The 288,358-nt window shown below is 34.2% G+C and overlaps 1 protein-coding gene across 1 annotated transcript; it reads right to left on the bottom strand.

Moving 5' to 3' along the window:
• Positions 1-43,842: 43,842 nt before the first annotated feature.
• Positions 43,843-207,830, bottom strand: LOC142240750 (uncharacterized). Its single transcript, XM_075312469.1, has 8 exons — positions 207,650-207,830; positions 163,115-163,418; positions 154,743-155,257; positions 138,078-138,150; positions 119,483-120,627; positions 81,399-82,599; positions 54,874-55,396; positions 43,843-45,639 (listed from the first exon to the last, which is right to left on the bottom strand). The coding sequence occupies exons 2-7, from the start codon at positions 163,203-163,205 to the stop codon at positions 55,230-55,232; spliced, it is 3,192 nt and encodes a 1,063-aa protein (XP_075168584.1). The 5' UTR covers positions 163,206-163,418; positions 207,650-207,830; the 3' UTR covers positions 43,843-45,639; positions 54,874-55,229.
• Positions 207,831-288,358: the final 80,528 nt, after the last annotated feature.

Genomic DNA, 288,358 nt, shown 5'->3' on the forward strand with positions numbered 1-288,358 from the left:
TTTTTTCTGGTTGCTGCACTGATGGTATCTTTAGTGTGAAGATAAATTGTTTTACATTTAATTATGTGCCATTTAGGTCCTGAACCTGTTTTAGTCAGGTGGTTGTTATTCTCGTTTTTTTTTTCTCTTTTACGAACCTTCTACCTCAATTTGTACTTTTCGAAATGAAGTGCAAATGTAGTTGGAGAATCTATGCTTGTTTTTCTTCATGCTCTTGGGGAAAAAACAAAAACAATTTTTTTACCATCTTCTTGAACCTCAAGCTATATACCAGGTATCACTTGAGACAATGAGAAAAAGTGTGAGAGGGTAGTGTAGGGATATAAGTTTGAGTGTTTGTTTTTTTTTTTTTTGTCTGAAAAATAAATCACCTACATTTGCTGAACAGCACTCACGTATTTGCAGTTTATTTTAATGTATCTTTCACTTGTATCTGCTGCTATCTAGCATACAACGCCATCCCATAATCGCATTTTGTTCGTTTCCTTATGCAGCTGAGAGCCAGGTTGCGTGCTTGGATTGGGAAAATTTTTAATTTTCACGATTAGAGAGAGATTTTATTTGGCGTAAATGTTTTCTATTTTTCGTTTCGTTCAGGCTCCTTAATTTGTTTTCAGGCTTTTAAGCCAAAATGATTTAGTTCGCAAACACACCACAAGCAACCAGAGTGCATGTGAGATTAATGGTCCGCATAAGGTTAGTTGCTGGTCGCGCAATTCCCCTTGGTATGGTAAAGATATAGAGCACCTTGGACAAATGTTAGCAATAAGTAAATCCCTTGTATACATGAGAGTGTGATACAGAAGGAGAGAGAGATAGAGAGAGCGTTTTGATCTTTTTGGCTTCATGTCTAGCCACAAATAAATTTTCTTGATTTTCCATCTGATTAATATTTGCCAAGAGCCTAGCGGCCTTTTTCGAAATGTTATCAAATTTGTCTAGAAATAACCGTAAGCACATAGTAATAGAAAAAGTGAGAAATTCCTCTTATTTAATTACCACTAAATTAGTTGAGGGAATAGCAGGTACTTTATATAATGAGGTCTCCTCTGATAATACATAAACATTGAATATTCAGAAGCATAGTTGAGCTGATAAGTAATGAAAAGAAAATTTTAACTATAACGGTTATATAAGGCCAAAAGGCAGACCAAATTTTAAGTAGCCACTACCTTGAAACTCATACAATAGTTTTCTTCGCTTAATAGATTATTACCCGCACAAAACAGCGTATCCAATAAAGCAATAACAAGTATATACAGCAATAATTTTGGCCGGGCCGAATCTTAAATTCCCACAACCATGAATCAAATGTAATAGTTTACTTTGAAAACTCTTCGTCGTAGCGGGTTACTTGATAATATGTTATATAGCATTTTAGGGGGTTTGATGACAAATCTTCTCCCAAGCAAATCAGTTCAACCAGTACGCTTCCCGAAGAAAAAATTTAAAGATTATACCTATGAAGACTAGACAAGATTCCGGATTTATGAGAACCAATTTTGTTTGAGGTTTAGAGAAATCATAAACATATCGTGTATATGATAAAATAATGCCTTGATTTGAAATCTTAAATCTGTAGATTTTTTTCCGCCATTAATAAAATGCATACGATGAGTAAAATTTGGAAATTTTATTTTCAGTTTCTTACAATTTTCCTGATCAGTTCGCCTGCTATACCCTGAAAGAAGTGCTTTCTTTTCTGAGGAACGAAATTTTAGACAAGCAAAGTTTTCTTTTGACACAAATTTTAGAGACAATCGTTGAATCGCTTATCAAAAATTCTGGTTAGTTTGCTCTAAACGTAAATACTTTATACGAAAGGGGTATTTCGTTTGTTTAAAATTTCATTCCGGAGGAAAATAGTTTTTCTTTGGGTGTACCCTCAAGAAGTTAAATCGGTCTATATCGATGCCTTATAGATGCGATATAGATTTTTGAGGGTCTAAAATTCCAGTATATTTACATTTTTGTGCAAATCGGATAAAAACTAAGGTTTCTAGAAGCCCAAGGAGTTAAATCTGGAGATTGGTCTATGTGTGCGGACCATATTCGATACACCTCTTTATGATTTATAATTTCCGGCAAATTGGATAAAAACTACGGATTCTAGAAGCCCAAAAAATAAAGTCGGGAGATCGGTCTATATGGGAACTATACCAAAACATGGACCGATAGGCACCATTTGCGACACACCTATTTGTGTTCTTAAAATACCTCTAGATTTTCAATTTCAAGCAAATCGGCTAGAAAATATAGTCTCTAGACGCCCAAGAAGTAAAATCGGAAGATCGGTCTATATAGGGGTTATACCAAAAAATGGACCGATACACCTCAATTTCGGCACACCTATTTGTGGTCCAAAAATGCTTCTAGATTTCCAATTTCAGGCGAATCGAGTAATAAATACAGAAGCCCAATAATAAAAATCGGGAGATTGGTCTACATGGCGGCTATACCAAAACATGAACCGATACGGACCATTTTCGACACACCTCCTTAGGGTCCTAAAATACATCTAGATTTTTAATTTCAAGCAAATCGGATGGAAACTACAGTTTCTAGACGCCCAAGAAGCAAAGAGCAAGGAGAAGAGCAAGTACTTTGCCATTCCGTTTGTAACACATCGAAATATAAAGTATATATATATATGTTCTGGGTCGTGGTGAAATTCTGAATCGATGTAAGAATGTCTGTCCGTCCATCTATGAAATCACGCTAACTTCCGCACGAAACAAGCTATCGACTTGAAACTTGGCACAAGTAGTTGCTATTGATGTAGGTCGGATGGTATTGCAAATGGGCCACAATGGTCCACTTTTACGTATAGTCCCCATATAAACGGACCCCAGATTTGGTTTCCGGATCCTCTAAGAGAAGCAAATTTCATCTGAACCGGTTGAAATTTGGTACATGGTGTTAGTATATGGTCTCTAACAACTACGAAAAAATGGTCCACATCGGTCCATAATTATATATAGCCCCCATGTAAACCGATTCCAAGATTTGACCTCCGGAGCCTTGTGGAGGAGCAAAATTCATCCGACTCGGTTGAAATTTGGTACGTGGTGTTAGTATATATATTAGTCTCTAATAACCATGCAGGAATTGGTCCACATCGGCCCAAAAGTATATATAGCCCCCATATAAACCGATCCTCAGATATGACCTCCGAAGCCCCGTGGAAGAGCAAACTTCATGTGATTCAGTTGAAATTTGGTACGTGATGTTAGTATATGGTCTCTAACAACCATGCAGGTATTGGTTCATATCAGTCCATAATTATATATATCCCCCATATAAACCGATCCCGAGATTTGGTTATGGAGCCTCTTGCAAGAGCAAATTTCACCCGAGTGAGTTGAAATTTGGTACATTGTGCTAGTATATGGCCGTTAACAACCATGCCTAAATAGGCCCATATCGATCTATTGTTATATATAGCCCTCAGACAAATCGATCCCCAATCACACAAAAATTGGTCCAGTTCATAATTGTATATAACCCCCATATAACAGACCCCCATATTTCAATTCTGGCTCTCTAAGTACCGTGCAAAAGTCCATATCGATTCGTAATTACACGGACGAAAGAGACTGTTTTTCATATGTTTGGGTGTAAAAATTATATGTTTGGAACACAAATTTTTTAACACAATATTTTTAAGTGCAAGTATATAATGTTCATAAACTAGCATAACATGTTTGGGATATATATGTTAATATGTTAGAACATATTATGTTTGGGACATAAAATGTTTGTAAATATAATATGCTTAGATGCAAACATATATTAATTTGGAAATAGCCTATAAACATATATGTGTTTAGAAAGACAGACCTAGAGAATATGCTACAAGTGAAATAATGGAAGTAACCATTTGGCGCCTTAAAAATATATCCACACAAAGAATATTTCATTAAAATTTTTTTACTGCCAGTGTATGTCCTAAGGTGAAACATAATATGTGTGAACAAGCAAACAATGTTTTGTTTCGACCAATCCTGAAAATATATATGCTTGAAGCAAAATGTGATTGGGGTATATGTTACAGAAGCGTTTTTATACCCTCCATCATAGGATGGGGGTATATTAACTTTTTCATTCCGTTTGTAACACATCGAAATATTGCTCTAAGACCGGTCGTGGTGAAATTCTGAGTCGATCTAAGCATGTCCGTCCGTCCGTCCGTCTGTTGAAATCACGCTAACTTCCGAACGAAACAAGCTATCGACTTGAAACTTGGCACTAGTAGTTGTTATCGATGTAGGTCGGATGGTATTGAAAATGGGCCATATCGGTCCACTTTTACGTATAGCCCCCATATAAAGGGACCCTCAGATTTGGCTTGTGGAGCCTCTAACAGAAGCATATTTCATCCGATCCGGCGGAAATTTGGTACATGGTGTTGGTATATGGTCTCCAACAACCATGCAAAAATTGGTCCACATCGGTCCATAATTATATATAGCCCCCATATAAACCGATCCCCAGATTTGGCTTGCGGAGCCTAAAAGAGAAGCAAATTTCATCCGATCCGGCTGAAATTTGGTACATGGTGTTGGTATATGGTCTCTAACAACCATGCAAAAATTGGTTTGCATCGGTCAATAATTATATATAGCCCCCATATAAACCGATCCCCAGATTTGGCTTGCGGAGCCTCAAAGAGAAGAAAATTTCATACGATCCGACTGAAATTTGGTACATGGTGTTGGTATATGGTCTCTAACAATCATGCAAAAATTGGTCCACATCGGTCCATAATTATATATAGACCCCATATAAACCGATCTCCAGATTTGGCTTGCGGAGCCTCAAAGAGAAGCAAATTTCATCCGATCCGCCTGAAATTTGGTACATGATATTGGTATATGGTCTCTAACAACCATGCAAAAATTGGTCCACATCGGTTCATAATTATATATAGCCCCCATATAAACCGATCCCCAGATTTGGCTTGCGAAGTCTCCAAGAGAAGCAAATTTCATCCAATCCGGTTGTAATTTGGAACATGGTGTTAGTATATGATCTTTAACAACCGTGCCAGAATTGGCCCATATCGGTCCATAATTATATATAGTCCCCATATAAAACATTCTCCAGATTTGACCTCCGGAGCCTCTTGGAGGAGTTTAATTCCGATCCGGTTCAAATTAGGCACGTTTTGTTAGTATATGGTCGCTAACAACCATATCAAAATTGGTCCAATCACACAAAAATTGGTCCGTATCGGTTCATAATCATGGTTGCCACTAGAGCCAAGAATAATCTACCAAAATTTTATTTCTATAGAAAATTTTGTCAAAATTTTATTTCTAGAGAAAATTTTGTTAAAATTGTATTCGGTTCATAATAAAATTTTCATCATTGCCACAATTTTATTTCTATAGAAAATTTTGTGAAAACTATATTTCTATAGAAAATTGTGTTAAAATTTTATTTCTGTAGAAAATGTTGTCAACATTTTATGTCTACTTTGTCAAACTGAATTATATACGTATTGGATCGATCTTTTTTGATTTAATATATACCACGTATTGACTTAAAGACAATTTAGAAGATGGTGTTAGGAGGTTTTAAGATACCTTGCCATCGGCAAGCGTTACCGCAACTTAAGTAATTCGATTGTGGATGGCAGATGAAGTTTCTACGCAATCCATGATGGAGGGTACATATGCTTCGGCCTGGCCGAACTTACGGCCGTATATACTTGTTTTTTTTTTTTTTTTTGTTTTTTTGAGGGTGTATTTGTAGACTTACCTATATACCTTTTTTGTCTAATATATATCACGTATGGACTTACTTACAATTTAGAAGACGATGTTAAGAAGTTTTAAGATACCTTACCATCGGTAAGTATTACCACAACCCAAATAATTCAATTGTGGATGACAGTCTTTCGTAGAAGTTTCTACGCACTCCATGGTGGAGGGTAAATAAGATTCGGCCTGGCCGAACTTACGGCCGTATATACTTGTTTTTTAGTAACATTGTGCTTCGTCCTCAGGGTATTAGCCGATTAAAATTTCAAGTCTAGAGATTTTATATAAATCTAAACAATTTTGTCCAAATCGGATTTAAATTGATGTAAAGGGTGGCCCTTGAAAATTTAACCACCCTTTATATGGGAATATAAACCTTCATATATCATATATCACCCAAAAATTTTTAAGGATGTGAGATGGTATCGAAAATGGAGATCTGCAAGGAGTTGCAGGGTATAATATTTATAGTGGACCCCACCGACCTTATATTTTCTTTGTTTTATTTATTTTCGAAGAGAGTTTATTCTGTGTGTACAAGGGTTTTGAAATAACGTACTTTGTTCACATTTTTATAACAATGCGAACCACAAATTGTAAAACTAAATTAAATAAATGTTAATATGCTTTCTTGGAACATTGGACATTTAAGACATTTTTGTTATTTAGTTTGAACATTTATTTCGATTTGTTTTTGGTACTCATAAATGTTGTCGCAGTCAAGCCTGGACTCTTTGTATTGGCCTTTAGTAGCTAACATTCATTTAATGGTTGAATTAATGCATTCCGTTTAGCCTTTAACTTCCATTCGACAAGCAAAAGCTCTTGATTATATTTTGAGATTTTTGGTTAAAGAATTTAGGCCCATATAAACACCAAAAAAGAGGCCAAACAATTTTAATGAGCTCCACATTAATCATGGACAAACACATCAAAATACCAGTAGCAACTAATTCGCAAACGCACACACACACGCACACACTCTAGTGTATGCATATCCACCCGAAACCCATAAGACAAAATCGAAAGTTCACCATCCTACCGATACATATGTACATATATCCATATATATGCGAATATGTGTGGATGTATTTGTGTGCTCACTTCCGATCTGCGAAATTAAGACCGCAATATTTGACTTTGAGTGCGGTGGGGCTATGTAGGTGTGATATTCACATATATGGAGTGGTTGACTGAAGTGAGTGTGGACAACAGTGTGAGTGACTGACATTAGCCGCTTGAGTATTGCGAACTTTCATGTGTGTGTGTGTGTGCGTTTGTGTTGTTTTGTGTGAACAATCTTGTAAAGCCTCTTATCATGTTTTATTGTAAAAAAGGTCCTTCGCGCTGAAGTTCGTAAGAATGCTGCAGGGGGCATTTTGGCATTCAAGTGACTGTGTGTGCTTGGTCGCTCTGGGTTTTCCCCAGAGCCTCTAGGTTTGTGTGTGTGTGTGTGATTTTTTATTTTTATTATGGCTAAAACAAAGGGGTGGCCTTTTTTGTATACCGGTAAATGGCTGCTAATTAATGAAATTTTTAGGTTTTATAAAAATGTCAGGTGTTTGGTGACTCTTCTGGCAATGGTTACTTGCTTTTGCTGTTGGCAATGTGGTCCTTTATTTATTTCATTTTTGTTGTTGTTTACATTTTATTTTTAAGTATTCTACACTTGTTATGGCCGCATTGGTGGTTTTTGTTTTCATGAAATCACTGAAATGAACTGAACCGAACCGACTATAAAATCAAAACCCAACTCCACAAAAATCCAAATCAATGTAAACCAAACACACAAAGGCACTTAAAAACAGCCTGGCTGTGAAAAGGGATAGCCGCAACACGTAGTTTTATGACTATACCGTGATTTTAATTTAATGAAAAACGATTTTTTAAATGTGCATAAAATATGAGAAACAATTAAAATAACAGCCATTAAAGCGTATTATTTATAAGGCAGCACCTGACGAAAATATCCACAGTGGAAGACTTTAGGTTAGAAATTGTAATCTAATCGAATTGAATCAAGTTAGTTTGGTCACACTCACAACCATAGGTGGATCAAAGTGGTAGGTTAGTTGTAATTTGGGTTAATGAATTGATCAATTTAGAAAAGTTCCTAGATTTTTTTCAAAATCAATAGGGTTCTATTCTGACCCAAAACAGAAACTTGTGCCAAATTTGAAGTTGATCGGCTAAAACTGCGATCTGGACTTTGATCACCAAAATGTGTTCACAGACAGACGGACATGGCTATATCGACTCATCGACCCGTTCTGAGCATTATTGCCAAAGACACCATATGGGTATCTCGTCTCCTTCTGGGTGTTGCAAACATATGTACTAACTTATAATACCCTGTTCCACCGTGTGGCGCCGGGTATAAAAATATGGGACAAAAATTAATCTGAACCAATTTTGGGAGCTACAACTAAATCTGAACCGATTTAAACCAAAATTGGCATGCATATCCAAAAACTTAATCCTACTACTTGTTTTAAGTAAATCGGTGTAAAACGTTGGTCTCTGTGGTTATATGAGTCTTAATCGGGCGAAAGATATATATGGGAGCCATATTTAAATCTGAACCGATTTAAACCAAATTAAGCAAGCATAAGTAGAATATTATTTCTATTCAAAATTACAAGTAAATCAGAAAACAACTTTGGAGCTATATCTAAACCTGAACTGATTTTAGGTCGAAAACCTTAGTACCTTTAATTTTGTATCTATTTTCATAATTTATTATGATTTTAAATGAACTAATAATAATAATATTCTGAACCGAAAAACAGAACCTTGTGCAAAATTTGAAATCAATTGGACTAAAACAGCGACCTAGACTTTGATCACAAAAATGTGTTCACAGACAGACGGACGGACGGACATGGCAAGATCGACTCAGGGACCCATCTTGAGCATTATTGCCAAAAACACCATGGGATATCTCGTCTCCTTTTGGCTGTTGTTATGCACTAACTTAACAGCAAAAAAAGTTTTGAAAATATTCTTTTTGGATCCGGAAGTAGTGCAAAATTGACGCAGACGCGATGAATTTAACATGGGCTTGTCATAGGACGGATGTCCACCATTTCAACAGCCGTTGCACTGAATTTGCATCACTTCTTAAGGTGTGATGCGAATCAAGTGTTTTGGATGTGATTTAAGGAATTTTGTGATATTTTGACGAATAAATAATTTTTAAAATTTTTTATGATTTTTAATACATTACAACGCTTGTCTGGAACGTTTGACATCGAATATTTTCAAAAAATCGCAATTCTTTTAAAAAAAGATTTAGCTTTTTTTCGGCAACATTTAAATAATTAGCACTATTTTTATACCCTTCACCACCACTGTGGTACAGGGTATAATAAGTTTGTGAGCTTGTATGTAACGCCAAGAAATAGTTGTCATAAAGGGTGATACGGTCAAAATTTGGTCAATATAAACTTGAGGTATTTCTTTCAATTTTGCATTTAAAAAACCTGAACACCCCTCATTTTGAAGGTGTGTGTGTGTAGAATGTTGCTTCTATTTTGATTTTGGAATTCACTCTTCAGTTGTCAAAATGCCGTCCAAGCAAGAAGAGCAGCGTATCAAAATTTTGCTCGCGCATCGCGAAAATCCGAGCTACTCGCACGCAAAGCTGGCAAAATCGCTAAAAGTTGCCAAATCAACCATTACAAATGTAATTAAAGTGTTTGGGGAACGTTTGTCGACAGCCAGGAAGTCTGGATCGGGGGGAAATCGAAAACCGGGACTGGAGTTTTATACGGCAAAAGGAAAGGGAAAGGTAGCAGATATTTTCAAGCACATAAAACTGTCAAAGTTCTTGAAAAGCAGCACTTTCATAGCTTCCGGGACTGTCAACCAAGAAATAAAGGGTGATTCTTTTGAGGTTAGGATTTTCATGCATTAGTATTTGACAGATCACGTGGGATTTCAGACATGGTGTCAAAGAGAAAGATGCTCAGTATGCTTTGACATTTCATCATGAATAGACTTACTAACGAGCAACGCTTGCAAATCATTGAATTTTATTACCAAAATCAGTGTTCGGTTCGAAATGTGTTTCGCGCTTTACGTCCGATTTATGGTCTACATAATCGACCAAGTGAGCAAACAATTAATGCGATTGTGACCAAGTTTCGCACTCAGTTTACTTTATTGGACATTAAACCAACCACACGAATGCGTACAGTGCGTACAGAAGAGAATATTGCGTCTGTTTCTGAGAGTGTTGCTGAAGACCGTGAAATGTCGATTCGTCGCCGTTCGCAGCAATTGGGTTTGTGTTATTCGACCACATGGAAGATTTTACGCAAAGATCTTGGTGTAAAACCGTATAAAATACAGCTCGTGCAAGAACTGAAGCCGAACGATCTGCCACAACGTCGAATTTTCAGTGAATGGGCCCTAGAAAAGTTGGCAGAAAATCCGCTTTTTTATCGACAAATTTTGTTCAGCGATGAGGCTCATTTCTGGTTGAATGGCTACGTAAATAAGCAAAATTGCCGCATTTGGAGTGAAGAGCAACCAGAAGCCGTTCAAGAACTGCCCATGCATCCCGAAAAATGCACTGTTTGGTATGGTTTGTACGCATTGGACCGTATTTTTTCAAAGATGCTGTTGGACGCAACGTTACGGTGAATGGCGATCGCTATCGTTCGATGCTAACAAACTTTTTGTTGCCAAAAATGGAAGAACTGAACTTGGTTGACATGTGGTTTCAACAAGATGGCGCTACATGCCACACAGCTCGCGATTCTATGGCCATTTTGAGGGAAAACTTCGGAGAACAATTCATCTCAAGAAATGGACCGGTAAGTTGGCCACCAAGATCATGCGATTTGACGCCTTTAGACTATTTTTTGTGGGGCTACGTCAAGTCTAAAGTCTACAGAAATAAGCCAGCAACTATTCCAGCTTTGGAAGACAACATTTCCGAAGAAATTCGGGCTATTCCGGCTGAAATGCTCGAAAAAGTTGCCCAAAATTGGACTTTCCGAATGGACCACCTAAGACGCAGCCGCGGTCAACATTTAAATGAAATTATCTTCAAAAAGTAAATGTCATGGACCAATCTAACGTTTCAAATAAAGAACCGATGAGATTTTGCAAATTTTATGCGTTTTTTTTTTTTAAAAGTTATCAAGCTCTTAACAAATCACCCTTTATACTTGAAAGAGTGTTCGAATAAACGTCTGCTGCCTTTCCTGAAGAAACACGGTTGGTCCGTACTGTTTTGGCCGGATTTGGCATCTTGCCATTACGGTAAAAAGGCCATGGAGTGGTACGCCGCCAACAACGTGCTGGACAAGAACCCTCCCAACACGCCAGAGCTCCGCCCAATTGAGAAATACTGGGCTATTGTCAAGCGGAACCTTAAGAAGACCGAAAAAACTGCTAAGGACGAGCAGCAGTTCAAGGCAAACTGGCTTTTTGCGGGGAAGAAGGTGGACAAGGTGGCTGTACAAAATCTGATGGCAGGTGTCAAGCGTGAGGCCCGGCAATTCGGATTTGGAAAAGCGAAAGCCTAACTGAATATTTTTCCTGAATTTTATACTAATTGAACTTGAAAAGGAAATTTAATTTGATTTTTTAAATAAACGATTTCACCGATTTACACGTGTTTTCCCTTGACCAAATTTTGACCGTATCACCCTTTAGACCCATCTTTTGGTATACCGATCGGCTTAGAATTAAATTCTGATTGGATTTAGCGATGTCCGTCTGTCTGTCTGTATATGTAATTTTGTGCACAAAGTACAGCTCGCAATTTAAGACCGATCGTCCTCAAATTTGGCATGGGATCTTTCTTCGGGTCAACGATAATCGATATTGATTTTGGAAAAAAATCGGTTCAGATTTAGATATAGCTGCCATATATATTTGTCACTGATTTGATCATAATTCACATATTTATAAATCGATGTTCTTCAAATTTGGTAAATCTGAATGTTTTGCCAGTCCCGTAAAACCTGAAAAATATCAGCTAAATCGGTTCAGATTTATATATAGCCCCCATATGTATCTTCCGATTTGGATTTATATGACCTCAAAAGCCAGAGTTTTGTTCTGATTTGCTTCAAATCTTGCACAAAGATAGTATCGTTAAGTGTGCCAAATTTGATTAAAATCGCTTCCGATTTAGATATAGCTCCCATATATATCTTTCGCCCGATATGGACTTATATGGCCCCAGAGGCCAGATTTTACCCTAATTTGCTTGAAATGTTGCACTAGGAATACAATTAGTAGTGTAGTCAAGTGTGGTAGATTTTATTGAAATCTGTTTATATTATACCCTCCACCATAGGATGGGGGGTACATTAACTTTGTCATCCCGTTTGTAACACATCGAAATATTGCTCTAAGACCCCATAAAGTATATATATTCTGGGTCGTGGTGAAATTCTGAGTCGATCTAAGAATGTCCGTCCATCCGTCCGTCCGTCTGTTGAAATCACGCTAACTTCCGAACGAAACAAGCTATCGACTTCAAACTTGGCACAAATAGTTGTTATTGATGTAGGTCGGATGGTATTGCAAATGGGCCATATCGGTCCACTTTTACGTATAGCCCCCATATAAATGGACCCCCAGATTTGGCTTGCGGAGCCTCTAAGAGAGGCAAATTTCATCCGATCCGGGTGAAATTTGGTACGTAGTATTAGTATGTGTATCGGTCCAGTATCGGTCCATAATTATATATAGCCCCCATATAAACCGATCCCCAGATTTGACCTCCGGAGCCCCTTAGAGGAGCAAAATTCATCCGTTCCGGTTCAAATTTGAAACATGGTATTAGTATATGGTCTCTAACAACCATGCCGAAATTGGTCCATATCGGTCCATAATTATATATAGCCCCCATATAAAACGATCCCCAGATTTGTCCTCCGAAGCCTCTTGGAGGAGCAAAATTCATCCGATCCGGTTGAAATTTCGAACGTGGTGTTAGAATGTGGTCTCCAAAAAATGCACAAGAATTGGTCCATATCGGTCCATAATTATATATAGCCCCCGGTTGAAATTTGCAACGTGGTGTTAGTAGGCTAGTAAGGCCGCTAATCACCATGCCAAAATTGGTCCATATCGGTCTATAGTTATATATAGCCGATCCCCAATCACACAAAAATTGGTCCATATCGGTTCATAATCATGGTTGCCACTCGAGCCAAAAATAATCTACCAAAATTTTATTTTTATACAAAATTTTGTCAAAATGTTATTTCTATAGAAAATGTTGTCAACATTTTATTTCTATAGAAAATTTTGTCAACATTTTATTTCTATAGAAAATTTTGTTAAAATTTTATTTCTATAGAATTTTTTTTTTCAAATTTTACTTCTATAGCAAATGTTGTCAAATTTTTATTTTGTCAAAATTTTATTTCTATAGAAACTTTAAACTTAATTATATACGTATTTAATCGGCCTTTTTTAATTTAACCCTTTCACTACCGAAATAAACCTAATGTTAAAAGCTTTAATTTTTCTTCTGTTTTTACTTGTACTAACAGCAATGTAGAACAAAATTGCCATTTTGAAAACCTACCTCAATTACTTCAAGAGATATATGAGCTTATTCTGAAAACTTGATTCTTGAATTGTGACCAAATGGCCTTACGAAAATAAGCGCTATTTGGACTATAATATCCTGCAAGGTGGGAGAAAAAATACAAAAAAAACCGAAAAAGTATCGGCTATAGTTTTTGTATGAATGTCCATTTACTAGAAACATACAGTAGAAAAATTTTCTCAAATTTTCATATTTTTCATTTTTTGCTAAAGAAGTTTATAAAAATGTATTTTCGACCTCACCAATATGGAAAATATTTAAAGCTTATTTAGATTAAAGCCTCTACATTAAAATAACATCGAGAAATAAATCGAAACTAAGTGGGAAAATAGAATTTGGTGTCTTTTTCGAATGTCCTACTAAGTGGACATCGGTAGTGAAAGGGTTAATATATACCACGTATGGAAGTTTTAAAAAACCTTGCCATCGGTGTTAAGAAGTTTTAAAAAACCTTGCCATCGGCAAGTGGTACCGCAACCCAAGTAATTCGATTGTGGATGACAGTCTTCAGCAGAAGTTTCTACGCAATCCATGGTGGAGGGTACATAAGCTCCGGCCTGGCCTAATTTACGGCCGAGTATAAAGGGTGGTTAAATTGTAAGGGCCGATGTTGAATGTGAACCACACCTAAACGCCAAGTTTTTTCCGAATTTTATTTGACATTTCTCTATTTCAGACTTACTCAATTTGAACCATGGAGAGATACACAATCCAACAACGTGTTAAATGGTTCCAAGAAATGGCAACATTGGATGATCAATTTTCGAAGAAAATCATCTTCAGTGGTGAGGCACATTTTCACCTCAGTGGATTCGTCAATAAACAGAATTGCCGCATTTGGGCGAATGAGAATCCAAGAGTGATTGTCGAAACACCAATGCACCCACAAAGAGGGACTGTATGGTGCGGTTTATGGGCTGGCGGCATCATCGGGCCGTATTTTTCCAAAATGAGGCCGGTCAGGCAGTTACTGTGAATGGTGTTCGCTATCGTGAGATGATAACGAACTTTTTATGGCCCGTATTGGAAGATATGGATGTGGACGATATGTGGTTTCAGCAGGATGGTGCCACTTGCCACACAGCTAACGAAACAATGGCTCTTTTGCGCAACAAATTCAATGGCCGTGTTATCTCACGTAATGGCGATGTCAATTGGCCGCCAAGATCATGTGATTTGACACCGATGGACTTTTTTCTATGGGGTTATTTGAAAGAAAAGGTGTACGTCGATAAGCCAGCAACAATTCAAGAGCTAAAGGATGTGATAATTCGGCATATTAACGGAACTCCATTATGCCTCAGCGTCATCTATTTGGACTATCGGATGAAGGCGTGCCACCGAGGTCGCGGCGCCCATTTGGGCGATATTTTGTTCCATACATAATTGAGTAATACCAGTATATCATAATAAAATAAAACTACAATAATTTCCTAAATAGTTTGTGTTTTATTCAAAATCAACATCGGCCCTTGAAATTTTAACCACCCTTTACTTGTTTAGTATAGCTCCCATATATATCATTCGCCCGATTTGGACTAATATGGCCACAGAGGCAAAAGTTTTACTCTGATTTACGTGAAATTTTGCAGAGGGAGTAGAATTAACATTCTAACTGCGCTTGCTAAATTTTGTTTAAATCGGTTCAGATTTAGATATAGCTCCCGAGTATATCTTCCGATCGACCGATTTAGACTCATATACCCACAGAGACCAAAGATTTACCTCGATTTACTTGAAACTTCGCACAGGGAGTAGAATTCAGATTCTGGATATGCGAGCGAGTTTTGGTTGAAATCGGTTCATATTTTGATATAACTCCCATATATATCTTTCGCCCGAGGGGTTCTAATCAAAACAAATGCATATGGAACAAATACGTACTATGCAACTAACATAAATATCAATAATCTCTAACATTTAAGTTTATTACTTTCTCTTTCCACTTGTGAAGATAAGAGAAACGATCAAAATGAACCACTCATTCTAAGAACACTTATGTGTGAGCGTGTTTTTGAAAGGTTACAACTAAAGATCTAGTGGACGTGCATGTGTGCTGTATGTTCACTTGGAATCGTTTGTTAGGTGATAAGAGGGCTAGAAGAGTGATAACAGATTCTTGTTGTCTTGCTCTAGATTAGATTTAAGATTTTCAATATTCTAGATGTAAGTTTTTAGTCAATAAAGTAATTAGTATTCATTTGGAATCCAAGCCGAACAGTACGGTATTTTATTAGAGATTTCAAATGGAGCTCAATTCGGAGGAATGACAATTAATTGTACAAGGTCCTTCGAACCGGATTTTTGGTTTGTACAAAGCCGAGTTTTCCCCCACCAGTGGTAAGAGACTCAGTTGAAACAAAAATCAATAAAATTTCCTTAAAAAATTAAGGGAAATAACAGCACTGTTTGCTAACATTGTGTTTTGTTCCAGGGCATTAAACGACTTGTAGAGAATTTTTAGAGGTTTGGATCCCAACAAATTTTAAGGATTTGTGATGGTATCAAAAATTCTGGTCTATAAAGTGGTAAAGGATATAATATAGTCGGGCCCGTCCGCCTTTGACCTTTCCTTATTCGTATTTTTAAGATATTTGTCCATCATATTGTGTTAAATTATGAAGCTACTAATTTTCGGGTCGAATCGCTTAACTTTAAGGACAAAACACTTTCAACATTTATTGACTTTTTGTCAAGTAAAACAACATTGTGTTAGGGAAATGTGTTAGTATAGGAAATGAGTTAAAAAAATACGTCACAAAATTTTTCAGTGTAATGTTAAGTTTTTGACTTGTAACATTTTCCAAATTTAAGGGCGTTGTTTGCTCCCAATGTTTGGCATTATATAGTCATTATAAAAACATTGACATCAGTATTTGTTGATCACTTGAATGCCTCTAGGTGTAACATAAAATAGCAATTAATAATTCCTATCGAGAATGTTAAAGAGAGGATGGATGTATACATATAATTAAATATTCCACTGGCGTTGAAACAACCAAAATACATGTCAATCGTTTTCAATAGATCTCAAGTGCTGGCACAGTAAAGATTAAACATTTATGATTAACAACATAAACCAATTAAAATTTATATTCATCCATCTATTATGAATTTCTTTATATTGTATTCGTTTGTTTTTAAACACCCTTCTATAGATTTGAAGTTATAATAAGTTTTCCTTCAAATCTGTAACACGCAGTCTTGATATTTTTTTTATAAAAAAAAAAAAAAACAAGTATATACGGCCGTAAGTTCAGCCAGGCCGAATCTTATGTACCCTCCACCATGGATTGCGTACACTGTTAGAAAAATATGTTTTCCATATGTTCCGATATAAACAAAATGTGTTTCGGGCACAATTTTTAAACACAATATATTTAAGTGCCAACATTTAATGTTCCTAAACTAACACTAAATGTTTGGGACACATATGTTAATATGTTAAAATATATTATATTTGGGGCATGAATGTTTCATAAAAATAATATGTGTGAATGTAATCATATATAAATTTACAAATTTCGAGTAAACATATATAGTTTTACAATTTCTGTGAAACGGTTGTATGTTGTTTCGGAAAACTGCTTTATGATAAGGCCAAAAATTTGATATGCTTAAGTCGAAATATTATTTAATTTGAATATTAGAATGAGTATTCGGAGTAAAGAGAATAGACATTCGGAACCAAGAGAATAGAGATTTGAAAAAAACAGCATGTATTTTCGCCTTGATAGGAGAATTTTATGTATGTGTGGACAAGTGTTTTGTTTATCATTTTGGCATTATGGACACACATTTTTTAACGGCCATAAAAATGAAATTAAGTACAAAACACGATAAGTTTTAAAGGCATTTAAAATGGTGTTAAATGCTAGTAAAAAACGGTTAATCCCTAAATAAATTTATGTGTACATTATAAATTTATTTATGTATGTTTACACTCTTCTTTTGTTAGAGTTTTTGATTTTCTTCCAAAACTTCAAACTTTTATACCAAAAACAGTTTTTTGTTATAAAATTTTTATTTTTGCAATAAAAAAATAATATTTTATCCAAAAGCCATTTCGTTTATATCAAGCACTGTTTCTGACTGTAAATCTTTATTAACCCACATTTCGAAGTTTCATTATAAAAATTTAATATAGTATAAATGTCTAAATTAAAAAAAAAAATGGTTCGGTCAGAGCAGGGATTGAACTCACGACCCTTTGCATGCAAGGCAGACATGCTAACCACTGCTCCACGTTGCCAACAAATGTATGTTTTTGTTAAATAATGTTATGTTTGCATGGGCTCGTGGGCGCTGCAAACTATGCTATATAAATGTAACTTATAACGATAATTGTCTACTGGTGACTATAACAGCTACGTAGCTCAGTGGGTAGTGTGTTGGCTTACAAACTGTATGGTCCTCGGTTCGATTCTCCGTCCAGGCGAAAGGTAAAATTTAAAAAATTTATAAAATTGAATAATTTCTTCAACATTATTTGTATTACAGAAAAAGGTGCCAAGAACTAAAAAAATCGTGGAAGTGAAAATTATGTTAGGGAATGAGCACAATCTTCTTTGGGGTAAATTCTTCCAAGCATATAATATTTTTGGGCTCAAAATGCTTCCAAACATATAATATGTTCATATAAAACAAACATATTAATGTTTCGGCAGTATCCAATAATATATGTGCTTCCTGCAAAATATGTTTGGAACATATGTTAGAGAAGCGATTTTTTTTGAGGGTGTAGAAACTTCTACGAAAGAATGTCATCCACAATCGAAGTACTTGGGTTGTGGTATCTTAAAACTCCTTAACATCGTTTTCTAAATTGTGAGTTAGTCCATACGTGGTATATATTAGACAAAAAAGTTATATATAGGTAAGTCTTAAAATAATTACGAATCGAGATGGACTTTTTGCACGATATATAGAGAGCCAGAATTGGAATATGTGGGGGCTATACACAATTATGACCTTGGTATGGACCAATTTGTGTGTGATTGGGGATCGATTTATCTGAGGGCTATATATAACTGTAGACCGATATGGACCTAGTTAGGCATGGTTGTTAACGGCCATATACTACCACAATGTATCAAAATTCAACTGACTCGAATGAAATTTGCTTCTCCAAGACGATCCAAAACCAAATCTCGGGATCGGTTTTTATGGGGGCTATATATGATTATGGACCGTCTGTTGAAATCACGCTATGTTATTTCTATAGAAATTGTTGCCAACATTTTATTCTTATAGGACATTTTGTCAAAATTTAATTTCTTAGAAAATTTTATGAAAATTTTATTTCTTTAGAAAATTTTATGAAAATGTTATTTTTATAAAAAACTAGCGTAACCCGGCCCGCTTCGCTGCGCCTTCCAAAGCGTATTTGTAGGAATATTTTGCGTTAAGTTAGTCAACCATATCCTTCGTGCTGAAAACAAATTCGAAAAGATTTGAATTCTTTCAAACAAATCCGACTACGTGCTTTTTCGTTTATAGGTACAAATACGACGGATATGCATATGTAAAACGGTTCGTCTTAAAAAATTTCGGGGAAGGGTACACCCTCTCCAAATTTTTTAAATAATGTTCTGCATTCAAGTAGTTGGACAATCTTCTATATTTCTTGTGAATTTTAAGTGTGGTTTGTCAAGGAAAGGTATCCTTCTTCTCAACATATCTGAAAATTGAGCACTACATTATAATAACATATAAAGAATTACTGTTTCCCATCCAATAAATCGGAAAAAGCAAAAGTAGTAAAAAATTTTACCACATTAATATTTGCTAAAATGTTGGAAAATGATGCACCCTCTACGTTGGCTGCCAATTTCATGTAAATTTAAGTTCTTTACTAAAAAGAAGTCAGGCAGAAGCCTGTGCATAAAATATGTCATAAAATTATGTATCGAGTTCCCATTTACAGAAAACCCTCTACTTTCAATTAAAAAAAAAAAACGGACAAAAGGGAACCCTCTCCCCACCTTCGCTCTACTCCGACCTGATATCGAACTATCACGTACCCTATATTAATTTCACAAACTATTCAATGGTCCCTATCCCTATAATATCGTAACCTCTCCCCAGTCCTCTGTAAATTTCAAGTAACTCGGTAAAGTTTAATTGTTTCTCTGTATGTACATAAGACAAGCGGATGTCTCCCTATGCCCTTTTATTTTTATTAAAAAATCAGGAACCTGATATAAATTTCATAACCTCACCCATTTGTTCCGTAAAATTTCAGTCGGGGGAGTTTAGTTTTGTTTTCACTGTACTTTAAAAAAAAGTCGGGCAAAGGGGTGGCGCCCCTCCCCGACCAAATATCGAAAAATAATGTAGCAGATTTTTGTCTAGATGACAACCCCAACATTCTATGAAAATTTCAAGCAAATCGCATAATTTTGTTTCAAGTTTCAAAAAGTAGGGCAAGGGGGGGGGACCCCCCGTCCACATATGAAATCATCAGGTACCGCATATTAATTCCATAACCTCACCACATGTTCTCTGTAAATCTCAGATAATTTAGAGAATTTTAGTTTTTTCACTGTACTTTAAAAAAAGTCGAACAAAGGGGAGGTCCCCCTCCGCCACCAAATATCGAAATATAAAGTAGCGGATCTTTGTCTAGATGCCAACCCCAACCTTCAATGAAAATTTCAAGCAAATCGGTCAACTTTGGTCCAATTTTCAAAAAGTCCGCCAAAGGGGAGGTCCCCCTCCGCGATCAGGTGTCAAAAAACGAGGTACCCTATTTTCACCACATGTAAATCGGATCAGCCGTTTTGGAGCCAACTGGGTACATACAAACAAACAATCAAACAAACAAATAAACAAACATAGATTGAATTTTATATATATCGATTTTGCCAAAATATTATTTCTACAGAAAATTTTGCCAAAAATTTGTATCTATAGAAAATTTTATCAACATTTTATTTCTATAGAAATAAAATTTTATTGCAATAGAAAATTTTGTCAAAATTTTATTGCAATAGAAAATTTTGTCAAAATTTAACTTTTATAGCAAATTTTGTCACAATTTTATTGCTATAGGAAATTTTATCAAAATTTTATTGCTATAGGAAATTTTGTCAAAATTTTATTTTTATAGAAAATTTTGTCAAAATTTTATTTCTAGAAAGTTTTGTCAACATTATATTTCTATAGAAAAGTTTGACAAAATTTTCTATAGAACTAGAACTAATATTTTTATAGAAAATTTTGTCAAAATTTTATTTTAATAGAAAATTTTGTCAAAATTTTATTTTAATAGAAAATTTTGTCAAAATTTTATTTTAATAGAAAATTTTGTCAAAATTTTAGTTCTATAGAAAATTTTGTAAAAAATTTATTTCTATAGAAAATTTTGTCAAAATTTTATTTCTATAGAAAATTTTGCCACTATTTCATTTCTATAAAAAATATTGCCAAAATGTTATTTCTACAGAAAATATTGTCAAAATTTTATTTTTATAACAAATTTTGCCAAAATTTTATTTCTTTAGAAAATTGTATGGAAATTTTATTTCTATGGAAAATTTTGTGGAAAATTTATTTCTATAAAAAATTTCGTCGAAATTTTATTTCTATAGAAAATATTTAGAGAGGAACATTTTGCAAAATCTACCAAAACATTAAGAATTCTACTAATCTACCAAACAGTAAAAAATCTACCATTTTTATTAAAATGCTACCAACTGTGGTAACCGTGATCATGACAGCACATACAGTTGTCATTATATTGGTCTACATCGGTCAATAATTATATATAGCCCCCATATAAACCGATCCCCCGATTTGGCTTGCGGAACCTCTAAGAGAAGCAAATTTCATCCGACCCGCTGAAATTTGGTACATTGTGTTAGTATATGGTCTTTAACAACCATGCAAAAATTGGTCCATATCAGTCCATAATTATATATAGCCCCTATATAAACCGATCCCCAGATTTGGCTTGCGGAGCTTCTAAGAGAAGCAAATTTCATCATATCCGGCTGAAATTTGGTACATTGTGTTAGTATATGGTATCTAATGACAATGCTAAAATTGGTCCACATCGGTGAATAATTATATATAGCTCCATATAAACCGATCGCCAGATTTGACCCCGGAGCCTTTTGGAAGACCAAAATTCATCTGATTCAGTTGAGATTTGGTACGTGGTGTTAATATATGGCCTCAAATACCCATGCAAAAATTGGTCGAAATCGGTCCATAATTATGTATAGCCCCCATATAAACCGATTCCCAGATTTGACCTCCGGAGCCCCTTGGAAGAGCAAAATTCATCGGATTCGCTTGAAATTTGGTACGTGATCTTAGTATATGGTATCCAACAACCATGCATGAATTGGTTCATATCAGTCCATAATTATATATAGCCCCCATATAAACCGATCCCCAGATTTGACCTCCGGTGCCTTATGGAGAAGCAAAATTCATCCGATCTGGTTGAAATTTGGTACGTGGTGGTAGTATGTGATATTTAACACCCATGCCAAAAATGGTCCATATCAGTCCATAATCATATATAGCCCCCATATAAACCGATCCCGAGATTTGGTTTTGGAGCTTCTTGGAGGAGTAAATTTCCTCCGAGTCAGTTGAAATTTGGTACATTATGCTAGTATACGGCCGTTAACAACCATGCCTAACTAGGTCCATATCGGTCTATAGTAATATCTAGCCGTCAGATAAATCGATCCCCAATCACACAAAAATTGGTCCATATCAAGTTCATAATTGTATATAGCCCCCATATAAGCGACCCCCATATTTCAATTCTGGCTCCCTACGTACCGTGCAAAAGTCCATATCGATTCGTAATTATTTGTATTTTGTATTTGTGTGGACTAACTCACAATTTAGAAAACGATTTAAGATACCACAACCCAAGTAATTCGATTGTGTATAACAGTCTTTCGTAGAAGTTTCTACGCAATCCATGGTGGAGGGTACATAAGATTCGGCCTGGCCGAACTTACGGCCGTTTATACTTGTTTAGGTTTGCGACTGTCATATACACACACGCGTCGAAAATGCAGAAAAAGTAGTAAACGTCGCAAACTCAAAATACTTCAGTCCCTTCAGCTAGGCAGCGAATAATATCTAAGATGATGATTTGTGTGAAGAAGTTTCAATTCTCAGGAATGTTTATAAAATTATTAACGAGATTAAAAAACTTGAGAATAGAGTTATTTCTATTGAAGACTCCAAGCCAAAACTACTATGAACTACTCGATGGTGCAGTAAACGTGACGGTCGGTACTCGCTCATAATTAACTTTTCACAAATTTCTGCAGAAACTGGGAGGAAGGAAAACTACTTAAGTCTTCCATAAGTGATTGCTGTTTATTTTTTTTTTTTTTTTATTTTATTTATTTATTTCGTCTAGGGAAAATATTCCTTACAGACTAATGCTTAATAATAAATTGTGTTTAACAAGTTCTTAAATTGATTAATATTCAAAGAAAAGTCTACGTCATATAGCAAACTTATTCTATTACATTCTGTAAGAAATCTAGTGATGGGCTCATTCATAGCGTAGCTAGTTCTATGACAAGGAACATGAAAAACTTCAAAATTTCTTAATCTTCGGGATGGTACATGAAATCCTATTTTACTAAGAATATAAGGACAATCTAAAGTGCCACATATAACTTTATATAAGAATAGAATGCATTGCAGAAGTCTTCGATCTTTTAATGTAGGCAAATGTATCAATTTACATCGATGCTCATAGAGTGGAATTGGCTCAGTAAAATTGAGTGAACTTAAGCAAAACTTCACAAATTTTTTCTGAAGGCGTTCAATACGATTGATATGCGTGCTACACGACGGGCTCCAAACAATTTGTGCATATTCTAACTTTGTCCTTACAAGCGCAGTGTACAAAGTCTTGTTTAAAGAGAATTTTATAATATTATTTTTGGCTTATTAGAGCCAATTTCCATACTAATTAAAAATTTTCAAAATTGTAGCTAGTCATTCGCTGATGCAACTAAAGCTTTGAAGGACATTATGCACCACTCAAAACAAGAATAGTTTGCGAATGAGAGATTTCAAAAAAATTAGGTTTTCCATATTAGTTTTACGACTTTTGCGACATACGTTTTATACCGTCGTAAACGTATGTCGCAAAAGTCACAGTTTGTGACAGGCCATCCTGATCAGTAGTCCCTAAACTCTTAACATTTTCAAATATTTCCGGGGGACAATAAAGGCAATAGCAGACATTATATTTCGATCACGAATTATTAAGTTCGAATTTAGCCGTAAAATCGAAAATGAATCTGTAAAACCAGAATAATTTTAATTCTGGTTAGATTTTTGGAAAAATTTATTATAATTTGATGGGAAATGGTCCACAGTAACAATTGAAAAATTGTATTTTATACCCTACACCATAGGATGGGGGGTATAATAACTTTGTCATTCCGTTTGTAACACATCGAAACATTGTTCTAAGACCCCATAAAGTACATATATTCTGGGTCGTAGTGAAATTCTGAGTCGATCTGAGCATGTCCGTCCGTCCGTCAGTCTGTCTGTTGAAATCACGCTAACTTCCGAACGAAACAAGCTATCGACTTGAAACTTGGCACAAGTAGTTGTTATTGATGTAGGTCGGATGGTATTGCAAATGGGCCGTATCGGTTCACTATTACGTATAGCCCCCATATAAACGGACCTCCAGATTTGGCTTGCGGAGCCTCTAAGAGAAGCATGTTTCATCAGATCTGGCTGAAATTTGGTACATGGTGTTGGTATACGGTCTCTAACATCCATGCAAAAACTGGTCCACATCGGTCCATAATTATATATTGCCCCCATATAAAACGATCCCCAGATTTGGTTTGCGGATCCTCTAAGAGAAGCAAATTTCATCGGATCCGGCTGAAATTTGGTACATGATATTAGTATATGGCCTCTAACAACTGTGCAAAAATTGGTCCATATCGGTCCATAATTATATATAGCCCCCCCCCCCCTATAAACCGATCCCCAGATTTGACTTCCGGAGCCTCTTAGAGGAGCAAAATTCATCCGATCCGGTTGAAATTTGGTACGTGGTGTTAGTATATGGTCTCTACACGCACGGAAAAACCATGTTTGGACATGGTTGCCGCATCCATTTAATGCTTATCTAGAGCATGTAATTGCCGCGAAAACCATGTATTTTGTGTTTGTAAAAATAGTTTTCGAGCGGAGAAAAATGTATGGTGGCAATAAGCATTTGAATGGTCTGAAATACCGCAAACATGTTCTATCATTTAAATGATAGAATTTGAGACCATTAAATGGTCGGGAAAATCATGTACCTGACCATTCAATTTTTTTACCTTTTTACAGGGAAAAAGTATTTTTATAGGTTAAGTATAGACATGTCTGGAACCATTACGTGGCCATAAAGGCCATTTACATTTTTTTCGTGACCATTTAATTTTTTAGCTTTTTTGCAGCGAGAAGAATTTTATGAAAACATTGAGCAAGTACACACGATTTTTATTTTGCGCGTCAGTCGTGTGTTGATTGTTTCTTGGAATGGACGGAGAATACGGATTTACTGTGTTTTGTGTTAATTGATTTATTCAGAAGTGACACGTGATTTTATGTGAACACAAAAAACGAAAGTGTAATTGAAAAAATGTACTTGTTTTTTGTTCTGCACTTTGCTATATGCATAATTTATTTTTATTTGCAGTTACATGATGTCTGCGTTTGTACATTTGATGGGAACGATGTCAATATGGAATAATTACTTATTGTTGAAATTGAAATAAAATAGAGTGTGTAAAAATATATGTTGTTTTCTTGAACGGCATTATAAATACAAATAAACAATGAATTAATTTATAAATAAATAAAAACAAACAAATAAAGTTAATTTTGTGTTTTCTTTTCTCAAGTGGCGTCCTTTTTTCGACGATGAAAAAAGTTTTTTCATAAAGATCAAAACATTTTAGGTTGTGACCATGTTCTTTTAACTAGGAGAATAACATTTTTAATGAATACCATAACATTTTAAATCGTGACCATTGTCTTTTCATTCAAACAATATTCTTTTTTATCAATATAATAACATTTTAGATGAGGACAATTACATTTTTCTTAGAACCATGTTCACTGAGCAAATGTTACATGGTCGCCGCAAAAATAGCTTCAATCATATTATTTTGCTCTTCGAATATTATTGTGACAATCATGTTTCTTCTCTGCGTATAACAACCATACAAAAATTGGTCCATATCGGCCCATAATTAACATGTATATAGTCCCCATATAAACCGATTCCCAGATTTGGCTTGCGGATCCTCTAAGAGAAGCAAATTTCATCCGATCCGTCTGAAATTTGGTACGTGGTTTTGGCATATGGTTTCTCACAACCATGCAAAATTAGCCCTCAGGTAAATCGATGCCCAATCACACACAAATTGGTCCATATCGGTTCATAATTGTGTTAGCCCCCACACGGATGAAAAAGACTGTTTTTCATATGTTTGGCTATAAACATTATATGTTTGGAACACAAATTTTTAAACACAATATTTTTGAGTGCAAGCATATAATGTTCATAAACTAGCATAACATGTTTGGGACATATATGTTAATATGTTAGAACATATTATGTTTAGGACATAAAATGTTTGTAAATATTATATGCTTGGATGCAAACATATATTAATTTAGAAATAGCCTATAAACATATATGTGTTTAGTAGCTTGGAGCGCTATTTAATAGGGAGCGATATTGAATTAAGTTGGTGGTTGTTGCTTGTTATTACAAAATTAACATTTTATTTTTCCTTGGGCAATTGATCAGCTACTTCTTTGATCCTTACAAACTGTGTGGTCCGCTGTTCGAATCCCCGTCCGGCAAAAGGTAAAATTAAAATAAAAAAAGTCATAAAATTGAATACTTTCTTCTACAATGTTTGTATTACAGAAAAAGGTGCTAAGAACTAAAAACATTCAGGTCGAAAACCTATGTTGTTAGCACCCATATTACCTGTTTATTTTCATAATTCATTATGATTGTAAATATATAAATAAATAAATAAAATTTTGAGCACAATATTGTTTGGAAGAATTTTTTTTAAGCATATAATATTTTTGGGTGCAAAATGCTTCCAAACATATTATATGGTCACATAATAACATATTGTTTTTTGGAAGACAACATTATTGAATTTGGATGCAAAAATACAAAATGTTTGGAACTTAGACTACCAAAACATATATTGTTTAGACCAATATGCTTTCAAACATATTATATATTGGTAGAGATCAAACATATAAATGTTTGGGCAATACCCAAAAATGTATATGCTTGAAGCAAAATATGTTTGGGAGTATATGTTACAGAAGCGATTTTTTGTGAGCGTGCATATAAAGCGACTCCCATATTTCAATTCTGGCTCTCTAATTACCGCGATAAAGTCCATATCGGTTCGTAATTATTTGTAGACTTATTTATATACACCTTTTGTGTCCAATATTTGCCACGTATGGACTAACTTACAATTTAGACGACGACGTTAAAAGTTTTAAGATACCTTGCCATCGGTATGTATTACCACAACCCAAGTAATTCGATTGTGGATGACAGTAGAAGTTTCTACGCAATCCATCCTGGAGGGTACAAAATATTCGTCCTGGCCGAACTTGCGGCCGTATATACTTGTCCAATTTACTCACTTGTTACTAATATAGTAGTTATATCCTTCACCACTACCGTGGTACAGGGTATAATAAGTTTGTGCATTTGTATGTAACGCCAAGAAGGAAAAGTCTGAGACCCATCGTTTAGTATACCGATCGTCTTAGAATTAAATTCTGAGTCGATTTAGCGATGTCCGTCTGTCCGTCTGTCCGTCTGTCTGTCTGTTGATGTATTTTTGTGTGCAAAGTACAGCTCGCAGTTTTAGTCCGATTGTCCTAAAATTTATTATAGGGTCCTGCTTCGACTCAAAGACGATCCCTATTGATTTTGGAAAAAATCGGTTCAGATTTAGATATAGCTGCCATATATATTTTTCACCGATCTGGTCATAATTGGCGTGTATATCAACCGATCTTCCTCAAATTCCGTACATCCGAATATTTTATGAGTCTCGAAAAACTTGCAAAATATCATCCAAATCGGTTCAGATTTAGATATAGCTCCCATATATAGCTTTCGCCCGATTTACACTCATATGACCACAGAGGCTAATTTTTTGTTCCGATTTAGTTGAAATTTTGCACAGGGAGTAGAATTAGCATTGTTGCTATGCGTGCCAAATTTGGTTGAAATCGGTTCAGATTTAGATATAGCTCCCATATATATGTTTTTCTGATTTCGACAAAAATTGTCAAAATACCAAAATTTTCCTTGTAAAATCGCCACTGCTTAGTCGAAAAGTTGTAAAAATGACTCTAATTTTCCTAAACTTCTAATACATGTATATCGAACGATAAATCGTAAATAAACTTTTGCGAAGTTTCCTTGAAATTGCTTCAGATTTAAATGTTTCCCATATTGTTTTACTAACATTGTGTTCCACCCTAGTGCATTAGCCGACTTAAAATTTGAGTCTATAGATTTTGTAGAAGTCTATCAAATTCTGTCCAGATCGAGTGATATTTAAATGTATGTATTTGGGACAAACCTTTATATATAGCCCCAACGCATTTGACGGATGTGATATGGTATCGAAAATTTAGATCTACAAAGTGGTGCAGGGTATAATATAGTCGGCCCCGCCCGACTTTAGACTTTCCTTACTTGTTTCTATTTGTCAATATCATATATGCAAAGATTCAATAGTGACAGATACCGGATTATTAAAAAATAACATATATAAGCCCTTAGAATAAAATTCGTAGTGCATTCAACCCGTGTGCCATGGTTTCCAATATTCCACATTGGCCAATGTTTGATTGTTTTTAATTTTATTTTTGTCAATTTTTATGCATCCAATATTTGTCTTCTTTTTGTTGCATACACACATACGCAAAAACACATTTAAATCAATAACAATAACGTATTCATCAGAACAATGAAGCCGGAATCAAAAGAAAAATAAAACAACAACAACAAAAACAATCATAGTCACAATTTCCCTTTCCGCTCTACAGATGTGATGACGATAAAAAACAGCAACAGTATTTAAATTTCCGTTTTAAATTGTTTGAAATATCAATGAGCACTTTGCAAATACTAACGACAACAAAGCTGACAGCAATGCCTGAAAAAACAACAGTAAATTACAAATATTTACTTTTTATGTTTGAACTCTTTCCTACACTGAAAAAAACAACAAAAATATATTTGTTTAGTTTGTCAAAAATATTCTTTAAATGCAAATAAAACCAATTAGAGGCAATCGTTAAATCACTTGTCATAAACTCTAGTATATTTGCTGTAATAGAAATCAAATACTATACTGAAAAAAATCCGTTGTAAAACTAACGTTAAATTTAAATTATTTTTATTGCAAAAAACAAGTAAGGAAAGTCTAAAGTCGGGCGGGGCCGACTATATTATACCCTGCACCACTTTGTAGATCTAAATTTTCGATACCATATCACATCCGTCAAATGTGTTGGGGGCTATATATAAAGGTTTGTCCCAAATACATACATTTAAATATCACTCGATCTGGACAGAATTTGATAGACTTCTACAAAATCTATAGACTCAAATTTTAAGTCGGCTAATGCACTAGGGTGGAACACAATGTTAGTAAAACAATATGGGAAACATTTAAATCTGAAGCAATTTTAAGGAAACTTAGCAAAGTTTATTTACGATTTATCGTTCGATATACATGTATTAGAAGTTTAGGAAAATTGGAGTCATTTTTACAACTTTTCGACTAAGCAGTGGCGATTTTACAAGGAAAATTTTGGTATTTTGAGAATTTTTGTCGAAATCAGAAAAACATATATATGGGAGCTATATCTAAATCTGAACCGATTTCAACCAAATTTGGCACGCATAGCAACAATGCTAATTCTACTCGCTGTGCAAAATTTCAATTAAATCGGAGCAAAAAATTAGCCTCTGTGGTCATATGAGTGTAAATCGGGCGAAAGCTATATATGGGAGCTATATCTAAATCTGAACCGATTTCAACCAAATTTGACACGCATAGCAATAATGCTAATTCTACTCCCTGTGCAAAATTTCAACTAAATCGGAGCAAAAAATTAGCCTCTGTGGTCATATGAGTGTAAATCGGGCGAAAGCTATATATGGTAGCTATATCTAAATCTGAACCGATTTCAACCAAATTTGGCACGCATAGCTACAATGCTTATTCTACTCCCTGTGCAAAAGTTCAATTAAATCGGTGTAAAAGATTGGCCTCTGTGGTCATATGAGTGTAAATCGGGCGAAAGCTATATATGGAAGCTATATCTAAATGTGAACCGATTTGGATGATATTTTGCAAGTTTTTCGAGACTCATAAAATATTCGGATGTACGGAATTTGAGGAAGATCGGTTGATATACACGCCAATTATGACCAGATCGGTGAAAAATATATATGGCAGCTATATCTAAATCTGAACCGATGTTTTCCAAAATCAATAGGGATCGTCTTTGAGTCGAAACAGGACCATATACCAAATTTTAGGACAATCGGACTAAAACTGCGAGCTGTACTTTGCACACAAAATTACATCAACAGACAGACGGACAGACAGACGGGCATCGCTAAATGGACTCAGAATTTAATTCTAAGACGATCGGTATACTAAACGATGGGTCTCAGACTTTTCCTTCTTGGCGTTACATACAAATGCACAAACTTATTATACCCTGTACCACAGTAGTGGTGAAGGGTATAAATATGGGAAACATGATTTTTCGCTCGGTATATATGTATTAGAAGTTCAAGAAAATTAGTAATTTTTTTAACTTTTCGACTAAGCAATGGCGATTTTACAAGGAAAATGTTGGTATTTTGACCATTTTTGTCGATATCAGAAAAACATATATATGGGAGCTATATCTAAATCTGAACCGATTTCAACCTTATTTAGCACGCACAGAAACAATGCTAATTCTACTCCCTGTGCAAAATTTCAACTAAATCGGAGCAAAAAATTAGCCTTTGTGGTCATATGAGTGTAAATCGGGCGAAAGCTATTTAATGAAGCTATATCTAAATCTGAACCGATTTCCACCAAATTTGACACGCATAGCTATAATGCTAATTCTACTCCCTGTGCAAAATTTCAACTAAATCGGAGCAAAATATTGCCCTCTGTGGACAAAGGAGTGTAAATCGGGCGAAAGCTATATATGGGAGCTATATCTAAATCTGAACCGATTTGGATGATATTTTGCAAGTTTTTCGAGACTCATAAAATATTCGGATGTACGGAATTTGAGGAAGATCGGTTGATATACACGCCAATTATGACCAGATCGGTGAAAATATATATGGCATCTATATATAAATCTGAACCGATTTTTTAAAAGATCAATAGGGATCGTCTTTGAGTCGAAACAGGACCCTATACCAAATTTTAGGACAATCGGACTAAAACTTCTAGCTGTACTTTGCACACAAAAATACATCAACAGACAGTCAGACAGATGGAGAGACAGACAGACAGACAGACAGACAGACAGACAGACAGACAGACATCGCTAAATCGACTCAGAATTTAATTCTAAGACGATCGGTATACTAAACGATGGGTCTCAGACTTTTCCTTCTTGGCGTTACATACAAATGCACAAACTTATTATACCCTGTACCACAGTAGTGGTGAAGGGTATAATTATTTGTTTGCAGTTAAATTTATTTATTTATTTTTTTTTTTTTTTAATTTGCACAGCTCATTGGCATTTTCCTGTTTTTATGTATGTCTCAAACACACAGCTGCCACAGTCAGTAGAATTCAACAGAGAAAAAATGTTCACGAAATTTCTTAGTTGAGTTTTAAAAAAATATTCAATTTAAAATTTAATTGATTCAACAAATTTTTTAATTGAAACAAAAATCAATCACAAAAATTAATAGTATCAATTAATTTTTTAATTAAATTAATTAATTATTTAATTGATTCTATCATTTCTGTGGTTGAAGACATTTCAATTAAAAAATTAATTGGATCAATAAATTTCGTGATTGAATCAGAAAAAATGTTTGTGTGTACCAATTTATTTTTTGGTAGAATTTTTGATGTTTCGTTAGATTATGCAACACTTTCTTTTCCAACTAAGAAGAAGTTAAATTTTCTATAGAAATAAAGTTTTGACAAAATTATCTATAGAAATAAAACTGTAACAAAATTTTTATAGAAATAAAATGTTGACAACATTTTCTATAGAAATAAATTTTTAGCAAATTTTTCTATAGAAATAAAATTTCGACAAAATTTTCTACAGAAAAAAAATATTGACAAAATTTTCCAAAGAAATACAATTTTGACAAAAGTTTCAATAAAATAAAATTTTGACAAAATTTTCTATAGTAATAACATTTTGACAAAATTTTCTATAGAAATAATATTTTCCATTCTTTTTGTTTTGTTATTGTTGGTTTTGTTCTTTAAGCATTGTTGTTGTTTTTATTGCAGCTTAAAACCATACATTACTAAACTACAAGAGTAGCTTAAGCAACAGAGGAAAAGAATGTTTGTCAAATTTATTTGGGCAAAGCCCTATAGACTGCAAGATGGTTGGATGAACGCACGTTTCGGAATTACCACATTCCTCATCAGCATCCTCTACTTGCAGCAAAACTATCAACCAATATCAGAATAAATTCAGGCAGTTCATTAAACCCAACAATGTACCACACTTGAACCTCCCGAAAAAAGGTTTTGTATGACAGCCGGCTTATGCCGAAATAAATTCAAAACAAACATATCTCTTTTCCTATTCCACTGTCAAATCATCGATTTGAATTCAGTTGACAAAAGTTTCTAAGAAAATACTATTTTAGCACAATTTTTTATAGGAATAAAATTTTGACAAAATTTTCTAAGAAAATACAATTTTAGCACAATTTTTTATAGAAATAAAATTTTGACAAAATGTTTTATAGAAATAAAATGTTGACAAAATTTTCTATAGAAAAAAATTGACAAAATTTTCTATAAAAATAAAATTTTAACAAAACTTTCTATAGAAATAGAATTTTAACAAAATTTTCTAAGAACATACAATTTTAGCAAAATTTTCTATGAAAATAAAATTTTGACAAAATTTTCTAAGAAAATACAATTTTAACAAAAAAAAAAAAACAAAAGAAATAAAATTTTGAAAAAATTTTCTATAGAAATGGAATTTTAAAAAATTTTTTTAGAATTACAATTTTAACGAAATTTTCTATAGAAATAAAATTGTGACAAAATTTTCTACAGAAATAAAATTTTGACAAAATTTTCTGTAGAAATAAAATTTTAACAAAATTTTCTATAGAAATAAAATTTTGACAAATTTTCTATGGTAACAAAATTTTGACAAAATTTCTAAAAAATTACAATTATAACAAAATTTTCTATAGAATTACAATTTTGACAAAATTTTCTACAGAAATAAAATTTTGACAAAATTTTCTTTAGAAATAAAATTTTGACAAAATTTCTTTAGAAATAAAAATTTTATACATCTAAAATTTCAACAAAAAAAGTTAAATTTTGACAAAATTCAATTTTCTTAAACTTTTTTTGTGTTATTTCATACGATCCATTATATATAAGTTCTTCCTTCTGGTAAATGTTGTTGTTGGTGCAAGCTATAATCGTTAGTACATTTAAAATTCTACACATTTACAATCCAAGGGACTATTATACACCCAAATCACAAACTTCAAAAAAAAAAACATTTTTTTTCAATTTAGTAGATTTGTGATATTTTTTTTTAATTTTGGTAGATTATGTTTGGCATTAGTGGCAATCGTGTTCAAACATTTTATGAACTAAACGTACACATAAGTTCAATTTGAACTAAAGCAAAAGCAAATATTCGTACACATTAAGTTGGTCATGATTTGGCGCCAATGAATTCTTCTTTAGTTTTAGTTATATTTTTCCTCTATGATAGGGTATAATTTCTTTCTGTGTATTTTCATTCGCTTCAGTGAGCTTTGTCATTGAGTTATTAAACCAAAAATTGCCAGCGATAGAATGTTGCGGCTTTTCCTTTTTTGGAGTCATACAATTTTTCTCATAATGGATTTTTTTGATGTTCATCATATTTTCGTTTGGTTTTTTTTTGTTTTGGTTCAGAAATGTCAATCAAGATTGCAAGTCTCAGTTGGTGGTTATTGCCTTTTGCTGATATTTTCGCAATATGTAATGGTTGTGTTTTGAGTTACGTATGTTTCTAAAGGACAAAGGATTGCTCCATATGGATGTATGCGAAGAGGCACAAATGGAGTGCTTTGTAAACCATTGGTTTGGATTTTCACATATACATAAATAAATACTTAACAAAAAACGTAAGGACCGACTATAATATACCCGGCACCACTTTGTAGATCTTCATTTTCTATACCATCTTACATTTTTTGAACTTTGTTGGGTGCAATATACAAATGTTTATGTTCTGACTCGATAAATTTGACTCGATATGGACAAAATTTTTAGACTTCTATAAAATCTCTAGACTTAAAATTTAAGTTGGGGTGGAATACAATGTTAGCAAAAAATATGGAAAATATTTAAATCAAACGCAATTTTTAAGCAATTTCGCAAAAGTGCATTTGTGATTTAGTGGTCAATAGATATGTAATAGAGGTATAGGAAAATTTCAATAATTTTTACAAATTATCGACTTAGAAGTGGCGATTTTACTAGGCAACTATGGGTAGTTTTGCCATTTTTGGCTAAATCGGAAAAACATATATCTGGGTGCTATTTATATCTAAATCTGAATCGATTTCAACAGAAAATCGGCGTGGATATGTAGAACGTTAATTCTACTCCCTATGCAAAGTTTCAAGTAAATGGAAGTGAAATTTTTGTCTCTGCGCCCATATATAAATAAATAAATAAATATAAATATATATATATATATATATATATATATATATATATATATATATATATATATATATATATATATATATATATATATATATATATATATATATATATATATATATATATATATATATATATATATATACCCCATATAAAGCGATCCCCAGATTTGGCTTGCAAAGCCTCAAAGAGAAGCAAATTTATATATATATATATATATATATATATATATATATATATATATATATATATATATATATATATATATATATATATATATATATATATATATATATATATTTATTTATTTATTTATATATATATATATGGGCGCAGAGACCAAAATTTCACTTCCATTTACTTGAAACTTTGCATAGGGGGTAGAATTAACGTTCTGCATATCCACGCCGATTTTCTGTTGAAATCGATTCAGATTTAGATATAAATAGCTCCCAGATATATGTTTTTCCGATTTAGCCAAAAATGGCAAAACTACCCATAGTTGCCTAGTAAAATCGCCACTTCTAAGTCGATAATTTGTAAAAATGATTGAAATTTTCCTATACCACATGTTTACTCTGATTTGCTAGAAATTTTGCACAAACATAACAATTGTATATATATATATATATATATATATATATATATATATATATATATATATATATATATATATATATATATATATATATATATATATATATATATATATATATATATATATATATATATATATATATATATATATATATATATATATATATATATATATATATATATATATATATATATATATATATATATATATATATATATATATACAATTGTTATGTTTGTGCAAAATTTCTAGCAAATCAGGGTAAACATCTGGCACATATAAGTCCGTATCGCTTGAAACATATATATGGGAGCTATATCTCACTCTGAAACCGATTTCTTCGAAAATCAATAGGGTTCTATTGTAACCAAAAACAGACACTTGTGTCAAATTTGTAGTCGATTGGACTAAAACTACCTCCAAGACATTTATCACAAAAATGTGTTCACAGACAGACGAACGCGACCCACCCTGAGAATTATTGCCAAAGACACCATGTGGATATCTTGTCTCCTTCTGGGTGTTGCAAACATATGTACTAACTAATATAATTTAATTGTTTTTTTTTTGTATTTTTGTTTAGATAAAATAAACTATGAAATGAAACAATTTAAGTAAAAAAATTTCAATTACTTTGGAAATTGCATTCTCCTATTTGAATATGGTACCAAGTAGTAATAGTTGCCTTGTCCGACATATATAGTCGTGGGTCCTAGCCCAGGTTCTAACGGCCTACTAATTGGTTAAAATAAGGCTGCTCTTCCTAATTTTTATACCCTCCACCATAGGATGGGGGTATATTAACTTTGTCATTCCGTTTGTAACACATCGAATTATTGCTCTAAGACCCCATAAAGTATATATATTATGGGTCGTGGTGAAATTCTGAGTCGATCTAAGCATGTCCGTCCGTCCGTCCGTCCTTCCGTCCGTCTGTTGAAATCACGCTAACTTCCGAACGAAACAAGCTATCGACTGAAACTTGGCACAAGTAGTTGTTATTGCTGTGGTCGGATGGTATTGAAAATGGGCCATATCGGTCCACTTTTACATATAGCCCCCATATAAAGGGTCCCTCAGACTTGGCTTGTGGAGCCTCTAAATTTGGTACATAGTGCTCGTATATGCTTTCTAACAACCATGCAAACATTGGTCCACATCGGTCCATAATTATATATAGCCCCCATATAAACCGATCCCCAGATTTGGCTTGCGGAGCCTCAAAGAGAAGCAAATTTCATCCGATCCGGCTGAAATTTGGTACATGATGTTGGTATATGGTCTATAACAACCACGCAAAAATTGGTCCACATCGGTCAATAATTATATATAGCCCCCATATAAACCGATCCCCAGATTTGGCTTGCGGAGCTTCAAAGAGAAGCAAATTTCATCCGATCCGGCTGAAATTTGGTATATGATGTTGGTATATGGTATCTAACAACCATGCAAAAATTGGTCCACATCGGTCCATAGATATATATAGACCCCATATAAAGCGATCCCCAGATTTGGCTTGCAAAGCCTCAAAGAGAAGCAAATTTCATCCGATCCGGCTGAAATTTGGTACATGGTGTTGGTATATGGTCTTTAACAACCGTGCGAAAATTGGTCCACATCGGTCCATAATTATATATAGCCCCCATATAAACCGATCCCCAGATTTGGGTTGCGGAGCCTCAAAGAGAAGCAAACTTCATCCGATGCGCCTGAAATTTGGTACATGATGTTGCTATATGGTCTCTACCAACCATGCAAAAATTGGTCCACCTCGGTTCATAATTATAGATAGCCCTCATATAAACCGATCACCAGATTTGGCTTGCGAAGTCTCCAAGAGAAGCAAATTTCATCTAATCCGGTTGTAATTTGGAACATGGTGTTAGTATATGATCTTTAGCAACCGTGCCAGAATTTGTCCATATCGGTCCATAATTATATATAGCCCCCATATAAAACGTTCTCCAGATTTTACCTCCAGAGTCTCTTGGAGGACCAAAATTCATCCGATCCGGTTCAAATTTGGAACGTGGTGTTAGTATAAGGCCGCTAATAACCATACCAAAATTGGTCCATATCGGTCTATAGATATATATAGCCGATTTCCAATCACACAAAAATTGGTCCATATCGGTTCATAATCATGGTTGCCACTCGAGCCAAAAATAATCTACCAAAAATTTTTTTTGTCAAAATTTTATTTCTATAGAAAATTTTGTCAAAATTTTATTTCTATAGAAAATTTTGTTAAAATTTTATTCGGTTCAAATCAAATTTTCATCATTGTCAAAATTTTATTTCTATAGAAAATTTTGTTCACATTTTATTCGGTTCATAATGATGGTTGCCACTCGAGCCAAACATAATCTGCCAAGATTTTATTTCTATAGAAAATTTTGTCTTTTTTTGCTGGGTAGTTTTTTTTTAATTTCTTCATTCAAATGAACTTCCCAGGCACAACTTCCAAAGCAATGTAAAGGATCTGAAAACGAAGTACTTTTATCCTATGACAAGTTCAGGAGTCGGAATACATTTCTTCATAAAAGGTTCTCTTCTCAGCATCCTACGACCAATACATACAAGTAACAATGCATTTGTGTTCAATAACAATCCTTCAATATCTAAAAAAAAAACACCAAATGAAACAACACCTTTTTTGTTCGCTTTAAGTAAATATGCTTTAATTTTATTAATTTTATTTCTCGATTTATTATATGTTTTATACAGTCTTATTAACTAGCCAAAACTAAACTAAACTAATTTTAACTACCAGTTATACTAAAGTATTATAGGAGTTCGTTTTATTTCTGTTTTCTTTTATATAAGAGTTCTCGTTTTATATTTTAAGAATTTCATACTTTTCATAAATCATCAAATTTATGTTTGTATAATATAATGTATATATATTTAGGTTTTATTCATTTTACTTTTCAAGATCTAAATAAATAAAAAAAACTTTTTAAATAACTTTCTCTCTTTGATTTCAATTTTATTTAGTTTAGGTTTAATTTCATTATTCATTTGTTCTAAACAGAACTTTATTGTGCCAGTTATCATTCTGTAAAATTGTAAAAATTTTATATATTTATTTATTATTATTATTATTATTTTGATTTCTTTAATTACTATTCTTTTATTTTCTTTCTTTCACATTAAATATGGTTTGTTTATGGATTTAGTTTTTGTTTTACGGTTTTGTAATTTTACTATAGTAGACACACTGATATATGTATTTTTCCAATTTTATAAACTTTTTCGTTCTATTGCTTTGACTAAATTAAGATGCAAGATTTAAGTGACATGGTTGAATATTTGAAAAGTTAATTGAGTGGAATATTTTAATTTTTATCAATATAACAATACATAAACTGGGAAATCTATTTTAAAGTGTTCATTTTTTAAGGAATTTTGTAACAAAAAGAAATAGTAAATATATTTAAAAAAATTTACTCTTTTATGGGAAAATTTAATTTAAGCAAAACTAAAATTAAAATTTACTTTTTTCCAATTTACGACAAATCTACATGAAACAAGTATATACGACGAGCTTAACATGAAATCGGGCAGTACTCAGGAGAAAGAAGTTCACCACAGTGGTTACACAAGTATATACGACGAGCTAAACATGGAATCGGGCAGTACTCAGTGAGAAAGAAGTTCACCACAGTGGTAACACAATGAACTGAATTTGAGGTGTGCACGTGACACGCACATTTTCGTGCCTCTCGCTGATGACAAAGCCGTCAGTGTGTGTGAGCATTAGTCACGAAACTAATTTCTTCATGAGTGTGTGAAAATTCGAATAAATACTCTCACGAACATAATAACACTCACGAGTTTAATTCGCTTACAATTTTAGTGTCGCCTACACTGGTAGACAAACTTCATTATACTAACGAAATGTGCAATTAACAAATTCTTTAATAAAACGAAAATTTTCGTTATTGTTATGAAATTTCTGTTCGTACTATTAACGAAAAGTTTCGTTCTATTAACGAATATATTCATTGTCTTAATAAAAATGTTTCGTTATATCAATGAAACATTTACGTTGACTCTATTTGAAAGACATTTTCTTTGTGGGCATGATGTTACGAATTTAATAAGACTCTTGATTTTAATCAATTAGGTCCCCAGTTAAATTACTCATATAATTCTAGGATTGACCCTATGTACTAACGAATACCAGACGAAGGGGTTTCAACTCTTATTCGCACTTACGCACTCTCAAAAAAAAAAAAAAACAACTTCTAAACTGCTAAACTGTAACATACGACTCAATTTTTCGTAAGTCACGACTTTTCTGATCCAGAATCTGTGTGAGTGTGAGTCTTTAAAAGTTTTTCAGGCATAAGTACGGATTTTCTTTTCATGAGTGTGCGTGAGTTCTACCAAAAATCCCGTGCGTGAGTAAAATTTGTCCGTCGTAAGTGTGCGTGAGTAAAATATTACTAAAGTGCACACCTCTAGACTGAACAGTCTAAGTCAGCTTGAAATAAAGGGGAGCCAATATAACTAAGGTAACCATAAGCTGAATATTATGTACTATCCACCCTGAATTGGGTACATTGTTCTGGAAATGTAATAGTTGCCGATGAAGAGGTATCTAAAAATTTCTATTTATTATCTTCTAAATTGTAAACGAGTTCATATGGAGTCTATATTAGATCAAAAAGGCCTTTATAAGCTACTTTTTTCATGATCGGTTTATGTAGAGGAGACTATAAATCATTTTATACCGGTAGGGATCAAATTTAAGTGGTAGTATGAGAGCACGTACTGACATAAAGTAACAAATCGGATGAAATTTGCTCCTCCAAAAGCCTCCAAAAGTAAAATATGGGATCGCTTTATGTTGAGGCTGTATAGGCTAGGTTAAATAGAGGATTCAGGTTGCTCTGTTCCATGTTGGCTGACATACACCAAAGATAGTATTTGGCTTCTCTATTTTTTTTATTCCACGAATTCAATGTCCTTAACGAATTTTCTAATATATTTCCAGACCCTGGTCCCGAATCACATCTTCACCGATATTGTCGACCTAGTTTGCCTAGTAAAGGCAGGGCAATGACAAAAGTAGTGTTTCATGGTATCATCCTATTCAAAACATTCCCTGTATACTCCTATTTGGCACAGATATGCTCTCAATTCTATTTGGCCGGTCATTATTCCCACGACCATCCTGACTGTCATCCTACTCTCCTTGAGTAGTTCTGCAGATTTTTTCTTGTCTATATCAGAACATTTTATGAACATTTTATTTTTATAAAAAATTTTGTCAATATTTTATTGCTATAGAAAATTTTGTCAAAATTTTATTTCTGTAGAAAATTTCTATAGAAAATTTTGTCAAAATTTTATTTCTATAGAATATTTTTTCAAAACTTTATTTCTATAGAAAATTTTGCCAAAATTTTATTTCTATAGGAAATTTTGTCAAAATATTATTTTTTTAAGAAAATTTTATGAAAATTGTATTTTTTAGAAAATTTTATGAACATTTTATTTCTATAAAAAATTTTGTCAATATTTTATTGCTATAGAAAATTTTGTCAAAATTTTATTTCTATGGAAAATTTTGTCAAAATTTTATTTCTATAGAAAATTTTGTCAAAATTTTATTTCTATAGAAAATTTTGTCAAAATTTTATTTCAATAGAAAATTTTGTCAAAATTTTATTTCTATAGCAAATATTGTCAAAATTTTAGTTAGATAGTGAATTTTGTCAAATTTTTATTTCTATAGAGAATTTGTTTAAAATTTTATTTCTATAGAAAATTTTGTCAACATTTTATTTCTATAGAAAATTTTGTTAAAACTTTATTTGCATAGAAAATTTTGTCAAGATTTTATTTCAATAGAGATTTTTTTCAAAATTTTATTTCTATAGAAAATTTTGTCAACATTTTATTTCTTAGAAAATTTTGTCAAAATTTTTTTTCTATAGAAAATTTTGTCAAAATTTTATTTCTATAGAAAATTTTGTCAAAATTTTATTTCTATAGCAAATTTTGTCAAAATATTATTTCTATAGTTAATTTTGTCAAAATTTTATTTCTATAGCAAATTTTGTCAACATGTTATTTCTATAAAAAATTTTGTCAATATTTTATTTCTATCGAAATTTTTTTAAACATTTTATGTCTATAGAAGAATTTTTCAAAATATTATTTCTATAAAAAATTTTGTCAAAATTTTAGTTAGATAGTTTATTTTGTCAAAATTTTATTTCTATAGAGAATTTGTTAACAATTTTATTTCTATAGAAAATTTTGTCAACATGTTATTTCTATAGAAAATTTTGTCAAAAATTTATTTCTAAAGAAAATTTTGTCAAAACTTTATTTCTATAGAAAATTTTGCCAAAATTTTATTTCTATAGGAAATTTTGTCAAAATATTATTTTTTTTTAAATTTAATGAAAATTGTATTTTTTAGAAAATTTTATGAATATTTTATTTCTATAAAAAATTTTGTCAATATTTTATTGCTATTTTATTTCTATAAAAAATTTTGTCAATATTTTATTGCTATAGAAAATTTTGTCAAAATTTTATTTCTGTAGAAAATTTGTATAGAAATGTAAATTCTATAGAAAATTTTGTCAAAATTTTATTTCTATAGAATATTTTTTCAAAACTTTATTTCTATAGAAATTTTTCCCAAAATTTTATTTCTATAGAAAATTTTGTCAAAATTTAATTTTTTTTTAAGAAAATTTTATGAAAATTTTATTTTTTTTAGAAAATTTTATGAACATTTTATTTCTATAAAAATTTTGTCAATATTTTATTGCTATAGAAAATTTTGTCAAAATTTTACTTCTATAGAAAATTTTGTCAAAATGTTATTTCTATAGAAAATTTTGTCAAAATTTTATTTCTATAGAAAATTTTGTCAAAATTTTATTTCTATAGAAAATTTTGTCAAAATTTTATTTCTATAGAAAATTTTGTCAAAAATTTATTTCTATAGCAAATGTTGTCAAAATTTTAGTTAGATAGTGAATTTTGTCAAATTTTTATTTCTATAGAGAATTTGTTTAACATTTTATTTCTATAAAAAATTTTGTCAACATTTTATTTCTATAGAAAATTTTGTCAAAACTTTATTTGCATAGAAAATTTTGTCAAGATTTTATTTCAATAGAGATTTGTTTCAAAATTTTATTTCTATAGAAAATTTTGTCAAAATTTTATTTCTATAGCGAATTTTGTCAAAATATTATTTCTATAGTTAATTTTGTCAAAATTTTATTTCTGTAGCAAATTTTGTCAACATTTTATTTCTATAAAAAAATTTGTCAATATTTTATTTCTATCGAATTTTTTTTTAAACATTTTATGTCTATAGAAGAATTTTTCAAAATTTTATTTCTATAAAAAATTTTGTTTCTATAGAAAATGTTTGTCAAAATTTTTGTTAGATAGTAAATTTTGAAAAATTTTATTTCTATAGAGAATTTGTTTACGATTTTATTTCTATAGAAAATTTTGTCAACATTTTATTTCTATAGAAAATTTTGTCAAAATTTATTTCTAAAGAAAATTTTGTCAAAATTTATTTCTAAAAAAAATTTTGTCAAAATTTTAGTTTAATAGAGATTTTTTTTGAAAATTTTATTTCTATAGAAAATTTTGTCAAAATTTTATTTCTATAGCAAATGTTGTCAAAATTTTAGTTAGATAGTGAATTTTGTCGAATTTTTATTTCTATAGAAAATTTGTTTAAAATTTTATTTCTATAGAAAATTTTATCAACATTTTATTTCTATAGAAAATTTTGTCAAAACTTTATTTGCATAGAAAATTTTGTCAAGATTTTATTTCAATAGAGATTTTTTTCAAAATTTTATTTCTATAGAAAATTTTGTCAAAATTTTATTTCTATAGAAAATTTTGTCAAAATTTTATTTCTATAGAAAATTTTGTCAAAATTTTATTTCTATAGCGAATTTTGTCAAAATATTATTTCTATAGTTAATTTTGTGAAAATTTTATTTCTATAGCAAATTTTGTCAACATTTTATTTCTATAAAAAATTTTGTCAATATTTTATTTCTATCGAAATTTTTTTCAACATTTTATGTCTATAGAAGAATTTTTCAAAATTTTATTTCTATAAAAAATTTTGTCAAAATTTTGTTTCTATAGAAAATGTTTGTCAAAATTTTTGTTAGATAGTAAATTTTGTAAAATTTTATTTCTATAGAGAATTTGTTTACGAGTTTATTTCTATAGAATATTTTGTCAACATTTTATTTCTATATAAAATTTTGTCAAAATTTATTTCTAAAAAAAATTTTGTCAAAATTTATTTCTAAAAAAAAATTTGTCAAAATTTATTTCTAAAAAAAAGTTTGTCGAAATTTATTTCTAACAAAAATTTTGTCAAAATTTTAGTTTAATAGAGATTTGTTTTTGAAAATTTTATTGCTACAGTAAATTTTGTTTTTTGTTTTAGAAAATGTTGTCAAAATTTTAGTTAGATAGTAAATTTTGTCAAAATTTTATTTCTATAGAAAATTTTGGCAAAATTTTATTTCTATAGAAAAATGTTGTCAGAATTTTATGTCTATAGAAAATTTTGTCAAAATATTATTTCCACAGTTAATTTTGTCAAAATTTTTGTTCTATAGAGATTTTTTTTCGAAATTTTATTTCTATAGAAAATGTTGTCAAAATTTTATATTTATAGAAAATGTTGTTAAAATTTTATTTCTACAGAAAATTTTGTCCAAGTTTTATTTCTATAGAAAATTTTTGTCAAAATTTTATCTCTATAGAAAATTTTTTTAAATTTTATTTCTATTCCTATATATGTATATTTTGTCAACATTTTATTTCAATAGAAAATTTTGTCAAAATTTTATTCTATAGAGAATTTTGTCAATTTTTTTTTCTTTAGAAATTTTTGTCAACGTTTTATGGGAGCCACCGTGGTGCAATGGTTAGCATGCTTGCCTTGCATACACAAGGTCGTGGGTTCCTGCTTCGATTATGGATTATCCCACCTCAGTAATGCTGGTGACATTTCTGGGGATTTCAAAGCTTCTCTAAGTAGTTTCACTGTCATGTGGAACGCCGTACGGACTCGGCTATAAAAAGGAGGTCCTTGTCATTGAGCCTAACATGGAATCGGGCAGCACTTAGTGATGAGAGAGAAGTTCAACAATGTGGTATCACAATGGACTTAATAGTCTAAGTGAGCCTGATACATCAGGCTGCCACCTAACCTAACCCAACCTAACCTATGTCTTTAGAAAAATTTTGTCAAAATTTTATTTCTATAGTAAATTTTTTCAACATTTTATCTCTATTGAAAATGTTGTCAAAATTTTATTTATATAGTAAATTTTGTCAAAATTTTATTTTCATGGGCTTGTTATCACGGTTGTCACAGTTGGTAGAATTCTACCAAAAGTTGTAGATTTTTTACTGTTTGATAGAATTATTGATGTTTTGGTAGATTTTCTCTCCAACTAAAAGAAGTTATAAATAGAAACAAAATTTTGACAAAATATTCTATACAAATAAAATGATGAGAAATTTTTCTATAGAAATACAATGTTGACAAAACTTTCTATATAAATAAAATTAAAAAAAAATTTCTATAGAAATAAAATTTTATTTCCATATAAAGTTTTGTCAACATTTTGTAGTGTAAAACGTTTTTTGGACTTCAATATGTCAAGTGTCGCGAAGCTTACGAGTACCTGCGTCGACATCCATGAAAAAACTCACTTTTCAAAATGATTCGTTCATGAAAGTGAATCAACAAGACGAAACCGTGAACATTCCGTTTCGATTTTCGTGAACATTTCCTTTTCATTTCGTTACCATCCGTTCACGACTTTGGAGCGTACGTTTTTCTATTAGTGAAAGGCAACAAAGAAAATGTCTTTTGTATCACACCGTTACTGGTGCTTCCACTGCGACAATCAAAAGCGAAAAAATTATTATGGTTATTTTTTGGAAACACAGACCAGACATTGATCCTTCTCATTAGCACTTGTTCCGATCGATGGCGTATCACATGGTTAATCAGCGTTAGTGTTCTTATGAGGAAGCCAGAAACTGAGTCGATTCGCGGAAGTGTTAAAAGAGTCGTTTATTCATTGCGGTATCCACATGTTGTCCGAAAGATATAAAAACATAGTGACTTCGTTTGATTTTTTTTTAATAAATTCTCAAATATTTAAAAAAAAATCCCGTAGATTTAATTTGCATTACCAATAAAAAAATTTAATTTCTGCACATATACAAAAAAAAAGGAAGAATACGAACAATATAAATACTGTCAAACTATTTAGTAGAGATTATATTGGTTTTTGTATAATATTTAAATCTATTGCTTGTTGTTAGAACAATATTGTATCACATTGCCAAAAGGATTATATTGAACGATTATTTATTCATAAGGATTTAAATATGTTTAAAAGCATTATTAATACTATTGACCATGTCACTTCTACTTGTAAAAAATATCATATTCCACATGGGATTACTGTAGTTGTTTTTGTTTTTATTTACTTTTCCGATTTATATGCGATATTTATTGATAAAAATTTTATGTTTTTGTTTTATGCAATAAAATAAACGAGAAAATAAAATGTGATTTATTTTGAAACACTCAATTTCGAATTACGACATGAAAAATTATGTAATATTTAAATCCGTAAATACATCAATTGTTGAATGCTGAAATGAACAAAAAGATATAGAAGTTTGTTATTATATATTTTTTATTTGTATATTTTTTGCTATTCAAATTATTGCTATTTTATTAAGACAAACAAAACAATTAAATACGACTAAAAGTTCGGCTAGGTCGATTCTTATGTACCCTCCAGAATTTCGAAAACAATAATACAATTTAACTACCAAAAAATTTTATTTTGAAACAAGTAAGTAAAGTAGAAAGTCGGGCAGGACCGACTATATCATACCCTAAACCACCCTTACTGAATTGGTAATCATAAGCATTTGTGAGGTAACATTGATATAGGTCTGGGAGATAAACCGCAGTTGCATATTTAAGAAAATTAAGGGGTACATGTTTATGGGTGCTTTGTCTCAATCTGACTATAGCTTTGCCAGAGAAAATGTTCGGTTTACCCTACAAGAAAAAAAAGGTCCCTACTTTCCCATACATTCCCAAACAATTTTCCCTACAATATTTTCGTTAAATTTAAACAAATTTAACAAAACAAAATTTTTAGATAATAAGTACTTTATTATCTTAACACATGAAAATGCAACGTATATAACCTAGAAAATAAATTTGTATTACCACCACGGTTGCCACAGTTGGTAGAATTCTACCAAAAATAGTATTTTTTTTTTGTTAAATCTCTATAAAAATAAAATTTTGGAAAAAGTTTCTATAAACAATTTTTTTTGAGAAATTTTTCTATAGAAATAAAATTTTGATAATAAATTCTATACAAATAAAATTTTGAGAAAATTTTTCATAGAAATAATATTTTGAAAAAAAAATCTATAGAAATACAATTTTGACAAAATTTTCTATAGAACTAAAATGTTGACAAAATTTTCTACAGGAATAAAGTTTTGGCAAAAATTTCTATAGAAATCTTTGTATGGTAGATTTGTGGTAATTTGTGGTAATTTTCAACATTTTGTTAGATTTTTTTTTTGTTTTTGACGAGTGGTAACTGTTGTTACCACACATTTTTTTTAAAGATCAAGCCTTGTCGGCTTCTAATTTCCTCCTCTAGAGCCACCGTGGTGCAATGGTTAGCATGCCCGCCTTGCATACACAAGGTCGTGGGTTCGATTCCTGCTTCGACCGAACACCAAAAAGATTTTCAGCGGTGGATTATCCCACCTCAGTAATGCTGGTGACATTTCTGAGGGTTTCAAAGCTTCCCTAAGTGGTTTCACTGCAATGTGGAACGCCGTTCGGACTCGGCTATAAAAAGGAGGTCCCTTGTCATTGAGCTTAACATGGAATCGGGCAGCACTCAGAGATAAGTGAGAAGTTCACCAATGTGGTACCACAATGGACTGAATAGTCTAAGTGAGCCTGATACATCGGGCTGCCACTATACCTAACCTAACCTACATTGTGGCGCTACGTCCCTACAAAACGCTAAATATTAGAAAAAACCTACATATAGGGAATTTCCCCTACATCTAGCAACATTGCCTGTAGTTGATATTGCACCTACAGATTTAGTATGCCACTAATATTAAGCCCATTATTAAAAAAGAGAAAATCGTTAAATTAGCGTGGTTAATAAATCCAAATTTGTAAAAATCGAGCAATATTCTTATGTAAGAGACCAAGGCGTATAAATACGATCGGCTAGTACATTAAATTTGGGAAAATCGAGCGATGTATATATATGGAAGCTATATGTAAATCTGAACAAATTTGCATAATATTTTGCAGGTTTGATTACTATCACAAAATGTTAGCTTGTGCAAATCAATCTTAAAGTTGTTAGGGACAAATTTTTCAAAATCGGGTTATACATATATAGGAGCTATATCTACATCTGAACCGATTTCGATAAAATTTTGCACATACCATTAGTACTATAGAGGACTGGATCTAGCCAACTTTGAGTAAGATCGGTTAATAAATAAGGGTTCTATGGCCAAATTTGGGAAAATCGGTCTATACTTATATATATTGGAGCTATATCTCAATCTGAACCGATTTCGATGAAATTTTGCACATACAGTTAGTTCTACAGAAGATTACATTTGGCCAACTTTGGGTACTATCGGTTAATAAATAAGGGTTTTATATCCAAATTTAGAAAAATCGGGCGTACATATATATGGGAGATATCGCTAAATCTGAACCGATTTCGATGATTTTTTGCACATATAGTTAGTGATATAGAAGATTACATTTAGCCAACTTTGAGATCGATTGATAAATATGGGTTTTATATCCAAATTTAGAAAAACCGGGCGGTGCATATATATGGGAGCTATAGCTAAATCTGAACCGATTTCGATGATTTGTTACACATATAGTAAGTGCTATAGAAGACTACATTTAGCCAAATTTGGGTAAGATCGGTTGATAAATAAGGGTTTTATGGCCAAATTTAGAAAAATCGGGCGGTACATATATATGGGAGCTATAGCTAAATCTGAACCGATTTCGATGATTTTTTCCACATATAGTTAGTGCTATAGAAGATCATATTTAGCCAAATTTGAGTAAGATCGGTTGATAAATAATGGTTTTATGGCCAAATTTAGAAAATCGGGCGGTACATATATATGGGAGCTATAGCTAAATCTGAACCGATTTCAATGAAATTTTGCAGACTTAAAGGATGGTGCAGAAGATTATTTTGTGCTTAATTTGGCGACGATCGGTTTGTAAAAGAGTGCAACGTGACCCCATTTGTCGAAATCGGGTGATACATATATATATGGGAGCTATATCTAAATTTGATCCGATTTCTTCCAAATTCAATAGCGTTCGTCCTTGAGCTCAAAATCCATTAAAAACTATAAAAAATTATAAAAATTATTCATTTGACAAAATATCACAGAATTTTTTAATTTACATCCAAAATATTGAATTCACCTCACACCTTAAGAAGTGATGCAAATTCAGTGCAACGGCTGTTGAAATGGAGGACTTCCGTGCTATGACAAACCTATGTTAAATTCATCGCTTCTGCGTTAATTTTGCACCACTTCCGGATCCAAAATGAAAATGTTCATTACATTTTTGGCGACGCTTTTTTGCTGGGTTATTAAACCCTAACCATTGTGTGGTTTAGGGTATAACAAGTAATGAAAATCTAAACTCAGCCGGGGCCTAATATATTATAAAAAAAAACAAGTGAGTAAAGTAGAAAATCGGGCGAGCCGACCCTGACTGAATTAGTAATCATAAGCACTTGTGGGGTATTATTTTTGTCAACATTTTATTTCCATCGAAAATTTTGTCAACATTTTATTTCTATCGAAAATTTTGTCAAAATTCTACCACTACACACAAAAAAATAACTGCAAATAAATATTAACAGCTTTATTTGTATGTAAAATCTGCTGATGCTCAATAAATTTGTCTATTGAATATGAGGCATTTGTTGTTGAAATGTGTTTGTAGATGCTTGACAGAGGAAATAATAGAAATATTCTGAATTTTCAACAAATTGTTTTGTTGCGAAAATAGTTGACTGCTATCGATATGAAAACAAAAACAAAAATACAAGACTGGTTACGCGCACATCGCTGAGAACATGTACGAAAGCTAAAAGAAGTATACGAAGAATACCGTTAGAACAAAATGAGTATGAGCACATGCACGTGTATGATAGCAAGCAAAGAGCTCATTCATCAGAGAATACAGAAAAGCATTTATAAATGTCTGTGAAAAATTTATATTTTTCAATTTGGTAGTTTCTTAAATGTGTTTGTTTTATGAGATAATTAATAAAACCATTTTAATATCGGGATTAGAATTATTGCGATTCTAATTAACTAGAATATATATCACTGGGCAAAATGTTGTCAAAATGCTTGCTAGACCCTGGACTACTCAAATTTAAAATCGTCATACATTTACATTTTGTCAATACACCAATAAATTTGTTACAGGTCATTGATAGACTCCAACAAACCACATACAAATTTTTTCGTTCAAATTCAAAAATATTTGTTGAGGATTAAACGTAACGTTCAACAACAAATATTTTGTACTGTTGGAAGCTCAACAAATTACTTACAAATTATGTTATTGAGAACACAAATTATTTGTCGCCTTCTGATGGTATCGATTGCTAACAACTTTTTTGTAATAATGGTTATTAAAAGTACAAATTAGTTTGTTGCAGGAAAATTAACAAATTTTGTTATTGGTTTTCCAACAAAAGTTATTGGTTCTCAAACTTATTTTTATCTGTGTATGTGGTTTAGGGTATAATGACCACTATGTGGTTTTGGGTATAAAAAACGACCGAAAAATGACAAAGTTATAAGCAATTGAGTGAACAAATTCGATGTCAAATCATCCAAATATGAGCAACTCACCCACACAAAAATGCCACTCGACCACACCATGACTTTTTTTTAGGATTCTTAAAATAAATCCATTTTTCATCACCAGTTACAATCCGATGCAAAACCGATTTTCTTTCGTGTCTTTGAAGCAAAATTTCACAAGTATTTTTATACACCACCATAGAATGGTAATGGGGGTATAATAAATTTGTCATTCCGTTTGTAACACATCTTGATCAGAGAGAAATTGTAAGACGATATAAGCATGTCCGTCTCTCTGTCTGTTTTTCACAGATTCGTCTTTTGTCTGCACGCAGGCCAAGTTCGAAGATGGGCTATATATGATCCCCCGATTTAGGGTCTCAGGCTTATAGAAACCGTATCTACGATTGCCTAAAATTGAAAATCTAGGGATATTTTAGGACCACAAATAGTTGTGCTGGAAATGGTATGTATCGGTCCATGATTTGGTATAGTCCCCATATAGACCGATCTCCCGATTTTATTTTTTGGGCTTCTAGAATCCGTAGTTTTTATGCAATTTGTCTGAAATTGGAATTCTAGGGGTATTTTAGGACCACAAATACGTGTACCGCAAATGGTAAGTATCGGTCCATGTTTTGGTTTGGCCCCCATATAGACCTTTTGACACTTTTGATCTTTCCCAGAGCTTTGAGACGGTCAGAAATTGTTTGTTGTGCAACATTTAATATTGCTGCCATTTGTTTTTGACTCAAAGTGTCATATCCATCAAATATCGTTTGCAATTCGATGTCTTCAAAATTTTTTGGTGGTCTTCCACGTTCTTCATTTCTCACATCACACACAATCATTATTTCTCAAGCGTCGAAACCACCTTTTGCATGTTACTTCTGACAGAGCATGATCACCATATGCCTCGACAAGCATTTGATGTGACTCTGCAGCACGTTTCTTCAAATGAAAACACAAAAATTAATGCTTTCCGCAAATCATCACTTTCTGGTACAAAATTCGACATTTTTAACACGATAAAAAGAATATGATGTTGTCTGTTCAATGACTTGATCAAAGATTATAGAAGAGGAAGATGGGAGAATGGCTACTGAGCACATCAAACCATTTACCACATTAGTTTAATACTCGAACCAAACGCGTATACGACAGTGTTGCCAGGTGATTTTTGATTCTTCGCCCCAAATCTTAAGAAAAAAACCCTAAATTGGTCTAAGCTTTTTTCAAAAACCCCCAAAAAATTTCAGAATATAAAAGTACAAAAATGGTCTTTTATATTCTGAAAATTATATTCTGAAAAATCCTGTAGTGATACACTTTAAAAATTAAATATAACACAAATATATATCCTGAAAGAAGAGTTCTTTCCTGAGAAACGAAATTTTAGAAAAACTAAGTTTTCTTTTGATGCTAAAATTTTTTTTCGTTTGAAGTAAATAAAAAATAAAATTTGCCATTTAAGAAAATACTTTAAAACAAAAGAGATTTTCGTTTGTTTAAAATTTCATCCCTGAGGAAATTATTTTTTCTATGGATGTAATAATACAATATATATATATCAATTTAAAAAGCGGGCTTACTCTTAAAAAGCTTTCAGCTGCTAAGTTAAAATACGATTGTTTTTAATTTTGTCAAATATTAAAAATGCCCTTTCAACAGAAGAGTTTAAAAAAGATAACGAAAATAATGCTATTGGATACTTGTTTGTATTTAGGATCTTCTTGTTTACTTTCCGCATCTTTTTTCTCATAACTCATGCTAGAATTGTTCCGAATTTGCTTGAAAATTACTCCACTTTATAAGGTCTGAAATAATTTTTTACACCCAAAAATCCCCCAAATAAATTTTACTCCTAAAAATCTCCCTAAACGTGAAAAAGCCCCCTAAATTTGGGGGGAAACCCCTAACCTGGCAACAATACGACAAGTATTGACATAGCATTAAAATGCAAATAAAAAGAAATTAAGTGCACGAAATAAATTTCCATAAAGGGGAAAATATATTTTTTTTGTTGCCTGAAATTTAACATTGTTTTAAAAATTTAAAAAAAAATTAAATTTTTCATTAAAAAAATAAAAACGAAAAACAACTAAAAGATTACAAACATGTATTAAACTAATCTGGTAAATGTAACATTTGGTATGACGCAAGCCAATCTCCTCTTCCTCAAATCTATAATCTTTGGAATTGATGTATAAAAAAAAAAAAAACAAGTATATACCGCCGTAAGTTCGGCCAGGCCGAATCTTATGTTTTCTAGATTGTGAGTTATTCCATACGTGATATATATTAGACAAAAATGTTATGTATATGTAAGTCTATAAATAATTACGAATCGACATGGACTTTTGCACGGTACGTACAGAGCCACAATTGAAATATGGGGGTCGCTTATATCGTTGTTGTTAAATATCATATACTATCACCACGTACCAAATTTCAACCAGATCGGATGAATTTTGCTTCTCCAAAAGGCACTAGAGGTCAAATCTGGCGATCGGTTTATATGGGGGCTATATATAATTATGGACTGATATGAACCAATTCCTGCATGGTTGTTGGATACCATATACTTACACCACGTACCAAATTTCAACCGAATCGGATGAATTTTGCTCTTCCAATGGGCTCCGGAGGTCAAATCTGGGGATCGGTATATATGGTGCCTATATATAATTATTGACCGATTTCGACCAATTTTTGCATGGGTGTTTGAGGCCATATATTAACACCACGTACCAAATTTCAACTTAAACAGATGAATTTCGGTCTTCCAAGAGGCTCCAGAGGTCAAATCTGGTGATCGGTTTATATGGGGGCTATATAAAATTATCGACCGATGTGGACCAATTTTTGCATGGTCATTAGAGACTATATACGAACACCATGTACCAAATTTCAGCCGGATCGGATGAAATTTGCTTCTCTTAGAGGCTCCACAAGCCAAATCGGGGGATCGGTTTATATGGGGGCTATATATAATTATGGACCGATTTGGACCAATTTTTGCATGGTTGTTAGAGACCATATACGAACATCATGTACCAAATTTCAACCGGATCGGATGAAATTTGCTTCTCTTAGGGGTCCGCAAGCCAAATCGGGGGATCGGTTTATATGGGTCTATATGGAATTATGGACCGATGTGGACCAATTTTTGCATGGTTGTTAGAGACCATATACTAACACGATGTACCAAATTTCAGCCGGATCGGATGAAATTTGTTTCTCTTAGAGCAATAGCAAGCCAAATTTGGGGTCCGTTTATATGGGGGCTATACGCAAAAAAAAAGCTGCGTATTTGGGACATATTATGAGGAATCAAAAATATAAATTATTACAAAACATTACCCGCATAAAAATTGAAGGAAAACCCATTAGAGGAAAAAAAAAGTTAACATGGCTTGACAATATTAAGGAATGGACTGGTATCCGAGATGTTACAAATCTATTAAGCATAGCGAGAGACATGGAGCGTTTTCCGGATCTGCTAGAAACCTTATGAGGAACAAATTATATATGTTTGAAATGGAATTAAATTGTATTGGTCGCAAATATTCGGAAAACGAATTTGCAAATAAAGAAGATACGCAAAAGTGGACCGATATGGTCCATTTGCAATACCGTCCGACCTACATCAATAACAACTACATGTGTCAAGTTTCAAGTCGATAGCTTGTTTCGTTCGGAAGTTAGCGTGATTTCAACAGACGGACGGATGGACATGCTCAGATCGACTCAGAATATCACCACGACCCAGAATATATATATTTTATGGGGTCTTAGAGCAATATTTCGATGTGTTACAAACGGAATAACAAAGTTAATATACCCCCATCCTATGGTGGAGGGTATAAAAACAAATAAGATCTCGTTGACAGCAAATGTTCCCTATCGAGACATTTGTATTTTGACGCTCACTTCAAACCGGTAGTCAGTTCCTCCCGACTTTAGACTTTCCTTACTTGTTATCTATGGACTATTTAGAAGACAATGTCTAAAAGTTTTAAGATAATTTTTCATCGTCAACTGTCGCCACAAGTTTTTTTCGATTATGGATGACAGTCTTTAGTATAACTTTGTACTCCATCTATGGTGGAGAGAGCCATGTGGTGCAATGGTCAGCATGCCCGCCTTGCATACACAAGGTCGAGGGTTCGATTATTGCTTCGACCGAACACCAAAAAGTTTTTCATCGGTGGATTATCCCACCTCAGTAATGCTGGTGACATCTCTGAGTGTTTCAAAGCTTCTCTATAAAATATAAAGCTTCTCGGCTATAAAAATGTGGTCCCTTGTCATTGAGCTTAATATGGAATCGGGCAGCACTTCATCACTGTCGTATCACAATGGACTAAATAGTCTAAGTAGTTTCAATGTACACTTTATAACATACAAGTAATTGATAAAATGAATGAATGTAGAAAACATATATATGATGTACTAAATAGAGAGTTCGATGTCGGCCTGTGTATTTGAAGTACTATATTTACCTACTTTGTTTATTGGTAGTTATACTTATGAGAAATAATTAAATAAATAAACAAATTGAAAAAAAAAGCCTGATACATCGGGTTGCAACCTAACCTAACCTATGGTGGAGGATACAAAATATTCGGCCTCACCGAACTTTTTTCCATTTGTGCATGTTTTTAAATCGCTCTTTAAATTATTAAATATTGTGTACAATAGACAAAGTGTAATAATTTAAAGAATTTCCCTTATTGAATTTATATAACTTTCAAATGTATCCAAATATATTCCATATCAAAATTCCTTTGTATAATTGTACGAAATAAACCAAGTAATGTGCAACAAAAACGGTTGCAATAAATTATGGATTTCATTGAATGGCATAAAAGCCATGTGCCTCGTAGGCAACTACAAACTAGGATATGATTGCACACATAACATATTAACCCCTACACATGCACTTACCTTTTTTGTTTGGCTTAAAGATCATTTCTCATTCATTTCACTGTTTGGTTTTGGTTTTTTTCTTCTGAGGGCAAAGAGGTTTGGGGGAGGACAATCCTATTTTGTCCTAGTGGCGTTCCTGTATTCATAGATGGCCATAGAAGGACACTCGTTTGGGAGACATGGATATGATGGATAACATTTTTGGCGATTTTTGCTGTACAATCATTTTGTGCTTGATGCTGATGCCATTGACAGGAATGGGGATGCTATTGCTGAAGGTTTTGGTAATGACGATGATGGTGATGATGATGATGATTATGCAGTTTCTCGTCTGGCATTGACATTCAGTTTTTCTGTTTTGTCTGGACTACCATTTAATAGCCCGTTGCATCGAATAGATCTGGCAACACCAGAGGCGGACAATTATGTGGACTGCATGTAACACGGGGAGTATCATCTATAGTCGAGCCATCAATGCAAATGCATTGCAGACAATTGCCAGTATCCTGGGGCAATACATCGCCTATTTTGTAGAGAGTACCTGCAAATGATTGCAATGACAAAAGAGAAAGCAACAACAACAAAAAAAAAACAGATTAAAGTTCATTTTTCATTCAATTGGATATAGTACTGGTCGCAAACAAATATAGGATATATATGTGAAACGGGAAAATGGTTGAATAAAGACTCACACACACATTGACAATCTATGTAAATGTGAAATGTGTTGCATACTCATATGGTCAATTGCAACTATTGTGTGCATTGGACAGATAATTTTAATATTGAAATATATATATATATATATATATATATATATATATATATATATATATATATATATATATATATATATATATATATATATATATATATATATATATATATATATATATATATATATATATATATATATATATATATATATATATATATATATATATATATATATATATATATATATATATATATATATATATATATATATATATATATATATATATATATATATATATATATATATATATATATATATATATAAATTGGTCCATATCGGTCTATAAATATATATAGCCGCCATATAAACCGAAGTCCAAATTTGGTTTTGGAGCCCTTTGGAGGAGCAAATTTCATCCGATTCAGTTGAAATTTTGCATTTTATGTAAGTATATGGACACTAGTCCATATCGGTTCATAATTAAATATAGCTATATATAAACCGATCCCCACAATTGGCCTCCGGAGCCTCTTGGAGGAGCAAAATTCTTCCGATCCGGTCAAAAATCATTACAAAATAAATAAATATATATATATATATATATATATATATATATATATATATATATATATATATATATATATATATATATATATATATATATATATATATATATATATATATATATATATATATATATATATTTATTTATTTTGTAATGATTTTTGACCGGATCGGAAGAATTTTGCTCCTCCAAGAGGCTCCGGAGGCCAATTGTGGGGATCGGTTTATATATAGCTATATTTAATTATGAACCGATATGGACTAGTGTCCATATACTTACATAAAATGCAAAATTTCAACTGAATCGGATGAAATTTGCTCCTCCAAAGGGCTCCAAAACCAAATTTGGACTTCGGTTTATATGGCGGCTATATATATTTATAGACCGATATGGACCAATTTTGTCATGGTTGTTTGGATATAGACCAATTTTTGCGTGGTTGTTAGAGACCATACACTAACACCATCCAGCAAAAAAAGCGTCGCCTAAAAACTAGTGAAAATATTCTTTTTGGATCCGGAAGCGGTGCAAAATTGGCGCAGAAGCGATGAATTTGGCATGGACTTTGAGATTTCAAATTTTAGGCAAATTGGATAAAAACTACGGATTCTAGAAGCCCAAGAAGTAAAATCGGGAGATCGGTCTATATGGGGGCTATATCAAAACATGGACCGATACTCACCATTTTCGGTACACCTCTTTAAGGTCCTAGATTACGTCTAGATTTCCGATTTGAGGCAAATTGGGTAAAAATTACGGATTCTAGAAGACCTAGAAGCAAAATCGGGCGATCGGTCTATATGGTGGCTATATAAAAACATGGACCGGTACTCACCATTTTCGGCACACGTCTTTAGGGTCCTAGAATACCTCTAGATTTCAAATTTCAGGCAAATTGGGTAAAAATTACGGATTCTAGAGGCCCAAGAAGTAAAATCGGGAGATCGGTCTATATGGGGGCTATATCAAAACATAGACCGATACTCACCATTTTCGGCACACGTCTTTAGGGTCCTAGAGTACCTCTAGATTTCAAAATTCAGGTAAATTGGATTAAAACTACGGATTCTAGAAGCCAAAGAAGTAAAATCGGGAGATCGGTCTATATGGGGGCTATATGAAAACATGGACTGATACTCTCAATTTTCGGCACACCTCTTTATGGTCCTAGAATACCAATTTCAGGCAAATCGGATAGAAAATAAATTTTATAGACGCCCAAGAAGCAAAATCAGGAAATCGGTTCATATGGGGGCTATACCAAAACATGGACCGATAGGCACCATTTTCGTGATGGTCCTAAAATACCTCTAGATTTCCAATTTCAGGCAAATTGGATAAAAACTACAGTTTTTTATAAGCCCAAGACCCCAAATCGGGAGGTCGGTTTATATGGGGACTATATCAAAACTTGGACCGATATAGCCTATCTTCGAACTTGACCTGCCTGCAAACAAAAGACGAATCTGTGCCAAATTTCAGGATGATAGCGCCATTATATACAGACAGACAGACAGACGGACATGCTTATATAGTCTTAGAATTTCTCCCTGATCAAGAATATATATACTTTATATGGTCGGAAATCGATATTTCGATGCGTTATAAATTTTTATTCTACCCCCGTCACCATTCTATGGTGGTGGGTATAATTAATATCAAACTTATACTGTCCCACTTGACGGTTGAGGATATAATGCTGATTGAAAAAAGTCAACATAAAATAGCATTTTAATTTTGAATTTACACAAGAATAAACTTAAACAAGTATATACAGCAGTAAGTTCGGCCGGGCCGAATCTTAAATACCCACCACCATGAACCAAATATTAGGGTTTCCTTTGAAATTTCAGGAGGGCTTGAGGACTTGAGGACACTTCCCGAAGATAAATTTAAAGATTTCATCCATGAGGACTATATCAGATTCTGGATTTATAAGAACCATTTTTGTTTGAGTTTTACAGGAATCATTAACATCTCTTGTAAGTGTGCAAGAAAATTATAAAATAACGTCTTGATTTGAAATCTTAAATCTGTAGAAGTAAAATCTGGAAATTTTACATTGAGTTTCAAGCAATTTTCATCATCAGTGCGCCTTCTACACCCTCAAGAAGTGAAGTCGGTCTATATGGAGGCATTACCAAATGGACCTATAAAAACCTAATCCGATACACGTTTTTGTGACCCTAAAATACCAGAATATTTACAATTTCAGGCAAATCAGATAAAAACTACGGTTTCTAGAAACCCAAGGAGTTAAATCGGGAGATCGTTCTTATGGGGGCTATACTGAAATATGGACCGATACTCACCGTTTTATGCACACCTCTTTATGACCCGAAAATACCTCTAGATTTCCAATTTCAGGCAAATAGGATAAACACTTCGGATTCTAGAAGCCCAAGAAGTAAAATCGGGAAATCGGTCTATATGGGGGCTATACCAAAATATGGACCGATCCTCACCATTTTCGGCACACTTCTTTATGGTCCTAAAATACCTCTAGATTTCCAATTTCAGACAAATTGGATAAAAAATAAGGTTTCTATAAGCCCAAGACCCCAAATCGGGAGGTCGTTTTATATGGGGAACATACCAAAACATGGACCGATACTCACAATTTTTGGCACACGTATTTGTGGTCCTACAATACCTCTAGATTTCCAATTTCCGGTAAATTGAATAAAAACTGCGATTTCTATAAGCCAAAGAAGTAAAATCGGGAGATGGGTCTTTATGGGGGCTATACCAAAATATGGACCGATACTCACAATTTTTGGCACACGTATTTGTGGTCCTACAATACCTCTAGATTTCCATTTTCAGGTAAATTAAATAAAAACTGCGGTTTCTATAAGCCCAAGAAGTAAAACCGGGAGATCGGTCTATATGGGGGCTATACCAAAATATGGACCGATACTCACAATTTTTGGCACACGTATTTGTGGTCCTACAATACCTATAGATTTCTAATTTCCGGTAAATTGAATAAAAACTGCGATTTCTATAAGCCAAAGAAGTAAAATCGGGAGATGGGTCTATATGGGGGCTATACCAAAATATGGACCAATACTCACAATTTTCGGCACACGTATTTGTGGTCCGACAATACCTATAGATTTCCAATTTCAGGTAAATTGAATAAAAACTGCGGTTTCTATAAGCCCAAGAAGTAAAATCGGGAGATCGGTCTATATGGGGGCTATGCCAAAACGTGGACCGATACTCACCATTTTTGGCACACCTCTTTACGGTCACAAAATACCTCCAGATTTCAAATTTCAGGCAAATTGGATAAAAACTACGGTTTCTATAAGCCCAAGACCCCAAATCGGGAGGTCGGTTTATATGGGGACTATATCAAAACCTGGACCGATACAGCCCATCTTCGAACTTGACCTGCCTGCAGACAAAAGACGAGTTTGTGCAAAATTTCAGCACAATTGCTTCATTATTGAAGACTGTAGCGTGATTACAACAGACAGACAGACAGACAGACAGACAGACAGACAGACAGACGGAGAGACGGACATCGTTATATCGTCTTAGAATTTCTCCCTGATCAAGAATATATATACTTTATATAGTCGGAAATCGATATTTCGATGCGTTACAAACGGAATGACAAACTTATTATACCCCCGTCACCATTCTATGGTGGTGGGTATAAAAAAAAAATAGTAGAATGGATTAAAAATTCATTACATTTATAATTGTATATGCATAGAATAAGAAAACGTTTTCTATTAAGTTAGTTTTCAAATTCCAATTTTCATTTCACCACACTATTTAGAAACAAATTCTAAACAGCCACAACTTTTTGTTGATTACAAAACTGACAACAAATTGTTGTTTGCACTTAGCTTAATAGAAGTAACTTTGGAATTTATGCAATAAATTAAAATCTCGGAGAAAAAAAAACTAATCATTTAAATTTGAAATCCTTACGTTTTGCTAGAGGGCTAGTAACATAGTGATGGTGGTATCGCCTACAAAAGAAAATCATACACCCACACTGAGAGATGTATTCAGGCACTCAACACACACATACAAATAGATATAAGTAGTACACATGAAGCATCCTTTTTGGCGTAAACGTGTAAACATTTCAAAAATTTTACATGACATTTCCATTTCCTCTTTTTCGGTATTACACACATTTAAGTGTGTGGATCCTTTAGGCAACAAGCAACGAGAAAAGCAAACACAAATGTAGGAAAACACTAGAAATCCTATGAAATGTAGGTGGTGAGCCATCTTAAACTCATTCATTCGACTATTCATTTGGTTTGAACAGGGTTACTGGGTGTTTTGTGCTACTTCAATAGAAAATAAAGTCGAACACGGTTATAAAGAACAGTCAGGTGAGTAACCCAGCAAAAACAAAATTGAAGGTGTTCCACAAACATTTCTATTTAAGCGTATATCGGGATTTTGTATCAATAAATAAGCAAACAAACAAAGAAAATTAAATTAAAAATTAAAAAATTGAGCCAACGAAAATTTTTCATCGATACAACGAAACATTTCCATTAAGACAATGAAAATGTTCGTAAATAGTACGAAATGTTTCATTGACTAACAGAAAATTCGTTATAATAACGAAAAATTTCGTTATATCAATGAATGTTTAGGTATAGCCCCCCTATAAATACCGCACTGTTAGAAAAATATGTTTTTCATATGTTCCGATATAAACAAAATGTGTTTCGGGCACAATTTTTAAACACAATATATTTAAGTGCAAACATGTAATGTTCCTAGACCAACACAAAATGTTTGGGACACATATGTCAATATGTTAGAATATATTATGTTTGGGGCATGAATATTTCATAAAAATAATATGTGTGAATGTATACATATATAAATTTACAAATTTCGAGTAAACATATATATGTTGTGATACTTTATTCAGAGAGCGATAGAGAGAGAAAGATAGAGAGTTAGTATAGAGAAATAAATAGAGATGGAAACCGAGAGGGTTGAATAAAAAGATATCAACATAACACAGCGAGAATGAAATGAGAGCAATTTCTGTGAAACCGCTTGTATGTAGTTTCGGAAAACTGTTTCATGATAAGGCCAAAAATGTAATATGCTTAAGTCTAAATATTATTTAATTTGAATATTAGAATGAGTATTCGGAATAAAGAGAATAGACATTCGGAAACAAGAGAATAGACATTTGAAAAAAAAACAGCATATTTGTATTACAGAAAAAGATGCGAAGAACTCAAAAATTTCGTGGAAGTGAAAATTATGTGAGGGAATGAGCACAATCTTCTTTGAGGAATTCTTCCAAGCATATACTATTTTTGGACTCAAGATGCTTCCAAACATATAATATGCTCACATAAAACAAACATATTAATGTTTCGGCAGTATCCAATAATATATATGTGCTTCCTGCAAAATATGTTTGGAACATATGTTAGAGAAGCGATTTTTTTTTGAGGGTGCGGTCTCCCGAATTGGCTTCTTCGGCTTCCAGATCACAGTTACCTCTCGAGCCAAAAATAATTTACAAAATTTTGAAGAAAATGTTACCAAAAACTACCAAAAAAAATTATTTTGCAAACTATTATTTCTATACAAAAATTTTGTCGAAATTTTATTTCTAATGGAAATTTTTCAAAAATTTATGTCAATAGAAATTTTTGTCAAAATTTCATTTCTTTGGGAAATTTCGACAAAATTTTTATTTCTGTGGAAAATGTTGTCAAATTTGTATACACGCTCACAAAAAATCGCTTCTGTAACATATACTCCCAAACATATTTTGCTTCAAGCATATACATTTTTGGGTATTGCCCAAACATTTATATGTTTGATCTCTTCCAATATATAATATGTTTGAAAAAAATTCTCCCAAACAATATTGTGCTCAAAATTTTATTTATTTATTTATATATTTACAATCATAATGAATTATGAAAATAAACAGGTAATATAGGTGCTAACAACATAGGTTTTCGACCTGAATGCTCAAAATTTTGTTTCTGCCCAATTGTATATTCCCCCACATCTTTCTCACTTCCACGAGATTTTTTAGTTCTTAGCACCTTTTTCTGTAATACAAACATTGTAGAAGAAATTATTCAATTGTATGATTTTTTTTATTTTAATTTTACCTGCAGGACGGGGATTCGAACAACGGACCACACTGATCAATTGCCCAAGGAAAAATAAAATGTTAATTTTGTAATAACAAGCAACAACCACCAACTTAATTCAATATCGCTCCCTGTTAAATAGCGCTCCAAGCTACTAAACACATATATGTTTATAGGCTATTTCTAAATTAATATATGTTTGCATCCAAGCATATTATATTTACAAACATTTTATGTCCCAAACATAATATGTTCTAACATATTAACATATATGTCCCAAACATGTTATGCTAGTTTATGAACATTATATGCTTGCACTCAAAAATATTGTGTTTAAAAATTTGTGTTCCAAACATATAATGTTTATAGCCAAACATATGAAAAACAGTCTTTTTCATCCATGTACCCTCCACCATAAGATGAGGGTATATTAACTTTGCCATTCCATTTGTAACACATCATTACTGTAAAAATCCATAAAGTATATATGTATATTCTGGGTCGTGGTGAAGTTCTGAGTCGATCTGAGCATGTCCGTCCGTCCGTCTGTTGAAATCACGCTAACTTCCGAATGAAACAAGCTATCGACTTGAAACTTGGCACAAATAGTTGTTATTGATGGGCCATATCGGACCACTTTTACGTGTAGCCTCCATATAAACCGACGCTCAGATTTGCCTTGCGGAGTCTCTTGGAGGAGCAAACCTCACCCGATCCAGCTGAAATTTGGTACGTGTTGTTAGTATAAGCTCTCTAACAACTATGCAAAAATTGGTCTACATTGGTCCATAATTATATATAGCCTCCATATAAACCGATCCCCAGATTTGGCTTGTGGATCCTCTAAGAGAAGCAAATTTCATCCGATTAGGCTGAAATTTAGTACATGGTGTAAGTATATGGTCCCTAACAACTAGGCAAAAATTGGTCCACATCGGTCCATAATAATATACAGCCCCCATATAAACCGATCCCCCGATTTGGCTTAAGAGAAGCAAATTTGATCCGATCTGGCTGAAATTTTGTACATGGTGTTAGTATATGGTCTCTAACAACCATGGAAAAATTGTAGCCCCCATATAAACCGATCCCCAGATTTGAACTCTGGAGCCTCGTGAATGAGCAAAATTCATCCGATTCGGATGAAATTTGGTAAGTGATGTTAGTATATGGTATCCAACAACCATGCAGGAATTGGTTCATATCAGTCCATAAGTATATATAGCCCCCATATAAACCGATCCCCAGATTTGACCTCCGGTGCCTTTTGGAGAAGCAAAATTCATCCGATCTGGTTGAAATACGTGGTGGTAGTATATGATATTAAACAAATAAAATTTTGACAAAATTTTTTATTGAAATAAAAGTTTTTTTAATTGGACAGTTTTAATTGGACATAAAAAAGCAAAATTTACCCGATCCGGTTGAAATTTTATACGTGGTGTTAGTATATGGTCTCTAACAACCATGCAAAAATTGGTCCATACCGGTCTTAATTATATATAACCCCCATTTAAACCAATCAGATTTGACCTCCGGAGCTCTTGGAGGAGCAAAATTCATTCGATCCGGTTGAAATTTGGTACGTGGTGAAATTTGGTACATTGCGCTAGTATATGGCGCTAAAAACCATGCCAAAATTGGTCCATATCGGTCTATAGTCATATATAGCCGATCCCCAAAAATTATCTACCAAATTTTTATTTCTATAGAAAATTTTGTCAATATTTTATTACTATAGAAAATTTTGTCAAAATGTTATTACTATAGAAAATTGTGTCGATGTTTTATTTCTATACAAAATTTCGTTAAGATTTTATTTTTATAGAAAATTTTGTCAAAATTTTATTTCTACCGAAACATTTTCTAAATTTTATTGCTTTAGAAAATGTTATCTAAATTTTATTTCTATAGAAAATTTCATATTTATATATAGCCCCCATATAAACCGATCCCCAGATTTGAACTCCGGAGCCTCTTAGTGGAGCAAAATACATCCGATCCGGTTGAAATTTGGTACGTGGTGTTAGTATAAAAGGTTGGCTGACAAGTCCCCGGTCTAACACATAGATGGCGTCGCTATTATTAAATCCATATTATTTTTATATAGTACCAACCTTCAAATGATTCGTGTCAAAATTTAACGTCTGTAAGTCAATTAGTTTGTGAGATAGGCCGTCTTTTGTGAAGCAACTTTTGTTAGAAAAAAATGGAAAAAAGGAATTTCGTGTTTTGATAAAATACTGTTTTCTGAAGGGAGAAAATAAGGTGGAAGCAAAAACTTGGCTTGATAATGAGTTTCCGGACTCTGCCCCGGGGAAATCAACAATAATTGATTGGTATGCAAAATTCAAGCGTGGTGAAATGAATACGGAGAGCGGTGAACGCAGTGGACGCCCGAAAGAGGTGGTTACCGACGAAAACATCAAAAAATCCATCAATGGATGAAACATGGCTCCATCACTGCACTCCTGAGTCCAATCGACAGTCGGCTGAGTGGACAGCGACCGGTGAACCGTCTCCGAAGCATGGAAAGACTCAAAAGTCCGCTGCCAAAGTAATGGCCTCTGTTTTTGGGGATGCGCATGGAATAATTTTTATCGATTATCTTGAGAAGGGAAAAACCATGAACAGTGACTATTATATGGCGATATTGGAGCTTTAGAAGGTCAAAATCGCGGCTAAACGGCCCTATATGAAGAAGAAAAAAGTGTTTTTCAACCAAGACAACACACCGTGCAACAAGTCATTCAGAACGATGGAAAAAATTCATGAATTGGACTTCGAATTGCTTCCCCACCCACCGTATTCTCCAGATCTGGCCCCCAGCAACTTTTTCTTGTTCTCAGACCTCAAAAGGATGCTCGCAGGGGAAAAATTTGGCTGCAATGAAGAGGTGATCGCCGAAACTGAGACCTATTTTGAGGCAAAACCGAAGGAGTACTACCAAAATGGTATCAAAAAATTGGAAGGTCGTTATAATCGTTGTATCGCTCTTGAAGGGAACAATGTTGAATAATAACAAGTATATACAGCAGTAAGTTCGGCCGGGCCGAATCTTAAATACCCACCACCATGAACCAAATATTAGGGTTTCCTTTGAAATTTCAGGAGGGCTTGAGGACTTGAGGACACTTCCCGAAGATAAATTTAAAGATTTCATCCATGAGGACTATATCAGATTCTGGATTTATAAGAACCATTTTTGTTTGAGTTTTACAGGAATCATTAACATCTCTTGTAAGTGTGCAAGAAAATTATAAAATAACGTCTTGATTTGAAATCTTAAATCTGTAGAAGTAAAATCTGGAAATTTTACATTGAGTTTCAAGCAATTTTCATCATCAGTGCGCCTTCTACACCCTCAAGAAGTGAAGTCGGTCTATATGGAGGCATTACCAAATGGACCTATAAAAACCTAATCCGATACACGTTTTTGTGACCCTAAAATACCAGAATATTTACAATTTCAGGCAAATCAGATAAAAACTACGGTTTCTAGAAACCCAAGGAGTTAAATCGGGAGATCGTTCTTATGGGGGCTATACTGAAATATGGACCGATACTCACCGTTTTATGCACACCTCTTTATGACCCGAAAATACCTCTAAATTTCCAATTTCAGGCAAATAGGATAAACACTTCGGATTCTAGAAGCCCAAGAAGTAAAATCGGGAAATCGGTCTATATGGGGGCTATACCAAAATATGGACCGATCCTCACCATTTTCGGCACACTTCTTTATGGTCCTAAAATACCTCTAGATTTCCAATTTCAGACAAATTGGATAAAAAATAAGGTTTCTATAAGCCCAAGACCCCAAATCGGGAGGTCGTTTTATATGGGGAACCAGGGCTGTGGAGTCGGAGTCGGAGTCGGAGTCTTGGAGTCGGAGTCTGAAGATTTGGCTGGAGTCGGAGTCGGAGTCGGAGTCGTAAAAATTTTGCTCGACTCCGACTCCGGCTAAACCAAATTTTTTAAAACACTTCACATTTTTGTAACTAAAAAAGTTTTTACGCAAATTAGTTTCCAATGCGTTATGCATTCGATCAATGTACACCATGATTGGAAATGAAAATCAACTTCCAATTACGGCTATCATTTTATATTTCCTAGAATGTTAGACTAGCAAATGGGCTGGATCGATCCATTTTAATCCCCATATCAATTTATTTGAAATAATTCGAACAATAATTCGAATTTATTGTTTTTAATTTTATTTTAAGGCTATATACCTACACACATATGACAGAAAAAATTGTCAAAGCTGTTTTTTATAGAAAATTTTGTCACTATTGTATTTATATGGAATGTTTTGTCAAAATTTAATTTCTATAAAAAAATTATTCGAAATATTATTACTATAGAAATATTTTTTTCTATAGAAAATTAAGTCAACATTTATTTCTATAGAAAATAAAAAATAAAATAAGTATATACAGCAGTAAGTTCGTCCGGGCCGAATCATAAACATGAATCAAATATACTAATTTCCCTAGAAAATTCCATGGGGGTTTGATGACAGATCAGTTTAACCAGTTCGCATCCCGAAAATAAATGCAAAGATTTTACCTATCAGATTCCGGATTTATAAAAACTATTTTTGTTTGAGTTTAAAGGAATCATAAACATATCCTGTAAATGTGCAAGAAAATTAAGAAAAAATACCTTGATTTGAAATCTAAAATCTATAGTACACCAACTGTTTTATGATTACGAGAAGTAATATCTGGCAAATTTACATTAATGGTAAATGCACCTTCTGTACCCTCAATATCTGAAACCGGTCTATATGGAGGCCTTACCAGCGTTGCAACAACGAATTTTTATTTTGGACCAAATTTTTCCAAAATTCGTACCAGGGGACCAGTTTTCTAATTTAAATTAATATAATTTAAAAGTTACAATTTTTCTAAAATTTTTCTTCGAAAGAAAATTTTTTCAAAATTTTATTTCTATATAAAATTTTGACCTCATTCTATTTCTATCGAAAATTTTATCCATATTTTATTTCTATAGAAAATTTGGTCCAAATTTTATTTCAATAGATTTCATTTTAGCCAAAATTTCAATTTAGCCAAAATTTAATTTCTATAGAAAATGTAGCCAAAGTTTAATTCTATTGAAAATTTAGCCAAAATTTAATTTCTGTAAAAAATTTAGCCAAAATTATATTTCTATTACACATTTAGCAGAAATCTTTTTCTATAGAAAGTTATCGCAAAATTTTATTTTTTCTTAAAATTTGTACAAAATTTTTGCATAATATTGTATCCCAAAATTTTTTAAGAAGCTTATTTCTATACAAAATTTTGTTAAAATTTTATTTCTATGAAAAATTTGTTAAAATTTTATTTCTATGAAAATTTTGTTAAAATTTTATTTCTATAGAAATTTTTGTCCAAATGTTATTTCTGCAGAAAAATTCCATTTGGTCTGACCATCGGACCAACTTCAATAATTTTTTGGGTCTATTTTGGTCTAATCGGACTAATGGGGCTACGCCAAAAACATGGAAGGATACGTACAGTATTCAGCACATCTATTGTAGTTCTAGAATATAGACCCCAAAACGGAGGGCCGGTTTATAAGGGGACTATATCAAAAACTGGACCGATACACAATATATTCGGCACACCTCTTAATGGTCCTAGAATACCTCCAGATTTCCAATTTCAGACAAATTGGATAAAAACTACGGATTCTAGAAGCTCAAGAAATAAAATCGGGAGTTCTGTCTATATGGGAGCTATATTAAAACATGGTCCGATAATCACCATTTTCAGCACTCCTCCTTATAGCCCTAGAATACCTCTAGGTTTCCAATTTCTGGCAAATTGGATAAAAACTACGGTTTTTATGAGCCCAAGAACCCAAATCGGGCGATCGGTTGATATGGGAGCTATATCAAAACCTGGACCGTTCTAGCTCATCTTCGACATGACAAACTTATTATACCCCTGTCACCATTCTATGGTGGTGGGTGTAGAAATATTTTTATGTAGAAAATTTTGTCAAAAATTTATTTCTATAGAAAATTTAGCCAAAATTTTGCTTCTATAGAAAATTGTGCAAAATTTTATTTACACAAAAAATTTTCCAAAATTTCTATTAATAATTTTTTCAAATTTTTTTCTATAGAAAATTGTGCCAAAATTTTGTTACTATAGATTTTTTTTATACAAAATTTATACAACATTTTATGTCGATAGAAAATTTAGTCAACATTTTATTTTTATAGAAAATTTAGTCTAAATTTTCTTTCTATAGAAAATTTTGCAGCATTTTATTTCTTTAGAAAATTTTGCAAAATTTTATTTACTACACAAAAAATTTTCCAATAATTTCTATTGATATTTTTTTTCAAAATTTTATTTCTATAGAAAATTTTGTCAAAATTTGTTTACTATAGTTTTTTTTTATAGAAAATTTGGTAAAAATTTATTTATATAGAAAATTTTCTCAAACATTTATTTATATAGAGAATTTAGTTCAAATTTTGTTTCTATAGAAAATTTTGCAAACTTTTATTTACTACACAAAAATTTTTCCAAAATTTCTATTTATATTTTTTTCAAAATTTTATTTCTATAAAACAATTTGTCAAAATTTTATTTATATAGCAAATTTTCTCAAATTTTTTTCTTACTGATACTCACTGCTAAGTCGAAAACTGGTAAAAGTGACTCAAATTTTGCTATATAAAAAATTATGAATGTTTCCCAAATATTGCACGAGATTTTGTAGAAGTCTGATTTCAGATTTTATCAAAAATGTAGATCTAAATACAAAGTTGTGCAGAGTATGTTACAATCGGCCCGCCCGACTTTAGACTTTCTTTGCGTTACGTCCCATAACGTTAGATTTAAATTTTAGGTACAGAGATTTTCTAGAAGTATATACAATTTTGTCTTAATCGATTCAGATTCAAATTCATGCATATGGGAATATAACCCTTTATAATAATTTTCGTCCACAAATACATATACTGTCGGTATCTTCTCATATTATGATGGGTATTTATATCATTATTTTATTTATTAAACATTGCCCTAAATTTGAAATAAAAAGTTTAATTGGTATAAATGCGAAATTAAGACCTTTCTTGCACACATAAATAAATACGATACTTTATATCGATCCCTATATATACCCCATATATACCTCCTAAATAGAACTACAAATTAGTGGTACTAGAATGAGATTTAGTTATATTACCCGGAGTCGACTCCGGAGTCGGAGTCGGAGTCGAGTTGATGAAAAATGCTGGAGTCGGAGTCGGAGTCGGAGTCGAGCAAAATTGGCTCGACTCCACAGCCCTGTGGGGAACATACCAAAACATGGACCGATACTCACAATTTTTGGCACACGTATTTGTGGTCCTACAATACCTCTAGATTTCCAATTTCCGGTAAATTGAATAAAAACTGCGATTTCTATAAGCCAAAGAAGTAAAATCGGGAGATGGGTCTTTATGGGGGCTATACCAAAATATGGACCGATACTCACAATTTTTGGCACACGTATTTGTGGTCCTACAATACCTCTAGATTTCCATTTTCAGGTAAATTAAATAAAAACTGCGGTTTCTATAAGCCCAAGAAGTAAAACCGGGAGATCGGTCTATATGGGGGCTATACCAAAATATGGACCGATACTCACAATTTTTGGCACACGTATTTGTGGTCCTACAATACCTATAGATTTCTAATTTCCGGTAAATTGAATAAAAACTGCGATTTCTATAAGCCAAAGAAGTAAAATCGGGAGATGGGTCTATATGGGGGCTATACCAAAATATGGACCAATACTCACAATTTTCGGCACACGTATTTGTGGTCCGACAATACCTATAGATTTCCAATTTCAGGTAAATTGAATAAAAACTGCGGTTTCTATAAGCCCAAGAAGTAAAATCGGGAGATCGGTCTATATGGGGGCTATGCCAAAACGTGGACCGATACTCACCATTTTTGGCACACCTCTTTACGGTCACAAAATACCTCCAGATTTCAAATTTCAGGCAAATTGGATAAAAACTACGGTTTCTATAAGCCCAAGACCCCAAATCGGGAGGTCGGTTTATATGGGGACTATATCAAAACCTGGACCGATACAGCCCATCTTCGAACTTGACCTGCCTGCAGACAAAAGACGAGTTTGTGCAAAATTTCAGCACAATTGCTTCATTATTGAAGACTGTAGCGTGATTACAACAGACAGACAGACAGACAGACAGACAGACGGACAGACGGACATCGTTATATCGTCTTAGAATTTCTCCCTGATCAAGAATATATATACTTTATATAGTCGGAAATCGATATTTCGATGCGTTACAAACGGAATGACAAACTTATTATACCCCCGTCACCATTCTATGGTGGTGGGTATAAAAACGAATTTTGACAAAAAAAAATGTGTTTTTCTTTGTTAGACCGGGGACTTAGCAGCCAACCTGTTATATTAAAACTTCTTAACCATTGTAAGTTAGTCCAAACGGGATATATATTAAAGACAAAAGGCCGATTTAATACGTAAATAATTCAGTTTGACAAAATTTTCTACAGAAATAAAATTTTGAAAAAATTTCTATAGAAATACAATTTTGACAAAATTTTCTATAGCAATAAAATTTTGACAAAATTTTATATAGAAATAAAATCCAAAGAAGGACTGGGGAATTCTTCCCACTTAAATATGAGCTAAATTATTAGTGTTTGTACCCAAAAGAATAGCAACAACCGAATTCCAATTACACACCCAGAGAAGGAATATGATCACCTCAAACATGTTGCAAGAGCATAATGTTATTTTTGGATGGTGACCATGTAACATTTCTCGGAAAATATGTATCTGTTTTCGGAAAACATGTTATGTTTGGAGAGAAAACAATATTTTTGCGATAAACATGTTACATGGTCACCATCCAAAAATAACATTTTGCTCTTGAAACATGTTTGAGGTGATCATATTCCTTCTCTTTGTGCACCCAACAACAACAACGCAGCAATTTTAAATTCAACAACCCACAAAACGGCGAAGAAAGCAACTACAGGGATTGATGGCAACAACAATAATGTGAAGTCTGAGTAAGATAAGTTTTGTTGGGTATAGTAATAAAATTTTGACAAAATTTTCTATAGAAATAAAATTTTGGTAGATTATTTTTGAGGATCGGCTATATATAAATATAGACCGATATGGACCAATTTTGGCGTGGTTGTTAGCGGTGATATACTAGCGCAATATACCAAATTTCAACCGGGTCGGATAAATTCTGCTCCTCCAATAACTCCGAAGGTCAAATCTGGGGATCGGTTTAAATGGGGGTTATATATAATTAAGACCGGTGTGGACCAATTTTTGCATGGTTGTTAGAGACCATATACTAACACCACGTATCAAATTTCAACCGGATCGGGTAAATTTTGCTTTTTTATGTCTAATTAAAACTGTCCAATTAAAAAAACTTTTATTTGAATAAAAAATTTTGTCAAAATTTTATTTCTATATTTTATATCCGAAATAGTTGTGCCGAATATGATATGCATCCGATTTCATTTCTTGAGAGGATGGTAGGACCACTAGTTATCCAAAAGGCTTGGAACTAAAAGTAATATTTCAAGATTTTAATTCTCGTTCTCATTCGAATATTTTTTCACAATTTTATTACACGCTAACACCATTTGTTTGAGATTCCTATGAAACATTAACAGAAAGATTTAATCTAGAATCTGATAAAGTCAACATATGTAGTATGTTTCATAAAATTCACTCATTCACTTGTTTCCTAATATCAAGTAAGCGAACCTTAAATTTAATAGGGAAATATATCTTAAATGTATCCATACTTCAATTCCCCACTCCTTTGGCTAGGAATCATTACCAAAATCATTAGTGTAAAGACAAAATCTCTGGAAGTGGGTATGCTTTTTTTTCAGTGTATTTTCAGTTTTCTTCACATCTATGTTATATCAACAGTAATACTTTTACATGGGCATGACATTGGAGGAAAGTACTTCGGTGCAAGAATACCAGCAGTCGAAAAAAGTACTTCGTCACAAGCATACCAGCTCTCCAAAAATAATAGGCTTGCCGTAAATAGACTCAAAAAGAGCGAGTAAGTTGCTGCTCTAATATCTATTTATAGATTTTATTCTCTCTTTCAAGTTAGTTTCGTATTCTCGGTCATTTTCTACCCATTTCTCTTCCTCTGTTTATATTTATGGTACAATTTGTACTTTGAAAATCTCTATGACGCCAGGAGAAATTGAACTGAGACATGTTGTTTTGTAATCCAACACACTATACCCTACTCGGCGGCATGGATTTATTCAATAATGTAATTTTGTAATATAAATGATGTACTATATGTTACAACATAAGAAAACAAGGGTATATTTTATTGACATTATCAATTAATATGTTGCAATTTTTTCTGAAATGTAATTTTCGCTACTATTAACGGTGCCCACAATCGCTGTAGAGGTTATTCTTAAAAAAAAATAAAAAAAAGCAAATTTTCAACAAACATTAATTAATTAATTAATATTTAATAAGAATAAAAAACAGAAAAATTAATTTAAAAACAAGTATATACGGCCGTAAGTTCGGCCAGGCCGAAGCTTATGTACACTCCACCATGGATTGCGTAGAAACTTCTACTGAAGACTGTCATCCACAATCGAATTACTTGGGCTGCGGTAACACTTGCCGATGGCAAGGTATCTTAAAACTTCCTAACACCGTAATATATACCACATAGTCCATACGTGGTATATATTAAACTAGAAAAAGCCGATTAAATACGTATATAATTAAAGTTTCTATAGAAATAAATTTTTTACAAAATAAAATTTTGACAACATTTTCTATAGAAGTAAAATTTGGAAAAAATTTTCTATAGAAATAAAATTTGGAAAAAATTTTCTATAGAAATAAAATTTTGACAAAATTTTCTATAGAAATAAAATGTTGACAAATTTTTCTATAGAAATAATATTTTGACAAAATTTTCTATAGAACTAACATTTTGACAATGTTTTCTATAAAAAAATAAATTTTGGTAGATTATTTTTGGCTCGAGTGGCAACCATGATTATGAACCGATATGGACCAATTTTTGTGTGGTTGGGGATCGGCTATATAAAGGGTGATTCTTTTGAGGTTAGGATTTTCATGCATTAGTATTTGACAGATCACGTGGGATTTCAGACATGGTGTCAAAGAGAAAGATGCTCAGTATGCTTTGACATTTCATCATGAATAGACTTACTAACGAGCCACAACGTCGAATTTTCAGTGAATGGGCCCTAGAAAAGTTGGCAGAAAATCCGCTTTTTTATCGACAAATTTTGTTCAGCGATGAGGCTCATTTCTGGTTGAATGGCTACGTAAATAAGCAAAATTGCCGCATTTGGAGTGAAGAGCAACCAGAAGCCGTTCAAGAACTGCCCATGCATCCCGAAAAATGCACTGTTTGGTGTGGTTTGTACGCTGGTGGAATCATTGGACCGTATTTTTTCAAAGATGCTGTTGGACGCAACGTTACGATGAATGGCGATCGCTATCGTTCGATGCTAACAAACTTTTTGTTGCCAAAAATGGAAGAACTGAACTTGGTTGACATGTGGTTTCAACAAGATGGCGCTACATGCCACACAGCTCGCGATTCTATGGCCATTTTGAGGGAAAACTTCGGAGAACAATTCATCTCAAGAAATGGACCGGTAAGTTGGCCACCAAGATCATGCGATTTGACGCCTTTAGACTATTTTTTGTGGGGCTACGTCAAGTCTAAAGTCTACAGAAATAAGCCAGCAACTATTCCAGCTTTGGAAGACAACATTTCCGAAGAAATTCGGGCTATTCCGGCCGAAATGCTCGAAAAAGTTGCCCAAAATTGGACTTTCCGAATGGACCACCTAAGACGCAGCCGCGGTCAACATTTAAATGAAATTATCTTCAAAAAGTAAATGTCATGGACCAATCTAACGTTTCAAATAAAGAACCGATGAGATTTTGCAAATTTTATGCGTTTTTTTTTAAAAAAAGTTATCAAGCTCTTAACAAATCACCCTTTATAACTATAGACCGATATGGACCAATTTTGGCATGGTTATTAGCGGCCTTATACTAACACCATGCTGCAATTTCAATCGGATCAGATGAATTTTGCTCCTCCAAGAGGCTCCGGAGATCAAATCTGGGGAACGGTTTATATGGGGGCTATATATAATTATGGACCATGTTCCAAATTTCAATCGGATAGGATGAATTTTGCTCCCTCAAGAGGCTCCGGAGGACAAATCTGGGGATCGATTTATATGGGGGCTATATATAATTATGGACCGATATGGACCAATTTTGGCATGGTTGGTAGAAACCATATACTAACACCACGTACCAAATTTCAATCGGATAGGATGAATTTTGCTCCTCTAAGAGGCTCCGGAGGTCAAATCTGGGGATCGGCTTACATGGGGGCTATATATAATTATGGACCGATATGGACCAATTTTGGCATGATTGTTAGAGACATTATTCTAACACCACGTAGCAAATTTCAATCGGATCGGATGACTTTTGCTCCTCTAAGAGGATCCAAAGGTCAAATCTGGGGATCGGTTTATATGGTGGCTATATATAATTATGGACCGATATGGACCAATTTTGGCATGATTGTTAGAGACATTATTCTAACACCACGTAGCAAATTTCAATCGGATCGGATGACTTTTGCTCCTCTAAGAGGCTCCGGAGGTCAAATCTGGGGAGCGGTTTATATGGGAGCTATATATAATTATGGGCGATCAATGCATGGTTGTTAGAGACCATATACTAACACCATGTACCAAATTTCAGCCGGATCGGATGAAATTTGCTTCTCTTAGAGGCTCCGCAAGCCAAATCGGGGGATCGGTTTATATGGGGGCTATATATAATTATAGACCGATGTGGAACAATTTGTACATGGTTGTTAGAGACCATATACTAATTCCATATACCAAATTTCAGCCGGATCGGATGAAATTTGCTTCTCTTAGAGCAATCTCAAGCCAAATTTGGGGGTCCGTTTATATGGGGGCTATACGTAAAAGTGGACCGATATAGCCCATTTGCAATACCATCCGACCTACATCAATAGCAACTACTTGTGCCTAGTTTCAAGTCGATAGCTTGTTTCGTTTGGAAGTTAGCGTGATGTCAACAGACGGACGGACGGACATGCTCAGATCGACTCAGAATTTCACCACGACCCAGAATATATATACTTTATGGGGTCTTAGAGCAATATTTCGATGTGTTACAAACGGAATGACAAAGTTAATATACCCCCATACTATGGTGGAGGGTATAATAAAGAGTCTCAGCAGGATTCCAACCAGGATCTCAAGATATGATTTTAATTACTGGTATTAATAAAAGGAATCACTTTTGGTCTACACAGGTACGTTATTATTTTTAAATCCCAGGTAATTCTACAAGTAGTAAGTTTTTAATTACCATTATTACTGGAAGTATCACTAGTGCTTACCCAGTTTTTGCTGGGATACTTCAATTTCCCGTTCCTTTGGCCAGGAATCAATACCAAAATCATTAGTGTAAAGACAAAATCTATGGAACTGGGCATGGTTTTTTTTTCAGTGTACTTTTTCAGTTTTCTTCACAACTATTAACTTTGTATTTTTTATGGTTTTCGTTTCCAAACTTTTGAATATATTTAATATTTCAAACATGTCATTATATATTAGCATACCGAACTTAGAATCATGGTCAAACTTTTTGCTTCTGTAGAACAATACTACACGTTTTGTTGACGTGTGTATATGAATGTGTTGGTGCGTAACAAATATGTCGTTTCCTCATTCCTCAGACTCATCATTTTAGCGAACTTTTTGTGAAAGGCTTACAAAACAGCCAACAATTTTTTTTCAACTCTATGTTGACTTAATTGTTGGTTCGACAAACAATCTTCCAAACAAACTCTCAGGTGGGGGAAATGGGAGTTGGGTGGTATGCATGAATTCAGGGAGAGCAAAAAAAAAAAAAACAGAAAACTTTTGCATATTTTAGTGTGCGAGAATTTGTTTGCAAAGCTTAAGGTTGGAATGAATGTCCTTATAACAAGCACACCCACAACAAACCAATGCACACACACAAACGCACAAAAACATTTTTCCATGTTTTTATATTTCCCATTGTGTTCGTTGCTGCGGCTGTGACTGCGACAGCGATCGCTGTTTCTGTTGCTGTTGCCTTTATTTCTGATGTTGGTGTTTAATGGTTTCAAGCACTTAAATGTGATTTCTGTTGTGAAACAAAGAACGGAAAAAGGCTTAAAAAGGACACTTAGCTTTTCTAAATGGGTTTTATTTGTCTAATTCTTGATATTGATTCCGTGTTTGCCATGGGCCAAATTTTTAAGAGTTTAAGAAGCTTTTGTATGCTGTAGGTCTTTGATTTATGGTTGATGTACGTTTAAGTGTTTTCGGTATGATGCCTAAGCTTCATCGACCTGAGATTCTATGCCAAAGGGTAGAGTTGTGTTGAATCAAAAGTTAGTTACTTTAGTTCACGAAATTACTTATTGGCCTTTAATTTTTCTTCCTTCCTCCTTTCGTATACATGCATGCTTACGTTTAAAGATGCTGCAGTTTTGGACCTTCATTTGCTGCAGTCTCATGAAACCCTCTTCTGATTAATTATAAAGGTTTAAATATTTAAATCTGCGCCGATTTGGACAAAAAATTTTTCTATTTCTAATTTTTTGTTGTTGTTTTGTTTTTCAGTCCTTTATGATAAAAGCTACTGTAAAATATTTAGACTAACGCCCTGGTACGAAAAACAATGTTAGTAAAAACCAAGTCTAAGGAAAGTCTAAAGTCGGGCGGGCTCGACCATATTATAGCCTGCACCACTTTGTAGATCTATCTCAAATCCTTCAAATTTCTTGGGTTCGATATATAAAGTCTTTTCAGACTTCTAAAAATTCTCGGCTAATGCACTTCGTCCCAGCACAATGTTAGTAAAAACTATGGAAAACATTAAATCTAAAGCCATTTTACGCAATTTCGCAAAAGTGTATTTATGCTTTATCGTTCGATAGATATGTATTAGAGGTAAAGGTAAATTTGATCTTGATTCATTTTTAAAAATTTGCGACTTAGCAGTAGCGATTTTACTAGGAAAATGTGGATATTTTGGCTTTATTAGCCCAATTCAAACAAATCAAACTTAGCACACTTGACGATACTACAAATACATACATTTAAATATCACTCGATTTGGACATAATTTGATAGACTTTTACAAAATCTATAGACTCAAAATTTAAGTTGGCTAATGCACAAGGGTGGAACACAATTTTAGTAAAAAACAAGTAAGGAAAGTCTAAAGTCGGGCGGGCCGACTATATTATACCCTGCACCACTTTGTAGATCAAAATTTTCGATACCATATCACATCCGTCAAATGTGTTGGGGGCTATATATAAAGATTTGTCCCAAATACATACATTTAAATATCACTCGATCTGGACAGAATTTGATAGACTTCTACAAAATCCAAAGACTCAAAATTTAAGGCGGCTAATGCAATAGGGTGGAACACAATGTTAGTAAAAAATATGGGAAACATTTAAATCTGAAGCAATTTTAAGGAAACTTCGCAAAAGTTTATTTATGATTTATCGCTCGATATATATGTATTAGAAGTTTAGAAAAACTACAGTCATTTTTAAAACTTTTCGACTAAGCAGTGACGATTTAACAAGAAAAATGTTGGTATTTTGGACCATTTTTGTCGAAATCAGAAAAAAAAATATATATGGGAGCTATATCTAAATCTGAACCGATTTCAATCAAATTTGGCACACATGACTATATTACTAATTTTACTCCTAGTGCAAAATTTCAACCAAATTGGGCCAAAAACTCTGGCTTTTAGGACCATATTAGTCCATATCGGGCGAAAGATATATATGGGAGCTATATATAAATCTGAACCGATTTCAAAAAAATTTTGCACACTTGACTATACGACTAATTGTTATGTTTCTACCTAGACTTTGACCACAAAAATGTGTTCACAGACAGACGGACGGACGGACGGGCGGACGGGCGGGCAGACGGACATGGTTATATCGACTCAGGGATCCACCCTGAGCATTATTGCCAAAGACACCATGTGCCTATCTCGTCTCCTTCTGGGTGTTACAAACATATGCACTAACTTATAATACCCTGTTCCACAGTGTGGCGCAGGGTATAAATATGGGAAACATTTTAATCTGAAGCAATATTAAGGAAACTTCGCAAAAGTTTATTTATGATTTATCGCCAGATATATATGTATTAGAAGTTTAGGAAAATTAGAGTCATTTTTACAACTTTTCGACTAAGCAGTGGCGATTTAAAAGGAAAATGTTGGTATTTTGACCATTTTTGTCGAAATCAGAAAAACATATATATGGGAGCTTTATCTAAATCTTAACCGATTTCAATAAAATTTAGCACACATGACTATATTACTAATTGTACTCCTAGTGCAAAATTTCAACCAAATTGGGCCAAAACTCTGGCTTCTGGGGCCATATAAGTCCATATCGGGCGAAAAATATATATGGAAGCTATATCTAAATCTGAACCGATTTCAATCAAATTTTGCACACTTTACTATACGACTAAGTGTTATGTTTGTACAAAATTTCAAGTAAATCGGTATATAACTTTGGCACACATGACTATACTACCAATTGTACTCCTTGTGCAAAATTTCAAGCTAATCGGGATAAAACTCTGGCTTCTGGATCCATATAAGTGCATATCGGGCGAAAGATATATATGGGAGCTATATCTAAATCTGAATCGATGTCAACCAAACTTGGCACGCATAGCTACAATGCTAAATCTACTCCCTGTGCAACATTTCAACCAAATTCGGCCAAAACTCTGGCGTGTAGGACCATATTAGTCCATATCGGGCGAAAGATATATATGGGAGCTATATCTAAATCTGAACCGATTTCTTCCAAAATCAATAGGGTTCTATTCTGACCCAAATTATGAACATGTGCCACATTTGAAGGCGATTGGACTGAAATTGCGACCTAGACTTTGATCACAAAAATGTGTTCACAGACAGACGGACGGACGGAGGGACGGATGGGGACGGACAGACGGACATGGTTATATCGACTCAGGGACCCAACCTGAGCATTATTGCCAAAGACACCATCTGTCTATCTCGTCTCCTTCTGGGTGTTACAAACATATGCACTAACTTATAATACCTTGTTCCACAGTGTGGCGCAGGGTATACATATGGGAAACATTTAAATCTGAAGCAATTTTAAGGAAACTTCGCAAAAGTTTATTTATGATTTATCACTCGATATATATGTATTAGAAGCTTAGGAAAATTAGAGTCATTTTTACAACCTTTCGAGTAAGTAGTGGCGATTTTACAAGGAAAATGTTGGTATTTTGACCATTTTTGTCGAAATAAGAAAAACAAATATATGGGAGCTATATCTAAATCTGAACCGATTTCAACCAAATTTGGCACGCATAGCAACAATGCTAATTCTACTCCCTGTGCAAAATTTCAACTAAATCGGAGCAAAAAATTGACCTCTGTGGTCGTTTGAGTGTAAATCGGCCGAAAGCTATATATTGGAGCTATATCTAAATCGGAACCGATTTCAACCAAATTTTGCACGCATAGCTACAATGCTAATTCTACTCCCTGTGCAAAATTTCAACTAATTCGGAGCAAAAAATTGGCCTCTGTAGTCATATGAGTGTAAATCGGGCGAAAGCTATATATGGGAGCTATATCTAAATCTGAACCGATTTCTTCCAAAATCAATAGGGATCTATTCTGAGCCAAAACACATACTTGTGCCCAATTTTAAGTCGATTGGACTAAAACTGCGACCTAGACTTCTATTACAAAAATGTGTTCACGGACAGACGGACATGGCTATATCGGCTCGGGAGCCCATCCTGAGCATTTTTGCCAAAGACACCATGTGTCTATCTCGTCTCCTTCTGGGTGTTGCAAACATATGCACTAACTTATAATACCCTGTTCCACAGTGTGGAACAGTGTGTAAATCGGGCGAAAGCTATATATGGGAGCTATATCTAAATCTGAACCGATTTCTTCCAAAATCAATAGGGATCTATTCTGAGCCAAAACAAAAATTTTTAATATTTGGGTAGATTGGTAGAATTTTTGATGTCTTGGTAGTTTTTACAAAACATTCTTCTCCAACTAAGAGGTACTTTAATTTCTTATAGAAATATATTCTTTAGTTTTTTTTTTTAATAAAATCTTGACAAACTTTTCTATTGAAACAAATTTTTGACACACTTTTCTATGGAAATAAAATTTTGACAAAATTTTCTATGGGAATAAATTTTTGACAAAATTTTCTACGAAACTTAAATGTTGACTAAATTTTCTATTGAAATAAAATTTTCTATAGAAAAAAAATTGAGAAAATGTTCTATACAAATAAAATTTTCTATAGAAATAAAAATTTTCTATAGAAATAAAATTTTGACAAAATTTTCTATAGAAATAAAATTTTGGCAAAATTTTGTAAAAAAATAAAATTTTGACAACATTTTCTATATCAATTAAATAAAAAACAAAATTTTTCATAGAAATAAAATTCGGGCAAAATTTTCTATACAAATGAAATGTTGACAAACATTTCTATGGGAATAAAGATTTGACGAACATTTCTATGGAAATATGGACGGACATTGCTAAATCGACTCAGAATGGGTATTTTAATAATACCCCTCAAATGCTTAGGTTTACTAAATAATTTGGGGTGGTTTAGGGTATGAAATAGTCGACCTCGTCCGACTTTATAATTTTCCTCACTTCCTCACTTTTTCCTTTCTTGCAACTTTTTCAAAATTAGCAACGGTAACACACCCTTACCAAATATTATTAATGCGGTTGTGAGTTATTGCCTTTAGTATCCAAGGCGCAAAGCACGCCCAGACATTTCGGTCAAATATTCTTTTTAGCCGTTCAAAGTTCATTTTAGCATGAATACATTATGCGATGGAAAATTTATATGTAAATGCAAAAAAGAAGAAAAAAATGGAACATAACTTACCCATTACATTGCACTGCCTCTCTGGACTGAGTGTGGTACTCGTTGGAGGCGTTATTTGTGCTGATGATGCACTGGCCACAAAACTTGTCGCATTTGAGTTTGACACCAACGACTGACTTAAACTAAAACTATCGCTAAAACTGTGACTGTTGTTGATGTTGGTGCTGATGTCGCTGCTGTTGTTACTCTGGTTGTGGTTAAAGTTCGAACTGAAAAAGTTGACGCCCAAAGTTTGTTGTGGGTTATCGCTAGCATTGGTGTTATGTGGCGATTCCAAGGATGGAAAGGATGCTTGATTCTTCCCATTGCCACTTGAATTAGAAATTAAAAGTGTGTTTTGTTTTCCATTCGTTTGGTCTGGTTGGATTTGTTGGTCTTTTAGGGGATCCTGGGTTTGTTGCTGGTGACCTCCATCCCCTCTGTCGCCTGTGTCAACAGATGCTGCCGTTAACATAATATCAATATTTACAACACTACCAACACCATTGTCCTCATTGGAGCTGGTAGTGATGCCACTGTGACTCTGGAGGCCAGTGGGATTTTTAGCATCTTTGTCAAGTTGACTTTTAATGCCATTTCTAGGGTTTATGGTGGAAGGACTTTTATAATTCCTTCGTGTATTCTCATAGGGATTACTAAAGGGAGATATGTTGTCATCGTTGTCATTGCTACTCGTGGCGGGATATTCACTGGCAAAAGCCGCACCAGTATTATCGGTGAAATTTATTTCATATTTCAAATTCCCACTGTTATCCAACTGCTGCTGCTGCTGCTGCTGCTGCTGTGAATCTCCTCCCTCGGCGACCATTGCAATTTGTTGTTTGAATGATTTTGCGGTTACTGGCACAGACATTGCATCGATGTCAATATCGATGTTTTCATAGTTCTTATCGCCCTCCTCAAAATTCTCGCCAAGACCATCGAATGTGGTATCTCCCGCTTGGGGGCCATTTAGATTTTTGTTGATTTTTTCGGTGGATGTCAACCAGCGATGAAAGGCATCATCCTGATCTTCCAATTTTACCACAGTGGTATTAGCCGCAGCAACAGTGGAAACATTTCCTTTGTCCTGCTGTTGTAGTTGTTGTTGTTGCTGCTTCTGCTGTTGTTCTTGTTCTTCTTGCCTTCGCCTCTGAAGGATTCTTTTGTTAATTCTATCCCTATTGGACTTACCATAGTCCCAAGGCGTAAACATTTTTTTCTTTTGTTGATTTTAATGATGGGGTCACAATGGTGTTGTGTTATCATTTGAAATTTTCGCAATTTCATGAAGTTTTTTTTTGTTTCCAGCATGATGATTTTTTCCACAACGGATTGTTGTTTGCATAGCAGAAAAATTATAAAAAAAGTAAAGAAAAGAGAAACAAAGTACCAGAAAGGTTATTTGATCTATCATTAAATGTGATAAAATCTTAAAAGTTCATTGGAAATTCCTTGAGTTGGATATAGGTTTTTATAAAAAAACACCTTTTTAAGTATGATCGACCCGATATGTTTGCTTTCCATTTTGTTTTTGGATTTGATTAAATTTTATTGAAATCAAGTTGAGGTCAAAATTCATATAATTTTAAAGTTGAAATGTCTTCAATCACGAAAATTATAAAAATGATAAAAATAAACATGTATATATGGCTGTAAGTTCGGTCGTGCCTAATCTTATGTACCCTCTACCATGGATTGCTAAGAAAGTTCTACGAAAGATTGTCGTCCACAATTGAATCACTTGGGGTGTGGTAAAACTTGCCAATGGCGAGCTATCTTAAAACTTCTTAATATTTTCTTCTAAAGTGTAAGTTCATCAACTAAATACCTATATAAGATAATTCATTTCTTGATTTGTTTCTATAGAGGAGCCTCTAAATAAATATGAACCGTTATGAACCCATTTTAGGACGATATTTGTTCCTCCATGAGGCTCCAGATGTCAATTTTGGGGATCGGATTATATGGAGGCTATATATACTTATGGACCAATTTGGAAATTTTTTTGCATTATTACTAGAGGCTATGTACTAATACCACGTACCAAATTTAAATCGGATCGCATAAGATTTGCTTTATATAATTATTTAACAAATATGGACCAATCAAGGCATCGGTTTTTATGGGTGCTATAAAGAAGCCCCATAGAAACCGATGCCCACATGTGTCTTCCGGATACTTCGGAAGGAGCAAATTTCATCCAATCTGAAAATTTGGTATGTGATATTAGTACTGTTGCCGCTGTCCATTTTGCATATAAATGTTTTTGTATTTATCAATTAAATCTGAATTGGGAATCCAGTCTTTTAGGATTGTATCAAACAAATCAAAAATTAAGTCCCGATATTCATTCAACACAAATATGAACTTCATCAACTGTTTCCTTTTTAAGAAAATTACTGTATATTTAGTACAGAATTTTCCTAATGGAAGGAATAAGATTTACTATCTTTGAAGATTCTCCCTGAAATAGTGTATTAAATTTGTTCATAATCCAAGCGAAAAAATTGAAAGTTGTTCTAAAGGCACAACTTTAAAAGCACTTCCAAAAATGTCCTCCCAAAAGATGTTCTTCATTTCAACTACACATACGGACGAAAAAGACTGTTTTTCATATGTTTGGGTGTAAACATTATATGTTTGGAACTCAAATTTTTTAACACAATATTTTTAAGAGAAAGTATGTTAATAAATTAGCATAACATGTTTGGGTCATATATGGCATACACTGGTAGTAAAAAATTTTAATGAAATTTTCTTTGTGTGGATATATTTTTAAGGCGCCAATTGGTTACATCCATTATTTTACTTGCAGCGTGCTCTCTAGATCTCTCTTTCTAAACACATATATGTTTATAGGCTATTTCTAAATTAATATATGTTTGCATCTAAGCAAGTAATATTTACAAACAGTTTATGTCCCAAACATAATATGTTCTAACATATTAACATATATGTCCCAAACATGTTATGCTAGTTTACGAACATTATATGCTTGCACTTAAAAATATTGTGTTAAAAAAATTGAGTTCCAAACATATAATTTTTACACCCAAAAATATGAAAAACAGTCTTTTTCGTCCGTGTAATTGCCGTGTGAAATTTGGTTCATAATATAATTTGTAATTATAGACACCTCTTAATAAATCGATCGATAATTAATTTGCTTATATAGGTAATTAATCTTCCTTTTTAAATTAACAAAGTCTCTATATCGCCTAGGTCAACAAATATTAGGTTTCGTCCAGGACGGAAGCTGAGTTAAAATTACCTGTAAAATAATTGTTATACCCTCCACCATAGGATGCGGGGTATATTAACTTTGTCGTTCCGTTTGTAACACATCGAAATATTGCTCTAAGACCCCATAAAGTATATATATTCTGGGTCGTGGTGAAATTCTGAGTCGATCTAAGCATGTTTGTCCGTCTGTTGAAATCACGCTAACTTCCGAACGAAACAAGCTATCGACTTGAAACTTGGCAAAAGTAGTTGTTATTGATGTAGGTCGGATGGTATTGCACATGGGACATATCGGTCCACTTTAACGTATAGCCCCCATATAAACCGATTTGCAGATTTGGCTTCCGGAGCCTCTAAGAGAAGCAAATTTCATCCGATCCGGCTGAAATTTGGTACATGGTATTAGTGTATGGTCTCTAACAACCATGCAAAAATTGGTCCATATCGGTCCATAATTATATATAGCCCCCATATAAACCGTATCCCAGATTTAACCTCCGGAGTCTCTTGGGGGAGCAAAATTCATCTGACCCGGTTGAAATTTGGAACGTGATGTTAGTATGTGGTCTCTAACAAACACGCAAGAAGTGGTCCATACCGGTCCATAATTATATATAGACCCCATATAAATCGATCCCCAGATTTGACCTCCGAAACCTCTTGGAGGATCAAAATTAATCCGATTCGGTGGAAATTTGGTACGTGGTGTTAGTATATGGTCTCTAAAAACCATGCAAAAATTGGTCGATATCGGTCCATAATTATATATAGCCCCCATCATTAGCGTAGCTAGACAATTTTCCTAGGGGGGGCTATAGCCCCCCTAGCTGAAAATTTATAGACTGAACTTATAGGTTCAATTAATGTTTTATTTCATAAAAATGAATAACAATATAGGCATCAAAATAACTCGACAATTAATTTATAATAAAGCAACTAAAAGTAGTTCCACACTTTTCCCTGCAAAAAAATGGGAGTTGTTCTAATGTCACAACTTTAAAAGCACTTCCAAAAATGTCCTCACAAAGAAGTTAATTATTTGAACTACACAGGAAGTTTTTTTACTTCATTTTTTCATATTTTAATGCGTAATTTTTTGGTTTCTTTTAAAAAAAAAGTAAGAATAAATAAAATGGTACAAATTATTCAAATTTTGCCACAAAAATGCTAAATTCATTATAGAAATTTTTATAGAATTTTTGAAAATATTCGAGGGAAAACGTTTCAAACAAGCGTTAGAATGCATTAAAAATCATAAAAAATATAAAAATTAATTATTTGGGAAAATATAACAAAATTTTTTAATTCACATTCAAAACACTGAATTTGGATCACAACTTAAGAAGTGATGCAAATTCATTGCAACGGCTGTTGAAACGGTGGACATTCGTTCTATGACAATTTCATATTACATTCATCGCTTCTCCGCCAATTTTGCTCCACTTCCAGACCCAAAAAGAAGATTTTCTCTTCTTTTTGGCTATGCTTTTTTGCAGCATTATTAAGATATTAATTTATGAAAGAATAGTATCAATTACTATTTTTTTTTTATTAAATTGACTAAACCAGACTAAACAAAATAATAAAGGAGCTTTAGTTATTCAACTAAATCAAAAGTTCAACCACAGATTTATTTTATAAATATCAGATTTGAAACATTGCCATCGGCAACTGCTACCACAACTAAATTAATGCGATTGTGCATGAAAGTCTTTAGCGGAACTTTGTGCGGTTGTATATACTTGTTTAATTTTTAGAAAAATGTAAAATCGTAAATAGGTTTTCAAATTCTGGGGGGGGGGCTAAAATTTTTCTGGGTGGGTCTAAGCCCCCTCCCCAGAGGCCTTCCTACGCTTATGGCCCCCATATAAACCGTATCCCAGATTTGATCTACGGAGCCCCTTGGAGGAGCAAAATTCATCCGATCCGTTTGAAATTTGGAACGTGGTGTTAGTATATGGCCGCTAATAACCATGCCAAAATTGGTCCATATCGGTCTATAGTTATATATAGTCGATCCCCAATCACACAAAAAGTGGTCCATATCGTTTCACAATCATGGTTGCCACTCGAGCCAAAAATAATCTATCAAAATTTTATTTCTATAGAAAATTTTGCCAAAATTTAATTTCTATAGAAAATGTTGTCAAAATTTTAATTCTATGGAGAATGTTGTCAACATTTTATTTCTATAGAAAATTTTGCCAAAATTCTATTTCTATAGAAAATGTTGTCAAAATTTTAATTCCATAGAAAATGTTGTCGACATTTTAATTCTTTTGAAAATTTTGTCAAAATATTACTTCTATAGAAAATTTTGTCAAAATTTTATTTCTATAGAAAATGTTGTCAAGATTTTATTTTGTCAAAATTTTATTTCTATAGAAACTTTTGTCAAAATTTTATTTCTATAGAAATTTATTCTGATAATTGGTTGATAGTTTTGCTGCAAGTAGAGGATGCTGATGAGGAATGTGGTAATTCCGAAACGTGCGTCCATCCAACCATTTTGCAGTCTATAGGGCTTTGCCCAAATACATTTGACAAACATTCTTTTCCTCTCTTGGTTAAGCTACACTTGTAGTTTGGTCAATGTATGGTTTTAAGCTGAAATCAAAAAAACAACAACAAAATTTTATTTCTATAGAAAATTTTATCCAAATTTTACTTCTATAGAAAATGTTTTCAAAATTTTAATTCTATAGAAAATGTTATCAACATTTTAATTCTTTTGAAAATTTTGTCAAAATTTATTTCTGTAGAAAATTTTGTTAAAATTGTATTTCTATAGAAAAATTTGGACAAAATTTTATTTCTATAGAAAATTGTGTCCAAATTTTACTTCTTTAGAAAATTTTGTCAAAATTTTATTTCTATAGAAAATTGTGTGCAAATTTTACTTCTGTAGAAAATGTTGTCAAGATTTTATTTTGTCAAAATTTTATTTCTATAGAAAATTTTGTCAAAATTTCATTTCTATAGAAAATTTTGTCAAACTTAATTATATACGTATTTAATCGGCCTTTTTTATTTTAATATATATCCCGTATGGACTACCTTGCAATTTAGACGGTGTTAGGAAGTTTTAAGATACCTTGCCATCGGCATGTGTTACCACAACCCAAGTAATTCGATTGCGGATGACAGCCTTCAATAGAAGTTTCTACGCAATCCATGGTGGAGGGTACATAAGCTTCGGCTTGGCCGAACTTTCGGCCGTATATACTTTTTCTAAATGGTTTCACTTTTAATTATACGTATATGGGAAAATAACCTTTTATATAGTTCGGAATAAATTTGAAGGATTTGAGATGATATCCAAAATGTTGGCGACTTTTGTCTATCCTTACTTGTTTCAATAGCATTCGTTACCTGTCGTTCATCTAAATCGGTTTATAATTGTCAGCTGAATCCTGGGAACAACTGGAGGCGATTCTGAGCCTGAGGTATATATTTTCTGGGGTCTAAAAGCAATATTTCTGATACGCACATTTTTTGGCAGAACAAAGTTATTATACCCTGTGGAATAATCTTTTTTTATGTACTTTAAACGTCTACGAATATACACCAAAAGTGCTCAGTACTGATTTCTTTTTCATTTCATATATAGGCTATCCATTGTAGATCATTAGTCGAGCCATATGTTTCCTTTAATATATTACGGTTTTTGTGTTAGATTTTATTTTTTGCTCTGACTCAATATTCCAGTAAAAAATAACGACATTGTTGGAGAAATAACACAAAAATAATTTGACAAATTCATTCAGAAAAAATAGAAACGTTGAATAGTCTCCCACCCACTCCCCTCTCCATCTCCCGCACCCGCACTCAAACAAAAGACTTTGCTATTGATAAACGTATTTTGTTGATTGTATTTACCAAAGTTTTGCATATCAAACAGAAAGGACATTATTATTTACATGTTTTGCCTTCCTTAACAAAGTCAACAACTTTGTTTCGGCCTAAGAAATTTCTCCGAATCATCTCTGAAAGGACACATTTGCCAAACATTCCACTGTCATAGTGTGAGAGTGTAAGGCAATGTGTATAAGTTTGCTCATCCATGCATACCGTTTTCCTTTAAGACAATCAATTTTTCTTTTGTATTCGCCCACACATACAGTAATAGATACACATACATTTCCATATATACACATATGTGTATGTAAGTATATTCCCTGATTTTTTTTAAGGGCAAATTGTAACACACGTCTCAGATGTTTTCACAGAAAGAGAAACTTTCGTTTGCATTTTATATCCTTTTTCTGTGTTTGAATATTAAGCCTTTTGTCTTGGTGTTTTGCCATTCTTAATGTGAGAGATTATGAACCACAATCCGAACGAATGGCGATGTGGTAATAGCCTACGGGGAATGGGTGAGAAGCACAATAATTTTGTATACACAAGGAGACCCTGAGAAAAAGTTGCAGATTATTTATACGCAAATATTAGTTTATCTTTAAGGACAAAGCAAAGGGATTGTGAAATGGAGGTTATCAGTACAACTGATGCCTTCAAATGTAGTGAGCAAAGGAAAAATGCAGCTGGAATTCACACTTTTTAGATTAAGTACATGCAAAAGACTTTCAGATTGTAGTATCCTAAAAGAAGGAGCCACCACACACACAAAAAAAATTCTGATTCAATCACGAAATTAATTGATCCAATTAATTTTTTAATTGAAATGCCTTCAATCACGAAAATGATAGTATCATTTAAAAAATTTATTGACAGTCAATTAAAAAATTAATTGATCCAATTAAAAAATTATGAACTTGATATGGACCAATTTTTGAGTGATTGGGGATCTATTTATCTGAGGGCTATATATAACTATAGACCGATATGGACCTAGTTAGGCATGGTTGTTAACGGCCGTATACTAGCACAATGTGCCAAATTTCAACTGAGTCGGATGAAATTTGCTCCTCCAAGTGGCTCCAAAACCAAATCTAGGGATCGGTTTATATGGGGGCTATATATGATTATGGACTGATATGGACCAATTTTGGCATGGTTGTTAAATATCATATACTATCATCACGTACCAAATTTCAACCGAATCGGATGAATTTTGCTCTTCCAAGGGGCTCCGGAGGTCAAATCTGGGGACCGGTTTATATGGGGGCTATATATAATTATGGACCGATTTTGACAATTTTTGCATGGATGTTTGGGGCCAAATATTAACACCACGTACCAAATTTCAACCGAATCGGTTGAATTTTGCTCTTCCACGAGGCTCCGCAAGCCAAATCTGGGGATCGATTTATATGGCGGCTATATATAATTATGGACCGATGTGGACCAATTCTTGCATGGTTGTTGGAGACCATATACCAACACCATGTATCAAATTTCAGCAGGATCGGATGAAATTTGCTTCTCTTAGAGGATCGGCAAGGCAAATTTGGGGGTCAGTTTATATGGGTGCTATACGTAAACGTGGACCGATATGGCCCATTTGCAATACCGTCCGACCTACATTAATAACAACTACTTGTGCCAAGTTTTAAGTCGATAGCTTGTTTCGTTCGGAAGTTAGCGTGATTTCAACAGACGGACGGACGAACGGACGGACATGCTCAGATCGACTAAGAATTTCACCACGACCCAGAATATATATACTTTATGGGGTCTTAGAGCAATATTTCCATGTGTTACAAACGGAATGACAAAGTTAATATACCCCCATCCTATGGTGGAGGGTATAAAAATTGTGTTGCACAATCATGAACGGATGGTGACATAATGAATCGGAAACATTCACGGAAAATCAAAACGGAATGTTCACGGTTTCGTCCACGATTTCATGAACGGCCTCATTTTTCTTTGGCCATGAAAAGTATTAAAATAATCGTAGGTCGCTATTATGGCAACTCCACCAGTAGTGCAATGTGCTAATGCGGACAACACAGGTTCGAGTCACGGTGGCAGAAATCTTTTTATACCCTAAACCACATAGTGATCAGGGTATAATAACTTTGATCTGCCGAAAAATGTGGCTACCAGAAATAGTGATTTGAGACCACATAAAATATATACGGATCGACTCAGAGTCACCTCCTGAGTCGATCTAGCCCTTGGTATCCGTCCGTCCGTCCATGTATGTGTTGTTCGCAGGATTCCGGTCGTAATTATACCCTTCATCACTACTGTGGTACAGGGTATAATAAGTTTGTGCATTTGTTTGTAACGCCAAGATGGAAAAGGCAGAGACCCCTCGTTTAGTATATCGATCGTCTTAGAATTGAATTCTGAGTCGTTTTGACTATGTCCGTCTGTCTGTCTGTTCATGTATTTTTGGGTGCAAAATACAGGTCGCAGTTTATGTCCGATCGTCTTCAAATTTGTCATGAGGGACAAAGACAATCGCTATTGATTTTTGGAAAAAAATCGGTTCAGATTTAGATATAGCTGCCATATATATTTATCATCCATCTTGTCATAATTGGCGTGTTTATCAATCGATCTTCTTCAAATTCCGAATATTTTATAAGTCTCGAAAAACTTGCAAAATATCAGTCAAATCGGTTCAGATTTAGATATAGTTCCCATATATATCTTTCGCCCGATATGTATCAACCACAGGACCGGTACAAGACTAGTCCCTGGTGTGTATGGACCAGTCCTAGTTCTGGTCAAGACGTATGGGAGGGACCGGTCACTTTAACATGGGTTTGTCATTGACGGGGTAAATTTACACTTTAGGACACGTCTTGGACTCGTTGCTAAGGACACGTCTTGGGACATTAGTAGTAGCACTCCATAGACAGGTCCTGAGAACAAGTCTCGGACAAACTCTTAGAAATCTGTTTAAATTTGGTTTTCCGAATCGCACCAGAAATGAACAACTTTTGAAATATTTTCAACAATAGGATATTCTGCTAAATCTACTTCACTAAATGTGTAGATCCAATTAGATTTTTATATCAAGCGAGTATGGAAATCATTAAATTTTGACTATTTAAAAACTGCGACAAAGTGTATCACCAGTACCAGTCCTGTGATAGGTCCGTCAGTTGCAATTTACACCAATTTCCCGTATGGTACTTATATGGTCCCAGAAGCCAGAGTTTTACCCTGATTTGCTCACAATTTTGTACAAGGAGTTCAATTCATATTTTCGTCAATTGTGGCAAATTTAGTTGAAATCGGTTCAGATTTAGATATAGCTCCCATATATATCTTTCGCCCGATTTAAACTCATATGACCACTGAGGCCAAAGTTTACTACTGATTTATGTCAAATATTGCACAGAGAGTAGAATTGACATTCTACCAATGCTTGCTAAATTTGGTTGAAATCGGTTCAGATTATAGGTCTAATATATATCTTTCGCCTGATTTAGACTCATATGACCATAGAGGCCAAAGTTTTACTTCGATTTATGTGAGACTATGCAGAGGGAGTAGAATTAAGGAGCAAAAATAAAATTTCCTCAAATTGTCCCATACCTCTAATACGTGTGTATCGTCGGATAAATCATAAATGCACCTTTGTGCCATAAAATGGCTTTAACTTTATATTTCCCATATTTTTATACCCTCCACCATAGGATGGGGGTATATTAACTTTGTCATTCCGTTTGTAACACATCGAAATATTGCTCTAAGACCCCATAAAGTATATATATTCTGGGTCGTGGTGAAATTCTGAGTCGATCTAAGCATGTCCGTCCGTCCGTCCGTCTGTCCGTCTGTCCGTCCGTCCGTCTGTCCGGCTGTCCGTCCGTCTGTGGAAATCACGCTAACTTCCGAACGAAACAAGCTATCGACTTGAAACTTGGCACAAGTAGTTGTTATTGATGTAGGTCGGATGGTATTGAAAATGGGCCATATCGGACCACGTTTACGTATAGCCCCCATATAAACCGATCCCCAAATTTGGCTTGGGGAGCCTCCCGGAGCAGCAAAATTCATCCGATCCGGTTGAAATTTGGTACGTGGTCTTAGTATACGGTCTCTAACAACCATGCAAAAATTGGTCCATATCGGTCCATAATTATATATAGCCCCCATATAAACCGATCCCCAGATTTGACCTCCGGAGCCTCTTGGAGGGGCAAAATTCATCCGATCCGGTTGAAATTTGGTACCTGATGTTAGTTTACGGCCTCTAATAACCATGCTGAAATTGGTCCATATCGGTCCATAATTATATATAGCCCCCATATAAACCGATCCCCAGATTTGACCTCCGGAGCCTCTTAGAAGAGCAAAATTAATCCGATCCAGTTGAAATTTGGTACATGGTGTTAGTATGTGGTCTCTAACAACCGTGCAAAAATTGGTCCATATAGGTCCATAATTATATATAGTTCCCATATAAACCGTCCCCAGATTTGACGTCCGGAACCTCTTGGAGGAGCAAAAGTCATCCGATACGGTTGAAATTTGATACATTTTGTCAATATATGGCCTCTAACAGCAATGTAAAAATTGGTCCATATCGGTCTTTAGTTATATATAGCCGATGACTTATTACACAAAAATTGGTCCATATCGCCAAAAATAATCTTCCAAAACTTTATTTCCATAGAAAATTTTGTCAAATTTTATTACTATAGAAAGTTTTGTCAAAATTTCATTTCTATAGAAAGTTTTGTCAAAAGTTTATTTCTATACAAATGTTTGTCAAAATTTTATTTCCATAGAAAATTTTGTCAAAATTTTATTTCTATAGAAAATTTTGTAATCTACCAAAACTTTATTTCCATAGAAAATTTTGTCAAATTTTATTACTATAGAAAGTTTTGTTAAAATTTCATTTCTATAGAAAGTTTTGTCAAAAGTTTATTTCTATAGAAATGTTTGTCAAAATTTTATTTCTATAGAAAATTTTGTAAAAAATATATTTCTGTAGAAAATTTTGTCAACATTTTATTTCTTTACAAAATTTTGTCAAAATTTCATTTCTATACAAAATTTTATCAACATTTTATTTCTATAGAAATTTTTGTCAAAATTGTATTGCTATAGAAAATTTTGTCAACATTTTACTTCCATAGAAAATTTTGTCAACATTTTATTTCTATAGAAAATTTTGTCAAGTTTTTATTTCTATAGAAAATTTTGTCAAATTTTTATTTCTATAGAAAATTTTGTCAAAATTTTATTTCTATAGAAAATTTTGTCAAGGTTTCATTTCTATAGAAAATTTTGTCAAAATTTTATTTCTATAGAAAATTTTGTCAAACTAGATTATATACGTATTTAATCGGCCTTCTTTTTGTTTAATATATACCCCGTATGGGCTAACTTACAATTTAGAAGACAGTGCTAAAAAGTTTTACGATACCTTGCCATCGGCAAGTGTTATCGCAACCCAAGTAATTCGATTGTGGATGACAGCCTTTAGTAGAAGTTCCTACGCAATCCATGGTGGAGGGTACATAAGATTCGGCCTGGCCGAACTTACGGCCGTATATACTTGTTTTACTTAATTGTGTTTCGTTTCAAGGTGTTAAATTTCTTCTACCAATCGGTTCTGATTTAAATATTTGTAAATGGGAATCTAAACCTTTATATAGCTCCCAAAAAATTGGAAGGAGTTGAGATGGTATCAAAAATGTTGGTCTACACAGTGGTGAATGGTACAATAAAGTCGGCCCCGCCCGACTTTACTAACTTGTTTTTTGTTATACCCTCCACCATAGGATGGGGATATATTAACTTTGTCATTCCGTTTGTAACACATCGAAATATTGATTTAAGACCCCATAAAGTATATATATTCTGGGTCGTGGTGAAATTCTGAGTCGATCCGACCATGTCCGTCCGTCCGTTGAAATCACGCTAACTTCCGAACGAAACAAGCTATCGACTTGAAACTGGACACAAGTAGTTGTTATTGATGTAGGTCGGACGGCATAGCAAATGGGCCATATTGGTTCACTTTTACGTATAGCCCCCATATAAACGGACCCACAAATTTGGCAAAAGTCACCCGATCCGGCTGAAATTTGATACATGGTGTTAGTATATGGTCTCTAACAACCATGCAAGAATTGGTCCACATCGGTCCATAAATATATATAGCCCCCATATAAACCGATCCCCCGATTTGGCTTGCGGAGCCTCTAAGAGAAGCAAATATCATCCGAGCCGGCTGAAATTTGGTACATGGTGTTGGTATATGTTCTCTAATGACCATGCAAAAATTGGTCCACATCGGCGCATAATTATATATAGCCCCCATATAAACCGATCCCCAGATTTGAACTCCGGAGCCTCTAAGAGAACCAAATTTCATCCCATCCGGCTGAAATTTGGTACATGGTGTTGGTATATGTACTCTAATGACCATGCAAAAATTGGTCCACATCGGCCCATAATTATATATAGCTCCCCTATATAAACCGATCCCCAGATTTGACCTCCGAAGCCTCTTAGAGGAGCAAAAGTCATCCGATCCGATTGAAATTTGGTACGTGGTGTTAGTATATTGTCTCTAACAAACATGCCAAAATTGGTCCATATCGGTCCATAATTATTTATAGCCCCCATATAAGCCGATCCCCAGATTTTACCTCCGGAGCCTCTTAGAGGAGCAAAATTCATCCGATCCGGTTGAAATTTGGTACGTGGTGTTAGTATATGGTCTCTAACAACCATGCAAGAATTGGTCCATATCGGTCCATAATTATATATAGCCCCCATATAAATCGATCCCCAGATTTGTCCTCCGGAGCCTCTTGGAGGAGCAAAATTCATCCGGTTGAAATTTGCAACGTGGTGTTAGTATAAGACCGCTAATAACCATGCCAAAATTGGTCCATATCGGCCTATAGTTATATATAGCCGATCCCCAATCACACAAAAATTGGTCCATATCGGTTCATAATCATGGTTGCCAGTCGAGCCAAAAATAATCTACCAAAATTTTATTTTTATAGAAAACATTGTCAAAATGTTATTTCTATAGAAAATTTTGTCAAAATTTTATTTCTATAAAAAATTTTGCCAAAATTTTATTTCTATAGAAAATTTTGTTAAAATTTTATTTCTATAGAAAATGTTTTCCAAATTTTACTTCTATAGAAAATGTTGTCAAAATTTTATTGTGTCAAAATTTTATTTCTATAGAAACTTTAAACTTAATTATATACGTATTTAATAGGCCTTTAGTTTAATATATACCATGTATGGACTATGTGCTATATATACATTGCACATTGGGCCAAATGACCGAAATCTCACGCATAAAATCAATTTTTGAACTTGTGAAAATTAAATATTTGGTGGTACGAAAAAGTTGACAACACATTACGAAAAACAAATCCAAAATGGTAAAACAATATGGCAACCCGTTGGGCCGTCTCAGGCCGACGAAGTGGCAACTCTTTGCTATTGATTTTTTTCTTAAATTCATAGTTTAGCAAGGGGCTTTAGAGATTTTGCTGGTAAAAAAAAGTTTTTAAAGTTATAAACTTAATTTAAAATGTAAAGTTTAAGTCAAAGTGTGTACTTTTAGTAAAAATAACAGCGATGGTAAATATTGTTTGGTTGTTTAAGAAAAATGTGTGACAAAAAGCATATTTTTTCTTTGCTAAATATAATGTATGTCCATTTTGTCTGGAGTAGAACTTACTATATTGGAACGTATTGGTTGAGTTTTATACTGCGTTAGAAAGGCTGAGATGTTGTCTTTCTTTAAAACATAAATTTGTCTGCTTATAAGTGCTAATGAAGCTACCCTATTATAATTATGGTGTTACAATCAAAACGCAGAAATTATTAAATATTGGATAGAAAACAACTCCCAGTGCTGTAATAATAATGCAAAAACATTAAAAAGTAATAAGTCTACCATCAAGAAAAAATTAAAATAATTGTGCATGGAAATAGAATGAAGTGGCGTTACTTTGTATAGTAGAAACATCTAAACAAAACAATGGCAACGAATGAGAAATTTTGGTAAATCTGCAATATCTACCATATCATTAATAATAGGTATATAAAATAAAATGTCGTCCTGGGTGTCTTACTGTAACTGATTCGTCGACACAAGTTCAGTTAAAAATATGCTTAATCATAAAGCTAATATTTACATATAGCAGAGTGTCAAGGTAGTGACACGTACAGAAGTAATATGATCACTTCAAACATGTTTCAAGAACAAAATGTTTTTTTGGACTGGGAAAGCAAAAACGGTATCTGAACATTTTTTAACGAATATGTTCCCATTTCAACATAGTGTTGCAGAAATAATGGTATTTGAAACTTTAAGCTAACATGAGCGTGTAAGAGATTGAATTAAACTAAAATTGCTGAAATTATATACACTCTAAGGCAGTGATCAAGATGGAGTAACAGTGAGCACCAGTTCTAATCTAGATTTTCAGTTCCCAATGTTACTACATATTGAAATATTTGATTTGGTGTATGATAAAAGTGGTTGAGATACATCCTCCATTAGAAAGTGGGCGCGGCAGTGGCCGGATCGGTCCGAAATGTTGATCATACTTTATTCTCATTCCCAGTGGTACATGTACAAAATTTTAGAGCTTTAAGCGCTTCCTTTGGGTTGAAATACGCCCTTCATTTTAAAGTGGGCGTGGCAATGGGCGGATCGGTCCAAATTTTTTATCATACTTTATTCTCATCCCCAGTGGTACATGCACAAAATTTCAGAGCTCTAGGCGCTTCCTTTGGGTTGAAATAGGCCTTCATTTTAAAGTGGGCGTGGCAGTGGGCGGATCGGTCCAAAATTTTAATCATACTTTATTCTCATCCCCAGTGGTATATGTACAAAATTTCAGAGCTCTGGGTGCTTCCGTTGATTTAATGCGTCAAAAACCTGTCATTTGGCCCACTGTGCATTGGTAGGAAGTTGTAAGATACCTTGCCATCGGCAAGTGTTACCGCAACCCAAGTAATTCGATTGTGGATGACAGTCTTCAGTAGAAGTTTCTACGCAATCCATGGTAGAGGGTACATAAGCTTCGGCCTGGCCGAACTTACGGCCGTATATACTTGTTTCGTAACCATTACGTTTTCAGATCATGAACGCTGGTTGTTGTTTTGACGACGCATGGTGTCATTTTAATGTTGTTAGATTGACCCTGTTTGTTCTCATTTCACATGTGTGTTGATTCGCCCTCATGAACGGATTGTTTTGAAACGGCCAAGCCGTTCATGTTTTTTAAGTGAGCCGTCGTAGTGAAATTGTTAGAATGTCCGCCTTGCATAAAAAGTGTCATGGGTTCAATCCCATTTTCGACCAAACACCAAAAAATTTTTCAGCGGTGGACTATCCCGTCTCAGTAATGCTGGTGACATTTCTCAATGTTCTCTAAGTGGTTTCACTGCAATGTAGAACGCCGTTCGGACTCGGCTATAGAAAAGAGCTTAACATAGAATCGGGTAGCACTCAGTGATAAGAGAGAAGTTCACCACTGTGGTATCACAATGGACTTAATAGTCTAAGTGAGTCTGAATCATATTCCTTCTCTGTGTGTAATCTGAAATATCAGGCTGCCACTATGCCTAAGCTATGACCTTAGAAGGTGTTTCATTAACCCATGGTGAATGCTAAATAAGATTTGGCTATACCAATGTTTCGAACCCCAGCGTTTTTAGCACAAAATAAAACAAATTACAGTCTGTCACCGTGACTCAATGGTTATCCCTTCTGCCCTTGTCATTGAGCTGAAAATGGAATCGTGCAGCACTCAGTGATAAGAGAGAAGTTCACCTCTGTGGTACCACAATGGACTGAATAGTCTAAGTGAACTTGAGATATCGGGCTACCACTATACCTAACTTATCCCCTCACCCCTCAGGATGGGAGAATGGGACCCACAAACAAACTGCTATAGTGATGGATCAAAGATTCGATTGGGGGTATATGTGGAGCACTCAGAGTGCCGGAGGGCCATGAAGGCAGAATGGCAACGATTGACATGCAAAACATAATTACAGAACATTTAGAAAACGGCAGGATCCGGGACAAGCCGGAATAAGAGGAAACATAAACGCCAATGAACTGCGATGAGGATTCTGAAGTTAAATCTTGAAAGTTGGTTTATATGGAACCACGAGCCAAAATATATATAATCTACCAATATTTCGATGAATTACATCTGGAAAAACAAAGTTTATATGCCCCCATCCTATAGTGGAGGGTATAAAAACGGGAAATTTTACATTTAATATTGGGGAACTTGGATGATCAGCGCGACTTATATTCCATTCTAAGACCGGTGTGTATGACATATAATCAAAATTTGTCCGATATAAACAATATTTGACATATCTCCTTATGAAGCTAATATACTTCCAAATGACCAATTTGAGGACATTTGTGTTAAAATTGAAGTATATACATGCCAAAAAATTCAAAACCGTAGATCGGTCAATTTCTGGACTTAACAACGTGTGGATCTAAAATGCCGCCAGATTTAAAATTTCATTGTGGAGTCTACAACTATAAGAAATCTAATAGGAAGATCGGTCTATATGGGGCAAAAATATCGACCGAAATGAACCAAAGTCGACACAGGTATTTGTAAACATAAAATACCTCTAGGTTTCCAATTTAAGAAAAATCGAATAAAAATTTGGGGGATTAAAAGCCCGCGGAGTTAAATCGAGAAATCGATCTATTTGAGGTTTTGCCAAAAACATGGACTAATATAAACTAAGTTCGACATAGATCTGTGTTATCCCAAACTACCTCTATATTCCGAATTTCAGGAAAATCGGATAAAAATTGTGGTGCCTAGAAAGTTAAGAAGTAAAATCGGGAGATCGGTCTATATGGGACTTTGTCAAATCGTTGGTTTAAACCAAATTCGTCACAGGTCTTTGTGGACCTAAAATACGTCTAGGTTTCCAATTTCAGGAATATGGGATAGAACATGCGGGATCTAGAATCGCAATAAGTCAAATAGGCAGATCGGTCCATATGGGGCTACGCCAAATCAGATATCATACCTACAGATTCTGTATTACAAGAAAATTGAATAAAAATCACGGTGTCTACAAGCCCGTGAAATCAAATATCTGTTAATATTACGACTTTAGCCGTCCGCTTGTGGATATCACTCTAACTTCCGAACGAAACAAGCAATCGACTTGAAACTGGGCAAACTCAAAAAAAGTTTACTTGGATCCAAAGATTTTGACCTTCCCTTAAGGATTTTGGTATTGATTCCGAGCCAAAAATGCGACTTCTTTAAAATGAAGAAATTTTTAGCGACCTATCTGGCTTTAAATCTAGGACCAATAAAATTAAAACTAGGATATAGATCTCATTTAACAAATTTTACTCTTTTTTTCTCTTTTCGCGGTTTATTAAAAAAGGTACTCACGTACCAACAAATGCCAGTTTAAACAAGTATATACTGCCGTAAGTTCGACCAGGCCGAAGCTAATGTACCCTCCACCATGGATTGCGTAGAAACTTCTACTGAAGACTCATCCACAATGGAATTACTTGGGTTGCGGTAACACTTGTCAATGGCAAGGTATCTTAAAACTTCCTAACACCGTCTTCTAAATTGCAAGGTTGTCCATACGTGATATATATTAAATTAAACAAGTATACACAGCAGTAAGTTCGGCCGGGCCGAATCTTAAATACTCACCACCATGAAGCAAATATTAGGGTTTCCTTTGAAATTTCAGGAGGGCTTGAGGACTTGAGGACACTTCCCGAAGATAAATTTACAGATTTCACCTATGAGGACTATATCAGATGCTGAATTTATAAGAACAATTTTTGTTTGAGTTTTAGAGGAATCATTAACATCTCTTGTAAGTGTGCAAGAAAATAATAAAATAACGTCTTGATTTGAAATCTTAAATCTGTAGAAGTAAAATCTGGAAATTTTACATTGAGTTTCAAGCAATTTTCATGATCAGTGCGCCTTCTACACCCTCAAGAAGTGAAGTTGGTCTATATGGAGGCATTAGCAAATGGACCGATAAAAACTTAATCCGATACACGTTTTTGTGAGCCTAAAATACCAGAATATTTACAATTTCAGGCAAATCAGATAAAAACTACGGTTTCTAGAAATCCAAGGAGTCAAATCGGGAGATCGTTCATATGGGGGCTATACTAAAATATGGACCGATACTCACCATTTTCGGCACACCTTTTTATGGTCCTAAAATACCTCTAGATTTCCAATTTCAGACAAATTGGATAAAAACTACGGTTTCTATAAGCCCAAGACCCCAAATCGGGAGGCCGTTTTATATGGGGGCTATACCAAAACATGGACCGATACTCACAATTTTTGGCACGCGTATTTGTGGTCCTACAATACCTCTAGATTTCCAATTTCAGGTAAATTGAATAAAAACTGCGGTTTCTATATGCCCAAGAAGTAAAATCGGGAGATTGGTCTATATGGGGGCTATACCAAAATATGGACCGATACTCACTATTTTTGGCACATGTATTTGTGGTCCTACAATACCTCTAGATTTCCATTTTCAGGTAAATTGAATAAAAACTGCGGTTTCTATAAGCCCAAGAAGTAAAATCGGGAGATCGGTCTATATGGGGGCTATACCAAAACATGGACCGATACTCACCATTTTCGGCACACCTCTTTATGGTCCTAAAATACCTCTAGATTTCCAATTTCAGACAAATTGGATAAAAACTACGGTTTCTATAAGCACAAGACCCCAAATCGGGAGGCCGTTTTATATGGGGGCTATACCAAAACATGGACCGATACTCACAATTTTTGGCACGCGTATTTGTGGTACTACAATACCTCTAGATTTCCAATTTCAGGCAAATTGGATAAAAACTACGATTTCTATAAGCCCAAGACCCCAAATCGGGAGGTCGGTTTATATGGGGACTATATCAAAACCTGGACCGATATAGCCCATCTTCGAACTTGACCTGCCTGCAGACAAAAGATGAGTTTGTGCAAAATTTCAGCACGATTGCTTCATTATTGAAGACTGTAGCGTGATTACAACAGACAGACAGACAGACAGACAGACGGACAGACGGACATCGTTATATCGTCTTAGAATTTTTCCCTGATCAAGAATATATATACTTTATATAGTCGGAAATCGATATTTCGATGTGTTACAAACGGAATGACAAACTTATTATACCCCCGTCACCATTCTATGGTGGTGGGTATAAAAAGGCCGATTGAATACGTATATAATTAAGTTTGAAAAAATTTTCTATAGACATAAAATTGTGTCAAAATTTTATTTCTATAGAAATAAAATTTTGACAAAATTTTCTATAGAAATAACATTTTGACAATGCATTCTATAAAAATAAAATGTTGGTAGATTATTTTTGGCTCGAGTGGGAGCCATGAATATGAACCGATATGGACCAATTTTTGTGTGATTGGGGATCGGCTATATATAACTATAGACCGATATGGACCAATTTTGGCATGTATATTAGCGGCCTTATACTAACACCACGTTGCAAATTTCAACCGGATCGGATGAATTTTGCTCCTCCAAGAGGCTCCGGAGATCAAGTCTGGGGATCGGTTTATATGGGGGCTATATATAGTTATGAACCGATATGGACCAATTCTTGCGTGTTTGTTAGAGACCACATTCTAACACCATGTTCCAAATTTCAACCGGATCGGATGAATTTTGCTCCTCCAAGCGGCTCCGGAGGACAAATCTGATTTATATGGGGGCTATATATATATATATATATATATATATATATATATATATATATATATATATATATATATATATATATATATATATATATATATATATATATATATATATATATATATATATATATATATATATATATATATATATATATATATATATATATATATATATATATATATATATATATATTTATGGACCGATATGGACCCATTTTTGCATGGTAATTAGAGAACATATACCAACACCATGTACCAAATTTCAGCCGGATCGGATGAAATTTTCTTCTCTTAGAGGCTCCGCAAGCCAAATCGGGGGATCGGTTTATATGGGGGCTATATATAATTATGGACCGATGTGGACCAATTTTTGCATGCTTGTTAGAGACCATATACTAACATCGTGTACCAAATTTCGGCCGGATCGGATGAAATTTGGTTCTCTTAGAGGCTCCGCAAGCCAAATCGGGGCATCGGTTTATATGGGGGCTATATGTAATTATGAACCGATAATGACTTTTTGCATGGTTGTTAGAGACCATATACTATCACCATGTCCAAATATCAGCCGGATTGGATGAAATTTGCTTCTCTTAGAGCAATCGCAAGCCAAATTTGGAGGTCCGTTTATATGGGGGCTATACGTAAAAGTGGAGGCATTTGCAATACCATCCGACCTACATCAATAACAACTACTTGTGCCAAGTTTCAAGTCGATAGCTTGTGTCGTTCGGAAGTTAGCGTGATTTCAACAGACGGACGGACGGACGGACGGACGGACGGACATGCTCAGATCGACTCAGAATTTCACCACGACCCAGAATATATATATACTTTAAGGGGTCTTAGAGCAATATTTCGATGTGTTACAAACGGAATGACAAAGTTAATATACCCCCATCCTATGGTGGAGGGTATAAAAATCGAAATTATGACGGATACTTCAAAGTAAAAAATGTTTTTTTAATTCCAAAAAACCAAAGACGCTAAATCCTTAAGATAAGTCTTAGCCTCTATTTGAAAAGTTTTTATCTTAAATCTAAAGTTTCAATATTTCTGTTAATTTAAGGACAATTTCTTTAAATTATTAAAATTATCCTTAGTTTAAAGTCATGGGACTTTAACGAAATTTGTGTCCTAAATTTAACCCTTTCACTACCGAAATAAACCTAATATTAAAAACTTTAATTTTTCTTTTGTTTTTACTTGTACTAACAGCATGTAGAACATAAAATGTAATTTTGAGAACTTACCTCAATTACTTCAAGAGCTATATGAGCTTGTTCTGAAAACTTGATTCTTGAATTGTGACACCTAATGGCCTTACGCTATTTGGCTTATAACATCTTTCACAGTGTGAAAAATATACAAAAAAGAACCCGTAAAAGTATCAGCTATAGTTTTTGTATAAATGTCCATTTACTAGAAACATACAGTAGAAAAATTGTCTCAAATTTTCGTATTTTTCGTTTATTGTTTAAAAAGTTTATAAAAATTTATTTTAGTGCCAATACGGAAAATATTTATAGCTTATTTATATTAAAGTCTCTACTTTAAAATAACTGCGAGAAATAAATCGAAACTAAGTTGCAAATAGAATTTGGTGTCTTTTTCGAATGTCCTTCTAAGTGGACATCGGTAGTGAAAGGGTTAATGAACAAATTTTGATTACAAACTTTATTTTAATTCAAATTTCATTATTTAAAAGAAATTTGTCCTTAATATTTGTAAATTTCGCATCCTAAAATTTAGATTGCATAATCTTTAATATCATGTAAATATTTTTTTTAGTTCATAAGTAGTTGTTATTGATGTAGGTCGATTGGTATTGCAAATGGGCCGTACCGGAATACTTTTGGATATAGGCCTCATATAAACCAACGAACCAGATTTACGGATCATCGTGCAGGAGAAAATATCTTTCGATCTGGTTGATGTTATTAAATGAACTCTAACAACCGTGAAAATAACTGATCCATATCGGTCTAAAATTATATACAGCTCCTATATAAATCGATCTTTAGATTTGGATTGCGGATCCTCTTGGAAGACTACATATCATCCAATTAGAGGTGTGCACGTGACACGAAATTGTCGTGACTCACGACTGCAGCCTATTGAAGGCTGCAGTGTGAATACAACAGACAGATGGACATTTTTATATCGTCTTAAAATTTCTCCCTCCCAAAATCTTGATATATTAAAAACAGTATGGCAAATTTTTTTATACTCTATCACAATTCTATGGTGGTGGGTAGAAAAAGTGGAATTTATGAAGCTTTCATGTCAATGTAATAATTCTATCACACTATCAACTTCTTTCGGCTATAATAGAAGACCTATTTTGTCAATATGGGAATATCAAGACAAGTGGTCACCCTAAAGGAGGGGTTATGTCATACAACAACAAAAGACATTTGTCCAACTATAGACTAATTGAGATACCCAAGGCTTTTGAAATATTCAAATATTTAATTGTTCATAACTGTAAGCTCACTCTACGCCATTTACGATGCCAATGGGGAAAGTTGGTACTGGTATTATTTTAAGTCATACTCGTAAACGGGCCACATATCTAAATGAAACATTCAAAATTTATGTTAAACCACAAAATAATTGGTTCCTTGGGGCTACAGACATTATTTGTGTATATCTGCAAAGCATAGGCCGCCAAAGGGATATGCCCAATTTTAGTTAGTTCATGTCAAAAGTTTCATTTATCTTCTTATCAAGACCAAGGAAGAATAAGTGCTAGGCACTAAAGGGAAAAGTTGTGACCTTACTTAGTGGTAAAGAGACTGCAAGTGGAATGGGAAACCTCAAAAACTATGCCCATGTGGCATTGGCAATTTGAGACATTGTGAATTAAAGCATTTAGTTTTTCAATTTTAGGCTTCTGATGATCTATTTGTTTAAAACAAAGGGAGATGTTTTCAAAATTTTGTATTAGGTCCATAAAATAAAATTACATTATGGTACAAATATATAAACCAGTGAGAGCAATTTCACTCGGGCGCATAACTACATGAAAAAAATATTGCCAAAGATTACATGTCCTTGAAATACGAATGCGAATTTTTCTTGGCATAGAAGACGCATTTCTTTGATATACAGTTTCTTTCCTTCTCGTTTTGTCCTTATAGTTAAGTGATTCGACTTCGAAATGAGTATCTTTACATGAAAGAAAATTTTGTTTGACTAAGGTCAACCTGGCTTTATTAATCCAAAAGAATTTTTTTTTCAAAATTAATGAAATCGTTTATAAATTTGTTGACTTTCTACACCCTCAAAAAAAATTGCTTCTTTAACATATGTTCCAAACATATTTTGCAGGAAGCACATATATTATTGGATACTGCCGAAACATTAATATGTTTGTTTTATGTGAACATAAAGGGTGATTTGTTAAGAGCTTGATAACTTTTTTTAAAAAAAAAACGCATAAAATTTGCAAAATCTCATCGGTTCTTTATTTGAAACGTTAGATTGGTCCATGACATTTACTTTTTGAAGATAATTTCATTTAAATGTTGACCGCGGCTGCGTCTTAGGTGGTCCATTCGGAAAGTCAAATTTTGGGCAACTTTTTCGAGCATTTCGGCCGGAATAGCCCGAATTTCTTCGGAAATGTTGTCTTCCAAAGCTGGAATAGTTGCTGGCTTATTTCTGTAGACTTTAGACTTGACGTAGCCCCACAAAAAATAGTCTAAAGGCGTCAAATCGCATGATCTTGGTGGCCAACTTACCGGTCCATTTCTTGAGATGAATTGTTCTCCGAAGTTTTCTCTCAAAATGGCCATAGAATCGCGAGCTGTGTGGCATGTAGCGCCATCTTGTTGAAACCACATGTCAACCAAGTTCAGTTCTTCCATTTTTGGCAACAAAAAGTTTGTTAGCATCGAACGATAGCGATCGCCATTCACCGTAACGTTGCGTCCAACAGCATCTTTGAAAAAATACGGTCCAATGATTCCACCAGCGTACAAACCACACCAAACAGTGCATTTTTCGGGATGCATGGGCAGTTCTTGAACGGCTTCTGGTTGCTCTTCACTCCAAATGCGGCAATTTTGCTTATTTACGTAGCCATTCAACCAGAAATGAGCCTCATCGCTGAACAAAATTTGTCGATAAACACATTTCGAACCGAACACTGATTTTGGTAATAAAATTCAATGATTTGCAAGCGTTGCTCGTTAGTAAGTCTATTCATGATGAAATGTCAAAGCATACTGAGCATCTTTCTCTTTGACACAATGTCTGAAATCCCACGTGATCTGTCAAATACTAATGCATGAAAATCCTAACCTCAAAAGAATCACCCTTTATTATATGTTTGGAAGCATTTTGAGCCCAAAAATATTATATACTTGAAAGAATTTTTCCCAAAGACGATTGTGCTCATTCCCTAACATACTCGTTATTTTCACTTCCACGAAATATTTTAATTCTTGGCACCTTTTTCTGTAATACAAATAATGTTGAAGAAATTATTCACTTTTATAAATTTTTTAAATTTTACCTTTCGCCTGCACGGAGAATCGAACCGAGGACCATACAGTTTGTAAGCCAACACACTATCCACTGGGCTACGTAGCTGTTATGGTCACCAGCAGATAATTATCGTTATAAGTTACATTTATATAGCATAGTTTGCAGCGCCCACGAGCCCATGCAAACATAACATTATTTAACAGAAACATACATTTGTTTGCCACGTGGAGCAGTGGTTAGCATGTCTGCCTTGCATGCAAAGGGTCGTGGGTTCAATTCCTGCTCCGACCGAACACTTTTTATACCCTCCACCATAGGATGGGGGTATATTAACTTTGTCATTCCGTTTGTAACACATCGAAATATTGCTCTAAGACCCCATAAAGTATATATATTCTGGGTCGTGGTGAAATTCTGAGTCGATCTAAGCATGTCCGTCCGTCCGTCCGTCCGTCCGTCTGTCCGTCTGTCCGTCTGTCCGTCCGTCCGTCTGTCCGTCTGTCCGGCTGTCCGTCCGTCTGTGGAAATCACGCTAACTTCCGAACGAAACAAGCTATCGACTTGAAACTTCGCACAAGTAGTTGTTATTGATGTAGGTCGGATGGTATTGAAAATGGGCCATATCGGACCACGTTTACGTATAGCCCCCATATAAACCGATCCCCAAATTTGGCTTGGGGAGCCTCCCGGAGCAGCAAAATTCATCCGATCCGGTTGAAATTTGGTAAGTGGTCTAAGCATACGGTCTCTAACAACCATGCAAAAATTGGTCCATATCGGTCCATAATTATATATAGCCCCCATATAAACCGATCCCCAGATTTGACCTCCGGAGCCTCTTGGAGGGGCAAAATTCATCCAATCCGATTGAAATTTGGTACCTGATGTTAGCATATGGTCTCTAACAACCATGCAAAAATTGGTCCATATCGGTCCATAATTATATATAGCCCCCATATAAACCGATCCCCAGATTTGACCTCCGGAGACTTTAGGAGGTTCAAAATTCATCCGATCCGGTTGAAATTTGGTACCTGATGTTAGTATACGGCCTCTAACAACCATGCAAAAATTGGTCCATATCGGTCCATAATTATATATAGCTCCCATATAAACCGATCCCCAGATTTGACCACCGAAGCCTCTTGGAGGAGCAAAATTCATCCGATGCGGTTGAAATTTAGTACGTGGTCTTAGTATAAGGTTTTTAACAACCATGCAAAAATTGGTCCATATCGGTCCATAATTATATATAGTTCCCATATAAACCGTCCCCAGATTTGACGTCCGGAACCTCTTGGAGGAGCAAAAGTCATCCGATACGGTTGAAATTTAGTACATTTTGTCAATATATGGCCTCTAACAGCCATGTAAAAATTGGTCCATATCGGTCTTTAGTTATATATAGCCGATGACTTATTACACAAAAATTGGTCCATATCGCCAAAAATAATCTACCAAAACTTTATTTCCATAGAAAATTTTGTCAAATTTTATTACTATAGAAAGTTTTGTCAAAATTTCATTTCTATAGAAAGTTTTGTCAAAAGTTTATTTCTATACAAATGTTTGTCAAAATTTTATTTCCATAGAAAATTTTATCAAAATTTTATTTCTATAGAAAATTTTGTAATCTACCAAAACTTTATTTCCATAGAAAATTTTGTCAAATTTTATTACTATAGAAAGTTTTGTCAAAAGTTTATTTCTATAGAAATGTTTGTCAAAATTTTATTTCTATAGAAAATTTTGTAAATAATTTATTTCTGTAGAAAATTGTGTCAACATTTTATTTCTATACAAAATTTTGTCAAAATTTTATTTCTATACAAAATTTTGTCAACATTTTATTTCTATAGAAATTTTTGTCAAAATTGTATTGCTATAGAAAATTTTGTCAACATTTTACTTCCATAGAAAATTTTGTCAACATTTTATTTCTATAGAAAATTTTGTCCAGTTTTTATTTCTATAGAAAATTTTGTCAAATTTTTATTTCTATAGAAAATTTTGTCAAAATTTTATTTCTATAGAAAATTTTGTCAAGGTTTCATTTCTATAGAAAAATTTGTCAAAATTTTATTTCTATAGAAAATTTTGTCAAACTAGATTATATACGTATTTAATCGGCTTTTTTGTTTAATATATACCCCGTATGGGCTAACTTACAATTTAGAAGACAGTGTTAAAAAGTTTTACGATACCTTGCCATCGGCAAGTGTTATCGCAACTCAAGTAATTCGATTGTGGATGACAGCCTTTAGTAGAAGTTCCTACGCAATCCATGGTGGAGGGTACATAAGATTCGGCCTGGCCGAACTTACGGCCGTATATACTTGTTTTTTTTTTAATTTACACATTTTTATTTATAAAGGGTGATTCTTTTGAGGTTAGGATTTTCATGCATTAGTATTTGACAGATCACGTGGGATTTCAGACATGGTGTCAAAGAGAAAGATGCTCAGTATGCTTTGACATTTCATCATGAATAGACTTACTAACGAGCAACGCTTGCAAATCATTGAATTTTATTACCAAAATCAGTGTTCGGTTCGAAATGTGTTTATCGACAAATTTTGTTCAGCGATGAGGCTCATTTCTGGTTGAATGGCTACGTAAATAAGCAAAATTGCCGCATTTGGAGTGAAGAGCAACCAGAAGCCGTTCAAGAACTGCCCATGCATCCCGAAAAATGCACTGTTTGGTGTGGTTTGTACGCTGGTGGAATCATTGGACCGTATTTTTTCAAAGATGCTGTTGGACGCAACGTTACGGTGAATGGCGATCGCTATCGTTCGATGCTAACAAACTTTTTGTTGCCAAAAATGGAAGAACTGAACTTGGTTGACATGTGGTTTCAACAAGATGGCGCTACATGCCACACAGCTCGCGATTCTATGGCCATTTTGAGGGAAAACTTCGGAGAACAATTCATCTCAAGAAATGGACCGGTAAGTTGGCCACCAAGATCATGCGATTTGACGCCTTTAGACTATTTTTTGTGGGGCTACGTCAAGTCTAAAGTCTACAGAAATAAGCCAGCAACTATTCCAGCTTTGGAAGACAACATTTCCGAAGAAATTCGGGCTATTCCGGCCGAAATGCTCGAAAAAGTTGCCCAAAATTGGACTTTCCGAATGGACCACATAAGACGCAGCCGCGGTCAACATTTAAATGAAATTATCTTCAAAAAGTAAATGTCATGGACCAATCTAACGTTTCAAATAAAGAACCGATGAGATTTTGCAAATTTTATGCGTTTTTTTAAAAAAAAAAAAGTTATCAAGCTCTTAACAAATCACCCTTTACTATATTAAATTTTTATAATGAAACTTCGAAATGTGGGTTATTAAAGATTTATAGTCAGTAACAGTGCTTGACATAAACGAAATTGATTGATTTTTGGATAAAATATATATATTTTTTTTTTGCAAAAATAACAATTTTGTAACAAAAAACTGTTTTTGGTACAAAACTTTAAAATTTGGAAGGAATTCAAAAACAAAAGAAGAACATGGAGTCGAGTGTAAACATACATAAATAATTTTATAATATAAACATACATTTATTTAGGTTAGAACAGTTTTTTATTAGCATTTAACACCATCGCTCTAAAATGTCTTTTATTTTTCATTAATAATTCATTTTAAAGAAAATAAACTTTTTAAATTTTTTTAGCTGCAAAACTCGAACTTAATGCCCGCTTTTATATTTGAAGGTGTCCGTCAACTCCTCTGGGACTACTTATTAATAAAGAGGAACTAAACTTTGTTTTTATACATTTTACTGTGTAATTTTTCACTATTTCCTCCTTATTCCATTTTACTGTCCCAACTCTAAAAAGAGTATAGTGCCCATTCGTTATTTTTATGAAGACCCCTGATTTCTTTTAACGCACCAAGAAAAAAATTGTTCCCATAATGCCAAAATGATAAACAAAACACATGTCCACACATACATAAAATGCTGCTCTCAAGGCGAAAACACATGCTTTTTTTCAAATGTCTATTCTCTTGGTTCCGAATGTCCATTCTCTTTATTCAAATTAAATAATATTTAGACTTAAGCATATCAAATTTTTGGCCTTATCATAAAACAGTTTTCCGAAACAACATACAAGCAGTTTCACAAAAATGTCTCTCTTTGGATTCTTTCGCTGTGTTATGTTGATATCTTTCGTCAACTCTCCCGGTTTCCATCTCTATTTCTTTCTCTATACTCTCTCTGTCGCTTTGGATAAAATATCACAACATATGTATGTTTAGTCGAAATTTGTAAATTTATATATGTTTGCATTCACACATATGATTTTTATAAAACATTCATGCCCCAAACATAATATATTCTAACCTATTAACATAGATGTCCCAAACATTTAGTGTTAGTTTAGGAACATTACATGTTTGCACTTAAATATATTGTGGTTTAAAATTGTGCCCGAAACACACTTTGTTTATATCGGAACATATGAAAAACATATTTTTCTAAGAGTGTACATATTGACTACAAAGCAAAAATAACAGGTTGGCTGATAAGTCCCCGGTCCCATATGAAGAAGAAAAAAGTGTTGTTCCACCAAGACAACGCACCGTGCCACAAGTCATTGAGAACGATGGCAAAAATTCAAGAATTGGCTTCGAATTGCTTCGCCACCCACCGTATTCTCCAGATCTGGCCCCAGCGACTTTTTCTTGTTCTCAGACCTCAAAAGGATGCTCGCAGCGAAAAAATTTGGTTGCAATGAAGTGGTGATCGCCGAAACTGAGGCCTTTTTTGAGGCAAAAGCGAAATAGTACTACCAAAATGGTATCAAAAAATTGGAAGGTCGTTATAATCGTTGTGTCGCTCTTGAGGGGAACTATGTTGAATAATAAAAACGAATTTTGACAAAAAAATATGTTTTTATACCCTCCACAATAGGATGGGGGTATATTAACTTTGTCATTCCGTTTGTAACATATCGAAATATTGCTCTAAGACCCCATAAAGTATATATATTCTGGGTCGTGGTGAAATTCTGAGTCGATCTGAGCATGTCCGTCCGTCCGTCTGTTGAAATCACGCTAACTTCCGAACGAAACAAGCCATCGACTTGAAACTTGGCACAAGTAGTTGTTATTGATGTAGGTCGGATGGTATTGAAAATGGGCCATATCGGTCCACTTTTACGTATAGCCCCCATATAAACGGACCCCCAAATTTGGCTTGCGATTGCTCTAAGAGAAGCAAATTTCATCCGATCCGGCTGAAATTTAGTACATGGTGTTAGTATATGGTCTCTAATAACCGTGCAAAAATTGGTCCATATCGGCCCACTTTTACGTATAGCCCCCATATAAACGGACCCCCAAATTTGGCTTGCGATTGCTCTAAGAGAAGCAAATTTCATCCGATCCGGCGGAAATTTGGTACGTGGTGTTAATATATGGTCTCTAACAACCATGCAAAAATTGGTCCATATCGGTCCATAATTATATATAGCCCCCATATAAACGGACCCCCAAATTTGGCTTGCGATTGCTCTAAGAGAAGCAAATTTCATCCGATCCGGCTGAAATTTAGTACATGGTGTTAGTATATGGTCTCTAATAGCCATGCAAAAATTGGTCCATATCGGCCCACTTTTACGTATAGCCCCCATATAAACGGACCCCCAAATTTGGCTTGCGATTGCTCTAAGAGAAGCAAATTTCATCCGATCCGGCGGAAATTTGGTACGTGGTGTTAATATATGGTCTCTAACAACCATGCAAAAATTGGTCCATATCGGTCCATAATTATATATAGCCCCCATATAAACCGATCCCCAGATTTGAACTCCGGAGCCTCTTAGAGGAGCAAAATTCATCCAATCCGGTTGAAATTTGGTACATGGTGTTAGTATGTGGTCTCTAACAACCGTGCAAAAATTGGTCCATATCGGTCCATAATTATATATAGCCCCCATATAAACCGATCTCCAGATTTGGCTTGCGAAGCCTCAAAGAGAAGCACATTGCATCCGATCCAGCTGAAATTTGATACATGATGTTGGTATATGGTCTCTAACAACCATGCAAAAATTGGTCCACATCGGTCCATAATTATATATAGACCCCATATAAACCGATCTCCAGATTTGGCTTGCGAAGCCTCAAAGAGAAGCAAATTGCATCCGATCCGGCTGAAATATGGTACATGGTATTGGTATATGGTCTCTAACAACCGTGCAAAAATTGGTCCACATCGGTCCATAATTATATATAGTGCCCATATAAACCGATCCCCAGATTTGGGTTGCGGAGCCTCAACTATATGGTCTCTAACAACCGTGCAAAAATTGGTCCACATCGGTTCATAATTATATATAGCCCCCATATAAGCCGATCCCCAGATTTTGCTTGCGAAGTCTTCAAGAGAAGCAAATTTCATCCAATCCGGTTGTAATTTTGAACATGGTGTTAGTATATGATCTTTAACAACCGTGCCAGAATTGGTCCATATCGGTCCATAATTATATATAACCCCCATATAAAACGTTCTCCAGATTTGACCTCCGGAGCCTCTTGGAGGTGCAAAATTCATCCGATCCGGTTCAACTTAGGATCGTGGTGTTAGTATATGGTCGCTAACAACCATACCAAAATTGGTCCAATCACACAAAAATTGGTCCATATCGGTTCATAATCATGGTTGCCACTAGAGCCAAAAATAATCTACCAAAATTTTATTTATATAGAAAATTTTGTCAAAATTTTATTTCTATAGAAAATTTTGTCAAAATTTTATTTCTAGAGAAAATTTTGTTAAATTTTATTCGGTTCATAATAAAATTTTCATCATTGTCAAAATTGTATTTCTATAGAAAATTTTGTCAAAATTTTATTTCTATAGAAAATTTTGTTCAAATTTTATTCGGTTCATAATCATGGTTCCCACTCGAGCCAAAAATAATCTACCAAGATTTTATTTCTATAGAATATTTTGTCAAAAGTTTATTTCTATAGAAAATTTTGTTAAAATTTTATTTCTGTAGAAATTTTTGTCAAAATTTTCTTTCTATAGAAAATTTTGTCAAAATTTTTATTTCTATAGACAATTTTGTAAAAATTTTATTTCTATAGAAAATTTTGTTAAAATTTTATTTCTGTAGAACATTTTTTCAAAATTTTATGTCTACTTTGTCAAACTGAATTATATACGTATTGGATCGATCTTTTTTGATTTAATATATACCACGTATGGACTTACATACAATTTAGAAGATGGTGTTAGGAGGTTTTAAGATACCTTGCCATCGGCAAGCGTTACCGCAACTTAAGTAATTCGACTGTGGATGGCAGTGTTTAGAAGAAGTTTCTACGCAATCCATGATGGAGGGTACATAAGCTTCGGCCTGGCCGAACTTACGGCCGTATATACTTGTTTATATATTTTTATGTACTTGGTTGCCCCAAAACAGCTCCAATTATATTATTTTCCTCTACGAATATGATTGTGATAATCATGTCGAAATTGTTTTTTTCTTCAACACATCTTTGTATTGGATATAACGAAGAAAATTTAAAATAAATTTACTTTGGTTACTAAGAAATTGCCTTGTAGCCCACATCTGCATGTCATGTTAAGGAACGCACACACACACACAAAAGAGACAATTAATGTGTTTCATAACCCAAAAATACATGGAACATCCTTCAAGAATTACGGCAAAGTCATGATGATGACATACTTATAGCCACTTTATTTGAGGAAACAGACAGACCACTCTCTCGACCAGGCCACCACCCTTAAGGATAATGGTTTTAACCTGAGTTTCGTGTTTGACATAATCGAAATTGAATGTTATTTCATCACTTTTGGGTCAGAGATATACGAAAGACCATTGCCTGCAAAAGGCAGAGAAAACGAATAACATTTTCTTGAGATTATTTTTTTTTTGTGAATGCGGAAAGCAAATGAATCGTTGGCAAGGAAAACCATGCGGACAGACACGCAATAAGGAGATCTTATTTTTTATTTTGCTTAAATAAACATCTGAGATTACCAAAGTGAAAAGACATTAATAAAACTACAGCAAAAGAACATTAAGAAGCTGAGAAAAACATTAAGGGATTAAGCAATTATTTACATCAGCTCTAGGAATAAGAAGTGACAACAGGTAAGAGAATCTGGGCTGTGGTGATGGATGACAACGTTGTTGCTTTTAATTGAAAGCTATTGCGCCGCACAGAATAATATGGCAATTTATTCATCCATTTGTCCACTTGTGCATAGACCCGTAGTGAAGGAAATGAAGAAAAATTCCTTAAAAATTTAATGTCAAGTAGGACTATGCGAATTTATTTATTTATTTCTCCCCTCAACTATAGATCATTATACCAACCACCATAGGATGATGACGAAAGTAAAGGGTGATTTTTTAGCTATTATCTTTTAGCAAACACAGTTTTATACGAGTACAGCTGATGCACGTTTTGTTTCATTGCCAAACATCTTCAGTTAAGTCTATAATTTTACCATGAATTGTCTTACAAACGAACAAGGCTTGCAAGTTTTTGAATTTAATTATCACAATGTGTGCTCGAATGATCTAATTCGATCACGAAATTAATTCATCCAATTAATTACCAAAACCGCATAGTGGTCAGGATATAATAACTGTAACCTACTAAACTTAAACCTACACCCAGAGAAGGAATATGATCACCTCAAACATGTTTTAAGAGCAAAATGTTATTTTCGGGTAGTGACCATGTAACATGGTTTTCGCAACCATGTTATTTTCTCGGAAATCATGTATGTGATTTCGGCAAGCAGGTTATATTTGACGAGAAAATAACATTTTAGTGACAAACATGTTACATGGTCACCATACAAAAATAACATTTTGCTCTTGAAACATGTTTGAGGTGATCATATTCCTTCTCTGCGTGTACTAAAAATGTGCTTACCAGAAATATTAGTTTTTAACTGATAGACACAAAATCACGGTTGCCACTGGTGCAATACATAATCTTCCAAAATTTGAAGAAAATTTTACAAAAAATACACCAATTTTTAGAAAATTTTATTATGAAGTTTTTGATCAAATTTTTGTGGTTAATATGAAAAAGTGTCGTTTTCTTCCAACGAAAAATTTTAAAATTTTTTTTTTTTTAATTTATTTCAGTATTTGAAATGTTATATATTAAGATATCTTCGATTAGCGACAATTTTTCGGATGTATAAATATACCTCGAATTTTATTTCTAAAGAAAATTTTGCCAAAATTGTAATTCTATAGAAAATTTTGTCAAACTTTTATTTCTATAGAAAATTTTGTCAAAATGTTATTTCTATAGCAAATTTAGTCAAAAATTTATTTATACAGAAATTTTGTCAAAATTTTATTCTATTGAAAATTTTGTCAAAATTTTATTTCTATTGAAAATTTTGTTAAAATTTTATTTCTATAGAAAATTTTGTCAAAATTTTATTTTTATAGAAAATTTTGTCAAAATTTTATTTCTATTGAAAATTTTGTCAAAGTTTTTATTCCACACAAATATTTTAAAAATTTTAGTTCTATAGAAAATTATGTCAAACTTTTATTTCTATAGAAAATTTTGTCAAAATATTATTTCTATAGAAATTTTTGTCAAAAATTTATTTCTACAGAAATTTTGTCAAAATTTTATTTCAATAGAAAATTTTGGTCCAAATTTTATTTCTATAAAAAATTTTATCAAAATTTTATTGCTATAGAAAATTTTGTCAAAATTTTATTTCTATAGAAAATTTTGTCAAAATTTTATTTCTATAGAAAATGTTGACAAAATTTTATTTCTATAGAAAATTTTGTCAAAATTTTATTTCTATAAAAAAAATTTCTCAAAATTTTATTTCTATAGAAAATTTTGTCAAAATTTTATTTCTATAGAAAATTTTGTCAAAATTTTATTTCTATAGAAAATTTTGTCAGAATTTTATTTCTATAGAAAATTTTGTTAAAATTTTATTTCTATAGAAAATGTTGTCAAAATTTTATTTCTATAGAAAATTTTGTCAAAATTTTATTTCTATAGAAAATTTTGTCAACATTTTATTTGTATAGAAAATTTTGTCAAAATTTTATTTCTATAGAAAATTTTGTCAAAATTTTATTTCTATAGAAAATTTTGTCAAATTTTATTTCTATAGAAAATTTTGTCAAAATATTATTTCTACACCCTCAAAAAAAATCGCTTCTCTAACATATGTTCCAAACATATTTTGCAGGAATCACATATATTATTGGATACTGCCGCAACATTAATATGTTTGTTTTATGTGAACATATTGTATGTTTGGAAGCATTTTTTTTAATTTTTTTTTAATTTACACATTTGTACATAATTTCATTTTTACCTTTAAGGCCGGTATTAAATTGGCATTATCACTCTAAAATGGAAATGTTTTGCCTTTTACTTTTCTTTAATAACTCATTTTAAAGAAAATAGTCGTTTTCAATTGTTTTAGCTGCAAAACTCGAACTTAATGTCCGCTTTTCTTCTTGAAGGTGTCCGTCAACTCCTCTTGGTCTATTCTCTTGGTTCCGAATGTCTATTCTCTTTACTCCGAATACTCATTCTAATATTCAAATTAAATAATACTTAGACTTAAGCATATTAAATGGTTGGCCTTATCATAAAACAGTTTTCCGAAACAACATACAAGCGGTTTCACAGAAATCGTTCCCTTTTGATTCTCTCGCTGTGTTATGTTTATATCTTTCGTCAAAACTCCCGGTTTCCATCTCTATACTCTTTCTCTCTGTCGCTCTCTGAATAAAATATCACAACATATATATGTCTACTCGAAATTTGTAAATTTATATATGTTTACATTCACACATATTATTTTTATGAAACATTCATGCCCCAAACATAATATAGTCTAACATATTAACATATGTGTCCCAAATATTTAGTGTTAGTTTAGGAACATTAAATACTTGCACTTAAATATATTGTGTTTAAAAATTGTGCCAGAAACACATTTTGTTTATATCGGAACATATGAAAAACATATTTTTCTAACAGTGTATAGAAAATTTTGTCAAAATTTTATTTCTATAGAAAATGTCGTCGAAATTTTATTTGTTTAGAAAATTTGTCAAAATTTTATTTCTACACAAAAATTTTAAAAATTTTTATTTCTATAGACAATTTTTAAAAATTTTATTTCTATAGACAAGTTTGCTAAAATTTTATTTCTATAGACAATTTTTTTTATAGAAAATTTTGTCAAAACTGTATTTCGGTGGAAAATTTTATTTCTATAAAAAATTTTGTTAAAATTTTATTTCTATAGAAAATTTTGTCAAAATTTTATTTCAATAAAATTTCTACACAATTAAGATTTTGCCCAAATTTTGTCAAAATTTTATTTCTAAATAAAATAAAATTTTTACAAACTTTTCTACAGAAATAAGATTTTGACCAAATTTTGTAGAAATAAATTTTTGACAAAATTTCTACAGAAAAAAAATTTTGACAAAATTTCTACAGAAATAAAATTTAGACAAAATTTCTGTAGAAACAAAATTTTATTTCTGAAGAAAATTTTGTAAAATTTAATTTCTATATTTTTTTTTAATTTTTTAATTAATAAAATTAATGAATTTTCTACCATTCGTCTCTTTCAAGATTGGGAAACAACGACTTTTGTAACATCTGGAAAAATCGACTTTTAGACCAAACGTAGAAAATTGAAACCATCGACATTTTCGAGATATGGGAATTAACACCCTTTCTTCTTCCGAATTTAAAGCATTTGTACTTGAAGTGAATCCTCTTTCAAACCAAATGAAACATGTTTAGACCCTCCACCATAAGATGAGGGGTATATTAACATTGTCATTCCGTTTGTAACACATCGAAGTATTGGTCTAACACCCCGTAAACTATATATTTTGGGTCGTGGTGAAATTCTGAGTCGATCCAGCGATGTCCCTTCGTCCGTCCGTCCGTTTGTTGAAATCACGCTAACTTCCGAACGAAACAAGCTATCGACTTGAAACTTGAAACTTTGCACAAGTAGTTGTAGTTGATGTAGGTCGGACAATATCGCAAATTGGCCATATCGGACCACTTTTACGTACAGCCCCCATATAAACCGACCCCCAGATTTGGCTTAAGAAGCCTCTTAGAGAAGCAAATTCTATCCGATCCGATTGAAATTTGATACGTGGTGTATATATAATTATATATAGCCCTATATAAAACAATCCCGTTGAAATTTGGTACGTGGATTTAGTATATGATCCTTAACAAACATGCAACAATTTATCCATATCGGTCCATAGTTATATACAGCTATGGGGGCAATGAGCCACCTGTTGTGAGCAAATCCGACTACAATCCCATTTATTGGGTTTGCAACGTACTAGTCCCATCATGTTCTTCATCTTCTATACAACAGTGGTATTGCGAGAAGACTTTTCACTACTTCCAACAATCAAAGAAATTTATGTACAACAAAAGTTTCGTTAGAATTATTAGGAAATTTCCATTCGCTGACCAAATTCCAGAAGATTTTATTGTTTATGGTATTATAAATCCTGTCCCTTTGGTATTGGTACCCATCTGCTGTTGTAGTCTTTATAGAAATTAAAGTGAAACTTTAACTAAATATTTTATGCATTGCTTAATGCAAGGATAATCATAAAGGACAAAATGGAAGGTCCTTAAATATACTTTCAACTAAAATGCCTCCACTTACCTTTAATGGTCTTGTGGTAATGCTTGCCGCTGATGTGCTTGACATTGTGGACACAGCATAGGGCCAAATTGTAGTTGGAGTTCCTGCAACTGATGCCATGGTTCCTGTTCCAACAACTATTGATGGTAATTTGGGCTTTTTGGTTGGAGGCTCTGGCAAAATGTCACTATCCGTTTGCAAATCCACCTTGAAAATGTTGTCATTTCCGTTCCCCAAATACTTCTTGACGGAGGAGGATGATGGTGATGACAACAGCGATGATGGTGATTGCCTTTGTCGGTGGCGCTGTTGTATGGCATCATTAACGCCACCGCTGACCATCATGTTACTTCGGTCTCGTGTACTTCCTGCACTTCCCGAAAGTGGAGTGGCACCATCTGCCATCGTCACTGACATGACCGTGTTAAAGTCTTGACCATCGCCATCACCATCGGCCTCATCTCCGCCATACTCATGATGGCGGATGGCCGGATGTAGTCGGTGTTTGAGCTCCTTCTCATGCTGATGCTTTAAATGTTGTTCGCGATGCTGATGTTGATGATGCTGATGTTCTTCCGTTTTATAATCATAGTACAGGACCGAGGGAAGATTTTCGGGAAAATTAAGAATTTTACTAGAGCCACTCGATGCATGATGGTCCGGATGATGATACGGATGATGATGATCGCTCGCCATTGGCTGTTGTGGCTGTTGCTTTTGCTGTTTTTTCAGATTTTCCTTCTTTACTTTCGCTAGCTTCTCCTTGAGCTCAAAAGCCTCCTTATGCTGATGCTCATCATAGTTATTCGTTTTTTGTGTCATTTTTTGTTTATTATGGTCCTTGTATGGCCATTTTTCGTGTCTTTGGTTAATGTCATCGTATTCCGTATCCTCATCCATATTTGATGGTATCCCAACTGCTGCTGCTGTTGCATCATTGTCCTCATCATCGAGAGCCTCCATGTCATTGTCCAATTCTTTGCCATTATGCCTCTTATCTGCATGGAATTTGTGGTCCTTTTTAATTTTTGGTTTTCTCATTGGTCTCAATGTTGTTCCAAGCGAGGATTTTTCGTTTTCTTGATTTCTCATGGTGGATGTGGTTTCTCCATAGGGTGTTGAATAATCTTCACCTGGGGATGTTTGTAGTTTTGCTTGTTTTTTATCTGCAAAAAATTAAAATGGTTATAATTTAATAACTGAAATCTTTAAATGTCCGCAATCTCTACAAATCTGGCATTGCCTTAACTCATTAGGAAATATTTTAGCATTTATTGGTCGTTACATTTAAGAAAAGACCAAAGACCTTGGAGGATCCTTCCCGAATAAATAAATGTGTTAAACTAGTAGCAAAGAGGCAAAATTTCTGATGTGTATTAGAGTTTTACCCACTATTATAGGATAAGAGTGTGATAAGTTAAGCAAAAGCTTAAGAAAATATAAAATTAATTAAATCTTAATGCATTAAATATCATCATATTTTCCATCTAAATAAATCATTAGGATATTAACCCTTTCGACCCCGAATTTATACAGGTATCGCTAATTTTTATACCCTCCACCGTAAGATGGGGGTATATTAACTTTGTCATTCCGTTTGTAACACATCGAAATATTGCTCTAAGACCCCATAAAGTATATATATTCTGGGTCGTGGTGAAATTCTGAGTCGATGTGAGCATGTCCGTCCGTCCGTCTGTTGAAATCACGCTAACTTCCCCCATATAAACCGATCCCCAGATTTGACCTCCGGAGCCCCTTGGAAGAGCAAACTTCATCCGATTCGGTTGAAATTTGGTTCGTGATGTTAGTATATTGTATCCAACAACAATGCAGGAATTGGTTCATATCAGTCCATAATTATATATAGCCCCCATATAAATCGATCACCAGATTTGACCTCCGGAGACTTTAGGAGGTTCAAAATTCATCGGATCCGGTAGAAACTTAGTATATGGTCTCAAACAACCAAGCAAAAATTGCTCCATATAGGTTCATAATTTTATATAGGCCCCATATAAACTGATCCCCAGATTTGACCTCCGGCCTTAACAGAAAGATATGCTTAGGGTGAAACACAACATGTTTGCACAGAACAAACATTTTTTGGTTTGAACAAATTCTAAAAATATATATGCTTGAAGCAGGATATGTTTGGGAGTATATATTACAGAGTCGATATTTTTTGGAGGGTGCAGAAAAGAAGGAATCATGAAATGGGTATATGACAGCTGAAACAAAATTACATACACTCAAGGTGACCAACTTTTAATGTCTATTGGCCAGCCCTATGACCAACTAGTGACCCACAAACTTGCAAATATACAGGAAAACACCTCATCTTTCACACATAGAAAAATTTAAGTTGATATCATTATCCATTAATTCCAAGCAATTATATACAACCGTAAGTTCGGCCTTGCAGAATCTTTAAATTTAAGACAAAAAAAATTTCTTTTGACGCTAACAATTTTTTTCAAGGAAAAGATTAGAGACAATGTCAGCATTGCGTCTCATAAATTTGGTTTTATTCGCGCACAAAGAAAATACGTTATAACAAAATAAAACCAAAATTTTATTTCGGAGGAAAGTAATTTTTCGTTGAGTGTAGTTTCCTCTGAATGTCTCACGTTATAGTGTGTTACTTGAAAATTTATTGAATATAAGGTTGATTTTAAAAGACATACTACCTCAAGAATATCGATATAAATGATACGATTCCCGAAGTTAAATTTAAGTCTGTACATACAGATAAAAACTACGGTTTCTAGAAGGCCAAGAAATCAAATCGGGAGATCGGTCTATATGGAGGCTATACCAACATATACACCTATACACACCATATTCGGCACACCTATTGACGCAGCTAAAATACCTCTAGATTTTGAATTGCAGCAAACTCGGATAAAACTATTGTTTCTACACCCAAAGAAAAAATATTTTCCTCAGGAACGAAATTTTAGACAAACGAAATTCCCCTTTTTATACCCTCCATCATAGGATGGGGGGTATATTAACTTTGTCATTCCGTTTGTAACACATCGAAATATTGCTCTAAGACCCCATAAAGTATATATATTCTGGGTCGTGGTGAAATTCTGAGTCGATCTGAGCATGTCCGTCCGTCCGTCCGTCTGTTGAAATCACGCTAACTTCCGAACGAAACAAGCTATCGACTTGAAACTTGGCACAAATAGTTGTTATTGATGTAGGCCAGATGGTATTGCAAATGGGCCATATCGGTTTACTTTTACGTATAGCCCGATATAAACGGACCCCCAAATTTGGCTTGCTACTGCTCTAAGAGAAGCAAATTTTTCCAATCCGGCTGAAATTTGGTACATGGTGTTAGTATATGGTCCCTAACAACCATGCAAAAATTGGTCCACATCGGTCCATAATTACGTATAGCCCCCCATATAAACCGATCCCCAGATTTGGCTTGAGGAGCCTCTAAGAAACGCTAATTTCATCCGATCCGGTTGAAATTTGGTACATGATGTTAGTATATGGTCTCTAACAACCATGCAAAAATTGGTCCAAATCGATCCATAATTATATATAGCCCCCATATAAAGCGATCCCCCGATTTGGCTTGCTATTGCTCTAAAAGAAGCAAATTTCATCCGATCCGGCTGAAATTTGGTACATGGTGTTAGTATATAGTCTCTAATAACCATGCAAAAATTGGTCCACATCGGTCCATAATTACATATAGCCTTCATATAAACCGATCCCCCGATTTGGCTTGCGGATGCTCTAAGAGAAGCAAATTTCATCCGATCCGGTTGAAATTTGGTACATGGTGTTAGTATATGGTTTCTACTGAGCATGCAAAAATTGGTCCACATCGGTCCATAATTTTATATATAAACCGTAAAAACCGAACCATATAAATCGATCACCAGATTTGACCTCCGGAGCCTCTTGGAAGACCAAAATACATCTAATTAAGTTGAAATTTTGTACGTGGTGTTAATATATGGCCTCAAACACCCATGCAAAAATTGGTCGAAATCGGTCAATAATTATATATAGGCCCCATATAAACCGATCCCCATATTTGACCTCCGGAGCCCATTGTAAGAGCAAAATTCATCCGATTCGCTTGAAATTTGGTACTTGATATTAGTATATGGTATCCAACAACCATGCAGGAATTGGTTCATATCAGTCCATAATTATATATAGCCCCCATATAAACCGATCCCCAGATTTGACCTCTGGTGCCTTTTGGAGAAGCAAAATGCATCCGATCTGGTTGAAATTTGGTACGTGGTGGTAGTATATGATATTTAACAACCATGCCAAAAGTGGTCCATATCAGTCCATAATCATATATAGCACCCATATAAACCGATCTCGAGATTTGGTTTTGGAGCCTCTTGGAGGAGCAAATTTCATCCGAGTCAGTTGAAATTTTGTACATTGAATAAATTCATAAGGCATAAGCCGGCTATCATACAAAACCTTTTTTTCGGGAGGTTCAAGTGTGGTTCATTGTTGGGTTTAATGAACTGCCTGAATTTATTCTGATAATTGGTTGATAGTTTTGCTGCAAGTAGAGGATGCTGATGAGGAATGTGGTAATTCCGAAACGTGCGTCCATCCAACCATCTTGCAGTCTATACGGCTTTGCCCAAATAAATTTTACAAACAATCTTTTCCTCTGTTGGTTAAGCTACACTTGTAGTTTAGTTAATGTATGGTTTTAAGCTTTTTTGTTTTGAATTTATTTCGGCATAAGCCGGCTATCATATAAAACCTTTTTTTGGGAGGTTCAAGTGTGGTTCGTTGTCGGGTTTAGTGAACTGCCTGAATTTATTCTGATAATTGGTTGATAGTTTTGCTGCAATTTTTCTAAAATGGATGCAGCATATCTGCGACAAAATTCAGCTAAATTTATAAATTCTTGATATGTTTTTAATGTATTTGAAACAGAAAAGTGAAAATTTCCCTTTAAAATAATGTAAAAAGCCAATTATAAAAATTTAATCAAAAGAATTTCTTGTGTTGTTAAAATAAAGAACATCTTTGAGAGGGCATTTGTGGAAGTGATTTTAAAGATATGCCTTTACCACACCTTCAATTTTTTGGTTGGGAAGTTTATGTAAAATTGATTGCAAACAATCCAAGTTTGCAATACTTCCGAATCATAAGTTAGGGACCCGAACTACTGTTTTGGAATCCTTTTTCTATGTGGAACAAATGGCAAAGTTAAATATGCCACCCCCCCCCCCCCCCCCTTCTCATTCAGTGGTCACATTTAACCCTCTAATGCCCAATCCCGCCTTTAGGCGGGCTTCATTTAATAAGAAAGCTTTTAGTAAAAGAAAACTTAGTTTAAACTGTTCAAGAGGCTTTGCAGCATATACTGAATTTTACCGTATCTGCTGATACTTCTAGGTTGTCTGCTGATACTTCTACAGAGAGGATTATGTCGTACTTAGGATCTAGGTTGAGTGGGATTGATGGGAATGATTGCACTGTGTATAAATTTAGGAATTTGAACTCCAGGGATATTTCGTCTTTCAAGATACTTGTGCCTGATAGACTTTTTGATGAAGTGGTTGGACAATCGTTCTGGCCTGAGGGTGTTCTAGTTCGTGAATTCGTTCCTAATACGACTTCTAAACGTGTCAGGAATGGGGATTCATTGGGGCAGTCAAAAAACTGACTTCTCAGGTGTCTATAGTATATCAGAATGTCAGAGGTCTTAATTCCAAATTGCGTAAGTTATATTTGAACAGTGTTTCTTCTGATTTTAATGTTTTTGTTCTGACTGAGACTTGGCTTAAATCTAATATCAATGATTCTGAGTGTGTTTGTAGTGACTTTCAACTATATAGGAAGGATCGTCCAACTCGCAGGGGAGGTGGGGTTGCAATTGCGGTACATCGTTCGATATCATCTTCTATATGCGAGGTTCCGATTCATGGGACGCTTGAGTTTGTTTGTGTTTGCTTGAGTTTTACTGGTAGATCTGTTTTCATTTATTGTTGTTATATTCCCCCTAATTCTGGATTAGAGGTTTATATGCAACATTTGGATAATATGGGAGTTGTATCTGAACGAGTCCGTCCTAACGATACTTTTATTGTTCTTGGCGACTTCAATTTTCCACATGTATTGTGGTCGAAGTGTAATGGGGTTGGGGCACTGCTGGCTACTTCTATCGGTGGATTTGACGATTTTTTTGATCGACTCAATGATCTCTGTCTCTCTCAATATAACGATGTCCTTAATTCAAATAATAGGCTCTTAGATTTGGTCTTTTGCAATTCGCGTGAGTTGACCGTAGCGCGGACGGCACCTCTTATTACTCCGGAGGACATACATCATCCGACTTTATATGTGTCATTGGACATCCTTGTTGATTCGAATGGGTCTACGGTCTATGGTGCATTAGATACTTATGATTTTAGGAGAACTGATTTCTCGAGGCTTTCTGATGATTTGCGATCAATTAGATGGCCTGAATTTAGGGGCGAATTATCTGTGGATGTGGATATGTTTTATAGTTTATTGGATTCCTGTTTTTCTGTTTCTATACCTCGTTTGAAACGTACTCGTACTTCTTCAGGTCCACCATGGTATAATAGTCAATTGCGCTTTTATCGGAACAGGAGGAATAGATATTTTAGGATATATAAGAGGACTGGCTCGTTACAGGATTATACTAATTATGTCAGTGCTCGTTATTGCTACAATGTTCAGAATCATATATGTTATGGGGAGTTTTTGGAACGTATGAGGACCAAGTTGAGGACGGATCCGAAGGGGTTTTATGACTTTGTCAATACTAGATGTGGGGTCACGGGCTTTCCAGCTTTTATGAGGTACGATGGTATAGAGTCATCTGACCGCGGGGTCATATCGGATATGTTTGCGGATTTTTTCCAGTCTTCATATGTGTCTGGCTCAGTTCCAACTTTGGATTATCCTTATTCAATTATTCCATCTAATTTTGTTCCTGATATTCGATTTTCATACGAGGAAGTTTATGAGGGTTTGTTGAAGTTGAAGCCGTGTTTTTCCCCTGGTCCAGATGGTGTACCTTCTGCTATTCTTCGGAGGTGTGCAGATGTGATTTATATTCCTCTCACTCAACTCTTCAATATTTCTTTATCGACTGGTGTCTTTCCGGGATTGTGGAGGGAGAGTTATATTATACCTTTACATAAAGGTGGTTGTAGATCTGCTGTTGAGAATTATAGATGTGTAGCTAAGTTGAGTGCTGTCCCGATACTATTTGAACAGTTGATTACGGCGCGTCTGAGTCATTATGTGAGTTCTGTTATTTCCTCCTGTCAACATGGTTTTGTTAGGGGCAGGTCCACTGTGACGAATTTGTTAGAGTTCGTTACGAGGATTTATGGGTCTTTTAAGGATAGGTGCCAGACGGATGTACTATATACGGATTTCAGTAAGGCTTTTGACACTATTGATCATGATCTTCTGATTTTTAAATTGGACAGAGTTGGATTTCCATCCGTTCTTTTGAAATGGTTGAGGTCTTACTTGTTCGATAGGACCCAAAGGGTCAATTTGGCAGGTTATTATTCTAGGAGGATTTCGGTGACGTCTGGTGTGCCTCAGGGAAGCCACCTTGGTGCCCTACTATTTGTTCTTTATCTAAACGATCTCCCTTCTGTTGTCCATTATTCCGATGTATTGATGTTTGCAGATGACGTCAAACTATTTTTATCTTTTGACAGACTTGATGACTCGTTTAAATTGCAGGAAGATTTTGAGAGGCTTGTTAGATGGTGTACCTTTAATTCTATGAGACTCAATCTGAGGAAATGTAGGAAAATGTCATTTTTAAGGACGACTTTAATTCCGACCAGTTACCGTGTAGGAGACTATATTTTGGAGGACGTTACTTCATTTAAGGGCTTAGGAGTTATGATGGATAGTAAGCTGACATTCAATCTGCATGTGGACTCTTGTGTTGGGAAGGCGTCTGCACTGTTGGGATTTATCAAGAGGTGGTCTAGGGAGTTCAATGATCCATATTTATGTAAGAGCTTATTCGTTTCCCTTGTGAGACCCATACTGGAATATGCGTCGATTGTGTGGTCCCCGAGCTATGAGTGCCATATTAATAGACTCGAGTCCGTACAGAAACAATTTCTGTTATTTGCCCTGCGATATTTATGTTGGAGTAGTTCCCAGGATTTACCTCCCAGGATATACCTCCCTATGAGTTACATAATCCCTTTTATAGAATGTCAAAAGAGTACAACGAATTATGTTATTTATTTTCTATCTCTGATTCAATTGTATTTATTAAACGCTCTATTGCAAATGCTAGACTAGGGTTCGCCTAATTAGACTGGTTATCTATTCTTAACAATCGCTATATCTTGGCTCATCCTGTTATCAACCATTCCCGACCACTTGCTCCAGTAAATTTCTCCCAACATCAACCATTCCCGACCACTTGTTCCTGTAAATTTCTTCCATCAACTACGCCATAAAACTTTGTCTTCTGTTCCCGTCCATCTTAACACTTTGTTCCTGACCACTACCTCATTTCCTTTCGACTCTGATCCTGTTCGCTCCTGATCATCCCATTTATTTCTACAACTGCCTTATCTTGCTTCATTGTCTCTGTTCCTGTCCATCCAACTATTTGTTCCTGCTGTTAACAAGTTCCTGTTCCTGTTGTCTCTGTTACTGTTGTTTCTTGATCATTTTCTCCTGTCCGTTATATTGCTCCTTAGTCTTTGTTCCTGTTCATCCAAATATTTGTTCCTGCTGTTATCGATTCCCTGTTCCTGTTTGTCTCGCTGCTGTTAATTCCAGCTCTTTTTCTCCTGTTGTTATCTTGTTCCTGATTATTATAATCTCTTTCCTCACAATTAAATCGTTTACTATTATATATTATATTAATCTTTGTCCATTTTTCTTATTTTTGTTTTATTTAATAAGTCATTTTTATTATTGTATTGTTTCATACATAAATTTTCTTTTATTATTAAAATTATATAAATGTGTATATTATTATTTGTCTCTAATTTTAAAGTATTGTATTTTGTATTTTATTCATCTATATTTTATGTTATAACAGTACTTCACTGTTTATATCACAACGGCTGGTATCCTTTAGCCTAAATAAATAAATAAAAAATTTGTGTATAAATAAAATTTATTATTTAGTTTTCTTGCATTTGTGTCGTTAACATTGAAAATTTAAACAGCTGGCAAAAAATTGGGGCATTAGAGGGTTAAGGTCGCATTTAAGGTTTATTTTCCATTTTTTTTAAGTTTTTATTAGAATAGATACATACATATAAAGGTGGCTTACTCTAAAACCATACCATTAAATTAGGATGCTTAAAGTAATTAAATGTACAATAATTATAACAAAAAATTGTCGATGCAGCCAGTTTGCTATCAAGTCATATATCAAATTAACCGTAACATACTAACAGTTCGAAGTCATAAAATCCAAAGTTTTTCGAGTTGTTGTAATAGTTTCCAATGAAATGCGAATCATTCTAGTACAAACCGATTTCAAGTGTCCTTAAGCTTTCTCATTAAAACTTTCCTTCAGAATTAAATGTTCATTCTGCCCATTCTGTGTTACAAACAAATTCTTACAACTCAACCTAAAATGCTTTGTCATTTATTACAGCCGTCTAATTTTAATAACCATCCTTGTTATATAAATCTATAGCCATTAAAACCATCGAGTTGGAATAAAATGCAAATTTTCTATATAGTAGAGAGTATGAGAATTGATAGCCCTATGTTTCCTATGGCCTATACTTTGATATATTCTAAGACTTCTCAGCATCCCGTTCCACTAATATGTATTCACTTTGATAAAATCACAACGATGATTTGTATTAGAATTTTCTGGGATTTTTTTTCGTTTTTTGTTGCTCTAGGCCAAAGACGAGCAATGACCGTCACCATTAAAGTAAACGAATACAAAACAAAATTCCAAGAAAGAAGGAAACAAATCGAATAAAACGCAATAATAATCGCTTGTTATCCTATTTATGATGGTTCAAAGTCTTAGACTTAACTTTACCATTACGAAGGAAGATTTATTTTCTTTACCAGAAAGATTTCAAAGAAAACACTTGAAGTAAAATAGAGCCCAAAAACAGAAACAAAAACTTCTATCCCACATACAAATTGGATCCGAGGAGGTAAATTAAGGGGGTCGATTACCCTGTCAAGTTCACTATGCTACACTCGTATTCTATAAGGTATCTATGAATGGAATAGGATTTGTTTTGAGTAGATATTTCTTCCCAGAATTTCTTCCGCGAAAACAGATGTAAAATGCCTTTTAGAAAATTTCCATAAATGATTTTTAGAGAATTTCCATAAAGACCCTCCGCTGGCTTTATAACCAAGCCTCAAATGAAGACTACCCCAAAAAGTTGAAATAATTCCCAAAACCCTAATATGAAAATAATATGAAATAATGAAAAAGTCCCACAATATAAAAACAAAGACTAAAAACATGACATTTTTCCCTTCCCTTTGTCCTTAGGATATTCATCCTATTCTTGTAAATTCACAATTGTATATAGTCCCCATAAAAACTGATCCCCAAATTTGATTTCTGAAACCTCTTGAAGGAGTAAAATTTATCAAATTGGGTAGAAATTTGGTACGTTCTTATAATCAGGTAATCAGGTTCATAAGAATTTAACTTCTAGAGCCTCATAGAGAAACAAATTTCAGTCGATCCTCTTAAAATTAGGCTCTCTGCACAGAAAAAAAAACTCACCAAAATATTTCCAATTAAACTTTAATAAAAATTCCAAAAAATCCCATTAAAAATTTAATTGATTCAAAAATTTTGTCAATAAATCACAAGAATTAATAATATCAATTATTATGCCCTCCACCATAGGATGGGGGGTACATTAACTTTGTCATTCCGTTTGTAACACATCGAAATATTGCTCTAAGACCCAATAAAGTAAAGGGTGATTCTTTTGAGGTTAGGATTTTCATGCATTAGTATTTGACAGATCACGTGGGATTTCAGACATGGTGTCAAAGAGAAAGATGCTCAGTATGCTTTGACATTTCATCATGAATAGACGAACGATCTGCCACAACGTCGAATTTTCAGTGAATGGGCCCTAGAAAAGTTGGCAGAAAATCCGCTTTTTTATCGACAAATTTTGTTCAGCGATGAGGCTCATTTCTGGTTGAATGGCTACGTAAATAAGCAAAATTGCCGCATTTGGAGTGAAGAGCAACCAGAAGCCGTTCAAGAACTGCCCATGCATCCCGAAAAATGCACTGTTTGGTGTGGTTTGTACGCTGGTGGAATCATTGGACCGTATTTTTTCAAAGATGCTGTTGGACGCAACGTTACGGTGAATGGCGATCGCTATCGTTCGATGCTAACAAACTTTTTGTTGCCAAAAATGGAAGAACTGAACTTGGTTGACATGTGGTTTCAACAAGATGGCGCTACATGCCACACAGCTCGCGATTCTATGTCCATTTTGAGGGAAAACTTCGGAGAACAATTCATCTCAAGAAATGGACCGGTAAGTTGGCCACCAAGATCATGCGATTTGACGCCTTTAGACTATTTTTTGTGGGGCTACGTCAAGTCTAAAGTCTACAGAAATAAGCCAGCAACTATTCCAGCTTTGGAAGACAACATTTCCGAAGAAATTCGGGCTATTCCGGCCGAAATGCTCGAAAAAGTTGCCCAAAATTGGACTTTCCGAATGGACCACCTAAGACGCAGCCGCGGTCAACATTTAAATGAAATTATCTTCAAAAAGTAAATGTCATGTACCAATCTAACGTTTCAAATAAAGAACCGATGAGATTTTGCAAATTTTATGCGTTTTTTTTTTAAAAAAAAGTTATCAAGCTCTTAACAAATCACCCTTTATATATATTGTGGATCGTGGTGAAATTCTGAGTCGATCTAAGCATGTCCGTCCGTCTGTTGAAATCACGCTTGCTTCCGAACGAAACAAGCTATCGACTTGAAACTTGGCACAAGTAGTTGTTATTGATGTAGGTTAGGTTAGGTTAGGTTAGGTTAGGTGGCAGCCCGATGTATCAGGCTCACTTAGACTATTCAGTCCATTGTGATACCACATTGGTGAACTTCTCTCTTATCACTGAGTGCTGCCTGATTCCATGTTAAGCTCAATGACAAGGGACCTCCTTTTTATAGCCGAGTCCGAACGGCGTTCCACTTTGCAGTGAAACCACTTAGAGAAGCGTTGAAACCCTCAGAAATGTCACCAGCATTACTGAGGTGGAATAATCCACCGCTGAAAAACTTTTTGGTGTTCGGTCGAAGCAGGAATCGAACCCACGACCTTGTGTATGCAAGGCGGGCATGCTAACCATTGCACCACGGTGGCTTCCTGTTATTGATGTAGGTCGGATGGTATTGCAAATGGGCCATATCGGTCCACTTTTACGTATAGCCCCCATATGAACGGACCCCCAAATTTGGCTTGCGAGGCCTCTAAGAGAAGCAAATTGCATCCGATCCGGCTGAAATTTGGTACATGGTGTTGGTATATGGTCGCTCACAACCATGCAAAAATTGGTCCACATTGGTCCATAATTATATATAGCCTCCATAAAAACCGATCAAGAGATTTGGCTTGCGGAACCCCAAAGAGAAGCAAATTTCATCCGATCCGGCTGAAATTTGGAACATGATGTTGGTATATGCTCTCTAACAACCATGCAAAAATTGGTCCACATCGTTTCATAATTATATATAGCCCCCATAGGGAGCCACCGTGGTGCAATGGTTAGCATGCCCGCCTTGCATACATAAGGTCGTGGGTTCAATGCCTGCTTCGACCGAACACCAAAAAGTTTTTCAGCGGTGGATTATCCCACCTAAGTAATGCTGGTGACATTTCTGAGGGTTTCAAAGCTTCTCTAACATAAGTGGTTTCACTGCAATGTGGAACTCCGTTCGGACTCAGCTATAAAAAGGAGGTCCCTTGTGATTGAGCTTAACATGGAATCGGGCAGCTCTCAGTGATAAGAGAGAAGTTCACCAATGTGGTATTACAATGGACTGAATAGCCTAAGTAAGCCTGATACATCGGGCTGCCACCTAACCTAACCTAACCATAGCCCCCATATAAACCGATCCCCAGACTTGGCTTGCGGAGCCACTAAGAGAAGCAAATTTCATCCGATCCGGTTGAAATTTGGTACGTGGTGTTAGTATATGGCATGCCAGAATAGATCCATATCGGTCCATAATTATACAGGGTGATTTGTTAAGAGCTTGATAACTTTTTTAAAAAAAAAAACGCATAAAATTTGCAAAATCTCATCGGTTCTTTATTTGAAACGTTAGATTGGTCCATGACATTTACTTTTTGAAGATAATTTCATTTAAATGTTGACCGCGGCTGCGTCTTAGGTGGTCCATTCGGAAAGTCCAATTTTGGGCAACTTTTTCGAGCATTTCGGCCGGAATAGCCCGAATTTCTTCGGAAATGTTGTCTTCCAAAGCTGGAATAGTTGCTGGCTTATTTCTGTAGACTTTAGACTTGACGTAGCCCCACAAAAAATAGTCTAAAGGCGTCAAATCGCATGATCTTGGTGGCCAACTTACCGGTCCATTTCTTGAGATGAATTGTTCTCCGAAGTTTTCCCTCAAAATGGCCATAGAATCGCGAGCTGTGTGGCATGTAGCGCCATCTTGTTGAAACCACATGTCAACCAAGTTCAGTTCTTCCATTTTTGGCAACAAAAAGTTTGTTAGCATCGAACGATAGCGATCGCCATTCACCGTAACGTTGCGTCCAACAGCATCTTTGAAAAAATACGGTCCAATGATTCCACCAGCGTACAAACCACACCAAACAGTGCATTTTTCGGGATGCATGGGCAGTTCTTGAACGGCTTCTGGTTGCTCTTCACTCCAAATGCGGCAATTTTGCTTATTTACGTAGCCATTCAACCAGAAATGAGCCTCATCGCTGAACAAAATTTGTCGATAAAAAAGCGGATTTTCTGCCAACTTTTCTAGGGCCCATTCACTGAAAATTCGACGTTGTGGCTCGTTAGTAAGTCTATTCATGATGAAATGTCAAAGCATACTGAGCATCTTTCTCTTTGACACCATGTCTGAAATCCCACGTGATCTGTCAAATACTAATGCATGAAAATCCTAACCTCAAAAGAATCACCCTTTATATAGCCCTTATATAAATCAATCCCCAGATTTGACAACCGCAGCCACTTAGAGGAGCAAAATTCATCCGATCCGGTTGAAACTTAGTACGTGGTGTTAGTATATAGTCTCTAACAACCATGCAAAAATTGGTTCACATAGGTTCATAACTATATATAGCCCCCATATAAACCTATCCCCAGATTTGACCTCCGAAGCCTCATTGATGAGCAAAATTCATCCGATTCGGTTGAAATTTGGTACGTGGTGTTAGGTTAGGTTAGGTTAGGTTATGTGGCAGCCCGATGTATCAGGCTCACTTAGACTATTCAGTCCATTGTGATTAGTATATGGTATCCAACAACCATGCGGAACTTGGTCCATAGCGGTCTTAATTATATATAACCCCCATTTAAACCGATCCCCAGATTTGACCTCCGGAGCTCTTGGAGGAGCAGAATTTATCCGATCCGGTTGAAATTAGGTACGTGGTGTTAGTATATGGTCTCTAGCAATCATGCGAAACTTGCTCCATAGCGGTCTTAATTATATATAACCCTCATTTAAACCGATCCCCAGATTTGACCTCCTGAGCTCTTGGAGGAGCAAAATTCATCCGATCTGGTTGAAATTAGGTATATGGTGAAATTAGGTACATTGCCGCTAACAACCATGCCAAAATTGGTCCATATCGGTCTCTAGTTATATATAGCCAATCACCAAAAACAATCTACGAAAATTTTAGTGCTATAGAAAATTTTGCTAAAATTTTATTACTATAGAAAATTTTGTCAAAATTTTATTACTATAGAAAATTTTGTATAGAAATTTTGTCAAAATTTTATTTCTATAGAAAATTTTGTCAACATTTTATTTCTATAGAAAATTTTGTCAAAATTTTATTTCTATAGAAAATTTTGTCAGGCTGAGTTATATACGTATGTAATCGGACTGTTTTTTTTTTTTGTTTAATATATACCCCGTATGGACAAACTTACAGTTGAGAAGACGGTGTTAAGAAGTTTTAAGATACCTTGCCATCGGCAAGTGTTACCGCAACCCAAGTAATTCGATTGTGGATGACAGTCTTTAGTACCAGTTTCTATGCAATCCATGGTGGAGGGTACATAAGATTCGGCCTGGCCGAACTTACGGCCGTATATATACTTGTTTTCCATTACAATCAATGAAATAAGCCTTTCTTCAAATACAGATAGCTCTAACGAAGGGACGCAAATTTCAGAAATGGGTGTCCTGAATTTTAGGAAGTAGAATTTTAAATTTACTTCTATCAACATTTGATCCCATTGTGTAAATTTAGTGTCCCAAAAAACTAAAGATAATCCGAATGGTTAGGAGTACGACAATATTTATTTCATTGCAGATTTAAAGTTAGACAGCTTTCTCAAATAATTTGTATTCTAAAAAAGCAGCGTTTGTGGCTCGAATCTGAACTTAAATCTTTGTAACGTGTATTTTTAACGTTTTTTTTTTTTTTAATCCATTAACGTACATCCAATTTCTGAAAGTGTAAAGCAAACTCCTTGCCATCCACAAAACAAACAACCGCTCATAATTCAAGGAAAATATTAAAATGTTTTCAATGTTGTGATATTGATAAAGTTTTCTCTTCTTGATTTATTTGCTTGTTATGACTTCAAAGATATTGCTACGAATCGAGAAGTTCACATCTTGCCACTTTGGAGGCGGAGATAATAAATTTTGTAAGAGCTTTTGGGATTTATTATTTGATTGACAAATATCAATTGCATGATTGATGTTTATGTCAAAACGATGATAAAACATTTTTTTTTAAAATGTCGACAAAGAAATAACTAATATTTTACTGTTATAAACAAAAGAAAAAATACCACTTCTATCGAATGGTTACGACAACAATGGAAAATTAATATGATGGGCATTAGCTTTATTTAGGGAAAATTTTAATTTACAAAATAAATATAATAATAAATAATGGCGAATTTGTATGCAAGCTGTATCTAAATCTGAGCCAATTTTTTCCAAAATAAATTCGAATTAAAACAAGTATATACGGCCGTAAGTTCGGCCAGGCCGAAGCTTATGTACCCTCCACCATGGATTGCGTAGAAATTTCTACTGAAGCCGATGGCAAGGTATCTTAAAACTTCCTAATACCGTAATATATACCACATAGTCCATACGTGGTATATATTAAAAAAGGCCGATTAAATACGTATATAATTAAGTTTAAAGTTTCTATAGAAATAAAATTTTGACAAAATAAAATTTTGACAACATTTTCTATAGAGGTAAAATGTTGACAAAATTTTCTATAGAAATAAAATTTGGAAAAAAAATTCTATAGAAATAAAATTTTGACAAAATTTTCTATAAAAATAAAATTTTGTCAAAATTTTCTATAGAAATAAAGTTTTGCCAATATTTTCTATAGAAATAAAATTTTGACAAAATTTTCTATAGAAATAAAATGTTGACGAAATTTTCTATAGAAATAACATTTTGACAATGTTTTCTATAAAAATAAAATTTTGGTAGATTATTTTTGGCTCGAGTGGCAACCATGATTATGAACCGATATGGACCAATTTTTGTGTGATTGGGGATCGGCTATATATAACTATAGGCCGATATGGACCAATTTTGGCATGGTTATTAGCGGTCTTATACTAACACCACGTTGCAAATTTCAACCGGATCGGATGAATTTTGCTCATCCAAGAGGCTCCGGAGATCAAATCTGGGGAACGGTTTATATGGGGGCTATATATCATTATGGACCGATATGGACCAATTCTTACGTGTTTGTTAGAGACCACATTCTAACACCATGTTCCAAATTTCAACCGGATCGGATGAAGTTTGCTCCTCCAAGAGGCTCCGGAGGACAAATCTGGGGATCGATTTATATGGGGGCTGTATATAATTATGGACGGATATGGACCAATTTTTGCACGGTTGTTAGAGACCATATACTAACACCATGTACCAAATTTCAGCCTGGTCGGATGAAATTTGCTTCTTTTAGAGCAATCGCATGTCAAATTTGGGGGTCCATTTATATGGGTGCTATACGTAAAAGTGGACCGATATGGACCAATTTTTGCATGGTTGTTAGAGACCATATACTAACACCATGTACCAAATTTCAACCGGATCCGAGGAATTTTGCTCCTCTAAGAGGCTCCGGAGATCAAATCTGGGGATCGGTTTATATGGGGGCTATATATAATTATGGACCGATATGGACCAATTTTTGCATGGTTGTTAGAGACCATATACTAACACCATGTACCGAATTTCAGCCGCATCGGATGAAATTTGCTTCTTTTAGAGCAATCACAAGCCAAATTTGGGGGTCCGTTTATATGGGGGCTATACGTAAAAGTGGACCGATATGGTCCATTTGCAATACCATCCGACCTACATCAATAAGAACTACATGTGCCAAGTTTCAAGTCGATAGCTTGTTTCGTTCGGAAGTTAGCGTGATTTCAACAGACGGACGGACGGACGGACTGACATGATCAGATCGACTCAGAATTTCACCACGACCCAGAATATATATACTTTATGGGGTCTTAGAGCAATATTTCGTTGTGTTACAAACGAAATGACAAAGTTAATATACCCCCATCCTATGGTGGAGGGTATAAAAATATTTCGAAAACGAAGATATACAATGAAGAGGCCAGAAACAACTATGAAAAACTACAAAGTGTGTAAGTGAGAACCACCGTGGTGCAATGGTTAGCATGCCCGCCTTGCATACACAAGGTCGTGGGTTCGATTCCTACTTCGACCGAACACCAAAAAGTTTTTCAGCGGTGGATTATCCCACCTCAGCAATGCTGGTGACATTTCTGAGGGTTTCAAAGCTTATCTAAGTGGTTTCACTACAATGTGGAACGCCGTTCGGACTCGGCTATAAAAAGGAGGTCCCTTGTCATTGAGCTTAATATGGAATCGGGTAGCACTCAGTGATAAGAGAGATGTTCACCAATGTGGTATTACAATGGACTGAATAGTCTAAGTGAGCCTGATGCATCGGGCTGCCACCTAACCTAACCTAAGTGAGAACCAATTCCTTTTCTACAGAATGGTGTCGTCCTCTATAAACTAATTTTACCAGACCTACTTAAAGGTGAACAAATAGATAAATTTACTTCAAACAATTTTTAGTTGCTATTATTTGTAGTATCCTTTAAAAAACGCTCGATAGAATTTTATTTTTTCGAAATTCCATTCAAATGGATAAAATGTAAATAGAATTCACCACAACTATGTGGAATTGCTAGAAATTTTCTAATTAAGCATATTAGAAATTAAAAAAAACAGCAAACTGAGGAACGTATTAACCTATTCATTGAGTAACACAACGGCCATGTATACCGTTCACGGAAATATAGAAAGTAAAATCATTGCCAAGTTACAATAAAATGCCAGTTTACTTACCACATTTTTCCCACCAGCAGAATATTTCGCCATCCATGCAAAGACAAACCTCACAGATGTCATGCCGTGGAACCTGAAAATGTTGGAAATTGAAATCAGAGCATTGCGGTAAAACGGGATGGTTAAAGGGAGAAATCATTTACTGTCTGTCAAAGGTATCAGTAGAAATTAAAGCCATCATGAAAAAAAACGAACAGTTCACCAATTCACTAGGAATTCCATAAAATGAATTCGAAGAGAAACCAACAAAAAGGGCAAAATAATAAATGTAGGATATTATAGAAGATTGTAAGAGATTGTAATCAAGGACATTTGCAAAGAAATCTAAAAGCTATTCGCTGGGAATTGTATCCATGTGCAAAGCCAAGGGAAATGGCAATCAGAAAAATCAGTAAGCCTGAAAAATTGTGATAATACAAATTATGATTTATTCAAAGTTAATTTGGCTCGTTTTTGTAATCCTTGAAGTGGAAGACATTATGACAGCCAATGATAATTGATTTTGTGATACAGTGAAATTTTGGGTTAAATGCGATTTTTTTATACCCACCACCATAGAATGGTGACGGGGGTATAATAAGTTTGTCATTCCGTTTGTAACGCATCGAAATATCGATTTCCGACTATATAAAGTATATATATTCTTGATCAGGGAGAAATTCTAAGACGATATAACGATGTCCGTCTGTCCGTCTGTCTGTCTGTCTGTCTGTCTGTCTGTCTGTTGTAATCACGCTACAGACTTCAATAATGAAGCAATCGTGCTGAAATTTTGCACAAGCTCGTCTTTTGTCTGCAGGCAGGTCAAGTTCGAAGATGGGCTATATCGGTCCAGGTTTTGATATAGTCCCCATATAAACCGACCTCCCGATTTGGGGTCTTGGGCTTATAGAAATCGTAGTCTTTATCCAATTTGCCTGAAATTTGAAGTCTGGAGGTATTTTATGACCATAAAGAGATGTGCCAAAAATGGTGAGTATCGGTCCACGTTTTGGTATAGCCCCCATATAGACCGGTCTCCCGATTTTATTCTTGGGCTTATAGAAACCGCAGTTTTTATTCAATTTACCTGAAATTTGAAATCTAGAGGTATTGTAGGACCACAAATACGTGTGCCAAAAATTGTGATTATCGGTCCATATTTTGGTATAACCCCCATATAGACCGATCTCCCGATTTTACTTCTTGGGCTTATAGAAAACGCAGTTTTTATTTAATTTACCTGAAATTGGAAATCTAGAGGTATTGTAGGACCACAAATACGTGTGCCAAAAATTGTGAGTATCGGTCCATATTTTGGTATAGCCCCCATATAGACCTATCTCCCGATTTTACTTCTTGGGCTTATAGAAACCGCAGTTTTTATTCAATTTATCTGAAATTGGAAATCTAGAGGTATTGTAGGACCACAAATATGTGTGTCAAAAATTGTGAGTATCGGTCCATATTTTGGTATAGCCCCCATATAGACCGATCTCCCGATTTTACTTCTTGGGCTTATAGAAACCGCAGTTTTTATTCAATTTACCTGAAATTGGAAATCTAGAGGTATTGTAGGACGACAAATACGTGTGCCAAAAATTGTGAGTATCGGTCCATATTATGGTATAGCCCCCATATAGACCGATTCCCCAATTTTACTTCTTGGGCTTCTAGAATCCGAAGTTTTTATCCTATTTGCCTGAAATTGGAAATCTAGAGGTATTTTCGGGTCACAAAGAGGTGTGCCGAAAATGGTGAGTATCGGTCCATATTTTAGTATAGCCTCCATAAGAACGATCTCCCGATTTAACTCCTTGGGTTTCTAGAAACCGTAGTTTTTATCTGATATGCCTGAAATTGTAAATATTCTGGTATTTTAGGCTCACAAAAACGTGTATCGGATTAAGTTTTTATCGGTCCATTTGGTAATGCCTCCATATAGACCGACTTCACTTCTTGAGGGTGTAGAAGGCGCACTGATCATGAAAATTGCTTGAAACTCAGTGTAAAATTTCCAGATTTTACTTCTACAGATTTAAGATTTCAAATCAAGACGTTATTTTATAATTTTCTTGCACACTTACAAGAGATGTTAATGATTCCTCTAAACCTCAAACAAAAATGGTTCTTATAAATCCAGAATCTGATATAGTCCTCATAGGTGAAATCTTTAAATTTATCTTCGGGTTGTGTCCTCAAGTCCTCAAGCCCTCCTGAAATTTCAAAGGAAACCCTAATATTTGGTTCATGGTGGTGGGTATTTAAGATTCGGCCCGGCCGAACTTACTGCTGTATATACTTGTTTTTTTTTTGTTTGTAGTCTATTTTTATACCCACCACCATAGAATGGTGATGGGGGTATAATAAGTTTGTCATTCCGTTTGTAACACATCGAAATATCGATTTCCGACTATATAAAGTATATATATTCTTGATCAGGGAGAAATTCTAAGACGATATAACGATGTCCGTCTGTCCGTCTGTCTGTCTGTCTGTCTGTCTGTCTGTTGTAATCACGCTACAGTCTTCAATAATGAAGCAATCGTGCTGAAATTTTGCACAAACTCGTCTTTTGTCTGCAGGCAGGTCAAGTTCGAAGATGGGCTATATCGGTCCAGGTTTTGATATAGTCCCCATATAAACCGACCTCCCGATTTGGGGTCTTGGGCTTATAAAAATCGTAGTTTTTATCCAATTTGCCTGAAATTTGAAATCTAGAGGTATTTTATGACCATAAAGAGGTGTGCCAAAAATTGTGAGTATCGGTCCATATTTTGGTATAGCCCCCATATAGACCTATCTCCCGATTTTATTTCTTTGGCTTATAGAAACCGCAGTTTTTATTCAATTTACCTGAAATAGGAAATCTAGAGGTATTGTAGGACCACAAATACGTGTGCCAAAAATTGTGAGTATCGGTCCCTGTTTTGGTATAGCCCCCATATAAAACGACCTCCCGATTTTGGGTCTTGGGCTTATAGAAACCGTAGTTTCTATCCAATTTGTCTGAAGGTGTGCCGAAAATGGTGAGTATCGGTCCATATTTTGGTATAGCCCCCATATAGACCGATTTCCCAATTTTACTTCTTGGGCTTCTAGAATCCGAAGTTTTTATCCTATTTGCCTGAAATTGGAAATCTAGAGGTATTTTCGGGTCATAAAGAGGTGTGCCGAAAACGGTGAGTATCGGTCCATATTTTAGTATAGCCCCCATAAGAACGATCTCCCGATTTAACTCCTTGGGTTTCTAGAAACCGTAGTTTTTATCTGATTTGCCTGAATTTTTAAATATTCTGATATTTTAGGCTCACAAAAACGTGTATCGGATTAAGTTTTTATCGGTCCATTTGATAATGCCTCCATATAGACCGACTTCACTTCTTGACGGTGTAGAAGGCGCACTGATCATGAAAATTGCTTGAAACTCAATGTAAAATTTTCAGATTTTACTTCCACAGATTTAAGATTTCAAATCAAGCCGTTATTTTATAATTTTCTTGCACACTTACAAGAGATGTTAATGATTCCTCTAAAACTCAAACAAAAATGGTTCTTATAAATCCAGAATCTGATATAGTCCTCATAGGTGAAGTCTTTAAATTTATCTTCGGGAAGTGTCTTCAAGTCCTCAAGCCCTCCTGAAATTTCAAATGAAACCCTAATATTTGGTTCATGGTGGTGGGTATTTAAGATTCGGCCCGGCCGAACTTAGTGCTGTATATACTTGTTTAATATTTTTTTTCTGGATATTTACGTGAATGGCTCTGGCAAACTTTTTACGGCTGAAAGTTGGTTACATGGTTCCCGAAATTATATACATAATTAAGCCTGAAAAATTGTGATAATACAAATTATGATTTATTCAAAGTTAATTTGGCTCACTTTTGTAATCCTTGAAGTGGAAGACATTATGACAGCCAATGATAATTGATTTTGTGATACAGTGAAATTTTGGGTTAAATGCGATTTTTTTGTTTGTAGTCTATTTTTTAATCATTATACCCTGCTCCACACTGTGGAACAGGGTATTATAAGTTAGTGCATATGTTTGCAACACCCAGAAGGAGACGAGATAGACACATGGTGTCTTTGGCAAAAATGCTCAGGGTGGGCTCTTGAGTCGATATAGCCATGTCCGTCTGTCCGTGAACACATTTTTGTAATCAAAGTCTAGGTCGCAGTTTTAGTCCAATCAACTTAAAATTTGGCACAAGTATGTGTTTTGGCTCAGAATAGAACCCTATTGATTTTCGAAGAAATAGGTTCAGATTTAGATATAGCTCCCATATATATATTTTGCACGATATGGACTTATATGGCTCCAGAAACCAGAGTTTTACCCTAATTTGCTTAAAATTTTGCACAAGAAGAACAATTAGTACTATAGTCAAGTGTGCCCAATTTTATTGAAATCGGTTCAGATTTAGGTATAGCTCCCATATATATCTTTCGCCCAATATGGACTAATACGGTCCCAGAAGCCACAGTTTTACCCCAATTTGGTTGAAATTTTGCACTAGGAGTACAATTAGTAGTATAGTGAAGAGTACAAAATTTTATTGAAATCGGTTCAGATTTAGATATAGCTCCTATATATATCATTCGGCCGATTTACACTCATATGACCACAGTGGCCAATCTTTTACTCCGATTTAATTGAAATTTTGCACAGGGAGTAGAATTAGCACTATAGCTATACGTGCCAAATTTGGTTGAAATCGGTTCAGATTTAGATATAGCTCCCATATATAGCTTTCGCCAGATTTACACTCATATGACCACAGAGGCCAATCTTTTACTCCGATTTAATTGAAATTTTGCACAGGGAGTAGAATTAGCACTATAGCTATACGTGCTAGATTTGGTTGAAATCGGCTCAGATTTGGATATATCTCCCATATATAGCTTTCGTCCGATTTACACTCATATGACCACAGAGGCCAATTTTTAACTCCGATTTAGTTGAAATTTTGCACAGGGAAAAGACTTAGCATTGTAGCTATGCGTTCCAAATTTGGTTGAAATCGGTTCAGATTTAGATATAGCTCCCATATATATGTTTTTCTGACTTCGACAAAAATTTTTAAAATACCAAAATTTTCCTTGTAAAATCGCCACGGCTTAGTCGAAAAGTTGTAAAAATTACTCTAATTTTCCTAAACTCCTAATACATATATATCGAGCGATAAATCATAAATAAACTTTTGCGATGTTTCCTTAAAATTGCTTCAGATTTAAATATTTCCCATATTTTTTACTAACATTGTGTTCCACACTAGTACATTAGCCGACTTAAATTTTGAGTCTATAGATTTTGTAGAAGTCTATCAAATTCTGTCCAGATCGAGTGACATTTAAATGTATGTATTTGGGACAAACCTTTATATATAGCCCCCGACACATTTGACGGATGTGATATGGTATCGAAAATTTAGATCTACAAAGTGGTGCAGGGTATAATATAGTCGGCCCCGCCCGACTTTAGACTTTCCTTACTTGTTTTTAATAATTTTTCCCTGGATATTTACATGAATGGCACTGGCAAACCTTTTTACGGCTGAAAGTTGTAACCATTGGTTCCCGAAATTGTATACATAGTTTTCGTGAAAATAACATGGTGGCGACTAACATGTTCGTGAACCACCATGATACAGTGGTTAGCATGTCCGCCTTGCATACACAGGGTCGTGGGTTGGAGCCCAGTTTCGACCAAACACAAAAGAGTTTTTCAGTGGCGGATCATCCCAACTCTGTAATGCTGGTGACATTTCAGAGGGTTTCAAAGCTTCTCTAAGTGATTTCACTGCAATGTGGAACACCGTTCGGACTCGGCTATAAAAACCAAGGGAAAAATACTTCAGCAGTAAGAGTTTAGTTGCGCTTTTTGATATACAATAAAGTAGGCAGTGCCTCCACACTGCATGAATCGGTTGCAATAACGTAAACGAGTAATCAAACTGGTATATGATCATTTGTTTACTTACGTGCAACCAATTCATGCAGTATGGATGCTTGAAATGTAGTACAGTCCCAGCAAAAAATGGAGCAGAATTGTAAGGGAGAGAGGTAGTACCAACTGCTTACGATGATTCGGTTGTTTTGTAAGCAGTTGGAACTGCCTCTCTCTCTCTCTCTCTCTCTCTTACAATCCTGCTGAAATAGTGCTTCATTTTTTGCAGGGAAGGGGGTCATTTTGTCATTGAACATACACGCAGAGAAGGAATATGAACACCTCAACCATGTTTCAAGAGCAAAATGTTATTTTTGGATGGTGACCACGTAACATGTTTATCGCAAAAATGTTGTTTTCTTGCCAAACATAAAATGCTTTTCGAAAACAGATACATAATTTCCTAGAAAATAACATGGTCACGATAAAAATGTTACATGGTCACCATCCAAAAATAACATTTTGCTCTTGAAACATGTTTGAGGTGATCATATCCCTTCTCTGGATGTAGAATCGCTTTTGTAATAAAATTTATAAATTTAAAGAAATAATAAACTATTTGGTGAGAAATACGAATTTAGTAAAACTTTATGCTTAATTTGTGTATAATTTTTCCAACTTTTTAGTTCATTTATCTAACTTACACAAAAAATTATTGGAGTAAAGGAAACTTTCTCCAAGCATAATAATTGTATGAGCTAAAATATTGTAAAATTGGCTTTAGTGAAATAGAGAGTTCACTTTTTTGAGTGTATATATATTCTAGGTCGTGGTGAAATTCTGAGTCGATCTAAGCATGTCCGTCGGTCCGTCTGTTGAAGTCACGCTAACTTCCGAACGAAACAAGCTATTGACTTGAAACTTGGCATAAGTAGTTGTTATTGATGTAGGTCGGATGGTATTGCAAATGGGCTATATTGGACCACTTTTACGTATAGCCCCCATATAAACAGATTCCCAGATTTGGATTTCGGAGCCTCTTAGTGAAGCAAATTTCATCCGATCGGGTTGAAACTTGGTATGTGGTGTTAGTATACGGTATTTAAAAACCATGCAAAAATTGGTCCATATCTGTCCATAATTATATATAGCCCCCATATAAACCGATCCCCATATTTTGTACTCCGGAGCCTCTTGGAGGAGAAAAATTCATCCGATTCGGTTGAAATTTGGAACGTGGTGTAAATATGTGGTCTCTAACAACCATGCAAAAATTGGCATATATCAGTCCATAATTATATATAGCCTTATATAAATCGATACCCATATTCGACCTCCGGAGCCCCTTGGAGGAGCAAAATTCATCCGATCCGGTTGAACTTTGGAACGTGGTGTTAGTATATGGCCGCTAACAACCGGTTCATAATCATGGTTGCCACTCGAGCCAAAAATAATCTACCAAAATTTTATTTCTATAGAAAATTTTGTCAAAATTTTATTTCTATAGAAAATTTTGTAAAAATTTTATTTTTATAGAAAATTTTGTCAACATTTTATTTTTATAGAAAATTTTGTCAAAATTTTATTTTTATAGAAAATGTTGCCAATGTCTTATTTCTATAGAAAATTTTGTCAATATTTTATTTTAAAGAAAATTTTGTCAACATTTTATTTTTATAGAAAATTTTGTCAAAATTTTATTTTTATAGAAAATTTTGTCAAAATTTTATTTTTATAGAAAATTTTGTCAAAATTTTATTTCGTTATTGTTGTTTTTGATCTCAGCTTAAAGTCATGCATTGACTAAACTACACGTGTAGCTTAACCAAAAGAGGAAAACTATGCTTGTCAAATTTATTTGGGCAAAGCCCTATAGACTGCAAGATGGTTGGATGTACAGCTGTTTCGGAATTACCACATTCCTCTTTTGGTTAAGCTACACTTGTAGTTTAGTCAATGCATGGCTTTAAGCTGAGATCAAAAACAACAATAACGATTGAAGAGAAGCCAACAATAACAAACAAAACGAATGAAGATAGAGGAAGCACGCTCAAGAACAAACCCAGTCAACTATATTCAAATCGATGATATGAGTTTGACAAAGGAAAAGAGATATGCTTGCAAAATTTGTTTAGGTAGTAGCCGACTATAAAACCCTTTTTCGGAAGGTTCAAGTGTAATTCACTTTGGGTTGAGTGAATTACCCGAATTTATTCTGATAATTGGTTGATAGTTTTGCTGCAAGTAGAGGATGCTGATGAGGAATGTGGTAATTCCGAAACAGCTGTACATCTTGCAGTCTATAGGGCTTTGCCCAAATAAATTTGACAAGCATACTTTTCCTCTTTTGGTTAAGCTACATTTGTAGTTTAGTCAATGCATGGCTTTAAGCTGAGATCAAAAACAACAGTAACGATTGAAGAGAAGCCAACAATAACAAACAAACCGAAAATTTTATTTCTATAGAAAATTTTGTCAAAATTTTATTTCTATAGAAAATTTTACCAAAATTTAATTTTTGTAGAAAAATTTGTAATAATTTCATTTCTATAGAACATTTTGTCATAATTTCATTTCTATAGAAAATTTTGTCAATATTTTATTTCTGTATAAAAATTTGTCAAAATTTTATTTCTACAGAAAATTTTTTCAAAATTTCATTTCTATAGAAAATTTTGTCAAAATTTAATTTCCAAAAAATTTTTTGTCAAAATTTTATTTCTAAAAAAATTTTCTCAAAATTTTATTTCTATAGAAAATTTTGTCAAACTGAATTATATACGTATTTAATTGGCCTTTTCTTAGTTTAACATATACCAAGTACACAGAAAAAAATATCACCAAAATATTTCAAATTAAAAAGTTAATTGAGGTTGAAAAAAATTTCAATTAATAAATTAATTGATACAATTAACTTTTTAATCAAGATAGAAATATTAAGTCAATTAAGTCGATGATTGAAAATTTAAAAATTTTTAATTAAAACATTAATTTATACAATTAACTTTTTAATCAAATTCGGAAGACTAAGTCAGTTAAAGAAAGTGATGAATAATTTTTTAGTTTTTAGTTAAAAATGTATTTCAAACAATCAATTGTTAATCCAAATAAAAACCAATTCAGAAAATAATTGAAAATAGTTACATTTCTTAATTAAAAAATTATTTGAGTTTTGCAATCAACATCAATTAAATTTTTAATTGAATTAATTAAAAAATTAATTAAAATTTGCTAATGAAATCAATTAATATTTTAATCAAGAATTTTTTCTATGACCAATTAAAACTGTGATTGATACTATCATTTTCGTGATTGAAGACATTTCAATTAAAAAATTAATTGGATCAATTAATTTCGTGATTGAATCAAAAAATTTTTTTTTGTGTGTATGGACTTACTTACAATTTAGAAGACGGTGTTAGGAGGCAAGTGTTACCGCACCCCAAATTATTCGATTGTGGGTGACAGTATTTAGAAGAAGTCTTTAGAAAACAGTCTTTAGAAGAAGTTTCTACGCAATCCATGGTGGAGGGAACATAACCTTCGGCCTGGCCGAACTTACGGCCGTATATACTTGTTTTTATGTAAGTTTGTCATTCCGTTTGTAACACATCGTGGTGCAATGGTTAGCATGCCCGCCTGCATACACAAGGTCGTGAGTTCGATTCCTGCTTCGACCAAACAACAAAAAAGTTTTTCAGCGGTGCATTATCCCACCACAGTAATGCTGGTGATATTTCTGAGGGTTTCAAAGCTTCTCTTAGTGGTTTCACTGCAATGTGTAAAGCCGTTCGGACTCAGCTATAAAAAGGAGGCCCCTTGTCATTGAGCTTAACATGGAAAGCACTCAGTGATAAGAGAGAAGTTCACCAATGTGGTATCACAATGGACTGAATAGTCTAAGTGAGCCTGATACATCGGGCTGCCACCTAACCTAACCTAACTTAAACACATCGAAATATCAATCGAAATATTAAAATTGTATTTCCATAGAAAATTTTGTCAAAATTTTATTTATAGAGAAAATTTTGTCAACATTTTATTTCTATAGAAAGTTTTGTCAGAATTTTTTTTTCTATAGCAAATTTTCTAAAAAATTATTTCCACAAAAAAAATTTTTGTTAAAATTTTATTTCTATAGAATATTTTGTCAAAATTTTATTGCTTTAGAAAACTTTGTCAAAATTTTATTTCTATAGAAAATTTTGTCAAAATTATATTTATAGAGAAAATTTTGACAACATTTTATTTCTATGATTTTTTTTTTCAAAATTTAATTTCTATAATTTTTCTTTTCAAAATTTTATTTCTATAGAAAATTTTGTCAAAATTTTATTTCTACAGAAAATTTTCTCAAATTTTATTTCTAAAGAAAATTTTTTCAAAATCTTATTTATATTAATAAATTACCTCTTATTTAAAAAAAAAAAAAATATTTTGCAAAATTTACCAAAACATTAAAAATTCTACCAATCTACCAAAAAATACAAAATCTACCATTTACCAACTGTGGCATCCGTGTTCTAGCCAATGTAATTTTTATCCGATTGGCATGAAATTCGAAATATATTACAGGTCCACAAAGAGGTGTGTTTTGGTATAGCACCCATTAAGTGCGATTTCCTGGTTTGACTTCTTAGCTTAAAATAAGGTTAGGCCAAAGCTGTTGAATTTCTCTCTTACAAATGGACGCTGTCCGCCGCAGCCATTTTGAGAAGCTCAGAAATGTCACCACCATCGCTGAGAAGAATGGTATATAAGAGTGTAGTGTGTCTGTATCATTAGAGAGCCACCACATCTAAATTAATTACATCAAGGCACCATTTAAAAAAATTCCTCTACTAACCACAGTTCCTATTTTTTCCTTTTTTCAGTGACTGTACATTGACATTGTTATCGTTTTACTCATTGACCTCGTTCCACAACATAGTCACAGCGATTGTGCAGACTCAGGTGTTTTGTGTAAAATTTTCTGATACCAGGGCTTATATTTTGTACTCCTCGATATTTATGAAATAATGACATTAATTTATGGTTTATTAATGAAATTGATTTAATTAATAGAAGAAAATTAATTGAAGAATGGTTAATCATCATAGATCTATGCTTGTATTGAACGCAAATGCTTTTCATTGGAAGTGGAGTTTATGTTTGAACCTCTTTGGATTTACATTGTCAAATGGAAAATTTATCGCAACATTGTTGTTAGCTTAGAGGAAAGTCTTCAAAATTTATAGTTTAAACAAGTAAAACAATTTCTTTCAGTTTTGTTGGATTGAAGCTTTTATACGGTATACGGCAAATATGTTGCATTCTGTTGTTGAAAATATCGTACAGAAGAATCCCGCAAAAGTTAACTCTAGAAAAACTAATAGCGCAGTTAAGTTAACCGAAGAGCAGCGTCCATAAGCAGCTCTAAGAAGATTATTTTCCTGTTATCTATTCTGAGCGTATGCATTTTTCAAACTAATCCCTTTTTGTGTAAATACAGCTGCATATATGTTTAAACTTCGCTGTATCTTCCTTGTCAAATAACTTTGCTTTAGTCAATCTTTAGGTATCCTTTTCAAATGATCTTTTTGCACTTCAAATGGATTTTTTTTTTTTCAAACCAATCAAATGATTCCTTTTTGACGTCAACTGAAATATTTTTCAAATCAATTGAAACCATTTTCAATCCAAATGAAACCCCATTTAAACTGATCTCCAGATTTGGCATGAGGAGCCTCTTAGAGGACAACTTTTATCAAGTGAAAATTTGGTACCCGATGTTAGTCTATGGCTTCTAATACCCAGCAAAAAAATTGGGAAGTTCTTCCAAAGGCACAACTTTAAAAGCACTTCCAGAAAATTCACTTCCAATGATGTTCTTTATTTTAACTACCCAGGAATAGAAGAACTTCCAATTCAATTTTTTTATAACATGGTGTTTTCATACTTTGAATGGGTAATTTTAACTAATTTTGTTTCAAATATGATACAAACAGAGTAAGAATTCATAAAATGCTACAAAATCATTTAAATTTTGTCGAAAAAAAATGCTAAATCCAATCTGAAAAAATTTTGAATTTTTGAAAATATTTGAGGTCAAACGTTTTCGACAAGCGTTAGAATCCATTGAAAATTATAAAAAAATATAAACATTATTTATTTGACAAAACATCACAAAATTTTTTTAATATACATCCAAAATATTGAATTCGGAACACATCTAAAGAAGTGATGCAAATTCAGTGCAACGGCTGTTGAAATGGAGGACTTCCATCCTATGACAAGACCATGTTAAATTCATCGCTTCTGCGTCAACTTTGCACCACTTATGGATCCAAAAAGAACATTTTCCCTACTTTTTTGTTGCGCAGCAAAAAAAGCGTCACCAAAAAAAAAATAATGAGAATGTTCTTTTTGGGTCGGGAAGTGGTGACAAATTTACGCAGAAGCGATGAATTTAACATGGGCTTGTCATAGCTAGGACGGATATCCACCATTTCAACAGCCGCTGCACTGAATTTGCATCACTTCTTAAGGTGTGAGGTGAATTCAGTGTTTTGGATGTGAATTAAAAAATTTTATGATATTTTGACAAATAAATAATTTTTAAAATTTTTGTTATGATTTTTAATGCATTATAACGTTTGTTTGGAACGTTTTTCATCAAATATTTTAAAAAATTCGAAATTTTTCTAGAAAGAATTTTTTTTCGGTTAAATTTAAATATTTTGTACCATTTTATTAATTCTTAAACTGTTTTTAATATATTTGAAACAAAAAATAAATTTCCCATTAAAATATGAAATAAGGGAGTTGTAAAAAAAATTGACTCAAATGAACTTCCTGTGCATTTAAAATAAAGAACATCTTTGGGAGGACATTTATGTAAGTTCTTTTAAAGTTGTGCCTTGAGAAGAACTTCCAAAATTTTTTGCTGGGTGGATAACCATGTAAAAATTGGTCCATAACCATGGTTTCCACAGTTAGTTAGAATTCTTCCAAAAATGGTAGATTTTTTTTTTATTTTTTGGTAGATTGCTAGTATTCTTGATTTTTTGGTAGAATTTTTGAAACACTCCTCTCCAACTAAAAAGTATAATTCTCTATAGAAATAAAAGTTTTACACACTTTTCTATAGAAATAAAATTTTGACAAAATTTTCTACAAGAATAAAATGTTTTCTATAGAAATAAAATTTTGACAACATTTTCTATAGAAATAAAATATTTATACAATTTTCCATAAAAATAAAATTTGTATAAAATTTTCCACAGAAATAAAATATTTACAAAATTTTCTATAGAAATAAAATTTTGGCAAATTGTTTCTATAGAAATTAAATTTTGGCAAAAATTTTCTATAGAAATAAAATCTTCACAAACTTTTATATATAAATACAATTTTGTCAAAATTTTCTATAGAAATAAAATGTTGTCAAAATTTTCTATAAAAATAAAATGTTTACAAAATTTTCTATAGCAATAAAATTTTTGCAAAACTTTTCTATAGAAATAAAATATTTACAAAAAGTTTTATAGAAATAAGGTTAGGTTATGTGGCAGCCCGATGTATCAGACTCACTTAGACTATTCAGTCCATTGTGATACCACAGTGGTGAACTTCTCTCTTATCACTGAGTGCTGCCCGATTCCATGTTAACCTCAATGACAAGGGACCTCCTTTTTCTAGCCGAGTCCGAACGGCTTTCTACATTCCAGTGAAACCACTCAGAGAAGCTTTGAAACCCTCAGAAATGTCACCAGCATAACTGAGGTGGGATTATCCATCGCTGAAAAACTTTTTTGGTGTTCGGTCGTAGCAGGAATCGAACCCACAACCTTGTGTATGCAAGGCTGGCATGCTAACCATTGCACCATGGTGCTCCCTTCTATATAACCTTTGTTGTTAGTACTTATCTCATTTAATATCATAATTTATTATGGTTTTAAATTCTTTAATAAAATAAATGAATAAAAATTTTGACAAAATTTTCTACAGAAATAAAATATTTACAAAATTCTCTATAGAAATAAAATTTTGACAAAATTTTCTATAGAAACAAAATATTAACAAAATTTTCCATAAAAATAAAATTTTTACAAAATTTTCAATAGATACAATTTTGGCAAAAATAGTCTATAGAAATTACATTTTGGCAAAAGTTTTCTATAGAATTGAAATATTTACAAAATTTTCTATAGAAATAAAATTTTGACAAAATTTTCTATCAAAATAAAATGTTTACAAAATTTTCTATAGAAATAAAATGTTGACAAAATTTTCTATAGAAACAAAATTTTCTATAGAAATAAAATATTCAGAAAATTTTCTATGAAAATCAAATGTTCACAAAATTTTCTATAGAAATAAAATATTTACAAAATTTTCTATAAAATAAAATATTTGCAAATTTTATATAGAAATAAAATTTTGGGGAAAAAATTGTATAGAAATTAAATGTTCACAAATTTTTATATAGAAATAAAATTTTGACAAAATTTTCTATAGAAACAAAATATTTACAAAATTTTCAATAGAAATAAAATATTTACAAAATTTTCTATAAAAATAAAATTTTGGCAAAAATATTCTATAGGAATTAAATTTTGGCAAAAATTTTCTATAGAAATAAAACGTTCACGAAGTTTTATTTATAAATACAATTTTGTCAAAATTTTCTATGGAATTAAAATAGTTACAAAATTTTCTATAGAAATAAAATTTTGACAAAATTTTCTATAAAAATAAAATGTTTACAAAATTTTCTATAGAAATAAAATGTTGAAAAAATTTTCTATAGAAACAAAATATTTACAAAATTTTCTATAGAAATAAAATTTTGGCAAAAATTTTCTATAGATATAAAATATTCAGAAAATTTTCTATAAAAATTAAATGTTCACAAAATTTTCTATAGAAATAAAATATTTACAAAATTTTCTATAAATAAAATATTTGCAAATTTTCTATAGAAATAAAATTTTGTCAAAAAAATTCTATAGGAATTAAATGTTCACAAATTTTGATACAGAAATAAAATTTTGACAAAATTTTCTATAGAATAAAAATATTTACAAAATTTTCTATAGAAATAACATTTTGACAAAATTTTCTATAGCAATAAAATGTTTACAAAATTTTCCATAGGAATAAAATATTTACAAAATTTTCTATAGAAATAAAATTTTGGTAAAAATTTTCTATAGAAATTAAATGTTCACAAAGTTTTATTTTTAAATACAATTTTGTCACAATTTTCTATAGAAATAAAATGTTGACAAAATTTTCAGAAGAATTTAATTATTTATAAAATTTTCTATAGAAATAAAATTTTGACAAAATTTTCTATATTTTTTTCTATAGAAATAAAATATTTACAAAATGTTCTATAGAAATGAAATTTTGGCAAAAATTTTCTATTGAAGTTTTCACAAAGTTTTATATAGAAATAAAATTTTGTCAAAATTTTCTATAGAAATAAAATTTTGGTAAAAATATTCTATAGAAATTAAATTTTGGCAAAAAAATTCTATAGAAATAAAACGTTTTTATAAATACAATTTTGTCAAAATTTTCTATAGAATTAAAATATTTACAAAATTTTCTATAGAGATAAAATTTTGACAAAATTTTCTATAAAAATAAAATGTTTACAAAATTTTCAATAGAAATAAAATTTTGACAAAATTTTCAATAGAAATAAAATGTTGACCAAATGTTCTATAGAAATAAAATTTTGACAAAATTGTCTATATAATAACATTTTTGACAAATTTTTTTATAGAAATAAAATTTTGACAAATATTCTATAGAAATAATGCTGTGACAAAATTTTCTATAAAAATAAAATTGTGACAAAATGTTGAGAAATCCATGGTGGAGGGTACATAAGATTGGGTTTGGTCGAACTTACTGCCTTATATACTTCTTATTTTGCAACGACCGTGAGTCAAACCAAGTGCCCGATATTATCGGGAAAATCATAATACGTAACATTTTGGCCATTCCAGCAGCCATGAATGGCTTAAAAGAAGAGTATCTTCGCTTCATTTTTACAGCACAATGACCACCATTATCTCAGATGACACTTTGAAGGTTTTAAGATGGTATCAAACATTTTGGTCTACAAAGTGGTAAATGGTATTATTACATTACGGGCCCCGCCCTACTTAAGATTTTCCTTTTGTTTGGCTTGGTTTTTTTTTTTTTTTAGAGTTTTGTTTATCAATTAATTTTTTAACTGATACTATGATTTCTGTGATTAAAGACATTTCAGTTTAAAAAACAATTGGATTGTTTTTTGTGTGTGTACGATTACTTCAAAACTGTATTAAGAACAAGATGTTTATGCACGGTGAACACATATAACATTTTTCTCAAAAATCATTTATTTGATTGTGGCAACCATGTATATGATTAGCGAGAAAGCAAAATTTTTGCGACAAAAACATTCCATGTGCACCGTCGAAAAATAATATTTTGTTCTTAAAACATATTTGGGGTGATCATATTCCATTTCTGCGTGTCGACCCAATATTCAATATAACTTTTGTATTTTGAATTTTTATGTATAGACGAATAAAATACATTCAAATTGGATCGCCCTTAATTGAAAAGAAATATATTGTTGTGCTCAACTTTTCTCCATAGAAGTCATGCAAAATCCTTTTAGAATCCAATTTCGCAATCAATAGTGAAATACTATAAACACAAAACTCCTGCCCACATTTAAAACCATGGTCAATTGTATGATTCTACAAACAAACAAAAATATGCAACATTTGTCCAAATTGTTTAAATACCTTTTGGCCGTGGGTGTACTTTTGACCATTTGTGTAACAGGATGCAGCACGTGGCAAATGGATTCCAGGCTTTTCGGTAATTGCTGGCGTTGTTTCATCATCAACCATCCAAGCTTTGTTAGTGTTCGTGCTGGCATCATTTGTTTTCAATTTACTTAAAATGTCTGAACTGCCATCCTCTTCAGCAGCCTGATTGCGTTTCATGTTGCCGTTGTTGTTATTTTTGTTGCCAGAGCTGCTGTTGTTGTTGTTGTCTCCATTGTTATCTAAAACAAAAGAAGCATCCAACGCAAGTTGTTCATTCATCCCTACATCCGTGGCTCCATAACCAGATATGGTGGTACTTTCACGTTGTGAACCCTTTTTGCTATCAAGCGTATGTTGTTCTCCTATCGGGATTTCAGGTTCTTTCAATATGTGCTGCGATAACAAACGTGTATCATATTTTGCTTGAATTTGTTCGGTATCCAAGTCATAGAAGCTTTGGTCATGATCATCGAAATATTCATAGGGTACTGGAAAATCCCCATTGGATGATATGAATAGATATGAAAATGGAAATGGAGAAAAGAAAACATTTATGTTAGTATAACGATTTGTATAAAATCTAACTTTTAAATAAATTGCTTTTTTTGTATTGTAGAGCAGAGCAGTTATTCCTAGAGATATTTCAACAAGTATTTTTTTTTTTAACAAAATGATTTTAATAATTTTGATTTAAAGACAGCATGTAGCTCCATTATTTTATACCCATTACTTTACAGAAAATAAACTTCAGATATCTTTTTTCCAATTAACCAACCAGGTTCGGGTTGCTATCATTTCAAAACAAGTAAGTAAAGTAGAAAGTCGGGCGGAGCCGACTATATCATACCCTAAACCACCCATACTGAATTAGTAAACATTGCTTGTGGGGTATCAATGGTATATATTTGGGAGATAAACCTCGTTTCCATATTTAAGAACTTTAAGTACATGTCTGTGGAAGTTTTATCACAATCTGAACAGAAATAGCTTATGTTGGGAGCTACAGAGTTAGCATGCCACAAATATTGAGTCCATTATTAATAATTCAAAATTTTAAATTTGAGTAACATTTATTAATAAATAAGAATATTATGGCTAAATTTGGAAAAATCGAGCGATGCATATATATGGTACATATTATAAGTAAATTTGATCCGAATTTTTCCAAATTCAATAGCGTTCGCCCTTGTGCAAAAAAAAACGCCATATACCGAATTGCATCAAAATCGGTTAATAATTGCGACCGGAATCGCAGACATTGGCAGATTGACAGATTGACAGAGGGACGGACAGACGGACGGACGGACGTACAGACACCAAGGGCTAGATCGACTCAGGAGGTGATTCTAAGTTGATCGGAATATATTTTATGGGGTCTAAAATCAATATTTCTGGTAGGCATGGTATAGGACTGCCTATATTATACCCTTCACCATTATGTAGACCAAGGTTTGTGTTACCACCTCAACTCCTTCAAATTTGTTGGGAGTTATTATGAAGGTTTATATTCCCATATACAAGTATTTATATCTTAACCGATTTGGATACAATTTTTTATACTTCTACAAAATTTGTAGAATTCAAATTTAAATCGGCTGATCGCCATCTTAACACCTTCAAATTTGTTAGGAGCCATATAAAAATTAATATTTCCATACACAAATATTTAAATATGAACCGATTTGGACAATTTTTTTTAAACTTTCTTAAAATATCTAGACTCACAATTTAAATTGGTTAATGACTGGGACGGACACAATGTTAGTAAATGATATTGGAAATATTTAAATTGCATAGAATGTCGGATTTATAAGTCGATATACACACTTACAAAAAGCATGCTCGGTTCCAAAGATTTTGTCTTTACTTTAACAATTTTGGTATTGATTCCGAGCCAAAGAAGCGCAGAATACAAGTAAGACACAATTCTCTTTTAAATTTGGGTTTTGTGTACTTGCTTCTAGGAAGCAATTTTTAATTTATCGTTTTTTCAGCATTTTTTCTTCATAGGCCATCAATGTCATTTAAAAACGAGTTAACGACAACTTTATTTTACTCTACTTCCAGTAGAATGTTTGCTATGTTTCAAGTAAAACCTCTTTAAAATAATGTGTTGAAAAACATGTCCTATATTTCAACGATTTTTTGCTTTGTAGTGAAAATGTAAAAAGACAACAAATTTAAAGACAATTTCATTAATTTTAAAGAATTTTTCTGAATTATTAAAGTCAAGTTGACCTTAGCACAAAATTTTTTTCTTTCATGTTATGATACCCATTTTTAAGTGAAATCACTTATTTATAAGGACAATACGACTCCATTGAAAAGTTTATCGACTTTTTATACTAGAGAAATGCGTCTTCTATGCTAAGCAAAATTTGCATTCATTTTAAAGACATGAAATCTTTGACCTCACGACAATATTTTTTTCTGTGCACGAATTAGAATATAGATAAATTTCAATAATTTTTGCGAGTTTTCGACTTAACAGTGAAGATTTACAAGGAACATGTGGGTATTTTGGCCATATTTGGACATATAAATGGGGGCTTTGTCTAATTCTGAGCCGATTTTGATAAAATTTGCACACATTGCTAAAACTTTAGTTGAACTCTCAGTGCAAAACTTCAAAATTTTCTTTGGCCTCCGTGGTCATATGAATCGAAATCGGGCGGAAGATATATATGGGAGTTATATCTAAATCTGACCCGATTTTGACCAAATTTGGCACGTGTAGCAAGAATGTTAGTTCTACTCTCTGTGCAAATCTACTACTCCTTGTGCAAAATGTTACATAACTCGGGGTAAAACTTTGGCCTCTGGGGCCATAGGAGTGTAAATCTGGTGAAAGCTATATATGGGAGCATTATTTAAATCTGAAACTGATTTCAACCAATTTCAGTGTGAATATTTATAATGTTAATTCTAATCGCTGTGGAAAATTTCACGTAACTCGGAGTGAACCGTTGGCCTCTGGGGCCATAGGAGTGTAAATCGGGCGAAGGTTATATATGGGAGCTATGTTAATTCTACTCGCTGTGCAAAATTTCACGTAAATCGAAACAAAAGATTGGTCTCTGAGACCATTTGAGTGTAAATTGGGCGAAAGCTATATATCAGAGCTATATCTGAATCTGAAGCGATTTGAGTGATATTCTGTAAAATTTATGAGATTCACAAAATATTCGATTATACGAAATTGGAAGAAGATCGGTTGATAAATACGTCATTTATGAAGAGATCGGTTATAAATATATATGGCAGCTTTAACTTAATCTGAACCGATTTTTTCCAAAATCAATAGGGATCGTCTTTGAGCCGCAAATAATACTATGCCAAATTTGAGGACGATCGGACTTAAACTGCAACCTGGACTTTGCACACAAAAATACATCAACAGGCAGACAGACAGACAGGCGGACATCGCTAAATCGACTCAGAACTTAATTCTAAGCCGATTGGTATACTAAATGATGGGTCTATGACTACTCATTCTCTGCGTTACAATCAAATGCACAAACTTATTATACCCTGTACCACACTAGTGGTGAAGGGTATAAAAAGAGGAAATCGCCAATCGGTAATGTATCCGAATTTGTGACAATCGAGCAACATAGTCTAAATAAGATCGGCTTTTACATCAAAATTTGAAATTTGAATAACTTTGTTTAATAAAAAAAGTATTTTAGCCAAATTTAGCAAAAAATTTCTTTGAGCAAAATTTTACGTTAGTAAAAAAGAGCAATGTGAACCTATTTGGCGTAAACGGGCGATACATATACCCTGTGTCCAAATTCATCAAAATCATTTATAATTCACTTAGTAATTGCGACCGGAAGCCTGCACACTACAAATACATTGACGGACGGATGGAAATCAAATGCCACTCAGGTCCACAGAATCACCTGAGTTGCACTTGATTTCTATCCATCCGTCCAAAGAGGGTTGGTGATTGACCACCAGAACTTAAGCGCCTCCGATGATAATGATGTAGGCGAATCTGACCTTTCGCTCATATTCATTCAACGTGTGGTCAATAAAAATGACGAATATTATCGGGAAAATATCCTAAAGACAGTATTGAAGCACAAGGCAGACAAACATTTCAGCCACAGACCACGGATATTCCCAATGAACACGGTGCACCATCAACCAAAAATGGCTTCAAATGGCCACCAAAATATCCTGGGACATTTTGGAGAGTAGGGTCGGCACTAAAAAATACCAAAGCGTCGACCATCTAAAGACAGCACTTCGTCGGGAATGGGCCAAATATTGCAGAGCCGGTTGATGGACATGATTTGTAGCTAGTTAATTCGAACAAACCTAAACTGGTTATCCCAGCAAAAAATACTTCAGCAGTAACAGTTTAGTTGCGCCGTTTGGTATACAATAAAGAAGGCAGTGCATCCACACTGAATGAATCGGTGGCAATAACGTAAACGATTAATCAAACTAAAGGGTGATACGGTCAAAATTTGGTCAATATAAACTTGACGTATTTCTTTCAATTTTGCATTTAAAAAACCTGAACACCCCTCATTTTGAAGGCGTGTGTGTAGAATGTTGCTCCTATTTTGATTTTGGAATTCGCCCTTCAGTTGTCAAAATGCCGTCCAAGCAAGAAGAGCAGCGTATCAAAATTTTGCTCGCGCATCGCGAAAATCCGAGCTACTCGCACGCAAAGCTGGCAAAATCGCTAAAAGTTGCAAAATCAACCGTTACAAATGTAATTTAGTTTATTAATGTAATGTAATTAAAAAAAAATTGGGGAACGTTTGTCGACAGCCAGGAAGTCTGGATCGGGGGGAAATCGAAAACCGGAAGCCGCTGAGACGACAAAAAGAGTTGCCGGTAGTTTCAAGCGAAACCCTAACCTCTCTCTCCGAGATGCCGCAAATAAGCTGGGTGTATCGTCTACAACCGTGCATCGAGCCAAAAAACGAGCCGGACTATCGACTTACAAGAAGGTAGTGACTCCAAATCGCGATGATAAACAAAATACGACGGCCAAAGCGCGATCCCGGAGGCTGTACACGACGATGCTGACGAAGTTTGACTGCGTGGTAATGGACGACGAAACCTACGTCAAAGCCGACTACAAGCAGCTTCCGGGACAGGAATTTTATACGGCAACAAAGAAGGGGAAAGGTAGCAGATATTTTCAAGCACATAAAACTGTCAAAGTTCGCAAAGAAATATCTGGTTTGGCAAGCCATCTGTACCTGTGGCTTGAAAAGCAGCATTTTCATAGCTTCCGGGACTGTCAACCAAGAAATTTACGTGAAAGAGTGTTTGAATAAACGTCTGCTGCCTTTCCTGAAGAAACACGGTTGTTCCGTACTGTTTTGGCCGGATTTGGCATCTTGCCATTACGGTAAAAAGGCCATGGAGTGGTACGCCGCTAACAACGTGCAGGTGGTTCCCAAGGACAAGAACCCTCCCAACACGCCAGAGCTCCGCCCAATTGAGAAATACTGGGCTATTGTCAAGCGGAACCTAAAGAAGACCAAAAAAAACTGCTAAGGACGAGCAGCAGTTCAAGGCAAACTGGCTTTCTGCGGCGAAGAAGGTGGACAAAGTGGCTGTACAAAATCTGATGGCAGGTGTCAAGCGTGAGGCCCGGCAATTCGGATTTGGAAAAGCGAAAGCCTAACTGAATATTTTTCCTGAATTTTATACTAATTGAACTTGAAAAAGAAATTTAATTTGATTTTTTAAATAAACGATTTCACCAATTTTCACGCGTTTTTACTTGACTTATTTTGACCGTATCACCCTTTAGTTTATGATCATTCGTTTACGTTATTGCAACCAATTCATAAAGTATAAATGCATGACAGGTAATGCTGTTCTTCACGCCAACAGTGCTATAGTCAAGATTATATATCACTTCTGAGCAATATTTCTATTAAAATGAACAATTATATCAGCGCTATGTAGATGCTACTCTAAATCGGGACATTGCTCACAGAAATCAGCGCTGATTCGGTTGTTTTGTAAGCTGTTGGTACTGCCTCTCTCCCTTACAATCCTGCTGAAATAGTGCTCCATTTCTTACTGGGATATATTAGGTAAGGTATTGTGGCATCCCTATATTTCATTCACATTTAGACAATTCTGTTCATTGTGATACCACAGTGGTGAAATTCTCCCTTAGCACTGAGTGCTGTCCGATTCTATGTTTAGCTTAATGACAAGGGACCACCTTTTTACAGCCGAGTTCGAACGGCGTTTCACATTGCGGTGAAACCACTTAGAGGAGTTTTGAAACACTCATAAATGTCACCAGCATTAGGTTAGGTTAGGTTAAAGTGGCAGCCCGATTAAGATTCAGGCTCACTTAGACTATTCAGTCCATTGTGATACCACATTAACTAAAAGTACCTATTACATATGGGCACTTCTAGTTTTAACCGCTGAACCTTCTCGATTATTTTCTTCTGTTGAACCAACCAGATTGTTCCAAAAACATTAGCAGACTGCTTAAGTTAACGTTTTCCAGGTCCGCCAGTAATCTGAAGCTATATGCCCCTAAAATTTGCTTACGCCTTACACAAAATGCAGGACACTCACACAAGAGGTGTTTTATTGATTCCTTTTCCTCCGCATCATGACAGCTCATACAATAGTCATTATACTTCGCTTTTTCCAAATTCGCCTATCAAGCACCGACCCGTTATAGCAGATATCAGAAGTGATATCTGAGGCCTTGAGAACAATTAGCATATCTAGGTTTAAGTTTAAATGGGGCCATATTTTCTTAGTGTCGCTACAACCCTTGCAATTCTCCCAACGAACATTTGCCATCATAACAACTTTCTCACGCAGTAAGATCTTGAAGGTACCAATAGATTCTAGTTCCCCTGGAATATGTAAGGTAGTCCCCGGCCTTGCTAACTCATCCGCTTCGCAGTTCCCCGGTATGTTCCTATGGCCAGGCACCCATATTAGGAGAATATTGTGCTGCTCAGCCATCTCATTGAGAGATTTGCGGCAGCCAATGACCGTTTTGGAATTAAGGAACACAGAGGCCAAGAATTTTATTGCATGTTGACTGTTTGAGTATATGTTAATGCCAACATTTTTTGGAACATTACTTCTCTGCCAATTCACCACCTCTTTTATTGCTAATATTTCAGCCTGAAAAACACTACAGTGATTAGGTAATCTTTTCGCTATGGAAGTTCCAGATCTTTAGAATATTATCCGAAACCCTCTTGTCCATCCAATTTGAAGCCATCAGTGTAGAAATCTATATATCGTTTATTCCCCGGTGTCTGTGTGCACCACGCCTCACTGTTGGGAATTAGAGTTTCAAACTTTTCGTCGAAAAAAGGCCTCGCCAAAGTGTAATCCACTACGTTAGGCACATCTGGCATTGTTTTGAGAACCGAACTGTGGCCGCACCTTTTTTCCGACAACAGCGATGGCTCGCGCAACCGCACAGCCCTTGTGCGCAACCGCACAGCCCTTGTGAATGCGCCTGAGATACACAAGCACGCCATACGCTGAACTTTGTCTAAACTTGTCGGCTGCTGAAGTACCGGTCACCAGACTACAACGCCATATAGCATTATAGGTCTAACCACTGCCGTGTATAGCCAATGCACAATTTTCGGTTTTAGTCCCCACTTTTTTTCCTATTGCCTTGTTGCACGAGTACAAAGCTACCATGGCTTTTCTCGCCCTTTGTTCAATATTAAGCTTAAAGTTCAGCTTTCTGTCCAAAATAACGCTAAGGTATTTTGCACACTCACCAAAGGGAATTTCAATACCCCCTAAGGATATGGGCTTAACCGTGGGAGTTAAGCCCATATCCTCCATCCAGAGGACTCTCTGTATAACATCTCTGATTGTGGATGGGAATTTTCTCCTGACTGCTAGAGCCACATCGTCTGCGTATGCCATCAGTTTTTGTCCTTTCTTTTTCTAGGGAAACGAGAAGATTGTTTATAGCAACATTCCAAAGAAGAGGTGATAGAACTCCTCCTTTGGGAGTGCCTCTGTTGTATGTTTACTTGTCCTAGTGTGGCTGAAATACGTCTCTTCATTAACCTGGATCAACATTCAGAGTTGTCAGTCCATTTAATATCGAGCTTGGACGGGGGTTATTGAATGCCCCTTCGATGGCTAGAAATATTAACCAAAATATTAACCATTAAACCCCGACGGCTCACTAATTTTCAGTCTCCTATATTGAACAGATTCAAAAATTTAAGCTAAAACTATTGACTTTATTAAAATCTATTTTTTTTTTTCAATATTTTATGTGACGACAATGACCACTCTAAAATCAACTTATGGTAAAGAATAAATGATACCAGCATGATTGCTTTACTTACCAGCTGCAACCATCGATGATAATTGTGTCGTACCAAACATACAGGATACACAACAAATCCAAATGCAAATTATCCTTTGGACGTTCCACATTCTTAAATTGAATTCGGTAACTTTGTTACTTTGATTTGATTGATTTGCTTGAGTTGATTACGGGTTTTCTGTGATGTGTGGTCGGTTCGTTGGCTGTGCAATAGTGATATGGTTGTTGCTCTTAGATGATACGTTTTTGTTGGTGACGGCGGCAATGAAATGTCCATTCGCTTTTTCTCACGATTCAATCATTTCTAGTGCATACATTTGGATCTGTAAGAAAGAGAGAAAATAATTGAACACTGTGTCGTATAAGTTACACTGCTCCAAGCTATTTTGTATCCAAATATTCCACATACGCCATAGTGGCAGTGTGAATACTTGACTATTGACATTCCCAATGCTCTGTAAAAGAGAACATAATTGAACATGGTGGCGTATAAGTTACAGTGATACAAGCTATTTTTGTATCAAAATATTGCACATACGCAATGGTGGCTGTACAAGCACTTGATTATTGACAGAATTTTTATTGCTTGTAAATATTGTAAATTACGTAAGTGTGATTCTGTGCAATAACCTAGAGTTTATGTGATAAACACTCTCTACCCAATATTATAATTAAATATTATAATTAAATTACAATATGAATTGTATTTTTACACAGCTTGGGTTACAGAGCATGGGATAATAGCCAGTTCCTCAATGGCAGAACAAGAGACTGATAAGAATTATTAGCCATTCTACAAAACTCGTATTGATTCATTTTTACAATGTGTTTGCATTTTTGTTCTCTATTTTCATTTTATCCGTCCGTGCTGCTAATTACTGTCTATTTTTGATTGTCTCATACATAATTTGCTTTTCTGAAAATAGCACAAAATTTCAACGGCGATAGTAATGAAAGTGTCGTGACAAAATTGTAATTAATTTAATCACAAATATTTCGTGGAAAAGAATATAATCAAACAAGTATATACAGCAGTAAGTTCGGCCGGGCCGAATCTTAAATACCCACCACCATGAACCAAATATTAGAGTTTCTTTTTAAATTTCAAGAGGACTTGAGGACACTTTCCGAAGATAAATTTAAAGATTTCACCTATGAGGACTATATCAGATTCTGGATTTATAAGAACCATTTTTGTTTGAGTTTTAGAGGAATCATTAACATCTCTTGTAAGTGTGTAAGAAAATTTAAAATAACGTCTTGATTTGAAATCTTAAATCTGTAGATTTTCACCAGAGCAATAAAATCTGGAAATTTTACATTGAGAAGCAATTTTCGTGATCAGTGCGCCTTCTATACCCTCAAGAAGTGAAGTCGGTCTATCTGGAGGCATTACCAAATGGACCGATAAAAACTTAATCCGATACACGTTTTTGTGGGCCTAAAATACCAGAATATTTAAAATTTCAGGCAAACCGAATAAAAACTAGGTTTCTAGAAACCCAAGAAGTTAAATCGGGAAATCGTTCTTATTGGGGCTATACTAAAATATGGACCGATACTCACCGTTTTCGGCACACCTCTTTATGGCCCGAAAATACCTCTAGATTTCCAATTTCAGGCAAATTGGATAAAAACTTCGGATTCTAGAAGCCCAAGAAGTAAAATCGGGATATCGGTCTATATGAGGGCTATACCAAAACATTGAACGATACGGACCATTTTCGGCACACCTTTTGATGGTCCTCAAGTACCTCTAGATTTTCAATTTCAGGCAAATTGGATAAAAACTACTGTTTCTATAAGCCCAAGACCCCAAATCGAGAGGTCGGTTTATATGGGGACCATACCAAAACATGGAGCTATACTCACCATTTTTGGCACACCTCTTAACGGTTCTAAGGTACCTCTAAATTTCCAATTTCAGGTAAATTGAATAAAAACTGCGGTTTCTATAAGCCCAAGAAATAAAATCGGGAGATCGGTCTATATGGGGGCTATACCAAAACATGGACCGATATTCACCATTTTTGGTACACCTCTTTATGGTCATAAAATACCTCTAGATTTCAAATTTCAGGAAAATTGGATAAAAACTACGATTTCTATAAGCCCAAGACCCCAAATCGGGAGGTCGGTTTATATGGGGACTATATCAAAACCAGGACCAGGACCAGGACCATCTTCGAACTTGACCTGCCTGCAGACAAAAGACGAGTTTGTGCAAAATTTCAGCACGATTGCTTCATTATTGAAGACTGTAGCGTGATTAAAACAGACAGACAGACGGACATCGTTATATCGTCTTAGAATTTCTCCCTGATCAAGAATATATACACTTTATATAGTCGGAAATCGATATTTCGATATGTTACAAACGGAATGACAAACTTATTATACCCCCGTCACCATTCTATTATAAAAACTAAAAATATTCTCAATAAATCGTTTCTTTAGTGCAATAAATTCAAGTCGGTAATCTTTAATATAAAAGTGGGACTTTATGGTATTTTTTGTACCAAATGAAATTTGTGTTGCCAGAGTGAATTTGACAACTTGATTTATTTACACGAAATTGTCAAAAATTTTATGGTTTAAGCTGAACCATGAATGGCGAAAATTCTTCGTTCGGCAGACCAGATCAAAAGTTTTTTACAGTCATCATGTTAAACCAAGCGAATAAGTGAACCAGTTTTATTAAGATCGATTCCCGGTAATTCTTTTTAAATTAAATATTAACAATAATCCAAATAACGCAAAAAAACCTTACATTAGAATTTTTAAGGTAAATTTCGAAATTGAGAGCTAATTTTACATTTTTCCAATTCCCCATCGAGAGCATTAGGAAGAACTCATCAAAAGCCTTCCACAACATACGCCAAACCTTCAATTTCGTTACAGTCCATCTGCAATATCCCAGCAAAAAAGCGTCGCCACAAAAGCAGTGAAAATGTTATTTTTGGATCCGGAAGTGTTGTGGAAATTGACGCAGAAACGATGAATTTAACATGGGCTTGTCATAGGACGGATGTCCACCATTTCAACAGCCGTTGCACTGAATTTGCATCACTTCTTAAGGTGTGAAGCGAATCCAATGTTTTGGATGTGAATTAAGAAATGTTGTGATAACATATTTTAACTAATAAATAATTTTTTATGATTTTTATTGCATTATAACGCTTGTCTGGAACGTTTGACATCAAATATTTTCAAAAAATCACAATTTTACTAAAAAGAATTTTGCATTTTTTTTGTTTTTTTTTGGAAAATTTAAATAATTTGCACCTTTTTGGAACAATAAAAATTTAAATTTCCCTTTAAATATATGAAAAATGAGTTATTAAAAAATTAGCTCAAATAAACTTCCTGTGCTGTCTCTCTTAGTGAGGAGATTTTTGGAAGTGTTTTTAAAGTTGTGCCTTTAGAAGAACCTCCAAATTTTTTTTGCTGGGATATCGGGTGTAGTTTTGGTCGATACGGGGATTAAACCCATGACCTTTTGTGTGCAAGGCAGGCATGCTAACCATTGCACGGTTCCCATATTTCTCTTCCTCATACAAAATTACCAGTCTCTCTATTTACTATAGCGCTCACGAAAGTTCTTCTTCACTCTGACTCATAGTATCTGAAACTTGGATTGATTTATGTTATTTTCCTTTTTTATGTTTTTTTGTATCTTAATGAAATCAATAATCCATTAAGGTTATTTGAGTAGATATGAATTTTGAATTTTTCTAATAGAATAGGAAAACTTAAAAAAAATACTTATTATAACTTTAACATTCGTATGTAATTATTTTCTTAATTTATTTCTGAATTTTCTATAATGTGAATAAAAATAATCATTCATAATAAATTGATAAATATTAATATGTTAGACGTACTTATGGTAGGCCCCCATATAAACAGATCCCAAAATTTGACCTCCGGAGACTCCGGAGAAATTATGTATGCGGTGTTGGTATATGGTCTATAACAACCATGTAAAAATTGGTGTATATCGGTCCATAATTATATATAGCCCCCATATAAACCGATCCCCAGATTTGACCTCCGGAGGCTCTTAGTGGAGCAAAATTCATCCGATCCGGTTGAAACTTGGTAAGTGTTGTTAGTATATGGTCTCTAATAACCATGCAAGAATTGGTCCATATCGGTCCATAATTATATATAGCCCCCATATAGGTTAGATTAGGTGGCCGCCCGATGTCTCAGGCTCACTTAGACTTTTCAGTCCATTGTGATACCACATTGGTGAACTTCTCTCTTATCACTGAGTGCTGTCCGATTCCATGTTAAGCTCAATGACAAGGGACCTCCTTTTTAAAGCCGAGTCCGAACGGCGTTCCACATTGCAGTGAAACCACTTAGAGAAGCTTTGAAAACCTCAGAAATGTCACCAGCATTACTGAGGTGGTATAATCCACCGCTGAAAAACTTTTTTTGGTGTTCGGTCGAAGCAGGAATCGAACCCACGACCTTGTGTATGCAAGGCGGGCATGCTAACCACTGCACCACGGTGGCTCCCCCCATATAAACCGATCCCCATATTTGACCTCCGGAGGCTCCTAATGGAGCAAAATTCATCCGATGCGGTTGAAATTTGGTACGTGATGTAAGTATATGGGTTCTAACAACCATGCAAACATTGGTCCATGAGTATATATAGCCCCCATATAAACCGATCCCCAAATTTGACCTCCGGAACCTCTTGGAGGAGCAAAATTCATCCGATTCGGTTTAAATTTTGTACATTGCGCTAGTATATGGCCGCTAACAACCATGCCAAAATTGGTCCATATCGGGCTAAAGTTATATATAGCCGTTCCGCAATCACACAAAAATTGGTCCATATCGGTTCATAATCATGGTTGCCACTCGAGGCAAATATAATCTACCAAAATTTTATATCTATAGAATTTTTGTCAAAATTTTGTTTATATAAAAAATTTTCTCAACATTTTATTTCTGTATAAAATTTTTTCAAAATTTATTTGTATAGAAAATTTTGTCAAAATTTTATTTCTAAAGAAATTTTGTCAAAATTTTATTTCTATCGAAAATTTTGTCAACATTTTATTTCTATCGAAAATTTTGTCAAAATTGTATTTCTATAGAAATTTTTCTCAAAATTGTATTCCTATAGAAGATTTTTTATTTCTATATAAAATTTTGTCTGCCGTTTTTAGTTTAATTTATACCACGTATGAACTAACTTACAATTAAGAAGACGGTGTTAGGAATTTTTAAGACACCTTGCCATTGGCAAGCGTTACCGCAACCCAAGTAATTCGACTATGGATGACAGTCTTTAGTAGAAGTTTCTACGCAATCCATATATACTAGCACAATGTACCAAATTTCAACTGACTCGGATGAAATTTGCTCCTCCAAGTGGCTCCAAAACCAAATCTCGGTATCGGTTTATATGACGGCTATATATGGTTATTGACTGATATGGACCACTTTTGGCATGGTTGTTAAATATCATATACTACCACCACGTACCAAATTTCAACCAGATCGGATGAATTTTGCTTCTTCGAAAGGCACCGGAGGTCAAATCTGGGGATATAAGGACTGATATGAATCACTTCCTACATGGTTGTTGGATACTATATACTAACATCACGTACCAAATTTCAACCGAATCGGAAGAATTTTGCTCTTCCAAGGGGCTCCGGAGGTAAAATCTGGGGATCGGTTTATATGGGGGCTATATATAATCATGGACTGATTTCGACCAATTTTTGCATTTGTCTTTGAGGCCATATATTAACACCACGTACTAAATTGCAACTGAATCAGGTGAATTTTGGTCTTCCAAGAGGCTCCGCAAGCCAAATCGGGGGATCGGTTTATATGGGGGCTATATATAATTATTGACCGATATACACCAATTTTTGCACAGTTGTTAGAGACTATATACCAACACCATGTACCAAATTTCAGCCGGATCGGATGAAATTTGCTTCTCATTGAGGCTCCGCAAGCCAAATCGGGGGATCGGTTTATATGGGGGCTATATATAATTATTGACTGATGTGGACCAATTTTTGCATGGTTGCTGGAGATCATATGCTAACACCATGTAGCAAATTTCAGCCGGATCAGATGAAACGTGCTTCTCTTAGCGGATCGGCAAGCCAAATTTGGGGGTCCGTTTATATGGGGGCATTTTCAATAGCATCCGACCTACATCAATAACAACTACTTGTGCCAAGTTTCAAGTCGATAGCTTGTTTCGTTCGGAAGTTAGCGTGATTTCAACAGACGGACGGACGAACGGACATGTTTAGATCGACTCAGAATTTCACCACGACCCAGAATATATATACTTTATGGGGTCTTAGAGCAATATTTCGATGTGTTACAAACGGAATGACAAAGTTAATATACCCCCCATGGTGGAGGGTATAAAAAATTGACTCAAATAAACTTCCTGTGCAGTTAAAATAAAGAACATCTTAGGCAGGACATTTTTGGAAGTGCTTTTAAAGTTGTGCCTTTAGAAGAACTTCCAAATTTTTTTGCTGGGATATCGGGTGTGGTTTCTGTCGAAACGAGGATTGAACCCATAACCCTTTGTGTGCAAGGCGGGTATGCTAACCATTGCACGGTTCCCATATTTCTCTCATTCATACAAAATTTGTCGATTTCGAATATCGGAAAAATGGGGGTTGTTTACAAGGTTACAAAAGTATTTGCATCTATTGCATTCAGGAATAAAGTAATTTATGACGGAATTCATGCGAGACAGTGTGATTGCTTTTCATATGGCTGGAAAGTTACAAGTGGATATCAATAGAACACTCCAGCATTTAAATGTAAATAATTTTTTCATTTCTCGTATCATTGCTAGTTACCGTGATACTGATATAATGTTGCATCATGGACAAAAAGTGGGCGACAAAAGGCCAGATTTGATCAAAATCCCCGCCGTAGTGTTAGAAACCTTGTTCGTTAACTGGTCACTGATCTGGAGTATGAATTGAACACATATTGAATAGTGAGCTTAAATACAAAGAAAAATGCCTCAATTAAAAAATTAAATTCAGTTTGGCAATCAAAATCAAAAAATCAAATTAGAACAATTAATTTCATAATGAATCAGAATTTTTTCTCTGTACTTTTCTAACTCAACTTTTCACCAGGTACGTAATGCGTTATGCATGACAATTTTTTTCATTTTTATTCGAACACAGTTTTCTATTACTCAACCGCTTTATGTTTGAAATAAAATGCAATTTCACGTATACATATGGCCCCAATTAAATGAACAAATAAGGCAGAAATATAGAAAATAATGTATTTTTGCTATCAAACATAATAATAAGCAAAATAAAATATTTCCGTTTCATTTGTTGCTGCCAAGGACTTTTACTGAAATATATGATGGGTATGCGTGTGAATGTGTTTGTTCGTTACACACACACACACATTTAGCTTCATTTAATTTACGGCCTTAGTCACTACTTACTCTTTCCCTCTCAGATTCAATTAAAAAAGTTTTTCTTTATTTCTCTAGAATTGAGAGAAATACAACTGGCAGGCAATCTTTCTACCATCCTTATCACTTTACTTCAGACTAAAGTTTATATTTTTTGTTTTTGCTTTTCTCTCGGTATATATATATAGTCACAAAATCCATTGCAATGAATACATATACATATGTGTGTGTGAGTATTTGTGAGTACGACTTTATGCCTTATATTCACTTAGTTTCTTCACATTGTAGCATCTCAACTTTATAGGACAGGCGGGGTTGGGGTAAAATATTTTTTTCTCACAAAGCTCTCTGGTGACAATTGAATGATGTAGAATTGTACATAAGTGACTTCGTTTGTATACACTATATGTGTTTGTCTGTCCGTGTTTTATCCTATATGTATGAGTGTGATTGTCTGTTGTAACTATCGCAGCCTTTGTACGATGGTAGTAGAATGAATATTCTGATTAAAATTGTTGCTCTTTTAGTTGTTGTCGCCATTGTTATGCATGAGCTCTGATTATCATCATTATTGTTGCTGTCATTGCTGTTATTGCTGTTTGTATACCCTCTTAGTTGTAAACGTACAAGGAGAAAAACCCACGTCATAGATGTTCATATATTAGTTCACTTGTTACTGAATGAAATTCTGATAGCCATTACTCTGCAAAACAAATTTCTACCCAGAGGCGGAAAAAATCAGTTCAGAATCATATTCAAAATAAGAATAGAATCCTATTCGAGTCATCCTATCCTAATGTCCGTTTAACATAATGTATCACTATGAACTTGCACGTACCCTATATGTTCACGCAGATCACAGATAGTACAGGACGGCATATTAAAAGCCAGTGCATTTTGAGGAAGCACAACCAAAATATGAGTCGATTAATTTTGCTTGAGCTGCAGCGGTATTTATACCCTTCGCCGCACTGTGGAACAGGTGTATATGTTATGTTTACAACACCCAGAGGAAGACTAGGTAGACACATGGTGTCTTGGGCAATAATGCTCAGGGCCGGCTTTCGAGTCGATCTAGCCATGTCCGTCCGTGGTTAAATTCTGAGTCGATCTAAGCATGTCCGCCCGCTATGTTCCGAACGAAACAAGCAATCGACTTAAAAATTGCCATAAGTAGTTGTTATTGATGTAGGTCGGATGGCATTGTAAATGGGCCATATTAGACCACTTTTACGTATAGCTCCCATATAAACCGACCTCCAGATTTGGCTTGCGGAGGCTCTTAGACAAGGAAATTTCATCCAATCCGGTTGAAATTCGGTACTAGGTGTTAGTATATGGTTTATAACAACCATGCAAAAATTGGTCCATATCTGTCAATAATTACATATAGCCCACATATAAACCGATCCCCAGATTTGAACTCCGGAGCCTCTTGGAGGAGCAAAATTCATCCGATCCGGTTGAAATTCGGTACGTGGGATACAACTATAGTCTCTAATAATCATGCAAAAAATGGTCCATATGGGTCCATAATTATATATAGCCCCCATACAAACCGATCCCCAGATTTGACTCCGGAGCCTCTTGAAGGAGCAAAATTCATCCGATCCGGCTGAAATTTGGTACGTGGGATACGTCTATAGTCTCTAATAATCATGCAAATAATGGTCCATATGGGTTCATAATTATATATAGCCCCCATATGAACCCATCCCCATATTTGACCTACTGAACCTCTTGGAGGAGCAAGTATATGGTCTTTAACAGACATGCCAAAATTGGTCCATATCGGTCCATAATCATTTATAGCTCCCATATAAACCGTTCTCCAGATTTGGTTTTGAAGCCTCTTGGAGGAGCAAATTTCATCCGATTTAGTTGATATTTGGTACATTATGCTAGTATATGGCCGCTAACAACCATGTCTAACTAGGTCCATATCGTTCTATAGTTATATATAGCCCTCAGATAAACCGATCCCCAATCACACAAAATTGATCCAAATCGGTTCATAATTGTATATAGCCCTCATATAACTCGATCTCCATATTTAATCGGACTCTCTAAAACGGCGCAAAAGTTCATATCGGTTCGTAATTATTTGTGTACTTCCCTATATATAGCGGTCAAGAACTGAATTATATATGTAGTTAACCTGCCGTTTTGTCTAATATATACCACGTATGGACTAACTTACAATTTAGAAGACGATGTCAAGAAGAATTAAGATACCTTGACATCGGTAAGTATTACCATAACCCAAGTAATTCGGTTGTGGATGACAGTCTTTAGTAGAAGTTTCTACGCAATCCATAGTGGAGGGTACATAAGATTCGGCCTGGCCGAACTTACGACGTTATGTACTTGTTGTAATCAAAGTCTAGGTCGCAGTTTTTATTGAATCAACTTCAAATTTGGCACAAGTAATAGATACTTGGTTCAGAATAGAATCCTATTGATTTTGGAAGAAAACGGTTCAGATTTAATTATAGCTTCCATATATATGTTCGATTTCAAAAAAATTATAATATTCCATAGATATGGACCTTTCGCCCAATATGAACTTATATGGCTCCAAAAGCCAGAGTTTTATCCTGTTTGGCTTTAAATTTGGTAGAATTGACATTCGTACTATGCATGCTAAATTTGGTTTAAATCGATTCGGGTTTAGAAATATGTAACTCCCATATATTTATTTCGCCCGATATGCCCTTATATGACCATAGAAGCCAGAAGTTTACTTCGATGTAAGTGAAATTTGGTACAGAGAGTAGACTTAACATTCTGTCTATGCATGCCTAATTTTGTTGCAATATGTTCAGATTTAGATATAGCTCCTAAATATATCTTTCCGCCGATTTACACTCACGATCCAGACCAAAATTTTACACCGATTTACATGAAACTTTTACACAGGGAATATAATTAACATTCTTACTATACATGCCAAATTTAGTTGAAATCAGTTTAGGTTTACACAAAGCTCTTTAAAAATGTTTTTCCAAAAACAAAAATGGCCAAAATATCCAGATTTTCCTTGTAAAATCGCCAATGCTAAGTCGAAAATTTGTAAAAATTACTCCGATTTGCCTATACTTCTAATGTCTAAAAATTGCTGTATATTGAAATATTTCCCATATTTGTTTCAATTTAAATATTTCCATATTTGTCTATAGATTTGGTGAAGTCTAACAAATTTTGTACATATCGGTTCAGATTTAACTATATGCATATGGGAAGTTAACGATTTATATATAGTACCCAATAATTTTGAAGGATTTCAGATTGTATCGAAATGTATCTACATATCTACAAAGAGGTTCAGGGTATATTATAGTAGGCCCGGTCCGACTTTAGGCTTTCCTTACATGTTTTAACCTACTAAACTTACATATACATATCTACAAATGTATATTTTCCCTATTTATTGACATACAAATATAGCTACTATGCAATATGAATGACTCAGTTTGTCATATTCCTTTGGAATCTCGTAGTCCCACTAGATACTCTTTTTGCAAGTAGACCGATTTTTTAAGATTTATATAAGTCTGGGCCAAATATTTCCCAATGCCACAATTGATTTCCTATCTTGGGGAGATCTAGCCCATATCCCCGTTAAATCATCACTGATATGTAGCAAAAACTTAAAAAGAAATGTCTCAAATTTAGCTATACCTTTAACATACATACACCCACAAAAACAATCGCTTCTGTAACATATACTCCCAAACACTTCAAGCATATACATTTTTGGGTATTGCCTAAACATTTATATGTTTGATTTCTTCAAATATATAATATGTTTGAAAGCATATTGGTCTAAACAATATAATATGTTTGGGTAGTCTAAGTTCCAAACATTATGTATTTTTCCATCCAAATTCAATAATGTTTTATTCCAAAAAACTATATCTTATTATGTGAACATATAATATGTTTGGAAACATTTTGAACCCAAAAATATTATATGCTTAGAAGAATTTTCTCCCAAAGAAGATTCTGCCTAATTGTATATTCCCGCACATTTTTCTCACTTCCATGAGTTTTTTTAGTTCTTAGCACCTTTTTCTGTAATACAAACATTGTAGAAGAAATTATTAAATTTTATAATTTTTTTTTTATACCCTCCACCATAGGATGGGGGTATATTAACTTTGTCATTCCGTTTGTAACACATCGAAATATTGCTCTAAGACCCCATAAAGTATATATATATTCTGGGTCGTGGTGAAATTCTGAGTCGATCTAAGCATGTCCGTCCGTCTGTCCGGCTGTCCGTCCGTCTGTGGAAATCACGCTAACATCCGAACGAAACAAGCTATCGACTTGAAACTTGGCACAAGTAGTTGTTATTGATGTAGGTCGGATGGTATTGAAAATGGGCCATATCGGACCACGTTTACGTATAGCCCCCATATAAACCGATCCCCAAATTTGGCTTGGGGAGCCTCCCGGAGCAGCAAAATTCATCCGATCCGGATGAAATTTGGTAAGTGGTCTTAGCATACGGTCTCTAACAACCGTGCAAAAATTGGTCCATATCGGTCCATAATTATATATAGCCCCCATATAAACCGATCCCCAGATTTGACCTCTGGAGCCTCTTGGAGGGGCAAAATTCATCCGATCCGATTGAAATTTGGTACCTGATGGTAGTATATGGTCTCTAACAACCATGCAAAAATTGGTCCATATCGGTCCATAATTATATATAGCCCCCATATAAACCGATCCCCAGATTTGACCTCCGGAGACTTTAGGAGGGGCAAAATTCATCCGATCCGGTTGAAATTTGGTACCTGATGTTAGTATACGGCCTCTAACAACCATGCAAAAATTGGTCCATATCGGTCCATAATTATATATAGCTCCCATATAAACCGATCCCCAGATTTGACCACCAGAGCCTCTTGGAGGAGCAAAATTCATCCGATGCGGTTGAAATTTAGTACGTGGTCTTAGTATACGGTTTTTAACAACCATGCAAAAATTGGTCCATATCGGTCCATAATTATATATATAGCCCCCATATAAACCGATCCCCAGATTTGACCTCCGGAGCCTCTTGAAGGGGCAAAATTCATCCGATCCGGTTGAAATTTGGTACCTGATGTTAGTTTACGGCCTCTAATAACCATGCAAAAATTGGTCAATATCGGTCCATAATTATATATAGCCCCCATATAAACCGATCCTCAGATTTGACCTCCGGAGCTTCTTGGAAGAGCAAAATTCATCCGATCCAGTTGAAATTTGGTACATGGTGTTAGTATATGGTCTCTAACAACCATGCAAAAATTGGTCCATATCGGTCCATAATTATATATAGTTCCCATATAAACCGTCCCCAGATTTGACGTACGGAACCTCTTGGAGGAGCAAAAGTCATCCGATACGGTTGAAATTTGGTACATTTTGTCAATATATGACCTCTAACAGCCATGTAAAAATTGGTCCATATCGGTCTTTAGTTATATATAGCCGATGACTTATTACACAAAAATTGGTCCATATCGCCAAAAATAATCTACCAAAACTTTATTTCCATAGAAAATTTTGTCAAATTTTATTACTATAGAAAGTTTTGTCAAAATTTCATTTCTATAGAAAGTTTTGTCAAAAGTTTATTTCTATACAAATTTTTGTCAAAATTTTATTTCCATAGAAAATTTTTTCAAAATTTTATTTCTATAGAAAATTTTGTAATCTACCAAAACTTTATTTCCATAGAAAATTTTGTCAAATTTTATTACTATAGAAAGTTTTGTTAAAATTTCATTTCTATAGAAAGTTTTGTCAAAAGTTTATTTCTATAGAAATGTTTGTCAAAATTTTATTTCTATAGAAAATTTTGTAAATAATTTATTTCTGTAGAAAATTTTGTCAAAATTTTATTTCTATACAAAATTTTGTCAACATTTTATTTCTATAGAAATTTTTGTCAAAATTGTATTGCTATAGAAAATTTTGTCAACATTTTACTTCCATAGAAAATTTTGTCAACATTTTATTTCTATAGAAAATTTTGTCAAGTTTTTATTTCTATAGAAAATGTTGTCAAATTTTTATTTCTATAGAAAATTTTGTCAAAATTTTATTTCTATAGAAAATTTTGTCAAGGTTTCATTTTTATAGAAAATTTTGTCAAAATTTTATTTCTATAGAAAATTTTGTCAAACTAGATTATATACGTATTTAATCGGCTTTTTTTTTTTTTGTTTAATATATACCCCGTATGGGCTAACTTACAATTTAGAAGACAGTGTTAAAAAGTTTTACGATACCTTGCCATCGGCAAGTGTTATCGCAACCCAAGTAATTCGATTGTGGATGACAGCCTTTAGTAGAAGTTCCTACGCAATCCATGGTGGAGGGTACATAAGATTCGGCCTGGCCGAACTTACGGCCGTATATACTCGTTTTAATTTTACCTTTTGCCGGACGGGGATTCGAACAGCGGACCACACAGTTTGTAAGCCAGCACACTATCCACTAGGCTACGTAGCTGTTATGGTCAACAAGAGATAATTATCGTTATAAGTTATATTTATATAGCATAGCTTGCGGCGCCCACGAGCCGTTGCAAACATAACATTGTTTAACAACAGAACATAGTTAAACATACATTTGTTGGCGACGTGGATCAGTGGTTGGTACGTCCGCCTTGCATGCCAAGGGTCCTGGGTTCGATCCCTGCTTCGACCGACACCAATTTTTTTTATTATTTTTATTTTTTTTATATATATTCCAGATACGTTCGGAATATCCCGAAAAGCTGTTCAACATTACATACTATTTATTAAATTTTTACTACGAAACTGTAAAGTGTGTCTTATAAAAGACTTAAAGTCAGAAAAGAACAGTGCTTGATATAAACGAAATGGACTGAATTCAAATCATATATTTTTTTTTATTGCAAAAATAAAAATTTTGTAACAAACAAAGGTTTTTGTATACATGTTTAAAATTTTCGAAGAAATTCAAAAACTCTTACAAAAGAAGAACGTGAAGTCGAGTATATATATATATATAAATATTTTTCCATCGAATCCTAAGGTTAACGATAACCATTCAAAAGCACATTATATTTAAATTCTAAACATTAATTTTACAACCAGCACATAAATTTATTTTGGTGTGCACAATTTTTGCTAGCATGTAGCACCATTAATTTAGAAATACAAATAAACATGAATTTTTATTTACGAATAATTTTGTACCTAATTTAATTCTTAAGGCCGGAATAAAGGTGGCATTATCGCGTTAAAATGGCCATGTTTACCCTTTTACTTTTCTTTATTAATTTATTTTAAAGAAAATAAACTTATTCGATTGTTGCTTTGGATCCCCACCATGTTATAAAACAATTTACCGAAAAAAGTTATAATGTTATTTTGGTTTTACCGATTCGAATTTTGCCATAAAATGAGAAATAATTTTAGCGGCAAAACTCGAACTCAATGCTCGCTTTTATTTTCGAAAGAATCCATCAACTCCTCTTGGACTACTCATTAATAAAGAGGAACTAATGTTTGTTTTTATAGATCTTAATGTATAATTTTTCACATTTTCCCCCTGTTTTTATTTTACTGTCATAACTCTAACAAGAGTACAATGAAAAAAATATTGTCGTGAGGCCAAAGAGTTCATGTCCTTAAAATAAGAATACAAATTTTGCTTAGCTTAGAAGACGCATTTCTCTAATATAAAGTTTTTTCCATGTTCAAAAGTCGATAATCTTTTCGATTAAGTCGTGTTGTCCTTATAATTAAGTGATTTGACTTGAAAATGGGTATCATAACATGAAAGAAAACATTTGTAGACTAAGGTCAACTTGAATTTAATAATTCAGACAAATTCTTTAAAATTAATGAAATTGTCTTTAAATTTGTTGCATTTTTTCATCTTGACTACAAAGCAAAAATCGTTAAAAAATATGACATGTTTTTCAACACTAAAATAAAGTGTAGACGATTTTTACTTGAAACATAATTTCTACTGGAAATCTTGTTTTTAACGGACTTTTTATAGCATATGAAAAAAGCTGAAAAAGCGAAAAATTAAAATTTGCTATGAAATACACAAAACCAACATTTAAAAGAGAATTGTGTCTTAAAAGTATCCTTATTTTGTAAATTTATACTTCTTTATATTCACACATAGTATTTTTCCAATCTTTAAAAAAATTTTCTTTGTGTATATATACGAGTATTTTTAAGGCGCCAATTGGTTACTTTCATTATTTTACTTTATGTCTCACTCTCTAAACACATATATAGTCTATTTCTAAATTAATATATGTTTGCATCCAAGCATATTATATTTACAAACATTTTATGTCCCAAACATAATATGTTCTAACATATTAACATATATGTCCAAAACATGTTATGCTAGTTTATGAACATTATATGCTTTCACTTAAAAATATTTTGCTTAAAAATTTGAGTTCCAAACATATAATTTTTACACCCAAACATATGAAAAACAGTCTTTTTCGTCCGTGTATATGCATCGCACGATAATTCATAAATTCACTTTTGAGAAATTGTACAAAAATGAATTCATGTCAGGTATAAATCTCTGTTTCTACTGGTTCAAGAATACTGAAAAAATTGCAACTTCCATGCCCTAAGAAAGTAAAATTGGAAAATCGGTATATATGGAGGCTATACCAGATCATGAACCTAGATATACCAAATTTATCACAGCTTTATATGGACCTAAAATAATTCCAGATTTCCAATTTCAAAAGAAAAACGGATAAAAAATGTGTGTTTCCAAGCCCTCAGGAAATCAATCGGGAGATCCAATTTCATGCAAATCGGGTAAATAATGAAATTTCTACAAACCCAATAAAAGGATGGCAAGACCATTTTGTATGGGAGCTACACCAAAACATGCATCGATGCACACAATATTCGGGACGGCTATTTGTAAAATATCTGTAGATTTCTATATTTTAATGCAAATCGGATAAAAATCGCTGTGTCGAGATGCTCAAGACCACGAGTCGGGAGTTCGTTTTATACACAGAAAAAAATTCCACGAAAATTTTTCCAGTTAAAATCTTAATTGAGTTAAAAAAAAAATATTCAATTAAAAATTTAATTAAAGCAACAAATTTTTTAGTTGAAATAAAAATCAATCACACAAATTAATAGTATAAATTATTTTTTTAATTGGATGAATTAATTTTTTAATTGATACTACCATTTTTGTGATTGACGACATTTCAATTAAAAAATGAATTGGATCAATTAATTTCGTGATTGATTCAAAGTTTTTGTTTTGTGTATGGGGACTATATCGAAGCCGGGACAGATATAGCCCATCTTCGAACTGGACCTGCCTGCAGACAATAGACGAGTTTGTACAAAATGTCAGAATGATAGGTTCATTATTGAAGGGTGTATCGTAATTACAACAGACAGATGGACATCGTATATCATCTTAAAACTTCTCCCTGATCAAGAAAATATATACTTGTACAGTCGGAAATGACAAACGGAATGACAAACTTACTACACCCTCATTCTATGGTGGTGGGTAAAATGACTATACTCTCTTGAATTTGCATAGGTGGTAAGCATGTATTGCGGACGGGGGGAAAAACTAGTTTGAAATACTCGTATTTAATAAAAAAACACAACTATTCCCAAGGACTTAGAACTTTTGCAGCCTTGTTATATTCCTGTGGCCAGACAAACATATTTCTTAGTTGAATAAAAGACTCTTCAACTATTTCATTGAGAGATTTGTGGCAGTCATGGAATTTAGCAAATAGTCTTCTGTTTTATTGCACGTTTCAAATGTGGTGGTATACAAATTCAATAGGGTTGCTAAGTAATTAAAAATTACCCAACTTTGGCTCATTCTCACTTCTTCGCATACATAAATTTGAAGTCAATAAAACATAATGAGCGGTTACGGTTTAATTAAAATGTGCAATTTTAATAGAGCGATTTATTTCTCTATTCTGACATATTCATAAGTGAACATTTAATTTTTATGGCAGTGCAACAAAAAGAATATCACATTTTTATTATTCATATGCTTTCCAAGCCAATGCATTTTAATATGAAGCAATCATAACGTAAGCTCATGTTCTACATTTAATCTACCCATCGCGTATACACGATAAAGTTCTATATCTCACTGACACACATATACATAAAGATTGTGATTTCACATGATCCAAAGGTAAGTGAAATAATGAGAACAATTTTGTTTTGGTGTATGAAGCAATGCAAATTATATGGAAAAAATAAAATTTTTTTCTTATTAAGCTGACTTTTAATATTTTAATATTTTCAATTATGTTTTCTATGGTTTTTAGATATACAGGATTTTCACTACACTGAAAACCATGTTGCCATGAGGCCAACGATTTTATGTCTTTAAAATACGAATGCTAATTTTGCTTAGAATATAAGACACATTTCTCTGATATAAGGTTTTTTTTTCCTTAAGTCGATAAACTTTTCGGTGAAATCGTTTTGTCCTTATAGTTAAGTTATTCGACTTAAGACCACGGTTGCCATTCTTGATGTTTTTGTAGATTTTGCAAAACATTCCTTTCCAACTAAGAGGTACTTATATTTTCGATATAAATAAAATATCGAAAATTTTATAGAAATAAACTTGTGACCGAACTAGAAATAAAATTTTGAGAAAATTGTTTAAAGAAAAAAAATTTTTTTTGTTTTGAACGAAATAACGTTTTTACAAAATTTTAAATAGTAATAAAATTTTGAGCCAATTTTATATAGAAATACAATTTTGACCAATTTTCTAGATCAATAAAATTTTGACCAAATTTTCCATAGAAATAACATTTTGAGAAAATTTTTTATAGAAATAAAATTTTGACCAATTTTGTATAGAAATAAAATTTTGACCAAATTTTCTATAGAAATAATATTTTGAGAAAATTTTTTATAAAAATCAAATACACTGGTTCACACTGAAAATGTATATTTGATGAGAGGTGACTTTTCTTGTGTAGGGTCTCTCTTCTTGTGCATAAAGATGATACCTTAACGTAAGAAATCAGAACAACAATTTTCTTATAGTTGGTCTATTTCTATATAAAATTGGGTCAAATTTGTTTTTTCTATATAAAATTTGGTGAAAATTTTATTTCTATATAAAATTTGGTCATGAAAAAAATTTTATTTTATAAACTAATGATATTGACCAAATTTTCTATACAACTAAAATCTTGACCGAATTTTCTATAGAAATAAAATTTTGACGAATTTTTTATAAAAATAAAATTTTGACCAAATTTTCTGTAGAAATAAAATATTGAGAAAATTATTTTACAAAAATAAAATTTTAGCAAATTTATTATAGAAATAAAATGTAGACCAAAATTTTCTTAGGCTAAAGAATCATTATTATGAACATGACGAGAAACCAGATATTTTCTCAATGTTTTATACTTTTCTGACGGCAAAGAATCACGATTTTTTTTTGAAAATTCTATTTATTTCTATATAAAATTGGGTCAATTTTTTTTTCTATTTAAAATTTGGTGAAAATTTTATTTCTATATAAATTTCGGTCATTAAAAAAAATTATTTTGTAAACTAATGATATTGACCGAATTTTCTATAGAAATAAAATTTTGACCAATTTTTTATGAAAATAAAATTTTGACCAAATTTTCAGTAGAAATAAAATATTGAGAACATTTTTTACAAAAATAAAATTTTAGAAAATTTATTATAGAAATAAAATTTTGAACAAATTTTCTATGGAAATAAAATTTTGTCAATTTTCTATAGATAATTTTCTATAGATAATTTTCTATTTTCTATAGATAATTTTGAACAAATTTGGAAAATAAAATGTTGATCAAATTTTCTATGGAAATAAAATTTTGTCAATTTTCTATAGAAATAAAATTTTCGCAAATTTTCGGTAGAAATAAAATCTTGACCAAATTTTCTACAGAAAAAATTTTTAAGAATAATTTTTATAGCAATAAAATTTGGGATAATATTCTATATTCTAATATTAACCAAATTTTTATAGTAAATGTTTTATAGAAATATAATTTTTCTATAGAAATAAAATATTGAGAATAATTGTTTACAGAAATAAAATTTTGACCATATTTTCTATAGCAATAACATTTTGAACGAATTTTCCATAGATATAAAGTTTTGACGAATTTTCTATAGAAACAAAATTTTGACCAAATTTTCTATGGAAATAAAATGTTGAAAAAATTTTCTATGGAAATAAAATTTTATATACAAATACAATTTTAACTGAATTTTCTAAGAAAATAAAATTGGGGACTATATTCTAATATTCTAATTTTGACCAAATTTTTATAGAAATAAAATTTTGACACAACTCCCTAAAAAGTTTTTTTTTTTTGACAACATTTTCTTTAGAAATAAAGTTTAAAATTTGTCCGAATTTTCTATAGAATTAAAATTTTGACGAATTTTCTATGACAATAAAATTGGAAAAAATTTCTATGGAAATAAAAAGTTGACCAAATTTTTAATAATAATAAAATTTTGTCAATTTTCTATACAAATAAAATTTTTCCCAAATTTTTATGGAAATAAACTTTTGACAAAATTTTCTATAGAAAAAAAATGTTGAATAAACTTTTTATAAAAATAAAATTTTGATCAAATTTTCTATAGAACAAAAATTTACCAAATTTTCTTCAAATTCAACATCTTTAAAATTTTTAATTTTCGTATACAAAAAATTGTCGCTGATAGGAGAGAGGTCATTCATTTATTTGAAAAAAAAAAACATTTTTGCATATTAACTAAGGAAATTTGACCTAAAACTTCAAAAAAAAGATTTTCCATTAAATTTGCTATATTTGTGGTAAAATTTTCTAAAGTTCGATAGGTTATGTTTGACACGAGTGGCAACCGTGCGTAAAACTGAGTTTCTTTACATGAAAGAAAATTTTGTTTGGCTAAATTAAAATTTGTTGACTTTTTCCTACCTTCACTACAAAGTAAAAAGGCATTTAAAAACAAGATTTGTTTTCAGTATTTTATTTCAAAGTCGTTGTTCTACTTGAAACCGAGATATATTGGCATTAACAAGGTGTTAGAGGACTCCGATAGCACATGAAGAAACAAGCTAAAACAAGTATATACGGCCGTAAGTTCGGCCAGGCCGAATCTTATGTACCCTCCACCATGGATTGCGTAGGAACTTCTACTAAAGGCTGTCATCCACAATCGAATTACTTGGGTTGCGATAACACTTGCCGATGGCAAGGTATCGTAAAACTTTTTAACACTGTCTTCAAAATTGTAAGTTAGCCCATACGGGGTATATATTAAACAAAAAAAGGCCGATTAAATACGTATATAATATAGTTTGACAAAATTTTCTATAGAAATGAAAACTTGACAAAATCTTCTATAGAAATAAAATTTTGACAAAATTTTCTATAGAAATAAAAACTTGACAAAATTTTCTATAGAAATAAAATGTTGACAAAATTTTCTACAGAAATAAATTTTTTACAAAATTTTCTATGGAAGTAAAATGTTGACAAAGTTTTGTATAGAAATAAAATGTTGACAAACATTTCTATAGAAATAAACGTTTGACAAAACTTTCTATAGAAATGAAATTTTGACACAACTTTCTATAGTAATAAAATTTGACAAAATTTTCTATGGAAATAAAGTTTTGGTAGATTATTTTTGGCGATATGGACCAATTTTTGTGTAATAAGTCGTCGGCTATATATAACTAAAGACCGATATTGACCAATTTTTACATGGCTGTTAGAGGCCATATATTGACAAAATATACCAAATTTCAACCGCATCGGATGACTTTTGCTATATATAATTATGGACCAATATGGACCAATTTTTGCATGGTTGTTAGATACCATATACTAAAACCATGTACCAAATTTCAACTGGATCGGATGAATTTCGCTCCTCCAAGAGGCTCCTGAGGTCAAATCTGGGGATCGGTTTATATGGGAGCTATATATAATTATGAACCGATATGGACCAATTTTTGCATGGTTGTTAGAGGCCGTATACTAACATCAGGTACCACATTTCAACCGGATCGGATGAATTTTTCCCCTCCAAGAGGCTCCGGAGGTCAAATCTGGGGATCGGTTTATATGGGGGCTATATATAATTATGGTCCGACATGGACCAATTTTTGCATGGGTGTTAGAGACCGTATACTAAGACCACGTACTAAATTTCAACCGGATCGGATGAATTTTGCTCCTCCAAGAGGCTCCGGAGGTCAAATCTGGGGATCGGTTTATATGGGAGCTATATATAATTATGGACCGATATGGACCAATTTTTACATGGTTGTTAGAGGCCGTATACTAACATCAGGTATTAAATTTCAACCGGATCGGATGAATTTTGCTGCTCCGGGAGGCTCCCCAAGCCAAATTTTGGGATCGGTTTATATGAGGGCTATACGTAAGCGTGGTCCGATATGGCCGATTTTCAATACCATCCGACCTACATCAATAACAACTACTTGTGCCAAGTTTCAAGTCGATAGCTTGTTTCGTTCGGAAGTTAGCGTGATTTCCACAGACGGACGGACAGCCGGACAGACGGACAGACGGACAGACGGACGGACGGACGGACATGCTTAGATCGACTCAGAATTTCACCACGACCCAGAATATATATACTTTATGGGGTCTTAGAGCAATATTTCGATGTGTTACAAACGGAATGACAAAGTTAATTGGGGGTATATTATGGTGGAGGGTATAAAAATGAATAAATTAAAATTTGTTTTCTAAAATAAAGTACGCAAAACCAGTGTTTGAATTTTGCACAAAAACGAGCAAATTTTATTTGAGTGACGTAGCACATATTAAGCTAGGCACTTTTTAAAAACAGCCGGCCGACATGACATTTTGTTTTGAATTTTGTATATAACATATAACTGAGAGCCACCGTGGTGCAATGGTTAGCATGCCCGCCTTGCATACACAAGGTCGTGGGTTCGATCCCTGCTTCGATCGAACACCAAAAAATTTTTCAGCGGTGGATTATCCCACCTAAGTAATGTTGGTGACATTTCTGAGGGTTTCAAAGCTTCTCTAAGTGGTTTCACTGCAATGTGGAACGCTGTTCGAACTCGGCTATAAAAAGGAGGTCCCTTGTCTTTGAGCTTAACATGGAATTGGGCAGCACTCAGTGATAAGAGAGAAGTTCACCAGTGTGGTATCACAATGGACTGAATAGTCTAAGTGAGCCTGATACATCGGGCTGCCACCGAACCATATATAACTGATATGCCATATTGTAAATTTTAAACATTTTTCTGGCGAAATGTTTAATTTTGATAGCGCCAATACAAAATGTTATTCTATGATCAAAATTCTTCCGTATTATTATAATATACGACATTGAAATAACGACCAGTGAAGATCATCTCCTCTTTAAATTTTATATTTTCAGATTAATTTTGAATCCGATTCAATCCACTATATGAAAAATTTAAATCAAATCGGGGTAAACATATGGCTTCTGGAGCCATATATCGAGAGAAACATATATATGGGAGCTACATCTAAATCTAAACCGATTTCTATCAAAATCAATAGGGTTCTTTTCTGACCCGAAAATAGATATTTGCGCTAAATTAGAAGTTAGGTGGACCCAAACTTCGAAAAGGTGTTCTCAGACAAATCGACAGACGGACGGACACCTGGATATGGCTAGATCGACTCAGGGGTCGGCCCTGATCATTTTAGCTAAAGACACCATGTGTCTATCTCGTCTCCTTCAAGGTATTGCAAACATATGCACTATCTTAACTTTTACACTATTGTGGCGTAGGGTATTAAGAGACTTAACAGACCTTGCCATCCGCAAGTGTTACCACAACCTATGTAATTCGATTGTGGTTAACATTCTTTAGAGGAACTTTGTGCGCAATCCATAATGTAGGATACAGGATCCATAATTCGGCCTGACCGAACTTTGGCCATATTTACTAGGTACTTTTAAATTTCCACTATAAATTGCATTTTAAACTGAAATTATTTGCTGGTGTAGAGCTTTGTTCTATACTGCAAAAACAAAATCCATAATTTTATAAATGAGATTGATTAACTTTGGCTCAGAATCATTACCAAACTAATTGTTGAAAATCCTTGGATTAAAATAAAGATTTTTTTTTTGCATGTATGGTAAAGAAACCTCTTAACTAACTTACAAGCCATGTAAATCTTAGAAATAAGGATAACACGAATAACACTACGACACTTTTGCGTAAATAATTGGGATTAAAAGTAGAAAATAAAAACAAGAACAAATTATAAAAACAACCGATGATAAGTACAATAGTTTCTTTGTCGTCGTCTAAGGGGAATTAAAACAATGGAATGAAAGGAATTCAAGTCAACTTGAGTTCCTACGACTGACTTGTCTTTGTGTTTGTCCTCCATTCTTAATTATAGAAAAACAAAAGTTTAGACGGAATGTGATTGTCGTCTGTATATTGCACGAAGGGAATATCTTTGGATTATACACAAGGGGCAGATTTCCATGTCTCGACCGGTAGTTTGTCTTCAACACTAGGTTGGGTACGGCTATAATGGCTGCTAGTTCTTTTCTCCTTTTTTCAGGCACACTCAGACAATTTAGTCCAATGCGATAAATGTCCCCATATACACTTAAGGTTTATATCATTTTTTTTTATTCTACCCTTATTCCGTCATTCCGTTTGTATACATTGCAATATTTGTCATAGACCCCACACAGTACAAGGTGGCTGACATGTTACGATCATCTCTAAATCGTTCGTCTGACAACTGACGGCTTTATGACAGTGACAGTAGATTTTATTGTTTACAAGCTTACAAAAGCATTTCATCTATTGCATTCAGTAATAAAGTTATAAATTTGGCTGGAAAGCCACAAGTATATACGTCCGTAAGTGCGGCCAGGACGAATCTTATGTCTCCTCCGCCATGAATTGTATAGAATCTTCTACTAAAGACTGTCATCCACAATCGAATTACTTGGGTTGCGGTAACACTTGCCGATGGCAAGGTATCTTAAAACTTCTTAACACCGTCGTCCAAATTGTAAGATAGTCCAAATGGAGTATATATTTAAAACAAGTATATACGGCCGTAAGTTCGGCCAGGCCGAAGCTTATGTACCCTCCATCATGGATTGCGTAGAAACTTCTTCTAAACACTGCCATCCACAATCGAATTACTTAAGTTGCGGTAACGCTTGCCGATGGCAAGGTATCTTACAACCTCCTAACACCATCTTCTAAATTGTATGTAAGTCCATACGTGGTATATATTAAATCAAAAAAGATCGATCCAATACGTATATAATTCAGTTTGACAAAGTAGACATAACATTTTGACAAAATTTTCTATAGAAATAAAATTTTGACAATGATGAATATTTTATTATGAACCGAATAAAATTTTAACAAAATTTTCTCTAGAAATAAAATTTTGACAAAATTTTCTATAGAAATTAAATTTTGGTAGATTATTTTTGGCTCTAGTGGCAACCATGACTATGAACCGATATGGACCAATATGGTTCTTAGAGACCATATACCAACATCATGTACCAAATTTCAGCCGGATCGGATGAAATTTTCTTCAAGCCAAATCTGGGGATCGGTTTATATGGGGGCTATATATAATTATGGACCGATGTGAACCAATTTTTGGATGGTTATTAGAGACCATATACCAACACCAAGTACCAAATTTCAGCCGGATCGGATGAAATTTGCTTCTCTTTTAGGCTCCGCAAGCCAAATCTGGGGATCGGTTTATATGGGGGCTATATATAATTATGGACCGATGTGGACCAATGCATGGTTGTTAGAGACCATATACCAACACCATATACCAAATTTCAGCCGGATCGGATGAAATATGTTTCTGTTAGAGGCTCCACAAGCCAAATCTGAGGATCTCTTTATATGGGGGCTATACGTGAAAGTGGACCGATATGGCCCATTTTCAATACCATTTGGCCTACATCGTTAACAACTACTTGTGCCAAGTTTCAAGTCGATAGCTTGTTTCGTTCGGAAGTTAGCGTGATTTCAACAGACGGACGGACGGACGGACATGCTTAGATCGACTCAGAATTTCACCACGACCCAGAATATATATACTTTATGGGGTCTTAGAGCAATATTTCGAAATAAAATTTTGACAAAATTTTCTATAGTAATAAAATTTTGACAAAATTGTCTATAGAAATAAAATTTTGGTATATTATTTTGGCGATATGGACCAATTTTTGTCTGATTGGGAATCGGCTATATATAACTATAGACCGATATGGACCAATTTTGGCATGGTTGTTAACGGCCATATACTAGCGCAATGTAACAAATTTCAACCGAATCGGATGAATTTTGCTCCTTCAAGATCGATCGATTTATTTGGGGGCTATATATAATTATGGACCGATATGGACCAATTTTTGCACGGTTGTTAGAGACCATATACGATACTAACACCACGTACCAAATTTCAGACGGATCAGATGAGTTTTGCTCCTCCAAGAGGCTCCGGAGATCAAATCAAGGCATCGGTTTATATGAGGGCTCTATTTATATATGTTGAATCTAGTTCAACAATTTTTCTATTTTTTATTAAAAATAATGAATTACTTAATGAATTATGAACTAAAATATTATGAATTATCTTTTCTATTATTTATTATGAATATCCATAAGAATAACTTGAATATCCTTTGAATTTGAATTGTTTCCATATATCAAACATTTATTCCTATCAACTATCGATAACTGCTCTAACGAGATATAGATTGTCACCATATTTGAATTAAGTAGCTTTTCACTCAATTTTACAACAACGCCTGCGCGCGAACCTTTCATACTTCACTTGTACATCTTCATCGAAGACGGTAAGAAGCATATTGAGCGCAACAGCAATAAATCTGTACACTGAATCTTGAAAACTGTTTTTTGTTTCTGTTTCTTTATTTTTTGGTTACTGATCTTGGTTTCTTGGTTTCTGCATTAACAACTTTGGGAGTTAACAAAACAATAACTACAGTCCACTTTTAGAAATTACTCCCACGTTTGTTCAATATAATTATGGACCGATATGGACCAATTTTTGCATGACTGTTAGAGACCATATACTAACACAACGTACCAAATTTCAATAGGATCGTACGAAATTTGCTTCTCTAAGAGCCTCCGCAAGCCAAATCTGGGGTCGGTTTATATGGGGGCTATACGTAAAAGTGGTCCAATTTGCAATATCATACGATATACATCAATAACAACTACTTATGCCAAGATTCAAGTCGATAGCTTGTTTCGTTCGGAAGTTAGCGTGATTTCAACAGACGGACGGACAAGCCTAGATCGACTCAGAATTTCACCACGACCCAGAATATATATACTTTATGGGGTCTTAGGTTAGGTGGCAGCCCGATATATCAGGCTCACTTAGACTATTCAGTCCATTGTGATACCACATTGGTGAACTTCTCTCTTATCACTAGTGCTGCCCGATTCCATGTTAAGCTCAATGACAAGGGACCTCCGTTTTATAGCCGAGTCCGAACGGCGTTCCACATTGCAGTGAAACCACTTAGAGAAGCTTTGAAACCCTCAGAAATGTCACCAGCATTACTGAGGTGGGATAATCCACCGCTGAAAAACTTTTTGGTGTTCGGTCGAAGCAGGAATCGAACCCACGACCTTGTGTATGTAAGGCGGGCATGCTAACCATTGCACCACGTTGGGGTCTTAGAGCAATATTTCGATGTGTTACAAACGGAATGACAAATTTAATATACCCCCATCCTATGGTGGAAAGTGTAAAAAGGCTTAAGCGATTCTAGAAAAATTTAAAATTTTAAAAAATTATTTCACGTCAAGCGGTAACTATAGACAAATCATAAAATGTTATAAAAATGATTTATTTGGCAAAATATCACAACATTTTTAGTTCTCATCCAAACCACGGAATTCGGTTCACAGAATTCAAGAAGTGATGTAAACTCAGTGCAACGGCGTGTGAAATTGTTACCATCTGTCTTATGACAAGACCATATTGAATTCATCGCTTCTACGTCAATTTTGCACCACTTCCGGATCCAAAAAGAACATTTTCACTACTTTTTCGGAGACGCTGTTTTTGCTAGGAGATAGCACTTTACATTCTTGCGTTATATATCAGCATTTTTCCAGATTTTTGCGGTACCTGCATAAAATAAAAAATTAATTTGACCAAGTAATTCATTGCACAATAAATACGAATATGTGTTCCTTTTTTTCGAAATTTGTATGCAAAGGTAGCTGATGTTTGCCATCATTTATATTTCATTCTCGAAAGTATGTGATATTGTCTCATTGACTTTGCATTTATTTTTCTTCGCAATGCGATAATGTTGTTTCATCACGTGCTATTTATGTACGCAGTAAAAGCCTTTCTTTATGCTATCAATATCCGTATATTGAATTTCTGAATGATATTTACCTATGATGTGATGTGTGTATTAATTTATCCGTTGATGGCTCTCATTCAGTTTTTTGACATTCCCTGTCAATTAAAAATGTTCTAGGAATCACATTATTCATAGCACAGTGAGCCAAAACAATATATCAATGTGAACCAGATGCTATTCGGGTATGATCACTTTGGCCAAATTTTTGAAATCTTAATGGCTACGAAAACAAGCTATAGTCCAATAGGATCTGCATTACCTGAGTCACCAAGATGTTAAACTCATAAATAAGTCGAATCAGGTATATAAAAGAATTGAACTTAATTGCCAATCAAGGGGTATAGTTTATATGGGGGCTATATATGATTATGGACTGATATGAACCACTTTTGGCATGGTTGTTAAATATCATGTACTAACATCACGTACCAAATTTCAACCGAATCGGATGAAATTTTCTTCTCTTAGAGGCTTCGCAAGCCAAATCGGGGGATCGGTTTATATGGGGGCTATATATAATTATTGACCGATGTGGACCAATTTTTCCACGGTTGATAAAGACCATATACTAACACCATGTACCAAATTTCAGCCGGATCGGATGAAATTTTCTTCTCTTAGAGGCTTCGCAAGCCAAATCTGGGGATCGGTTTAATTATGGACCGATGTGGACCAATTTTTGCATGGTTGTTAGAGACCATATACCAACACCATGTACCAAATTTCAGCCGGATGGGATGAAATTTGCTTCTCTTATAGGCTCGGCAAGCCAAATCGTGGGATCGGTTTATATGGGGGCTATATATAATTATGTACCGATGTGGAGAAGTTTTTGCATGGTTGTTAGAGATCATATACTAACACCATGTACCAAATTTCAGCCGGATTGGATGAAATGTGCTTCTCTTAGAAGGCCTGCAAGCCAAATTTGGGGGTCCGTTTATATGGGGGCTATACGTAAAAGTGGACCGATATGGCCCATTTTCAATACCGTCCGACCTACATCAATAACAACTACTTGTGCCAAGTTTCAAGTCGATAGCTTGTTTCGTCCGGAAGTTAGCGTGATTTCAACAGACGGACGGACGGACATGCTCAAATCGACTCAGAATGTCACCACGACTCAGAATATATATACTTTATGGGGTCTTAGAGCAATATTTCGATGTGTTACAAACGGAATGACAAAGTTAATATACCCCCATCCTATGGTGGAGGGTATAAAAAGCTATGTGGCAAAATGCTCTTTGAGAACTTTTACGTACATGGCGATACTCAACGATACGATACGAGAGTTCACATATTAACTTCTTCGGATCACCAGTTTCACCTTTGAGTTCTTTGGATCCACCATTCTCTCAGTGAATTGTACGGATTTACAGTTTTACGGATTTCAATAATTACTTCGGATCTACAGTTGAATTATTCACTGTGCATTAATTGCACATGGGAAAGTTTTCTAAATAAGCCCAGTGTATCAGTAAACTCTAAATGGAAATTATTTTTGGCGGTTTGCAGAGCGATACAAAGTTACGGGTCGCAAGTTTGGGGTTACTCCAACTTTGGGGAAGTCGACAGACTTGTTCTATACTTTTTGAAAAAAATTTTAAGATTGCCAAAATGTACGCCCACATATGCACTAATGCTGGAAACTGGTGTAGAAAATGGCCACATATTTACCTTGGGAACACATATCAAATATTTGTCTCGAATTATTTTTGACTATAATGAAAAACGACTTCCTCACCAACTTGCGAAAAAAAAATATTGCAAAGCGGAATATTTTGAGCAGAAGCCATAAATAACTTAATGTTGAAACACGATGTTGGGAGAATGGAGATAAATACGAAATCTGACTGGATGCGGAGAAGTGAGCTTTTGCTGCAAAATATGCGAATAGAATATCTTAACAAGTGTAATAGGCAATCAAGAGAAACTCAAAGGTTTTATAAAAAATTGAATCCTTCAAGCGCCCAGTTTTATATAAATGAGCATCTCTCTCAGGAAGAAATTATGTGGATCTTCAAAGCTAGAAGTGACCTAATTCAATTGAATGGCAACATATTTCCACAGACCGTAAACCGCCAATGTTCTATGTGCAATATGCTTGAAACTGAAAACTTACAACATTTCCTAGGCCATTGTCCTGCATTAAAGGAATTCAGACACATGTATTTTAAAAAGGTTTTTGCTTACTGAAAATGATCTAATTTATGATTTAGATGGCCTCTTAATTGCTTGGAAAGATTTAGCTTATTATATTAGAACTTGTATCCAATACAGAGAACAACTTTTACATGAATTTACTTTTTAAATAACTTACGTTCACATAAAGAAACAAGCTTAATGACTAACGACCATAGGTCAATGTCATGTATTCTAACAACATTATTCTTTATATCTTAAGATACCTAAATATGTTATCGTAAAATGCATTGTATTGATTTGTAAATGTATTACTTAAGAAAATAAAGAGAGAGTACTACTACTACTACATCGGGCTGCCACATAACCTCACCTATTCACTACTAACGTCTTCTTCGTCTTCGGGTCTACAGCACCACTACTGAGTTCTCATATCTAGAGTTCCACCATTGACTTCTATAGATCGAAAGTTTTACCTTGAGTCCTTCGGGTCAACCGTTCTATTATAGAGTTATTTGAAACTATAGTCTAGCGACTGTATTGTTTCGATTTTAGTTCTTCGGATCTACAGCTCACACACTGAGTTGTTCAGATCAACAATTTCACCTGTGAGCTGGATGGACCTGCAATTCTTTCACTAAATTCTACAGCTTTTCAATTCCATCAATGAGTTCTTGTGAACTACAGTTCTATCATTGAGTTCTTCCGATTTAAAGTTCTACTACTGGATTATTCGCAACTACAACCCCTCTATTGAGTTCTTTGGATCCACAGTTCCACCTTCGGAACAGTCAGTGACATTTTCTCACTGCGTTCTTCGAATCTCTAATTTTCCATTAATTAGTTATTTGGATAATAGAGTCTCCCACTGTGTTCTTTCAATCTCCTGGTAAATAGAAACACTGTTCTCACATCTAGAGATCCACCACTCAGATCTAGAGTTCCACCCATGACTTATACAGATTAAAATTTTTACCTTTGAGTTCTTCGGGTCAGCACTTCTAGCATTGAGTTCTTTGAATCTCTAATCTCGCCACTGTATTGTTGGGTCTTTAGTTCTTCGGATCAACAGTTTCATCTGTGAGTTGGTTGAAGATAAGCAAGTACGAAGATAAGCTATATCAGTCCAGGTTTTGATAGAGTTCCAACATAAACCGACTGGGGCCTTGGGATTTTAGAAATTAGATTTTATCAAATTTTTTTTAGAATTGGAAATTTGGAGGTATTTCGGTATATGTTTGATATAGCCCCACAGCACTAAAAAACTATTACTTGGATCCAAAGATTTAGACATTTCCTTAAGGATTTTGATGCAAATCCTTAAATAAGTCTTAGACTATATTTTAAGCGTTTTTATCTCAAATCTGAAGATTCAATATATCAGTTAATTTAACGATTAAAAGTATTTTTATTTACTTTAACACTCTAACATACATGCAAAAATATATACATATCGGTTCGTAATTATATATAGCCCCCAGATTTGACCACCGCAGCCTCTTGGTAGAGCAAATTTCAACCGATCCCATTTAAATTTGGTATGTAAAATTATAATATTCCTTTTAATAACCATGCAATAATTTATCCATATCGGTACATTATTATATGTAGACTCTTCTATATACAACGATTAAGAACTAAAGAGGCATACATAAGTATTTACTCTGCCTTTATTAATTTAACATATGGACTAACATACAATTTAGACAACCATGTAGGTAGTGCTTTATATAGGTGCTTTATATAATTATGAACCGATGTGGACCAATTTTTGTATGGTTTTTGGAGACTATATACCAACACCATGTACCAAATTTCAGCTGGATCGGATGAAATGTGCTTCTCTAAGAAGCTCCGCAAGACAAATCTGGGGATCGGTTTATATGGGGGGCTTTATATAATTATGAACCTATGTGGACCAATTTTTGCATGGTTATTAGAGACCATATACTTACACCATGTACCAAATTTCAGTCGGATCGGATGAAATTTGCTTCTCTTACAGCATCTGCAAGCCAAATTTGGAGGTCCATTTATTGGGGGCTATACGAAAACTGGACCGATATGGCCCATTTGCAATACCATCCGACCTACATTATAACAACTACTTGTGCCAAGTTTCAAGTCGATAGCTTGTTTCGTTCAGAAGTTAGCGTGATTTCCACATACGGACGGACATGCTTATATCGACTCAGAATTTCACCACGACCCAAAATATATATACTTTATGGAACAATATTGTGGTGGCATTCTTTAGTAGAACTTTAAACGCAATCTATGATGAAGGGTACATAAGATTCGGCCTGGACCTCCAAATTTGGCTTGCAGACCCTGTAAGAGAAGCAAATTTCATCCGATACGGCTGAAATTTGGTACATGGGGTAAGTATATGGTCTCTAATAACCATGCAAAAATTGGTCCACATAGGTTCATAATTATATATAGCCCCCATATAAACCGATCCCTAGATTTGTCTTGCGGAGCTTCTTAGAGAAGCACATTTCATCCGATCCAGCTGAAATTTGGTACATGGTGTTGGTATATAGTCTCTAAAAACCATGCAAAGATTGGTCCACATCGGTTCATAATTATATAAACCACCTAATAAACCGATCCCCAGATTTGGCTGGTAGAGCCTCTAAGAAAAGAATATTTCATCCGATCCAGTTGAAATTTGGTACATGGTGTTGGTATATAGTCTCCAACAACCATGCAAAGATTGGTGCACATCGGTTCATAATTATATATAGCCCTCACATAAACCGATCCCAAGATTTGGGTTGCGGAACTTCAAAGAGAAGCACATTTCATCCTATCTTGCTGAAATTTGGTACATGATGTTGGTATATGGTCTCTAACAACCATGCGAAAATTGGTCCACATCGGTTCATAATTGTATATAGCCCCCATATAAACCGATCCCCAGTTTTGGCTTGCATAGCCTCTAAGAGAAGCATATTTCATCCGATTCGGTTGAAATTTGGCACATGGTGTTAGTATATGGTCTCCAACAACCGCGACAGCATTGGTCCATATCGGTCCATAATTATATATAGCCCCCATATAAACCGTTCTCCAGATTTGACCTCCTTGAGCCTCTTGGAGGAGCAAAATTCATCCGATCCGGTTCAAATTTGGAACGTGGTGGTAGTATATGGTCTCTAACAACCATGCAAAAATTGGTCCACATCGGTCCATAACTATATATAGCCCCCTTATAAACCGATCTCCAGATTTGACCTCCGGAGCCTCTTGGAGGAGCAAAATTCATACGATCCGGTTGAAATTTGGTACATTTCGCTGGTATATGGCCGATAACAACCATGCCAAAATTGGCCCGTATCGATCTATATTATATATAGCCCCCAAATAAACCGATTCCCAATCGCAGAAAAACCATGGTGGCAATCGATCCAAAAATAATCTACCAAAATTTTATTGCCGTAGAAAATTTTGTCAAAATTTTATACTTCTATAGAAAAGCTTATCAAAATTTTATTTCTATAGAAGATTTTGTCAACATTTTTTTTCTTTAGGAAATTTTGTCAAAATACAACTTCTATACAAAATTTTGTCAAAAATTTATTTCTATACAAAATTTTGTCAAACATTTATTTCTATAGAAAATTTTGTCAGAATTTTATTTCTATGAAAAATTTTGTCAAAATGTTATTTCTATAGAAAATTTATGAAGCATTTCATAGTTGGAGAGGAATATTTTGCAAAATCTTGCAAAACATCTAGAATTCTACCAATCTACCAAATAGTAAAAAATCTGCCACTTTTGGTAGACCCCCATATTTCAATTCTGGCTCTATAATTACCGCCTTATTACCGGTTCGTAATAATTTCTTCCTTATATATACCGGTCAAGAACTGGCCGTCTTTAGTAGAAGTTTCTACGCAATCCATGGTGCAGGGTACATTAGATTCGACCTGGCCGAATTTACGGCCGTATATACTTGTTTTACTTGTCTTTCTTTTTTTTTTGATTTTACCCAATATATTAGTTTTAATAAAACTTCTTAAATTTCATGGTATACAAATTTATCAAGGTCGTATACTAATAATTTACTAAACAAAAATTTCCTACTTACTATGATACTTCATCGCCTCTCTGGATATGTCATTGCACTCTCTCCTTAAATTCAATTTAAATATGAGATATTATTCTAAGCTGCCACAAAGTGAATACAATGGATTACAAAAAAGTCTTGTATGACAAACATTTCTCCAGACAGTCATATATTAAGAATGTGTCACGTAAATTATCATCATCATCCTCATATGTGACATACATCATATAACCCAAGGCATGCTTGAAATGTGTCTCTTAAATGTAGTAGGCTTCAACGAAAAACAAAAAAATCTACATTCACTTCCGTGCGAAGAAGAACTTTTTTCACATTGTAGAATAATGTTTTTGCAATTAAATGTATAAAAATGTTTTAGATTTTTTAAACATTTTGATCTGCAGGCATACTTCTTGAAATTCTGTAGGCAACCTTAATCGTACATTTACACTTTAGCCGACACCCATAGGCATAGTCGCCGTTGCACTTGACTCTATGGCTCATTGATATAGCACAGTGGTTTGAAAAAATACAAGCGAGTAAAGTAGTACAACGGACAGTATCGACTGTTTCATATCCCAAACATCCCGTAAGCATTTTTGTGGTATTATTAACCCAAATTGTGATGTAATTATTTTTTTCGAATTTTGAAATGTCATTGGTATGTTTATCAGCGATAAAGAAGATTTAGTGACGATCTAATGTGTGTGACCATATGGTCACGATAGTACAGCCCAGATAAGAATATGTTTGGGAGATTAACTTAAATGTCAGACGATTTGGCTCCAATATAACCTAAATGTGCACATTTTTATACCCTCCACCATAGGATGGGGGTATATTAACTTTGTCATTCCGTTTGTAACACATCGAAATATTGCTCTAAGACCCCATAAGTATATATATTCTGGGTCGTGGTGAAATTCTGAGTCGATCTGAGCATGTCCGTCCGTCCGTCCGTCTGTTGAAATCACGCTAACTTCCGAACGAAACAAGTTATCGACTTGAAACTTGGCACAAGTAGTTGTTATTGATGTAGGTCGGATGGTATTGCAAATGGGCCATATCAGTCCACTTTTACGTATAGCCCCCATATAAATTTGCTTCTCTAAGAGAAGCAAATTTCATCCAATCCGGCTGAAATTTGGTACATGGTGTTGGTATATGTTCTCTAATGACCATGCAAAAATTGGTCCACATAGGCCCATAATTATATATAGCCCCCATATAAACCGATCCCCAGATTTGACCTCCGGAGCCTCTTAGAGGAGCAAAAGTCATCCGATCCGATTGAAATTTGGTACGTAGTGTTAGTATATGGTCTCTAACAACCACGCAAGAATTGGTCCATATCGGTCCATAATTATATATAGCCCCCATATAAATCGATCCCCAGATTTGTTCTCCGGAGCCTCTTGGAGGAGCAAAATTCATCCGATCCGGTTGAAATTTGGAACATGGTGTTAGAATGTGGTCTCTAAGTAACACGCAAGAATTGGTCCATATCGGTCCATAATTACATATAGCCCCCATGTAAACCGTTCCCCAGATTTGACCTCCGGAGCCTCTTGGAGGAGCACAATTCATCCGATCCGGTTGAAATTTGCAACGTGGTGTTAGTATAAGGCCGCTAATAACCATGCCAAAATTGGTCCGTATCGGTCTATAGTTATATATAGCCGATCATAATCATGGTTGCCACTCGAGCCAAAAATAATCTACCAAAATTTTATTTTTATAGAAAACATTGTTAAAATGTTATTTCTATAGAAAATTTTGTCAAAATTTTATTTCTATAGAAAATTTTGTCAATATTTTATTTCTATAGAAATTTTTTTCCAAATTTTATTTCTATAGAATTTTTTTTTAAATTTTATTTCTGTAGAAAATTTTTTCCAAATTTTATTTCTATAGAAATTTTTTTCCAAATTTTACTTCTATAGAAAATGTTGTAAAATATTATTTTGTCAAAATTTTATTTCTATAGAAACTTTAAACTTAATTATATACGTATTTAATCGGCCTTTTTAGATTAATATATACCACGTATGGACTATGTGGTATATATTACGGTGTTAGGAAGTTTTAAGATACCTTGCCATCGGCAAGTGTTACCGCAACCCAAGTAATTCTATTGTGGATGCCAGTCTTCAGTAGAAGTTTCTATGCAATCCATAGTGGAGGGTACAAAAGCTTCGGCCTGGCCGAACTTACGGCCGTATATACTTGTTATCCGCTGTAAAAGTCGTGTGTTACAATGAAATTAAAGCATGTCCGGTTGGAAAGATTTTGTATTTACCCGAATGATTTTGGTATTGATTCCGAGCCAAAGAAGCGGAGCATTGAAGCAATGATTTTCACATTCAGACTCGACTTCAAGTAGAAATAATGGTATGCTTCAAGTGATTTTTTTTTAAAGAACGCTTTCTTGTTTTATAGTCAAAATGTAAAAAAGACAACAAATTTAAAAAACAATTTTATTAATTCGACACAAAATTTTCTTTTTAAATTTAGATATAGCTCCCATGTACTTGTATAGACCGATTTCGACTAATGGGTGATATTACATTTATTACATATATATATATATATATATATATATATATATATATATATATATATATATATATATATATATATATATATATATATATATATATATATATATATATATATATATATATATATATATATATATATATATATATATATATATATATATATATATATATATATATATATATATATATATATATATATATATATATATATACATATGTGTGTGTGTATGTGTGTGTGTGTGTGTGTGTGTATCCCATATATATGTATCGCTCGTTTTTATACCCTCCATCATAGGATGGGGGTATATCAACTTTGTCACTCCGTTTTCATTCATCCGATCCGGCTGAAATTTTGTACATGGTGTAAGTATACGGTCTCTAACAACCATGCAAAAATTGGTCCGCATCGGTCCATTATTATATATAGCCCCCATATAAACCGATCCCCAGATTTGACCTCCAGAGTCTCATGGATGAGCAACATTCATCCGATTCGATTGAAATTTGGTATGTGGTGTTAGTATATGGTCTCTGACAATCATGCAGGAATTGGTCGATATCGGTCCATAATTATATGTAGCCCCATCCGATCTCCACATTTGACCTCCGGAGCCCCTTGGAAGAGCAAAACTCACCAGATCCGGTTGAAATTTGGTACGTGGTGTTAGTATATGGTCTCTAACAACCATGCGAAACTTGGTACATAGCGGTCTTAATTATATATAACCCCCATTTGAACCGATCCCCATATTTGACCTCCGGAGCTCTTATAGGAGCAAAATTCATCCCATCCGGTTGAAATTAGGTATGTGGTGAAAATTGGTACATTGCTCTAGTATATGGCTTCTAACAACCATGCCAAAATTGGTCCATATCGGTATATAGTTATTATATATAACCGATCTCCAAAAATAATCTACCAAAATGTTATTTCTATAGAAAAATATGCCAAAATTGTATTACTAAAGAAAACTTTGTCAAAATTTTATTACTATAGAAAATTTTTGTCAAAATTTTATTACTATAGAAAATTTTGTCAAAATGTTATTATTATACAAAATTTTATTTCTACAGAAAATTTTGTCAAAATTTTATTTCTATAGAAAATTTTGTCAAAATTTTATTTCTATAGAAAATATTGTCAAGCTGAATAATATACGTATTTAATCGGCCTTTTTGGTTCAATATATACCCCGTATGGACTAACTTACAATTGAGAAGACGGTGTTAAGAAGTTTTAAGATACCGTGGCATCGGCAGGTGTTACCGCAACTCAAGTAATTGTAGGTGACACTCTTTAGTACAAGCTTCTATGCAATCCATGGTGGAGGGTACATAAGATTCGGCCTGGCCGAACTTACGGCCGTATATACTTGTTTAAAAATTAACCCCTTATAACTTTATTTCTAACCATAATAGCCTTGTTAAATACCCGATCTTACTCTAATTTAGCATGAGGTAATCTTCTGTGGTATGAACCAAACCTGTAATACACACACTAGTTTAGCGATTTCCTCTGTTTTAATGATGGAATCAATATTAGTGTCATACTAACATTGTAGGTGCAAAATCAACTATTGCTCCTAATTTCAGACATTTCTGTTCAGATTGTGAAAAATTTCCCATAAACATGTAACCCCTAATGTAATGCCATATAACATAGAAATGCGGGGTTTCCACAAAACCTATACAAATTATTGGGAGCCACCATGGTGCAATGGTTAGCATGCCCGCCTTGCATACACAAGGTCGTGGGTTCGATTCCTGCTTCGACCGAACACCAAAAAGTTTTTCAGCGGTGGATTATCCCACCTCAGTAATGCTGGTGACATTTCTGAGGGTTTCAAAGCTTCTCTAAGTGGTTTCACTGCAATGTGGAACGCCGTTCGGACTCGGATATAAAAAGCAGGTCCCTTGTCATTGAGCTTAACATGAAATCGGGCAGCACTCAGTGATAACAGAGAAGTTCACCAATGTGGTATCACAATGGACTGAATAGTCTAAGTGTGTCTGATACATCGAGCTGCCACCTAACCTAACCTATACAAATGACAACCCACAAATTCGTATGTTTACGAATTTGGTAGGGATGGTTTACGGTATGATATAGTCAGCCCCGCCCGACTTTCTAATTTACTTACTTGTTAATGATAGACTCAATATTATTGGCATACTAACTTTGCTGTTGAAAATTCAAGAATAGCTCATAATATCAGGTATTTCTATTCAGATTGAGATAGAGCTCCCATTAAAATGTACCTCTTAATTTTCTTAAATGTGGAAATACGATTTATCTGCCAAACCTATTGCAATAATACCCCACAAATGCCCATGTTTACTAATTTAGTGGGGGTGGTTTAAGGTATGGTATAGTCGACCCCGCCTGACTTTGTACTTTTATTACTTGTTGTTATATAGTTTTAAAAATAAAGTTATTATTTTAAAGAGGCTGCTCCTTTTACTGGAAATCAATCCCAAAATCCCCTTAAGTGAAAATATTCGGTTGAATTTTCTGCTACTACATAATGCTGGATATATGGTAAAAAGAGCTTTAATGCTACCTAAAACGTACTCAAGTTAAATGCCTTTCAAATGTAATTTTCTGCCACCAATATTCAGTAACTTCAAGTGGAATTTCTTCACCATCTGAAAATGTCAGAAACAATTTCAATCATTTAAAAAATATTTGTGCAATATTTTCTCAAGGTTTGTTTCGAATTATTTCTTGTTACGTTCTCTACCATAATCTGATATGGAAAACAAAAATGTTGAAGTATGAGTGTCCTTTGACGATATCTATAAATCGTGAGCTTTACTCTTTTTTTCCTGAAATCTTTTGTCTTTGCGCCAAGCATCATCATCCTCCAACACCATCATCGTTGGCATTCTTACTTTGTTTGTGTCGAAAGGCTTTCCAAAGCAGACGACAAAGAGGCTGTTGTTATCCGCTCTTATGTATTCTTAATGTGAGTATGTGTGTGTGGAGTGTTTGTTCGGATGTACTACAACAAACAAAATTGAAAATGTTTTCAAAGCCAGTCTGTCTGGGTGAATTTGAATATGTGAGGGAAGAAAAAGAGAAAGGAAACGGAAAACCAAAAACAAAAACTTGAACACATTCACAAACTCTCATATGCATGTGAGCACTATACAACTACTCCAGGCTTTTACACAATGACTATAGGTAGTGCTAAAGCTAAAAGTAGGGAAAATAACTTCCGTTCATATAGAAATTATGTCCATATTGCAACATGGGTTGATATGGTTTATGTTTGCGGTAGATCAAAAACCAGACACATCAAACTAACCTGTACCACGGTGATTAGCTAAAACGAACGAAGACCATGTGTCAGAGAGCATAGGTTAGGTTAGGCTAGGTTAGGTTAGGTGGCAGCCCGATGTATCAGGCTCACTTAGACTATTCAGTCCATTGTGATACCACATTGGTGAACTTCTCTCTTATCACTGAGTGCTGCCCGATTCCATGTTAAGCTCAATGACAAGGGACCTCCTTTTTGTAGCCGAGTCCGAACGGCGTTCCACATTGCAGTGAAACCACTTAGAGAAGCTTTGAAACCCTCAGAAATGTCACCAGCATTACTGAGGTGGGATAATCCACCGCTGAAAAACTTTTTGGTGTTCGGTCGAAGCAGGAATCGAACCCACGACCTTGCGTATGCAAGGCGGGCATGCTAACCATTGCACCACGGTGGCTCCGTGGATATTATAAGTTAGTACATATGTTTGCAAAACCTAGAAGAGGACGAGATAGATACATAGTGTTTTTGGCAATTATGCTCAGGGCCCTGAGTCGATCTAGCTATGTCCGTCCGTCTGTTGATTTTGGTTTAGATTTAGATATAGATCCCATATATATTTCATCCGATATGTACGTATATTACAATGATTCTAAAAGTCCAACATGACTTTTATATTTTATAAAGCATATTTTTATGCCCTCCACCATAGGATGCGGGTATATTAACTTTGTCATTCCGTTTGTAACACATCGAAATATTGCTCTAAGACCCCACAAAGTATATATATGTCCGTCCGTCCGTCCGTCCGTCCGTCCGTCCGTCTGTTGAAATCATGCTAACTTCCGAACGAAACAAGCTATCGACTTGAAACTTGGCACAAGTAGTTGTTATTGATATAGGTCGGATGGTATTGAAAATGGGCCATATCGGTCCACTTTTACGTATAGCCCCCATATAAACGGGCCCCCAAATTTGGCTTGCGATTGCTCTAAGAGAAGCAAATTTCATCCGATCCGGCTGAAATTTGGTACATGGTGGTAGTGTATGGTCTCTAACAACCATGCAAAAATTGGTCCATATCGGTCCACTTTGACGTATAGCCCCCATATAAACGGACCCCCAAAGTTGGCTTGCGATTGCTCTAAGAGAAGCAAATTTCATCCGATCCGGCTGCAATTTGGTACATGGTGTTAGTATATGGTCTCTAACAACCATGCAAAAATTGGTCCACATCGCTCCATAATTATATATAGCCCCCATATAAACCGATCCCCCGATTTTGCTTGCGGAGCCTCTAAGAGAACCAAATTTCATCCGACCCGGCTGAAATTTGGTACATGGTGTTATTATATATAGTCTCTAACAACCATGCAAAAATTGGTTCATATCGGTCTATAATTATATATAGCCCCCATATAAACCGATCCCCAGATTTGGTTTGCGGAGCCTCAAAGAGAAGCAAATTTCATCCGATCCGGCTGAAATTTGGTACATGGTGTTGGTATATGGTCCTTAACAACCATGCAAAAATTGGTCCTTATCGGTCCACTTTTACGTATAGCCCCCATATAAACGGACCCCCAAATTTGGCTTGCGATTGCTCTAAGAGAAGCAAATTTCACCCGATCTTGCTGAAATTTGGTACATGGTGTTGGTATTTGGTCTCTAACAACCATGCAAAACTTGGTCCATATCGGTTCATAAGTACATATAGCCCCCATATAAACCGATCCCCCGATTTGGCTTGCGGAGCCTCTAAGAGAACCAAATTTCCTCCGATCCGGCTGAAATTTGGTACATGGTGTTGGTATATGGTCTCTAACAACCATGCAAAAATTGGTTCACATCGGTGTATAATTATATATAGCCCCCATATAACCGATCCCCCGATTTTGCTTGCGGAGCCTCTGAGAGAAGCAAATTTCACCCGATCTTGCTGAAATTTGGTACATGGTGTTGGTATTTGGTCTCTAACAACCATGCAAAAATTGGTCCACATCGGGCCATAATTATATATAGCCCCCATATAAACCGTTCTCCAGATTTGACCTACGGAGCGTCTTGAAGGAGCAAAATTCATCCGATCCGGTTCAAATGTGGAACGTGGTGTTAGTATATGGCCGCTGACAATCATACCAAAATTGGTCCTTATCGGTCTATAGTTATATATAGCCGATCTCCAATCACACAAAAATTGGTCCATATCGGTTCATAATCATGGTTGCCACTCGAGCCAAAAATAATCTACCAAAATTTTATTTCTATAGAAAATTTTGTCAAAATTTTATTTCTACATACAATTTTGTCAAAATTTTATTTCTATAGAAAATGTTGTTAAAATTTTATTTCTATAGAAAATTTTTGTTAAAATCTTATTTCTATAGAACATTTTGTCAAAATTTTATTTCTATATAGAAAATTTTATTTCTATAGAAAATTTTGTTAAAATTTTATTTCTATAGAAAATTTTGTTAAAATTTTATTTCTGTAGACAATTTTGTCAAAATTTTATTTCTAAAGAAAATTTTGTCAAAGTTTTATTTCTATAAAAAATTGTTTGAAAATTTTATTTCTCTAAAAAATTTTGTTAGAATTTTATTTCTATAGAAAATTTTGTCAAAATTTTATGTCTATAGAAAATTTTGTCAAACTGAATTATATACGTATTTGATCGATCTTTTTTGATTTAATATATACCACGTATGGATTTACATACAATTTTGAAGACGGTGTTACGAGGTTTTAAGATACCTTTCCATCGGCAAGCGTTACCGCAACTTAAGTAATTCGATTGTGGATGGCAGTGTTTAGAAGATGTTTCTACGCAATCCATGGTGGAGGGTACATAAGCTTCGGCCTGGCCGAACTTACGGCCGTATATACTTGTTTTATTTGTAATCCAACACAAGAATGTATATAGCATTTAGTATTTTATTTTCTAAACTGTATTACAAACGAAGGTTTCACACCGAAAAGCAAGAAATATTTTAAAATTGGAGACAATTGTTACACATTTTGTAACAATTGTCTCCATATTTTTAAGGTCCTTTAACTACACAAAAAGAGCAATGAATTTTCATGTCAATACAATTAAAACTATGTTTAAATTTGAGCTAGGTTAGGTTAGGTGGCAGCCCAGTCCATTAGACTGTTCAGTCCATTATGATACCACATTGGTGAACTTCTCTCTTATCACTGAGTGCTGCCCGATTCCATGTTAAGCTCAACGACAAGGGACCTCCTTTTTATAGCCGAGTCCGAACGGCGTCCTACATTGCAGTGAAGACACTTAGAGAAGCTTTGAAACCCTCAGAAATGTCACCAGCATTACTGAGGTGCGATAATCCACCGCTGAAAAACTTTTTGGTGTTCGGTCGAAGCAGGAATCGAACCCACGACCTTGTGTATGCAAGGCGGGCATGCTAACCATTGCACCACGGTGGCTCCCAATTTAAGTTAATAACGTAATTTGTAAATACAATTACGATTTTAGTAATATTTTGTTACATTAGCAACCAATTTTGTTATATCAACAAAAATTTGGTTGAACTTAAAAATTTATTGTAAGTTCAAAAAATATAATATTTTGTTTTGTGTGTACTGGCACTTTTTAAAAAAAATATGAATACCAAACCAGAATATAGAATTTGTATTTTACCAAAATTATACATAATTTTTTTATTTATCAAAAATACCAGACTAATGATAGCCTTCAAAAATAATAATCCATTTTAGTTTGTATTGAGTTCAACGTTTGTGGCACTATTTTAAATCTCTTAAGATTTTTTTTTGTTTTACACGCCATGCATTAGTTATTTCCTGGAAAATGATTTGTGGTAATTTTTCTTCTGCCATTTGCAGATTTTATTTATTTAGTAAAGGAAAAAATTCATTATCATTTCTCATTGATTTCGGCTGTGTAATTTATTATCGCAGCACTTGATTCATTCATTAATTTTCATTTCGAATTACATTTCATTCATTTGTTTGGTTTCGATTTGTTTTCTTTGTTATTGTTGTTGCTTGTATATATTCTGGCATTTGCTTTTGGTTTTTTTTTTTCAGCCATTGAAAATGGTTTTGGTTCCGTTGCTATTATGTTCACATAAAGCAAGATTGCCTTTTTTCCAAGTGTCCCAACTTATATTCACTTTTTCTTGTTGTTTTTATTTTCCAATTCATTGCACTTCATTTGTTATTTATTTTCGTTTTTTGTTTTCTTTCACAAAATTTGTCTTCTTGTTTGGTAGAAAGAAGAAGGTAGACAAGGGATTTGTTTGATTTTTCCCATTTTCCCTTTGGTGTTTTTTTTTTTGTTATTATTAGGCTTTTATTGCTTTTGTATACCTGAGTGTGTGATGGGAAATTCTGTTTTGTTCACACGCGTCTTTTTTTTGGTTCGAGAAAATGCTTAGAATATTTTCCTCACTTTCATATCCTTAAAATGACTTTCACTCATCGCCCTCTAAATGCATAGGGAATATTTGTTTGAGTTATGCAAAAACTAACATAATTATATTTGGTTATGAGAACACAAAAGACAACTCTCGCTCTCTCTCTCTCCCAAACACTTTACCTTTTCACTTGATTTTCCCGAAGGGGGTAGCGAAGAACTAGACGAACAATCTTTATTTTCTATTGATGTGTAGTTGTTGCTTTTTTTATTATTTTTTATGTGATTTTTTTTCTATTAAAACCCCTCTTTTTTTGGTATCCACGCTTAAAACTTTGTTTTCTCAAATCTATTTATCCGTGCTACTTGTTATCCTCGCGGCAGCCATACTAAAACTGTTTTTGCATCTGTCATGCTGTGGTCCATTGGAGCTCCATGATTAACTTTATGTTGATGGGCTTCCGTTGTTGTTGCTATTGCTGTTGCTTTTCATCGTTGCCTCATTTGTTTACATCTCAGTTCGGAATTCACTCTCGTTCATTCATTCTTTTGGTGTTTCGGTATTCTCTTCGCCTTTGGGGTTTGTAGTTTTGTAATATCTCAACCGGTGTTTTTTTGTCCCATTCAGTTATATAAAATATGTTGGTCTTGTCGAAAGATGCAACGCGTGGTTGTTATCTCCGGTTTGGGATATATTTACGAAAATTGTCTCTGAGAACTTGATTTTGAGAAATGATGAGAGAGTTATGTAAAGTCCAAGGGAGCGTATGACGTATAATGTTGTAGTTAACTGATGATGCTGGAGGGGGTCTACATAAGACACATGTTGCAGCAACATGTTGAATTGGAAGGTATTTGTTAATGGTATACAACATGCACTATAATGCATATCGTATGTTCATACAATAGGGTGTAACTTAAATCACACAGTGCCTACCAGAGATATTGATTTTAGACCCCATCAAATATATACCGATCGACTCCGATTCACCTGAGTCGTTCTAGCCCTTGGTGTCCATCCGTCCGTCTGTCCATGTATTTGTTGTTCGAAGGATTCCGTTTGTAATTATTAACTGATTTCACTTAAATTTGGTACAAGTGTTTTTTGGCACCAGGACGAACTCTATTGAATTAGAAAAAAGTCGGATCAAATTAAGATAACAGGTCGGCTGATAAGTCCCCGGTCTGCCACATAGATGGCGTCGCTAGTATTACATGCATATTATTTTTATATAATACCAACCTTCAAAAAAATTTGACATCTGTAAGTCAATTAGTTTGTGAGATAGAGCGTCTTTTGTGAAGCAACTTTTGTTATTGTGAAAAAAATGGAAAAAAAAGAACAACGTGGTTTGATAAAATACTGTTTTCTGAAGGGAAAAAATACGGTAGAAGCAAAAACTTGGCTTGATAATGAGTTTCCGGGCTCTGCCCCAGTGAAATAAACAATAATTGACTGATATGCAAAATTCAAGCGTGGTGAAATGAGCACGAAGGACGGTGAACGGATTGGACGCACGAAAAAGGTGGTTACCGACGAAAACATCAAAAAAAATCCACAAAATGATTTTGAATGACTATAAAATGAAGTTGATCGAGATAGCACAGACCTTAAAGATATCAAAGGAACGTGTTGGTCATATCATTCATCAATATTTGGATATGCGGAAGCTCTGTGCAAAATGGGTGCCGCGCGAGCTCACATTTGACCAAAATCAACAACATGTTGATGATTCCGAGCAGTGTTTGCAGCTGTTAACTCGTAATACACCCGAGTTTTTCCGTCGATATGTGACAATGGATGAAACATGGCTCCATCACTACACTCCTGAGACCAATCGACAGTCGGCTGAGTGGACAGCGACCGGTGAACCATCTCCGAAGCGTAGAAAGACTCAAAAGTCCGCTGGCAAAGGAATGGCCTCCGTTTTTTGGGAAGCGCATGGAATAATTTTTATCGATTATCTTGAGAAGGGAAAAACCGTCAACAGTGACTATTATATGGCGTTATTGGAGCGTTTGAAGGTCAAAATCGCGGCAAAACGGCCCCATATGAAGAAGAAAAATGTTTTGTTTCACCAAGACAACACAACGTGCCACAAGTCATTGAGAACGATGGCAACAATTCATGAATTGGGCTTCGAATTGTTTCCCCACCCACCGTATTCTCCAGATCTGGCCCCGGCGACTTTTTCTTGTTCTCAGAACTCAATAGGAAAATATTTGGCTGCAGTGAAGAGGTGATCGCCGAAACGGAAGCCTATTTTGAGGCAAAACCGAAGGAGTACTACCAAAATGGTATCAAAAATTGGAAGGTCATCATAATCGTTGCATCGCTCTTGAAGGGAACTATGTTGAATAATATAAACTAATTTTGACAAAAAATGTGTTTCTCTTTGTTAGACCGGGGACTTATCAGCCAACCTGTTATAGCTCCCATATATATAGAATATGTATCGCCTGTTTCCATCAATGGGGTTTACATTGCACTTTTTTTCTAACCGATTGCTAGACTTTTTTCAAGTGTGCAAAATTTTATCGAAATCAGGTTCAGCTTTAGACATAGCTTCCATATATATGTATGTATCGCCCAATTTTACGAAATGTAGCCATACAATTTCTTAACCGATATTACTCAAAGTTGGCTAGATTTAGTCTTTTTATACCCTCCACCATAGGATGGGTGGTATATTAACTTTGTCATTCCGTTTGTAACACATCGAAATATTGATCTGGCTGAAATTTGGTACGTGGTGTTAGTATATGGTCTCTAACAACCATGACAAAATTGGCCCATATCGGTCCATAATTATATATCGCCCCCATATAAACCGATCCCCAGATTTGACCTCCGGAACCAGGTAGAGGAGCAAAATTCATCCGATCCGGTTGAAATTTGGTACGTGGTGTTAGTATATAATCTCTAAGAACCATTCAAAAATTGGTCCAAGTATATGGTCTCTAACAACCATGCAAAAATTGGTTCATATCGGTCCATAATTATATATCGACCCATATAAACCGATCCCAGGATTTGACCTCCGGAGCCTCTTAGAGAAGCAAAATTCATCCGATCCGGTTGAAATTTGGTACGTGGTGTTAGTATATGGTCTCTAACAACCATGCAAAAATTGGTCCATATCGGTCCTTGATTATATAGCCCCCATATAAACCGATCCCCAGATTTGATCTCCGGAGTCTCTTGGAGAAGCAAAATTCATCCGATCCCGTTGAAATTTGCAACGTGGTGTTAGTATGTGGCCTCTAATAACCATGCCAAATATAGTCCATATCGGTCTATAGTTATATATAGCCGATCCCCAATCACACAAAAATTGGTCCATATCGGATCATAATCGTGGTTGCCACTCGAGCCAAAAATAATCTACCAAAATGTTATTTCTATAGAAAATTTTGTCAAAATTTTATTACTATACAAAATTTTGTCAACATTTTATTTCTATAGACATTTTTGTCAAAATTGTATTGCTATAGAAAATTTTGTCAACATTTTACTTCCATAGAAAATTTTGTCAACATTTTATTTCTATAGAAAATTTTGTCAAGTTTTTATTTCTATAGAAAATTTTGTCAAATTTTTATTTCTATAGAAAATTATGTCAAACTTAATTATATACGTATTTAAGCGACTTTTTTAGTTTAATATATATACCACGTATGGACTACCTTGCAATTTAGAAGACGGTGCAAGGAAGTTTTAAGATACCTTGCCATCGGCAAGTGTTACAGCAACCCAAGTAATTCGATTGTGGATGACAGTCTTCAGTAGAAGTTTCTACGCAATCCATGGTGGAGGGTACATAAGCTTCGGCCTGGCCGAACTTACGGCCCTATATACTTGTTTAGTACTAACTGTATGTGCAAAATTTCATCGAAATCGACTCAGATTTGGACATAGTTCCCATATATATGCATCGCCCCATTTTGTCCAAATGTAGTCATGAAAGCCTTTTTTATAAACCGATCGTACGCAAAGTTGGCTTAATGTAATCTTTTACAGTAGTAAGTTTGTGTGAAAAATTCCATCGATATACGCTCAGATTTGGATATAGCTCCCATGTATATGTATTGCCCGATTTTCCCGAATTTGCCCATAAAACCCTTATTTATTAAGCGCTTTTACTTAAAGTTGGCTTACTTTAAACTTCTATGGTACTAAGTAAATGTACAACAAATCATAGAAATCGGTTCACATTTAGATATAGCTCCCATATACATGTACCGCCCGAAAAATTTACACTAATAAATGTATTTTTGAAAATAGTGGCCGTATTTATTCACTGATTTTACAAAAATTAAGCACAATATAATTTTCTGTAATATCAACTTAACCTGCAAAATATAATCCTAATCGGTTCAGATTTAGATATAGCTCCCACATATATGTATCGCCCGATTTTCAATAATATATCCCTAAAAACCCTAGTTTTGACCAAATAGTCTTATTTACTAACCGATCTCACTCAAATATTGCAAGAAGTAAACTTCTGTGGTGTCAATAAAACCTGCAAAATATTATCCAAATTGGGTCAGATTTATATATAGTTCCCGTATATATGAATTATCAAATTTAGCCTTAATACTCTTATTTATTAAACAATGTTACTCAAATTTCAAATTTTGTACATGTAGCTTCTACATAATAACTTTGCCCATTTTTACAAATTTTGATTTATTACCCGCACTAATTGAGCGATTTCCTATTTTTATACCCTAAACCACATAGTGGTCAGGTTATAATAACTTTGATCTGCCAAAAAATGTGCCTACCAAAAATATTGATTTTAGACCCCCAGTCGATCTAGCGCTTGGTGTCCGTCCGTCCGTCTGTCAATGTATTTACTGTTCACAGGATTTCGGTCGTAATCATTCACCGATTTTGATGAAATTTGGTACAGGGAGTCTTTTGGGCACAAAGAACCCGAACGCTATTGACTTTCGAAAAAATCGGATCAAATTTAGCTTCAAATTTGGCACAAAGTAATCTTTCTTCATTACCCTTCAAGTGTGCAAAATTCCATTGATATCGGTTGAGAGTTTTCTAGTACTGACAATATGTGCTCAAAATCATCGAAATCGGTTCAGATTTAGATATAGCTCCCATATATATAAATCGCCGGATTTGGTCAAATTTAGCAATAAAACCCTTATTTATTCATCGATTTTACTCAAAGTTGGCTAGAACCAGTCCCCTATAGCACTGTATGTGCAAAATTTCATTGAAATCAATTCAGATTTAGATACAGCTCCCATATATATGTATCGCCTGATTTTGAAAAATTTGCCCCTAATAACCTTATTTTTGACCTCATTTATGGCCTCATTTATTAACTGATCGTACTCAAATTTTGCACAAAGTAACCTTCTGTGGTATCAATTATATCTGCAAAATATTATACATATACCGCGTTATGTTCTTAAATATGGAAATGCCGTTCATCTCCAAATCCCATACCAATGATACCCCACAAATGCTTATGTTTACTAATTCAGTAGGGATGGTTTACGGTATGATATAGTCGACCCCGCCCGACTTTCTACTTTACTTACTTATTTAATAATGGACCTTATATCAGTGGCAAACTAACTCTGCAGTTATAAAAGCAAGTATAGCTGCTAAGCTCTGACATTTCTGTTCAGATTGAGAAGAGCTCTTACCCAAATGTGCCCCTTAATTTTCATAAATAGGAAACTACGCTTATATTTACTAATTCAGTGGGGGTGGTTTAGGGTATAATATAGTCGGTTCCGCCCGACTTTTTATTTTACTTACTTTTTTTTAAATAAATGTATTATCAAGTTTATTTATTTATATCAATTATAAATTAATGGTTCTTCAAGCTCGAGTTTAAATTTATTATCAAGTTTATTTATTTATATCAAGTTTTTAAATATTCCTCTTAAATTTTTTGTAGACTTTTTGTTATAATTTCAAAAATTTCTTTGAACCATGCCTTATCCTTGTCTGCTATTACATTTTGCATGTTACTCGTTAGGACCATTTTTATACTCAGCATATTAAAATAAAATCATTAAAATAAAATCATTCTCATCCTTGTCTACTATTTCATTACAATTTACTCGATAATTCCAAGATATTAAATTATAATCATAGGAAAATTAATTGGAAATTTTTAACATACCTTAAGAATTCGAAAAGCAATATTTAAATAAACCAATCATATCAGCAACTCAAATGCACATTGATAAAACCAAATTATTTCCTAAAGTATGAGCAAATATTAAATAATTTAAAATGACATCAATAGCCATCATATTCATATTTGATAATGATTTATGTATTCAATTATCCATGTATGAAAATATCTAAAGGAAATACATGGCCAGATTGTGTGCGATGGTGTGTTTGTGTGTGTGTCTGAATTAATCTATCGAACAAATATGACCCAAGCATAGATTTTGTCGATTAAACTTAACGACCATATATACATATATTTAATATTTCAAAAGGGAATTTAATTTAGTTTTCCCAAATACCTGTAAAGAGCATTTCAATTTCATGTCACAGTCTCATACACCAGCGCTATCTTTTCTACTCCTCCTGCTTATGATAATGAATTCATAAATAGTCAATTTGAATTGGGATACACAAACACGTAGACATGTATGGATATAGGTACATAGAATCAAATTGTTGGGGAAACAACACAACTATATATCCGCATAGAATAACACACACATTGATATTCGAGTGGGTCGAGTGTATTTTTTTTTAAGAACAAAACTTTTTTTGTAAAAAAATGAAGTTACGGCTGTAAGTTTAACCAGTCCTTCTGTCTTATAGACCCATATAGATGATAATATAATAATTTCTTTGAGAATATCTCGTCGTGACAAATTACATGATAATATATAAAAAATCAAGTGAACCTATCGAGATGATCGATTGAAACGACAAAGTTAACGAAGTTTAAATAACAGGTTGGCTGATAAGTCCCCGGTCTAACAAAGAAAAACACATTTTTTTGTCAAAATTCGTTTTTATTATTCAACATAGGTCCTTTCAAGAGCGATACAACGATTATAACGACCTTCCAATTTTTTGATACCATTTTGGTAGTACTCCTTCGGTTTTGCCTCAAAATAGGCCTCAGTTTCGGCGATTACCTCTTCATTGCAGCCACATTTTTTCCCTGCGAGCATCCTTTTGAAGTCTGAGAACAAGAAAAGGTCGGTGGGGACCAGATCTGAAGAATACGGTGGGTGGGGAAGCAATTCGAAACCCAATTCATGAATTTTTGCCATCGTTCTCAATGACTTGTGGCACGGTGCGTTGTCTTGGTGGAAAAACAGTTTTTATACCCTCCATCATAGGATGGGGGTATATTAACTTTGTCATTCCGTTTGTAACACATCGAAATATTGCTCTAAGACCCCATAAAGTATATATATTCTGGGTCGTGCTGAAATTCTGAGTCGATCTAAACATGTCCGTCCGTCCGTCTGTTGAAATCACGCTAACTTCCGAACGAAACAAGCTATCGACTTGAAACTTGGCACAAGTAGTTGTTATCGATGTAGGTCGGATGGTATTGAAAATGGGCCATATCGGTATAGCCCCCATATAAAGGGACCCTCAGATTTGGCTTGTGGAGCCTCAAAGAGAAGCAAATTTCATCCGATCCGGCTGAAATTTGGTACATGATGTTGGTATATAGTCTCTAACAACCATACAAAAATTGGTCCACATCGGTCCATAATTATATATAGCCCCCATATAAACCGATCCCCAGATTTGGCTTGTGGAGCCTCTAAGAGAAGAATATTTCATCCGATCCGGCTGAAATTTGGTACATGGTGTTGGTATATGATCTCTAACAATCATTCAAAAATTGGTCCACATCGGTCCATAATTATATATAGCCCCCATATAAACCGATCCCCATATTTTGCTTGCGGAGCCACAAAGAGAAGCAAATTTCATCCGATCCGGCTGAAATTTGGTACATGATGTTGGTATATGGTCTCTAACAACCATACAAAAATTGGTCCATATCGGTCCATAATTATATATAGACCCCATATAAACCGATCTCCAGATTTGGCTTGCGAAGTCTCCAAGAGAAGCAAATTTCATCCAATTCGGTTGTAATTTTGAACATGGTGTTAGTATATGATCTTTAACAACCGTGCCAGAATTGGTCCATATCGGTCCATAATTATATATAGCCCCCATATAAAACGTTCTCCAGATTTGACCTCCGGAGCCTCTTGGAGGAGCAAAATTCATCCGATCCGGTTCAAATTAGGAACGTGGTGATATTATATTGTCGCTAACAACCATACCAAAATTGGTCCAATCACAAAAAAATTGGTCCATATCGGTTCATAATCATGGTTGCCACTAGAGCCAAAAATAATCTACCAAAATTTTATTTATATAGAAAATTTTGTCAAAATTTTGAGAAAGATTTTCAAAATTTTATTTCTATAGAAAATTTTGTTCAAATTTTATTCGGTTCATAATCATGGTTGCCACTCGAACCAAAAATAATCTACCAAGATTTTATTTCTATACAATATTTTGTCAAAAGTTTATTTCTATAGAAAATTTTGTCAAAATTTTTATTTCTATAGAAAATTTTGTGAAAATTTTATTTCTATAAAAAATTTTGTTAAAATTTTATTTCTGTAGAAAATTTTGTCAAAATGTTATGTCTACTTTGTCAAACTGAATTATATACGTATTGGATCGATCTTTTTTGATTTAATATATACCACGTATGGACTTACATACAATTTAGAAGATGGTGTTAGGAGGTTTTAAGATACCTTGTCATCGGCAAGCGTTACCGCAGCCTAAGTAATTCGATTTTGGATGGCAGTTTTTAGAAGAAGTTTCTACGCAATCCATGATGGAGGGTACATAAGCTTCGGCCTGGCCGAGCTTACGGCCGTATATACTTGTTTCTTCTTCATATGGGGCCGTTTTGCCGCGATTTCAACCTTCAAACGCTCCAATAACGCCATATAATAGTCACTGTTGATGGTTTTTCTTTCTCAAGATAATCGATAAAAATTATTCCATGCGCATCCCAAAAAACAGAGGCCATTACTTTGCCAGGGGACTTTTGGGTCTTTCCACGCCTCGGAGACGGTTCACCGGTCGCTGTCCACTCTGCCGACTGTCGATTGGACTCAGGAGTGTAGTGATGGAGCCATGTTTCATCCATTGTCACATATCGACGGAAAAACTCGGGTGTATTACGAGTTAACAGGTGCAAACACCGCTTAGAATCATCAACACATTGTTGTTTTTGGCCAAATGTGAGCTCGCGCGGAACCCATTTTGAACAGAGCTTCCGCATATCCAAATATTGATGAATTATGACCAACACGTTCCTTTGATATCTTTAAGGCCTCTGCTATCTCGATCAACTTCATTTTATGGTCATTCAAAATCATTTTGTGGATTTTTTTGATGTTTCGTTCGTTTCACCACTGCGTTCACCGTCCTCCGTGCTCATTTCACCACGCTTGAATTTTGCATACCAATCAATTATTGTTGATTTCCTTGAGACAGAGTCCGGAAACTCATTATCAAGCCAAGTTTTTGCTTCCACCGTATTTTTTCCCTTCTGAAAACAGTATTTTATCAAAACACGAAATTCCTTTTTTTCAAATTTTTTTACAATAACAAAAGTTGCTTCACAAAAGACGCTCTATCTCACAAACTAATTGACTTACAGACGTCAAATTTTGACACGAATCATTTGAAGGTTGGTACTATATAAAAATAATAATATATTTAATACTATAGACGCCATCTATGTGTCAGACCGGGGACTTATCAGCCAACCTGTTATATGTACTTGTTTATAATTTCTTTTGGAGCATCCGACTAATTGAGCTGAACTTGACTCTAGATCCCATCGTCATTTTTTGTTGCTCTTTGGTGTAATGTCAAGCGCCTTTTAACCAGATACCATACATTTTCCAAATGATTGAGATCGGGGCTTTGTGGTGGCCATTCGAGTATTTGAAAACTTTGCTCAGACATCCAATTCGTTACTATTTTCTAAGTATGCTTGGGTATGCCGTCTTGTTGAAAAACAACTTGCTCCTCAAGATAGGCAAACCTCCACAAACTGAGACAAATATGATTGCAAAATATTCAGGTAGTATCCCTTTTCATGATTTCTTAAATTTTTATCCATCCGCCAAGTTTGCCCCTATCCCCAGACCATGAAGTTTGATTGTCACTAATGGACAGGAGAACAATGGAGCGCAGAAATCTGGATGGGCCGAAACAAATTTTTCGTTTTAATTTGTAGCTCCCAGCATGGGAAATAAAGAAACAAAGTAAAATTAAACCAAAGGTGGGAGTTAGTATTTCAAAAAATTTTGGACTTTGTGTCTTTTGAGAGAATTCTTACCATTTCTACAAAAAATATTTTCATTAAGCCATTTTTATTAACTACGAGGATGGTTCGGAAACTTTTTAGCCTATAAATGAAAGAGAATAGTTTGTTTTTCAAAAATATTTTTATTTTTCAATATAATCTCCTGAAACTTCAATACACCAACGCTTTTCTAGCAATTCTATCCCTTGATTAAAATAGTTTTCCTGAAGGTCTTCAAAATAGTGGTTTACAATAGTAATTGCATCTTGATTTAAGGTAAAACGCTTGCCAGCAAGGAATTTTTTATACCCTCCACCATAGGATGGGGGGTACATTAACTTTGTCATTCCGTTTGTAACACATAGAAATATTGCTCTAAGACCCCATAAAGTATATATATTCTGGGTCGTGGTGAAATTCTGAGTCGATCTAAGCATGTCCGTCCGTCCGTCTGTTGAAATCTCGCTAACTTCTGAACGAAACAAGCTATCGTCTTGAGACTTGACACAAGTAGTTGTTATTGATGTAGGTTTTTTACGTATAGCGCCCATATAAACAGACCCTCAGATTTGGCTTGCGGAGCCTCTAAGAGAAGCATATTACATCCGATCCGGCTGAAATTCGGTACATGGTGTTGGTATACAGTCCCTAACAACCATGCTAAAATTGGTCCACATTGGTCCATAATTATATATATCCCCCTTATAAAACGATCCCCAGATTTGGCTTGCGGAGGCTCAAAGAGAAACAAATTTCATCCGATCCGGCTTAAATTTGGTACATGATGTTTGTATATGGTCTCTAACAACCATGCACAAATTGGTCCACATCGGTTCATAATTATATATAGCCCCATATAAACCGTTCCCCAGATTTGGCTTGCGGAGCCTTTAAGAGAAGCAAATTTCATACATGATGTTTGTATATGGTCTCTAACAACCATGCACAAATTGGTCCACATCGGTTCATAATTATATATAGCCCCATATAAACCGTTCCCCAGATTTGGCTTGCGGAGCCTTTAAGAGAAGCAAATTTCATCCGATCCGGTTGAAATTTGGAACATGGTGTTAGTATATGGTCTCTAACGACCGTGTCAGAATTGGTCCATATCGGTCCATAATTATATATAGCCCCCATATAAACGGAGATTTGATCTCCGGAGCCTCTTGGAGGAGCAAAATTCATCCGATCCGGTTCAAATTTGGAACGTGGTGTTAGTATATGGCCGTTAACAACCATACCAAAATTGGTCTATATCGGTCTAGAGTTCTATATATAGCCGATCCCCAATCACACAAAAATTGATCCATATCGGTTCATAATCATGGTTGCTACTCGAGCTAAAAATAATCTATCAAAATTTTATTTCTATAGAAAATTTTGTCTAAATGTTATTTCTATAGGAAATTTGGTCAAAATTTTATTTCTATGGAAAATTTTGTTAAAATTTTATTTCTACCAAAAATTTTGTTAATTTAATATATACCACGCTTCGACTTACAATTTAGAAGACGGTGTTACGAGGTTTTAAGATAACTTGCCATCGGCAAGCGTTACCGCAACCCAAGAAATTCGATTGTGGATGGCAGTGTTTGGAAGAAGTTTCTACGCAATCCATGGTGGAGGGTACATAAGCTTCGGCCTGGCCGAACTTACGGCCGTATATACTTGTTAATATTTGGGAACAAGTTAAAGTCACTGGGAGCTAGGTTAGGTTAGGTGGCAGCCCGATGTATCAGGCTCACTTTGACTATTCAGTCCATTGTGATACCACATTGGTGAACTTCTCTCTTATCACTGAGTGCTGCCTGATTCCATGTTAAGCTCAATGACAAGGGACCTCCTTTTTATAGCCTAGTCCGAACGGCGTACCACATTGCAGTGAAACCACTTGGAGAAGTTTTGAAACCCCCAGAAATGTCACCAACATTACTGAGGTGGGATAATCCACCGCCGAAAAACTTTTTGGTGTTCGGTCGAAGCAGGAATCGAACCCACGACCTTGTGTATGCAAGGCGGGCATGCCGACCATTGCACCACGGTGGCTCCCTTGAGAGCGAGTAAACGTCACTAGGAGCTAAATCAGGAAAATAAGGGGTGTGGTCAAGTAACTCGTACTTTAATTCGTTGATTTTAGCCATTGTTAAAACACTCATTGTCTTGATGAAACATTATTTTTTTGTGTTGTAAGCCAGGACGTTTTTCTCGAATTTGTACATTTAAGTGATCCATAAGGTTGCAATAGTACTCTGAATGTATTGTTTTACCATTTTGCAGATAGTCAATCAATAAGATACCATTGAAGTCCCAGAAAACCCGTTGCCATAACCTTACCAGCCGATTGAATTGTTTTTGCCTTCTGTGGGGCACTTCCTCCAGCTTCAGTCCATTGTTTGGATTGTTCTTTTGTCTCTTGAGTATAGTGGTGGATCCATGTCTCATCAATAGTTATGAAACGACGCTTAAAATCTATTTTATTTCGCTTAAAACGATCCAAACAAGCTTGAGAAATGTTTATTCTTATACGTTTTTGATCGACTGTTAACAAATGCGCCACCCATTTTGCAGAAAGCTTTTTCATCTGTAGTTCTTCATGCAAAATTAAATGGACTCGATCAGTCGAGATGCCCATAATATTAGCAATTTCACTTTTACTTTTATTCGTCGATAATTTAATTCCATATTATGCACTTTGGCTACAATTTCTGTTGTTGTTGCTGTTTTTGGACGTCCACTACGTGGTTCATCTTCAATGCTTGTACGACCACGTTTAAATTCAGCAACCCAATTTTTTACTGTTGCATATGAAGGAGCACTTCCACCTAACACATTCACCATATCATTATGAATTTCTTGTCCCGATAAAACTTTTTTATATAAATATTTAATGGCAGCACGCATTTCTAATTTTTCCATTGTAAAAAAATTGAGGATGCGTCTTTTTTGAACATCTGTTTCTATATGAAGGAGTTGCCAGATCGAAACAAAATTTAACATGTGTTCATAACAGAGGTGGAGGTTTCCAAAACACTTAACCTTTTTCTGTTTATACCGCGCTTTTTGTGCTAGGCTAAGAAGTTTCCGAACTGCCCTCGTAATTGAATAAACTTCGAATACATTTCTTAATAAAACTTCGGGTAAATAAATATACACTGCGCCACACTATGGAATAGGGTATTATAAGTTATTGCATATGTTTGCAACACCCAGAAGGGGAAGAAATAGGTACATAGTGTCTTTGACACTATTGTTGACAAAATTTTCTATAGAAATAAAATTTTGACAAAATTTTCTATAGAAATAAAATTTTGACAAAATTTTCTATAGAAATTAAATTTTGACAAAATTTTCTATAGAAATTAAATTTTGACAAAATTTTCTATAGAAATAGAATTTTGACAAAATTTTCTACGAAAATACAATTTTGACAAAATTTTCTATAGAAATAAAATGTTGACAAAATTTTCTATAGAAAACAAAAATTTGACAAAATTTTCTAAAGAAATAAAACTTTGACAAAATTTTCCAAAGATATAAAAAATTGACAAGACTTTGTATAGAAATAAAATTTTGACAAAGTTTTCTATAGAAATAAACTTTTGAAAAAAATTTCTATGGAAATACAATTTTGACAAAGTTTTCTATTTAAAAAAAATAAAAATTTGACAAGACTTTGTATAGAAATAAAATTTTGACAATGTTTTCTTTAGAAATAAACTTTTGAAAAAAATTTCTATGGAAATACAATTTTGACAAAATTTTCTATAGATATAAAATTTTGACAAAATTTTCCAAAGATACAAAAAGTTGACAAGACTTTAAATAGAAATAAAATTTTGACAAAGTTTTCTATAGAAATAAACTTTTGAAAAAAATTTCTATGGAAATACAATTTTGACAAAACTTTCTGTAGATACAAACTTTTGAAAAAATTTCGATAGAAATACAATTTTGAAAAATTTTCTATATAAATAAAATCTAGACAAAATTGTCTATAGAAATAAAACTTTGACATAATTTACTATAGAAATAAATTTTTGACAAAATTTTCCAAAGAAATAAAAATTTGACAAAATTTTGTATAGAAAAAAAATTTTGACCAAATTTTCTACGAAAATATAATTGTGAGAAAATTTTGTATTGATATAAAATTCGGACCAAATTTTCTATAGAAATAAAATTTTGACAAAATTTTCTATAAAAATATTTGTTTGGTAAATTTATGGTAAGACTTTTTTCAAATTTTGTTAGATTTTTTGTTAAAGATCAAGCTTTGCCGGCTTGCAATTTCCTCCTTTAGAGCCACCAAAATTATAAAAAATTGTGTTGAGTGAAAAATTCCCTACATTGTGCCCCTTCTTCCCCATAAGACGCTAACTATTAGAAAACAAGTATATACGGCCGTAAGTTCGGCCAGGCCGAAGCTTATAACCCTCCACCATGGATTGCGTAGAAACTTCTTCTAAACACTGCCATCCACAATCGAATTACTTAAGTTGCGGTAACGCTTGCCGATGGCAAGGTATCTTAAAACCTCCTAGCACCATCTTCTAAATTGTATGTAAGTCCATACGTTGTATATATTAAATCAAAAAATATCGATCAAATACGTATGTAATTCAGTTTGACAAAATAGACATAAAATTTTGACAAAATTTTCTACAGAAAGAAAATTTTAATTTTAAAATTTTCTATAGAAATAAAAATTTTGACAAAATTTTCTATAGAAGGAAAATTTTGGTAGATTATTTTTGGCTCGAGTGGCAACCATGATTATGAACCGAATAAAATTTGAACAAAATTTTCTATAGAAATAAAATTTTGACAAAATTTTCTACAGAAATAAAATTTTGACAAAATTTTCTATAGAAATAAAATTTTGGTAGATTATTTTTGGCCCGAGTGGCAACCATGATTATGACCCGATATGTACCAATTTTTGTATGATTGGAGATCGGCTATATATAACTATAGACCGATATGGACCAATTTTGGTATGGTTGGTAGCGGCCATATACTAATACCACGTTCCAAATTTGAATCGGATCGGATGAATTTTGCTCCTCCAAGAGGCTCCGGAGGTCAAATCTGGAGAACGTTTTATATGGGGGCTTTATACAATTATGGACCCATGTGGACCAATTTTTGCATGGTTGTTAGAGACCATATACCAACACCATGTACCAAATTTCAGCCGGATCGGGTGAAATTTACTTCTCTTTGAGGCTCCGCAAGCCAAATCTGGGGATCGGTTTATATGGGGGCTATATATAATTATGGACCGATGTGGACCAATTTTGCATGGTCATTAGAGACCATATACTAACACCATGTACCAAATTTCAGCAGGATCGGATGAAATATGCTTCTGTTAGAGGCTCCACAAGCCAAATCTGAGGGTCCCTTTATATGGGGGCTATACGTAAAAGTGGACCGATATGGCCCATTTTCAATAACACCCATCCTACATCAATAACAACTACTTGTGTCAAGTTTCAAGTCGATAGCTTGTTTCGTTCGGAAGTTAGCGTGATTTCAACAGACGGACGGACGGACATGCTTAGATCGACTCAGAATTTCACCACGACCCAGAATATATATACTTTATGGGGTCTTAGAGCAATATTTCGATGTGTTACAAACGGAGCCAACGTGGTGAAATGGTTAGCATGCCCGCCTTGCATACACAAGGTCGTGGGTTCGATTCCTGCTACGACCGAACACCAAAAAGTTTTTCAGCGATGGATTATCCCACCTCAGTAATGCTGGTGACATTTCTGAGGGTTTCAAAGCATCTCTAAGTGGTTTCACTGGAATGTGGAACGCCGTTCGGACTCGGCTATAAAAAGGAGGTCCCTTGTCATTGAGCTTAACATGGAATCGGGCAGCACTCAGTGATAAGAGAGAAGTTCACCACTGTGGTATCACAATGGACTGAATAGTCTAAGTGAGCCTGATACATCGGGCTGCTACATAACCTAACCTACAAACGGAATGACAAAGTTAATATACCCCCATCCTATGTTGGAGGGTATAAAAACCGGCATGTAAGGAATTTCCTTCTGGCAACACTGCAGCTCAGGGGCCAGTCCTAAGAATTTGACACAATGTGTCTATCTCGTCTCCTTCTGGGTGTTACGAACACATCCATAACTTATAATGCCCTCCGCCGTTTGACATAAAAACTGCTAAATCACATTCATCATTCAACTCGAATTTCAAATTTATGAAAATACCTTTAATTCACAAGAGAAATTAATTTTAATAATTTTTTGTTCAAATTTATGAAAATACCTTTAATTCACAAGAGAAATTAATTTTAATAATTTTTATATTTAATTGTAATTGACTTAAATCTTATAATATGTCACTAGATTGCAATGGCAAAGTAACTTGTCATAAATCTAATCGTTGTTAAAATAGGAAAAGTGAATTAAATTAAGTTATTTTATGTTGCAGTAAAAGCCATGAAGACAAACAATAGCAGTAAAGGCACTACATTTTTGGGTAAGTACAAGACAATGAAAGAAAATAAAATCGGACTAAAATCTACTATTATTAGACTCTAAAAAGACTAACATACCATTTTAGGTTACATCCACTTGTAACCTAGCAGTATAGCATTCACTTTTATGCACACACACGCTAACCTGCAGAAACATATACCTACTCCTTCATCTAACCAAGCTTTTATATCCATTGCATACAAAGAGAAAAAGTTTTACGAGCATTCATTTCTTTCTACACTCATTCATTCATTCGAATATACATTCTTCGTGACGTTGAAATTCCTTCATTTTGTCTATCTCGAGAAAAAAAAACCTACGTAATGACATGCACATCTAAGAGCATTCATCTAGAGAACTAAGTGTGTGAGTAAGATCTTACAATCATGTCCCGAGCGAGCACGAAAAAAAATTTTAACCAAATAAATTAAAGTGGAAAGACCCACAAATACAAATGAAGAAACAGAATATTTTTAGTGTATGTATATATGCGTGTGCGTGCCCTGGTGCAAATAATAATATTAATTTAGAATTTAAATGTTAATGTTTAATTCTGGTGAAAGCCGAGAGAAAACGCTTCGTTCTCATAGTCGTCATTGTTGATGATTTCCATAATACTTTGCCTGTATGAGAGGGATCAACCTTTCTGCTCGTATGACGCTGGTTTGCTATACAAGAAATGACATAATGAAGCAAGGTAGAGGAATGCTTAACAAAAAAGTCAATAGGAAACCCTATTTTTCATTCACCTGCATGAAATATATAATTTATTTTAATAATAGTTGCCAGATTGCGTACAAAGTTGAATGAAATATGTGGACGGAAGTGGTGGAAACGTTTGAAAATAGATGATTTTTATACCCACCACCAAGGCCGTATTCAGGGGGGGGGGGGGATGAGGGGGATCAAACCCCCTCGAAATGAATGAATATTTTTATATAAAGAAATATATATTTTTAGCTGCATAGGTTTTATTTTGAAAAACGCTTACCTATAAAACTTGCACAAATCATAGAATACTAGTTGAAAAGCCCGTCAAACGACGGTCGGAAAAAACAAATTGTTTTTGTTCTCGCACCACAAATTTCATTTTTGGAAAATGTATTTCTATGTGGGTTTGTTGTTCTTTTTGTGAACATGACTTGCTTTGTTCGGCCATAGCAACAACAACGAAACAGCCAAACACACATGTGTAAATGAAATGGCGCAAAACCTGCGAAAAGAACCTGCCTAATTCAGCGATGGAAGCACTTTGAGAGTGCAATAAAGAGATATTTCCAAACGTGCATATTCTTTTAAAAATTTTGGTCACTTTGCCAGTTACTCAGGGATGGAAAATACAATTTTTAAGAAAGTACAAAGAAGGTATTTTTTGAGCGGAAAGGTACTTTTTACTAAATTTCAACAAAAATTTCACTGGAAGATTATTGTCAAGAGACTGAATTTTAAAGAAAATAAAATTTTGACAAAATTTTCTATATAAATAAAATTTTGACAAAATTTTCTATATAAATAAAATTTTGACAAAATTTTCTATATAAATAAAATTTTGCAAAAATTTTCTATAGAAATAAAATTTTGCAAAAAAATTCTATAGAAAAAAATTTTGCAAAATTTTTTCTATAGAAATAAAATTTTGCAAAATTTTCCTATAGAAATAAAATTTTTACAAACTTTTCAATTGAAATAAAATTTTGACAAAATTCTATATTTCTATATAGAAATAAAATGTTGACATTTTCTACCGAAATAAAAAATCGATAATATAGAATCGCATTCTTTTTTCGACTAAAACATTCTTGAAGTTCAATAAAATCCTGTTTTTGACTATGTCTTTTACAAAATCGAGATTTTCTTCCCACATGAACATGTCTGTTTTGCCATATTTGTAAAAGATTATTAGCAAATAAGGTTGATAAAGACTTTCTCAAAATATTAAAATATTTTGTCAAAGCTATTGTACCATAAATCTGATATCGACTCAAAAAATGTCTACACAAAAGGTACTAAATCATTCGCGGGGGTACTACGGTACTGACCGGGGTGAAAAAGTATTGAAAAAAAGTACTTTCGTACTGCATTTTCCATCCCAGCAGTTACTACACACAAAATTTTTTTTTCTGATTCAATCACGAAATTAATTGATCCAATTAATTTTTAATTGAAATGTCTTTTTCGTGAAATTTTTTTGTGTGTACGTGCTCATCCGAACGTTCATTTTCAACAATGAAGAGATTAAAGACGTATCTTAGAAATTCGACTAGCGAGAGTAGACTCAATGGATTGGCATTAATGTCGGTTCATCGCGAAATAAATGTGCCGACTGAAGAAGTCATTGATTTATTTGCTGCCCAAAAAGCCCGTCGGCTCAATTTAATATTATAACAAGTATATACAGCAGTAAGTTCGGCCGGGCCGAATCTTAAATACCCACCACCATGAACCAAATATTAGGGTTTCCTTTGAAATTTCAGGAGGGCTTGAGGACACTTCCCGAAGATAAATTTAAAGATTTCACCTATGAGGACTATATCAGATTCTGGATTTATAAGAACCATTTTTGTTTGAGTTTTAGCGGAATCATTAACATCTCTTGTAGGTGTGCAAGAAAATTATAAAATAACGTCTTGATTTGAAATCTTAAATCTGAAGATTTTCACCCGAGAAGTAAAATCTGGAAATTTTACATTGAGTTTCGAGCAATTTTCACGATCAGTGCGCCTTCTATACCCTCAAGAAGTGAAGTTGGTCTATATGGAGGCATTACCAAATGGACCGATAAAAACTTAATCCGATACACATTTTTGTGAGCCTAAAATACCAGAATATTTACAATTTCAACAAAAATCGGATAAAAACTACGGAAACCCAAGGAGTTAAATCGGGAGATCGTTCTTATGGGGGCTATACTAAAATATGGACCGATACTCACCGTTTTCGGCACACCTCTTTATGGCCCGAAAATACCTCTAGATTTCCAATTTCAGGCAAATTGGATAAAAACTGCGGTTTCTATAAGCCCAAGACCCCAAATCGGGTGATCGGTCTATATAGGGACTATACCAAAACAAGGACCGATACTCACCATTTTTGGCACATCTTTTGATGGTCCTCAAGTACCTCTAGATTTTCAATTTCAGGCAAATTGGATAAAAACTACGGTTTCTATAAGCCCAAGACCCCAAAACGGGAGGTCGGTTTATATGGGGACCATACCAAAACATGGACCGATGCTCATCATTTTTGGCACACCTCTTTACGGTTCTAAAGTACCTCTCGATTTCCAATTTCAGGTAAATTGGTTAAAAACTGCGGTTTCTATAAGCCCAAGAAGTAAAATCGGGTGATCGGTCTATAGGGGGCTATACCAAAGTATGGACCGATACTCACCATTTTTAGCACACCTCTTTATGGTCATAATATACCTCTAGATTTCAAATTTCAGGCAAATTGGATAAAAACTACGATTTCTATAAGCCCAAGACCCCAAATCGGCAGGTCGGTTTATATGGGTACTATATCAAAACCTGCACCGATATAGCCCATCTTCGAACTTAACCTGCCTGCAGACAAAAGACGAGTTTGTGCAAAATTTCAGCACGATTGCTTTATTATTGAAGACTGTAGCATGATTACAACAGACAGACAGACGGACAGACGGACATCGTTATATCGTCTTAGAATTTCTCCCTGATCAAGAATATATATACTTTATACAGTCGGAAATCGATATTTCGATGTGTTACAAACGGAATGACAAACTTATTATACCCCCGTCACCATTCTATGGTGGTGGGTATAAAAATATTGTATACATACCTATGCATAAATAAAATTTTCTACACATGAGATTATACGAATATTTTTTTCTAAAGTTGAACCCCCCCCGAATTAAAATCCTGGCTACGGCCTTGCCCACCACCATAGAATGGTAATGGAGGTATAATAAGTTTGTCATTCCGTTTGTAACACATATCGTTTTCCGACTATATGAAGTATATATATTCTTGATAGGGGAAAAATTCTAAAACGGTATAACTATGACCGTCTGTCTGTTGTAATCACTCTACAGTCTTCAATACTGAGGCTAACGTACTGACATTTTGCATAAACTCGTCTTTTATCAGCAGTCAGGTCAAGTGGGAGATGGGCTATATCGGTTCAGATTTTGATATAGCCCCCATGCTAACCGACCGACCCCGATTTGGGGTCTTGATCGGTCCATAGTATGGTATAGCATCCATATAGACCGATCTCCTGATTTGACTTCCTGGGCCCCTAGAAAGGGCAATTTTTACCCAATTTGCCTGAAATGGGAAATCGAAAGGTATTTTAAGTCACCACATAAGTTAGCCGATGATGGTGTGTTTCGGTCCATGTTAATAGGTTGGCTGATAAGTCCCCGGTCTGACACATAGATGGCGTCGCTAGTATTAAATGCACATTTTTTTATATAGTACCAATCTTCAAATGATTCGTGTCAAAATTTGACGTCTAAGTAAGTCAATTAGTTTGTGAGATAGAGCATCTTTTGTAAAGCAACTTTTGTTATTGTGAAAAAATGGAATTTCGTGTTTTGATAAAATACTGTTTTCTGAAGGGAAAAAATACGGTGGAAGCAAAAACATGGCTTGATAATGAGTTTCCGGACTCTGCCCCAGGGAAATCAACAATAATTGATTGGTATGCAAAATTCAAGCGTGGTGAAATGAGCACGGAGGACGGTGAACGCAGTGGACGCCCGAAAGAGGTGGTTACCGACGAAAACATCACAAAAATCCATAAAATGATTTTGAATGACCGTAAAATGAATTTGATCGAGATAGCAGAGGCCTTAAAGATATCAAAGGAATGTGTTGGTCATATCATTCATCAATATTTGGATATGCGGAAGCTCTGTTCAAAACAGGGATCCGGAGCGGTCCATTTTTTTCGCTCCGCTCCGCTCCCGCTCCGGAGAAAAAAAAACCGCTCCGCTCCGAGAAAAAAAAATCGCTCCGCTCCGCTCCTCTTCGAGAAAATTATAGTACAAACATTGTATTATTTGTTCAATTGAGTTTTATTTTATTAAGAAAAATCGGGCGGTACATATATGGGAGCTATAGCTAAATCTGAACCGATTTCGATGATTTTTTGCACATATAGTTAGTGCTATAGAAGATTACATTTCGCAAACTTTGAGTAAGATCGGTTGATAAATAAAGGTTTATGACCTAATTTGACAAAATCGGGCGATACATATATATGGCACCTATATCTAAATCTGAACCGATTTCGATGAAATTTTCAGACTTAAAGGGTGATACAGAAGATTATTTTGTGCTAAATTTGACGACGATCGGTTAGCAAAAAAAGTGCAACGTGACCCCATTTGTCGAAATCGGGCAATACATATATATGGGAGCTATATCTAAATTCTTCCAAATTCAATAACGTTCGTCCTTGTGCCCAAAAAAACTCCCTGTGCCAAATTTCATCAAAATCGCTTAATAATTGCGACCGAAATCCTGTGAACAACAAATACATGGACAGACGGACGCCAAGCGCTAGATCGACTCAGGAGGTGATTCTGAGTCGATCGGTATATATTTTATGGGGTCTAAAATCAATATTTCTTGTAGGCACATTTTTTGGCAGATCAAACTTATTATACCCTAACCACTATGTGGTTTAGGGTATAATGACTTTAAAACAATGTGTTGAAATATTTTATTAATTTTGAAGATTTTTTCAGAAATATTAAATCCATTTTGACTTCATTAAAACTAAATTTGCATTCATGTTAGGATACACATTTTTATGTCGAATCACTTAGCTATAAGGATAAACAGACTTCATTGAAAAGTTTAGAGACTTTTAGACAAGGAAAAACTTTTTTTCAGAGAAATACGTCTTCTATTCTAAGCAAAATTCGTATTCGTATTTTAAGCATGTGAAATATTTGGCCTCCCGACAATATTCTTTGCGGTGCACCATCTACTATTTAATATGTGATAGAAACCAAATTTATGAAAATGGACCAAAATGGACCAAATTCTATTTGGTCTGACCATCGGACCAAATTTAAAAATTAGATATCTTTTGGACCAATTTTGGTCCGATTGGACCAATTTTGGTCCGATCGGACCAAAACGGCAACGCTGATTGGAATTGAAAGTCTATACACAGAGTAGAAGTAACTACTCTCCGAAAGTTTTTTTTTGTTTTGCAACAGACGTAGAGAAGAGGTTTTGTTATATTTGTAATGTGTGTGTGTATGTTCATGTTTGCAACAACCTCCATCGACATCAGTCCGTGGTATAACTACGAATATTCTTACTCAGATCTAGTGTTACCTAATTTCGCTTTTTTCCCCTTTATTGTATAATAAATGTATATGTGCACATTTTTCAACCAAAATTGAAACTATCCATAATTTTAATTAAATTTTCGAGAACTAATATCAGAAATAAGAGAATGCTAGGATATAGTACAATAGTAAAGCAAATGTGAATGAAAAAAAGCATGCCCGGTTCCAAAGATGTTGTCTTTACTTTAACAGTTTGGGTATTAATTCCGAGCCAAAGAAGCGGAGAATACAAGTAAGGATACTTTAAAGACGTAATTCTCTTTTAAATTTGGGGGTTATGTACTTGCTTCTAGGAAGCAAATGTTAATTTTTCATTTTTTTAGATTTTTTCGTCAGTTGTTATCAAAATCCTTTAAAACGAGTTAACGAGTTATTTTTTTTTCATATTAAGACTCGACTTCCAGTAGAAATTATGCTATGTTTCAAGTAAAAAGCGTCTTTAAAATAAAGTGTTGAAAAACATGTCTTATTTTTTAACGATTTTTTGCTTTGTAGGCAAGATGCAAAAAGGAAACAAATTTAAAGACAATTTTATTAATTTTAAAGAATTTTTCTTAATTATTAAAGTCACGTTGACCTTACCTCAAAAATTTTATCTTTCATGTTATGATACACATTTTTAAGTAAAATCACTTAATTATAAGGACATTACAACTTCATTCAAAAGTTTATTGCCTTTTGTACAAGAAAAAAAACTTTATTTTAGAGAAATGCGTCTTCCATGTTAAGCAAAATTTTCATTCTTATTCTAAGGACATGGAATCTTTGACTTCACGACAATATTTTTTTCAGTGTAGAAAACTAAAAAATTAAATATAAATAAGATCGTTTAATTGCATTTATTTGACGTTCATTACAAACATCTTTGTAGTAATACGGGATGAAATTGATCGAAAGTACTGTTGTTACTTTTACAACACATACTAGATATATATTTTGACATTTGCCGTTTTTGAAAACAATTACTAAAAAACACGTTGTGTTTTCCCCAATGTACGTACGTACAAAAATACATATCGTACATTTTAAACATTTACTCACACTACGCTAAGTACTAGCTAAATTTGAAATTACCTACACAGTGTAATTTCAAAGTTACACATTTCATTCAAGTAATATTTTATTCGGAGCGGAGCGGTTTTTCATTTGGAAACCGCTCCGCTCCCGCTCCGCTCCGGATTTTAGAAATGCCGCTCCCGCTCCGGCAAAAAAAGGGCTTGCTCCGCTCCGCTCCGGATCCCTGGTTCAAAATGGGTGCCGCGCGAGCTCACATTTGACCAAAAACAACAACGTGTTGATGATTCTGAGCGGTGTTTGAAGCTGTTAACTCGTAATACACCCGAGTTTTTCCGTCGATATGTGACAATGGATGAAACATGGCTCCATCGCTACACTCCTGAGTCCAATCGACAGTCGGCTGAGTGGACAGCAACCGGTGAACCGTCTCCGAAGCGTGGAAAGACTCAAAAGTCCGCTGGCAAAGTAATGGCCTCTGTTTTTTGGAATGCGCATGGAATAATTTTTATCGATTATCTTGAGAAGGGAAAAACCATCAACAGTGACTATTATATGGCATTATTGGAGCGTTTGAAGGACGAAATCGCGGCAAAACGGCCCCATATGAAGAAGATAAAAGTGTTGTTCCACAAGTCATTGAGAACGATGGCAAAAATTCATGAATTGGGCTCCGAGTTGCACCCACCGTATTCTCCAGATCTGGCCCCCAGCGACTTTTTCTTGTTCTCAGACCTCATAAGGATGCTCGCAGGGAACAAATGTGGCTGCAGTGAAGAGGTGATCGCCGAAACTGAGGCCTATTTTGAGGCAAAACCGAAGGAGTACTACCAAAATGGTATCAAAAAATTGGAAGGTCGTTATAATCGTTGTATCTCTCTTGAAGGGAACTATGTTGAATAATAAAAACGAATTTTGACAAAAAAAATGTGTTTTTCTTTGTTAGACCGGGGACTTATCAGCCAACCTGTTATGTTATTTCCCTCACATAGACCGATCTGATTTGCAAAAATTTGTCCACATCGGTTCATAATTATATATAGCACCCATATAAACCGATCCTTAGATTTTGCATGCGGATCCTCTTGGAGGAGCAAATTTCATCCGATCCGTTTGAAATTTTATACGTGGTGTTAGTTTATGGTCTCTAACATTCATGCTGAAAATTGGTCTGTATAGGTTCATAATTATTTATAGCCCCCATATATACCGACCCCCAGATTTGACCTCCGGAGCCACATGGAGGAGCAAATTTCAACCGATCCGGTTGAAATTTGGTACATGGTGTTAGTATATGGTCTCTAATAACCATGCAAAAATGTATCCATATCGGTCCATAATTATATATATAGCCCCTGTATAAACCGATCCCCAGATTTGACTTTCGGAACTTCTTGGTGGTGAAAAATTCATCCGATCCGGTTGAAACTTGTTACGTGGTGTTATTATATAGTCTCTAATAAACACGCAGAAATGTATTCACATCGGTCCATAATTGTATATAGCCCCCATATAAACCAATCCCCCGATTTGACCTCCAGAGCCTCTTAGAGGAGAAAATTCCATGGTAACAACCATGGTATGGCTACAACCATGCAAATATTGGTCCATATCGGTCTATAATTATATATAGCCCCTGTGTAAACCGATCTCCAGATTTGACCTACAGAGTCTCTTGGAGGAACAAAATTCATCCGATCCGTTGACCTCCGTAGCCTCTTGGGTGAACAAATTTCGTTCGATTAGTATATGATCTCTAACAACCATGAAAAAATTGATCCATATCGGAATATAATTATATATAGGCCGCATATAAACCGATCCCCAGATTTGTCCTCCGGAGGCTCTTGAAAGATCAAATTTCTTGGAGGCGCAAATTTCATCCGCTTCGGCTGAAATTTGGTACGTTGAGTTAGTATGTGGTCATGTCAACAAACATGCCAAAATTGGTATATATGGGCCCATAGTTATATATAACCCACAGATAAACCGATCCCCAGATTTTACTTCCTAATGGATAAGCAAATGTTAACATTTGCTAACATTTGGTACTAATCACACAAAAATTGGACCATATAGGTTCATAATTGTATATAGCCCCTATAAACCGATCCACATATTGCATTTCTGCCTCTTTTTTACCGCGCAAAATTCATACCGGTCAAGATCTGTATTTTATAGCCGTTTAATCTGGCTTTTTGCCTAATATATAACCCGTATGGACTAACTTCCAATTTAGAAGGCGATGTTAAGCAGTTTTATGATTCCTTGCCATCGGCAAGTATTGCCACAGCCCACGTAATTCGATTGTCGGTGATAGTCTCTAGTAGAAGTTTCTACGCAATCCATGGTGGATGGTACATAGGATTCGGCCTGGCCGAACTTACGGCCGTATATACTTGTTTTTGCTGGAACCGGTTCAAACAATGTATTTTTGAGTACTCAACAAGTATATACGGCCGTAAGTTCGGCCAGGCCGAAGCTTATGTACCCTCCATCATCGATTGCGTAGAAACTTCATCTAAACACTGCCATCCACAATCGAATTACTTAAGCTGCGGTAACGCTTGTCGATGGCAAGGTATCTAAAACCTCCTAACACCATCTTCTAAATTGTATGTAAGTCCATACGTGGTATATATTAAATCAAAAAAGATCGATCCAATACGTATATAAGTCAGTTTGACAAAGTAGACATACAATTTTGACAAAATTTTCTACAGAAATAAAATTTTAACAAAATTTTCTATAGAAATAAAATTTTCACACAATTTTCTGTAGCAATAAAAATTTTGACGAAATTTTCTATAGAAAGAAAATTTTGACAAAAATTTCTACAGAAATAAAATTTTAACAAAATTTTCTATAGAAATAAACTTTTGACAAAATTTTCTATAGAAATAAAATCTTGGTAGATTATTTTTGGCTCGAGTGGCAACCATGATTATGAACCGAATAAAATTTGAAAAAAATTTTCTATAGAAATAAAATTTTGACAAAATTTTCTATAGAAATAAAATTTTGACAAAATTTTCTATAGAAATAAAATTTCTATAGAAACAAAATGTTGGTAGATTATTTTTGGCTCTAGTGGCAACCATGATTATGAACCGATATGGACCAATTTTTGTGTGATTGGACCAATTTTGGTATGATTGTTAGCGACCATATACTAACACCACGTTCCTAATTTGAACCGGATCGGATGAATTTTGCTCCCCAAGAGGCTCCGGAAGTCAAATCTGGAGAATGTTTTATATGGGGGCTATATATAATTATGGACCGATATGGACCAATTCTGGCACGGTTGTTAAAGATCATATACTAACACCATGTTCCAAATTACAACCGGATTGGATGCTTCTTTTGGAGACTTCGCAAGCCAAATCTGGGGATCGGTTTATATGGGGCTATATATAATTATGAACTGATGTGGACCAATTTTTGCATGGTTGTTAGAGACCATATACCAATATCATGTACCAAATTTCAGGCGGATCGGATGAAATTTGCTTCTCTTTGAGGCTCCGCAACCAAAATCTGGGGATCGGTTTTTATGGGGCTATATATAATCATATACCGATGTGGACCAATTTTTGCATGGTTGTTAGAGACTATATACCAACATCATGTACCAAATTTCAGCCGGATCGGATGAAATTTGCTTCTCTTTGAGGTTCCTCAAGCCAAATCTGGGGATCGGTTTATATGGGGGCTATATATAATTATGGACCGATGTGGACCAATTTTTGCATGATTGTTAGAGACCATATACCAACACCATGTACCAAATTTCAGCCGGATCGGATGAAGTATGCTTCTCTTAGAGGCTCCACAAACCAAATCTGGGGATCGGTTTATATGGGGCTATATATAATTAAGGACCGATATGGGCCAATTTTTGCATGGTTGTTAGAGACCATATACCAACACCATGTACCAAATTTCAGGCGGATCGGATGAAATTTGCTTCTCTTTTAGGCTTCGAAAGCCAAATCTGGGGATCGGTTTATATGGGGGCTATATATAATTATGGACCGATGTGGACCAATTTTTGCATGGTTGTTAGAGACCATATACCAACATCATGTACCAAATTTCAGCCGGATCGGATGAAATATGCTTCTGTTAGAGGCTCCACAAGCCAAATCTGAGGGTCCCTTTATATGGGGGCTATACGTAAAAGTGGACCGATATGGCCCATTTTCAATACCATCCGACCTACATCGATAACAACTACTTGTGCCAAGTTTCAAGTCGATAGCTTGTTTCGTTCGGAAGTTAGCGTGATTTCAACAGACGGACGGACGGACATGCTTAGATCGACTCAGAATTTCACCACGACCCGCAATATATATACTTTATGGGGTCTTAGAGCAATATTTCGATGTGTTACAAACGGAATGACAAAGTTAATATACCCCCATCCTATGATGGAGGGTATAAAAAAACCGATTTGATGGGTCATACGCCGTATAGTCCTTACTTGGGACCTTACTTCCCGTCCTTAAAAAATAAAATGAGGGGTTAACGTTTTTTTACCCCTGCAGAAGCAGCTGATGCATTCAGAATGCATGTTTTGGAGATGTTTATTCTCCAATCCCGAAATACAAAAGGCAATCCTGATATATAACAACAAACTACGATGAGATATGGCAACCCTTTTCTCACATAACACACATTGCTTTTTAATTACAGTGCAAATGTTCTTTATGAGCATTTCATTTCATATCCACAAAGGAGGTGTTTGCCAGAACGAGCGCATAAGAGCCAATATGTAAGAGTCCATGGGGGTTTTGGGGGTTTTTGTATGCGAAAAAATGTGTGTTAAAAAGAAAAATTTTGTTTAACTTTGCCAGTGTGCTATTTTTCGTAATTACACACTCCAAAACATTTGAAATGTACAAAATTACGATTTTTCTTTTTCTTTTGTTGTTGTTTGCAACAATTCAGAAGTAACATCAACACCAGAGATTGCGACTGTTCATAGACACACTAACACGCACACAAGCACGTATACATGATTTAAGAGAACGAAAAAAAAAATCTCTCATATTAAAAGGCAATACACCCACACCAATAGAACATCCAAACGCCCAATAGTACCATTAACCAAAACTTTCTCAGAGTTCGTGTAAATTTTATCTTCTTTGTTTTACTCTGGACTAGCTTTCACTTCGTGGGTACAATGAAAGTTTAAAACCTTACATAAAATCGCAACAAAAACAGAAATTAAAACCAGTTAAATTAAAAGTTAGTTGGAAATGAATTTTAAATGCACTACACGTTGAAAAAAAGAGAAGTGTTTGTATACAATCACCGCCAGAGCTTTGTAACCGAAAAGGTTGGTAACATGTACGCTGAAAAAATATTGACCTACACTTAAAAAAAAGTGAACCCTCTATTTCACTAAACCCAGATTAACTTTATTTTAGTTCATGGAATATTATGTTTGGAGAAACTAATAATCGAAAAAAAATATACACAAATGAAGCATGAAGATTTACCAAATTCCTACTTCTCACAAAATAGTTCATTATTTCTTTAAATTTATAAATGTTATTAAAAATGCGCCAAGCTTGAACTACATATGGCACTAAAGACATTTTTGCAATTCTGAACTCAAAGTTCTTCCTTCAAACTATAAAAAGTTCTATAACTACACTCAAAAAAAGAACAGTTTATTTGAATTCAAAGATTTGACCTTCCCATAAGGATTTTGGTATTGATTCCGACCCAAAGATGCGGCTTCTTGATTATAAAGACTATATTAGACTCTGCACCACTTGGTAAATCCACATTTTCGATACTATGATACACTATGTTAGTATAAAACAAGTAAGGAAAGTCTAAAGTCGGGCAGGGCCGACTATATTATACCCTGCACCACTATGTAGATCTAAATTTTCGATACCATATCACATCCGTCAAATGTGTTGGGGGCTATATATAAAGGTTTGTCCCAAATACATATAATTAAATATCACTCGATCTGGACAGAATTTTATAGACTTCGACAAAATCTTTAGACTCAAAATTTAAATCGCCTAATGCACTAGGGTGGAACACAATGTTAGTAAACAAATATGGGAAACATTTAAATCTGAAGCAAATTTAAGGAAACTTCGCAAAAATTTATTTATGATTTATCGCTCGATATATATGTATTAGAAGTTTAGGAAAATTTGAGTCATTTTTACAACTTTTCGACCAAGCAGTGGCGATTTTACAACGAAAATGTTTGACCACTTTTGTCGAAATCAGAAAAACATATATATGGGAGCTATATCTAAATCTGAACCGATTTCAACCAAATTTGGCACGCATAGCTACAATGCTAATTCTACTCCCTGTGCAAAATTTGAACTAAATCGGAGTTAAAAATTGTCCTCTGTGGTCATGTGAGTGTAAATCGGGCGAAAGCTATATATGGGAGCTATATATCTAAATCTGAACCGATTTCAACCAAATTTGGCACGAATAGCTACAATGCTAATTCTACTGCCTGTGCAAAATTTCAACTAAATCAGAGTTAAAAATTGGCGTTTGTGGTCATATGAGTGTAAATCGGGCGAAAGCTATATATGGGAGCTATATCTAAATCTGAACCAATTTCAACCAAATTTGGCACGCATAGCTACAATGCTAATTCTACTCCCTCTGCAAAATTTCAATTAAATCGGAGTAACAGATTGGCCACTGTGGTCATATGAGTTTAAATCGGGTCAAAGCTATATCTGGGAGCTATATCTAAATCTGAACCGATTCCAATCAAAATTGGCACGCATAGCTATACTGCTAAATATACTCCCTGTGCAAAATTTCAACCAAATTGGGCCAAAACTCTGGCTATTAGAACCATATTAGTCCATATAGGGCGAAAGATATATATGGGAGCTCTATCTAAATCTAAACCGATTTCAATCAAATTTTGCACACTTAACTGCACTACTAATTGTACTCCTAGTGCAAAATTTCAAACAAATTGGGCCAAAACTTTGCCTTCTAGGACCATATTAGTGCATATCGGGCGAAAGATATATATGGGAGCTATATCTAAATCTGAACCGATTTCTTCCAAAATCAATAGGGTTCTATTCTGACCCAAATTAGGAACATGTGCCAAATTTGAAGGCGATTGCACTTAAATTGCGACCTAGACTTTGATCACAAAAATGTGTTCACAGACAGACGGACGGACGGACGGACAGACGGACATGGTCATATCGACTCAGGGACCCACCCTGAGCATTATTGCCAAAGACACCATGTGTCTATTTCGTCCCCTTCTGGGTGTTGCAAACATATGCACTAACTTATAATACCCTGTTCCACAGTGTGGCGCAGGGTATAAATATGGGAAACATTTTAATCTGAACCAATTTTGAGGCAACTTCACAAAAGTGTATTTATGATTTATCGGTCGATAGATATATATTAGAAATAAAGGAAAATTTGAGTCAGTTTTACAAGTTTTCGACTTAGTAGCGTCGATTTTATAAGGAAAATGTGGGTATTTTGGTCATTTTTGACCAAATCAGAAAAGCATATATAAGGAAGCTATATAGAAATCTGAATCGATTTCAACCAAATTTGACATGCATACTTAGTATTTTAATTCTGCTCCCTGTGCAAAATTTCACGTAAATCGGACTACAACTTTGAACTCTGTGGTAATATGACGGAAAATCGGGCGAAAGGTATATATGGGAGCTATATCTAAATCTGAACTGATTTCAATAAAATTTAGCACACTTGACTATAGTACTTATTGTTCTCCAGGTGCAAAATTTCAAGCAAATTTGGGTAAAACTCTGGCTTCTGGGGCCATATAAGTCTATATCGGGCGAAAGATGTATATGAGAGCTATATCTAAATCTGAACCGATTTCAATCAAATTTGACACACCTGACTATAGTACTTGTTGTTCTCCTGGTGCAAAATTTCAAGCAAATTAGGGTAAAACTCTAGCTTCTGGAGCTATATAAGCCGATATCGGGCGAAGGATATATATGGGAGCTATATCTAACAGGTTGGCTGATAAGTCCCCGGTCTGACACATAGATGGCGTCGCTAGTATTAAATGCATATTATTATACCCACCACCATAGAATGGTGACGGGGTATAATAAGTTTGTCATTCCGTTTGTAACACATCGAAATATCGATTTCCGGCTATATGAAGTATATATATTCTTGATCAGGGAGAAATTCTAAGACGATATAACGATGTCCGTCTGTCCGTCTGTCTGTCTGTCTGTCTGTTGTAATCACGCTACAGTCTTCAATAATGAAGCAATCGTGCTGAAATTTTGCACAAACTCGTCTTTTGTCTGCAGGCAGGTCAAGTTCGAAGATGGGCTATATCGGTCCAGGTTTTGATATAGTCCCCATATAAACCGACCTCCCGATTTGGGGTCTTGGGCTTATAGAAATCGTAGTTTTTATCCGATTTGCCTGAAATTTGAAATCTAGAGGTATTTTATGACCATTAAGAGGTGTGCCACAAATGGTGAGTATCGGTCCATGTTTTGGTATGGCCCCCATATAGACCGATCTCCCGATTTTACTTCTTAGGCTTATAGAAACCGCAGTTTTTATTCAATTTACCTGAAATTGGAAATCTAGAGGTATTGTAGGACCACAAATACGTGTGCCGAAAATTGTGAGTATCGGTCCATATTTTGGTATAGCACCCATATAGATCGATCTCCCGATTTTACTTCTTGGGCTTATAGAAACCGCAGTTTTTATTCAATTTACCTGAAATTGGAAATCTAAAGGTATTGTACGACCAAAAATACGTGTGCCAAAAATTTTGAGTATAGGTCCATGTTTTGGTATGGTCCCCATATAAAACGACCTCCCGATTTGGGGTCTTGGGCTTATAGAAACCGTAGTTTTTACCCAATTTGTCTGAAATTGGAAATCTAGAGGTATTTTAGGACCACAAAGAGGTGTGCCGAAAATGGTGAGTATCGGTCCATATTTTGGTATAGCCCCCATATAGACCGATTTCCCGATTTTACTTCTTGGACTGCTAGAATCCGAATTTTTTATCCAATTTGTCTGAAATTTGAAATCTAGAGGTATTTTATGACCATTAAGAGGTGTGCCACAAATGGTGAGTATCGGTCCATGTTTTGGTATGGCCCCCATATAGACCGATCTCCCGATTTTACTTCTTAGGCTTATAGAAACCGCAGTTTTTATTCAATTTACCTGAAATTGGAAATCTAGTGGTATTGTAGGACCACAAATACGTGTGCCAAAAATTGTAAGTATCGGTCCATATTTTGGTATAGCCCCCATATAGACCGATCTCCCGATTTTACTTCTTGGGCTTATAGAAACCGCAGTTTTTATTCAATTTACCTGAAATTGGAAATCTAAAGGTATTGTACGACCACAAATACGTGTGCCAAAAATTTTGAGTATAGGTCCATGTTTTGGTATGGTCCCCATATAAAACGACCTCCCGATTTGGGGTCTTGGGCTTATAGAAACCGTAGTTTTTACCCAATTTGTCTGAAATTGGAAATCTAGAGGTATTTTAGGACCACAAAGAGGTGTGCCGAAAATGGTGAGTATCGGTCCATATTTTGGTATAGCCCCCATATAGACCGATTTCCCGATTTTACTTCTTGGACTGCTAGAATCCGAATTTTTTATCCAATTTGTCTGAAATTTGAAATCTAGAGGTATTTTATGACCATAAAGAGGTGTGCCACAAATGGTGAGTATCGGTCCATGTTTTGGTATGGCCCCCATATAGACCGATCTCCCGATTTTACTTCTTGGGCTTATAGAAACCGCAGTTTTTATTCAGTTTACCTGAAATTGGAAATCTAGAGGTATTGTAGGACCACAAATACGTGTGCCAAAAATTTTGAGTATCGGTCCATATTTTGGTATAGCCCCCATATAGACCGATCTCCGGATTTTACTTCTTGGGCTTCTAGAATCCGAAGTTTTTTATCCTATTTGCCTGAAATTGGAAATCTAGAGGTATTTTCGTGTTTTAGTATAGCCCCCATAAGAACGATTTCCCGATTTAACTCCTTGGGTTTCTAGAAACCGTAGTTTTTATCTGATTTACCTGAAATTGTAAATATTCTGGTATTTTAGGCTCACAAAAACGTGTATCGGATTAAGTTTTTATCGGTCCATTTGGCAATGCCTCCATATAGACCGACTTCACTTTTTGAGGGTGTAGAAGGCACACTGATCATGAAAATTGCTTGAAACTCAATGTAAAACTTCCAGATTTTTCTTCTACAGATTTAAGATTTCAAATCAAGACGTTATTTTATAATTTTTTGGCACACTTACAAGAGATGTTAATGATTCCTCTAAAACTCAAACAAAAATGGTTCTTATAAATCCAGAATCTGATATAGTCTTCATAGGTGAAATCTTTAAATTTATCTCCGGGAAGTGTCCTCAAATCCTCTAGCCCTCCTGAAATTTCAAAGGAAACCCTAATATTTGGTTCATGGTGGTGGGTATTTAAGATTCGGCCCGGCCGAACTTAGTGCTGTATATACTTGTTTTTTATATAATACCGACCTTCAAATGATTCGTGTCAAAATTTGACGTCTGTCAGCCAATTAGTTTGTGAGATAGAGCGTCTTTTGTGAACCAACTTTTGTATTGTGAAAAAAAATGGAAAAAAGGAATTTCGTGTTTTGATAAAATACTGTTTTCTGAAGGGGAAAAATACGGGTGAAGCAAAAACTTGGCTTGATAATCTCTGCCCCAGGGAAATCAAAAATAAATGATTGGTATGCAAAATTCAAGCGTGGTGAAATGAGCACGGATGACGGTGAACGCAGTGGACGCCCGAAAGAGGTGTTTAATGACGAAAACATCAAAAAATCCACAAAATGATTTTGAATGACTGTAAAATGAAGTTGATCGAGATAGCAGAGGCCTTAAAGATATCAAAGGAACGTGTTGGTCATATCATTCATCAATATTTGGATATGCGGAAGCTCTGTGCAAAATGGGTGCCGCGCGAGCTCACATTTGACCAAAAACAACAACGTGTTGATGATTCTGAGCGGTGTTTGCAGTTGTTAACTCGTAATACATCCGAGTTTTTCCGTCGATATGTCACAATGGATGAAACATGGCTCCATCACTACACTCCTGAGTCCAATCGACAGTCGGCTGAGTGGACAGCGACCGGTGAACCGTCTCCGAAGCGTGGAAAGACTCAAAAGTCCGCTGGCAAAGTAATGGCCTCTGTTCTTTGGGATGCGCATGGAATATTTTTTATCGATTATGTTGAGAAGGGAAAAACCATCAACAGTAACTATTACATAGCGTTGTTGGAGCGTTTGAAGGTCGAAATCGCGGTAAAACGGCCCCATATGAAGAAGAAAAAAGTGTTGTTCCACTAAGACAACGCACTGTGCCACAAGTCATTGAGAACGATGTCGAAAATTCATGAATTGGGCTTCGAATTGCTTCCCTACCCACCGTCATATAAGTCCATATCGGGCGAAAGATATACATGAAAGCTAGATCTCAATCTAAACCGATTTCAATCAAATTTTGCACACGTGACTATACGACCAAGTGTTATGTTTGTGCAAAATTTCAAGCAAATCAGGGTAAAACTCTGGTTTCTGGGTCCATATAAGTGCATATCGGGCGAAAGATATATATCGGAGCTATATCTAAATCTGAACCGATTTCTTCCAAAATCAATAGGGTTCTATTCTGACCAAAAAGAGGAACTTGTGTCAAATTTGTAGGCGATTGGACTTAAACTGCGACCTAGACTATGATCACAAAAATGTGTTCTCAGACAGACGGACAGACGGACATGGCTAGATCGACTCAGGGACCCACCCTGAGCATTATTGCCAAAGACACCATGTGTCTATCTCGTCTTCTTCTGGGTGTTGCAAACATATGCACTAACTTATAATACCCTGTTCCACAGTGTGGCGCAGGGTATAAAAATCAAAATTATAACGGATACCTCAAAGTAAAAAATATTTTCTTGATTCCAAAAAAACTTTAAACTAAAGATACTAAATCCTCAAAATAAGTCTGAGCCTATATTTGAAGCGGTTTTATCTTAAATCCAAAGATTCAATATTTCAGCTAATTGAGGGACAATTTCTTTAAATCAATTATGTGTTTCTTTACTTTAAGGAAAATTTGTCTTAGTTTTAAGACATTCAACTTTAACGAAGGGACGCAAATTTTCAAAATAGGTGTCCTAAACTTAATGAAAGAACATTTTGAAGCAAAGATTATAAACTTTTTATACCCTAAACCACATAGTGGTCAGGGTATAATAAGTTTGATCGGCCAAAAAATGTGCCTACCAGAAATATTGATTTTAGACCCCATAAAATATATACCGATCGACTCAGAATCACCTCGTAGTCGATCTAGCGCTTGGTGTCCGTCCGTCCGTCCGTCTGTCCATGTATTTGTTGTTCACAGGATTCCGGTCGCAATTATTAAGCGATTTTGATGAAATTTGGTACAGGGAGTTTTTTGGGCACAAGGACAAACGCTATTGAATTTGGAAGAAATCGGATCAAATTTAGATATAGCTCCCATATATATGTATCGCCCGATTTCGACAAATGGGGTCACGTTGCGCGTTTTATCCAACGGATCGTCACCAAATTTGGCAAAAGGTAATCTTTTCCATCGCCCTTCAAGTCTGCAAAATTTCATCCAAATCGGTTCACATTTAGATATAGCTCTCATATATATGTATCGCCCGATTTTCCCAAATTTGGCCACAAAACCTTTATTTATCAACCGATCTTACTCAAAATTGGCTAAATATAATCTTCTATAGCACTAAGTATATGTACAAAAAATCATATATATGTACCGCCCGATTTTTCTAAATTTGGCCAAAAAACCCTTATTTATCAACCGATCTTACCCAAATTTGGCTAAATGTAGTCTTCTATAGCACTAACTATATGTGCAACAAATCATCGAAATCGGTTCAGATTTAGATATAGCTCCCATATATATGTACAGCCCGATTTTCCCAAATTTGGCCATAGAACCCTTATTTATTAACCGATCTTACTAAAAGTTGGCTAGATCCATTCCTCTATAGTACTAACTATATGTGCAAAATTTCATCGAAATCGGTTCAGATGTAGATATAGCTCAAATATATGTATCACCCGATTTTGAAAAATTCGCCCCTAATAACCTTATGTTTGACCATACAGTCCTCATTTCTTAACTATTCTTACTCAAATCTTGCACAATGTAACCTTTTGTGGTATTAATCAAACCCGCAAAATATTATGCAAATTTGTTCAGATTTAGATATAGCTTCCATATATATGCATCGCTCGATATTCCCAAATTTGGCCATAGTACTCTTATTTATTAACCAATGTTACTCAAATTTCAAATTTTGATGTACTAGCCGATCGTACTTATACGTACTTGTAGCTCTTACATAAGAATATTGCTCGATTTTTACAAATTTGTATTTATTACCCACACTAATTTAACGATTTTCTCTTTTTTAATAATGGGCTCAATATTAGTGGCATACTAACTCCGTAGGCGCAATATCAACACAGCCAGTGTTGCTAGATGTAGGGGAAATTCCCTATATGTAGGGTTTTTCTAATATTTAGCGTCTTGTAGGAACGTAGGGCCACAATGTAGGACATTTTCAATCAACACAATTTGTAATAATTTTTACATTTTGGTGGCTCTAGAGGAGGAAATTAGAAGCCGGCAAGGCTTGATCTTTAACAATGTGTGGTAAACTTTATTCCTTTATTTTGTCAAAATTGTATTTCTATAGAAATTTTTTTCAAAATATTATTTCTATAAAAAATTTTCCCAAAATTTTATCTCTGAGGAATTTTTTCTCAAAATTTTATTTCTATAGAATTTATTGTCAAAATTTTATTTCTAAATAGAGAAAAATTTCTCACAAAAATTTGTTTATAGAAACTTTTTCCATCATTTTATTTTTATAAAGATTTAACAAAAAAGATTACTAATTTGGGTAGAATTCTACCAACTGTGGCAACGGTGGTCGTAATACAAATTTATATTCTAAGTTATATACGTTGCATATTCATGTTTTAAGATAATAAAGTACTTAGATCCATTTTTGTTTTGTAAAATTTTTTAAACTTAACGAAAAATATAGTAGGGAAAATTGTTTGGGAATGTATGGGAAAGTAGGGAACTTTTTTTGTCCTTGTAGGGTAAACCGAACATTTTCCGTGGCAACATTGACTATGAGCTATAGTCAGATTGACACAAAGCACCCATAGACATGTACCCCTTAATTTTCTTAAATATGCAACTGCGGTTTATCTCCCATAACCTATATGTTACCCCACAAATGTTTATGATTACTAATTCTGTAATGGTGGTTTAGGGTATGATATAGTCGGCCCCGCCCAACTTTCTACTTTACTTACTTGTTTTTATATAATACCAACCTTCAAATGATTCGTGTCAAAATTTGACGTCTGTCAGTCAATTTGTTTGTGAGATAGAGCGTCTTTTGTGAAGCAACTTTTGTTATTGTGAAAAAAATGGAAAAAAAGGAATTTCGTGTTTTGATAAAATACTGTTTTCTGAAGGGGAAAAATACGGTGGAAGCAAAAACTTGGCTTGATAATCAGTTTCCGGACTCTGCCCCAGGGAAATCAAAAATAAATGATTGGTATGCAAAATTCAAGCGTCATGAAATGAGCACGGAGGACGGTAAACGCAGTGGACGCCGGAATGAGGTGGTTACGGACGACAACATAAAAAAATCCACAAAATGATTTTGAATGACCATAAAATGAAGTTGATCGAGATAGCAAAGTCCTTAAAGATATCAAAGGAACGTGTTGGTCATATCATTCATCAATATTTGGATATGCGGAAGCTCTGTGCAAAATGGGTGCCGCGCGAGCTCACATTTGACCAAAAACAACAACGTGTTGATGATTCTGAGCGGTGTTTGCAGCTGTTAATACACCCGAGTTTTCCCGTCGATATGTGACAATGGATGAAACATGGCTCCATCACTACACCCCTGAGTCCAATCGACAGTCGGCTGAGTGGACAGCGACCGGTGAACCGTCTTCGAAGCGTGGAAAGACTCAAAAGTCCGCTGGCAAAGTAATGGCCTCTCTTCTTTGGGATGCGCATGGAATAATTTTTATCGATTATCTTGAGAAGGGGAAAACCATCAACAGTAACTATTACATGGCGTTGTTGGAGCGTTTGAAGGTCGAAATCGCGGTAAAACGGCCCCATATGAAGAAGAAAAAAGTGTTGTTCCACCAAGACAACGCACTGTGCCACAAGTCATTGAGAACGATGTCGAAAATTCATGAATTGGGCTTCGAATTGCTTCCCTACCCACCGTCATATAAGTCCATATCTGGCGAAAGATATACATGAAAGCTAGATCTCAATCTAAACCGATTTCAATCAAATTTTGCACACTTGACTGTACGACCAAGTGTTATGTTTGTGCAAAATTTCAAGCAAATCAGGGTAAAACTCTGGCTTCTGGGTCCATATAAGTGCATATCTGGCGAAGGATATATATCGGAGCTATATCTAAATCTGAACCGATTTCTTTCAAAATCAATAGAGTTCTATTCTGACCAAAAAGAGGAACTTGTGTCAAAGTTGAAGGCGATTGGACTTAAACTGCGACCTAGACTATGATCACAAAAATGTGTTCTCAGATAGACGGACAGACGGACATGGCTAGATCGACTCAGGGACCCACCCTGAGCATTATTGCCAAAGACACCATGTGTCTATCTCGTCTTCTTCTGGGTGTTGCAAACATATGCGCTAACTTATAATACCCTGTTCCACAGTGTGGCGCAGGGTATAAAAATCAAAATTATAACGGATACCTCAAAGTAAAAAATATTTTCTTGATTCCAAAAAAACTTAACTTTACTAAATCCTCAAAATAAGTCTGAGCCTATATTTGAAGCGGTTTTATTTTAAATCCAAAGATTCAATATTTCAGCTAATTGAGGGACAATTTCTTTAAATCAATTATGTGTTTCTTTACTTTAAGGAAAATTTGTCTTAGTTTTAAGACATTCAACTTTAACGAAGGGACGCAAATTTTCAAAATAGGTGTCCTAAATTTAATGAAAGAACATTTTGAAGCAAAGATTATAAACTTTTTATACCCTCCATCATAGGATGGGGGTATATTAACTTTGTCATTCTGTTTGTAACACATCGAAATATTGCTCTAAGACCCCATAAAGTATATATATTCTGGGTCGTGGTGAAATTCTGAGTCGATCTGAGCATGTCCGTCCATCCGTCCGTCCGTCCGTCTATTGAAATCACGCTAACTTCCGAACGAAACAAGCTATCGACTTGAAACTTGGCACAAGTAGTTGTTATTGATGTAGGTCGGATGGTATTGCAAATGGGCCATATCGGTTCACTTTTACGTATAGCCCCCATATAAACCGATCCCCAGATTTGGCTTGCGAAGTCTCCAAGAGAAGCAAATTTCATCCAATCCGGTTGTAAATTGGAACATGGTGTTAGTATATGATCTTTAACAACCGTGCCAGAATTGGTCCATATCGGTCAATAATTATATATAGCCCCCATATAAAACATTCTCCAGATTTGACCTCCGGAGCCTGTTGGAGGAGCAAAATTCATCCGATCCGGTTCAAATTAGGAACGTGGTGTTAGTATATGGTCTCTAAGAACCATACCAAAATTGGTCCAATCACACAAAAATTGGTCCATATCGGTTCATAGTCATGGTTGCCACTAGAGCCAAAAATAATCTACCAAAATTTTATTTCTATAGAAAATTTTGTCAAAATTTTATTTCTATAGAAAATTTTGTCAAAATTTTATTTCTAGAGAAAATTTTTTTAAAATTTTATTCCGTTCATAATAAAATTTTCATCATTGCCAAAATTTTATTTCTATAGAAAATTTTGTCAAAATTTTATTTCTATAGAAAATTTTGTTCAAATTTTATTCGGTTCATAATCATGATTGCCACTCGAGCCAAAAATAATCTACCAAGATTTTATTTCTATAGAAAATTTTGTCAAAAAATTATTTCTATAGAAAATTTTGTTAAAATTTTATTTCTGTAGAAAATTTTGTCAAAATTTTATGTCTACTTTGTCAAACTGAATTATATACGTATTGGATCGATCTTTTGTGATTTAATATATACCACGTATGGACTTATATACAATTTGGAAGATGGTGTTAGGAGGTTTTAAGATACCTTGCCATCGGCAAGCGTTACCGAAACTTAAGTAATTCGATTGTGGATGGCCGTGTTTAGAAGAAGTTTCTACGCAATCCAGGATGGAGGGTACATAAGGTTCGGCCTGGCCGAACTTACGGCCGTATATACTTGTTTAAATTACAATTTCATTATTTTTCATTTATTATATTTCATTATTCAAATTTGTCCTTAATAGTGTGTAAATTGTGCATCCTTAAATTGAGGTTGCGTAATCGTTAATATCACGTAAATATTTTTTTCAGTGTACAAAGCTAAAAAACGTTGACAAATAGGAGATGTTCTTCAAAAAATGCTTTTTACTTCAGACATAAAAAAATGCAAAATTTATACTTGATGTAGAGTCTGAATTGGAAAATTTAAGTTGACTTTAAAACTTTTTTAATGAAAAAAAAAAAACGAACAAATTTAAATTTATTTCCCAGAATCAAATATAATACTCAAATTTAAAAGAGAATTCTGTCTTAAAAGTATAAATTCTCCGCTTCTCGGAATCAATACCAAAATCCTTCGTATAAAAACAAAATCATTGGAACATGACTTTCTTTTTTTTAGTATAGATTTAAATATATATACTGATGCCGTACAAAAAAAAAACGCCCGACTATAACTGAACCTTGCTTTGAACAATTGTGTTATTTGTAGCGAATATCAGAAACCGTACAACGTAACAAACCTTAAGACAAATTCAATATACCTTCCCATTACAGGATGGCAGAAGTTGCCTTGAAAAGGAAACCTTCACATACACAGCCAAAGAAAACCTACAGATAGCGGAAAAAATAGCATTAGTGTCTTGTCAGACATAATGTTGGTTTAAATCGCTATTCGACACCAATACATGGCCAAACATCATCCCTGGAATGTGAGAAGAATATTTGTTTATTTTAAGTGTATGTGGGTGAGAGTGTGCACTTATATGTCTCTTGCAGAGAATGTCAGTGGATTTGTAAACATTTCTGCTCGTTGAAAATTTAAAAGTCTACGAGAGAAATCATCTGTCCCAAAAAAACATAAACCCTAAGACGGACATTAAAGTCTTAGCAAGGGATTGTGGGGGAAATAGAATTAAATTAACTTGGCTTAGCTTGGAACTTAATTTAAAAGGGGAGATATTTGTTGGTTTAATAGTGGACGACATATAAACACATAATGTTTTTACACATCATGATAAACATGAGGGTAATATATATTGCAACTTCAAATTGAACTCACTATTAAATTGTATCCCGATTTAAGGCTTTCAGTTTGTCTGCATTTGTTTGGTACTACCAAATGTCAATTGTTATACCCTCCACCATAGGATGGGGGTATATTAACTTTGTCATTCTGTTTGTAACACATCGAAATATTGCTCTAAGACCCCATAAATTATATATATTCTGGGTTTCGTGAAATTCGGAGTCGATCTAAGTATGTCCATCTGTTGAAATCACGCTAACTTCCGAACGACTTGAAATTTGGCACAAGTAGTTGTTATTGATGTAGGTCGGATGGTATTGCAAATGGGCCATATCGGTTCACTTTTACGTATAGCCCCCTTATAAACCGACCCCCAGATTTGGCTTACAGAGCCTCTAAAGGGTGATACGGTCAAAATTTGGTCAATATAAACTTGACGTATTTCTTTCAATTTTGCATTTAAAAAACCTGAACACCCCTCATTTTGAAGGTGTGAGTGTGTAGAATGTTGCTCCTATTTTGATTTTGTATTTCACTCTTCAGGTTTCAAAATCCCGTCCAAGCAAGAAGAGCAGCGTATCAAAATTTTGCTCGCGCATCGCGAAAATCCGAGCTACTCGCACGCAAAGCTGGCAAAATCGCTAAAAGTTGCCAAATCAACCGTTACAAATGTAATTAAATTGTTTGGGGAACGTTTGTCGACAGCCAGGAAGTCTGCATCGGGGGTAATCGAAAACCGGAAGCCGCTGAGACGACAAAGATAGTTGCCGGTAGTTTCAAGCGAAACCCTAACCTCTCTCTCCGAGATGCCGCAAATAAGCTGGGTGTATCGTCTACAACCGTGCATCGAGCCAAAAAACGAGCCGGACTATCGACTTACAAGAAGGTAGTGACTCCAAATCTCGATGATAAACAAAATACGACGCCCAAAGCGCGATCCCGGAGGCTGTACACGACGATGCTGACGAAGTTTGACTGCGTGGTAATGGACGACGAAACCTACGTCAAAGCCGACTACAAGCAGCTTCCGGGACAGGAGTTTTATACGGCAAAAGGAAGGGGAAAGGTAGCAGATATTTTCAAGCACATAAAACTGTCAAAGTTCGCAAAGAAATATCTGGTTTGGCAAGCTATCTGTACCTGTGGCTTGAAAAGCAGCATTTTCATAGCTTCCGGGACTGTCAACCAAGAAATTTACGTGAAAGAGTGTTTGAATAAACGTCTGCTGCCTTTCCTGAAGAAACACGGTTGTCCCGTACTGTTTTGGCCGGATTTGGCATCTTGCCATTACGGTAAAAAGGCCATGGAGTGGTACGCCGCCAACAATGTGCAGGTGGATCCCAAGGACAAGAACCCTCCCAACACGCCAGAGCTCCGCCCAATTGAGAAATACTGGGCTATTGTCAAGCAGAACCTAAAGAAGACCAAAAAAACTGCTAAGGACGAGCAGCAGTTCAAGGCAAACTGGCTTTCTGCGGCGAAGAAGGTGGACAAGGTGGCTGTACAAAATCTGATGGCAGGTGTCAAGCGTGAGGCCCGCCAATTCGGATTTGGAAAAGCGAAAGCCTAACTGAATATTTTTCCTGAATTTTATACTAATTGAACTTGAAAAAGAAATTTAATTTGATTTTTTAAATAAACGATTTCACCGATTTACACGCGTTTTCCCTTGACCAAATTTTGACCGTATCACCCTTTAAGAGAAGCACATTTCATCCGATCTGGCTAAAATTTGGCACATGGTGTTGGTATATGGTCTCTAACAACCACGCAATAACTACTTAAACGAAAGGTATTGAAATGTCGACTAATCATGTGTAATTGGATCTGTGATAAGTTAAGTGGTTCAAAAAATATCGTGTTTTACAGTGGACCTTTTCCGCCGGAAAAGTACAAACCATTGACAAAATTTTTTTTCTCTTCATGGTCGTATAGATGATACTGATATTTTTGTGATTGATTTTATATTTTTTATTTTTTGATTAAATTAAAATTTTAATGAAATATTTGTCAAAATACAATTAAAATTTTAATTGGACATATTTTGGTGAACATTTTTTCTGTGTTATAGAGGCGAAAATTGATTTCTGGATATGTTACAAACGGAATGAAAAATCTGTTGCACCACCATTACCACTCTATGGTAGTGGGTATAAAAACATACAAACATACTTTCACAGAAAAAAATTTTTGGATTCAATCACGAAATTATGATCCAATTAATTTTTATACCCTCCATCATAGGATGGGGGTATATTAACTTTGTCATTCCGTTTGTAACACATCGAAATATTGCTCTAAGACCCCATAAAGTATATATATTCTGGGTCGTGGTGAAATTCTGAGTCGATCTCAGCATGTCTGTCCGTCCGTCCGTCCATCCGTCTGTTGAAATCACGCTAACTTCCGAACGAAACAAGCTATCGACTTGAAACTTGGCACAAATAGTTGTTATCGATGTAGGTCGGACGGTATTGAAAATGGGCTATATCGGTCCACTTTTACGTATAGCCCCCATCTAAAGGGACCCTCAGATTTGGCTTGTGGAGCCTCTAACAGAAGCATATTTCATCCGATCCGGCTGAAATTTGGTATATGGTGTTGGTATATGGTCGCTAACAACCATGCAAAAATTGGTCCACATCGGTCCATAATTATATATAGCCCCCATATAAACCTATCCCCAGATTTGGCTTGCGGAGCCTAAAAGAGAAGCAAATTTCATCCGATCCGGCTGAAATTTGGTACATGGTGTTGGTAAATGGTCTCTAACAACCATGCAAAAATTGGTTCACATCGGTCCATAATTATATATAGCCCCCATATAAACCGATCCCCAGATTTGGCTTGCGGAGCCTCAAAGAGCAGAAAGTTTCATCCGATCCGGCTGAAATTTGGTACATGATGTTGGTATATGGTCTCTAACAACTATGCAAAAATTGGTCCACATCGATCCATATTTATATATAGACCCCATATAAACCGATCTCCAGATTTGGCTTGCGAAGCCTCAAAGAGGAGCAAAATGCATCCGATCCGGCTGAAATTTGGTACATGGTATTGGTATATGGTCTCTAACAACCGTGCAAAAATTGGTCCACATCGGTCCATAATTATATATGGCGCCCACATAAACCGATCCCCAGATTTGAGTTGCGGAGCCTCAAAGAGAAGCAAATTTCATCCGATCCGCCTGAAATTTGGTACATGGTATTGGTATATGGTCGCTAACAACCATGCAAAAATTGGTCCACATCCGTTCATAATTATATATAGTCCCCATATAAACCGATCCCCAGATTTGGCTTGCGAAGTCTCCAAGAGAAGCAAATTTCATCCAATCCGGTTGTAATTTGGAACATGGTGTCAGTATATGATCTTTAGCAACCGTGCCAGAATTGGTCCATATCGGTCCATAATTTTATATAGCCCCCATATAAAATATTCTCCAGATTTGACCTCCGGAGCCTCTTGGAGGAGCAAAATTCATCCGATCCGGCTCAAATTAGGCACGTGGTGTTAGTACATGGTCGCTAACAACCATACAAAAATTGGTCCAATCACACAAAAATTGGTCCAATCACACAAAAATTGGTCCATATCGGTTCATAATCATGGTTGCCACTAGAGCCAAAAATAATATACCAAAATTTTATTTCTATAGAAAATTTTGTCAAAATTTTATTTCTAGAGAAAATTTTGTTAAAATTTTATTCGGTTCATAATAAAATTTTCATCATTGTCAAAATTTTATTTCTATAGAAAATTTTGTCAAAATTTTATTTCTATAGAAAATTTTGTTCAAATTTTATTCGGTTCATAATCATGGTTGCCACTCGAGCCAAAAATAACCTACCAAGATTTTATTTCTATAGAAAATTTTGTCAAAAGTTTCTTTCTATAGAAAATTTTGTGAAAATTTTATTTCTATAGAAAATGTTGTTAAAATTTTATTTCTGTAGAAAATTTTGTCAAAATTTTATGTCTACTTTGTCAAACTGAATTATATACGTTGGATCGTTGGACTTACATACAATTTAGAAGATGGTGTTAGGAGGTTTTAAGATACCTTGCCATCGGCAAGCGTTACCGCAACTTAAGTAATTCGATTGTGGATGGCAGTGTTTAGATGAAGTTTCTACGCAATCCATGATGGAGGGTACATAAGCTTCGGCCTGGCCGAACTTACGGCCGTATATACTTGTTTTTATTGAAATGTCTTCAATCACAGAAATGACCAAAATCACTGAAACAGCCAATTGATCCTGATTAAAAATTTACTGATACTGTTAATTTTAGTGATTGACTTTTATTTTCATTAAAATATTTTTTGAATACAATAAATTTTTAATTAAATATTTTTAAAAATACAATTAAAATTTTAATTGGAAATATTTTGATGAAAATTGTTTTATTTTAATGACATTGATTTTTGGATATGTTACAAACGGAACGGAAAACCTGTTATACCCCCATTACCACTCTATATTAGTGGATATAAAAATTACTTCTGTAGGGCCATATTATTTCTAAATGTCCTTAGATTCAAATATAATACTCGACCTACAGAATTTTATATAAACACACTCTCGACAAAAATGTATACGGACCATTGAAAATTCCTAACGTGAAAAAAAGAATTGACAAAGTCACAAATATTAATTATTTCTGAATACCATAGACCTGCTTTTGCTTCTCATTCAAATCGAATTATTGGTTGTTTTTTGCAATTTTCATGCCGCATATTAAAAAAAAAAGCTCATTGATTCTGGTAAACGATTTACAAAGTCATTTTGTGCAATACTACGTTGTAATTTGTCCTTGATAACGACATAAAGGAAACACCTAACAGAGGTTCAAATGACAAGCTTGAAATTACACACTGAGCCAGTCAATGTCAGATGTACGAGATTGCAGGGGGTGGCGTATAAGCATTGCATTCTTTTGCATACTCACACGACACACATACGCACCGTAGGACGCCATGTAGTGCCAAGCACACTCTCGTCTAATGAAAGGATTTAATTACAACAGCATTATGTTTATAGCTTACCCATTTCATGAAAAGACTATCAGAACCCGAATACTGTCACACATACAGGATAATGTGCGACAATTCCGAAAATCTAATTTGCGTTTCTATTGTTTTGGCATTTGCCAGTAAAATGAAACACATTTTGCAATATATTCTCTGGGAAGAAAAAAGTCGAAGAAAATTTTCAATTAATTTTGGCTTTTAAATGCAACTTGAGAGGAAATTATAAGCATCGCACTCAAAAGTATTTGACAGTTAATATACGAGTTCGAGAAAATGTTAATTTGCTAGCAATATATGCGACTAATTTTAACATTCCGTTTATTTCCCAAACAATATATCTTATGAGGAAATGAAACACAAAAGTCGATTTTATTATTAAGCGATGACAAACACATAAATAAGAAATTAAGTAGAGAGAATTTTTTTTATTTTTTTTTAACATCTGTGCTTTATAAAAGAGGGCCGCAGTGGGGCGCCACGAAGAGAGGAAGCAGCGTCATATAAGGTGGAGCAGGTTTGTATCATTAAATTTACAAAATAACGTACGAAACTTTAATTTTTAACCAAAGTTAAGAAAGAGTATATGTTACATGTTGTTGTAGGGTTTCCATTATTAGTCGCTCACTACCTTTATTTGCATCGGCTATATTTCTGTGAAAATATCGGAACTTGTATCCAGGGCTGTGGAGTCGGAGTCGGAGTCTTGGAGTCGGAGTCTGAAGATTTTGTTGGAGTCGGAGCAGGAGTCGTAGAAATTTTGCTCGACTCCGACTCCTGCGAAACAAACTGAAAACATCTATCTTAGTAACTAAAGAAATATTTCGACAAATTAGATTCCATTAGGGTTTTTAATCAAACAACGAAAAACGAAGTAATGGATTTCAGGCCATTCAAAGTGTATTTATATGGTTGAAATTTCACGGTGATATAAAAAGTAGGTTTTACTAGAATATGGGCCGAATAGATCAATTGACCATATATGTCTCTTGATAAAGGTACAATTTTAAGACAATAACATATAGCAGTAGAACCTAACGTTCTAATTTCTTGGCAGGCATGTCGAGTTCGAAAATGGGCCACACAGGACAAGTTTGTGATATAGCACCTACATATAAACCCATCTTCCGATTTGTTTTAAGAAGTTTTTCTCATTTTGCAAAATTTTATTTCTGTAGAAAATTTTGTCAAATTTTTTTTTTCTGCAGAAAATTTTATTTCAGCGAAAATTTTGTCAAGATGTTAGTTCTATATAAAATTTTGTCCAAATTTTATTTCTGTAGAAAATTATGTCAAAATATTATTTTTATTGAAAATGTCAAAAATTTCTATAGAAATTTTTTTCTAAATTTTATTTCTATAAAGAAGTACCTCTTTGCGAAATCTACCAAACGACTGTGGTATAGACAATATTCCTCTCAAAAATGTTAAGATCCTGTAATAAAAACAAAAACATCCTAATTTGAGAATATGTATATTTCTTCAATGTCCGCTTTTTATAATTTTTAGAGTTGAGTTGATATGTGAGAAACGTTCACATTTAGGGCAGAATAACTTGTGATGAAAAAGTACCAAATGACTTGCGGTCGTGCCACGGTGATTTCGGCAGTCGAAATGTATCAAAAAATGCACAAAAGTGTCAACTTTATCCACACTGGCCTCTAATGTCCATAAATGATACACCATTTATAAATCGATGTTTCACGATTTTATTTCTATAGAAACAATATTCGTAACTGTTAAGCTATTCCCGTCATCTGTTGTATGGCAGTAGTTATTTAAAATGCAGCCCGTCTAAATTTTTGGCAGTTTATGTTTGTTTTTTATCCGACACATTACATTTTTTATATACATTTATTTTTTATAAAATGCCTATATAGATTAATTCTAGGATTTTACTTCTTAAACTTCTGGAAGGCTAATTATTTTTCAAAATTTTTTGTTTTTATAAATACATATTCTGGAGATTGTTGTCATCTACCCATATTTTTATGTGGTCTCTATATAGTCTTGTGTCGTATTTTAATTTATTGGCCTGACATTAAAATGTAGAGTTCTTTACATCCCTAAAATGCTGAAATTTGTCGTCGAGTCGTATCAAAATTTAAAATTAGGGTTCTTTAGGACATATAAACACATATGGCAAAATGGAATACTTATATCGGTCTATTTTTGGAACACTACACCTTAAAATTACAATTGGAATACTGTTAAAATGAGATTTAGGTACACCATCTGGAGTCGACTCCGGAGTCGGAATCGAGGCTAATAAGAAATGCTGGAGTCGAAGCCGGAGTCGAGCAAAATTGACTCGACTCCACAGCCCTGCTTGTATCTATTTACGCAAAGGTAATTGGGTTGAGACGCTCGGCTCTAAATTATCTCCATCATGCCAAATACTGGCTAGTCGAAAAATTATTTTCGCATTTTGTCAATAGATACCACTTGAGTCATCTATTTGCAATGCGACCAATCACTTTATGATTTGGCATAACATACACGAAAATATTTCCACAACTGACAACTTCTTCAAATAAATTTTTTTTAACACTTAATCTTTTAATCAAACTAGAAACACTCATTCAATAAGATCAATTATCGAAAATTTTTAAATTTCCAAATACAAAATTTATAGATACAATTACCAAAAATTTATTTCTATAGAAATTTTTGTCAAAATTTTATTTCTAGAGAAAATTTTGTCAAAATTTTATTTCTTTAGAAAATATTGTCAAAATTTCATTTCTTTAGAACATTTGGTCAAAATTTTATTTCTATAGAAATTTTTTTAAAAATTTTATTCAATCAAACTAAAAACAATTATTCAATGAGGTCAATTATCGAAAAATTTTAAATTTCTAGAGAAAATTTTGTCGAAATTTTATTTCATTGTTGTTGTTTGTTTTTTTTTTTTTTTTTTTGATTTCAGCTTAAAACCATACATTGACTAAACTACAAGTGTAGCTTAACCAACAGAGGAAAATAATGTTTTGTCAAATTTATTTGGGCAAAGCCCTATAGACTGCAAGATGGTTGGATGGACGCACGTTTCGGAATTACCACATTCCTCATCAGCAACCCCTACTTGCAACAAAACTATCAACCAATTATAAGAATAAATTCAGGCAGTTCACTAAACCCAAAAGTAAACCACACTTGAACCTTCCGAAAAAAGGTTTTACATGATAGCCGGCTTATGCCGAAATAAATTCGTACAAACATATATCTTTTCCTTTGCCACCGTCAAATCATCTGTTGGTTAAGCTACACTTGTGAATTTATTCTGATAATTGGTTGATAGTTTTGCTGCAAGTAGAGGATGCTGATGAGGAATGTGGTAATTCCGAAACGTGCGTCCATCCAACCATCTTGCAGTCTATAGGACTTTGCCCAAATAAATTTGACAAACATTTTTTTTTTTGATTAAGCTACACTTAAGCTGAAATCAAAAAAAAAAAAACAACAGCAATGATTAAAGAATATAGATACAATTAACAAAAATTTATTTTTATGGAAAATTTTGTCAAAATTTTATTTCTATACAAAATTTTGTAAATTTTTTTTTTCTATACAAAGTTTTATTTTTATAGAAATTGTTGTCAACATTTTATATCTTTAGACAATATTGTCAAAATTTTATTTCTTTAGAAAATATTGTCAAAATTGCATGTCTATAAAAAATTTGGTCAAAATTTTATTTCTATAGATTTTTTTTTTTTTTAATTTTATTAAATTTTTATTATCGAATAAATTATCGAAAATTTTTAAATTTCTAACTACAAAATTTATAGATACAATTATGAAAAACGTCATTTATATGGAAAATTTTGTCAAAATTTTTATTTTTATACAAACTTTTTTAAAAAATTTTATTTCTATACAAAGTTTTATTTTTATAGAAATTGTTGTCAAAATTTTACTTCTAGAGAAAATTTTATCAAAATTTTATTTTTATAATTTTTTGCTTTTTCCAAAATATTATTTCTATAGAAAATATTGCTAAAATTTTATTTCAATAGAAAATTTTGTCAAAATTTTATTTCAATAGAAAATTTTGTCAAAATTTTATTTCAATAGAAAATTTTGTCAAAATTTTCTTTCAATAGAAAATTTTGTCAAAATGTAACTTCCACAGAAAATTATTTCAAAATTTTATTTCTATAGATAATTTTGTCAAAAGTTTATTTCTACACAACATTTTATTTCTATAGAAAATTTTATTCCTGAGATTTTTTTTCAAACTTTTATTTCTATAGAATTTTTTTCAAACTTTTATTTCTATAGAAAATTTTTCAAAATGTTATTTCTTTAGAAAAATTGTTCAAAATTTTATTTCTAGAGAAGATTTGGTAAAAATTTTATATCTATAGAAATTCTTTTCAAAATTTTATTTCTATAGATTTTTTTTTTAAATTTTATTCAATCAAACTAGAAACTTATTCAATAAGGTCAATTGTCGAAAATATTTAAATTTCTAACTACAAAATTTATAGATACAATTAACAAAAATGTATTAGTATGGAAAATTTTGTCAATATTTTATTTCTATACAAAGTTTTATTTCTATAGAAATTGTTGTCAAAATTTTCTTTCTAGAGAAAATTTTGTCAAAATTGTATTTTTTATTTTTCATGTTAGCCTGATACTAAAACAGGCAATTAACGTCCAAATGCATGATATTTAATTTTACAATTATTATTCGAGCTTTATGGACAAATTAGATTAAGGAACTTAATCTAGATTCATTGAAAAGAAAACGTCAGATACAAATCTATACACGCTTAGACTGTACATGTTTCGGTTCGGGCGAATGAGCCTTATCACAGACTTATCACAGCCTTGGCTGGGATAAATAACTCAATTTTGGATCCTTTATTCTAACTCCTTATGGAGTTATAAAGCTCGAATAATAATTATAAAATTAAATAGAAATTTTATTTCTGTAGAAAATTTTGTCAAAATTTTATTTTTATAGATTTTTTTGTTTTCTTTTTTCAAAATGTTATTTTTTTAGAAAACATTGCTAAATTGTATTCCTACAGAAGATGTTTTCCACATTTTATTTCAATAAAAAACTTTGTCAAAATTGTATTTCTATAGAAAATTTTGTCAAACTTTTATTTTTATAGAATTTTTTTTTTATTTTTTCCAAATGTTATTTCTATAAAAATTTTTTGACGACATTTTATTTCTTTAGAAAAAATATTGTCAAAATTTCATTTCTATAGAAAAATTTGGTCAAAAGTTTTATTTCTATACAATTTTTTTTTAAATTTTATTCAATCAAACTAGAAACAATATGGTCAATTATCGAAAATATTTAAATTTCTACCTACAAAATTTATAGATACAATTAACAAAAATTTATTTCTATGGAAAACTTTGTTAAAATTTTATTTTCATACAAAATTTTGTAAAAATTTTATTTCTACACAAAGTTTTATTTTTAGAGAAAATTTGTCGAAATTTTATTTCATTGTTGTTGTTTTTTTGATTTCAGCTTAAAACCATGCATTGACAAAACTACAAGTGTAGCTTAACCAACAGATGATTTGACGGTGGCAAAGGAAAAGAGATATGTTTGTACGAATTTATTTCGGCATAAGCCGGCTATCATGTAAAACCCTTTTTTCGGAAGGTTCAAGTGTGGTTTACTTTTGGGTTTAGTGAACTGCCTGAATTTTTCCTGATAATTGGTTGATAGTTTTGCTGCAAGTAGAGGATGCTGATGAGGAATGTGGTAATTCCGAAACGTGCGTCCATCCAACCATCTTGCAGTCTATAGGGCTTTGCCCAAATAAATTTGACAAACATTCTTTTCCTCTGTTTGTTAAGCTACACTTGTAGTTTATTCAATGCATGGTTCTGTTTGTTAAGCTACACTTGTAGTTTATTCAATGCATGGTTTTTAAGCTGAAATAAAAAACAACAAAAAAAAAACAACAATAACAAAACAAAACGAATGAAATTTTATTTCTATACAAAATTTTATTTTTATAGAATTTTTTGTTTTTTTTTTTCAAAATGTTATTTCCATAAAAAATTTTGTCAATTTTTTTAGACAATATTGTCAAAATTTTATTTCTTTAGAAAATATTGTCAAAATTTCATTTCTATAGAAAATTTGGTCAAAATTTTATTTCTAAAGATTTTTTTTTTTTAATTTTATTTAATTAAACTAGAAACAATTATTCAATTAATTCAATTATCGAAAATTTTTTAATTGCTAACCACAAAATTTATAGATACAACTAACAGAAAATTATTTCTATGGAAAATTTTGTCAAAATTTTATTTCTATAGAAAATTTTGTAAAAATTGTATTTCTATAGAAAATTTTGACAAAATTTTATTTCTATAGAAAATTTTGACAAAATTTTATTTCTATAGAAAATTTTGTCAAAATAGGAAAAGGAAAAGAGATATGTTTGTTTCGAATTTATTTCGGCATAAGCCGGCTATCAATGTAAAACCTTTTTTCGGAGGGTTCAAGTGTGGTTTTTGTTGGGTTTAATAAACTGCCTGAATTTATTCTGATAATTGGTTGATAGTTTTGCTGCAAGTAGAGGATGCTGATGAGGAATGTGGTAATTCCGAAACGTGCGTCCATCCAACCATTTTGCAGTCTATAGGGCTTTGCCCAAATAAATTTGACAAACATTCTTTTCCTCTGTTGGTTAAGCTACACTTGTAGTTTAGTCAATGTATGGTTTTAAACTGGAATAAAAAACAACAACAATGCTTAAAGAACAAAACCAACAATAACAAAACAAAATTTTATTTCTTTAGAAAAAATATTGTCAAAATTTCATTTCTATATAAAATTTTGGTCAAAATTTTATTTCTATAGAAATTTTTTTTTTTTTAAATTTTATTCAATCAAACTAGAAACTAGTATTCAATATGGTCAGTTATCGAAAATACTTAAATTTCTTCCTACAAAATTTATAGATACAATTAAGAATACTTTATTAGTATGGAAAATTTTGTTTTTTTTTTCTATAGAAATTGTGTCAAAATTTTCTTTCTAGAGAAAATTTTGTCGAAATTTTATTTCTATAGAAAATTTTGTCAAAATTTCATTTTTATAGTTTTTTTTTCAAAATTTTTATAGAAAACATTACTAAATTTGTATTTCTATAGAATATGTTTTCAACATTTTATTTCAATAGACAATTTTGTCAACATTCCATTTCTATAGAAAATGTTGTCAAAATTTTATTTCTATAGATAATTTTGTCAAAAGTTTATTTCTACACAACATTTTATTTCTAAAGAAAAATTTGTCAAAATTTTATTCCTAAGATTTTTTTTCAAAATTTTATTTTTATAGAAAACATTGCTAAAATTGTATTTCTATAGAAGATGTTTCCAACATTTTATTTCAATAAAAAATGTTGTCAACATTTTATTTCTATAGAAAATGTTGTCAAAATGTAACTTCCATAGAAAATTATTTCAAAATTGTATTTCTATAGATAATTTTGTCAAAAGTTTATTTCTACACAACATTTTATATCTAAAAAAATTGTTAAAATTTTATTCCTAAGCATTTTTTTGCAAATTTTTATTTCTATAAATTTTTTTCGAAATATTATTTCTATAACATTTTTTTTTTCTTCAAATTTTATTTCTTTAGAAAAATTTTTCAAAATTTTATTTCTTTAGAAAAATTTCATACATGTTTTATCAAAACATATATATAATTATTTTGATAATATAATTTTTATTTATCATAACTCGTTGTGAATACAAAATATCTCTAGATTTCAAATTTCAAGTAAATTCAATGAAAATTGCAGCTTTCATACTTTCAAGAAATTAAATCCAGAAATCGGTTTAAGTATATTTTATGAGGTCTCAGACCAATGTTTCTGTGGGTTACATACAGAATGACAAAGTTAGTATACGCTCATGCCCCATTGTGGTGAGTATATAAAAAACTGAAGAACAAAAAATTCACTCTTAATGGATCGTGGCCATTTAAACTAAAACAAATTTTAAGTTTTCCTCCAAGATAAAATAAAGAAAATCCTGGTTAGGTTGGTTGCTCTGTTTTTGTTTTATGGAAATTGAAATGACTTTTAGAATCATAACTCTGATTATATGAAGGATGGATGGATAGCTTGCCTCTGTGATGACGATAGTGGAAAGAGTAAAGGAAGTAGAAAAAGTTGCTTTATTGTTACACAGCTTCTCCTTGAAATATTTTTGCTTAAAGTATTGAACATAGTTGTGTTTTGCTTGGGATTGTGGAAGTGGATCTAATTCCCATCACTAGTAATGATGTGAAGCAAATAAACTTTTATTTGTTGCCTTTGGGGCAGCTGCTCGCATGCTTCCCGCAAATACTGTTTTGTGAAGACGAAACTGGACATATTTAGAGCCATAAAAAGCCTTGTTTTTTACTCTCCGGTCAAATGCCACATACTGGAAACGAAAACTATGGCATGAAGTTATGACATGAATATAATTTCAGTATTGTCGGATGCTTATATCCCGAATTACAACATCTGTTGTCAAACCCGTTTTACTAATTTTCAATCAATAACAAAATCATTGATGTACAGACAAAATTTTTGGAATCGAGTATGCATTTTTTTTCAGTGTTCTATTGCAATCGTGTACTGTGTAAGGAATAGGAATAATAAAGTAAATATTTAGTGCTGGTAATATAGTAATTTCTAATTGTTTCTTTTTCATTATTTTTCTCTCTAACTTTTTGCCCATCTAACAAAGATAATGCTCTTGTTCATGGCAACTAAAGCATAGAACGAAACGAACAAATTTTTATATTCATTTGAAAAGCTACAAGAAAATCCAGTAACAAGTAAAAAATAGATTGAGTCTTACTTGCATTCAAAGCGATTATTGGTTCCGATGACACACTGGGAGTGGAAAACAAAAATTGAGAATATTCAGGCTAAATATCAAACCATGAGAAAGTCAGACCATTGTGGCTTATTAAACGTAAAGACAAGTCTAGAAAGCATTTTTATACCCTGCGCCACACTGTGGAACAGGATATTATCAGTTAGTGCATATGTTTGCAACACCCAGAAGGAGACGAGATAGACACATGGTGTCTTTGGCAAAAATGCTCAGGGTGGGCTCCTGAGTCGATATAGCCATGTCCGTCTATACGTGAACACATTTTTGTAATCAAAGTCTAGGTCGCAGTTTTAGTCCAATCGAAATTTGGCACAAGTATGTGTTTTGGCTTGGAATAGAACGCTATTGATTTTGGAAGAAATCGGTTCAGATTTAGATATAGCTCCCATATGTATATTTTGCCCGATATGGACTTATATGGCCCCAGAAGCCAGAGTTTTACCCTAATTTGCTTAAAAGTTTGCACAAGAAGAACAATTAGTACTATAGTCAAGTGTGCCAAATTGTATTGAAATCGGTTCAGATTTAGATACAGCTCCCATATATAGCTTTCGCCCGATTTACACTCATATGACCACAGAGGCCAATTTCTTGCTCCGATTTAGTTGAAATTTTGCACAGGGAGTAGAACTAGCATTGTAGCTATGCGTGCCAAATTTGGTTGAAATCGGTTCAGATTTAGATATATCTCCCATATATAGCTTTCGCCCGATTTACACTCATATGACCACAGAGGCCAATTTTTAACTCCGATTTAGTGAAATTTTGCACAGGGAGTAGAATTAGCATTGTAGCTATGCGTGCCAAATTTCAGATCGGTTCAGATTTAGATATAGCTCCCACATATATATAGTTTTTTTCTGATTTCGACAGAAATGGTCAAAATACCAACATTTACCTTGTAAAATCGCCACTGCTTAGTCGAAAAGTTGTAAAAATTACTCTAATTTTCCTAAACTTGTAATACATATATATCGAGCGATAAATCATAAATAAACTTTTGCGAAGTTTCCTTAAAATTGCTTCAGATTTAAATGTTTCCCATATTTTTTACTAACATTGTGTTCCACCCTAGTGCATTAGCCGACTTAAATTTTGAGTCTATAGATTTTGTAGAAGTCTATCAAATTCTGTCCAGATCGAGTGATATTTAAATGTATGTATTTGGGACAAACCTTTATATACAGCCCCAACACATTTAACGGATGTGATATGGTATCGAAAATTTAGATCTACAAAGTGGTGCAGGGTATAATATAGTCGGCCCGCCCGATTTTAGACTTTCCTTACTTGTTTTTTACTAACATTGTGTTCCACCCTAGTGCATTAGCCGACTTAAATTTTGAGTCTATAGATTTTTTAGAAGTCTATCAAATTCTGTCCAGATCAAGTGATATTTAAATGTATGTATTTGGGACAAACCTTTATATATAGCCCCCAACATATTTGACGGATGTGACATGGTATCGAAAATTTAGATCTACAAAGTGGTGCAGGGTGTAATATAGTCGGACTCCAGAAAAAAAATTTAATTTTCTGGCTAATTGCATCCAACCATCTTACTCACTTCCACATAAAACAAACAAAATGTATTTATTTTATTTATTTAACTTTATTAACAAATAATATGAAATTATTAGTTAATTAATGTTAGCTATAGCTACATAGGCCTTAAGCTTAAACAAAACATAGAAGGAATTATTTGATTTTATATATTTTTTTTAATTTTACCTTTCGCCTGGACGAAGAATCGCGGTCCATACAGTTTGTAAGCCAACGCACTATCCACTAGCCTACGTAACTGTTATTGACATCAACAGAAAATTATCGCTATAGCCATCAACCAACAAGCAACGCATACAGTCAAGCAGTTATATATATAGAGCATAGCTTTGATCACCCACGAGCCGATGAAAGAAACTTTACTTAACAGAAACATAATATTAGTTGGCCACTTTCTTAAAAATACAACTTTTGGAAACGGAAATAATTGAAATTTACATATATTTCAAAACTGTTTGCCAGATTTCGAAAAGATGTTCTGTATTACAAATTTTTACTATGAAATTTCAAAATGTGTCTTATTAAAGACTTATACCCATATTCATAATAATTTACTGATAGTTTATCGAATGAATTTGTATGGTAATAGTAGGTTTAAAGTGTACGTTAACTTTTAAAGTTAAAGGGTTAAAGTCAGAAAAGAACAGTACTTGATATAAACGAAATGGACTATGATTTGAGAACAATTTTTTTTTTTCATTGCAAAAATAAAAATTTTGTAACATACAATTTTTTTTGTGATTTTGTTTGAAGTTTGAAATTTCCGAAGAAACTCAAAAAACCAAGACAAGAGAAAAACGTTTTTGATGCACGTTCTCCAAACATTTTTTTTCTTTGCGTGCAGATCTCTTTTATGAAATTTTTCATATTCCTTTTTATACCCTCCAGCATAGTATGGGATTATATTAACTATGTTATTCCGTTTGTAACACATCGAAACAATGGACTGAAATTCCATAAAGTATATATATTATGGGTCGTAATGAAATTCTGAGCCGATCTAGGTATGTCCGTCCTTCTGTTCGAATGATGCTAACCTACGAACGAATCGAGCTATGTACGTCGGACGATATTGTAAATGGGCCACATCGGACCAAATAAACCAACCCCCACTGAAAAAGATATTGTCGTGAGGTCAAAGATTTCATGTCTTTAAAATACGAATGCAAATTTTGCTTAACATAGAAGACGCATTTCTCTAATATAAAGCTTTTTTCCTTGTCCAAAAGTCGATAAGCTTTTCAATGAAGTCGTATTTGACTAGCACAGGCTATTGGAAGAGCAAATTTCATCAGATCCGGTGGATATTTGGTACGTGAAGTTAATATACGGCTTCTAAAGTGGTCCACATCGGCCTATAATTATGTATAGCCCCCATATAGGTTAGGTTAGACATAGGCCGATATTTCAGACTCACTTAGACTATTCAGTCCATTGTGATACCACAGAGTGCAGCTGGTATAGCCGAGTCCGCACGGCGTTGCACATTGCGGTGAAACCACTTAGAGTAGCTTTGAAACACTCAGAAATATCACCAGCATTACTGAGGTGGGATAATCCAAAGCTGAAAAACTTTTTGGTGTTTGTCCGAACTCACGACCCTGTGTATGCAAGGCTGTCATGCCAACCATTGCACCACGGTGTCTCCCAGATCCCACATATAAATAAATCCCGTGCAATAGCGCTCGTTTGAATGTGGTAAAGGATATTGGTTGAAGTTTTGGGTTTTTGGGGCATTGTGGTGGAGCGAAAATGAATAATTTTGGCCCACAATTCCGGCCACGTTTTACACCCTAACCCCTTTGTAGTCAGGGGTCAAAACTTATCACTATATAATAAAATGTGCCCAACAGCAATAATGGTTTTAGAATCCATAAAATATATAGCGATCGTATCACCTTCTGAGTCGATCTAGCCCTTGGTACCCGTTCTTTCGTCTACACTGAAAAAAACGGCTCCAAAGATTTGGTTTTTACACTAATCATTTTGGAATTGATTCCGAGCCAAAGAAGCGAAGAATGGAAGTAAGGATACATTTAAGACACAATTCTCTTTTGGCCTATTTTATTTCCAATTATAAAATAACTCCCACATTTATCAAAGTTAAACCCTATGCCAAATTCGACGATCGGACTTAAACTGCGAGCTGTTCTTTGTACACAAAAATATATCAAACATACGAACATCGTTTAATCGACTCAGAATTTTTCGGAAAGACGATCTGAATACTAAACGATGGGTCTCAGACTGGCCAATCTTTGTGTTCATACAAATGCTTAAACTTATTACACCCTATACCATATTAGCAAAAATTTCTGAAATGGTCACTTTCGAAATTGCAACATAAATAAAAATCAGTTGAAATGTTATTTGAATATATCTACGAAATTTCAAAATCCATAGCCAACAATGTCACTCTTCTCTGGAGTTGACTTTAATATTAAAACAAGTGAGTAAAGTAGAAAGTCGGGCGGGGCCGACTATATCACTCTTAAAACCACCCCTACAGAATTAGTAGGCATAAGCATTTGTGGGGTATCATTGGTATAGGTTTTGGAAGTATCATTGGTATAGGTTTTGGAGAACATAAAAGGGGTACATGTAAGTCTAAATACGATCAGCTAGTACATCAAAATTTGAAACTTGAATAACATAGGTTAATAAATAAGAGTATTATGGCCAAATATTACAAAATCCAGCGATGCATATATATGGGACCTCTATCTATATCTGAACCAATTTGTATAATATTTTACAGGTACGATTGATACCACAGAAGGTATCTTTGTGTAAAATTTGAGTACAATCAGTTAATAAATGAGGCTCCTATGGTCAAAAATAAGAGCGATGCATATATATGGGAGCTATATCTAAATCAGATACGATTTCGATGAAATTTTGCACATATAATTTGAGCTATAGAGGATTACATTTAGCCAACTTTGAGTACGATCGGTTGATAAATAAGGGTTTTACGGCCAAATTTGACCAAATTGGGCTATACATATCTATGGGAGCTTTATCTAAATCTGAACCGATTTCGATGAAATTTTGCAGACTTAAAGGGTGATGAAAAAGTTTACTATGTGCAAAATTTGATGACGATCTGTTAGTAAAAAAGCGCAACGTGACTCCATTTGTCGAAATCGGGCGATACATATATATGGGAGCTATATCTAAATTAGATCGTATTTCTTCCAAATTCAATAGCATTCGTCCTTGTGCCCAAAAAACACCCTGTTACAAATTTCATCCAAATCTGTTAATAATTGCGACCGGAATCCTGTGAACAACAAATACATGGACAGACGGCCGGACACCAAGCGCTATATCGACTCAGGAGGTGATTCTGAGTTGATCGGTATATATTTTATGGGGTCTAAAATCAATATTTCTGGTAGGCACATTTTTTGGCCGATCAAACTTATTATACCCTGACCACTACGTGGTATAAAAAAGTTTTTAGTTAGTTGTGTAAAAAACTTTTTTTAAGTCAATATTTGGTTGATTTCAGTCTTCATACCGAAAACACATAGACTTATGTCGAAAATACTAAATTACTAGATTTAAAAGTATTATTTCCGCCCAGAAGCATTACTAGTTAAACTTTTCAATGTCTATATTTATAAAATTTTATCAAATATATCAAAGTAGAATTCTATCACTTCTTAGAAATATCTTCGACTGTATTGTGAAGTTATGGTAAAATCACCTAATTCGAGGGTATTAAAACTAAAAGCAAACAAAATTTACTACGGATAATATAAGCAAGTATTGCTGAGAGATTATCTAAAGAAGGCAAGTATGAGTGAAGAACACTTTAAAACCTAAACAATAAATTTTTGTGTTGTATTAAAGACAACATAAGCAACACACCAACCATCACCATCATAACAGGTTGGCTGATAAGTCCCCGGTCTAACAAAGAAAAACACATTTTTTTGTCAAAATTCGTTTTTATTATTCAACATAGTTCCCTTCAAGAGCGATACAAAGATTATAACGACCTTCCAATTTTTTGATACCATTTTGGTAGTACTCCTTCGGTTTTGCCTCAAAATAGGCCTCAGTTTCGGCGATCACCTCTTCATTGCAGCCAAATTTTTTCCCTGCGAGCATCCTTTTGAGGTCTGAGAACAAGAAAAAGTCGCTGGGAGCCAGATCTGGAGAATACGGTGGATGGGGAAGCGATTCGAAGCCAAATTCATGAATTTTTGCATGCTGGCACAAGAACAAATAAGTATATACGGCCATACTGACTGGATAAAATATAATAATTTCCTCTTGTAAACCACTCTTGGTTGCAGATTACTTGTTAATTTATAACAAGTATATACGGCCGTAAGTTCGCCCAGGCCGAAGCTTATGTACCCTCCATCATGGATTGCGTAGAAACTTCTTCTAAACACTATCATCCACAATCGAATTACTTAAGTTGCGGTAACGCTTGCCGATGGCAAGGTATCTTCTATCCTCCTAATACCATCTTCTAAATTGTATGTAAGTCCATATATATTAAATCAAAAAAGATCGATCAAATACGTATATAATTCAGTTTGACAACATTTTCTATAAACATAAAATTTTGACAAAATTTTCTATAGAAATAAAATTTAAAAAAAAAATTATAGAAATAAATTTTTGACAAAATTTTCTTTAGAAATAAAATCTTGACAAACTTTTCTACAGAAATAAAGTTTTAACAAATTTTTCTATATAAATAAAATTTGAACAAAATTTTCTATAGAATTAAATTTTTAAAAAATTTCTATAGAAATAAAATTTTAACTAAATTTTCTATAGAAATAAAATTTTGACAAAATTTTCTATAGAAATAAAATTTAAAAAAAAGATTATAGAAATAAAATTTTGACAAAATTTTCTTTAGAAATAAAATTTTGACAAAATTTTCTACAGAAATAAAATTTTAACTAAATTTTCTATAGAAATAAAAGTTGAACAAAATTTTCTATAGAAATAAATTTTTAAGACCATATACCAATATCATGTACCAAATTTCAGCCCAATCGGATGAAATTTGCTTCTCTTTGAGGCTCCGCAAGCCAAATCTGGGGATCGGTTTATATGGGGGCTATATATAATTATGGACCGATGTGGACCAATTTTTGCATGGTTGTTAGATACCATATACCAACACCATATACCAAATTTCAGCCGGATCGGATGAAATATGCTTCTCTTTGAGGCTCCGCAAACCAAATTTGGGGATCGGTTTATATGGGGGCTATATATAATTATGGACCGATGTGGACCAATTTTTGCATGGTTGTTAGATACCATATACCAGGGATCCGGAGCGGAGCGGAGCGGAGCGTGGAGCGGAGCGGAGCAAGCCCTTTTTTTGCCGGAGCGGGAGCGGAGCGGGAGCGGCATTTCTAAAATCCGGAGCGGAGCGGGAGCGGAGCGGTTTCCAAATGAAAAACCGCTCCGCTCCGAATAAAATATTACTTGAATGAAATGTGTAACTTTGAAATTACACTGTGTAGGTAATTTCAAATTTAGCTAGTACTTAGCGTAGTGTGAGTAAACGTTTAAAATGTACGATATGTATTTTTGTACGTACGTACATTGGGGAAAACACAACGTGTTTTTTAGTAATTGTTTTCAAAACCGGCAAATGTCAAAATATATATCTAGTATGTGTTGTAAAAGTAACAACAGTACTTTCGATCAATTTCATCCCGTATTACTACAAAGATGTTTGTAATGAACGTCAAATAAATGCAATTAAACGATCTTATTTATATTTAATTTTTTAGTTTTCTACACTGAAAAAAATATTGTCGTGAAGTCAAAGATTCCATGTCCTTAGAATAAGAATGCAAATTTTGCTTAACATGGAAGACGCATTTCTCTAAAATAAAGTTTTTTTTCTTGTCCAAAAGGCAATAAACTTTTGAATGAAGTTGTAATGTCCTTATAATTAAGTGATTTTACTTAAAAATGTGTATCATAACATGAAAGATACAATTTTTGAGGTAAGTCAACATGACTTTAATAATTAAGAAAAATTCTTTAAAATTAATAAAATTGTCTTTAAATTTGTTTCCTTTTTGCATCTTGCCTACAAAGCAAAAAATCGTTAAAAAATAAGACATGTTTTTCAACACTTTATTTTAAAGACGCTTTTTACTTGAAACATAGCATAATTTCTACTGGAAGTCGAGTCTTAATATGGAAAAAAATAACTCGTTAACTCGTTTTTAAAGGATTTTGATAACAACTGACGAAAAAAATCTAAAAAAATTAAAAATTAACATTTGCTTCCTAGAAGCAAGTACATAACCCCCAAATTTAAAAGAGAATTACGTCTTTAAAGTATCCTTACTTGTATTCTCCGCTTCTTTGGCTCGGAATTAATACCCAAACTGTTAAAGTAAAGACAAAATCTTTGGAACCGGGCATGCTTTTTTTCAGTGTAAGGACATTCATATTTGCTTTACTATTGTACTATATCCTAGCATTCTCTTATTTCTGATATTAGTTCTCGAAAATTTAATTAAAATTATGGATAGTTTCAATTTTGGTTGAAAAATGTGCGCATATACATTTATTATACAATAAAGGGGAAAAAAGCGAAATTAGGTAACACTAGATCTGAGTAAGAATATTCGTAGGTATACCACGGACTGATGTCGATGGAGGTTGTTGCAAACATAAACATACACACACACATTACAAATATAACAAAACCTCTTCTCTACGTCTGTTGCAAAACAAAAACAAGTAAGTAAAGTCTAAAGTCGGGCGGAGCCGACTATATTATACCCTGCACCACTTTGTAGATCTAAATTTTCGATACCATATCACATCCGTCAAATGTGTTGGGTGCTATATATAAAGGTTTGTCCCAAATACATACATTTAAATATCACTCAATTTGGACAGAATTTGATAGACTTTTACAAAATCTATAGACTCAAACTTTAAGTTGGCTAATGCACTAGGGTGGAACGCAATTTTAGTAAAAAAATATGGGAAACATTTAAATCTGAAGCAATTTTAAGGAAACTTCGCTAAAGTTTATTTATGATTTATCGCTAGATATTTATGTATTAGAAGTTTAGGAAAATTAGAGTCATTTTTACAACTTTTCGACTAAGCAGTGGCGATTTAACAAGGAAAATGATGGTATTTTGACCATTTTTGTCGAAATCAGAAAAACATATATATGGGAGCTATATCTAAATCAGAACCGATTTCAATCAAACTTGGCACACATGACTATATTATCAATTGTATTCCTAGTTCAAAATTTCAACCAAATTGGGCCAAAACTCTGGCTTCTGGGGCCATATAAGTCCATATCGGGCGAAAAATATATATGGAAGCTATATCTAAATCTGAACCGATTTCAATCAAATTTGGCACACATGACTATACTACCAATTGTACTTCTTATGCAAAATTTCAAGCTAATCGGGATAAAACTCTGGCTTCTGGGTCCATATAAGTGCATATCGAGCGAAAGATATATATGGGAGCAATATCTAAATCTGAATCGATTTCAACCAAATTTAGCACGCATAGCTACAATGCTAAATCTACTCCCTGTGCAAAATTTCAACCAAATTGGGACAAAACTCTGGCTTGTGGGACCATATTAGTCCATATCGGGCGAAAGATATATATGGGAGCTATATCTAAATCTGAATTGATTTCAATAAAATTTTGCACACTTGGCTATACTACTAATTGTACTCCTTGTGCAAAATTTCAACCAAATTCGGACAAAAATCTGGCTTCTGAGGCCATATAAGTCCATATCGGGCGAAAGATATATATGGGAGCTATATCTAAATCTGAACCGATTTCAATCAAATACGAATACGAATTTTGCTTAGAATAGAAGACGTATTTCTCTGAAAAAAAGTTTTTCCTTGTCTAAAAGTCTCTAAACTTTTCAATGAAGTCTGTTTGTCCTTATAGCTAAGTGATTCGACATAAAAATGTGTATCCTAACATGAATGCAAATTTCGTTTTAATGAAGTCAAAATGGATTTAATATTTCTGAAAAAATCTTCAAAATTAATAAAATATTTCAACACATTGTTTTAAAGTCATTATACCCTAAACCACATAGTGGTTAGGGTATAAGTTTGATCTGTCAAAAAATGTGCCTACAAGAAATATTGATTTTAGACCCCATAAAATATATACCGATCGACTCAGAATCACCTCCTGAGTCGATCTAGCGCTTGGCGTCCGTCCGTCCATCCGTCCGTCTGTCCATGTATTTGTTGTTCACAGGATTTCGGTCGCAATTATTAACCGATTTTGATGAAATTTGGTACAGGGAGTTTTTTTGGGCACAAGGACGAACGTTATTGAATTTGGAAGAAATCGGATCAAATTTAGATATAACTCCCATATATATGTATTGCCCGATTTCGACAAATGGGGTCACGTTGCACTTTTTTTACTAACCGATCGTCTTCAAATTTAGCACAAAATAATCTTCTGTATCACCCTTTTAGTCTGAAAATTTCATCGAAATCGGTTCAGATTTAGATATAGGTCCCATATATATGTATCGCCCGATTTTGTCAAATTAGGTCATAAAACCCTTATTTATCAACCGATCTTACTCAAAGTTAGCGAAATGTAATCTTCTATACACTGAAAAAAATATTGTCGTGAGGTCAAAGATTTCATGTCTTTAAAATACGAATACAAATTTTGCTTAGCATAGAAGACGCATTTCTCTAAAATAAAGTTATTTTCCTTGTCCAAAAGTCGATAAACTTTTCAATGAAGTCATATTGTCCTTATAATTAAGTGATTTGACTTAAAAATGGGTATCTTAACATGAAAGAAAAAATTTATAGGCTAAGGTCAACTTGACTTTAATAATTCAGAAAAATTATTTAAATTTAATGAAATTGTCTTTAAATTTGTTGTCTTTTTGCATCTTGACTACAAAGCAAAAAATCGTTCAAATATAGGACTTGTTTTTCAAAACTTTATTTTAAAGAAGTTTTTTACTTCAAACATAGCATAATTTCTACTGGAAGTCGTATCCTAATTTGGAAAATAAAGTTGCCGTTAACTCGTTTTTAAAGGACTTTGATAGCATATGAAGAAAAAAAGCTGAGAAAGCGAAAAATTAAAATTTGCTTCCTAGAAGCAAGTACACAAAACCTAAATTTAAAAGAGAATTGTGTCTTAAAAGTATCCTTACTTATATTCTGCGCTTCTTTGGCTCGGAATCAATACCAAATTTTTTAAATTAAAGACAAAATCTTTGGAACCGAGTATGCTTTTTTTTCAGTGTAGCACTAACTATATGTGCAAAAAATCATCGAAATCGGTTCAGATTTAGCTATAGCTCCCATATATGTACCGCCCGATTTTTCTAAATAAAATAAAACTCAATTGAACAAATAATACAATGTTTGTACTATAATTTTCTCGAAGAGGAGCGGAGCGGAGCGTGGAGCGGAGCGGAGCGATTTTTTTTTTCTCGGAGCGGAGCGAGGAGCGGAGCGGTTTTTTTTTCTCCGGAGCGGGAGCGGAGCGGAGCGGAAAAAATGGACCGCTCCGGATCCCTGCCATATACCAACACCATATACCAAATTTCAGCCGGATCGGATGAAATATGCTTCTGTTAGAAGCTCCACAAGCCAAATCTGAGGGTCCCTTTATATGGGGGCTATACGTAAAAGTGGACCGATATGGCCCATTTTCAATACCATCCGACCTACATCGATAACAACTACTTGTGCCAAGTTTCAAGTCGATAGCTTGTTTCGTTCGGAAGTTAGGTTAGGTTAGGTTATGTGGCAGCCCGATGTATCAGGCTCACTTAGACTATTCAGTCCATTGTGATACCACAGTGGTGAACTTCTCTCTTATCACTGAGTGCTGCCCGATTCCATGTTAAGGTCAATGACAAGGGACCTCCTTTTTATAGCCGAGTCCGAACGGCGTTCCACATTCCAGTGAAACCACTTAGAGAAGCTTTGAAACCCTCAGAAATGTCACCAGCATTACTGAGGTGGGATAATCCACCGCTGAAAAATTTCTTGGTGTTCGGTCGTAGCAGGAATCGAACCCACGACCTTGTGTGTGCAAGGCGGGCATGCTAACCATTGCACCACGGTGGCTCCCTTCGTTCGGAAGTTAGCGTGATTTCAACAGACGGACGGACATGCTTAGATCGACTCAGAATTTCACCACGACCCAGAATATATACACTTTATGGGGTCTTAGACAGGGTTGGCCTGTCACAAACTGTGACTTTTGCGACATACGTTTGCGACGGTATAATACGTATGTCGCAAAAGTCGTAAACCTACTGTAGAAAACCAAATTTTGAATAGAATAAATCCTGAACATTTTTTAATTTAGTTTGACAGCATATGCTGTGAGTTTCTGCAGAAATTTGTGAAAGTTTTCCCATGGTCAAGCCTATTTTCTTAGGTGGTATCGCAATTCCCGTTAGTGAGTGTGTAAAATACCTTGGAGTTATATTGGACAGGAGACTGAACTTAAAGCTAAGAAAGGACGAGGAAATCCACGGTTACCCTGTACTCGTGCAAAAAGCAATAGGGAAAATGTGGGGACTAAAACCGAAAATTGTGAACATTCCTAAGAATTGAAACTTCTTCGCACCTACCATCGTCTTGGATATCATCGAATTCGCTGCCTAGCCGACGCGACTAAAGTATTTTCAGTTTGCGACTTTTGTTACTTTTTCTACATTTACGACGCGTATGTGACGTTTACGACGTTTACAACTTTGCGACAGTCGCAAACCTAAAAAAGTTTGATACAGACCATCTCTGGTCTTAGAGAAATATTTCGATGTGTTACAAACGGAATGACAAAGTTAATATACCCCCATCCTATGGTGGAGGGTATAAAACAAAATCGGATGATTTTATGATATGGGAATGTGTAACATACAAGAAGAACTGTTGAAATGGAGCGAATTCCGAAGTTAAATTTAAAATTTCCACGTGTGGGTTTATAAGAACGATTTTTGTTTTAGTTCTAGAGGAATCTAAGACTTCTCGTCTACGCGAAAAATAAAAAAAACGGAATTAAATGATATCTTCCCTTTGGTTGGAAATCGAATTTCTGTAGAGTTTTACACATATCACCAGAAGTAAAATCGGGAAATTTCACATTTACTTTCGAGCAAACTGTATGATAAGTGCTCCTTCTATCCCCTCAAGAAGTTAAATCGGGACAGCGGCGTATGTGGGATCTATATGAACCACGTACCAAAACATCACTACAAGACAATTTTCATACAGTCCACTGGGTTCAAAATTGCGGCTTCTTCGATTGGTCAATAAACCATTTTGCGGTGCCTAGAAGCCCAAGATATCATAAGGAAAAATTTTACCATATGGTATATATACATCTTATGATTCTAATTTCAGCTTAATCGGATTCTATATACCCAAGAAGTCACATCAGGAGAATTACCCATATGCTGACTCTACCAAAACATGAACTATATTCGGTATACCTATTACTGATCTTAAAACACCACTAGGTATTTAAATGTCTGAGATTCCTGTACAACAAAACATGGACAGATTCACATCCTATTTTTATATCGTCCATCATAGGATGGACATACTATACAACCCTTGTCATTCCGGGTATACTACCTTTGTCATTCCGTTAGTAAGACATCGAAATAGTGTTCTCAGATCCCACAAGGTATATATATATTCTTGGTCGTTGTAAAATTCTGAGTCGATTTAGCGATGTCCGTCCGTCCGGCTCTCTGCTTCGAACTTCCGAAGGAAATATGCTATCGAATAAAACGGAAAAAGTAAAAGTTCTTAAAAATTGATCATATTAACATTTGTTAAAATGTTGGACACGGTGAATATCCCTTTCCCGAATATATACCGGAAAATTAGGCTCCCTATACGTTGCTTGTCAATTTCGCGTAAATTTAAGTTTTTAACTTACCTGTGCAAAAATCATAAAATTATATATCGAGTGCCCATTTAACGACAACCCTCTACTTTCAATTTTCAAAAAATCGGGCAAAAGGAAACCCTCTCCCCTCCTTCATATATAGATATCGGGAAATCACGTATCCTTTATTCACTTCACAAATTATCCAACGGTCTCTGTAATAAAGGACGATAAAATATCGACAAATACAGAAGTGGATAGTACCCTTAACCTTCCCGAAAATTCCAAGAAAATCTGGAAACTTTCCTTATATTGATTTCATAATATTCCCCTACGGCCTTTGTAAATTTCAAGTAAAGTTGAGAGTTTTAGTTTTTTCAATTTTTGGAGAAGGTCCCCCTACCCCACCAAATATCGAAAAATGATGTAGCGTATCTTGTGTAGACATCCCAGAAAATGTCAATCAAATTATAAGCCCAATTTTCGAAAAGCTGGGCAAAGGGGGCCCCTTAATTTCATTTCCCCTCACGTCTTATGTAAATTTCAAGCAAATTGGAAAATTTTAATTGTTGCACTGTATGTACTTAAGGAGTGAAATGAGATATTATAGATATATGTGAAATATTATATATATAGATATGAATGAAATATTATAGTTTCCTTTGAAATTTCAAGGGTGTTTGCACCACTTTGTAGATTTAAATTTTCGAATCATATCACATCCGCCAAATGTGTTGGGGGCTATATATAAAGGTTTGTCCCAAATACATACATTTAAATATCACTCGATTTGGACAGAATTTGATAGATCTCTACAACATCTATAGACTCAAAATTTAAGTCGGCTAATGCACTAGTTAGTAAAAAAATATGGGAGGAATTTTAATGAAACTTTGCAAAAGTTTATTTATGATTTATCGCTCGATATATATATATATATATATATATATATATATATATATATATATATATATATATATATATATATATATATATATATATATATATATATATATATATATATATATATATATATATATATATATATATATATATATATATATATATATATATAATATATATATATATATATATATATATATATATATATATATATATATATATATATATATATATATATATATATATATATATATATATATATATATATATATATATATATATATATATATATGTATTAGAAGTTTAGGAAAATTAGAGTCATTTTTACAGCTTTTCGCTAAGCAGTGGCGATTTTACAAATAAAATTTTGGTATTTTGACCATTTTTGTCGAAATCAGAAAAACATATATATGGGAGCTATATATAAATCTGAACCGATTTCAACCAAATTTGACACGCATAGCTACAATGCTGTGCAAAATTTCAACTAAATCGGAGCAAAAACTTTGCCTCTGTGGTCAGATGAGTGTAAATCGGGCGAAAGCTATATATGGGAGCTATATCTAAATCTAAACCGATTTCAACCAAATTTGGCACGCATAGCTACAATGATAATTCTACTCTTTGTGCAAAATTTCAATTAAATCGGAATAAAAGATTGACCACTGTGGTCATATGAGTGTAAATCGGGCGAAAGCTATATATGGGAGCTATATCTAAATCTGAACCGATTTCAATAAAATTTGACACACAGGACTACACTACTAATTGTACTCCTAATGCAAAATTTCAACCAAATTGAGGTAAAACTCTGGCTTCTGGGAACCGTAATAATCCATGTCGGGCGAAAGATATATATGGGAGCTATATCTAAATCTGAACTGATTTCTTCCAAAATCAATAGGGCTATTCCGAGCCAAAACACATACTTGTGCCAAATTTGAAGTCGATTGGACTAAAACTGCGACCTAGACTTGGATTACAAAAATGTGTTCACGGACAGACGGACATGGCTATATCGACTCAGGAGCCCACCCTGAGCATTTTTGCCATAGACACCATGTGTCTATCTCGTCTCCTTCTGGGTGTTGCAAACATATGCACTAACTTATAATACCCTGTTCCACAGTGTGGTGCAGGATATAATGATGAAATAACGCCTTGATTTGAAATTTTAAATCCTTAGATTTTTACCCCCATTATTTAAATGATTACGAGAAGTAAAATCTGGAAACATTACATTCAGTGATCAGCGCGCCTTCTATACCCCCAAGACGTAAAATCGGTCTATATGGAGGCCTTACCAAATGGACCGATAAAAACTAAATCCGATACACGTTTTTGTGAGTCTAAGATACCAGTATATTTACAATTGCAGGCAAATCTGATAAAAACTACGGTTTCTATAAACCCAAGTAGTAAGATCGGGAGATCGGTCTATATGGGGGCTATACCAAAACATGGACCGATACTCACCATTTTTGACACATCTCTTTATGGTCCTAAAATACCTCTAGACTCCACATTTCAGGCAAATTGGATAAAAACTACGGTTTCTATAAGCCCAAGAAGTAAAATTGGGAATTCGGTTTATATGGGGTTTTCATGGGAAATTTCACCCAAATCGAAGAACTTTGGTCCAATTTTGAAAAAGTTGGGCAAGGGGTAGATCCCCTCCACACCAGATATCCAAAAATGGGGTATCCTGTTTTCACCACATGATCCCCCTATACATTCTCCGAAAAAATTAAGTAAATTGTTTCAGTTTTCCAGTTTTCCGTTTTCCAGCTTACCCGGAACATACAAACAAACAAGCAAACAAACACTGGGCATTTTTGTATGTAGAAAGAAGAAGGGGGTTAAGATGTTTAGATGCGTTATACACGAAACGACGAAGTTCCTATATCCCATATTCTATGGTGAAAGGGATAACAACAAGCAACCATGCACAAACAACAGCAGAGCGTATGAGCGATTCCAGAATTGCTTCGAACCACTCATACGCACTGGTGGAACCCCATCTACAAGGACAACATACACCCTGTCGTGAATGTGACACATCAACGAACACTCTCACTCACAGTAGGCTATCAAGTAGCGCATACGACTTGTTTGTAATGCAAACATATTTACAACTAATTTCAGGATTTGTGTTCTCTATGTAGGGGATTTTCAAGTGTATACCCAGATAAACAAAACAACAACAAAAAATCAACAATAAACAGCTATAGCTGGATTAACATTCAGAAGAGTAACGAAAAAACAAACGAATTAAAATATTTGTAGCATTTTCACAGCATGCAAGTGGATTTGTTGCCTTCAAATTGAGCAAAGAATAATACAATGAAGAAGAACTGGGTGAACCTATGTATGTCAGTAAGTTGTCACCTTATGGGAAATATGGTCAAATTTAAAAACGTTTTTTGTATAACATTTTGCATCTAGAAGGAGTATTAACAAATATATCTCGTAATTAATTATTTCTTGGATAATCGAGTAATAAAGGGTGATACGGTCAAAATTTGGTCAAGGGAAAACGCGAGTAAATCGGTGAAATCGTTTATTTAAAAAATCAAATTAAATTTCTTTTTCAAGTTCAATTAGTATAAAATTCAGGAAAAATATTCAGTTAGGCTTTCGCTTTTCCAAATCCCAATTGCCGGGCCTCACGCTTGACATCTGCCATCAGATTTTGTACAGCCGCCTTGTCCACCTTCTTCGCCGCAGAAAGCCAGTTTGCCTTGAACTGCTGGTCGTCCTTAGCAGTTTTTTTGGTCTTCTTTAGGTTCCGCTTGACAATAGCCCAGTATTTCTCAATTGGGCGGAGCTCTGGCGTGTTGGGAGGGTTCTTGTCCTTGGGAACCACCTGCACGTTGTTGGCGGCGTACCACTCCATGGCCTTTTTACCGTAATGGCAAGATGCCAAATCCGGCCAAAACAGTACGGAACAACCGTGTTTCTTCAGGAAAGGCAGCAGACGTTTATTCAAACACTCTTTCAATTTCTTGGTTGACAGTCCTCGAAGCTATGAAAATGCTGCTTTTCAAGCCACAGGTACAGATGGCTTGCCAAACCAGATATTTCTTTGCGAACTTTGACAGTTTTATGTGCTTGAAAATATCTGCTACTTTTCCCCTTCCTTTTGCCGTATAAAACTCCTGTCCCGGAAGCTGCTTGTAGTCGGCTTTGATGTAGGTTTCGTCGTCCATTACTAAGCAGTCAAACTTCGTCCGCATCGTCGTGTACAGCCTCCGGGATCGCGCTTTGGCCGTCGTATTTTGTTTATCATCGCGATTTGGAGTCACTACCTTCTTGTAAGTCGATAGTCCGGCTCGTTTTTTGGCTCGATGCACGGTTGTAGACGATACACCCAGCTTATTTGCGGCATCTCGGAGAGAGAGGTTAGGGTTTCGCTTAAAACTACCGGCAACTCTCTTTGTCGTCTCAGCGGCTTCCGGTTTTCGATTTCCCCCCGATCCAGACTTCCTGGCTATCGACAAACGTTCCCCAAATAATTTAATTACATTTGTAACGGTTGATTTGGCAACTTTTAGCGATTTTGCCAGCTTTGCGTGCGAGTAGCTCGGATTTTCGCGATGCGCGAGCAAAATTTTGATACGCTGCTCTTCTTGCTTGGACGGCATTTTGGCATCTGAAGAGTGAATTCAAAAATCAAAATAGAAGCAACATTCTACACACACACACCTTCAAAATGAGGGTTGTTCAGTTTTTTAAATGCAAAATTGAAAGAAATACGTCAAGTTTATATTGACCAAATTTTGACCGTATCACCCTTTAAATTAATATGCCCCTACCATGCAATAATGGCCGGATTTTAAGGTAAGCACACACCCTTTATACCTATATTAACCCTCTAATGCTCCATTTCTTCTACCAGCAGATAAAATAGTCACGATTTATGATACAAAAGTAGGAAACGTTATTCATTCCAAAGTTATTGTTAATTCATAATATTGTGAGGGATGGTTAGGTTAGGTGGCAGCCCGATGTATCAGGCTCACTTAGACTATTCAGTCCATTGTGATACCACAGTGGTGAACTTCTCTCTTATCACTGAGTGCTGCCCGATTCCATGTTAAGCTCAATGACAAGGGACCTCCTTTTTATAGCCGAGTCCGAACGGCTTTCCACATTGCAGTGAAACCACTTAGAGAAGCTTTGAAACCCTCAGAAATGTCACCAGCATTACTGAGGTGGGTAATCCACCGCTGAAAAACTTTTTGGTGTTCGGTCGAAGCAGGAATCGAACCCACGACCTTATGTATGCAAGGCGGGCATGCTCACCATTGCACCACGGTGGGGTGAGGGATACAGGATCCTTCATAGTTTCCAATAAATTTCGAAATCGCCATAAGTTCTGTTTTTATTTTACCCATTTTTATTGCCCTTACACTGAAAAAATATTGTCGTGAGGCCAACGATTTCATGTCCTTAAAATACGAATGCAAATTTTGCTTAGCGTAAAAGTCGCATTTCTCTAATATAAAGTTTTTCAATGAAGTCGTGTTGTCCTTATAATTAAGTGAATTGGCTTAAAAATGGGTATCATAACATGAAAGACAAATTTTCGGTCTAAGGTCAACTTGACTTTAATAATTCAGAAAAATTCTATAAAATTAATGAAATTGTCTTTAAATTTGTTGTCTTTTTGCATCTTGACTACAAATCAAAAAATCGTTCAAAAATAGGACATGCTTTTCAAAACTTTCTTTTAAAGACGTTTTCACTTGAAACATAGCATAATTTTTACTGGAAGTCGTGTATGAATTTGGAAAATAAAGTTGTCAATAACTTGTTTTTAAAGGACTTTGATAGCATATGAAGAAAAAAAGCTGAAAAACGAAAAATTAAAATTTGCTTCCTAGAGTCAAGTACACAAAATCCAAATTTAAAAGAGAATTATATTTTAAAGGTATCCTTACTTGAATTCTCCGCTTCTTTGGCTCGGAAAGTAAAGACAAAATCTTTGGTAACGGGCATGCTTTTTTTTCAGTGTAGTTTTGTTTTCATAAAATCTTCAATTATTATCGAAGACCGTCTAAAGGCGGGTTAAGCTGGCATTATCACACGGCAATGTTAATAACTTTGTCATTGTCCGAAATATTGGGCTCTTTTGAAATAACGCTAACTTCGGGAACAGTAGCCCGAAGGTCTCTGAACGAAACGATGTGCAATGAGCCACTCGTAGCACGATCCGCACTTACACAGTCTCACACAAGTTTACATACGGTTAAAAAAATTATATTTTCTTTAAATAATAAAATTTTAGAAAATAAACATATATATCCTTTAGTTTTAGTAAATTAATTTGAAAAACAAAGTATTTGTTAATTTTCAAGAAGATTTTTTTGGCGTGGGTTATAAACAACAACAAGAATCAGTTTTAGTTAAGAGGTAAAAAACTCAGGGGTATCTAAACTTGTGTGAGACTGTGTATCTGTATACAGTAGATGCCGATGTTTGTCCAAAGTGCTATTCGAGTCTGCCTTTGATCGACAAAACGTCCGCCATATAAGTAATGCATACAATGAAGTGACTGGGAATTGTCACTGCTTGCATGAAGTAAACAATTAATTTTCGTCACCAGAAATCACTCCTATGTTGATCATATTACAGAGTGCCCTGTTACATGAATTATGGAGATTTCGATTGGGAAAAAGGGTGCAACATTCTCGAAATTGATTGCCAAATATAAAGGACACTGTCATAGATTTTGGATCCTGTATCCCTCACAATATTATGAATTAACAATAACTTTGGAATGACACTATTATTTGAGCGAAAATACAATGAGAGAAAAAGTAGTGTAACACCAGGGCAACATATTTTTTGCGAAATAAAAAGGACCTTAGTTTCGCCATGGAAGATACAATTTTCATAGCCGATATCAAGTCAGAAGCTCTCCCTATGTGCTTGATAGTGGCTTTTTACACACATATACTCTCAATGAATTTTTATTAAAAAGTAATCTATGTAAATTCAAGGAGTTTATTTTTAGATTTTTGATCGTTGTTAGAATCGAATTAGTTTCGAAACGGAAACACCCTCGCGGTACTTGTTTTTACTGTTGTTGTGAGTGAATATTACTACCAGAAAACTTCCTGGCGATTCGAAAGACGATAAACGAAACACTCAAATTCTTGCAAGCTGGTGGGTTATATGTGCGTATGTGTTGGTTAGTTGACTGTTGGGGGACGTAGGTAGCGTTAATAATGTAAGGCCAAATGGACCAAGTCAATTTTTGTCACGTTACATTGCCTGAAATGGAATTGGAAATCTAGAGGTATGTTATTTTAGGACCACAAATAGGAGTGCCGAAAATGGTGTGTATTGATCCATATTTTCGCCATATACACATTGTTATACCCTCCACCATAGGATGGGGGTATATTAACTTTGTCATTCCATTTGTAGCACACCGAAATACTGGGTCGTGGTGAAATTCTGAGTCGATCTAAGCATGTCCGTCCGTCTGTTGAAATCACGCTAACTTCCGAACGAAACAAGCTATCGACTTGAAACTTAGCACAAGTAGTTGTTATTGATGTAAGTCGGCTGGTATTGCAAATGGGACATATCGGTCCACTTTTACGTATAGCCCCCATATAAACGGACCCCCAAATTTGACTTGCCGATCCTCTAAGAGAAGCAAATTTCATACGATCCGGCTGAAATATGGTACATGATGTTAGTATATGGTCTCTACTAAGCATACACAAATTGGTCCACATCGGTCCGTAATTATATGTAGCCCCCATATAAACGGACCCCCACATTTGGCTTGCGATTGCTCTAAGAGAAGCAAATTTCATCCGATCCGGCTGAAATTTGTACATGGTGTCAGCATATGATCTCTAACAACCATGCAAGAAGTGGTCCACATCGGTCCATAATTATATATAGCCCCCCCATAAACAGATCCCCCGATTTGGCTTGCGGAGCCTCTAAGAGAAACAAATTTTATCCGATCGGGCTGACATTTGGTACATGGTCTCTAGCAACTATGCAAAAGTTGGCCCACATCGGTCAATAGTTATACATAGCCCTCATATAAACCGATCCCCCGATTTGGCTTGCGGAGCCTTTAGGAGAACCATCCGGCTGAAATTTGGTACATGATGTTAGTATATGCTCTCTAACAACCATGCAAAAATTGGTCCACATCGGTCAATATTTACATATAGCCCCGATATAAACCGACCACCAGATTTGACCTCCGGAGCCTCTTGGAAGACCAAAATTCATCTGATTGAGTTCAAATTTGGTACGTGGTGTTAATATATAGCCTCAAACACCAATGCAAAAATTTGTCGAAATCGGTCCATAATATATATATAGCCCCCATATAAACCGATCCCCAGATTTGACCTCCGGAGCCCCTTGGAAGAACAAAATTCATCCGATTCGGTTGAAACTTGGTACGTGATGTTAGTATATGGTATCCAACAACCATGCAGGAATTGGTTCATATCAGGCCGTAATCATATATAGCCCCCAAATAAACCGATCCCAAGATTTGGTTTTGGAGCCACTTGGAGGAGCAAATTTCATCCGAGTCAGTTGAAATTTGATACATTGTGTTAGTATATGGCCATTAACAGCCATGCCTAACTAGGTCCATATCGGTCTATAGTTATATATAGCCCTCAGATAAATCGATCCCCAATCACACAAAAATTGGTTCATTTCAAGTTCATAATTGTATATAGCATCCATATAAGCGACCCCCATATTTCAATTCTGGCTCTCTACGTACCGTGCAAAAGTCCATATCGATTCGTAATTATTTGTAGACTTACCTATACATACCTTTTTTGTCTAATATATACCACGTATGGACTAACTCACAATTTAGAAAACGATGTTAAGAAGTTTTAAGATAACACAAATTCGATTGTGGATGACGGTCTTTCGTAGAAGTTTCTACGCAATCCATGGTGGAGGGTACATAAGATTAGGCCTGGCCGAACTTACGGCCGTGTATACTTGTTACTAATTTGGCTTCTGGAATTTTTGTCCAATATGCTTGAAATACCACAGTGATGAACTTCCCTTTTATCACTGAGTGCTGCCCGATTCAATGTTTAGCTCAATGACAAGGGACCATCTTTTTATAGCCGAGTCAGAACGGCGTTCTAAAGGGTGATTTGTTAAGAGCTTGATAACTTTTTTTTTTAAAAAAACGCATAAAATTTGCAAAATCTCATCGGTTCTTTATTTGAAACGTTAGATTGGTCCATGACATTTACTTTTTGAAGATAATTTCATTTAAATGTTGACCGCGGCTGCGTCTTAGGTGGTCCATTCGGAAAGTCCAATTTTGGGCAACTTTTTCGAGCATTTCGGCCGGAATAGCCCGAATTTCTTCGGAAATGTTGTCTTCCAAAGCTGGAATAGTTGCTGGCTTATTTTTGTAGACTTTAGACTTGACGTAGCCCCACAAAAAATAGTCTAAAGGCGTCAAATCGCATGATCTTGGTGGCCAACTTACCGGTCCATTTCTTGAGATGAATTGTTCTCCGAAGTTTTCCCTCAAAATGGCCATAGAATCGCGAGCTGTGTGGCATGTAGCGCCATCTTGTTGAAACCACATGTCAACCAAGTTCAGTTCTTCCATTTTTGGCAACAAAAAGTTTGTTAGCATCGAACGATAGCGATCGCCATTCACCGTAACGTTGCGTCCAACAGCATCTTTGAAAAAATACGGTCCAATGATTCCACCAGCGTACAAACCACACCAAACAGTGCATTTTTCGGGATGCATGGGCAGTTCTTGAACGGCTTCTGGTTGCTCTTCACTCCAAATGCGGCAATTTTGCTTATTTACGTAGCCATTCAACCAGAAATGAGCCTCATCGCTGAACAAAATTTGTCGATAAAAAAGCGGATTTTCTGCCACTGATTTTGGTAATAAAATTCAATGATTTGCAAGCGTTGCTCGTTAGTAAGTCTATTCATGATGAAATGTCAAAGCATACTGAGCATCTTTCTCTTTGACACCATGTCTGAAATCCCACGTGATCTGTCAAATACTAATGCATGAAAATCCTAACCTCAAAAGAATCACCCTTTACATTGTGGTGAAGCCACCTAGAGAGGTTTTGAAACACTCAGAAATGTCAACAGCAATAATGAAAGCGGATAATCTACCGCTGAAAAATTTTTTGGACTTAGGTCGAAACTGGGATTAAACCTAACCATTGGCCCACGGTGTCTTCTAATAACATGTATTTAAAACTTATATTTAAATGTGTCATAACTGTATCCTTGCTTCAATTCTCTTCTTCTCTAACTCGGAAAAACTGCAAACAAAAAAATAGAACCGGATGAGCTTTTTTTCAGTGTACAGATTTATTAATAACTGCTTTCATTTGAAATTTTTGAGTCGAAAATTCCAGTGCGTTGGCACGAGTTTCCCAAACTTGACCAGATAGCCTTATTTTTTAAATTATTCTACTCTAATTTCAAATTTGGATATAGTAACCGATCTTTTCGGATTTAGGTATAGCTCTTACACATAACTAGTTTGCCCAATTTTCACTAATTTAAATTTACTAATTTTAACTCATATATTTACATATGAGTGAATCACAAGATTTGCAAATGTTATTTTGGAATGTGGAGTATGGAAATATTCTGTTTTTATACCCTCCACCATAGGATGGGGGTATATTAACTTTGTCATTCCGTTTGTAACACATCGAAATATTGCTCTAAGACCCCATAAAGTATATATATTCTGGGTCGTGGTGAAATTCTGAGTCGATATAAGCATGTCCGTCCGTTCGTCCGTCTGTTGAAATCACGCTAACTTCCGAACGAGACAAGCTATCGACTTGAAACTTGGC

This window comes from Haematobia irritans, chromosome 5 (genome assembly GCF_050003625.1).
Source record: "Haematobia irritans isolate KBUSLIRL chromosome 5, ASM5000362v1, whole genome shotgun sequence".
NCBI classification, from domain to species: domain Eukaryota; kingdom Metazoa; phylum Arthropoda; class Insecta; order Diptera; family Muscidae; genus Haematobia; species Haematobia irritans.

Excerpts from the sequence above, each read along its gene's own strand:
- LOC142240750 (XM_075312469.1), bottom strand. The coding sequence starts at position 163,205 with ATGTGGAACGTCCAAAGGATAATTTGCATTTGGATTTGTTGTGTATCC. Across the intron at positions 155,258-163,114 it reads ATCATCGATGGTTGCAGCTG|TACCCTATGAATATTTCGAT; the intron begins GTAAGTAAAGCA and ends GGGATTTTCCAG. Across the intron at positions 82,600-119,482 it reads TTACCACAAGACCATTAAAG|AAAAAAATGTTTACGCCTTG; the intron begins GTAAGTGGAGGC and ends AATCAACAAAAG.